The sequence below is a fragment of the Lepus europaeus genome, chromosome 3 (assembly GCF_033115175.1).
Source record: "Lepus europaeus isolate LE1 chromosome 3, mLepTim1.pri, whole genome shotgun sequence".
Lineage (NCBI taxonomy): Eukaryota > Metazoa > Chordata > Mammalia > Lagomorpha > Leporidae > Lepus > Lepus europaeus.
In genome coordinates, this window is record NC_084829.1 from 54,732,222 (window position 1) to 55,020,579 (window position 288,358).

At 36.8% G+C, this 288,358-nt stretch overlaps 2 protein-coding genes across 2 annotated transcripts; one reads left to right on the forward strand and one right to left on the reverse strand.

The window, feature by feature from the left end:
- Positions 1 to 2,659: 2,659 nt before the first annotated feature.
- TINAG (tubulointerstitial nephritis antigen) lies at positions 2,660 to 111,551 on the forward strand. Its single transcript, XM_062186294.1, has 11 exons — positions 2,660 to 3,008; positions 21,862 to 21,925; positions 22,941 to 23,030; positions 27,998 to 28,112; positions 46,688 to 46,811; positions 51,595 to 51,745; positions 54,566 to 54,746; positions 56,195 to 56,240; positions 60,026 to 60,149; positions 103,581 to 103,626; positions 111,417 to 111,551. Exons 1-11 carry the CDS (start codon positions 2,660 to 2,662, stop codon positions 111,549 to 111,551), a joined length of 1,425 nt encoding a protein of 474 aa, XP_062042278.1.
- Positions 34,056 to 36,482, reverse strand: LOC133755987 (TAR DNA-binding protein 43-like). The gene is given in 2 exon segments (XM_062186296.1): positions 34,056 to 36,143; positions 36,145 to 36,482. Coding segments are annotated over 2 exon segments (939 nt in total). The 5' UTR covers positions 36,382 to 36,482; the 3' UTR covers positions 34,056 to 35,441.
- Positions 111,552 to 288,358: the final 176,807 nt, after the last annotated feature.

A 288,358-nucleotide genomic window follows, 5' to 3' on the forward strand; every position in this document is an offset into this window, starting at 1 on the left:
GAAGAACCAATGCTAAGGTCCTAAAACAGGAATATGCCTGGTAAGAAAAACAATGACTGAAACAACACAAACAAGTGGTAAGGCAGTATGAACCAGGGTCAGAGAGATAGCAAATCATGTAGCCCATGGCATTTCAACTGATTCTGTGCAGGAAGTTTCAGAGATGAGATATGGGACAAGGAGGTAGGGATAGAGAATGTTGGTGAAAGCTTGCTTCAAATAATCATTGACAAGTGAGAGAAGTGAGTCCAATATTAAGGAGATAAATTAGGAAACATATTAAGAATTGGAAGAGATCCAAAGGTAAGAAACACAGAGAAGGAAAAGAATAAAAGAACTTCAGTTAGAAGGTAGACTTTTTAATGGTAAGTAACATTTATTTAGCACTTGTGCTGAGTAATTTATGCTATCAATTAAATTTCACATCCACCTAATGTGTTGATAAATAATATAATCCATATTTTGCAGATGAGGAAATTGTAAGCCTAGAGTAAGCTACTTTCTTAAAGACAGGCTACCTATCAGTAAGAGAGCTAGGGTTTGAATTCCAGCAGTCGAACTCTTTTGCATCTACTCACCTTTCTTTCCCAGTTTTATTGACATGTAATTGACAAAAAAATTGCATGTATTTAAAATGTATACCTTAATGCTTTGGTATATAATAAGTTGTGATTTATTCAACATAATCAAGGTAATGAATGTGTCATCACCTTACATACTAATCATTTTCTTCTTTCTACTCTTTCTTCTTTCTCTGTGTCTCAATGAGTGTATTTGAAATCTATCCTCTTAGAATGATAGAGAAGATTCATGTATGATAGAGGTGGATACAGGTCCATGAAATTGGTTGTCACAAGGTCACTAAAGAAAGTAGATGATGATATAGACAGTTCTTTTAAATAGTTTTTAGTGACTCAGTAGGTGGCAAGGAAGTGAGGACAATAGTTGGTAGACTGATGAGAAAAGGAGATTATTGATAATGTGTTAATTCATTTTGCATTACTATAATGAAATATCTGTATTAATCTTGTTAGCTTAACAAAGAAAAAAAGTTTATTTAGTTTTAGAGGTTCAAGGGCCTGAATATGGGGGTGGTTTCTTGCTTGCAGAGTCCCTGAAGCAGTTTGGGATGTCACATGATAAGAGACAGGGGCTGTGTGAGTATGTATGTTCTGATCTCTCTTCCTCTCTTAAAGTCATCAGTATTCAATGGTGGACTCTCCATCCTGATGAGTTTATATTATCCTAATCATCTCCTAAAAGCCCTGCTTCTAAATACTATACTCAGGTTAAGTTCCACCTTTAATAATTCACAACAGTGAATAAATTTCAATACATAAGCCCTCACAGAACATGCTAACCTATATCCAACCCATAGCAGATAGTAGCACTGAGATGATGTCAAATTGAAGAATTGGAAGAGACTTATATTAGTTTAAAGCCTGAGAGGAAGATGCCAAAAGAAAACAGTAGAAGGAGAACAAAATCTGTTGAATGAAAAATGGAACAGGGTCAGAGGACAAGTTTGAAAGATTGGAATTGGGAAATAGCCTTGGAAAGGAAGAATTTCATTTTATAGAAAAATAATTAAGACCTGAAAAGTAAATGGGCATCCAAGGTCATAGAACCAATTAAACAGTAGCCTGGGGGACCAGAGTCCAGGTTTTCTGATTGCCAAGACAGGGCTTTTCCTCCAGTCCACCCACTCACTCTTGCTGAATCATCATCTGCTGGTTACTTATCCTCGATCCAAATGCAGTTATTGGAGTTAATGAATAAATACAGAACATCAAAACCCACTGTGAGTGCATAGCTCTACAGAAACACTAAAGACATGTTGACCTTTGAGTTTCCTTTACAATATCCCCCTCTGCCGCTCTGCCACACTCACACACACACACACACACACACTGAGCTGTTAGACATGGGGTACTGACTTTTCCTGATTAGTAACTACCTTACAGATACTACATGTTCCCACACTGATGCTGAGAAAAGGCACAGATGGAGAGACTAAGGTCATCCTCATGATATTTCTAGCCAAATTGGTCTCCATGGAAGCTTTGGAATCAAAATGGGATACAGATAGGTGATATGGCAGTGTGTGACTGGGTGTGATTTAGAGCAACTGTTACTGACATGACAGATTTTAGCAGGCAACCTCCTGAGAGCCTGCATTTTAGTTGCAGTGCAAGTAGGTTAAATGAATAATTGCTCAATTTTCTTGTGAATTTTCTATACCTTTCCAGTGATTACTGCAACCATAATTTGGGCTATGCGTATTTCAAGAGAGGCCTTGGATTTAAGAATCTATATTCTTAGAAGAATAATAATAGTAAACATATCACCTATGAATGCATAAGATTTGATGTAAATTATTTTTGGTGATACTTTATATCTTAAATATTATATAAAAAGCATAGATTTTTAACTCTAGAGGAATGACATTGTTCTAACACTTAACATTATCTTGGGCAAACATTGAAATTATTGATTAATATTTAACTAGAGAAGTTTACTCAGTTCAAGTAGAGAATTAGTTCAGGGTTCACACTGAAGTGTCTTGTTACTAGAATTCAGGCTCCAAGAAGAATTTCCCAAGGCCCAGGATATCAATTATAACAGAAAGTGGGAGCTAGCTGTACCTGACCTCCAGAGGATGTGGACCGGATATAAGTTCTTCATCTTCTTTTATCTTGCCAAAGAAATCTGGACAGAGAAGCAGTTTCAAAGACAAGTGGACCTAGCATCTTATTCCTCTAGGAATCATAGCATTTTAGAAGGTACTCGATTCAAAAGGTCCATTTTCCAAGGGCAATACTGTAGAAGCTTTGGTTGTTGTGAAGGCAGAAATGATAACTGTGTCACTCAATTCTATGAGGCAAACGCATTATGTTACTGTGATAAATTCTGTGAAAGGGAAAATTCTGATTGCTGTCCTGATTACAAGTCCTTTTGCCATGAAGAGAAAGAATGGCTTCCTGACACACAGTCTTGGTATCCAGAAGGTAGGTTTGGGGATGTGTTGGAACATGGTCCTACTTCATAAATACAAGCCAGACAAACTCTCTCTCCTTCCCTTTCTTCTTCTCTCCTTCCCTTCCTCCCATCCTCCTTCTCTCCCTCCTTCCTTCTTCCCTCTTCCTCCTGCTCCTTCCCATCTTCCTCTTCTTCCTCCTTCTCCTTTCTCCTCCTGCTTTCAATGAAATGAAGATTATTATTGTGATTGCTAAGATAAATGTGCTTGGATTATTAAAGTGTTTTGCTTCAAATGTGAAGGTATCTGCTTGCATGTTAGGAAAGCTCTTATCTAATGACAGGAATGCTTGTCAGAGTCCAGTTTTGAACACTCAACTTCTATAAGGATTATGTAAAATCCTTAAAATCTTCCTTTCTTCCCCTCCCCCTCCCTCCCTCCCTTCTTCCCTTCCTCCCTTCCTCCCTTCCTCCCTTCCTCCCTTCCATTTCTGGAGTGTAACCTCTTGAAATAAAGTCTTGAAAGTCTGCAAATTCATGTAATATTTTACTTGTGTCATGAGGCTAAATGATCCCCTAACATCAGGACCTGTGGGGCAGCAATGTCATTCAAACCAGGAAAAAAAAACACAAAATCAGTCTCCTTCATTGACTAAGTATTACAAAATAGATTCTTTCATATGCATTGTTTTGTTAGTCTGGGACTTTAAAAATTATTTTTAAGAAAGGATTAATTCACACAGAATAGTTATAAAAATCTTAGGTTGAGTTCATAGATGCAAATGGCTCATAAGCAGAATGATAGCATTTATTATATTGATCTAATTATAAAATTGCTATTGATTTTTAGCAATTGATAAACCAAGTTTTGGAACAACAGAATAAAACCCTATGGATACACTTCAGTGTGCCTCTGTCTTTATCCCATTTCATTAAATCACCTCAGCATACATTCAGGGTTAATTGAAGCTCTGTCATACAACTGTGAGTTGGTGATGGTGACTAGAAATTATAGGTAGAAAACAGCCTAGGTACATTAGGGACTTAGAATCTTTGTTTCAAAGCCCACATTTTATTTATTAATATTATTTGCTTTTTATTTTTTTAAAACATTGTATTGAAATATATACCAAGAAGTACACATATGTGTACAGAGAAATGAGGATATTTTTGTTCTCTAATCACACAACCAACACCCAAATTAAGAACAAACATTACTGGTTTCAGATCACATTTAAAAATCCAGAGTGATGGCTTTGCCGTTACTCCTCAAAATGTCATATTGTTTGTAAAATTGAGGAAACGTTCTTTATTTTAACCTAGAAACCTTTTATTTAAGGTATACAAACTTCACCCTTTTTATATATAGAAATTTAGGAACATAGTGACTCTTACCACCCTACCCTCCTTCCTGCCCACCTGCCCACCCTCTTCCTCCTCTATCTCCTATTCCCATTCTTGTTTTTTAAAAAAGTTAATTTTCAATTAACTTTTCACTATAAGATTAAATCACATATTTATTATTTAAAATTTGCCACCTAGTTGGTATTTATTGCCTCTGTTTTCATTTCACCAATAAAAAGCTCAGCAAACTTTTATCACATCCTGTAAAGTGACGGATAACTGACTAGACATGGCAGATCGAGTCATTCATCAATAATTATCATTGAGTAATCTCTGCCATGACAGGCATTATCTTCAGTGCCAAGGGAAACCATGGGGGGCAAATGACAAGGTTTTATTCTCATGGAAGTCACAGTTGACTTTGGAAAGTGCTGTAAAATATTTAAGAAGTTGTCTGTACATTGCAATTTTTTTTTCTATCAGTTTTTATTTTCCGTATTGCCTATTAAATCATAATTATGTTTCAATGAATATTACCAAAACATATCATAACTTACTAAGCATTGACTTTTTTTTCTTTTTTTTAATTTAGTAAATATAAATTTCTAAAGTACAGTTTATGGATTGTAATGGCTTTACCCCCCCCCCCATAACTTCCCTCCCACTAGCATCCCTCCATCTCCCGCTCCCTCTCCAATTCTATTCACATCAAGATTCATTTTCGATTATCTTTATATACAGAAGATCGATTTAGTATATATTAAGTAAAGGTTTCATCAGTTTGCACCCACGCAGAAACACAAACTGTAAAATACTGTTTCAGTACTAGTTATAGCATTACTTCACATTGGACAACACATTAAGGACAGATCCCACATGAGGAGTAAGTGCACAGTGACTCCTGTTGTTGACTTAACAATTTGACACTCTTGTTTATGGCATCAGTAATCTCCCTAGGCTCTAGTCATGAGTTGCCAAGGCTATGGAAGCCTTTAGAGTTTGCCGACTTTGATCTTATTCTGACAGGGTCATAGTCAAAGTGGAAGTTCTCTCCTCCCTTCAGAGAAAGGAACCTCCTTCTTTGATGGCCCCATTCTTTCTACTGGGACCTCACTCGAAGATATCTTTCATTTAGGTTTTGTTTTGTTTTGTTTTGTTTTTGCCAGAGTGTCTTGGCTTTCCATGCCAAAAATACTCTCAGCCAGATCTTAATGCCTTAAGGGCTGATTCTGAGGCCAGAGTGCTAGTTAGGACATCTGCCATTCTATGAGTCTGCTGTGTATCCCACTTCCCATGTTGGATCATTCTCTCCCTTTTTGATTCTATCAGTTAGTATTAGTAGACACTAGTCTTGTTTGTGTGATCCCTTTGACTCTTAGACCTATCAGTGTGATCAATTGTGAACTGGAATTGATCACTTGGACTAGTGAGATGGCATTGGTACATGACACCTTGATGGGATTGTATTGGAATCCCCTGGCATGTTTCTAACTCCACCATTTGGGGCAAGTCCGATTAAGCATGTCCCAAATTGTACATTGCAATTTGTGATGAGTTCTCTGAAGGAAATATTTAGGATGTGGTGGGAATATAACATGAATGTGTAACATATTAGATACCATTAGCTTGGCTGACAGGTAGATGAGGGAAGACTTGAGGAATGAGGAAAAGGGAGATGAACTGGGGAAGAGTTAACAGAAGAGGACTGCAGGCCTGCAAAGGAGGAAGCTGGTAGGATCCAGGAACTGGAAACAGGTCATATCTAGAGAGAAATGAACAGCGTGAGTTTGGGATGGCATGTGATGAGATTTGCAAAAATTAGGGATTATATTATATTGGACCTTACACACCATGTTGGAGATTCAATAATTTATTTGGGTGTAACTTATTGTAAGAGGTTAAGTAGGAGCAGGGTTGGCTCTTTGCATGCGTAACAGGTATGTTCACAGTGGATGCCCCTCAGAAAAATCGATGCTTTGCTTAATGCTCTGCTGTTGGTATTTTGAAATTCTTCGTGATTTTTGAACAAAGGTCCCCACATTTTAATTTTCCATTTGCCCTGAAAAATTATGCAGCTGGTATTGAGTAGGGGGTTTAGATTTGCATTTTTTGAAGACCATGCTGAAAGCCAAGCTCAGCAGCAGGAACAAATGAAAGTAGGGAAATAAAGCAGTCAAAAATTGCAGTAGTCTGGAATGTGTGCCTCAAGTTTTTGTGGTAAATAACTAGCTTTTTCTCTTACCAAGCTCTCACGGGTGAATACTTATAAAATGAATATCATGTGCTCAGATGGGAATACCAAATTGCTATGAAAATTTCTATATGCCTATTGTCACTTTTCATATTTATTTTTTCATAGACCAGTAGTGAACACTTCTCAAGCCTGCACTTGTCTATAGACCACAATTTGTGTGGAACTAGAGGGTCAGAAAAGCTTGGAGTTGTTTTTCAACAGTGTAAACCTTGATGAAGTAAAAGCACAAACTTCCTAAGACATGATCCTGCTTTAGAGGAACTTATAAAGGAGAAGGACCCATAGGAGGTAATATTTGTAAAATGAGGTAATAGCCAGGGGAGAAATGTACCCAGTATAGTGGACCCAAGGACATTAGAACTTATTCATACCAGAAAAATGAGTGTTAGAGTACACAAGGAGTGAACAGAGGTATGACTATTCCCAGATGAAAATGCAACATGCACGGGGTAAGTTTATAAGAAACTACATGTGGTGCAGAATCAATAATTAGGTAGTAAGAAAAAGAAAAAAAAATAAAGAAGGATTAAATCAGGGAAAGTCTTGAATGTCAGCAGAAGAGGCTTATGTGTTAGTGGCCTCATATTGTTATCTGGTCAATCTGAAAATATCATTTGTCTTACCCACATAGAAAGTAGGTTTCAAGAATTAATTATTTTGGGTATTTTCCCCTTACTATCTCTGTGCAGAGAGGATTGAGTTAATTAAACTCTGTTTAGGGTACACTGTCATTGGACTACAAAGTTTCCTGTCTTGTTTCTAGATGAATTTCTTTGTCTCCTCCCCTCTCCTTTTCTCTACCTTCTTTTCCCTTCCTTTCTTTCCTGTGATGTCTGTGATCCATTCCCATCTTCTTCCTTAACTAACTTGTCCCCTTTTCATTTTTATGCACCCAGTTAAAGCATATAGACCTGTTTATGCTGCTCAAATTATTAATATGTTATACAAGCTATATTATGCTAGAGAGCTCATTCTGTTTCTTCCTTTTTTTTTTTTTTTGGACAACTTCATGTTTTCAGGATTTATCCATGTGTCCAAATGTATATCTAGTTGCATAACCTAACAGCATCATTTTCATTGAGATACTGGAGTAATTCCTTCTTCTACTAGCTGAGATGTATTGAGTACTTACAATGGAGCCAATGACTGCTCCAAGATTCTTTAGGGTATTAACTCTCTTGTTGTGTCATTCCACATTGTGTTTTTTTTTTTTTTTTTTTTTTTGACAGGCAGAGTGGATAGTGAGAGAGAGAGAGACAGCGAGAAAGGTCTTCCTTTTTGCCGTTGGTTCACCCTCCAATGGCCGCTGCGGCCGGCTCATCATGCTGATCCGAAGCCAGGAGCTAGGTGCTTCTCCTGGTCTCCCATGTGGTTGCAGGGCCCAAGGACTTGGGCCATCCTCCACTGCACTCCCAGGCCATAGCAGAGAGCTGGCCTGGAAGAGGGGCAACCGGGATAGATTCCTGCGCCCCAACCGGGACTAGAATCCGGTGTGCTGGCGCCGCTAGGCGGAGGATTAGCCTGTTAAGCCATGGCGCTGGCTCCACATTGTTTAATAGGATAATAACTATATAAATTATATTGAAAACTTCTGGAGAGCAAGCATAGTGTTCTATTTAAAGACTGTTAATAAACAAGCAGGATTTTCAAAAATTTAATGGAAATACAGATGAAAAAGCTATGCATGAATTTGTAAATGTTTACAACAAAATAAAATTACCTTTTAAATTCTTTTCCCACTAACCTTCTGAAGTACATGCTATTTGTTGAACTTGATTGAATTGATATCTCAAATACTTTTATTTTTTGAAATTCTATAATTATTAAATTCAATAATAATCTTATTTCTGTGTGATGTTAAAAAACATTTTCAGAAGCGTGGCTTCTCATAATACAGTAGTTTTACAAAAGTACTTGTAAAGCATTCAACTATTAATGTTTACTCATAATTTCAACAGCTACTTCTTACATTCTTTTGGAAGTTGGCACTTTTATAAGAAGTGATAATGTTTAAAACTTGTTAACTTACTTGTTACCACCATTTTATTAAACATTGAGGATGATAGGAAAACAGCATTTTACATTCCTAGGCCTTGGGAAAAGTTTGATCGTTGTGCTAAGGAGACTTAGGTATGGAAGTAACTTATAATTCACTATAGATAATATATAATGAAATGGAACATGCACATTCAGTGTAGACAACCCTACAAACTCAACTAGAGAGTTGAGTGTATTAAATGGTTAATATTAATTTAATAAATATCATATACCAGATATGTCTTTTGGTTCCTACATTTTATGGAGACTATCTAGACTGCAGAAGAACACCTCTATTCCTATGTCTTTGGCCAGAACATGATCATCTGGCCGTGCCAACCAACAAGAGATGATGAGCACCAAAGTTTGTTTTCTTTTGCTCAGCTGTTTGACAATGTGCCTAGCTAAAATGAGTTTATTTTATAAAGAAAAAACGTAAGGAACGATATTTGGAAAACCCAGAAGACTCAGCCAAATAATAAGAATGTAGATTCATTTAAAAAACAATGGCTATCCAGCTATCTATATTCTGACTAAAGTTATTATTTTTGTTTGATATTATCTTGAGTGTCAGTATTATAATATGAGATGAAGTTCTTTTTCTGTGCTAAAATTTATTTGAACATTTCCTATTTCAGACATACATTCTGTTCAGAAAAGTTGCTGCTTGTTCAATATCCATTCTTACTTGAGAGTTATAATTTTGCAAAGACTTTAATTTAGGGTCATGTTTTAGGAAGAACTGTTTCCAGGTATAATTTTTACTCCATTCATTATGTGAGAAAGCAATTAATAATCTTATTTAGCAGCAAAAAGTTCACATTAGACTATAATTGCTTGCGTAAGGGTAATTTTTTCTTTCGTTTTATCAAACATTTTAAAGTAGATGGTTGAAATGAAAAGAATACTATGCAATATTGAGAAAGAGTACAAAATTAGCTAAAATAAAAAGAGAATGGTATGTTTTTACTACTTTTTTACATGTATAAATCAACTTCCTTCTACTTTTCAATGATTAAGTTGCATGATATAGTCTACTTATTTTTATTCTGCCAGTTCTAAGTATCCTTTAAATCAATAACTTAACACTGTGTACATCATCTTTAGAATTTAAATATAAATATGTATCTTCATATAAACTGGATGTATAACATATCAATAAATACCTTCCTTCTGTGATTTTTCCCTAGGTCTGATGATAACTTCCAATAACTGGAAAATTTCAAATGTTAGATACAGAAAACTATTGAACAAGTTTGTAATGGATCCAGAGTAGATTTTTCTAGACATAATAATTTGATACAGTAGATCTCAAGGGAAGATTCTAGGACACTAACTTTTGTGATTAGAACTAAGGTAATTTGATTATACAAAACTTATATATTTGCACTGTTCAAAATATATCACGATCATTTACTCTTTCACAGCCTTCTTAACAATTTTATACTGAAGATAAATCTTAGTCCAAGAACTGTCACATATAGTGATGGTTATAAAAATATTTATTGGCAAGGAGACACAAACCAATTCATACAACCTCTGTTTGCATCATAAAGTCTCAGGTCCCTGTGCTTTTAGGCATTTTCTATGTTGACATTGCATGGAAAATTTACTGGAGACAAATATTATAATATTACAAAGGTAGGATGATGTTATCCTTACAGAGTGTATCTGTATATATATATATATATATCAGCAGTAGGGTAAAAGGGTGGGGGCATGATATTGAAATATTTAGCTAATCTATATAAACCAAATCCTGCTAATTTCCAATGAATACTGTATGTATCCATTATGCTGATTTCCAAGCCACTAATTTTTCCACTAAAAACTCATTTCTGACATTCATTACACTAACTGTAGTGCTGAAAATATGGATAATGGAAACACTTGTAGCAGCTTCCCTGAAGTCTGGAATGTAAGAAGCAATACTATTGACCACCCCTGGGGTGTGGACTCCTGATTAGATTCAGTAAAAGCTTTTTCCTACAGTGAAATGTAGATCAGCATAGATGTTGAAAACACACAGTGATGAAAGTATTTTCAAATAAATTACAGACATAATATCATCATTTTTCTTAAATCAATAACAGCAACTATTTTTCCCTCCAAATATTTTATTTGCTTCATTTTCTTTAAAGGCTGTTAAAGTTACAAAATTCCCTTTATGTCAACAATGATTAGTTTTTTTGTTGTTGTTGATCAAGATGCCATATATGAAATAAATTTTGCTAACTTAGTCTGGGGTGTTCAAACATATTTTACCAAGAAAATAAAACTGTCTAGCTAGAATTTTCTCTTCTGATCAGCATCACTTTATTTTTATTTTTATTTTTTATTAAACTTTTATTTAATGAATATAAATTAACAAAGTACAGCTTATGGGTTACAATGGCTTCCCCCTCCCAAAACTTCCCTCCCACCCACAACCCTCCCCTTTCCCACTCCCTCTCCCCTTCCAATCACATCATGATTCATTTTCAATTCTCTTTATATACAGAAGATCAGTTTAGTATATATTAGGTAACGATTTCAACAGTTTGCCCCCATATAGCAACACAAAGTGAAAAAAAATACTGTTGGAGTACTAGTTGTAGCATTAAATAAGAGTGTACAGCACATTAAAGACAGAGATCCTACATAATATTTTTTAAAAAAATTAATTTTCTGTGACATTTCCAATTTAACACCAGGTTTTTTTTTCATTTCCAATTATCTTTATATATAGAAGATCGATTCAGTATATAATTAGTAAAGATCTCATCAGTTTGTACCCACACAGAAACACAAAGTGTAAAAATACTGTTTCAGTACTAGTTATAGCATCACTGCACATTAGACAACACATTAAGGACAGATCTCACATGGGATGTAAATACACAGTGACTTCTGTTGCTGACTTAACAATTTGACACTCCTGTTCATGGCGTCAGTAATCTCCCTAGGCTCTAGTCATGTGTTGCCAGGGCTATGGAAGCCTTTAGAGTTCGCTGACTTTGATCTTATTCTGATAGGGTCATAGTCAAAGTGGAAGTTCTCTCCTCCCTTCAGAGAAAGGTACCTCCTTCTTTGATGGCCCCATTCTTTCCATTGGGATCTCACTCACAGAGATCTTTCATTTAGCTTTTCATTTATCTTTCACAATAGCTAAGACCTGGAACCAACCCAAATGCCCATCAACAGTAGACTGGATACAGAAATTATGGGGCATGTACTCCATAGAATACTATACAGCAGTAAGAAACAATGAAACCCAGTCATTTGCAACAAGATGGAGCAATCTGGAAAACATCATGCTGAGTGAATTAAGCCAGTCCCAAAGAGACAAATATCATTTGTTTTCCCTGATCGGCGACAACTGAGCACCAAAGGGGAAACCTGTTGAAGTGAAATGGACACTATAAGAAACAGTGACCTGATCAGCTCTTGTCCTGACTCTAGATGTACAATGTAATACTTTATCCTTTTTAGTATTTGTTGTTGTTGTCCTAGTACTAGTGGTTGAACTCTGTAATTAACACAATTATTCTTAGGTGTTTGAATTTTAACTGAAAAGTGATCCCTGTTAAATTTAAGAGTGGAAAAAGAGAGGGAGGAGATGTACAAGTTGGGACATGCTCAATCAGACTTGCCCCAAATGGTGGAGTTAGAAATGTGCCAGGGAATTCCAATACAATCTCATCAAGGTGGCATGTACCAATGCCATCTCATCTCACTAGTCCAAGTGATCAATTTCAGTTCACAATTGATGGCTCTGATAGGTCTAAGAGTCAAAGGGATCACACAAACAAGACAAGTGTCTACTAATACTAACTGATAGAATCAAAAAGGGAGAGAAAGATCCAACATGGGAAGTGGGATACACAGCAGACTCATAGAATGGCAGATGCCCTAAACAACACTCTGGCCTCAGAATCAGCCCTTAAGGCATTCGGATCTGGCTGAAGAGCCCATGAGAGTATTGTAGGCATGGAAAGCCAAGATACCCCTTGACTCCATCTTTAATCAGATCATCCCACTTCTTGTTTCCTTTAATGTTGAAACTTTGAAAAAGAAACTTCTTTTCTTTGCTTCCAAGCTTCTATCAGTCTATTTCAACAGGATGTTAGGTCTCAGAAACTTTGCTGCAATCTCTCTTGGCAGTGTTATTGAGAACTTCCATTTTTACCAAGCATAACATTCTAATGTATGTTCACTTGTTCTTGACCTCTCATTATTGTTGTACATGTCAGATGACAATTTTGCATGCATAAAACAATTTCTTCTGCTTTTCATGACACCAGGCTCTATTCGCAGCTTCTTTCCAGGCCATTCTTCCTATTTTCCTCTTCTATTTAAATACAATTTTATTTATTTATTTTCATTGTATTTCAAAGGTGGGGAGAGAGAGAGAAAGAGAGAGAGAGAGAGAAAGGGTGAAAGAGAGAGAGAGAGAGAATGAGAATCTTCCATATGGTGGTTCACTCTCCAAATGCCCATAACAGATGGGGCTGGGCCACGCTACAGACATGATCTTGGCGCTCAATCCAGATCTCCCATGTGGATGAAAAGGACCCAAGTATTTGAGCCATCACCAGCTGTCATCCAGGGTGTACTTAACGAATCAGGAGTAGATCTGGTACTGGAATTAAGCACTGATTTCATTGCTGTGCCAAATGTGCATCCCCCCAAGGTTTCTCTTCTGAATGTCTGTCATCTGGAATGTTTTAAAATCTGTCCTGAACCACTGTCTTTCCCACATACACCCTCTTCAAAAGGCATTTTATTTTGTCTCAGGTTTTAAAAAATATGTATGTAAATTTTTATCTTCCAAATCTATTCTTTATCCTTGACTTAACTCTGGACTTCCATAAACTACTGTCAACTTAACATCTCCATTAGGATATCTAATTTGGATTTAGTCTAAATATAAATATACTGAATAGAACTCTTGATTTCTTTTTCCATAAGATTACTCTTCACGATGCCTCTGTTTTTCATGTCAAAATCTTAATGAGACATTCTTAATACTCTGCTACCTTATTTTCCAAACTCAATTAGTGAACAAATTACATTCACTTTTCCTGAAAATTATATCCACCTCTCTGTCCCCTCCTCACTACAGTCATGTTAATACTTTCTTTTTCTGGGAACTCCTGTTCTTATCAGCACAATAGGAATGAGAAGGAGACATATTTTGGGTAAGGCCATCTAGGTCATATTAGAAAGTTTAATATTCTAAATTTTAGACCTATCAGTGTGATCAATTGTGAACTGAAATTGATCACTTGGACTATTGAGATGGCATTGGTACATGTAACCTTGATGGGATTGCATTGGAATCTCCTGCACATTTCTAACTCCACCATTTGAGGCTAGTCCGATTGAGCATGTCCCAAATTGTACATCCCCTCCCTCTCTTATTCCAACTCTTATATTTAACGGGGATCAATTTTCAGTTAAATTTAAACACCTAAGAATAATTGTGTGTTAATTACACAGTTCAACCAATAGTACTAGAACAAAAAAAATACTAAAAGGGATAAAGTATTACATTGTACATCAACAGTCAGGACAAGGGTTGATCAAGTCACTGTTTCTCATAGTGTCCATTTCACTTCAACAGGTTTCCCCTTTGGTGCTCAGTTAGTTGTCCCCAATCAGGGAGGACATATGATATTTGTTGCTTTGGGGCTGGCTTAATTCGCTCAGCATAATGTTTTCCAGATTCCTCCATTTTGTTGCAAGTGACTGGATTTCATTCTTTTTGACTGCTGTATAGTATTCTATAGAGTACATGTCCCATAATTTCTGTATCCAGTCTACTGTTGATGGGCATTTGGGTTGGTTCCAGGTCTTAGCTATTGTGAATTGAGCTGCAATAAACATTAAGGTGCAGACAGCTTTTTATTTGCCAATTTAATTTCCTTTGGGTAAATTCTAAGGAGTGGTAAGGCTGGGTTGTATGGTAGGGTTATATTCAGGTTTCTGAGGAATCTCCAAACTGACTTCCATAGTGGCTTAACCAGTTTGCATTCCCACCAACAGTGGGTTAGTGTCCCTTTCTCTCCACATCCTCGCCTGCATCTGTTGTTGGTAGATTTCGGAATGTCAGCCGTTGTAACCAGGGTGAGGTGAAACCGCATTGTGGTTTTGATTTCATTTCCCTGATTGCTAGTGATACTGAGCATTTTTTCATTTGTCTGTTGGCCATTTGGACTTCCTCTTTTGAAAAATGTCTATTGAGGTCCTTGGCTCATCTCTTAAGTAGGTTGTTTGTTTTGATGTTGTGGAGTTTCTTGATTTCTTTGTAGATTCTGGTTATCAACCCTTTATCTGTTGCATAGTTTTCAAATAATTTTTCCCATTCTGTTGGTTGCCTCTAAGAATCAAAGGGATCACACAAACAAGACTAGTGTCTGCTAATACTCACTGATAGAATCAAAAAGGGAGAGAACGTTCCAACATGGGAAGCGGGATACACAGCAGACTCATAGAATGGCAGATGTCCTAAATAGCACTTTGGCCTCAGAATCAGCCCTTAAAGCATTAAGATCTGGCTGAAAAAAAAAAAAGATCTGGCTGAAGAGCCCATGAGAGTATTTTAGGCATGGAAAGCCAAGACACTCTGGCAAAAACAAAACAAAACAAAACAAAACCTAAATGAAAGATCTCTGCCAGTGAGATCCCAGTGGAAAGAACGGGGCCATCAAAGAAGGAGGTTCCTTTCTCTGAAGGGAGGAGAGAACTTCCACTTTGACTATGACCCTATCTGAATAAGATTGAAGTCAGCAAACTCAAAAGTTTTCCATAGCCTTGGCAACTCATGACTAGAGCCTAGGGAGATTACTGACGCTATAAACAAGAGTGTCAAATTGTTAAGTCAACAACAGGAGTCTCTGTGTACTTACTCCTCATGTGGGATCTGTCCTTAATGTGTTGTTCAATGTGAAGTAATGCTATAACTAGTACTGAAACAGTATTTTACACTTTGTGTTTCTGCGTGGGTGCAAACTGATGAAATCTTTACTTAATATATACTAAATCGATCTTCTGTATATAAAGATAATCGAAAATGAATCTTGATGTGAATAGAATTGGAGAGGAAGGGGGAGTTGGGAGGCGTGTGAGTGGGAGGGAAGTTATGAGGGGGAAAGCCATTGTAATCCATAAACTGTACTTTGGAAATTTATATTTGCTAAATAAAAGTTAAAAAAAAAGAAACTGTAATATTCTAAATTTGATGGTAAACAGCTTAAAGATTTTAAATAGAAAGTGCATGAAGTGTACTTTCAAATATCTTTTTCCTTACTACTTGGGGAATAAGGATACATGGAGTTGGAAAGCAGAGGAGTAAATGAGCGTCAAAAGCAACTGATTATGGTTTTTGTTCAAAAATCAATTCTAAAGTGGTAGTTCTAAACTGAAAGTAGTTTCTGATAGTTAACTCTGACTTGACACTGAAGAAAGATGACTAAGAAACAGAGCTTTTGTTAACATTAGATTTAGTGTTAATGGTTAGGGAAAGAGTAGTTATGGTATTCTCTTAACTTTGACATTCTTATTGGAATTACAAGTTCTTTTGGATGTCTGTGATTTCCTATCCCCTTACTCATGTAAAATATTAGCAGTTAAACTAGCTTCCTTAGAATATTTTATCAACATATATTTTACATGTTGAATATGAGATAGGTTTAAAAATTAGTTTTGCTTTTGTCTCCAACTCTCTATGAAAATGATCAAGGAGGTATTTCTCTTGCCCTTGCGTGGAAAACTGGATTGTTCTATGAATATTATATTGCTCCCAAATAATAACAAATTCGACAAACATGGTGTTGCTTAAAATCCTGTGTAATAATTAAAACTCTGAAATTGAATTGAAGTTAAATCTTCCACCTCTACTGAGTTTTCTGCATTAAGAACTTTGTGGTCAAGAGAGGGTGGTTTCATTTTCCTCTGTTACTGTAGGGTGCCAAAACTCTCTGGGAAAGCAATGAAAATATGCAAATACATAGAGCTTAAGTAAAAAAAAATGAAATAGGAAATAAAGTATTTAATGAGGATGTGTACTTGTGAAATGCTTTCTATGAAATAATATATTTTTCAAATCAAAGCATAGCTATTTCATAAATGGCTGTTTTGCCATTGCAGCTAGGAGTTAAAATAGGTCCCCTGGAATGCTTTCTCAAGATATATTTTCCACTATGATTTTAGGAATAAAAGTTATAATTCATTTTATTTAATCAGAGTCATTCATGTCATCCATCAATAGCATGTTTCTGTCAAATAAAATTGAATCATCAAAGTAGGGCCTCTTCTGATAATTCAGCATTAATTTAAAACTGTGTAGATTGCATTTTCAGAAGAGACTTAAATTGTAATCATGTTGTTATTTTTGTGATATTTTACCAATGTTTTTTATACAATGATGACTAACTGTTACTCTGTTTTGAGTAGTACATATGATCTAGTAAATCACTTAGAAAGCAGTTTCAGTTAACATTTAAGAAATATTTGAATCCGGAAGACAAATGACTATGTTCTTACTGGTCGTGTGAATTATTTTTTGATCTAAATTCTTAAGAAAAAAATAGAATTTATTTTTTCTTTTTTTCTCAAAGAAACATTTTATTTAATGAAGACAAATTTCATAAGTACAACTTTAGGAATATAGTGATTCTTCCCATCATACCCACCCTCCTATGCCCACTCCCACCCCAACTTATGTCCCTCTCCCATTCCCTGTCCCATTTTCCCCACTTCCTGTCCCTCTCCCATTCCCAGTCCCATTTGCCATAAGATTCATTTTCAATGAACTTCAGACATAGAAGACAAACTCTTTACTAAGTGAAGATTTCAACAATTTGTGCATACACATAAAAACAAAACAAAACAAAACAAAACCTGCTTAGGCCGGCGCCGTGGCTCAACAGGCTAATCCTCCGCCTAGCGGCGCCAGCACATCAGGTTCTAGTCCAGGTCGGGGCCCTGGATTCTGTCCTGGTTGCCCCTCTTCCAGGCCAGCTCTCTGCCTTGGCCCGGGAGTGCAGTGGAGGATGGCCCAAGTGCTTGGGCCCTGTACCCGCATGAAAGACCAGGATAAGCACCTGGCTCCTGCCTTTGGATCAGCGCGGTGCGCCTGTCGTGGTGGCCACTGGAGGGTGAACCAATGGCAAAGGAAGACCTTTCTCTCTGTCTCTCTCTCTCACTGTCCACTCTGCCTATAAAAATAAAAAAAATTAAAAACAAAAACTGCTTGAGAACAAGTTTTACAGCTAATTCTCATAATACAACTCATTGAGGACAGAATTCCTGCATGGTAAGTAAGTACACAGTAACTCCCGTTTGTTAATTTAACAATTAATTCTTTTATTTATGATGTCAGTGATCACCTGAGGCTCTTGATATGAGCTGCAGAGGCTATGGAAGCCTTTTGAATCCATAATCTCCCTCAGTATTTAGACAAGGCCATAAGCAAAGTTAAATTTCTCTCTTCCCTTCAAATAAAGTACCTCCTTCTTTGATGGCCACTTCTTTCCACTGGGGTCTCTCTCACAGAAATCCTTCATATAGGACATTTTTTTCCCACAGTGTCTTGGCTTTCCATGCCTGAAATGCACTTATAGACTTTTCAGCCAGACCAGATGTCTTATGAACTGGTTCTGAGGTCAGAGTGCTATTTAAAGTGATTATTATTCTACGAGTCTGCTGTGCAGACTGCTTTCCATATTGGAACATTCTCTCCTTTTCATTCTATCTATTATTATTACCAGGCACTTGATTCTATTAAGATGATCTTTTTAACACTTAATCCTCTCTGTATGATCATGTTAAACTTAATATGGTCACTTTAACACTTAAGATGGCATTTTTACCAACCAGCTTAATGTGATTTCAGTGGTAAGATTTTAAACTACACCCTTAGAAGAAAGTATGTAAGAATGTATGCATAACTATACAGCTTTACAGTTACAAACTTTCTCCTTCTTCCCTTATTTTTTACTGAGATCTATTTTTAATTGACTTTATACACATGTGATTAACTCTATGTTAAGTAAAGAGTTCAATCAATGGTATGAAGAAGAAAAAAAACTGTTCCTCTACAGTCAAAAAAAGGGCCATTCAAGTCATTGCATCTCAAAGTGTCAATTTCACTGCCACAGATTTTCTTTTAGGTGCTCTATTGAGACTGGCTTATTTCAGTAAGTATGATGTTTTACAGATTCATCCATTTTGTTGCAAATGACTGGATTTCATTTTTATTGCTGTGTAGTATTCCATAGAGAACATACACCATAATTTTTTTTATCCAGTCTTCAGTTGACAGGTATTTAGGTTGATTCCATGTCTTAATTATTGTGAATTGAGATGCAATAAAATTGCAGGTGCAGATAACTCTTTTATTTATTAATTACATTTTCCTTGTGTAAATTCCCAGGAGTGGATGGCTGGGTCTATATTCAGATTTCTGAGGTATCTCCACACTGTCTTACACAGTGACTTTACCTGTTTACATTCCAACCAACAGTGAATTAGGGCACTCTTTTCCCCACTTCTTTGCCAACATCTGTTGTTGATAGTTTCTGTATGTAAGCCATTCTAACTGGGGTGAGGTAAAATTTCATTGTGGTTTTGATTTGCATTTTTCTGACAGGTAGTGATCCTGAACATTTTGTCATGTGTCTGTTGGCCATTTGGATTTCCTCTTATGAAAAATGTCTGTTTAAGTCCTTTGCCCATTTCTTTTTTTTATATTTTATTTTTATTTTTTTGACAGGCAGAGTGGACAGTGAGAGAGAGAGTCAGAGAGAAAGGTCTTCCTTTGCCATTGGTTCACCCTCCAATGGCCGCCGCGGCCGGCGCGCTGCAGCCGGCGCACCGTGCTGATCCGATGGCAGGAGTCAGGTGCTTCTCTTGGTCTCCCATGGGGTGCAGGGCCCAAGCACTTGGGCCATCCTCCACTGCACTCCCTGGCCACAGCAGAGAGCTGGCCTGGAAGAGGGGTAACCGGGACAGAATCCGGCACCCTGACCGGGACTAGAACCAGGTGTGCTGGTGCCGCAAGGCGGAGGATTAGCCTATTGAGCCACAGTGCTGGCTTTGCCCATTCTTTAACTGGGTAGTTTGCATTGTTGTTATGGAGTTTTTTGATCTCTTTATATATTCTGGTTATTAATCCTTTATCTGTTGCATAGTTTGCAAATAATTTCTCCCATTGTGTCAGTTGCCTCTTCACATCCCTGACTGTTTCTTTTGCAAGACAGAAGCTTCTCAACTTGATGTAATCCCATTTATTAATTTTGGCTTTGATTGTCTGTGCCTCTGAGGTCTTTTCCAAGAACTCTTTGCCTGTGCCAATGTCTCGCGCCATTTCTCCAATGTCCTCTAATAATTTGATGGTATCAGGTCATAGATTTAGGTCTTTTATCCATTTTGAATGGATTTTTGTGTAAGGTGTAAGGTAGGGGTCATGCTTCATACTTCTGCATGTGGAAATCCAGTTTTCCCAGCACCGTTTGTTGAATAAACTATCCTTGTTCCAGGGATTGATTTTGGATTCTTTGTCAAATATAAGTCAGTTGTAGATGCTTGGATTAATTTCTGGAATTTCTAATCTGTTCCATTGCTCTATCCATCTGTTTTGTACCAGCATCAGGATGTTTTGATTATAACTGCCTTGTAGTATGTCTTGAAATATGGTATTGTGATGCCTCTGGCTTTGTTTTTGTTGTATAAGAGTGCTTTTAGCTATTTGGGGTCTCCTGTGTTTCCATATGATTTTAAACATCATAGAGATCTTTGACATCCTTGGTTAGATTTATTCTAAGGTCCACCGTGCATGCAGGAGTTTGTTGTTCAGTCTTCATGTGTTTGCATCTGTTCTAGAGATTCCCGAGTTGATGATTTCCAGCTTAATTTTGTTGATTTGAGAAGATGCATGGTATGATTTAGATTTTTTAAATTTGCTGAAACTTGTTTTATGGCCTAGTATGTGGTCAAATAAAAAGAAAGTTCTGTGCACTGTTGAGAACAATGTGTATTCTACAGCTATAGGATGAAAAGTTCTTTAGATATCCATTAGGTACATTTGGTCTATAATGTCAATTAACTCTGCTGTTTCCTTGCTAATTTTCTCTCTGGTTGATTTGTTTATTGCTGATAGTGGAGTATTGAAATCTCCCATTACTATTGTAGTTTAGTCTATGTCACCCTTTAGATCTCTTAATATTTCTTTTAAATAGCCAAGTGCTCTGTAATTAGGTGCATATACATTTATAATAGTTATATGTTTTTGAATTGATCCTTTAATCATTATATAGCACCCTTCTTTGTGCCTTTTAACAGTTTTTGGGTTAAAGTCTAGTTTGTTCTGATATTAGGATGGCTATACCAGCTCTTGTTTGGTTTCTGTTAGCATGTTATATCCTTTTCCATCCTTTCACTTTCTGTCTGTGTGCATCTTTGTTGGTGAGATGTATTTCTTGTAGGCAGAAAATAGATGAATTTTGTTTTGTAATCCATTCAGCCAGTCTGTATCTTTTAACTGGAGAGTTGAGGACATTTACATTCAAGGTGACTATTGATAAGTAATGAGTTTACCCTACCATTTTTCCATAAATATTCCTAATTTTTACTTTAAATTTCCTTTGTACTTTTTCTGGGATATTTCCTTCCTTTACCTTCTTTCATCTTCACAATATAGTATTGAAATGTTATGTTCCTTTGGGGGCATCATATTGTCTTCCTTATTCCTGTTTCTTGAATTGGTGTATTTGGTATCACCATTATGGAAAACAGTATGCATATTCTTTAGAATTTATTGTTGTAAGATTAATTCAATGAAATGACTTTGTATTTTAATCTAAAACTATAAGCTATTTACTTTAGTTATATGTGATAATTATATTCACTTACAAGATTTGCTTAGTTTTTAAAAGAGAAATACCATGATTGGTTTAAATACTATTATATTACTTACCTATTTAAGCATATTAATTATTTTTAGTATAATAAGTCATTAATTCCTTCATAATCTAGTTTTCATGTTTTACAAATCCTGTATGTTGGAAATAATATTCAGCATAAGGACAAAAGCTCATAGAACAAGCCAAGAATAATTTGATATATAAATGTTGATACATATAGGATGTGGATTTATATAAAATATATTTGCATATATGAAAAACTAACCAAATTTTTTATGCTAAATATTTTGTTGATACAATTTACTAGCTGTATAATTTTCATTTGTTTTCCTCTTATGTTGACAGGTTGCATCAGAGATGGTCTACAATATGAAGAAGGATCAGTAATAAAAGAAAACTGCAATTCGTGGTAATGAACTTAAGTGACACAGAACTGAATTCTATTATTTGTGTATTTGTTCCTCAGTAAAAGGAATAATTCTGAAAAAAGCATATATTTACATTCAAATATATAAGTACAAAATCATATGTCATATGACATCAAATGTCTAATTTTTATAAGCATATTTAGTCTTAATGACTATTGAACAATCTAATCATATCTTTATATTTTAAAAAATATTTCCCATATCATTTTGACTAACTTATTTATTTTTATGTATTTGAAAGGCAAAGAAACAGATATGGACAGAAAGAGGTTTTCCATCCTCTGGTTTATTCACCACATTCCAGCAACAGCAAGTGGTGGGCCAGGCTGAAGCCAGGAACTTGGAACTCACTTTGGGTCTCCAAAGTAGGTGACAGGGACCCAACTAGTTGAGTCATCACATGCTGTCTTCCAGAGTATACATTAACAGGAAGCTAGATCAGAAGTAGAGCCAGGACATAAACCAGGCACTCCCCAATATTTGATGTGTACATCCCAGTGGCATCTTAGCTGTTGTACAAAGACACTATCCATGAATGTATGTTTTCATGCTTCAATTTGGTGTTTTTGGTAATGGGCTTTCAACAAACAGTAGTCTTGCCTTAAGTATACATTTTTATTATAATTTTTTTTGAGCAAAGCTACTTTATACAAAAAATGGGCTGTTTTAAAAGGATTAGTTTGAGAAAATTTTCAGGTAAAAGTTCACTGAATTTGCTGTCCAAATTGTCTTACATTTTAAAGCTTTAATGAATATGTGGTCATATCATTTATTAATTACCTAGAACAGAGGATAAGAACATATAAGAACATAAGAGGATATTTAAAGTGTGTTTTATAATTTATTTTTAACAAGAATCAAATAGCCACATGGCTAATATTAATTAAGAAATTATGCTTTATGCCTTAACAATGCATAAATCTTGTTCCTAATTTTGAAATATACTCCATAAAAGCCAGGCCACTTCTTCTTTTTTTCTTTTTTGTATTTTTGCAGCACATGCTCAGGACAGCACTGGAAATGTTCCCAGCATGTATGCCTTGTTCTTCCAGAATTAATTGAACACATCAATAAAGGAGACTATGGGTGAGAGAAATCTTGCTTTCTAGGCATTTGGGCACCTCTATTTACCACTCAGGTTTCAAACAATGTATAACTTGTTATTTATTTCTAAAAATAGTTATTATTTTAAAATAAAAAATTAGAGAGAAATGGGAAAAGAGAAAGGTTTACAACATCATAATGTACAAGAGTAAAGATTAAATAATTAAAATGCACAAAGAGAAAGGAAATATAGTCTTAAGTTATCTAAGAAAGCACAGTGCACATTTGTTAAGTATTTAGACAAAACCAAGGAGTTGATTTAAGGAATTGGTTTATTCATGTTAATCTTTCTGCTGCTGCCTTGAACAAGCCAAATTTACATATTTGAGTATCCTGGATAGAATATGACCTTATAAAACTGTAATTCTATCTTGACCCAAATAACAAGTGAAATTTAAAATTTCACTTATAGCTGAGTCAAAAAGCAAGTTGAGACACTTTGCTAGTAAGCTAAGGACAGGGATTGTTAGCAATAGACATTGGAAATAACTCTTTGATGGCGCTCATAGAGATGATTAATTTAGGTGTTTCCTATACTTTCATTGAAGAACTGACAGTTGTTTTCTTTGCACAACTGAAATAAAGAGGGATAGACTGTCTGCTCTCTGCCTCAGGTTTTCTCTACCACTATCAATCAAATCTCTATATATCCTTGATAACATTTTGCACCTTGGGAAAATATTTCACATAAAAAGGTATATTACAGGCAAATAGAAAAGTGATGTATTCCTGATATTTTTTTAAGAATAGATGTATTTCCTTCCACAGATAAGATGTTATGTTCCCCACAATGGGGACACTGAATTTCCCAAAGCATATTCTTGGAAGACATAAAATATAGAAAATCGTATTAGTCGACACTAATATTTTTCAGCCCTTCTCAGTTGCTGTGTGTGCATGGCTGTGTTTAGCCAATATTTTAGGTGATAATCTGGTGACATCTTAAGTGTTTCTAGGGAAAACAAAATTTTCAGTGGCGAAGTGATATTTAAATCACTCAACAAACACAAAAGTATGTATCATTTTAAGAAACTTTTAAAAAAATGATTCAAATGCTAAACCTAATTAAAGAACCCTCTGAAGAAACTTAATAGAGAAGTCTAACTTTCCACTGTTTCAGAATATAAGAGAAACAAGCCTAACAGAATGTATAAAGAAAGTACACTGAAGATACAGAGTTTGTTGGGAATGCTGACTTCTTGGAAGGAAGAACTTTCCATCATTTCCTTATTTGGGGCATGATGTAGGCTTACTTAGGAAGCATGAGTTATGCATTTTAATAGCAAACTGAAAAAACATATGACTTTAAAAGAGTAAAAAGTGAAGTATAATTGAAGCAGAAGAGGCATTCTTAGACCCTGAAAAAGTTAAATGAAAGAAATAAGCTACAAATAAAGGCATAAATTTGAAATTATTTACCAGAGGAAAAATGGGCAAAAGTTCCTGAATTTAAAGAAAGTTCTAATTATTTGTTCATTCTGTTCAAATGGTTCTCACGTATGAAAATAATATTTTGACATTAAATATTTATTAAACAGTTTTTGAAATAGTCTACCTATTTATACCTTGTTTACAACCTGCATTTAAAATATTTTCCTTCTTCTTAGCAGTATTTTAGATCCAAATTATTTTATGATTTTATATTATTTTATGAATTACTTTATAATGCAATTAATAGTAATAAAACATGTTTTGAACTTGTAATATTGTTCAGCACTCAAACAATTTCTGTGTTAAAGTATTCACCCTCTTGTAGAGGACTCAACGTTTGTACCTTTACAACAGGCTTATAAAGATTGGGCAGAATATAAATGTCAAATTAATCACAGAAGTTCTAATCAGCTAGTTAGTGGAACATAGGGAGATACATAATAGGCTCACTTTTCTGCTTTTGTGTAATAAATAATTCTAGAATTTAAAACAACAAGACTTTTATTTGCTTTAGTAATTTGGAACAAACTCAGTTGAGGCTGTTTTGCTGGTCTCTTCCAGGGTTACTCATACGCCTATAGACTTCTGGGGCCTCACTGAAGTGAAATTATGTGAAATGGCCTTGTTCTTATCTTATGTTTAGTGATTGGTGCCTCTATTAAATATCACTTAACTGGGCCATGATTCTCTAGCTCCTGTAAAAACTGACAGTATGCAAATAGGGCTCTGCCTTGAGACCTAAGACTGAAAAGTTACTCATCATCAATTCCACTACATTTTACTGGGAACAGTGAGTTACCAGGCACGCCCACATTCAAAGGGCAGAGAAAGGGAATCCACCACTTCATGGAAGAAGCAACAAATAATTGTGGTTATTATTTTTTATTTGTTTAAACTTATTTATTTTTGAGATGTTTATTGCTATTATTTATTAGAAGTGTTTTTTGACAGGTTCTTTTTTACTTTTTATTTTTGATAACATTTTAAATTTGCATTGTAGTCAAAGGTTTAATGCCCCACTAAATAAAAAAAAAATTAAACACTTACTTTCATTTTATTTGAAAAGAGGGGTAGAGAGAGAGGGAGAGGGGTAGAGAGACAGAGATAGACAAAAGGTTTCTCTTTGCTGGTTCACTCCCGCAAACACCAGAGCCAGAGCTGAGCCATGCTGAAGCCAAGAGCCCGAAACCCAATTTAGGTTTCCCTGGTTGATGGCAGGGATCCAAGTATCTGAGCCATCACTGGCTACTTCACAGGGTGTTCATTAGCAGGAAGCTAGATTGGAAGTGGAGCCCAAACTTGAACCCAGGAATTTTAATATGGGATTTGGGCATTCCAAGTGGTAACACAACCACTATACCACATGCCAGAGAGAGAGAGAGAGAGAGAGAGAGAGAGAGAAAATCCCATCTGCTGGTTAGCTCCCCAAATGCTAAAACTGGGGGCCCAGGATGCAGTCAGAATCTGCTTTGTGGCTACAAAGACTAAACTACTTGAACCTTTTGCCTTTTAGGGTCTGCATTAAGCAGGAAACTGAAATCAGGAGTCAGAGCCAGGGCTTGAACCCAGGCACTCTGATGTGGGTACCTTAACTGCTAGGCCATAGGCATGCCCTCTAAAATAAAGCTTTGGTACTACACTCATGTTCTTAAAGATATTTACTGGCACCCGATTGCTTATGGGATATAATTGTTCTCCTTAGCATAAATAATGCTTCTATACTGTCCCACCTTTACACTCCTTATCTCCTGTATCTCTACCCCCTCATAATTTAGACATCTAACTAATATGCTATTCTCTACGTGTCACCCAATTCCTAACTACTCAGTAGTTGCCCTTATTTTGTATCAATGCATTCTTCTTCCTATTCTAGCCACCAAATTAATTCTCATCCTTCCAGACTAAGCATTAAACTCACTGTCGGCAAAAGATGTGCCAACTTCTTCAGGCATTTATGTTTGATTCCTCTACTCTAATCATGTTTTGACCTATTGCTGATAAATGACATAAACCGAATACATTTTTATCTTTGTAGGTTTGGTTAATGTACAGTCTACTTGAGGGTAGAGAACTTTATTCATCTCTATGTTCCAGAGAATATGATACATAAATTGAGAAAGTCCAATAAATGCTAAGTTGTATTAAAAGGGAAGTGATAAGTCCAGCTCAAGGAGGATAGTGTAAAGTAATAGCACCTTTCACATATTTTTGAGCATAGCTCAAAATAAATCACACATTTTACTTTGTAATTCATATAGATCTCGACACACAGAGCTACATATAATCAGTACTCACTCTCACTATTTGCAAGGAACTCTACTATATCTGATTATTTCTCCTATTTCTACTTTATTTTTAAAAGCACTTTAATACCCCTATGCTCTAATTCATTGACTCACAGATAATTCTAAATTGGTGTTTGAAAATTACTAATTTAGTGCACCAGAAGTGCATTGTAGAATATAATTGTGCGCAAGTCTGGTCCTGTTTCTGTAACACTGCAATATCTAATATAGTCTAAGATTTCCTTACTAAAATTCCCTGGTTGATATAGATTGTATTTGAAAATTATAGCCAAGAGTTGCTGAAGATTTTATGAAAAGATCTTATGAAAGAAAAGCATTAACTTGTCAGGCATATTATTGGAAATTGAGTTGTATTTTCAATATTTTAGAAGAGCCTATCATATTATAAACAATTTTGATGATAAACAGAATAGGATGAAGGTTAGATTTGACTTAAGTACTGAAAATATATTGCCTTCCATTTGCAAAAAAGTCAAGTAAGTAAGATAAACTTACATTTATCTTTTTCACTTTAATCTACTATCAGCTCTTAACTTCAGTTCTCAAATTTTAATGTTAAACGTTGAAAACAAACTATCTTTTCCTTCCTATGTTAAGTGCATAAAATGTGTCTCTAGGAAATGAACAGTTTTTAACCTAATTTGACATCAAATAAATTCATATTATAATTAATAATTAAGACTACACTGCATTTAACACAAATTAATATAAAATAGATGTTTGATGTCTAATTATCACTGATATAGATTCTTAAAGTATAATTGTTTTGTACTCAGTTTTTCATGGATACTTTTTTTTACCTGGTTAGCTTCCTTTCAAATCTAAATTATGAAGAAAAAGGATTTCCCTATTTAATCTACAGGTACATTTTTATATATTCAAGCTTCCTGTTTAAAGAAACTGTATATGTCAGCCTTATTGTCACTTAAAGTTTTTTAGAGATATGAATATTCTACATGCTTAGTGTTGATCCACACTGATGTGGTCTTAGGTTTCTTTTGTGAACCATTAAAATAATTGAAATGGATCTAATTTAGGAAGAGTGTCTCATATTCATATTAGAACAACCAATAATCTATCTATATGTATTATCTAATTTTCAGTAACAGTTGCTTTGTGAGATTTGCTGGTGTATAATTTCAGAAATATAAATAAATATATTTATGAAATGATATATCATAACATATACATATTACTTCATTTGCAACAAAGATGGACAGCACAGAACTACAGCCAATTCTGGGGAATGACTTTAGAAGAAGGTTTCAAATTTCGCCTTGGCACCTTGCCACCCAGCCCCGTGCTTCTGAGCATGAATGAAATGAGAGTAAGTGGTGTAACTGATTCATGTATGTGCTTGTGTTTGCATTGTTATATTAATATATGCATGTTTAAAGGAATTTCAAAGAGCTAAAATAATGAGGCTTGAACTTTCAGAGTCATGAAAGTACAAATTTATTATATCGATGTTAAAATGTTTTCTCAAAGTGTTTGCTATATCCCTCAAATTTTATGTAGATTCATTTTACCAAGTACACATAACCTCATTTAAAGGATGGAGAACATCCGTTTCCTTCATGAATGATTTCAAAGAAATATGTATTTGTAATTACTAGCTGTTTAGTGTAGTAACTCTTCAGCAAGGGATGGTTTTTTTCTTTTCATTTTTTTTAACTTTTATTTAATAAATATAAATTTCCAAAGTACAGCTTTTGGATTACAGTGGCTTTCCCCCCCAATAACCTTCCTCCCACCCACAACCATGCCATTTCCGGCTCCCTCTCCCATCCCATTCATATCAAGATTCATTTTCAATTATCGTTATGTAGAGAAGATCAATTTAGTATATACTAAGTAAAGATTTCAACAGTTTGCACCCACACAGAAAAAACAAAATGTAAAGTATTGTTTGAGTACTAGTTATGCTGTTAATTCACATAGTACAGCATATTAAGGACAGAGATCCTACATGGGGAGTAGGTGCACAGTGACTCCTCTTGTTGATTTAACAATTAACACTCTTGTTTATGGCGTCAGTAATCACCCGAGGCTCTTGTCATGAGTTGCCAAGGCTTTGAAAGCCTTTTGAGTTCGCAAACTCCAATCTTATTTAGACAAGGCCATATTCAAAGTGGAAGTTATCTCCTCCCTTCAGAGGAGGTACCTCCTTCTTTGATGGCCCATTCTTTCCACCATGATCTCACTCACAGAGATCTTGCAATTAGATTTTTTTTTAAATTTTTTGCCACAGGGTTTTGGCTTTCCATGCCTGAAATACTCTCATGGGCTTTTTTAGCCAGATATGCATGCCTTGAGGGCTGATTCTGAGGCCAGAGTGCTGTTTAGGACATCTGCCATTCTATGAGTCTGCTGTGTATCCTGCTTTCCATGTTGGATTGTTCTCTCCTTTTTAATTCTATCAGTTAGTATTAGAAGACACTAGTCTTGTTCATGTGATCCCTTTGACTCTTAATCATATCACTATGATCTGTTATGAACTGAAACTGATCACTTTGACTAGTGAGATGGCATTGGTACATGATATCTTGATGGGGTTGAATTGGAATCCCCTTGCATGTTCCTAACTCTACCATTAGCGGTAGGTCCCAGTGAGCATGTGCCAACCAGTACATCTCCTCCCTCTCTAATTCCCACTCTTATATTTAACAGGGATCACTTTTCAGTTAACTTTAAACACCTAAGACTAATTGTGTGTTAATTAAAGAGTTCAACCAATGATATTAAGTAGAACAAAAAAATACTAAAAGGGATAAAGTATTAAGTTGTCCCTTGACAGTCAGGAAAAGGGCTGATCAAGTCATTGTTCCTAATAGTGTCCATTTCACTTCAACAGGTTTCCTTTTTGGTGCTCGGTTAATTGTCACTGATCAGGGAGAAGATATAATATTTGCCCTTTAGGACTGGCTTAATTCACTCAGCATGATGTTTTCCAGATTTCTCCATTTTGTTGCAAATGACCGGATCTCATTGTTTTTACTGCTGTATAATATTCCATAGAGTACATATCCCACAATTTCTTCATCCAGTCTACTGTTTATGGGCATTTAGGTTGATTCCAGGTCTTAACTATTGTGAATTGAGCTGCAATAATCCTTGAGGTGTAGACGTCTCTTTTATTTGTCAATATATTTTCCTTTGGGTAAATTCTAAGGAGTGGGATGGCTGGGCTATATGGTAGGATTATATTCAGGTTTCTGAGGAATCTCCAAACTGACTTCCATAGTGGCTTTACCAGTTTGCATTCCCACCAACAGTGAGTTAGTGTCCCTTTTCCCCCACATCCTTGTAAGCATAAGTTGTTGGTAGATTTCTGTATGTGAGCCATTCTAACCGGGGTGAGGGGGAAACCTCACTGTGGTTTTCATTTCCGTTTCCCTGATGGCTAGTGATCCTGAACATTTTTTCATTTGTCTGTTGGCCATTTGGACTTCCTCTTTTGAAAAATGTCTATTGAGGTCCTTGGCCCATCTCTTAAGTTGGTTGTTTGTTTTGTTGTCATGGAGTTTCTTGATCTCCTTGTAGTTTCTGGTTATTAATCTTTTATCAGTTGCATAGAGTTCAAATATTTTTTCCCATTCTGTTGGTTGCCTCTTCAGTTTCCTGACTGTTTCTTTTGCAGTACAGAAACGTCTCAATCTGATGTAATCCCAATTGTTAATTTTGGCTTTGACTGCCTGTGCCTCCGGGGTCTTTTCCAAGAAGTCTACCTGTGCCTATATCTTGCAGGTTTTCTCCAATGTTCTCTAATAATTTGTGATGGTGTTGGGTCATAGATTTAGATCTTTAATCCACGTTGAGTGGATTTTGGTGTAAGGTGTGTGGTAGGGGTCTTGCTTCATGCTTCTGCATGTGGAAATCCAGTTTTCCTAGCACCATTTGTTGAATAGACAGTCCTTGATCCAGGAATTGGTTTTAGATCCTTGATCAAATATATGTTGGCTGTAGATGTTTGGGTTGGTTTCTGGTATTTCTATTCTGTTCCATTGGTCTATCCATCTGTTTCTGTACCAGTACCATGCTGTTTTGAATATAACTGCCCTGTATTATATCCTGAAAACTCGTGTTGTGATGCCTCTAACTTTGTTTTTGTTGTACAAGATTGCTTTAGCTATTTGAGGTCTCCTATGTCTCCGTATGAATTTCAGCAACATTTTTTCCAGATCTGAGAAGGATGTATTTGGTATTTTGATTGGTGTCATATTGAATCACTAAATTGCTTTTGGGAGAATGGACATTTTGATGTTATTGATTCTTCCAGTCCATGAGCATGGAAGATTTTTCCATTTTTTGGTATGTTTTTCTATTTCTTTCTTTCAGATTTTGTAATTCTCAATGTAGGGATCTTTAGCATCCTTGTTTATGTTTATTCCAAGGTATTTGATTATTTTTTGTAGCTATTGTGAATAGGATTGATCTTAGAAGTTCTTTCTCAGCTGAAAATTGCCTGTGTATACAAAGGCTGTTGATTTTTGTGCATTGATTTTATAACCTGCTACTTTGCCAAACTCTTCTATGAGTTCCAATAGTCTCTTAGTCGAGTGCTTTGGATCCCCTAAATAAAGCATCATATCATCTGCAAAGAGGGATAGTTTGACTTCTTCCTTCCCAATTTGTATCCCTTTAATTTCTTTTTCTTGCCTAATGGCTCTGGCTAAAACTTCCAGAACTATATTGAATAGCAGTGGTGAGAGTGGGCATCCCTGTCTGGTACCAGATCTCAGTGGAAATGCTTCCAACTTTTCCCCATTCAATAGGATGCTGGGTGGTGGGTTTTTAATAAATTGCTTTGATTGTATTGAAGAATATTCCTTCTATACCCAGTTTGCTTAGAGTTTTCATCATGAAAGGGTGTTGTATTTTATCAAATGCTTTCTCTGCATCTATTGAGATAATCATATGTTTTTTTTCTGCAGTTTGTTAATGGGGTGGTGGCTTTACAGAAAGAATTTGGGAGGATTCCCTCTTTTTTGATTGTTCTGAATAGTTTGAGAAGAATTGGAATTAGTTCTTCTTTAAATGTCTGGTAGAATTCAGCAGTGAAACCATCTGGTCCTGGGCTTTTCTTTGTTGGGAGGGCCTTTATTACTGTTTTAATATCTGTCTCAGTTATGGGTCTGTTTAGGTTTTCTATGTCTTCCTGCCTCCATCTAGGTAGGTTGTATGTGTCCAGGAATCTATCCATTTCTGATAGATTTCCCTGTTTGCTGGCATAGAACTCTTTGTATAATTTCTGTGATTCTTTTTATTTCTGTGGTGTCTATTGTTACATTCCCTTTTTCATCTCTGATTGTATTGATTTGGGTCTTTTCTTTTTTTAGTTAGTTGGGCCAATGGGGTGTCAATTTTGTTTATTTTTTCAAAAAACCAGTTCTTTGTTTGTCTGATCTTTTGTAATTTTTTTTTATTCAATCCTGTCGATTTCTTCTCTGAATTTAATTATTTCTCTTCTCCTACTAGTTTGGGTCTGGTTTGCTGCAGTTTTTCTAGATCCTTGAGAAGCATTGAAAACTCATTTATTTGGTGCCTTTCCAATTTCTTGATGTAGTCACCTATTGCTATAAATTTTCCTCTTAACACTTCTTGTGTTGTATTCCATAAGTTTTTTTTTTTCTTTTCTAACTAAAAACAGGTATATTGCGAGTTCTCAAAATTGTTTTTTTATGGCTCTTGGACTATTCATTTCTACATGAGAATAAAATAAATATTGGTAATTTTAGACTTAGCACCCAGTGTAGGGTGTTTCTCAGGCACAGGCACCTGCCAGTGGAGATGTTAGTTGAATTCTTGGTAGGGCAGGGTCCCAGGCTGCTAGAGTCTAGTCTTTCCAATCTGCAAGGAAGACATCAGGTCCCACCTGCCTAGAAGCTCTCAGTAACTTGAGAGAGCAGGATTGTTGTTTGCTACTGAATGAATTTCAGACCCACAGGTCTCCCATTGCACATTTAACAAGAGCATCCCAGTTTTGTTTCTGAGAGATGTAATCAGCTGAATGTTTTTCAATTCTAATTCCAGCAGTCAGGACTGCTAAATCATAACTGGTATCAGAGAAGTTTATAGAAACTGGCATGCATTGAGTAGTTGCGTGTTAAATAAATACGTTCATGCTTTATTACATTAAGTTCCCTCAGCAGCTTGATGTAGTATGTACTGTCATTATTCACATTTTAAAAACAAGTAAATTGAGCTTGAGAGCTTAAGTCACACTGAGACTGAGGAGGTTAAGAACAGTCATAAAATTAATTAAACCGCGGTTCTGGGATATATAAATAGATCTGTCCCCCAACATGGTCCTCAGAGTTCCAGCAGTCAGTCAGCTTCAACCAAATCAGGTTCAGAGCAGCAAGAAGCCTTTTAATCTCTTAACCAGAAATAATTTTATGAAATGCTCAGTTTAGATATATTTTTAGATCTTTCCTAAAATCTGAAAGATATAAAATCTTTAAAATTAGGACTCAGAGTTGTGGTTTTTGGTGATCTGTTTGATTGACTGAAAAAAATATTTTTTCCTGGTGTCTTCTATTTCATTTTTGATCTCAGTTGGGAGAGGGGAAGGAGCAATGTTGTTTAAAAAGTACCCGTTTATGATGATTGTATATTTACTCTTATTAAGGGTTAGAGTGAACCAAACAGGTTTTTTTTTTTTTTTAAATGGAGCTACATACATTTCTTTGGAATTATTTCTAACACTTCCTTTTTAAACTGGAATATTTTATGTTCTAGAGAAAATGAGGTACATTTCTTTCCCACATTGCCACTCACTGTTGCATAGAAAAGGAAAATCCAATTCTAAATCATCTATTGGCTCCTGGGGATTTGTTTGCATAAAGGTCTCAGTGGTGATATTTAAATGAAAATTCTTAATGATTAGTACTTTAGGAGAATTTAAATTACCTAGTGCTATGAATTAATGTAATACTGTTGCCAAGTAATTCCAGGAAGGCAATCAAGAATATTCAGCTGAGCTGTAAGATTTCCATTACCCACTTTAAGGCAAGGAAACAGCTTCTTATTTCCAGGGCAAGTAGCTTAAGGACTGAGGTTCTGAGTGTTAAAGTTGTCTTGATAATGGACAGGTAGAAGAGAGTAAAAAATATAACAAGTACTTCTAGGATGATTGTGAGATCAATATGAACTGAGTTGTACTGCCAGAAAAAGAGCTAAGAGATGTTAATTTTTAGCCTGGTGACTACATACTAAATATGCAATGATATTAACTTGCTCCCGAATATAGGAAAAATCAATTTTTTTTTTATTTAAATCAGTTTTATTTAAGAATTTCCAACATTGACAACTCTTATAAAAAGCATCCAAGCACAGGACACAGAACTGCAGCAAACAGCATTCTTATGGGTAGCTAACAGACATTGGAACTTCCACCCTTCTTGGAGCCACCTGAGCTCCCTGGGGAACTCTGCTCCCAAGTACTCCTGCAAAGCACAGCACAAGCTCAGTCCATGTTCTCACCCCAGCAGCTTCAGTTCACATGACCACACTTGCCGATCAGTAACAGGAGAAACACACACCATACAGCATTCACAGCGGTTGACAAAGGGGCAGGGGATACAAGTATCGTTTCACTTAACACATTCAGCTAACGTGGGTTATCTAGGAACAAAACTCACTTAAAGTCTTCCAACAGATGTGGATGTCCTTTGAATGCAAAAAACATTCGTACGTTATTTGCTATCATTGCTCTCTGCACACTCTCGCACCAAAGCCACAGGATTGAGAGACACATCTCGCCAAGATAAAAAATATCCATTATGCACCACCAAGTCTCTGCACGCGCTCTCCTTCCCTCGCTCATACTAGCCTTTCATGCCTTGGCACCACCATCAATCCCACACAAGGTTTCAAAAGTTCAAACAGCCTTCTGGTTCCATATCACAGCCTTGCGTTCACAGCGTTGATACGACTCCATGAAATAAAGAGTACTGGATAAAAATGGGACACCCACCGTCAGAGACGCAGCCCGCGCGGCGTGACGACCAATTCTTGAAAGAGAAAGCTGTAGACACAAGTATTCCTATGGCAGAATGTTTACAGCACTACGTTCAGTGAAGTGCTTCTTCCACAAACGTTTGAAATGAGATGAACTGCAGAGATTAAATGAAGGCTTCATATCGCACTTTTGTATGAGGGGAGACAAGTGTTAAAAACAAAACCAAAAGAACCAAACACTGCGTGACACCATGATCTCCCGAGAGGAAGACTTTCCTAAGGAAAAAATCCGTATGGTGGGGTTCAAATGAAAACAAGGAGAAAAGAATGTAGTTCTAAACCAATGGTTTCCACTTCGAACATGCAAAGAATTCACTTGACAAGTCCAGGGATAAGAGATTACAGGAGAAACCTTCGATATCAATTGTAGTGTGTTGGTTTACCAATCAGGTAAACAGCAGTTCAACTTTCAACCACTCAATATTTCAACCCTTTATGTAACAAAACCTATAAAATTCCTTTAGCTCTTCCTTTTTTTCTAAAGAAAAATGTCAAAAATACTGCTGAATATACTCCACACCGAACAAACCAATTTTGAAAATTCTTAGTACATATGTATTTTACAATATACTTACCATGAGTTTAGAAAAAATTGAATTCCCACCATTCTAACCAACCAACCACAGCCCACGGTCTACATTCCCCAGCCAGAAGACTTCGAATCCATGCTTGAGCCAAAGCCACCATTAAAACCACTGCCTGACCCTGCGTTGGATGCTGATCCCCAACCAATCGCTGCGCCCGAATTAGAGCCACTGTAGGAGTTATTGCCAGAGCCAAAGGCCTGGTTGGGCTCCCTCTGCATGTTGCCTTGACTTTGGTTATTGCCCGAAGGACCCGACTGGCTCTGCTGACTGGCTAACATGCCCATCATACCCCAACTGCTCTGCAGTGCTGCCTGGGCCGCGGCCATCATGGCTGGATTAATGCTGAAAGCACCAAAGTTCATCCCCCCGCCCATATTACTACCTTGATTGTTCCCCAAGCCAGCTCCACCCCCTCGACTGTTACCAAAGCCACCCTGATTCCCAAAGCCACCTGGATTACCACCAAATCTTCCACTTCTTTCTAACTGCCTATTGCTATTGTGCTTAGGTTCGGCATTGGATATATGGACGCTTATTCCTTTAATGATCAAGTCTTCTCCACAAAGAGACTGGGCAACCTGATCGTCTGCAAATGTGACGAAGGCGAAGGCTCGGAAGGGCTTGGGAATGAACACGTCCACCACCTCCCCGTACTGGCAGAAGAACTGCTGCAGCTCGTCGGCAGTCATGTCCTCCGTGCAGCGGCCCACAAACACCTTCCTGCTTCTCAGGGGCTCGTCGGGGCTTTGCTTTGGGGTAGTTGACGACGTAGACCAGGTTCCCCCAGCCGGCGTCGGGGGCGTGCAGAATCCCCTCCACCAGCCGCACGCCCCGCATGCACTGCGACACGGGGTTCCGGTAGCGCAGCCCGCAGGCGCCGGGGAACTGGGCCGTCACGGTGGACAGCAGCACGGTGCCGTCGTCCTCGGACGGGATCTCAATGGGCTCGTCATTCTCGTCTTCCGTGACCCGGATGTACTCCGACATCTTCCCTTGTTGTTCCGCTAGGCCGCTGCTAGGGAGCCCGACGGGGAGACGGAAGCAGCCCGGGACCCGAGAGCAGCGCAGCTACCACCGCTTCGTTCCCACAAAATCAATTTTCTTTTTTATATATGCTTCTGGATAGCTGACATTTTCCCCTAATGTTGTCCCCTTTCCTACACAAGATGGACTGTATGTTCTCTTAGGGTAGGCAATTGCCAACAGTGGTATGCTTTCAGGGAAGTGGAGAAACTTCATTGCACCCCATCCCACTGACTCCCTTTCAGAGACCACACTGTCTGTGTAAGAATTGAGACTCACATCTAATACGTATGTTCCCTTTACTTGCCACAGAGCTGTGACACATTATCAAAGCTTCACAAAGTCACTCTATCTTAGGACAACCCCAGACAACTTGTTTCCATCTTATTATTGGGACAAGGATAGTCACTGTATCCTGCTTTCATTGACTTCTCTGAATTTTGTATTAAATATTAACATTGGTTAAATGGTTTTCCCTTCTCCAAATTGTTTTAACATAATAATATAATGAGTGAATCCCAGATTCATAATTGAATAAGTGACCTTGCTTAGTTAAACCTCAATATTTGGTCCTGTAAAATATAGGTAACAACAAAATTCACATTGTAGGTTGCTTTGAAAATTGCAGAAATCCTTGAAATGTGTTTGGTGAAGCTCAAATGCACTTCTAAATGCTAAATATAAATGTTAAAATCAGATGTAATGAAAATTACTTCACAATGCAAAAATTAAAAAAAAAGAATTGAGACTCAAGAAGTTCTTTTCTCTGCTTGGGAAAGAGGAAAATGAATTATCCCCAATCCCTGGGAAAGCTCTTCTCCTTAGCTGCTTTCCTGGCCTAAGTCACTATAACCATAAAGTCTAGTGATCATGAATTAGAGAAATATCATAGATGCTGTACAAAGATTTCCATAATTATATAAATGTGAACTCTGTTTAACCTTAATACAAACACATTTTACCAAGTTTGATTAGTAATAATGAGGAATAAAATTAAGTTGATTTACAGAGGATAGGATAAAGCAAAGTGGAAGATTTGGAGGAGGCTCTTCCTGACAGCAATCTTAAGTGAAGACTGACAGAAATACAGCTTGTTGTTCAGGTAAAAGCAGGATGGGGAAAATAAAAGAACGGAAAAGGAAGTCTGAGAGGGATCCTCCCTAAACCATGCGGTTTCTTGATGAGAATTTGAGTAGAGGGAGCCCCTTTGGGGAGATACGGTCCTGAGAACTCAAGGCTAAATTAACAAAATTTCCTTTGGGATAATTAGAAAAAAATGCTTCTCTAGACAGAAGCAGCAATGTGCCAACAGAAAGGTTATGGGTACCATGGCACAGGTAGATTTCAGCCTCTACTTGGATTTTGAGCTGGGCTTTCTGATGAAGCTCACAACTTACAGAACTATGATTTTCATCGATGGTAAAATAAGTCTGGGAATACCACATTATATCTCCCCTTAGGAGAGTAACACTATTTTTTTAAAAATTTTTTTGACAGGCAGAGTGGACAGTGAGAGAGAGAGACAGAGAGAAAGGTCTTCCTTTTGCCCTTGGTTCACCTTCCAATGGCTGCCGCGGTAGGCGCGCTGCGGCCGGCGCACCGCGCTGATCCGATGGCAGGAGCCAGGTGCTTCTCCTGGTCTCCCATGGAGTGCAGGGCCCAAGCACTTGGGCCATCCTCCACTGCACTCCCTGGCCACAGCAGATAACTGGCCTGGAAGAGGGGCAACCGGGACAGAATCCGGCGCCCCGAACGGGACTAGAACCCAGTGTGCCGGCGCCGCAAGGCGGAGGATTAGTCTAGTGAGCCACGGCGCCGGCCGAGTAACACTATTTTTAATATATTAAATACATTCCGGGGGGCTGGCGCTGTGGCACAGTGGGTTAACACCCTGGCCTGAAGTGCCGGTATCCCATATGAGCGCTGGTTTGAGACCTGGCTGCTCCACTTCCAATCCAGCTCTCTACTATGGCCGGGAAAGCAATAGAAGATGGCCCAAGTCCTTGGGCCCCTGTACCCACGTGGGAGACCTGTTATAACCTCCTGGCTCCTGGCTTTGGATCAGCGCAGCTCAGGCCCTTGTGGTCAATTAGAATGAACCATCGGATGGAAGATCCCCTCTCCCTCTCTCTCTCCCTCTCCCTCCCCTCCCCCTTTCCCTGCCCCTCCTCCTCCCCTCCCTGCCTCTCCCCCTTGACTTTCAATAAATAAATAAATCTTAAAAAAATACATTGGGAACCCTGAAAGCTCTTCCACTGTTCTCTTGAATCAAATCAAACTGTACCTGACTGTTTTTCCAGAAATTATGTTCAGGTGCCATTGATTTTGGGAGATTGCTCTAAGAAGCTTTGCTATGTTATATCCCATTATGAATATTGAAAATATTTTGAAAGAAAATACAATTTTAAACTGGAATGTGGAAGTTGAGTTAATTTTAAACTTGGCTCAATGAGAACAAAATTTGTAGTTTTGTTATTGATGATGTTGATTCCCCTTGGGAAATCAAAGTTCACCAAAGTTATTACCCATAAAATTATATCTTTGGTGAACTAATTTGGAAATTATTAAAATATTAAGAAGGCAAGTATAACACTTAAAACCTGTATTCATGCTATATTGAATGCCATGTTATTGTTGCAAGTAAAAATGCTCAAAATGTTCTCGAATCAACAATATAGTCCATAAACTAGCACATCTTTTTTTTTTTAAGATTTATTTTATTTATTTGAAAGAGTTACAGAGAGGGGTAGAGACAAAGAAAGAGATATTCCATCCACTGACTCACTCCCCAGATGGCCACAACAGCTGGAGCTGAACTGATCCGAAGCCAGGAGCCAGGAGATTCTTCCAGGTCTCCCACATGGACTAGCACATCTTTGTTAGTCATTCAATATAAGTGATTTAGTTGACACTAAAACCAAAAAAAATATTAAATAATTATCTATGATTCATTGAGATACATAAAATATTTTATGTATAATATAACTTTTGAAGCCACCAATCTTTGAGATAATAAATGAAACATTCATTCAATCATCTAGATACTTTTCATCAGCATTGACTAGATTTATTTCTCTACCAACTAGTTATAATGGGATAGATTTCTTAAATGATAGAAATTCTTGAGTCATGAGGAACTCCTTTGGAAAAATCAAAAGTGATATTTCCAAGTTTAATTTTTGCTACTACTGAATTTTTTAATTTGAATGCTGTTTGAATAACCAACTAGCTGATTCCAATGACATAAATCATCTGTGAACACAGGAGCCTCTATAGAAATAACACTGACTGTAAAAGTAAAAAACAGTTAATTTAGTTATGAATTTTATTTAGTATTTAAAAATGACCATTTTCCCCATGAGACTGAATTTTGACTTCCACAGACATGAACATAGAGCATATGATATCAGGCTTCCAAATTTAGTAAGTGGCTGGTGTCATGGTAAAGTCCATGAGGAAGTATACATTTCTCTCATCTCATTTGAGAACTTTCCATCTATGTAGTGAAAAAGCCAAGGGTAGACTGGGATGCCAGCTGTTCTTGCTGCAACTGAATTAGGGATTTTAAATTTCAAAGAATATTAAAATATGTATTTATAGCTCCTCAAATCTCTTTTCTCTTTCTTTCCTTCTCAGGGTGGATTCCAAACCCTTTCGTAAGCTTTAGAAAACCTACACAGGTCTCACCTATTATTCACCTGGCTATTGTGGCAGAATAAATGGTTTATAACTCAAATCAGTTTTGGGGTTTTCAGTTTCATCTTTCTGTGCTAGTCAAAGTGTGACGCCTAGTGCTGTGATATAATTGAACATGAGTTGACCAGTATGGCGGGACTGAGTTAATCACGGTAGGACAAATCTTCAGAAAGAAATGTGAAAATTTATTTTTTTCTTTTCTATGAACAAATATTTTGTACTTTTCAAAAATGGGTTCCTGAGGTGATTTACTGTGCACATAATCTCTGGCTTCCCTACCTCTGTGTCTGTCTTGTTCATACCATGGTTCTTTCTGAAGTATAGCCCATACAATACTATTTCTTTGATCTGCTTCACTATAAAAATGATATGAATTGAAATGAAATAAGATAAAATATTTTGCCTTGGGCCAAATCATGAACATTCAAAATCACAAAAACAATCTCCACTTTTTAGAGCCTCATGTATGTTGACAGTTTATAAAAAATATTGGAATGCAAACAAAGATTCATTTAATTTTCATAATCAGTGTTTCTCCTTGATTAATGAACTCCTCTTGTAATTACCTATTATATTCTTCAGAACTAGTGTTTTAAGGATCTCATTTTCAGAAATATAGTTCATCCATTTCCAGATGCACATTTTCTTTAGTTTTCAGCACCTCTAAAATTGAGATGCTTTTTTACATTTGATGTCGTCTTGGATTGAACAAAATATGTCATTGACCTAGCAGCTTTAATTACAATTATGTGTGCTGTGTTAGTTATGTTAGACTCAGCTGTGAATAATGAAAATCCAAAATGACACTGGCTTAAATATGAGATAAACTGATCTCTCCCCAGGACACCTAAGGGTCGGTGGTCCTACTCTGGAATTGCACCCTGTGCTGTTAGATATCCCTGCTTCTTTTATTTAAAATATTTATTTATTTATTTGAAAGGCAGAGTTACAGAGGTGCAGAGGCAGAGAGAGAGAGAGAGAGAGAGAGAGAGAGAGACAGGTCTTCCATCCACTGGTTCACTCCTCAGATGGCCGTAACGGCTGGAGCTGTACCAATCTGAAGCCAGGAACCAGGAGTCACTTCTGGGTCTCCCACGTGGGTGCTGGGGCCCAAAGAGTTGGGATATCTTGTACTGCTTTCCCAGGCCATAGCAGAGAGCTGGATCAGAAGTGGCTGAGCAGCCAAGATCCAACCGGCGCCCATATGGGATGCCTACACTGCAGGCAGCAGCTGTATCCGGTAAGCTATAGCATTGGCCCAGAACCATGCTTCTTGATGTTCCATTGCCCAAGGCCTTGCTTTCCAAAGTTATTTAATGGCTTAAGAAGACTGATCCAGGTCCTTCTCTATGGCCCAAATTCCTGACAGCAGGAAAAGATAAAAGAGAAAATGTGTAAAAATCAAGTACCAATTAATTCTTAAACTTTAAGTTCTCAGAAGCAATCAAAGGACAGGTCTACTTACATCCCATAGGCCATAACTTAGTGGAACAGACTGGGGCAAAGGGCAGGGCAGTAGGAGCACAAATGTAGTCATTCTGAGTCTCCATATGATAAGCTAAACATTGTGTCCTGATGAAGAAATGAGAGGAATGGAGAAGCTAGCACTTCATGCCACAGTGCAATCCTTTAAATATTGACACAAGAAGTAGACAGTTTAAAATTATTCCATAATTAGAAATTAGAGAAATATCACTGGATAACTCTTCAAACTTAAGGCAGGAAAGGAAATTGTTAAATACAAGAAATTCATTTGGCCATTAGCAACAAGAAAATTAGCCTTTCTTCTCCAATATCAAATACCTCCTAATAAATGTCTCAGTATTCATGGCTACTGACATGGACTGTGAAGGTCAGAAGAGAACTGTATTCTCTAGTGTTGTATTTCTGCAGGCTACTCTGATTTTATCCAAATTTAAATGAGGGTAAGTGCAATTAGGGTGGAAGGGATCATTCCAGATTAGATATTATGCAGTTAGAGACTCAATAGTTATAATACCTAGAATTTATACTGAGATTCTTGAGAAAATTGATCATTTTGTCTCAGGATGTACTGTTATTGCATCTCCATCACTCTTTCAAAATTTTAATTCAATCAAATGAAGGAATTATTGTAAAAAAACTCCAATATTTATCATTGGGTTTAATTCTTATATTCATAATATATTTAGCTTCTAATTTCCAAATGGAAATACTGTACCTGGGAGATTATTCAATTTTAATTTCAAAATTAACTAAAGCTTAGTTAGAAATCTAGTTTAATTATGATTGAAAATTTTTCAACTTCAAAATAATTAAAAATGAACATGTGGAATTGTATGAATTTTTCTGAAAAATAACTTCTTATTTTATCCAAGTCATTGTCATTTGGAATTTCTATTACTGTCATCTGGGCACCTTGATTCTTTTGCTTTATTAAGCTATCCTTTGGAAAAATAATTGAACAAAAAAACCAAACAAATAAAATGCATAATTCATTATACCCACATTTCTATTAACAATTACTAAAAGTTATTATTATATGATGCCTACCTCTGCTTATAAACTATAAAAAACACTCACAAGAGAATATTGCAATTATGGAATAATGGAATATAAAATATTCTCTGTGTTTATTGCATCAGATCATTTGCTATTGTGAGGCAAATGAAATTGTAGGGTAATAAATATGTGCCTGATGGACTGCCAATGCTAGAGACTCATTTTCAAGAATAGCAATACAAACTAAGTGGTAAAATCTTGAAAAAATCATCTAATGAACTTCATGAATTGATCTTGCTGGTAAATATATTTTCAATAGAATGTAATTTTGCTTATTGTTACTCTGTTCTTATGTCTTATTGAGAAGGATTAGTCACTCATATTTTTATGTTTAAAGACTATTTCATAAAATCAACAAACACATGCAAGTATAATGACTTTTTAAAATATTTATTTATTTTATTTGAAAGTCAGAGTTACATAGAGAGAGAATGAGAGGCAGAAAGAGACAGAGCTCTTCCATCTGCTGGTTCACTCCCCAATTGACCACAAGGGCCAGAGCTGTGCTGATCCAAAGCCAGGAGCCAGGAGCTCACTCCAGGTCTCCCATGCAGGCACAGGGGCCGAAGGGGTTGAGCCATTTTCTACTGCTTTTCCAGGTCATAGCAGAGAGCTGCATGGGAAGTGGAGCAGCCGGGACTCAAACTGGCACCCATAGGGGAGGAGATGGATTTACTGGTTATGCCGCAGCGCCAGCCCCACTAAAATAATGATTTAATTTAATGTGCCTACAAGGAAAAACTCATTCCTAAGAGATGGAATCTACCTGATAGACAGGTATCTCATTATTCTGAGATTGAGGATCTTCCATGTGAAAACACTTTCGTAAATTTCTTAAATGTTTAAATAAAATTCTGCATAATTCAATCCTTCTGAGATGTGCTTGAAGTAGTGTTTATATCTTACTGCTTTAACAGAGCAGAAAAGTATGCCTTAGCTAGGTTATTAAGCTGGAATTTTAATATGATAAAAATAACAATTGACCCTCCACCTATTTTCAGGAACCTTTAGGAAGCTTAGTGTTGCAAATGCTTAAATGCACACCAATAAGCCAATAATTGAATTGGAAGATATGAGTAATATAAAGATATGTGTACGTCTATCCCAATTAGAAAGATGTCTTTGTAAAGTGAGTACTTGGAAACTACTCAGAACAATAAATTTATTCTGCTCCAATGCTGCGGTTCTGCAATGTGGTCCATCTAATTGCACCAGAACCTGACTTTTATGATACTGTTCTCCAAGTTTTTATGCAGACACTCTACGGTGATATTGATATATCTAAGTAGTGATGTTTTTAGTAATGGGACAGGATGAATAACTTCTTATCAGGTGATAATGGTTCTCTAAATCAAAACTGAACTCTCATTAATTTCAAATTTATAAATTGTTATGGATGGAAATCTGTCCAAGCAGATACATAATTTTTAAATTTTCCCTTGCTTCATACCTTAAAGCTATTACGAACTTCTCAGAAGTCATTTTTTTGTTGCAAGATAGCAAATCAGTAGCTTGACTTGCTCAATGTACAATCATTAAAACTTTTAAATTGGTAAAATTTATCTTTGTACAAACATTTTACTTCTGCTACAAAATATTGTATCCATGTAGGTCTGATAACATAGGAAAATATTAGAAATAGAGCAAGGCATAAAAAAGTCTAAAACCTGTGACAGTCCTAGGACTAAATGTTATTTAACTAGAGATCTTAGCATGTCTTAACTTTTAGAGCTCAACTGTCACTCAGAAGATAAGAGCCAAGAAAAGATTCCTTGTTTATATCACGCAGGGTTGTTATGAAGATAAAATAAAATAATGAATATTAAAACACTTTAAAAATTTAAAGCACTCTAAAATATGATTTGTGTATGTGAACATGTATAAAAAGTGATGAGAAATTAATAAATACATCCTTACTTGGTTCAAGTCTTGATTATTTTGGGAATTGGAAACCAACTGTCTTTCAAAAAGTTTAGGGGAAAAACTGGTTATTGTGTTGTAGGTTTTCTTAGAGAAATAAACAGAGCTAGTTTCATAACATTTAATTTCTCTTCTTGGAAAGACAGCAGCCAAAACTGACTGTGGGAGTTTCACATGGGCTTTTAAGACATCCTGGTATTATGCACTTGACAATACACACTCCTTGAAGTCCTTTTTAACATTACATGATTTCAATAATATCAACCATTGAATTCTTGTTTCATTTGTTAAATTGTTGTGCTCCTTGGGGCTCCAAGTATGTTAATACATAGTTGCCACAAATGCATTTTTTAAAATTTATTTCATCTCAGAATGACATACACTCTTCCTCTTTTTTCTTTTAAAAAATATTTTATTTATTTGAAGAGTTAGAGAAAAAGGCAGAGACAGAGAGAGAGGTCTTCCATCCAATGGTTCATTCCCCAGATAGTCACAATGGCCGGAGCTGCGCCTATCTGAAGCCAGGAGCCAGGAGGTTCTTCTGGGACTCTAATGTGGATGCAAGAGTCCAAGCACTTGAGCCATTTTCTGCTGCTTTCCCAGGCCATAGCAGAGAGCTGGGTCAAAAGAGGAGCAGCCAGGACTAGAACCGGCGCCCACATGGGATGCTGGCGCTTCAGTCAAGGGCTTGAACCTGCTGTGCCACAGCCCTTGCCCCGACATACACTCTCCAACAAGGAAGGACACAAAATTAAATATTCTCTATGAGGACAAATTGAAAAAAAACCACATGATCTTTCACATGGGTGTGCAAAACTCTGATTGTTGAATGAAAGAAGTGTTGACTGAAACCATTGCACTGTACAATAACCCCGAGAAATCTTTCTAGGTGGTGTTCATTTGATTTTTAAAATGTTATTATTTCAATATTGAATTGCCATTTTGGACATAGAGTTAAATAGGCATTCTAAATAACTGTATAATGTTCAGAGTAATTAAAAATAATTATAAACACTATAAAAGGGCATGGCTTTTTAAAAAAAGATGGTTATCAGGGAGAGAACGATCCAACATGGGAAGTGGGATACACAGCAGACTCATAGAAGGGCAGATGTCCTAAATAGCACTCTGGCCTCAGAATCAGCCCTTAAGGCATTCGGATCTGGCTGAAGAGCCCATGAGAGTATTGTAGGCATGGAAAGCCAAGATACCATGGAAAAGGAAAAAAAAAAAAAAAAGACCTAAATGAAAGATCTCTGTGAGTGAGATCCCAGTGGAAAGAACGGGGCCATCAAAGATGGAGGTACCTTTCTCTGAAGGAAGGAGAGAACTTCCACTTTGATTATGACCCTATCAGAAGAAGATCAAAGTCAGCGAACCCTAAAGGCTTCCATAGCCTTGGCAACTCATGACTAGAGCCTAGGGAGATTACTGACGCCATAAACAAGAGTGTCAAATTGTTAAGTCAATAATAGGAGTCACTGTGTACTTACATCTTATGTGGGATCTGTCCTTAATGTGTTGTCTAATGTGCAGTGATGCTATAACTAGTACTGAAATAGTATTTTACACTTTGTGTTTACGTGTGGGTGCAAACTAATGAAATCTTTACTTAGTATATACAAAATTGATCTTCTGTATGTAAAGATAATTGAAAAAAAAAACCTGGTGTTAAATTGGAAATTGCATAGAAAATTAATTAATTTTTAAAAAATTATCATGTAGGATCTTTGTCTTTAATGTGCTGTACACTGTTATGTAATGCTATAACTAGTACTCCAACAGTATTTTTTCACTTTGTGTTGCTATGTGGGGGCAAACTGTTGAAATCTTTACTTAATATATACTAAACTGATCCTCTGTATATAAAGAGAACTGAAAATGAATCTTGATGTGAATGGAAGGGGAGAGGGAGTGGGAAAGGGGAGGGTTGCGGGTGGGAGGGAAGTTATGGTGGGGGGGAGGGAAGCCATTGTAATCCATAAGCTGTACTTTGGAAATTTATATTCATTAAATAAAAGTTTAAAAAAAAACAAAAAAAAAAACCCACAAAAGATGGTTATCAGGACACATTTGAAAACATTTGACACATTTGTCTCTGCTTCCTCTTTAGGCTTCTTTACCTGAAACAACTGATCTTCCAGAGTATTTTATTGCTTCTTACAAATGGCCTGGATGGACTCATGGGCCATTGGATCAAAAAAATTGTGCTGCATCGTGGGCATTTTCCACTGCAAGTAATAAATATATTTTAATTACTTCTTTATAAATGTTCCTTTTGACTCTAGAGACTGAGAGTAATTAAAATGTTTTTAGAATTAGGATATTTGAATATTAATATAGTAAACTAAAATCTTCTTTTGAGCAGAAAAAGCAACCTGGAGATTATATAAAATTAATTTTTATTCTAGAAATTTGTCTTATTTTTACCATGTAATTTTAAATATAAGTCAATCAAAAGGTCTACAAACTAAGGCTGCCATGATTTAGTTATCATTTGAGAGTTAAGGCCAGATAATAAGAATATTAAGATTGCTCTATCCCTGTTCTATTATCTGTAATTCTAATAAGCATATACATGCCCACATAATTCATATATTCTTTTCTCTTTATAAGTTTATAAAAATGTTTAGTTGTTAAACTAACTTAATGGAAAGTAAGGCTTTAGAACTCATTTGATAATGCTTCAGATGGTTTATTTCACTGTAAATAAATATAAGGAAATACATAGGATTTGACTTTAAAGTGAAATAAGTAATCTTTTAATAAGATCAGCTTCTAAATTAATGCCACTATTAATCCAAAGGTATAAAGAATCAATTCTGTTTATAGCTACTTTCATGTAAGTTTACCAGCCCCCAAAAAAACGAATTCCTCAGGCTCACCCTGAGGTTTGCACTCCAAAATTATCCTCAAAGCAGTGTTGGTTATATTTCAACAGTTAACATAGATGATTGGATACTATCAAGATCTTAGAAAAATTATTCCCCAGGGTTTGTAGGCAATTGCAAAATAGTGCTCAAAAACAATTTAAAGCCACTATGATCACTGTGAAATAGGTACTAAAGCTCTTGGAGAAGCCAGCTCTGAAGAGTGGCATTCCCAGAGATGGAAACATGTTGATATCTTTGCCTAATTGTTTGTATATCAGGCCAATCATTCCAGAAATGTCTGCAGAACTATAATGCTGGCCCAGCTAACCTATGGGGTAGATACATCTGTTCATTCTACAATTACTGCATCTTATTCCTCCAGTATAAATGCTCTCTTGCTTTCTGGTATTTGTCCTTGCCGCATTAGGGATTAATATGGGGACTTTTCTGAGTCCAGTTTCACTTGAGTAGGAAGATATTTAATCAAATAAGTAATTTTTCATTTTATGCTCATGTGGTTAATGCGTTATATCTCCTAGCTGATATATAAGAAATCTGCCTTAAATTTAAGTCAGAGTAGTATTTCTGAAGATGTGTAACAAAAAGCATTATTGGTGAAATACTGAGGTCAACCTGCTAGGCTGACTTGGACAGAGTTTGATGTCCCCAGATCACAGTCCCATAGGTATCATCAGCACAGGGCTCAGTCTGGATTGTCCTCCTCCCTAACTCACCAGAACACCAGAAAGAGGGCTTTCAATTCTTTCATGATTTCAAAGGACATAGCTTTATATCTTTGTATTCAGTAAATCAGGCTAAATTGTGTGTGTGTATGTAAGTGTGTGCATGCAAGGGCATGTGTGCTCAATTAAGAAAAAACAAAGTAAGTTGCATCAAAGATAAAGAAAATAATGTCAAAGGGTAGTTGGACAAAGAAAAATGGCATCTTAGAGAAACTAAAAGCTATAAAATAAAATAAAGACTCAAAATATGCTCATATTAAAAAATAGTTATGCAACCAAGTAAAATTTAGGATAGTTGTCAGAAGCTGAAGTGAGGATGTTTGGAATGGTGGGAGTGATATGTGACACTGAGTAAATTCGGAGGCAGGAAAAAATAATCAGGGAAAATAATAAAGTGTGTCTCAGAGGTAATGCCCAATAAAAGTTTTCAAGAAGAGTGAAAAGCAATTGACTGAACTGAGTCATTCGTAAATCTTCTGACCTTTTCTAAATATTTTGAGCAAATTTGCACCATTCCTTCATTGTGATTCAGAAATGTCTGTAAAAGAACAACACATTGCATAACCTTAGGATTTAAAACAGTTATCCTTTAGTTGAAATCTACAGACTCATGGAGCTAGGAGAGCTCTCAGAGGTGACCTTTCTGAAGCACTGGGTTTTCTAAAGGTGATCCAAGTAGGTGAAGTAACTTTCCTGAGGTCAAAAAATAGAAGTATCAGAAATGTCCTGGAAATGTGACTTCAATTCCTTGACTACTATTTTCTCTACATTGTAAACATATTTTCTTAACAAAAGAACAATTAACCTAATATTTTTTAAAAAATTATGTCCAATTGAGAAAACTTTTACTGAATGTCAAGCCGTAAGAGAATTTTGTATTATTTTATGAAATAAGGAATTATTTTCTTGAGAATATTAGAGTAAGTAGAAAAGAATGCCACTTACCCCTATGAGTTATATCCTAGTGCAATAATAAGCAATGAGAAGGAATTAGGAGGTTACAGATGAACACCTATTAAATATCTAACACGTACCAGAAGTTTAACAATAGAATTGTACATATACTGTAGTCACACAAAAGCATGAGTAGGGGAAGGTGCTTGGTGTAGCTGTCAAGACATTGCTTCATATGCCCATATCCTATATCAGAGGGCATGAATTCAGTCCTAACTTCAATTACAATTTCAGTTTCCCGCTAATGTGTACCATGGGAGGCAACAGGTGATGGCTCAAGTAGTTGATACCTGCCACCTAAGTGGAAGACTGATTCGGTTCAAGGTGTCTGTCTTCAACCTGGCCCAGCTTCAACTGTTGTGGGCATTTGCAAATGAAACCAGTGGATAGGAGCTATGTCTGTCTCTGACAGTCTGCCTTTCGAATAAATTTTAAAGAAGGTCATACTGAAGTTCATATATAAATATATTAGTTTAAAATGAGTTATTTTTTGAAAAATTCTAAATTAGCACCATGAGGAGTTCCAAACATGATTTTGATGAGGAAAAACTGTAACTTCTATGGTAAAAAATGAATGGAAAGAAGAAAAGACTTGTTTTTAATTTAAAAGTGAGTAAGATCAAATAGGGCAGTTAGCATTTTACATTATATACATATACCAAATGACCACATCGTATGTGCAATTATGAACAATGAAACAATAACAATAATAATAATAATAATAACAATAATATGTAGGAAGTTAAAGGGGGCTAAAATGTGAAATATTAACTAACTTGATTTGACATTACTTGCTTTCAATTAGTTTCCCTAGTCTGTTACTCTTAGTGCAAAACAATTTCTTGTTGTTTTACTTTTTATTTCATTGTAGTTTTACATTCACAAAACAACGGTAGAGAAATACAGAGTTCCCATATACCTTACAGCCTGATTTCCCATATTAACATCCCATATTAAATTTGGAGGCATATGATATATTTGTCACAACTACTGAACCACACCCAATCTCTTGAATTTTTTTAAACCCAAACTTTCATGTTTTCTGTTCATCATTATAATTTTTAATAAAATAGTGCCTGTTACCTGGTAAGTGCTCAATAAATGTGTTAAAGGGGTGGAATGAACTAAGAACAACACTAATGATAGGGAATCTTTTAAATAAAAAAATAGAAAGTTCAATCTTTCAAGGTTGATGTGTATAAGACTTAACATTAGTTACTAACCGGCCAGCGCTGCGGCTCAATAGGCTAATCTTCCGCCTTGTGGCGCCGGCACACCGGGTTCTAGTCCCGGTCAGGGTGCTGGATTCTGTCCCGGTTTCCCCTCTTCCAGGCCAGCTCTCTGCTGTGGCCAGGGAGTACAGTGGAGGATGGCCTGAGTGCTTGGGCCCTGCACCTGCATGGGAGACCAGGATAAGCACCTGACTCCTGCCTTGGGATCAGCGTGGTGCGCCGGCTGCAGCACGCCTGCCGCAGCGGCCATTAGAGGGTGAACCAATGGCAAAAGGAAGACCTTTCTCTCTGTCTCTCTCTCACTGTTCACTCTGCCTGTCAAAAAAAAAAGTTACTAACAGGTATAATAGTAAGTAGTACTTATACTAACTAAACTATAAGTTATGTATGATATTACATGTCATTGTCATAAAAACACATTATATAGTATTTCTATAATTATATTTAGTTCTACATTAATGTGTATGTAACTAATAATAATAGTTAATACTTATAGTTAGTCATAGCTATAGCTAATAGTACATTTACCTTGCTGTCTGTAAATGTCTTTATAAGGTGAATTTCATGTGTATTGAAATAAAATAAATACAAGGATTTGCAATCGTATTATGAACATAAAAGTGGGTTATGTAGGTTTTTGATATTGAATAAGATAGATTCATATATATCTGGATTACCTTACATAGGGAATCCTATGTAGCTAAAATAGATATCAGTTTAAAAATCAAGGACTAAATTTACTCCAATATATCAGAATACCATGGATGATTTTCCAATTAATATCTATGATACAATTTCCTGATTTCCCCAGCTTAGTCATATTCACTTAAAAGAACACATGACTATTTGCAAGACACTGCTATGGGTACAGGGAATAGAAATGTAGGTTAACATATGGTTCTTGCCCTCAAGGAACTTCCCTGGACAGATTTTATTTCTTAATTTAGAAGGCTAAAGAACACAAGAACATGTAATGAGAAACATCTTCAAAGTCAATAACACTTGTTCAATGGAGCAGCATCAAAATAGGACAAAATTATGTCTGACATTATAACACAGGTGATCTGAGTGGAGTGCATAGATATGCTACTGACATTTGGCCTTAATCTTAAATTATAAACAGTTTTAAGGACTAGTTTAGGAGTCCTACAAAATCAGTTATTATAAATATAATATCATGTATCATTTGAATATAAACCTATATTCTACTTGAAACAGGTGTGGCAGCTGACCGAATAGCAATTCAATCCAATGGTCGATACACAGCCAATCTATCTCCTCAGAATCTGATCTCTTGCTGTGCCAAGAACCGTCATGGATGCAACAGTGGGAGCATTGATAGGGCTTGGTGGTACCTGCGAAAACGTGGGTAAATAGCTGCTCAACATGGGTTTCTAGGATTCTTATGAGTGCTACCTAGGGCTAGAATAAGGAAAAAGTTAATTTGAAGATTTAAAAAACTCTGAATCTGTCTGTCTGTCTGTCTATCTATCTATCTATCTATCATGTATCTATATCTATTTATTACATCTAAAGCTCAAATATATATATGTTATACTCAAATATTATATTTGATATGTATCATGAATAAAGTGATTGGAAATAATTATCGAGCAATATAAATTTATAGCTAAATTAATATGAATTTTATTTTTGAAGCCTCAAATGAATATTTTCTTCTGTTGATCTGAGCCAAGTGATTCTACCGAGTCCCAAAAAGGGAATAAAGTCAACAGTGCTGCTGATATCTCTGTTGTGCCTTTCATAACTCAGGCTGATGAGTACATAATGCCAAGTAAAACTTAGATTGAAACTGGGAAGAATAAAATAATGAAGTAATTTATGGTTACCTCATCACCAGTGTCACTAATTTTACTCATCTGATTTGTAGAGGAATGACGGTTTGTGTTTCTTTACTCTCATGTAGAGTTATGACCACACAAGTTATCTTCTGTCTACTGTAACAAAATTCTACCTAAGAACTGAGTTATTCATCTAAGGAAACTGCAGCTGATAATCAGCGGTATAATGTGTACTGCTCAGTTGTTCTTTTCTTATCCATTCATAATGTGTGTCTACTATAAAAAGGTTCTTTGAAAGAGAGTAAGTGTTAGATATTGAATACATTTCTTTCATTTATTACATATATTTTGCCTAATAAATAGGTAATTTCAATGGCACTTGATTGACTTCTGTTTTGTATGAGACTGCAATAAAAACAAAGTTTTATAGGAGCTTAAAAACAAATTTTCATTGAGACCAAACTAAGTCTTATTGTATGAGTCTACTTGTACATTACGAAATATCACATACTGGTAGCTCACGAGACAGACACTGAAGCTCTGTCATTTTGAAGTCCAGGATTAAGGGGTTGATGCATTTGGTTCTTGCTAAGGATCTTTATCCTGGCTTTCAGATAACCACACTCCAGTGTTATTTCCTCTCCTTTTTTCTTTCTTTCTTTTTTTTTCAACTTTTAATTATTTATTTATTTATTTTTGACAGGCAGAGTGGACAGTGAGAGAGAGACAGAGAGAAAGGTCTTCCTTTTTGCCGTTGGTTCACCCTCCAATGGCTGCTGTGGCCGGTGCATCTCGCTGATCCGAAGCCAGGAGCTAGGTGCTTCTCCTGGTCTCCCATGTGGGTGCAGGGCCCAAGCATTTGGGCCATCCTCCACTGCACTACCGGGCCATAGCAGAGAGCTGGCCTGGAAGAGGCGCAACCAGGATAGAATCCGGTGCACCGACCGGGACTAGAACCCGGTGTGCCGGCGCTGCAAGGCTGAGGATTAGCCTGTTAAGCCACGGCACCGGCCACAACTTTTATTTAATAAATATAAATTTCCAAAGTACAACTTTTGAATTATAGTGGCTTTTCCCCCCATAAACTCCCTCCCACCCACAACCATCACATCTCCCACTCCCTCTCCCATCCCATTCTTCATCACGATTCAATTATCTTTATATACAGAAGATCAATTTAGTATATACTAAGTAAAGATTTCAACAGTTTGCACCCACACAGAAACACAAAGTATAGAGTACTGTTTGAGTAGTAGTTTTGCCATTAATTCACATAGTACAACACATTATGGGCTGAGGTCCTACATGGGGAGTAGGTGCACAGTAACTCCTATTGTTGATTTAACAATTGACACTCTTATTTATGATGTCAGTAATCACCCGAGGTTCTTGTCATGAGCTGCCAAAAGCTATGGAAGTCTTTTGAGTTCACCAACTCCGATCTTATTTGGACAAGGCCATAGTCAAAGTGGAAGTTCTCTCCTCTTCTTATAAGGGCACTCATTACATCCATCTAGAGCCCATTTAAACCTAATTATCTCCCAAAGCTCACCTCCAAATGCCATCACACTGGATGCCAGGTCTTCAAAAATTATAAATTTTAGAATGACACAATCTGTCATAGCTTGCACCCTTAATTGCAAATATCATTCACTTACTTGCCACAAGATGTTTTCTAAAGTTTCCTTACTGCTGATCTCTATATTCAATAAGACCATGTTACACTTGGAGTCAAACAATTTGTCCTTTTCTATGCTTATTTTAAAAATCAGAAATCGGAAATACTTTTATTCTTTGTGTAATGTATTACATATAAGAATATATACTTTACTTTTAGTATTATATGAATATTAATATAAAAGTACTTTTCCACTGTATCGTAAATGTATATGTGTAATAATTCGTGTATGAGAAGATATCTAATATCAATTTACAAAAACCTGACAAAGCAAAAATAAATCTTATTCTAAACCTTGCATGAATTATTAGAATATGCCATCTGGGAATAATCAAATTCATTATCTTTCTCATAGTCAGTTTTGTTCTTCCACATTATAATTATATATAAAAGTTGAAGTAGTCGCTTTACGATAAATACTACTGAATACTTTATTTTGGGCACTTTTTTAATATTCAAGATATATACTTCAATGCAATTGTTTATTAAAGATGAATTGAAGAAAATATTTTAAAAATATAATGAAATAAGACAAGGGTTGGGATAAACGTAGTGCCATTGAGTTACTGTGATGGGATCAGTTGACATTTTAAATCATGTTTGCAAGTTATCAGAATAATTTATGAATGTTTCAGTTAAATTGATTATAACCAAGGTATTATGGCATTTTTCTAAATATCACTGTTCCTTCTTTGCTTATTCTCCATAGACTTGTATCCCATGCATGCTATCCACTTTTCAAGGACCAAAATGCCAGCAACAATAGCTGCGCGATGACAAGTAAGGCTGATGGGCGGGGAAAACGTCATGCCACAAGACCATGCCCCAACAACATAGAGAAGTCTAACAGGATCTACCAATGTTCTCCTCCATACAGAGTCTCTTCCAATGTAAGTGTACATGACAAGACTCAGCAATGATTGCTTTCTCAAACATATATAGCCCTGTTGTTATTAAAATGATTAAACATTAAATTCTAAAATGACATTCAGGTATAATTTTTGATAAATTGTCCATGAAAGGCTTCCCATTTAGGCATTATTTCTTTTATTATGAGGATTAACTTAAATTTAAAATTTCCCATGATATAAATGTTAAACTATGTTTTATGATGTATGTATGTGTGTGTATAGCTGACAATTAAAAGCTAAGCCAAATCCTTGTTTACTAACTTTTTGGTGGTAGTAGCTCATTTTATCAATCCTTTTGCCTTCATCTACAAAATAGGTGAAGTGAACATGGCTACATGGGAAAAATGCCTCTTTGGATTTCAGTTTGTCATGTTAACAGTCGAGGCAAATTTTACTCCATCATATTGGTGATTCCTAGGGCTTCTCATTTTTAAAACATCTGAATCTTCAATGATATTCAATTACATTTAGAGTACATTCTAGTACTCTTGCCATGACATACAGGCCTTTCCTGAGTTGGTTCTGATCGGCTGCTTTTACAGACTCAGTTCTTGCTGGCATCTACCCCTTCTTCTTGCTCATTAGTCTCCAGATAAATGACTAGTTTCTCTTTCCCAGATATAGCATGCCTTTCTTAGCAAGGGGATGATTCCCCTCACTTAAATGATTATCCCCTAGCCAGCTTAGATCTGGTGAAACAACACAGGAATGCCAAGGCACAGCTCAAATCTTTAACTTCTCTGTGAAGTTTTCCATGACTTTTGGGAGAAATTGATTTCCCTTTTTGTTTGCATCCATGGCAATCTGTGCTTGTCTCTATAATCAGATTTATTACATAATAATGAAATTTGTTATGCCATTGTCTACTGCAAGCAAAATTTAACATCTTGAGGATGGGGCAGAGTCAATAATTGTTTCCATCATAGTTTCTGCTTTGTACTTTGTACCACTGTGTTCAAAAAATTAATGTGATTGAATTTCTTGCCACCTGATTGAGTGCCTCATTACATATTGGATAGCAACATAAAAATATTTGACTTAAGCTACCAAGGAACTTCATAAAAAGTCTTTTGAGGTAGTTCTTATGATCAAAAGATTGCAGATAACATCAATCTCACTGATTAAACATGATTTTAACATACCCTTGACTATTTTCTCTTTGTCACCATAGAAAGTTATTACCTCTGTACTACAAAATTATTTAGTGATAAAAGCCAATAAAACTATTGACTTTAGCAACTTCATTATTGTAATATTTCACTTGTAAGTATTTTAAAGCACAGTTAAGAGTAAATTTCAATTGGTCACGGAACTTTGGATTGTGTAACATCTAAATTGATTGTACAACAGCTAACATTGTATACCAAACAATAGGTTCAATATGTTCTGATGAAAAGAGTGATGTGCATTGATATTTTCTCTCCCAGGAAACTGAGATAATGAAAGAAATCATGCAAAATGGACCAGTTCAAGGTATGGTTTGGTGAAATATGGTTCGGTCTTGCCCATTTCTTTATTAAACATTGTTACATTGAGCTTTAAAAAGCGAAATATATTAAATTTAATAAACTTAGAGAAAGAAAAATTTTACCTTAAGAGTATTCATAAGAATTCAATGGTTCTAAAATAAGCGCACTCACAGGACATATATTTATCTAATAACATTTTTAGCTGCCATTTTATTAAAAAGATAGATTCATTTATAAATTGAACTCTTAAATATTAATGACAAATTTAATTAAAGTGTGCTAAATCTGTCCGAAGTGATCAGGTTCCAACATGATCAAGTAGTCAAACATGAAATTGTAAATAATTAATTTGCAATAGAGTTCATTTTATTACTTCAATTATATTTAAGAATCATACATAATGTTAGATATTTTTTACCTTCAGTTTAAATTGATTAGATAATGAATTGAAACAAACCTAGGATTAATAGTAGAAACAAAGGAATATTTCCTTTTTCCATCAGCTCAAAACAAATACAAAAAGCAAGTATGATTTTTATGTTTTACAAATGCTTTTGCATTTGAAAAATTTTCTAAATGTGTTAATGGGAGCAGACTGATGGTAAATAATAAGATGATACAGTGAGTTGTCATACATTGACTTTTAGTTTGAGATATCATCCTGGGGTACATGTAGTGTTTGACACTGTGTTTAGGCTACTGTTTGGAATGCTGGCGTCCTATAATCGGAATGCCTAGGTTCAAGTTCTGACTCTGCTCTCAGTTCCAGTTTTCTGCTAATGTATTACCTGGAGGAAGCAGATTTGGCTTTCTCACATGAGAAACCAGAATTGAGTTTCTTCTTCCTGGCTTTCGCCTGGCCTAGGCTTGGTTATTGTGGGCATTTGGGGAATGAATCCATGGAAGGATGATTCTCTCTCTCATGATTGCTGCTTTTCAAATTTTTTTTTTAATTTTAAAAAGATATAATTTTTCATTGTAGTTCTTTCTTTGATTCCTTTGGAAGTCAGGCATACATAGCTACCCAATCCCTCCCCCTCACATACACCTGCAGAGAGAGAGATTGATCCAGAGATCTCTCACCCACTCTCAAAGCCTGCAACAGCCAGAACTAGAACAGCTGCAACAGCTGAGAATGGTAACTGAATCCAGGTTTTCCACGTTGATGACCCAACTGCCTGAGCTATCACATGCTGTCTCCTAAGGTTTATGTCAGAAGTTACATACACTTGAATCCAGGCACTACAATTGGAGAAGGTGGGGAGTCTAAAGCAGTTCTTAACTGCCAGGTCAAAAACCTGCTTCTGATTATAATCTTTCTTGTGGAAAAATTGAGCTTTATTTTTCACCATTGACAAAATAAGGATAAATTCACAAAGCATAGTCCCTACATAAACACTGCATTTCAATGCATGGAAAATATTCAGTGAGGCCTAAAATGTGAATTCAAGTTGTGAATACTTAAGAGTCCAGAATATTATTATCAATGCTTTTCCAAATGCGGACATAATTAATATTGGTTTAATATAGAGAAGGACCCATAACTCATTATTGTGTTGGAAGAATTTTTCTGATCATCATCACCTTGTTGCATTTATTGAGAAGCTAGAGATTGCACTAAACATTTCTGGATTTAATTCAAAAAATCCTGAGACCTTACAGAAAATCTGACACAAATGAAGATAAACTGTTTCTCCTTAGAGTTGTGTGATTTATTGGCTATGATAAGTAGGATAATTTATATTTAATTTATATTTAACTTCAATGTGGGCTTCAGTAAGTGCTGCTTGTATAAAAAATTTGAACTCAAGAGTAAATTCAAAACTCCAACTTTGGCAACTGAGACTTTAGTGACTTTGGGTGATTTTGTCTGCCCTTTCAAATCTTCAGATCATCGTACTACAGTATCAAGTGTGTTTTTTTCTCTGTCCCCTTTATTATTATTATTATTATTCTATCAATAGAAATTTGGACCTTGGTTTTTAAAGTTGAGATACTTTCGGTTTACTTTATGATCCTTAAATGTTCATAATTTCACATAGGGCATTAAAATAGATTTTGAATTAATTGTGATTGATTTTCACCATTTTTTGTTAGTTAGCAGTATTTTTTTTAAACATTTACTTATTTATTTGAAAGTCAAAGTCACACAAAGAGAGAAAGAGGCAGAGAGGGAGAGAGGTCTTTCATCTGCTGGTTCACTCCCCAGTGGGCCGCAACAGCTGGGGCTGTGCCAATCTGAAACCAGGAGCCAGGAGCCAGGAGCTTCTTCTGTGATTCCCACGCAGGTGCAGGGGCCAAGGAGTTGGGCCATCTTCCACTGCTTTCCCAGGCCATAGAAGAGAGCTGGATCTGAAGTGAAGCATCCAAGAGTCGAACGGGCATCTATATGGGATGCTGGCACTGCAGGTGGCGGCTTTTCCTGCTACGCCACAGTGCCTGGCCCGTTAGCAATATTTTTAAACAATGAAAAATATATTTTATTTATGGTGCTTAGGGAAAAGTTGAATCTTAAGAACTGAGGAAATAAATAATTCCAGAGAAGAGAAAAACCACCACTAGAAATATCTTCACAATTAAGTGAATGAATGGAACACTGTCTGACTCTTCTTGCTATAGATGCAAACTGATTGTCTGTCTATTGTTGCTTGGCCTTACATACAACATTTCTCCACTCATCACAAAAGAACTTGTAATAGAATGTTGAATAAATGACCCTGGATTCTTCTAAAATTTGCAGAATTTAACTTAAGTAATGCAAAAGGAAAGAAAGCAGAGTCCTGCATATAATATAGTAACATAAATTCTTATAATCCTTTGGGAATGTGTTGTAGAGCAGATAAAGAAGGTTTAACCTCTTTTGATGGTATTTGAACAGCATCAGAAAAGGCTTGGAACATTAAAAATGAAATAAAACATGTGGAATTAAAAGTTATATTTAACTTTGAAGTATAAACTTCATTTTTGTCTATCAAATAATAGTGACATTAGTTCTTATTTTATTTAACAGGTATGGCGAGCTAAGATGGATGGGTATTTTATACAGTATCAAGTTATAGATTTCTGCTTCCAGTTAAATTTTAAATTCATGTCTTCTAGCAGAGTAGTTTGAAGGTAGTTTCATCCTAAGTTCCCCAAGCCCTTCTGCAGAGAAGAACATAATAGTGCAAAGAAGTAATCTAAGTAAGGGAATGAAGGAGGGCTTTATAAAACATAAGCTCTTCTTTGTAAAGAATACAGCTTTGGCTTAGCTCTCCAGAGCTGAAAAGATGATATCTTGTCAGCGTATTTTTTGCCAAGGGTTTGCTTTTTATTCAAGCTCACCAATGAAAAGTTTATATTTACCTGTAAAGATTAATGGTTATTGCTTTAAGCCTGGCTTGTTAGGTTCACCCTTCTCTACTGGTTTAGTTGGGGTTCTCAGAGGTTGTGGTGAAGCATAAGGTTAATGGAAAAATAGTAATCACTGCCCAAGTGTAGTGGGCTTGTGTCTAAAGAAGCTCAATTACTGGTGCTAATGCTTCTGTTGATTAATAAGACTATCTGATGTTTTAAAGGTGTAATGTCTGCTTAAGTAATATTGTAAATAGCTAAAAGATGTTTTTATAAGGGAATGAGGTAATATTGCAATGAATTAATTTAAATAGAAAAGAAAATGAGGTTGAATTGCACAATCCCTTCTTAGACTCAGTTCTTTCCAGTTCACTCATTATTTTTCTATGAGAGATTATAGATGTTCTATGGATAATTTTTAAAAAATGGTTTGTCTTCTGTTGAATTTTATTTTAGCCATAATGCAAGTTCATGAGGATTTCTTCCATTATAAGTCAGGAATATATAGACATGTTATCAGCACAAATGAAGAATCAGAAAAATATAGAAAACTTCGGACACATGCAGTCAAACTCACTGGGTAAGGCCATTTCTTAAAATCTTCATTTGATGCTTTTGTAAAATGAAACAGAATATAAGAATTTGTAGTGCATGTAGATACTGAAAATTTCCTTTGCATGAGACATTCTAATACAAATAAAAAATAACCTACACTTTATACTACTTAGTCAATTTTTTGAAGTCCATTAAAGACTAGTTCAATATTTTGGCGAGGATAATCATTTTCTTTTTTTCCCTTAGTTGTTAATACATCCTTAAGAATCTATTCTAAGCACAAGAGAAGCTCTTATTAATATAAGTGAACATATGTCATAAGCAAGGGAATGGTACAAATCCAAATTATATAATGCTATTAGGAGAATGTTTTGGAGGAATTACAAATGGCAGAGATTAAGCAGGAAGAGAGGATAAGGTCAACTTTAGTTCACTGTAAGATTATTTTATATTTATATGGAAATTAATTGATAAAATTTATAAGTGAAATACATTCATTTATGTAAGAAGACATGAAACAAGTTCAACGTTTGTTTAGTGGTTGCATTCCAAGAGTAAGAAATCCTTATCCAAATGCTACCAGATAAAAATAAAAACAAACAAAAACAAAAAAATAGGAAGGCTGAAGGCATCACAAACCTCATTTTAAAGCATAGTACAGAGAAACCAAAACATACATCAAGGTAACAGAATAGAGAATCCAGAAATTAATACATAAATACACAAAGGTATGAAAAACATACAATGGAGAAAGGATAGTCTTTTCAATGCATGGCGCTGACAAAACTGTAGATACATATATACAAGAATGGAATTAGATCCCTACCTCTCACCATATATAAAAATCAGCTCAAGATGAATCAAAGACCTAAATATAATACCTAAATATAATACTAGAAGACAGAGCTGAAACATTTCAAAACATTGTCATAGGCAATGGCTTCTTTAATAAGACAATAAAAGTGCACACGATAAAAGAAAAGCTAGACAAATCAAACCCAGAAACTTCTTCACAGCAACGTAAACAATAGAGTGAAGAGACATCCAAGAGAATGGGAGAAAATATTTGCAAGCTACTTAGCAAAGGATTAGTATCTATAATATATTAGGCACTCAAAAAAATCAGCAGTAACAATAGCAAAAAACAACCTATCCAGTTAAGAAATGGACAAAGGACCTGAATAGACAAAAGTTCTCAAGAGAAGAAATACAAATGGCCAATAAATACATAAAAAATGCTCAATATCACTCACCATTAGGGAAATACAAATCAAAACCACAATGATTTATCTCCTCACCCATTAGAATGGCTATTACTAAGAAGACTGAAAATAATAAATGTTGGAGATGCTGTGAAAAAAGGGAACTCTTATACACTGTTGTTGGGAATATAAATGAGTGCAGTCACTATAGAAAACAGTATGATGATGCTTTAAAAACTAGAAATAGGATAGCCATATGATGTAGCAATTCCATTATTGAGTATATATCCAAAAGATTTACAATCATTGTATCAAAATAATACCTACCCCACTATGTTTATTGCAACAGTATTCACAATAGGGAAGATAAAGAGTTAACCAAGGGTTCCATCATCATGAGTAAAGAAAATTTAATATATATATATATATATACAGTAGAATATTATTCAACCAAAAAAGGAATTATATCCTGTCATTTGCAAAATTGGTGGAACTGGAGGACACTGAGTTAGGTGAAATAAGCAAGACACAGAACGACACATATAACATGTTGTCCTTCATTTGTGGAAGCTAAGAAAGCCTCTATCTTAACACAAACTTCTGATTGCCAGAGGCTGGGAAGTGTGGGGGTGATAGAATTTGGATAACTGTATCAGAGGATTAAGTTCCAAGTGTTACACAGTATAGCTATAGTGTTACAAAATGATTTGGCATATATTTTATGAACAAATAGAAGAAAGGAGCTTCAAGCCTCCAATCCTAAAGAATTATTAAAGAAGAAGTGTTGGTTACCCTGATTTGATTAGTATACATTCTGTACATGTATTGAAATATCAGAATGTAACACATAAATAAGTAAAAAGTGAAATAACTACAAAAGTCCTAACAAAAATAAAATGTGATGCATATACTCACTGGACTACTATTCAACTTTAGAAAGTAAATAAATCCAGGCCGGCACCGCGGCTAATCCTCCGCCTTGCGGCGCCGGCACACCGGGTTCTAGTCCCGGTCGGGGCACTGATCCTGTCCCGGTTGCCCCTCTTCCAGGCCAGCTCTCTGCTGTGACCAGGGAGTGCAGTGGAGGATGGCCCAAGTACTTGGGTCCTGCACCCCATGGGAGACCAGGAGAAGCACCTGGCTCCTGCCATCGGATCAGCGCGGTGCGCCGGCCGCAGCACGCCTACCGCGGCGGCCATTGGAGGGTGAACCAATGGCAAAAAGGAAGACCTTTCTCTCTGTCTCTCTCTCTCACTGTCCACTCTGCCTGTCAAAAAAAAAAAAAAAAAAGAAAGAAAGAAAGAAAGAAAGTAAATAAATTCATAAATACTCTCCACCATGACGGACAATGTGGACAGAAGGTCAATTTTCCCAGGGCTGCTTCAATCTCACTCTGAATGTAACCAGTATGCAAGGTCTTTCTCTCAATATGTCACTCCAAGCGCCACAGAAAGCATTTTGTTATACCTTATCCATACCAAATCCTTACTCTCTCATCCAGCTTATCATGATAAAAAAAAAAAAAGAAAAACCACATTATTTCAATAGTGCATCATTGTCTTTGCACCTACAGCAAAGTGCTGCCTTGTCCTTAGTAATCTTTGAAACCTTTTTTAGTGAATTCTCAGGTATGCAGACAAGATATCGCATATGATGTGTTTAATCATCACCCCTCCTTTATTTTACATATTCTATTGTAAAGTTATTTCTTTGAATTTAAGATACAATTGATTTTATTATTTGTTTTGGATTTCAGGAGTAGAAAAATATATGTATATTAGAATTGAAAAATATATTTCATGTTAAGTAAGATGGTTAGAAACTACAGATTAAAAAATATGTGTGTGTGTGTGCATTTCACCATTCAGAGATAACTTCTGTTGAAATTTTGGAGAAAATATGGTCCCCAATTTCATGATGATTCAATTAGATTTATTGATGGTATAATGGTGTGAACATAATAAGCATTCAGTAGAAACCATACTTTGAATTGTGAGCTTTGATCTTTTTCTGAGCTTGTGACATGATGCATAATACTCTCTTGGCTGCTTGCAGTGGCAATGGTCCACAGCTCTTACTCAGTCATCACAGAAAACAACCCATATTCTACATTTGTTTATATTGCTAAACTATGGTATTTTGTAGGTCAGGTGTAATAAATGCATTTTTGACTCACAGTATTTTCAGTTTATAATGACTTAGTCTGGACATAACTCCACCTTAAGTTACAGAGCACCTTATTTTTGTTTATCTCCTACTTATGTAACTATGGAGAGAGAAAATGAGAGAGAAAGAGAGAGAGAGAGAGAGAGAGAGAGAGAGAAGGAGAGAAGCTAGGGAGGGAAGAAAGGAGAGAGGGAGAGGAGGGGGAGAAAGCAAAGGAAGGAAAACGAGTTTGAAAGAAAATGAGATGCTGCTTTCTGAGTACTTAAAATTTTATTTAAAGGAGAATTTTGCTCACATGTTCATTAGCAGTACACAATAATGCCAGTTATTTGACATTCTTCAAACACTAACTGTTTTCCTTTTCTATTATGATGGGTTTATTCTTCATATTTTAATTCTTCATCATCACTTATCTTTAGAAGTGATAAGCGAGCTTCCTATCACCTTTTTCATGTTACATGAAAGAAGATGATTGATTTACTTTTAATCAAAAGAATGTATCATAAAGGCATATATGTTCACTACTAAAATGAATAATTAAAAAAGACAGTGAAAAGAAACCTCGAATTATATTGACCCCCTAAACCATTATTAACAGATTTGTTCACAAAAATGTCAAAATCATGTCACGTGATTTTCTCTTTCTCTCTCTGTGTGTGTATGTGTAAGTGTACGTGTTCTCTCTGTTAAAACAACATTAGAGACAAAAAATAGAAAGACAAAATATGATGACATTTAAAATAATAGTTTTTGGATACTTTTACTTAAATTTATAGAAATTAGATAATTTTACCTCTTCAACACAAGAAATGCTAGTTTTAAAGAGAAAACTTTAAAGTTAAGCAAACTATATATATGGTAAATATATGTATATTTATATGTATGGATATCTGTATATCTCTATACCCATATATGTTAAAAACAATTAGAAGTTAAAGTAATAATGCATTTTACTACATATTTTGATATTTGTTGATTCTCTGTTGACAGATAAGATGAACAAACCTATCACTAATACTTCTTCCATCTTTCCCATACTCTCAAACAAGTAACATGCTTTATTTCAATACAAATACTCATATTAATCAATTTTAATCCTTGAATTTATATATTCACTTTTAAATGCCCATTTATAGCTTATCATTATTTATTTATGTATTTATTTGAAAGTCAGAGTTACACAGAGAGAGTTGTAGAGGCAGCGAGAGAGGTCTTCCATCCGCTGGTTCACTCCCCAGTTAGCAACAATGGCCCAAGATGCATCGATTCAAAGCCAGGAGCCAGGAGATTCTTCTGGGACTCCCGCACAGGTGCAGCAGCCCAAGTCCTTGGGCATCTTCTACTGCTTTCCCAGGCCATAGCAGAGAACTGGATTGGAAATGGGGCAGCTGAGACTTGAGCCGGCACCCATATGGGAGCTTTACCCGCGACGCCACAGCGTCGACCCAGCTTAACATTTATAATACTACCGCTGATTTCTTTCACCATTATATTTTGTGTGTTTTTCTCTGCTCTATCCAACCTATCCCTGAGCCTTTACTGTATTTGATATTGTTCTCTAATGTTTTGAGATGTTTTCATTTTTTTCTGTTTCTTTGTTTCATTTCCTTTAAAAGTCATACCTGCAATTTTTTGTCTATGTCTGACTTTTTCAGTTTCCTTCAATAATTCATTTTGAGCTGTAAATTCTTCATGTTTCTGTTTTCTGCATTCATTTTAGAAATTTAATCTCAAGTGTATGTATTTAACTCTTTAACTACCACTCCCTATCCAGTTCACAACCTCTACTTTTCAGACTCCTATGATCCTTCACCCACTACATACTTTCAGTGAATTATTCTGTATCATTTAACTGTCCCTCTTATCTGAGATGCTCTTCTTAATTTGGTGAAAATTTCACGATGAGTCATAATAACACTTTCCCATGTACCCTGGACTCTCATGTCCCTGGCTAGATTTATCATAACAGCTTAATAAAATCTTAACTCTGATTAAATTCAAAGTATCCTGTTTTGTACCTATAGCAGAGAAATTATGATGATTTCAGTTTAATTTATAATGACAAATTTCCAGCAGTTATCTAATAATATTGAACAATCATATTTTGGATTTCCATTGTGTTTATTCTCTCATTTTCCAGGTAATTATACACCAATTTTTCCATTTTCCTTGAAAACCTACCTCCTCCTTCTTGTCCATAGCTGATAGTCTTGTGTTCTGTTTCCTCAAAAAAGATTGAAATAATCAGAGAGCTTTTCCAAGTATTAACTGCACTACCTATCATCAAGTACATTCTCATAATCTTTCTTTCTACTTTTTACATAATCGCACTACTAATGCTCCTATCTAAATCTCTCTTGTATTGTACACACTAACTCCCTGTATTCAAAAATCATGCAAAAGCAGTTTTCCTTTCTCTTCTCTGCAGTCAATTTTATTTCTACTACTCTACAAAAATGATATATCTCATCTTTTAAGGAAAAACAAACCTTCTTTTGTCCTGCTGACACTCACTTTATCCAACTCTTCCATTTTTTATTAAATTTCACCATTTTCTCATTACCCCTTTCTTCTTCACAAATACATTTATTTCAAGGTTGTCAATGCCCTTCACATTGCTAAATCCATTGGTCAGATCACAAACCTGTCCACTCACTCCACGTACAACTTTTTATTATCTGATATTTTTTCTTCTTTTTCTGTACCTACAGTTCTACATGTCTGTACTTCTGGCAGTATCATATCTCAGTCTTCTCTCACTTCTATTGTCACTCATTCTTTTATGAGCCCATTAGTCCCTAAGCTCATTCTGGCTCTAGGTAACATTTAAAATATGGCATCAGCTGAATTTCTATCTCCTGCTGAGACTTCTCTCTTGAACTCCAGACTTATACATTCAGTGACCTATTTGATTTCCTCTCTGGTATACCTTATTAGTGGTGCAGATGCATCAAATTTTGAACTTGCAAAAGTGAGCTCCTAAAATTCTGCTTTATCTTTACCAAACAGTATCAATTTATTTAACTTAGTTTTTGACAACTCCATCATCTATCCTCTGGTTGGAAGTACTGGAATCACTCTTTATTCTTTTTCTCACAACTCATTTTTCCTTTTTCTTGATTTTTACTTATTCATTTTATTTACCCAAGAAGCAGAGAAACAAAGAGCCCTACCTACCAACTCATTCTCCAAATGATGGAAATTGGCCAGGAAGAACCTGGGGGCCAGAAGCTCAATTTTGATTTCCTTTCTGTGGGGGCAGGAACCCAAGGATTTGAGCCATCACAGCTTTCTCCCATGATGCACAATTGCTGGAAGCCAGAATCAGGAGCAGAGCTGGGACTGGAATTCAAGAACTTCTTATGATATGCAGCTGTCCCAACTATAATCTTAATAACCAGGCCAAATGACTGCTCCACAGCTCACTTTTACTATCAAAACTCTGTTAACCTTCTTTAATTTATATTTAGAATCCGGCCGCTTTTTACCAATTGAACTGCCACTACAACTATTTGAGCCCCCATAATGCATTATTTTGTACCTGAATTATTGAAGTCATTTCCAATAAATCTGGTATCTCTCCTTTACACTTTGGCAATCTATTCTTGACGTGGAAACTAAAGTTTTCCTTTGACAGCATTAGCCAGATTTTATCACCCTTTGCTTGGAACTCTCAGTGTTTCCTATTTCCCTCAAAGTAAAACCAGGGTTCTTGCAGTAGCTTAAGGGGCCTGCATGATTGAAAGACTATCCAGTTTGCCTGCTTCCTCTTTTATCAACTTTCTTATCTCAACTTCTTTTCTGTACCTTGTACTCCTTCTCAGGAGATTCATCAGTGTTTCAGGAAAACTTGCCTTATGTGTTTTCTCTCTCCACAAAATACTCTTCTCTCAGATGTCCATTTCCTTAGTTTCTAAGCCTGGGTAATCAGTATTCAGATCTCCACTTCTAAGTATGGCCTCTTTAGCTGCCCTGTTTAATCTGTTACTTGCTCTCTTCTCAGGCAGTTCTGATTCTCCTTTACCTGCTCTATTTATAAACATTTTTCATACAGTTATTTTTAAAATATTTATTTATTTTTCTTATTTTGTTTTTACCTGGAAACCCTTTATTTAAGGTATAAAAACTTCATACATTTCATATATACAAAAATAGGAACATAGTGCTTCTTCCCATCCTACCATCCCTCACACCCACACTCCCACTCTTCTTCCTCCTCCCTCTCCTAATCCCATTCTTATTTTTATTAAGATCTATTTTCAATTAACTTTATACACATATGATTAACCTTATGCTATGTAAAGAGTTCAATAATAGTATGAAAAAATGCTGTCCCTCAGCAGTCAAGACAAGGGCTTTTCAAAGTAATCACATCTCAAAATGTTAATTTAACTGCTAGAGATACTTTTAGTTATCACAGATCAAGGAGACATATGGTATTTGTCTTTTGGGGACTGACTGATTTCACTGACTATAAGGTTTCCTAGTTGTATCCATTTTGTTGCAAACATCAAGATATCATTTTTAAGCACTGTGTACTATTCCATGGTGTACAGATCCCATAATTTCTTTATCCAGTCTTCAGTTGACAGATATTTGGGTTGATTCCATACCTTGGTTATTGTGAATTGAGCTACAATAAACATGGGTAAAGAGATAACTCTTCAAATGATGATTTCATTTCCTTTGGGTTAATTCTCAGGAGTTGGATAGCTGGGTCATATGCTAGGTCTATATTCAGATTTCTGAAGTATCTCCATATCGTCTTCCACAGTGTCTGCACAAGTTTACATTCCCCAAAACAGTGGACCAGAGTAACATTTTCCCCACATACTTGCCAGCATTTGTTGTTTGTTAATTTCTATATGAAAGCCATTCTAACGAGGCTGAGGTACTTTGCCCATCTCTTATCTGAATTGTTTGTTTTGTTCTTATGAGTTTCTTGAACTGTTTATATATTCTGGATAGGAATCCTTTAACAGTTGCATAGTTTGTAAATATTTTCTCCCCTTCTGTCAGTTGCTGCTTCACTTTGCTCAGTCTTTCTTTTGCACTGCAGAAGCTTCTCAATTTGATGTAATCCCATTTGTCAATTTTAGCTTTGATTGCTTGTGTTTCTGCAGTTTTCCCAAGAAGACTTTGCCTATGCTAATGCCTTACAGGGTTTCCCCAGTGTTCTCTAATAATCTGATAGTGTCAGGTCATAGATTTAGATCTTTGATTCATTTCAAATGGATTTTTGTGTGAGGTATAAGGGGGAGTTGTCTTGCTTGATACTTCTGCATGTGGAGATTCAATTTTCCTGCACCATTTCATGAAGAGCCTGTCCTTGCTCCAAGGATTGATTTTACCTCTTTTTTCAAAGATACGTTGGTTATAGATGTGTAGATTGATTTCTGGCTTTTCTATCCTGTTCCACTGGTATATAAGTCTGATTTTGTGCCAGTACCAGCTTGTTTTGATTATAACTTCCCTGTAGTATGTCTTAAAATCTGGTATTGTGATGCCTCCAGTATTTTTGTTGTTGTTGTTGTATAAGATTGCTTTTGCTATTTGAGGTGTCCTTTTTGCCATATGAATTTCAGCATTGTTTTTTCCAGATATGAGAAGAATGTTATTGGTATTTTGATTAAGATACCATTGAGCCTGTAAGTTCCTTTTAATGATATGGACATTTTGATGATGTTGATTCTTCCAATCCTTGATTCTGGAAGATTTTTCCATATTTTTGTGTCTCCTTCTATTTCTTTCTTTAATGTTTTATATTTTTCATTATTGAAATATTTTATCTCCTTGTTTAAATTTATTCCAAGGTGTTTAATTTTTTGTAGCTATTGTGAATGGGATCGATCTTAGAATTTCTTTCTCAGTCAGAACTTGTCTGTGTATTAATTTTATCTCCTGCCTCATTAGCAAACTCTTTTATGAGTTCCAATAGTCTCTTAGTAGAGTCCTTTTGATCCCTTATATATAGAATTATGTCATCTGCAAATAGGGATTGTTTGACTTTCTTTTTCCCAATTTGTATTCCTTTAATTTCTTTTTCTTATCTTCCAAGATCAGACAAGGTTGGGCGTGTAAAGGGTGTATGGCCATAGACTTCTTTTTCTTACCTAATGGCTCTGGCTAAAACTCCCAGGATTATATTGAATAGTAGGCATCCTTTTCTATTTCAGGATCTTAGTGAAAATGCTTCTAACTTTTCCCCATTCAATAAGATACTGGCTATGGATTTGTCATAAATTGCCTTGATTATGTTGATGAATGTTCCCTCTATACTTGATTTACTTAAGGTTTTCCTTATAAAAGGATGTTATATTTTATCAAATACTTTCTCTGCATATATTGATATAATAATGTGGTTTTTATTCTTTAGTTTGTTAATTGATGTATCACATTTGTTGATTTGCAAATGTTGAACCATTCCTGCATACCATGGGTAAATCCCACTTGGTCTGGGTAAATAATCTTTCTTGTGTATTGTTGGATTTGATTGGCTAGTATTTTGTTGAGGAGTATTACATCTGTGTACATCAGCGAAATTTTTCTGTTTATTCATTTGTGTCAGAATTACTGAGAGAGAAGGAAAGACAGAGAGAGAGGTGTTACATCTGCTGTTTCATTCCCCCAAATGACTGGAAAAGCCAGAGTTGGGCCAATCCGAAGCCAGAAGCCAGGAGCTTCCTCTGGGTCCCCACCTGGTTGCAGGGACCTAAACTCCTAACCCATATTCTACTAGCTTTCCGAGACAATAGTGGAAAGCTAGTTTGGAAGAGCAGCAGGGACACAAACCTGCACCCATATAGGATGCTGACACTGTAAGCAGAGGCTGTACCTACCACATCGCAGTGCCGACCCTGAGAGGTATCCCTTTATAGTACAGTGTATGAGTTAATTAACTTTTTATATTGATTGCCTCTCTCGCCAACTAAAATGTCTCTTCATGACTGCAATTATCTATGTATTATTCAATGATATAGACAAGCCACCTATTGCGGTGCTGATCTATCCTAATATTAATGCCTTTTCTATCTAATGAATGATTTTTAGCTTATATTTTGGAATAGTTCTCCTTAGTTATTATTAGTCTTATCTTTAAATTAACAGTTATATGCTAAAAAAACTGCAAAAGGAAAGGAAAGGCCTGCAAGACAACTCAGTTTTGATTCAAATTTGTAAATGTTCAATTCATGCCCACAAAATCAACCCTTTCTTTTATCCTGGAGTTTTCCTTAGTTCGTGATCAGAGACTTTGATTTATAAATCTTTTATAGGTATTTTTGCTGTCAAATTCTACATTTTTCTCATCACCCCATTTCATTATTCAGCCATTGCCTCATTGCTTGTTTGGACTTCACCAACACAACTGCTGTCAGGATGATTTCTTAGGCAGACTTTGACTGCGAAGTGCAGGAATGGACTGACATCTCATTGACATACCCTGCAAATAACCCTCATTATTAACATTTTGGGGAATACTCTAGATCATTCTTACACACTTTTTTTAAAAAAAAATCATTCAACAGTGTTTTATTGCTTTTTTTCTTTTTATTAACAATTTTTATTTATTTAAGTGAACAAATGTCATATATATCATATATACAGATATATACAAGTAATATAGAACAATAGCCCCTGAGAAATGCAAAATAAGTGAGGGAAGGCCCAGAACTGCACCAGCTCATTGCCGAGAGAGGGGTTACAGGCTCCAGGTCTGCAAAGGAATCCCACACAGATACTCGCTGTGTTGAGGAGACAAAAAGGAGCTCAGAGAAACCAAGAAGGCTGGAATTTATAGAAAGCTTTGCGGGGGGTGGGGACCGAGAGAGAATTAGGATAATCTTAGAAAAATCCCTTCAGTCTTGGGTTAGAGAACTATTTGATGTGTCCACGGAAAGAAAAATCCAACACCTAAGTCAGCGAAAGAACACTGGCAAGGAGAAAGATGAGCAACCACTGGAGCTTACAGAAAGCTGGATAGTTCATGTTTTTATCAACTTGAGTGAAGTCCTCATAGGAGCTGGATAGGAGGTAGAGCACACAGAAGGGTGTTCTGTCAGTAATGAGCAAAATCAGTCTAGGCTGAAGGCCACTCTGAATCCATCCCCACAAACCTTAAATCCAAGACCCAAAGGATCCAACTCATTGAGACTAAATATATGCCATCAGCAAAGTAACACCATGTCTGAAATATAAAAGCATCCCTGCTAATGGGTGTTCAATTCACCAATTCACCATTGCCAGCATACAATATATAATTACCACCACTCATGCAAAGCCAGCACATATGACCCATAGTCAGGAGGAAAATCAGTCACTAGAAACAAACCAGGAAATGCCAGTTATGATGAAACTGGAAGAGAAGGGTGTGCAAAAGACAGTTATCTTCGAGTCGGTGTTTGACTTTGTGGGCTAAAGTTGCTTCTTGCAACCCTGGCATCCTATATTAAAAAAAAAGAAGCTTAGTGATACTCTTCACCCTACTTTCCTTATCCATGCTCCCACTCTTGCTTCTCCTTCCTTTCTTTTATTTTCTTTCAATTTCCACAATGACATAATTTCAGTTTATTTTGTAATCATGATTAAACCTCCACTAAGTCAATAATTCAACAAAAAAGGGAAACAGAAAAAACTACTATTCCACAACAGTAGAGACAAAGGCTATAAAATTAATCATACTCAAAATGTCAATTTCATTCATATACATTACATTATTTTGTACTATATTAGTCACCACAGATCAGTTATATTTTTTGGAAAGGCTTCTTTTACTAAGTATAATGGTTTCCAGTAGCATGCATATTGTAGCAAATACAGGAATTCATACTTTTTATGACTTAGTAGTAGTCCATAGTTTATATATGCCACAATTTCTTTATCCAGTCTTCAGTTGATGGATGTCTGGATTGATTCTGTATGTTAGCTATTGTGAGTAGAGCTGCAAAAAACATGATGGTACAGATAACTATTTTATATACTAATTTTATTTCATTTGGGTAAATTTTCAAGAGTGGAATGGCTGTGTCATATGGTAGACCTACTTTCAGCTGTCTGAGGTATCTTCATATTGTCTTACACAATGGATGTACTAGTTTACATTCCCACCAATAGTGGTTTAGGGTACCTTTTTCCCCATATCCTTATCAGCATTTGTTGAATTCTGTACGAAAGCCATTCTGTTGGGGCTTAGGTGAAAATTCATTGTGGTTTTGATTTGCATTTCCCTGCTGACTTGTGATCCTGAACATTTTTTTCATGTGTCTGTTGGCCATTTGGATTTTGTCTTTTGAAAAATGTCTGTTCAAATCCTTTGCCCATTTCTTGACTGGGTTGTTTGTTTTATTGTAGAGTTTCTTGATATCTTTCTATTTTCCGGGTATTAATCCTTTATCAGTTGCATAGTTTGTAAATGCTTTCTCCCCTTCTGTCTGTTGCCGCTTCACTTTGCTCAGTCTTTCTTTTGCACTGCAGAAGCTTCTCAATTTGATGTATTCCCATTTGTCAATTTGTGCTTTGATTGCTTGTGCTTCTGGGGTCTTTCCCAAGAAGTCTTTGCCTATGCCAATGTCTGGCAGCGTTTCCCATTTTCTCTAATAATTTGATGATGTTGGCTCATAGATTTAGGTCTTTGATCCTTCTTGGGTAGATTTTTGTGTGAGGTGTAAGGGAGGGGTCTTCCTTCATATGTCTGCATACAGAGATCCAATTTTTCCCACCACCATTTGATGAAGAGTCTGTCCTTTTTCTAAAGATTGATTTTAGCTCCTTCATCAAAGATACCTCAGTTGTATAATTCATGGGTTGATTTCTGGCATTTCTATTCTGTTCCAATGGTCTATAAGTTTTTTTTTTAATGCTAGTACCAGCCTATTTTGATTATAACTTCCCTTTAGTAGGTCTTGAAATCTGATATTGTAAAGTGTCTGGCTTTGACTAGAGCCATTAGGCAAGAAATAGAAATCAAAGGGATACAAATTGGAAAGGAGAAAGTTAAATTATCTCTGTTTGCAGATGACATGATTCTATACACAGGGGAGCAAAATACTCCACTAAGAGACTGTTGGAACTCATAAGAGTTTGGTAAAGTTACAGGATATAAAATTAATACAAAAATCAATAGCATTTATGTACACAGACAAAGCCATAGCTGAAAAAAGCTTGTAAGTTCATTCCCATTCACAATAGCTACAAATATCTAAATACCTTGGAATAAATTTAATCAGGAAGATGAAATATTTCTACAATGAAATTTATAAAACATTAAAGAAAGAAATAGAAGACACAAAAAATGAAAAAAAATTTCATATTTGTGGTTTGGAAGCATGAATATCATTAAAATGTACATTGCCAAAAGCAATGTATAGATTCAATGTGATCCCAGTTGTAATACCAACTACTATTCTTATCTCAGATCTTGAAAAAACAATGCTAAAATTCATATCTTATGAATTTTATGAAAACATGAGAGACCCCACACATCTAAAGCAATCTCTTAGTTTTAAGGGGGATTTCCTCCTATATAGGTCCTAAATTGGATGGGAAGGTTGTGGCGAGTGCTGTTTCTCTGCATTCATTCTTACTATGATGTAGAATGAAAGAAGTTTTTCCATTATTGCTCAAAGTTGTGTTCTGCAATGATAGATGTTTGCTTGATTCCTCAGAGGTAGAAAGATGGAATTGCAATTTCAAAATCAATTTTATTGTATTTTGTTTTATCATTCTTAATCGTGATTTTCTCAGGACAATAAATGGAATAAAAAATGCCTTTATGTTGTCACTGCAACTGAATATCCAGCACTGCTAATTACATTTCCCATAAGTTCAAAAGTCCTGCTTTTTCCAAATGTCTTCCTATACAAACTGAAACATTTAATTATCAATTTTATATTCTCCAGTGACATCTTTGATTTGGAAAAATTTTTCTATCAATTACTAGGTGATTAGGACAGTTTTTTGGTAACCCTAGAGACTTGGAAAATGCAAACACTGCCAGGGAGTCTCCCTCTTTTACTTAAACTGATAATATATCATCTTTGTTACCCACGTATTAATGCCAGTTATGCTTTATTCACTCTCCTCCTATATTCATTCATGCTGAGTTTGAGTAAGATGTAATATGCTCATGTTCAATTACTCTGCGATTGTGTTTACTTTCTCCATATTCAGTGTATAAATTGTACTAGTATGTGCACTTTTATAAACTCTCAGAAAATTTGGATCTTTATCAATTTATCTCACATATGTGACAATTAACAAGGGTAATACTGTTGATAGGCAAATTACTTTTAAAGAATATGTTGATTTTTCACAAATATTATAGGTCACCCTGGCACTGTTAGGTGCAATGAAGCAGGAGATTTTAATGCATTTCTTCATTAGTAGTTCCTGATTTGGTAATTACTACTTTTAGTAGTAATTGATGCATCAGCAAATAAGCAAATAATCAGTTAGCTCAAGTAAGTTAATGTTGCTTGTCACAGAGCTTAATATACTCCTTCGAAACACCTCACAGTATTATGAGAACAATTACTATTTGCTACTCTTTCCATAGAAGGCAAAGCTATTAGACTTAACATATTCCAATAAATTTAAGCTTCTATAAGGTGTTTGGCATTGAGGAATACAAGGAAAATTAACACATAGAACTACTCTTAAGGGTAGTACTCAGTCCCTAAGGACTGAGGCAGACACATTCACAACTAAGTCTAGTATAAAATGATAAAGACTATATATTTCCATAAAGCATAGGATCATAGCTGCTCATCTGAACCTCCCACATGGATGGCCAGATTCCAACCACTTGGGCCATCTTCTGCTGCCTTCTGAGGTACATTAGTAGGGAGCTGGATCAGAAATAGAGCAGTCAGAACTGGACCCAACTCTCAAATGGGATGCCAGCATTGCAGTTGGTGAACTAACCTGCTGTGCCACAGCACTGTCCTCTGATTCTTTTTTATTTCTAAAGCATCTGTCCAACTTTTGTATGGATACTATTGATATAACAATATTTAACTGAGTGAAAGATGGCACATATTTTTGAGAAATGACATTAGTCAGATGTTCTCACTAGCAATAAAATATTAAACTGATTAAACTACAAAACTCCATTGATTGTAAGATGATTTGAATTTACAAAATGTTAAAATGTGAGTGTCCTATAATCAACCTAATAATGTGAGTGTCCTATAATCATCCTAGCCAGGGTTCTGTGGAATATTGGTCTGTTCCACATTTCCATGCCTATCACAGTTCATCCTATTTTCCTGCCCACTAAAGGTTCTGAGTTTTCTTTAATGCTGAAGTCTGAAGTAACTAGTGCAGTGCATTCATGCCATTTATTTTTACCAATCATTCTCAGAAATCACTGCTGGGGCAGAGCCAAGATGGCAGAATAGTGAGGACACACACTGATAATCCAGGAAAAGATAGGTTAATAAAAGTGGACCTACGGTAGTCTCAGGGAAAGGCTCGGGGAAAAAATTGCAAAGGAAACTCTTCAGAATCTAGTGGATGTGACAAGGATGACCTGCGGGAAGAGCAAGGATGCCCATGGCTCTGAAGCCCAACAGTGGAGTCTATGCATCTGTGCTGGAAGGGGAGGTGAGCTCAATAACCCGAGACATCAGCAGGGAAATGGCTTGAAGCCCTGCTGGGGAAAGTTCACCAGACTAACTACAGTAGAGAGGGGGAAAAAAAAAAAAAAGGGACCAGTAATGTCTCTCTTCGCCCACCTCGCAAAGGTGAGCAAGAGACAGAGCAGGCTCCATTTTGGACATACGTAAAAGGTGCGCGACCTCAGGGCTGTGAGTGACCTCAGGGCTGTGCACGACCTCAGAGCTGTGCCCGCCCTCAGTCAAACAGGAAAACCTAAAACATAAAAAACATAAAAAAAACACTAAAAAAACATAAAAAACATAAAAAAGAATTAAGAGATTTAGAAAAATAAAAAATATCATTGAACTAGAGGCCATAATTCTGTTATCAGTGATTTTATATTTTTTTCTTGTTAGAGTTTGAAAAATCATTGTGTTTGAGAAGTTAAAAGGTATTCATGTAATAATAAAGAAGTAACATTTTATAGGCTAAGAATGCAGAGTTGGCCGGCACCGCGGCTCAATAGGCTAATCCTCCACCTGTGGTGCCGGCACCCCGAGTTCTAGTTCCGGTCGGGGCGCTGGATTCTGTCCTGGTTGCTCCTCTTCCAAGCCAGCTCTTTGCTGTGGCCCAGGAGTGCAGTGGAGGATGGCCCAAGTCCTTGGGCCCTTTACCTGCATGGGAGACTGGGAGGAAGCACCTGGCTCCTGGCTTTGGATCAGCGTGGTGCGCTGGCCACAGCGTGCCAGCGGCAAAGGCCACTGGGGGGTGAACCAACGGAAAAAGGAAGACCTTTCTCTCTTTCCCTCTCTCTCACTGTCCACTCTGCCTGTCAAAAAAAAATTAAAAAAGAGAATGCAGAGTTATAGAGTGACTGAAAACCTTGATTTTCTATATTAGGTGCCTAGTTATGTTTTATACCAATTCTCTATTCTGTAGTCCTATACCTTTGAGTTGATATCAATTTATGTATCAAATAAATTATAATAATCCATTTACCTATCTAGAGTGAAACATTCTTGTACCTTAAGAGTTTAAGAATCGTGTTTCAAAGTTGAATTTCTCATTTTTTCCCATATTTTGTGTACATACACATTTTAATGATTCTAGGAATATTAGCAATTATTTAAGGCAATTACAAATGGTTTGACATAGTTTTAATGGGGCCAACATTTATTTTTCCCTATTCATCCTTGTCCCCAAGAGTTTGTGAAGAACAACTGAATGCTAAGCCTGAATTTTCATGCTCAGTTATGTTTAACCTCTGGCAAATTGATAAATTATGAACAGCTGTTTTAATTAGAAGATTTTAATGCACAGAGAAGTCTAAGACAATTGAATGAACACTTCTATTTGCCTATCTAACAAATGCAAATAAATGTGAGATAATTAGTGTAGACAATGCAGCGATATTAAAGTGTCACAATGTATTTCAACAGCAAAATATTTAGTTCTTGTTTTCAATTTTCTTTTTGGGAGGTATACTTTTTTATTTTTTTAAGATTTATTTTAATTATTTAAAAGGTAGAGTTACAGATAGAGAGAGAGACAGAGAGAATCTTCCATTCACTGGTTCACTTCTAAATGGCTGTAATGGCTGGGCTGGACCAGGCTGAAACCAGGAGCCTGGAGCTTCTTCTGCGTCTCACACATGGGTCTTGGGGCCAATGCATTTAGGCCATCCTCCACTGCATTCTCAGGTACATTAGCAGTGAGCTTGATTGGAAGTGGAGCAGCTGGGGCTCGAACTGGTGTCAATATGGGATGGAAAGTATCGCAGACAGAGGCTTTACTCATTATGCTGCAATACCATCCCTGGGAGAATACTGTTTTGAATAACAGTATTTGCTGTAACAAATAAATTTAAAGTTTTTAATAGTTCAAGTATACCTGAACGAACAGACAATAGTTTCTTATTCACAGAATAGTTTAAAATGAGTGATCCTAAGTTATGTCCCTTCTCCATATAGTTACAGAGTCTCATAGCTATGTGTACTGGGTTGCTCTATCTTCATTTTGGATCACGTGGTATGATGGACAATGAATAAAATCTTGTTGGGTATTTTACTGAATGGCCCATAACTTTATGCACATTCCTCTTTGGCTATAACACATTCATTGGCTGCACTCAACCACAACAGTGGCGGAAAATGTAAAATATCTGACAGGAAGAGTTTGATATCAGACTACATAAAGATGTATTTTGGAGTAGAATTCCAAATTTGTTTAATTTTTATAGGAGAAAGAAGGAAAAACAGATACTCAAATTTTGAGTTTGTAGAGCAACCTTGCTCAATGTCTCTCCTAACATTATGTATTCATCATATATTATGTTTTTAGAAAGAATATAATGAAATTTTTGAAGGTCACTCCTCTGCAAAATTGAATAGAAAAATAAATGTACTTGTTACTAACTATATCCATGACCAATGTAGCAATACTGTTATACAATACAATCCTCATAATTACAAAATTCTTAAGAGGCATGAATTATTATTTTGAGATTTTTCAATTCATTTAACTTCAAAATTAATACTCTATTTTATTATATACATTATATTTAGTAAGTTCTAGCATCAATATTCCTCAGTGTCTGGTCACTTCCTAGCTACTCTCATGTAATTAGTATACTTTCTATTTCAAAGAAAATTTCTTTAGTATAAAAATAAATGCACCTTTTTCCTGTTTAAAATTCTATTATCACTTGCTCTTAACCACATATTTAACATAAACAAAAATTTTGCTTAATCTTTCAATAAGAACTTTAAAAAAACATACGTTACATGTCAAGTACTGTGCAGGCCTTAAGAATACCAACACCAATAAAATTGGTCAAAATTGACAGAGAAAGAAATAGGAAGGAAAGACTGAAGCAGATGCTAACATTATGTCTTAAGAGTGAAAGTGGACAAAGGATAGAAATTTCTGTTGAGGCCGGCACCTCGGCTCACTGGGCTAATCCTCTGCCTGCGGCGCCGGCATCCTGGGTTCTAGTCCTGCTTGGGGCTGGTTCTGTTCCAGTTGCTCCTCTTCCAGTCCAACTCTCTGCTGTGGCCCTGGGAAGGCGGTGGAGGATGGCCCAAGTGCTTGGGCCCTGCACCCGCATGGGAGACCGGGAGGAAGCACCTGGCTCTTGGCTTCGGATCGGCGTAGCACGCTGGCCGTAGCAGCCATTTAGGGAGTGAACCAATGGAAGGAAGACCTTTCTCTCTCACTGTCTAACTCTGCCTGTCAAAAAAAAAAAAAAAAAGACATTTCTGTTGAATAGTTAAGATGTGTATTATTTGGGAAGGCACATGTCTCCAGTTCTGGGGTCAGAGAAGGCTCAAAAGGAGGAGGTGGCACTTGCCATGAAATCTAGTAGGGCAAGTAGATGGTACAAAATGTATATGTAAAGAGAAGCATGTTCCTGGAAAAATGAGCAGCAAATGTGTAATCTCACAGTAAAATAGAATACAACATATTTAAGTAATTTGAAGGAACTTATTTTGAGCAAAGAACAAGGAGAAATTGAGTAAAAAATGAGACCAAGAGGTAGGAAAGCCAGAAGTGCATGCTTCTCTTTGATGAAGATAACTTACTTATCCTGGAGCCTAGCCTGGCTCTGAATCCTATTTCTTATTAACTTCCATGCCTTTACAGAGGCATTGCATTACAATATAATTCCAAAAATGTCCATATGACATCTTCTACTCCATATCCTGAGAAATGATTCCCTTCTCAAAGAACTAATATAAGTTTTTCACATTTGCCAGCAGTTTACTTCACTATCCTAGTTTCTAGTTGTTTTGAGATGAGATTAATTTGAGATCAGAAACTGTCACCAAAGAAGAAAAATGGAATTTTGGCAAAGCACAACACAAATGGTAGAAATGAATTAGTATTTGAAGAGAAAGAGGAATCTTTCTTTCTGTGACATATCCTGGTAGAAGTCAAGCTTTGGGAAATACATTTTCCTGACCTTTAAATGCTTGCATTCCATTAGTGCATAGAGCCAAATAATGATATAATTTTGTAAGTGCTTTAATTTTGAAACAGATGCTATGAAAGTTTACAAAAGCAAAGAAGCGGTGAACCTCTCTTGAAAGTGTGCAACTACATTAGAGATAATATAATAAACAGTAGAGTGGGAAATGATCCTGGAATTTTGGGTGTATACATTAATCATTCAATTATATATCCTTTACTATGAACTCTGTTTTCTTTCTCTTTGTTCATTGTTAAATTTTAGTTTTAATAATTTTGTTGTATTTGAGTCATAATGCTTTGTGTATTGTCTTAGTCTTTTCTGGCTTCTGTAACAAAATACCCTCGATTGGATATTTTTATTTAATTATTTCTCATAGTATTGGAAGTTGAGGCTGGGAGTCCAAAATGAAGGGAGTAGCGTATTTGGTGTGTGATGAGGATCTGCTTCCTCATTCATACATGTTTACCTTTTGGCCACACATCCTTACATATATGGACAGTGCAGGAGATCTCCCTGGGCATTAATTTCATTTAGCAGGCTGCAGTTTCATGACTTCCATCACCTCCCTGAAACGTTACATTGGGAATTAATATTTCAACATATATTTTGTGGGGGGTGTGTGTGAAGCATTCCCTTGTAAGTAAATTATCCCTTTATAGTAATGACTAAATTGTTATTTGAACCATTTTTTTTTTTTTGCCTCTCAGCATCTGTATCAGCACAATAATGGCCAGAAGCCAAAGACAGATACCAGGCTCAGGTAGGCTTATATGAGACTAAAATGTCTTAACCAGAAAATAGTAGTAGTTTTTGCAAGTCCTCTCTGCAACTCCTCTTAAGTTACTTAACACTGTTCTAAGTCCTCTCCATCCATGAACTCAACACTATTCTAGTTTTAATACAGACAAAATATCCTTTAAAAGAAAATATGCAATTCAAAAAACATTTAAATTTAAAAATTTTAATGATGTATTTATTTATTTGAAAGAGTTACAGAGACAGAAGGAGAGACAGAGATCTTCCACCCATTGGTTCACTCTTCAGTTGGCTGCAACAGCCAAGGTGAGCCAGGATCCAGGAGTTTCATTTGCAATTCCCATGTGAGTGGCCGGGGCTCAAGCGCATGGGCCGTCTTTTGCTAGTTTTCCCAGGCCATTAGTAGAGGACTAGATAAAAAATAGAGCAGCTAAGACATAAACTGGTCCACATTTGGGATGCAGGCTTCAGAGGTAGAGACTTTACATGCTTGCCACATGCCAGTCCCACAAAATGCATTTTAAGAACAAATTCTAATGTTCTGCCTGACAATTCTGCATTATATTTTTGTTTGCATCTTTTTTCATATGTATTTGTATAGTGTGTGTATAGGGATTACTGTATGTATGTAGTGCTTGTGTAATTATTTTAGAATGTTGTTTTGTGGGATTGCAAAAGAGAATAAAGATATATATTGGAAGATACTAATATTTTTCTCTCTCCTTGTCTTTGGTAATGTTAAATATTTAGAATGTTTACTATTATGATGACAGAGATATTGGCTTTCTGTTGCATAAAGGTTCTCTGCTTTTCAAGTATTCTCTTAAAAAGATAAAGAATCTGAAAATAAAATAAATTATAAGTGATATCCTAAAGCAATCAGCTGCTAAATTAAAGAGAAAGATCAAAAGAAATTGGTATATTAAGTTGAGGCACCTATGTGTGAAGAAAAAAAATAAGTAGAAATTGCAATATCAAAAGCAAGAAATCAAAACTGAAAATTAAAAAATAAACAGCATAACAAAAACCATAAATGTAGTCCTCAAAGTGAATTCTTACATAAAATAAATAGTAAAACAAATATCAGAAAAGTTGTCATAAATAGTGTAACTACCCAAGCCTCTGATGCCTTGTTTTGAGGTACTCTGGAGTGCTTTGTGAGTATCATCAAATCACCTTTCTATGTCTTTGTTTTAGTTTTCTGAACATTCTATTCTATTTCACACTAATCATAGGCTCAGGCAAAATATTTTCTATTGAAATTTTATCCTTTTTAAACCTTGTCTGGTTTCCTCTCTGTTTGTTTGTAATACTTGTATTTTGTTTGTCTTGGTACTCATATCTCTCCACCTGTTCTCTGCTCATGTCTTCAGTCTATAAAAGCCAAATCTTTTTTTCAATCCAAATGCTTTCATTTGCTGTGATGATATTGTCACCTGCTTACCCCTCTATGAACAAAAAGTGTATTCTGACTCTGTTGCCAACAGGCAGGGTTTTAGCTTGTTCTTAGCCTCACCCAGTACTTCTGTGGTTTGGTACAACACCCAAACCATCTTCTAAATAAAAGTTCAAGTTGATGTACACAGCTCCTTGTTCCACTACCATGGTGTATTGATACTTCAACTAGAATTCTACTGCACTAACTTAGGTTATGATGCTCACTACAAGAAATCTTCAGGATCACATCCAACCATTACACTTTCTGTATGAGAATTATGTCACTCTAAATGTGATGCTTTACTGATTGTATTCTTGTCATTACTGTCCTGATGTTTTCTTGGAGTTACTAGAAGGCGCTTAGGAAGAAACAGAAGTTTGGATGATGTTTTAGGCATACGATAAAATTTGTAGGTGGACAGGAAACTAATCATTCAGTTAGCTACATTGAGTTAGGAATTTCTTGAAACATTCTAATGGAAATATCAAGTAGAAAATTACATATGTTTCTAAAATAAGATAATGAACATTTCAGGGTTCAAATAGAAGCCTTTGGCAATTAGAACTTAGGGGCAGACATTTGGTGCAGTAGTTAAAATGCCATTTGGGACATTATAATCCATATCTGAGTGTCTTGGTTCAAATTTGGATGATACAATTACAGCTTCCAATGAACACTCTGGCAAGCAGTGGGTGATTCCAAATGGTTGGGTCCCTACCACCCATGTGAGAGGCAAAGATTGATTTTCTGACTCCTGGCTTTAGCCTGGCCCCACTTCTGCTCCTGTAGGCATTTGGGAAGTTAACCAGAAGATGACAGATATTTCTCTCTCTCTTTCTCTCCAAATAACTTAAATAAATTTAAAAATCAACATTCTGTTAATGCTGCAGCCATGGGAGTAGATGATATCCAATGTGGGAAATACATAAATAAGAAAGGACAGCTGACCATTTGGGATGGACGATTTTCTAGCTGAGACCCCTGACTCATTAATTTGTAACCTCAGAGACATGTCCCTGTCACTAAGAAATCCTGCTGTGTTTTACTGAAATGCTCAATTGCCAAAACTGAAATGATTCCTCCAACATCTGTTGAGATTCCTATACTACTCAGGACGTGAAAACAATAATCAGTAGTGCTCAAATTGGCAGCTTCATACAGTTCACAATTAAGGAATCCGTTTGGAATGATTTGATGTCTACTGAGGTAGGTGTGATTGCTGTGGTTTTATAACAGATAGTAGACAAGCATGACACCATTGGCTATAATGTTTAAAGACCAATCTTTAATAAATGACTATATTTATTTTAGTATTTGAGTATGCTTGGACCCTGTGTGACCACACTAGCATCGGAATAAAATAAAATGCATCAAAGAATAAATATGAAAACAGAGCTCAGGATCAAAACATGAAGATCTCAACAGTTAAAGATCAAATAGAGTGAGGGAGAGTGTTTCAAGAAGCCAGAAATGCTTAGTAGCATGGAATGTTGCTAAGAGGTACAATAAAACATCTACCAAAAAATATCCTTTGGACATGGTGATATAGAAATCTGCACAAATGGGCCAGTGCTATGGCATAGTGGGCTAAGCCTCCACCTGTGGCTCGGCATGTCATATGGCATGTGAGTTTACTTGGCATTCATATACTTCCATGTGTGTGCATACTAAATTTGATTAAAACAAAAACAATGATATATTTCAGATTATATAAATCTTGGAGAATTCTTATGACTTCTGAAAATATTTGAATATTATTGAAAAGTGAAAAAATGCAATCATTAAATTAATTTAGAGACTTTATAGTGATTTTCAACTGGATATTCAACAAACGTTACTGGCCAATGATTGTATACCAGATACCCTGCTAAGTATTGGAGACACTAGTTGAATAATATGGAGCTCTTCCAAAAAAATAAAATAAAATACATAAAATAAAATAAAATAAAACTCTGATTCTCTGATCTGTTACAGCTGTCAATCACTTCTTGAAGCCAGTGAGAAGTCCTTCAAGAATGTTGGGATCTTTTGAATTGATCTGACTGATAGAATGCTAGAAATGGAGAGGTACTGGGAATGTTGAACCCAATAAATAGTTCTTATTTTTGTTCTGACTTTCAGTGCTGATTATCAGCCTTGCCTGTCTATCAGTACTGAGTTCAGTGCCAGGATAGTTTGTGTATCACTGGCTTTTTTCATGTTTGTCACTGACCTTTCACTGATTACGAATCTTAAGAACTGACCGGCTCTGTTTTACTCTGTGACTGTTAGTAGTATGAACTGGCTTATTTCTTTTTTATATCTTTTATTTAATGAATATAAATTTCCAAAGTACAGCTTATGGATTACAATGGCTTCCCCCCCCCCATAACTGCCCTCCCACCCGCAACCCTCCCCTTTCCCACTCACTCTCCCCTTCCATTCACATCAAGATTCATTTTCAATTCTCTTTATATACAGAAGATCAGTTTAGTATATATAAAGATTTCAACAGTTTGCCCTCACATAGCAACACAAAGTAAAAAAATACTGTTGGAGTACTAGTTATAGCATTAAATAACAGTGTACAGCACATTAATGACAGAGATCCTACACGATATTTTTTAAAAAAAAAGATTAATTTTCTATGTAATTTCCAATTTAACACCGAGTTTTTTTTTCATTTTCAATTATCTTTATATACAGAAGATCGATTCTGTATATACTAAGTAAAGATTTCATCAGTTTGCACCCACACGTAAACACAAAGTGTAAAAATACTGTTTCAGTACTAGCTATATCATTACTTCACATTGGACAACCCATTAAGGACAGATCCCACATGGGACGTAAGTACACAGTGACTCTTGATGTTGATTTAACAATTTAACACTCTTGTTTATGGCGTCAGTAATCTCCCTAGGTTCTAGTCATGGGTTGCTGAGGCTATGGAAGCCTTTAGGGTTCGCCGACTTCGATCTTATTCCGACAGGGTCATAGTCAAAGTGGAAGTTCTCTCCTCCCTTCAGAGAAAGGTACCTCCTACCTTGATGGCCCCGTTCTTTCCACTGGGATCTCACTCACAGAGATCTTTCATTTAGGTCTTCTGTTTTTTTTTTTTTTTTTTTTTTCTTTTCCATGGTGTTTTGCCTTTCCATGCCTACAATACTCTCATGGGCTCTTCAGCCAGATCCGAATGCCTTAAGGGCTGATTCTGAGGTGAACTGGCTTATTTCAAAACAAAACAAAAGCAGAAAAACCAAAAACTTGATTTTTTACTTAGGCAAAGACAACATAACTGTTTTATTTAAGTTTTTGAAAACTTTGAGAGGTTCCAATTTGGCGGAATAGGGAGGGAGCTTACTGATAGTCCAGGAAAAAGATAGTTTACTAAAAATGGAGATAGTGTAGTCTCACGGAAAAAATGGTAGAGGAAACTCTTCCGTAATTAGAGGGACATGGTGGAGCTACATGGAGGGTACAGGAGCCCACAGCTCGGGACTCCAGAGCCTCCGCACCAGCGCTGGAAACTGAGTGAGATGAAACTGCAATAGCCCAAGACCCTGGAGGAAAAGCCACAGGAAGAGCCTAGAGGGAACAAGGCTTGAAGCCTTGTGGGGGAAAGTACACCAGCCTAACTAGAGGAGAGAAAAAAATAAAAGCAACTGTACGGACATGATTCTCTCTCTCCTCTCACTTTACAAAGGCATATGAGCCAATAGAGTAGGTGCCATTTTGGACATATGTAACAGCTGCACCAGCTCGGGGATGTGCAAGCAATCAGCCAAGCAGAAAAACCTGACTCTGGTAGGGAGTAACAACCTAATGAATGTGTGGAGCTTATGAGTTGGGACTGTGAAAACAAAACAAAACAAAAACAACAACAACAACAAAAAAACTAAGATGTGTGGGATAACTCACAGTTTGGATGAGACATGAGTAGTCTCCTTGAGGTACGCCACAGCTTGGGCAGCACTGGCTACTCGGTGAGAGATACTGCAGGGGAATCTGGCACAGGTGGCCCTGGCTACCTGGTGAGAGACATTGTAGGGGAATCTGAGCTTACACTGAGGACTTCACAGATCCTTTGTGTGGTCCTTGCGACAGAGCAGATGAATATTATACCCACTGGGGCTGGCGCTCAGGTACTGATCACCATTGAGGAGAAGAGCTCAGATGAGCAGAATTACTTCCTTTCTGATAAAAAAAAAAAAACAGAGAGAGAGAGAGAGAGAGAAGATTTACCACACCAAACCTGGGTGTGTCACCTTAGGCATACCCTTAACCCTGAAGAACTGAACAGAGCTCTCTGGCCATACCCACCAAAAGCCTCTAGAGATTCACTGAAAGCAGATAGTCCACTTATCTAGGGTCATAATATAACGAGAAAAGCCACCACAGAGAGGAAAAAAAAAAGAAGAAACAAAGAACATCTCCACAATGCTGAACAACAAATGCAGAAACTGAGGAAACAAGAATAAGGAAGACATTATGACACTCCCAAAAGAATATGACACTTACTCCTCATGTAGGATCTCTATCCTTAATGTGTTGTCTAATGTGAAGTGATGCTATAACTAGTACTGAAACAGTATTTTACACTTTGTGTTTCTGTGTGGGTGCAAACTGATGAAATCTTTACTTAATATATACTAAATCGATCTTCTGTATATAAAGATAATTGAAAATGAATCTTGATGTGAATGGAATGGGAGAGGGAGCGGGAGATGGGAGGGTTGCAGTTGGGAGGGAAGTTATAGGGGGAAAAACCATTGTAATCCATAAATTGTACTTTGGAAATTTATAATTACTAAATAAAAGTTAAAGAAAAACAATATTTGGGTTATAGGAGTTCCTGAAAGCGTGGAGAGAGAGAAAGAATCAGAAGACCTTTCAGGTGAGATACTAGCAGAAAACTTCCCGGATTTGGAGAAAGAAAGAGGCATCCAAGTACAGGAAGCACATAGAACTCCCAATAAAAATGACCAGAAAAGATTCTCACCACGAACATGGTAATCAAACTCACCACAGTGAAACATGAAGAAAAGATTCTAAAATGTGCAAGAGAGAAATGCCAGATTACTCTCAGAGGATCTCCAATTAGACTCACAGCATACTTCTCATCAGAAACCCTACAGGCTAGGAGGGAATGGCAAGATATAGCCCAAGTACTAAGAGAAAAAAATTCCCAGCCCAGAATATTATATCCTGCAAAGCTCTCATTTGTGAATGAAGGTGAAATAAAGGCCTTTCATAGCAAACAGAAATTGAAAGAATTTGTCATCACTCATCTAGCCCTGCAAAAGATGCTTAAACGTGTTACAGAAGCACAGTCATCAATTAAAAAAGAAGGTAAAGGAAGAAAATCTCTCAATAAAAGATCACAGGAAGTTCAAATATATATTAGTAATATCTTTAGAAAAATGTCAGGGCAAAGTCACTACTTGTCAATGGTCACATTGAAAGTAAATGGAATCTACTCTCCAAAGAAAAGACACCGACTGGCGGAATGGATAAAAAACAAACCCATCTATTTGATGCTTGCAAGAAACACATCTTTCTAACAAAGGTGCATGCAGGCTGAAAGGGAAAGTTTGGAAAAATATATTCCACGCCAACAGAAATCAAAAAAGAGCAGGTGTACCCATCTTAATATCAGACAAAATAAACATTAACACAAAAATTGTTTTTTTTTAAGATTTATTTATTTATTTGAAAGAGTTACACAGAGAGAGGAGAGGCAGAGAGCAAGAGAGATCTTCCAACCTATGGCTCACTCCCCAGATGGCCACAACGGCCAGAGCTGTGGCAATCTGAAGCCAGGAGCCAGGAGCTTCTTCCAGGACTCCCACACAGGTGCAGGTGCCAAGGATTTGGGCCATCTTCTACTGATGTCATAGGCCATAGCAGAGAGCTGGATCAGAAGTGGAGCGGCTGAGTCTCGAACCAGTACCCATATGGGATGTTGGCACCTTAGGACAGGCTGTTAACCCACTGCAACACAGTGCCGGCCCCAACACAAAAACTGTCAAGAGAGACAAAGAGGGGCACTATATAATGATTAACGATCAACAGGAAGATGTAACTATTATAAACGTATATGCACCTAATTAAGGGCACCAGGTTATTTAAAAGTTGTGTTAAGAAACTTAAAGGGAGATTTAGACTCCAATACCATAGTATTGGGGGACTTCAATAGTTCATTTTCAGCAACGGACAGATCAACCAGACAGAAAAGCAACAAGGAAACAGCAGATTTAATAGACACTATAGACCAAATGGATCTAACAGATATCTACAGAACTTTTCATCCTATACTTGAAGAATACATATTCTTCTCAGTAGTGCATGGAACTTACTCTAGGACTGACCATATACTACGTCATAAAGTAAGTCTCAGCAAATTCAAAAGAATTAGAATCATACCATGCATCTTATCAAACCACAGTGGAATGAAGCTGGAAATTAGCAACTCTGGAATCTCTAGAGCATATGCAAACACATGGAGTTAAACAACATGCTCCTGAATGAACAGTGGGTCATAGAAGAAATTAAAAGAGAAGTCAAAAACTTTCTGGAAGCAAATGAAGATAGCAACACAACATTCAAAACTTATGGGATACAGCAAAAGCAGTGTTAAGAGGAAAGTTTATAGCAATAGGTGTCTACGTCAAGAAATCGGAAAGGCACCAAGCAAATGAACTATCTATGCATCTCAAGGATCTAAAAAAAAACTTAGTAGGAGAGGAGAAATAATTAAAATCAGAGAAGAAATCAACAGAATTGAATCCAAAAATCATTAAAAACATCAGCCAAACAACAAGCTGGTTTAAAAAAAATTGACACCCCATTGGCCCAACTAACTATAAAAAGCAGAGAGAAAACCCAAATCAATAAAATCAGAGATGAAAAAGGGAATGTAACAAAGGACAACACAAAAATAAATGAGTCATCAGAAATTACTACAAAGAGTTGTATGCCAGCAAACTGGGAAATCTATCAGAATGCATGGATTCCTGGACACATACAACCTACATCAATTGTATCAGTGATATCAGTAATAAAGGCTCTTCCAACAAAGAAAAGCCCAGGGCCGGATGGATTCACCACTGAATTCTACCAGACATTTAAAGAAGAACTAACTGAAATTCTTCTCAATCTATTCAAAAGAATTGAAAGAGAGGAAATCCTCGCAAATTCTATCTATGAAGCCAGCATCACCTTAATTCCTAAACCTGAAAACAATGCAGCAGAGAAAGAGAATTACAGACCAGTTTCCCTGATGAACATAGAAGCAAATATCCTCAATAAAATTCTGGCCAATAGAATGCAACAACACATCAAGAATATCATCCACCCAGACCAAGTGGGATTTATCACTGGTAGGCAGGGATGGTTCAGTGTTCACAAATCAATTAATGTGATACACCACATTAACACACTGCAGAAGAAAAACCATATGATTATCTCAATAGATGCAGAGAAAGCATTTGATAAAATACAACACCATGTCATGAAGAAAACACTAAGCAAATTGTGTATGGAATGAGCATTCCTCAATACAATCAAGGCAATTTATGAAAAACCCATAGTCAGCATCCTATTGAAAGGGGAGAAGTTGGAAGCATTTTCACTGAGGTCTGGTACCAGACAGGGATGCCTACTCCCACAAATGCTATTCAATAGAATACTGGAAGTTTTAGCCAGAGCCATTAGGCAAGAAAAAGAAATTAAGAAATACAAATTGGGAAGGAAGAAGTCAAACTATCCCTCTTTGCAGATGATATGATGCTTTATTTAGGGGATCCAAAGAACTCTACTAAGAGATTACTGGAACTCATAGAAGAATTTGGCAAAGTAGCAGGATATAAAATCAATGCACAAAAATCAACAGCGTTTGCATACACAGGCAATGCCACGGATGAGAAAGAACTGCTAAGATCAATTCACAATAGCTACAAAAATAATCAAATACCTTGGGAATAAGAGAGGGAGGAGATGTACAGTTTGGCACATGCTCAATCTGACTTACCCCTAATGGTAAAGCTAGAAATGTGTCAGGGGATTCCAATTCAATGCCATCAAGGTGTCATGTACCAATGACATCTTACTAGTCAATGTGATCAGTTTCAGCTCATAATTGATCATAATGATAAGATTAAGTGTCAAAGGGATCACATAAACAAACTTGTTCTGCTAATAATAACTGACATAATTAAGAAGGAGAGAACGATCCAACATGGGAAGCAGGATACACAGCAGACTCATCGAATGGCAAATGCCCTAAACACCACTCTGGCCTCAGAATCAGCCCTTAAGGCATTCAGATCTGGCTAAAAAGCCCATGAGTTTCTCAGGCATGGAATGCAAAGACACTGTGGCAAAAAAAAAATTTAAAAAAAATGATCTAAATGAAATATATCTGTGAGGGAGATCCCAGTAGAAAGAATGGGCCATCAAACAAGGAGGTACCTTTCTCTGAAGGGAGGAGAGAACTTCCATTTTGACTATGGCCATGTTTAAATAAGATCGGAGTTGTTGAACTCAAAAGCCTTCCATTGCTTTGGCAGCTCATGACAAGAGCCTCAGGTGATTACTGATGCCACAAATAAGAGTGTCAATTTTTAAATCAACAAAGGGAATCACTGAGCACCTATTCCCCATGTAAGATCTCTGCTCTTAATGTGTTGTACTATGTGAATTAACAGTAAAACTAGTACACAAACAGTACTTTTATACTTTGTGTATCTGTTTGGGTGCAAACTGTTGAAATCTTTACTTAGTATACACCAAGTTGATCTTCTATATATAAAGATAATTGAAAATGAATCTTGATGAAGAATGGAATGGGAGAGGGAGTGGGAAATGGGAGGGTGGAAGGGAGGTTATGGGGGGAAGCGCCACTATAATCCAAAAGTTGTACTTTGGAAATTTATATTTATTAAATAAAAGTTAAAAATAGTTTGAGAGGCAGAGTAATACAGAGAGAAAGAAAGTAAAAGTTTCTATCTGTTGTTTCATTCCCAAATGCATGTTTTAGCCAGGGTTGGGATGGGATTGGATCCAGGAGCCAAGAAGCCAATCCAAGCCTTTCACCTCTGTGGCATTAACCCAATTGCCTGAACCATCACTGCTGCTTCCCAGGGTCTGCATTGGTGAGAAGTGGGAGTCTTAACCACTAGGCTAATCAACTACTTCAGGAGAGGAGTTTTAAAAAGGATTCTTAGCAATCTTCCTTGATATTCATAAATGCTCACAGGGGTGTACATTTTGCTTTGCCGTTAAGATGCATATTATAACTGCATCCACAGTGGAGTGTCTGGTTTCAAGCCAGGGCTCGGCTCCCTATTTCAGCTTTCTAATAATGCATACTCTGGCAGACAGCAGGTGATGGCTCAAATAGGGATCCCTGCCACTCAAGTGGGAGACTCTAGCTCCTGGCTTCAGCCTTGGCCATTGTGGGCATTTGAGGAGTGAACACACAGATGGGAAATCTCTGTGTGTCTCTCTGCCCATCTTAAAAAAAAAAGTTTTGCTTACAAAACTGTTGTGTGTGTGTACTTATCGATCAGTGTGTGTGTGTGTGTGTGTGTAATGCTTTTTTGGCTTTAAATCAACTGCAGTACTAATATTGATTGTGAAGCAGTGTTGTACAATGTAAAGAACAATGGCACTGGAATCAATGTTAGTTTCTGTTCTTGCTGGGTGATCTCAAGACAGGTTATTTAAGACCTCTACATCTCAAATTCATCAGCTATTTCTTTGAGATCTTAACAATTTTCTGAGTGCTTTGTTGGGAGGATTAAATGACAGTATGTCTACCACTTAGTTGACTGCTAACTTTATGATTTCTTTCACTTTTTAAGTTAATAATTTCTTCAAATTTTTCTTTACTAATATATTTTTTAGATTTAAAAACTATATATAATTTGGAGATGATTCTAATTATAGTGTTAATGAATACTTATCTGTGATAAGATGTACCTTAACATTTATTTCTTCAATGCATTATTATTTTTATACAGCTTACTTTGAGAATGTAAGTAGCTGAGTAAAGATAAAGAAATGAGAAATGTGACTATACAATGGAACAACTAATTTCATTGGTAAACATGATAATTTTTTCATGATTTTAGATAGCAGGATTTCGTTTGTACTAAGAAAACCATACAAGTGGTTGATGTTGGCCACCTGCACTTTAACTTTTTTGTAATTGAATTATTTGAGATCTTTGTGATTAGACATAATAAAATCCTAATTGGAAAACATCAAGAAAATATGTAATTACATGAACAAATGGGCCAGTGGAAGAATCTTGAAATGTTAGGCAATCAGTTTTATAGTGAACTGGGGGAAATTGGTTATACAAATTTTGAGGTATTGCTTTCAAATTTTTATGAAATGGTTTTCAAGTGGTTCTAATGCCTGTACATAGTTCAGATTTTTATTGACTATGAAGGAATTCTTAAAGACTCTAATATTATGCTATCTTCCAGTGTTATACTAATTTTTGAGGAGTGATTTTTTTTTAAAATTTTATTTTTTTGAAAGGCAGAGTTACAGATAGGCAGAGGGAGAGAGATGGAGAGAGAGAGAGAGAGAGAGAGAGAGAGAGGTCTTCCATCTGCTGGTTCACTCCCCAGATGGCTGCAATGGCTGTGCCGATCCGAAGCCAGAAGCTAGAATTTTCGTCTGGGTCTTCCACATGGGTGCAGGGGCCCATGGACTTGGACCATCTTCCACTGCTTTCCCAGGCCATAACAGAGAGCTGGATCAGAAGCTGAGCAGCCAGGACTTGAACCAGAACCCATATGGATACCAGCACTGCAGGTGGTGGTTTTATAGTGCCAGCCCCAATGATTTTGTCTATAATCTAATACACCTATGGCATATGTTTTCTTCAAAACTCCACATATTATAGAATTCAATTGAATATTTGGGAAACTGTATGTAAATGAGTTTCCTGAGATTTGGAGGTAATGGAAGATGACATGAAGGATAAGAGGTAAAGTGGCTTGTACAAGACTTCAGTTTGTCAACCAGACTAAGTATTGATTGGCTGTCACTTGAACGAGACAGCACTGCAGAGTGATCACAACATATTCATATGCAGCACATGATACAAGGTTACCATTGCAGAATCTAGGATCAAGATTTTATCCTATGCTCCAGAAATATGTTATCTATCAATATTCCGATGAATGAGTGAACTGAGTTTTTTTTAAAGGCATTAGTTTCTATGGCAATGTGTAATGTCTACTCTGCACAGAAGCATCTAGGATGTTAGTATTTCAATAAGCAAAAGAGGTCAGCCAAATCTATGCTACACTAAAAAGGAAATGGTCACAGAAAAACAAATTTTGCAAATGATGAATGCATATTACCTTTGATATTAAGTGACAACTTTGAATTATTTTGATCCTCAAAATAAATACATTACATATTTTTCTTCTCCAGCCTCATCAGTGTAATAATTATGTTCATTATATTTCTGGATACAAATGAGACTGTTGGATGTGATGAATGCAAGTCTGATTAGCATATTCCTATAATGATCTAACTGTTCTGTCTGCCTCCAACATCATCCTTTCCTATTTATCCTATTTATTAATCCATCTGCTTACCTCTCAAAACTTTTATGATTCCTCTATGAATGTATAAAGGCCCCATTCCTAAATTATAGTATGCTTCTCTCTCTCAGATATGCCCTATTTACCATTGAAAACTTCTATAAATTATTTAAGACACATCATTATATTTCCTCCTCAACACAGCTAGCCATAATTCCAATCTCTCCTTCTAGTTGTAGGTGTTTTTTTTTTTTGAGGGACAAATCCCTAGTCTTTAAAAAATTTATTTTATATTATTTTTTAAGAGGGTAGGTGGAGGGAGGGAGAAAGAAAAAGGGAGAGAGAAGATGTTTCGCTCCCCAAAACTCCACACTGGCCAGACCCAGGCTTGCACCAAATCTAGGAGTCAGAAATGCAGCTAGCACCTCCCACAAAGATAGCAGGAACTCAATTATTTGAGTCACCACTGGTGCCTACCTTGGTTTTTGTTAGTAGGAAGCTGGAATCATGAGGCAGAACTGGAAAACAAACCTAGTCATTCTGATGTGGGATTCTGGTATCTTAAATGCTAGGCTAAATGTCCAACCCTAGTCCTAGTTGTTAATGCTTCTGCTATTAATTCTTCTTAGGCAATTTGGTCAAAATTTAACCATATAATCTTTTTTAAGAATTTTTTATTTTATTTATTTGAAAGGCAGAGTTACAGAGAGGCAGAGGCAGAGAGACAGAGAGAGAGAGAGAGAGAGACTGAGAAAGAGAGACAGAGAGGTCTTCCATCTGCTGGTTCACTCCCCAGATGGCTGTGATGGCCAGAGCTGCACGGATCCTATGCCAGGATCCAGGAGCTTCTTCTGGCTCTCAAACATCAATGCAGGGGCCCAAGGATTTGGGCCATCTTCTACTGCTTTTCCAAGAAGATCCAACAGAGCGCTGGATTGGAAATGGAGCAGCCGGGACTTGAACAGGCACTGCAGGTGGTGGCTCTACCTGCTAAGCACAGTGTTGTCCCCCATACAATATTTAAATCTCTTTGAGCCTTAATTTCTTAACTATGAAATAAAGACAGTAGTTAGAGTCAGATGAGTTTTATGTGCCATATCATCTTGGTTACTCAACCAGGTCATTAGCAGATATAGACAACATATGAACACAGGTATTCATTAAAATTTTACTTATAAAAATAGGCATTAAATCAAATTTAGCCTGTTAGCCACAGTTGTGCAAGACGTAGAGTACACTATTATTTCTGAGTCTTTTGCCAGTACTAAGATTTTATGAGAAGTTAGAAAAGCGTTTCTGTCCCTGTCATCAATGAGCTAAAGTTTTCATTTAACGTATCATTTCATAAGTTATCAACTTTCTTCATTTTCATTAATAGTAATGGGTGGTTTTAGTCTTTGTTGTATCTTTTCTCACTACATTTCACATGGTTTTAGACATCTTAATACATATTCTATCCATACAGTAAACACAAGAGGGATGGTTCTTTCTGTTCTACAGCACAACGGTTTTACAAGGGCATAAACTAGACACAACCTTTCTTCTTTTTGTAGGTTAAATTACATGTGATAATTATACTTGCAGTATTTTTGATTTCTGATATTAAGATAGGACAGGATAAAGGACATGCTAAGTGCTCTATAGTGTTGCTTAGACATTTGGTTAGCTTTAGGTACACATGATCATGTATGATTTTTAATGCAAAAAATAACCTTTCAGAAATATCCATCAGCTTCTCTGATCTATGAAAAAAATTGTTGCTTCTTGGCAGAAATATCATTAAGAGCATCTGAGTCCAGATTTAGTGAATCCTGAGCTGATTGACATTTTAAGTAGATAATGAAAGGAGGGGCAGGGAATATTCTCACTTTACTTTGCTTTTCTATGAGCCTGTTGCATTCATCTCTGATATAGTATGAATTGGCAATTTTGATAGCTCTGAATTGTAGTGTACACTGCCACACTCCCTAGCATACTCACATTTTAAAAATGATGTTTCTAAGCATCTCTGATAGAATATCCTAAGGAATAAAAGCATGGATTTCTTTACTTAATATTTACTGCAATTATCTTTAAAGTCTTAGTGTGAAGGAAACAGAGATTATCTGCAATCTTACTCTAACAGCAAAATCTTCTCTCCAGTGTAATCATCTCATTTTCATTGACTTGAACCTCATTTGGTGTTTTCTTTATTCTTATATCTTATCTAACTTTCATTTCCTTAATAAGATGTATTTGCTCCTTGTTTGCTCCAAAATTCCTTGTTTGAATGGAGTGTACTGCATAAAATTTCTTTACAAGGCCACTACTTAGAGACTTCTTTTTTTTTTTTAATCTGTCTGGCTCTATATTAATTATTATAGGTTTGGGCATCCCAGAAAACATGAATTTGAATTCTTGTTATTAGTCCATGAAGTACATGCTAACACCCTCGAAATAACACATTTTTAGGAGTATAATGACATTTCTTTCTGGGTGATTCTTCTACAATGTGCTGTATATATCATTAAAATAAAATAAATCATTTTTTTCTTATTTTTGTAAATTCAGTTTCAGATGGATGTAAGATTTGTTTTAAGGATTTTGACATGTGAGTCAGGAAATTATCTCATCAAAATAAAATAAAATAAAACCCTTACTATGCAGAAAGATTCTTTTAGGATTTCTTTTAACACTCAATTTTCCTTGCTTCTTGAGTGTATTGCCTGTCAGAAATCCTGAAAGCCATGAATTTAAAGTTAATATGCCTAATTGCTATCAGTAGAATTACCCAAAAGAAAATGAAACAATTTTATAATTACAGACTTAGGCAATGATAAATCAACCTGATCATCAGGAAGATAGCTCTGTGTAATACCAAATGCACCTACTTATTTAACATTGAAATTCTGGGGTTGACTGTTGACCTTTCCTTTTTTCTCCTCTTCTGTCCATATAGATCACCAACAAACTCCCTCACTTGTATTCCTAAGTAACTCTCAAAAAAAAAAAAAAAAAACACCTCTAAATTTGCATTCTCTTGTTCATTCCCCCACTGGTGCTCTTCAATTCTTTGGCTCAACAGACACCCATTTAGTGTCAACTGTTACAGCCCCTATTCCAGGTGTTGGGGGATACAATTGTAAAAGAATAAAAAATGTTTGTTTTGCAAGTATTAACATTCTTACTCAGAATTCCATTACTTGTTTGTTTAAAATGCATTCATGTTTGACTTTCTGTCTATTTCCTATACTCATATTAGAGTTTTCCTTCTGAAAGTCAATCTGAATTGTATCACATTTTATGTGAGTTTTAATACCTGACTCTGTAGAAATCTTACGGTCTTCCCATAAAGTCATTTCATGTTATGCAGAAGTATTATTTCCAGTAATATTTAAAAGTGAGTATATAAAATGAATACTGAAGGATATTTGAATGACTTTCTAATTATCCACTTTGTAAACATCAAGCTTGGTAGCAAGAATTGCTCATTATAACCTGATCTCTTTGGCTTTGATCTCTTTATTTCCTGACACTCCTATTGCTGTTTACTGGACCACATGCAGATCTTAGAATAGGCTGAGATGAGATTTTTCCTCTCTGTTAACTTTGCATTTAACTTGCTGGACCTGAAATTCCGCATTACCATTTCAGTCTGAAAAATTCTTACTCACCTTTGTAAAGGAAGTTGTCTTTGGCTTGCTCAGTTAATTTCTTTCCCTGTAACCCATATAAATTGATGACGTATTTTTTAAATGACATTCAGAATTCAAATTATTTGCATTTTTGTTTAACATTCCCCAGTATCACTCACATTACATTATTCTCTTTTTGAAGGCAAAAGATGTAACCCTGGGCTAACCAATAGTTTATTGATGAAATGGAGACACTAATGGATAAAATAATGAGATTCTGTGCTTCCCCTTAAGTGAATATATATATATATATATATATATATATATATATATCAAGTTATGTCTTCAACTTTCTTATTTTCCATGTGTAATATAACCACCCCTGGATGTGTGGGCCCCAATGGCAAAATCTACCAAAACCTAGGGAGAAAAGAAAAAGGGTAATCATTAAAAATCTTATCCACATTATTTATTTAGACCATTAATTTTGCAACTTAGACACACTTCAAAAATAAGGTTTTAGGAAGTTTAGTGTTATTTATCACAGCTATCTGAAAATATATCTCTTTTAAAGTGAGCAGGTATAAATATATGCATAATCTTAGAAATACAAAATATTATCTCATTCTTTTGTGTATTTTAATATATTACTTTGCATAAATTTATGGTCTTAACATAAAGACTTCATATTATATAAAAAGCTAGTATTTCTAGTATCAGCTAAAAGTAAGCATATAAGATACTTCCTGAAGGAAGAGCTTAAGTGATCATGTGCACTGAGTGAAAAACCATGCGCACTGAGTGAAAAACCTAACCAGAGACTCAGTAGGACGACATGAAAACTCAGGTGGCATCCACAGGAGAATGTGATATTTCAAAACCAGCATTTTCCTAGGTGTCAGTACATTTTAAGAGGAAAGGAAAGTAATAGTGTTTTTAAAACAAATAATTGAAACAATTTAACTTTATGAAGTAGAAAAAACTCAAAACAACAGTATAAAATGCAAATTAAGTGGAATTCCCTAAGGTAAGAAAAACCTTCATTAAGATCTCCCAAGTTTGTGAGCTAACTGTACAACTTGTAACTTATCAAGGTTATAGAAGAATCTCGGCAGAAGGTACTGGTCTGTGTATCAGAGATTTTTGAATAACCACTATATTCCTAGAGTTATATTTATGAAATGCGTGAAGTTTGTGTACCTTAAATAGAAGGTTTCTGGGGAAAAATAAGAAGTATATGTGATGAGAATAAGAATGCAAAAAATTATGTTTGGAGAATTTATGAATGCAGTGTCCTCCATGATGTCAATGGATATACAAGAGAATAGCTTTTAAAGTATATGCATATTTCTCCCAAATTGTACATCTCCTCCCTCTCTTTTTCCACTCTTAAATTTCACAGGGATCACTTTTCAGTTAACATTTAAACACCTAAGAATAATTGTGTGTTAATTACAGAGTTCAACCACTAGTACTAGAACAACAACAACAACAACAACAAATACTAAAAAGGATAAAGTATTTGGGACATGCTCAATCGGACTTCCCCCAAATGGTGGAGTTAGAAATGTGCCAGGGGATTCCAATACAATCCCATCAAGGTGGCATGTACCAATGCCATCTCACTAGTCCAAGTGATCAATTTCAGTTCACAATTGATCACACTGATAGGTCTAAGAGTCAAAGGGATCACACAAACAAGACAAGTGTCTGCTAATACTAACTGATAGAATCAAAAAGGGAGAGAATGATCCAACATGGGAGTGGGATACACAGCAGACTCATAAAATGGCAGATGTCCTAAACAGCACTCTGGCCTCAGAATCAGCCATTAAGGCATTCGGATCTGGCTGAAGAGTCCATGAGAGTATTGTAGGCATGGAAAGCCATGATACCATGGAAAAGAAAAAAAAAAAGAAGAAGAAGACCTAAATGAAAGATCTCTGTGAGTGAGATCCCAGTGGAAAGAATGGGGCCATCAAAGATGGAGGTACCTTTCTCTGAAGGGAGGAGAGAACTTCCACTTTGACTATAACCCTATCGGAATAAGATCAAAGTCAGCGAACTCTAACGGCTTCCATAGCCCTGGCAACTCATGACTAGAGCCTAGGGAGATTACTGACGCCATGAACAGGAGTGTCAAATTGTTAAGTCAGCAACAGAAGTCACTGTGTACTTACATCCCATGTGGGATCTGTCCTTAATGTGTTGTCTAATGTGCAGTGATGCTATAACTAGTACTGAAACAGTATTTTTACACTTTGTGTTTCTGCGTGGGTACAAACTGATGAGATCTTTACTAATTATATACTGAATCGATCTTCTGTATATAAAAATAATTGGAAATGAAAAAAAAACCTGGTGTTAAATTGGAAATTGCATAGAAAATTAATTAATTTTAAAAAAATATTATGTAGGAGCTCTGTCTTTAATGTGCTGTACACTGTGATTTAATGCTATAACTAGTATTCCAACAGTATTTTTTTTCACTTTGTGTTGCTATATGGGGCAAACTGTTGAAATCTTTACCTAATATATACTAAACTGATCTTCTGTATATAAAGAGAATTGAAAATGAATCATGATGTGATTGGAAGGGGAGAGGGAGCGGGAAAGGGGAGGGTTGTGGGTGGGAGGGAAATTTTGGGAGGGGGGAAGCCATTGTAACCCATAAGCTGTATTTTGGAAATTTATATTCATTAAATAAAAGTTTAATAAAAAAAAAGAAGCAGAAACTGAAAGATAAATATGTGATTGATGGGAATGTAGATATCTAAATAAAGAACATTTCCTGACCAAAAAATAAAGTATATGCATATTTCTCGAATTTTCAGCTTTTAGTATAATGTTAACAAATGTAAGGTACCACAATTCACATGTTGTGGATGCACATATATTAGGAAAAATGCCTTTTATGATTAAAAAGAGGAACTATCTCCTGTAGGGGAGTGACTTTAAATCATATTGCTTTGCACTAGTTGCTTTTCACATATTGTTGTTCACATAAAGGTTTTAACCACACAAATTTGCTATGATACCAATGGGACTGATTTTTTTCCAGTCTCTCTAAGCTAGCATATTTAGAAAACAACTCACAGGTCTTTTTCTTAACAATACCCCATTGCAATGCTACGGGATATTTGATTTTGATCTTAGATGCTGTTGAGAGGAAACGGAGGAGAAAAAAGATAGCTGAAGGTCACAGTGCAAATATTAGATCCTTTAACAGATTGTCCTTGTTTGTCATTTGACACAGGACAACCAAACAATAACTTCTATGGTGCTGATTTTCAATGTGTGATATTTTCTTTCCATTTGACGTTAGCATAAAAGTTAATACCTTTTGTTGAAAAATTTCTTCAATAGCATCCTCCTCTCTGTAACTATTTGGCTCAGCTGCCTTCCTTTTCTTTTCCTCTCTTACCTCTAATTGATGACCTGATTAATGTTTTGCTTTCCCTTCGAGACAATATAACAACCAGAATGCTGGTCTTATCATTGAGCTTAAAATGACTGGTGTTTTAAATAAGCACCTTAAAATATTAATGTAACTGCTGATTTGAATGCTAGGAACTTGCTCCATTGACAATGAAGTACATGGCAAGTAAATGAGCAGTTGAGAAGGCAATTAGCAATGACTTTTATTGGAAAAAGTGAAGAGAAAGAAAACTCTACCCGTGATAGACCAGGCAGATGTGTTCGTTCAATTTCCAAATAGCAGCAACAGCCAGGGCTGGGCTAAATCAAAGGCAGTAGCCAAGTCTCCCATGTGGATGGCAGGCTTCTAAAGTAATAAAGCCATCTTCATTGCCTCTCAGAGTGCATTTTACCAAAACATTGGATTAAAAACAGAGGTGGCAATCATTTCCAGCATTCCCATATGGGATGCAGGCATCCCTAGTGGTAGCTTAATCTACTGCTCCACTATTGTCTTTTGATCAAGGCTTTTTTATTGAGTCAGCTTATCATGCCTAGATACCTCTTTCTTAATTGAGACATTTCTTGGGAGACTCCGTAGTGGTTCAAGTAGGACCTTCCCCAACTTTTCATTATAACTGACCGGATCTTGGATAGGAGATTGCTTCCCTGCTGCTGCTGTCTTCTCAAGAGTCAAACGGTTTCTTAGATTCTTCCTATTCAATCTTGGATTTTGTATTTTTTAAAAATATTTTTTATTTATTTAAAAATATTTTATCTATGTGAAAGGCACAGTTACAGAGAGAGGGGGAGGAGGAGAGAGAGAACGAGCGAATGAGCAAGTGAGCGAGACAATCTTCCACCTGCAGGTTCCCTTTAACCTAATTGGTAGTGGACCACCTGAAAAGAGATTTGATTGAGTGGTAAAAGCTCTCTGAAATTGTTATAACAGCTTTTGTAAATGAATAGAAAATGAGTAGTAATTGCAGATGTGATATATAGCTTGAAACAGGAGGTAATACCAATTGAATATTTGGGGGCACTTATTAGGATTGCTGATTTTTTTTTTCAATGGTGATAGCTTCTTAAATAAAAGTTACAAGGATGTAAATCCAGTTAAAAAACAACAAAATGACCTTAAAAGTTGAGCACATCTCAACTTACACAGTAATCTACTCAGAACATTTGGGACAGTGTACCCTGTGTGCTGAAGTGAACACAGAGATGACAAGTGGTACAATCACCATTCTGAGCCTCTATTAGCTTCAGGAGAATGCAAAATTGTTTATAGAGATTTCCCAACATCCTGAATCACTTTTTCTTCCCTCACCCTCATGCCAAATGATCTAAATGCATTAGATATTTTCAATGCCCCAAGAACTCTATCAAACAATGGTCCTCTTTAGGCAATACCTCCGTGCTACAGGCCTTTAATGCATTCTGTAGCCTATGAAAATCAGCCTCTGCAACTGATGTACTAGGAAATATTTTGATAACAAATTTGTGCCTGTCCTAGGAATCTCTGTGCTGTAAAGGCAGAGCATCATTCAGCTCTATTAAAGGATTTTGAATATTAGTTATAAATTAATGGATCAATGTGTGGGCTAAATTGATGTTTTCACAGCCCATCAAATTACATGAAGAGGGTACTCAATGTGTTTTCTATTTAAAGCAAATACTGTTGAGGATACACTGCAGTTGGGGGTTGTATATTTGTAAGGGGAAAGTCATATAATATGTTAAGAACAAGAGCCATAGATTTCCTGGCTCATCATTTCCTACCGTATGAACTTGGACAAAACTCCATTACCTCAGTAGGTAGAATATGTTCATAAAACCCCACCTCAATAGATTTAGTAAAGAGGAAAAGGGAAATGTTTTAAGTTCAAGTTCCTTGGTAACTATTATGCTACATTGAAAATGAACTTGTACTGGGACTATGGGATTTGGCTTCCATATGCGTTAAGATGTGTGTATATAGCAATTCTATGTGTTAGGCACCTTGGCACTTTATGAAATATGTGCATGGACACTTTTATATGAATAACTTCATCTGCAGCAATAATCTGTATTTCCATTGTAGTTTTTATTAGCAGCCTTGTAAACTTTTAAGTATTTGTCATTTGAGGTGGGTGTAAAGATGGGAATTATCATTAAGTATCTTAAAATTACCTTTAAATTTTTATTTATTTTCATTTCATTTGAAAAACAGAGAAACAAAGGTAGAGAGATCTTCCATACACTGAGTTACTCCCTGGAAACTTACAGCAGAAGTCAGGAGTCTGCAACTCTTGCAGGTCTCCTAAAGGGTGGCTAAGACCTAAGTACAGGAACTACCACCTGCTGCCTTCCAGCGTGTACATTAGCAAGAAGCTGGAATTGTGAGCAGAGCTGAGACTCAAACCCAGGCACTCTAACATGGGAGATGGTGTCCCAAGTGGGGTCTTAACAGCTATACAAAATGCCTAACCCCTCTTTAACTGCTGTAAGACCTCTGTACTTCAGTTGTCCTAGGATCTTTCTTGTTTGATCAATGAGTTTGATTTTGAGTCATCTGGATTTAGATGAGTCTATTCTGTACACATAAAAAATGCAATGGCAAAGAAAAAATGTATAAGCACATTACTTTAAGGTGATGATATTTCTATTGTAAAATAGGGTGAGACGACTAAAAATTAAAAAAAAACAGGGATGAAAATCTGCATGTTTTCAGGTGCAAACATTTTGATGCCAATATTTATTAATTATAGGTGGGGCACGCTGAAAGGAGCACGAGGGCAGAAGGAAAAATTTTGGGTATGTAAATCCTTCCAGTTTTATCCTTAATGTGAACACTTTAGAATCTTCTGTCTCTCTGTTCTCAGCTTTCTGTTATTTAGACACATCCTAAGTCACCATAACATTATCTATATTATTGTTTTCCTTATCCAAGACTCATAATAGTCATTTATATTATACTAATAGCTGTTTTCAATACCTATTATTTTAAATTATTTCAAACGTCAAGAAGAATCGTGTTTTTTTTTTTTCAAATTGAGAATCAACAAATCAACTTTTTGTTCTATTATCATCTGGATGAAACTTAAGTAATGCTTCAACCTCCTTTGTATATGCAGACATGTCAATCAACTTGATATCTTTGTTGTATTCATATCATATTCATAGATTTCCTAGGAATAAGATCCTTTTTCGTGCCAACTATAACATACTTATATTATAAGAAGGAACCAATGTCTAATTTCAAAAGTAATAGAAAATTATAGATAAGAAAGATTTTGAAGAATGGAACATTTTATTTCAAATAATCAGTTAATTAAAATGAACTTGATCAATTGTTCCAAGTCCTTTTATTTTAAACTTTTATTTTTTATAGAAATAGTGTAAAGTCTGAGTGATCTTACTTCTGAAATTTAAATTTGAATGTATACAATAGAGGGCATAATATAGCTAACAAACTAGATCTTAGGACTCGTTCCCTTCAGAGGGACTTGAAAAATTTCCCCATAGGGCACTCAGAAAAAACAGCCATGTATGTGGTCACAATTTACATTTGTCTCATTGACATATAATGATATGCTTTTAAATATGATTCTTCTTTTTATGTAAACCAAGCATTTTCTTCATTAAAAAATTGATGCAGCCAACTATTGATATTAATAGCAACCAATGATTTGAATAACTATGATTAAGTATCTGTGTTAGATAACTATTAAATGAATTTGAATGTTATTTCATCTTCCAACAAATTTATTTAGAGATGATAACAAGTTCTTTGACTAATGTATTTAACTTACATTGTTTTTTTTAACCCACAGTACCAGATAGCTATTTGTTGAGCATGTGTGAATGAATGGGCAGAGAAAAGTGTTTTGTGATCCTGTCAGCCTGAACTTGATCATTTCTATCATACAGCTCCATAGTGAGGGTACATGTAAACATACACAAACCCAAATTCAAATATGCACATGCATGTCTGTTTATATACATTCTTTTATTATTTTAATTTCAACACATAGTACACATTTTATACTATTTTTATTAGAGTTATATTAATTCTTAACATGCTACTTATCAAAAATTTTCAAAAAAAACCTATTTCATTGGTACAGGAGCCATATTTCTTTGAGCTGTGACTCTTTAAGATAAATTATTAAGCTTAAGTGGTGGTAATGTAAAAATAATGCTGAATTTCTTTAGATTTTGTGTGAATTTACTTTTTACAATCTTTCAATTGCACATGCTTTTTCAGAACTATTATTAACATACCCAGCCTGGTATTCCAAATAAGTAGACAACAGCAAGTAACTATTTCCACTAGAGGTTGCCATTATAAAAGATTATTTTTAGAAGAATTTTGGCAATGCATATCAAATTCACAAAAATGAAAGTAGAAGCAGAACCTAGAAATTACTTTTTTCGTTTTTTCCATTTTTATTTGTTTTATATTTTATCTCTCACATATAAGGGAGAATATTCAATACTGGTCTTGCTGTGTCTGGCATATTTCATTCAACATGGTGTCCTCCAGTTCCATTTATTTTGCTCCAAATTACATGATTTCATTCTTTTCATAGCTTAGTAATATTCCATTGTGTGAAATTTATTACATTATATTAAATTATACATTTTGATTGACTTTTTATCTCCACTACATATACACAAACATATATACACATATACACATATGCATGCATATTCACCTTGTTCTAAAACCATATTTACCTTATCTATCAATGTATTCCAAGGACAAAATACAGTGACAGGTACACAGTCCTAATAAAAACAATATTCATTGCATGAGTGAGTGAATAATTTTATGAGTAAAAATATTCAAGTCACTAAAAAATACTCATTCTGTATAAAACTTAATAACAATTTGATTTAAAAATGAAATCTTTAAGTAAGTCAAACTGTTTTGTAAAAAATTATGAAGGGTCAGATCAGGGTCAGAAATAAAGAGTTTTTAATTGATACAATCAGATCAACAGTCAGATTTACACACCAGTGTCACAGCATGGATGATATTACAAGAGCTAATGGAGGACGGTGCCGTGGCTCACTAGGCTAATCCTCCTCCTGTGGCACCGGTACCCCGGGTTCTAGTCCTGGTTGGGGCGCAGGATTCTGTCCCGGTTCCTCCTCTTCCAGTCCAACTCTCTGCTGTGGCCCGGGAAGGCAGTGGAGGATGGCCCAAGTCCTTGGGCCCTGCACCTGCATGGGAGACCAGGAGGAAGTACCTGGCTCCTGGCTTTGGATAGGCACAGCGTGCCGGCCATCGCGGCCATTTGGGGAGTGAACCAACAGAAGGAAGACCTTTCTCTCTGTCTCTCTCTCTCTTACTGTCTAACTCTGCCTGTCAAAAAAAAAAAAGCTTATGGAATATTCTACATAGGTAGTGGTTTATGTCTAATAAATGAGGGACAGAGAACAATGGATTTTCTCCAACTATACACAGGAGAAAGACAGGCAGATTCCTTTTTTCTTGAAATAAAATAAAATAAAATAAAAACTATTCTATTTCATTAATGTGAGATGGAAAGGATTCTGTGTTCTGAACCTAACTTTTAGGAATATAAAAATGTCTTTCCAGGGCCAAATAAACACCATATAATGTCTCCAAATGTTGGATTTCATGTCTTTTTGCACATGAATTCCAAGGGAGATACTGTTACTGTTATGGTACTTCTGGCACTTTGGAGCTTAATATTGGATCCTGTATTTGCTGTAGCTCTTTGGCCCTCTTAGGGAGATGGGAGAAGTTCTACTATCTAGTCAGATCAGATCTATTAAGCAGGCCAGAGGTTAAGATATAATTCTTTTGATATGTGAATGCTGAAATATTTAAGGGAGAAGTGAATGTAATCATTTGTTATATTTATATTATTTCCTTTTGTGTGTATGTGTTTCAGAAGACCAGGACATTTTGCAAACACACTGAGAAATCCAGGGAAATTTTATTTCCCTATAATTATAATGGACATTCCTAAATATACAGCACAGGTCTATTTTATAATAAATATAATAGAGTGGCTTCAACTACTAGGTAAAATATAACAGATAGCAGCGAACCATAAATTTCACTGAGTATGTAGAAAAGAACAGAATTTCCCAAACTTGTGTTTTCAAATTGAATCCAAAGATGAGTTTCAATCGTGGGAACATTTCGTAGGTCTGAGGCCAGCTGAGGATTGGGTTTGTAATAGGTAGAGAAAAGCTCAAGGAGAAAAAAAAAATCCAGCTAAATTGGAATTTTAGAGGAACTTAAAACATATAGTTCTTTCTTCTCATGAGATATTTGGTGAGTGCTGGAATAGAGTGAGGAGCTAAGGGGGAGGGCTGGGAAGGCAGAGTAAATTCTTCTGCAGCAATGCAGGGCCTAGAACAATATTCCAGATAAACAGAAACAGACACAATAGATACAACTCTGGACATATTGAAAGCAGGTGCAGACTCAAATCAATTCTTGACTACATTGAAGTGACAAATTCCTCATAAACCTCTCTGGAAAAATAGGGCTAGCTTTCTTTTCTGAAAAACAATGTCAATCTTTATAATTATTACAAAAAATATCCAGCATATATTTTAAAAGTAAGAGACAAAAGTGGTAAAAATGTGAGTAATAATCTAGGGGAAAGCTTTTAGTAGAAGCAATAGCAATAGATTATACTTTAGATGTGTGCTTTAAAATAATCATCACAAAATTATAAAGGAAGATATGGACAAAAAAGAATTTCAGTAGAGAATTTCAATGTACTTGCAACAATAATAGAGCCTCTTAGAAAAAAAATAGGCAAATAAGTTAATGATATCAATGAGACAAAGTTGTCTTAAAGTGGACACAAAATAAGCTTTATAAGAAAAAAAATCAGACTAGGTTAAAATGAAAACAAATATTCAAAATATAACATTACGGGGCCAGCGCCTTGGTGAACTAGGTTAATCCTCCGCCTGGGGCATCTGCATCCCATATGGGCACAGGGTTCTAGTCCTGGTTGCTCCTCTTCTAGTCCAGCTCTCTGCTGTGGCCTGGGAGGGCAGTGGAGGATGGCCCAACTGTTTGGGCCCCTGTACCGGCATGGGAGACCAGGAAGAGGCACCTGGTTCCTGGCTTCGGACTGGCATAGCTCCGGCCGTTGCGGCCATTTAAGGGGGTGAACCATTGGATGGAAGAACTTTCTCTTTGTCTCTCTCTCTCACTGTCTATAACTCTACCTGTCAAATAAATAAAAATAAAAATAAATCTTCAAAATGTAACATTATAAGTTTTAAAAAGGCAAGCCACAGACTGTGAAAATAGCTATCTGTTATCTATCTATCAATCTAGAAAAATACCTGGGAAGAAATCACATGTAAAATACATAGAAATTCTTAGAGATATATAGGAAGATAAAAAAGTAAATAAAATATTGAACAAAATTATTGAAAAGGCACCTCAGAAAAAGAGAAACTCAACAGACATATTAAAATTGACCATGTTACTAGGAAATGCAAATTAAGACCACAGTTAGATACCATTACATACAGACTGTATGGACTAAAACTAAAAGGATTTATTAACAAAATGCGGGTGATGATATCAAGTAAGTACAACTCTTAAAGTACTGATAAATGTGTAGATGGAACAAATGTTCATATTCATCACATTTATTAAGAAGAAAATGGTAAAATAGACTGTGAGATTCATATTCCATGAAAATACACTGTAATAAAATGAATGCATCGCTAATATATGCCACAACATGATGAATCTCAGGGACAATATTTTGAGTGAAAGAAGTCAGACACAAAAGAGTACTGCATTTTTCCTATATTTACTATTATAAAGATCAATTACAGGAAAAAATGATGAGAGAGAAGGTGGTGGATATTGGTGGGAAAGGAATATGGTAAACCTTCTGGAGGTACTATAGGTGATTTTTAAGATTATATTTATGTATGATACAGATTTAATAATTCTTATATTTTGTCACATTCACCTCATATGTAGATATTCTACAGATACACATACATACTATTTTCTTGAAAACAGGGATGTTAACTTGGAGTTAATAACAATGTTCTTTAATTGAGGACAGAAGGGTTTATTACTATATAGGTTACATATTTAGTGAAGACAAAATTTACATCAATCTATATGCCAAATAATATGACATCCACACATTTTTAATACTCTGTATATATAATAAAGGAAGAAAATAGAAAAGAATACTTCATGGTAACATCCAAATATTAGAGAAAATGTGATATTTGTCATTGGCTTATTTCACTTAGCTTAATGAAAATCTTGATCTAAGTGACATTACACAGGCATAAATTTCATAAACGCATATGTAAATTCAATAAAGTGTACACACAATATTAATACACTTTTCACATGTAACTAAATCATATCTTCAGGGAAAAGATAAAATGTAACATTTCAGAAATTTCCTTCTCTATATTACCACCTTGATAATTGAATACAAGCAAATCCAGGCATTTGGAGGAAGCAAACAAAATAGGTAAGGAAATGGAAGAAATAAGATTAAGAAGGGTAAGATTAATACTTAAAATACATATCTTGAAGTGCCATTATTAGTTTTAAGTTGCAAAGACAATTCTTGATTATTATGTTGTGTTTCTTGCTAATCTGTGGTTAATTCTTATTAGCACATATATTTTGGGTTTGCTTATAAAAATCTTTACATGTCTTTCCTATATTTACCAAATATCTAAGAATGAAATTATGGATTATAACCATTGTCATACATCCAAATGAGTGTAGGTAAAATGCTGTAAATCATGGCTCCAGGAACTTAAAATGTCAAGAACTTAAAGTTTCTAGAGCATAAAGCACTAATTTTTCTAAAAATGCATATGATTTGACTTCTCAGGCCTTGTTGGGGTGTTGAGGAGGAAGGAGAAAAAAGGGAGAGAGAGCAGGCAGAGAGAGTAGGAAATATGGAAACTGTAATTTAGTTTAATTGTTGCTAAAACTCTCATACACTTTTTGCTGCCTTATGTTCAGCAATTCAAAGTCCATTCTGTCTTTGAAGTAGTGCATTGAAATCATAATTTTAGACGAAGCTTTGAGAGTGCTCCTTTAAGGTATTGGGGCTGATTAAGGAGGCAAAGAGCCAAATCTGAAAAAGAAATGTTGCTGATAATCAGCTATTGCTTAAAGCTGATGTTGCCATGACAATTTCTGATGTTGAGGGAATCTGCTCATCTCTTTCGTGACAGAAAACACTGAAAGCTCAATAGCACACAACATGCCTGGGGAATATCAGTCTAGATCATGCCAGAGGAAACTTTTCGTCTTACAGCTCAGTGTAGGCTAAATGTGAGGCAAATGTGGGAGCTGTGTGAAGTCTTCAATTAACTGGACTTTTCTGCTGCAAGTTTCCTTGGTCAATTAACTTCCTTCCGTTTACCCTTTTGACTTTCCTGATACTCTGTGTGCACCACATTAAGGTTTTGGCTTCAGAATGCACTTACTCATGCTTTAAATTCATAACCCATTCCAGAATTTCCCCAGCTTCCTTACAATCTCATATTTTAAAAAGCAAAAGAAAAAATAACCTTCTGAATCCTGTTGATTTCATTTTCTGAAGATTTCTTGCTTTTTTACCTCTGTTCCCTGCCTTAGTTAAATTATCTAACTGAACTATTTTCTAGTCTCCCTGCCTCTTGTCTCTAGTCTCTTAAATCCACCCATCTCAGATTATATGGAGTAACATAATCAAAATACATTTGCCATCCTTGCTTTCCTGTTAGATGCAACTTAGTGACTTGCTGTCATCTTCGTTATTTTCTCTGTTTGGATGTTCTTCCCTTCCCTTCCAGCCTCAAAATTTATCCACTTGCTTCTGTCTTATGATCTACTTATAATAATTTCATTGATTCATTTCACTACTTTATATTGCTTCTTGCTTTGATGTTTCTGCTTTCACTGTTTTCTTTTCCCTGAATCTCTTTTCTTTAATTTATCTGAGGAATTCATGCTGAGGCTTTATATGCCTGTCACGTGGCACCTCTTCCATGACATCTTTTCTGAAATATCTAAATAAGTGTGATGCCCCCATCTACCTTCAATACACCTTGTTCAGGTCTCTACAATGGCACTGGGCTTGTGTTGGCCATTCTTTGTTAGACTGTAATTTCTCAGAACACAGAATAATATATTATTTATCCCTGGTCTTCTAGTGCCCAGCACAGGCTGTTCCCATAGTAGACACTCTGAATCTATGGCTTGTGTTTCATCTTACCTTTGTACAATTGGGAATGTAGAAGAGTCACACCAATTGTGGCTGTTGACAATATGCACATATATTGCATATTAATGTAGCTGAATCTTAACACATAATAGTGTAGCTGATAAAGAATTTGACTGTTATTTAGAAAATATTTAGGCTCTTAATAAGGAAGAGGGCCCTTCAAAAAGCTCACGGAAGAAGGAATTAAAAGAAAAAAAAAACGGTGCAAAAATTTTGGAAGTCCATATAAACAATAATAAGTCCAAAGCATTTAAAGGTTGTGTTTTAATACATAGGATTAAAAATACTTAAGTAGGATTCTCAACTTTTTCACTTTTTGTTTTTCTACAGATCGCTGCCAATTCCTGGGGAAAGTCATGGGGAGAGAATGGCTATTTTAGGATTCTTCGTGGAGTAAATGAGTCTGACATTGAAAAGTTGATTATTGCAGCTTGGGGCCAGCTGACAAGTTCAGATGAACCATAACATTAAATTTCCATAAGGTCATGCATTTAAGCAACCCCTTAAGTTGAAGTTTAGCAACGTGAGTTTCTCTTGACTGTGTAGGATTTGTCTATTCACCCTGTTAATATAGTGTGCCTATTCTCTTATTTTACCCAGACTTTGTGCTTCTGCCTCCCTTCTAGTACTGAGGATATGAAAACACTATTCAAGGACAGCAGCATGATTAAATATCTTTAAAGTTCCCATGTTGTCTTTATTTTATGCTCATAATAGTGTTTTGTTTGCTTGGAATTGTTCATAAATGGTATAATGGCATCTTTCCTAAAATTTATAGCACTCTGTGGAAATGATAGAATTTCTCTCTTTGACCAATGAGAACTTTAGGCAAAGTGTACTCACTGGTTTACCATCTTTATGATTTTCTTTTTCAATCCGATAATACTTTCTTAATTCAAACCTTGCTTGAGTCTTGCTGAAAGTAGTGGAAATAGATTATTAATTATTTCTCTCATTAAGCTATTATTTTGTTTCTTTCATTTGCCTAAACCTAACTTGTAGTCTGGTCACAAATGAAAAGTTAACTCTTGCAGGAATTAAATACTCTTTATTGTGCCATGTAATGCCCTGTGATATGGAAAAGATGTTAAGTAATGAAGAAGCTGAGAAGCTAACAATAGAAGCATGATCTTGACATACACAAATTCTTAATTTTGGAATCTTAATTTTGTGCAAAGTCTATTGAAATCAACTGCAAAAACTGTATATGGAAAGATAACATATTTTCCACTGAAAACAGCAAAATCATGCCATGACTCAAAAAGAATAAATATACTTTTATCAAGCCATCTCACAGTTCCCTGCATGAGATTCTAAAAAGTTTGCTAAATTGGCCCTAATTTGCATCTAATTTTGATGTTAGTTCTCTATAGTCAGAGGAACAAAAATAGCATCATAGTAATGGCTGGGAAAGGCTATAATCTTTTAATAATTCACTAGTATCTTAAATGGCAAGCTAGTAAATGAAGAAGTAAACCTGGTCAGGATGAGAGCACAGATAATTATAATTACAACAGGAAGATAATGATGGCCTGAATTTCAAGGCACTCTGTCATCTTACTTTTAGTGCTGGGTCTTTTTATGTTGTGTCTAAAGATGTCCTGATTAGATAATCCAGACAGGCTGGAAATGTGGGGAAGCTGAGCACAGAGAGGTAAGGGGTTGCTGTAACTGTTTTCTTCATTAATCATTGTGGCTTTATCAGGGAAGCAGCTATGCACTTTGTCTTCCCTAGAAAATATTCATGAGGGTGATTCAGTTTGTGCAGATTGGCTGACATTCTCACAGAGAGCTGATAATTAATTTGGTTTTTCTCAGTTTGGGTTCCTCTAACACAGCCCTAAGACACGGTTTTTGTATAAATACAGATAATCATTTGACTGTGAAGCACACACTGAGAAGTGAGTGAGGAATGAGATAGGGTAGTGGGACAGACAGTAAAGGGTACATTCTCCTGCAAAACACACCTTGGACAGCTACTTCTCATCCCAGTGGAGACTGATAATACATTCCTCATACTTAGGCCACCCAGAAAAGAAGTGTTCTTTGGTTGAGGGTGCTTTTGGGGTCTGAGAATTCCCTGGTTTTTCGGAGCTGGCACAAGAATAGGAAAGTACCTTCTAGTGTTTAGAGAAAAACCCATAAGCAAAGAAAAGCACATTCTTGTAATTGGTGCCAAGCTGACGTTCACTGAAATGGTGCACATGAAGCAACATGGGCAGGTCACAAACAAGTGTTTGCTGTGGGTATTAAAATACTTTTAAAGCATTTGTTAGATATTGGTGACTGTTGAAGTAATAAATCATAGTGCACCCAAAGTGCCAGATGACTAATAACACTTTCAAAGGTGTTTATAGGGTTAAGTGGATCCATTCAACCAAAATTATGCAAATAGACAAAAGATACTACAATTAATCTTCACATTGTGGTTTGTGATCCTAGATTTTGCTATTTTAAATTTTCTATTGTTCTAGGATGTAATTATAAGGATGTTTGTTGTTGCATTGATAGTGATTATAGAAATTATCAAATATTTTTAAAAAATAAAATCAGGGATGGATTCATATTCAAAATTATCCTAAATAATAAAAAACTGAATCCATAGAGGAAGAAAAAATAAAGATTTTATCACTATAATAAATTCTATCGGAAAGCCTAGATTATGTTTATCCAGGAATTATAAACTAGAAGTTATAAAACAGACAGAAGACATTTGGGAATGAATTTTGCTAAGGGAAATATTATTCTTGAGGTTTGCTCAGTCAGTATCTTCCGTTGATTAGTGTTGCTTCTCATTTTTATTCCTTTAAAGAGATTGTTTGGTCCTATTCATTGTAATGACCCAGCATCAGTTTTAAAAACCAGCGAGCAGAATATTCCTTAGCTACCCCAGAGGCTAAATAACTATTTGTACAAAGAACTCACTGATGTCCAGGTGTTCTCATTCTATACTGTGACTTTTCATGGCCTGCAGGTGGATGTTGCTCACCTCAGCCTGGAATGAGTGATGCGAAATGCCACACATTTAGCGCATGTCTCTCTAGAATTTCTGTTTCTGTTTCTTTTTATAAGGTGTGTTTGTTTCATGTTAATGGTGTATGAGAGAAGCATTGTTCACATGGAACATTTCATGCAATCAAGACAATGTGTCTCCGATTGGAAATTACTGTGAATACTAGCACTTGTTTTCTTCCTATTCAGTTGGAAATATGTGTCTTGGGTATGGGTTCCAATTTAAACTGGTTACTATACTCAGTAAAAGAGTTTTTCTTGGAAAAAGAGGAAAATAATCTCCATATAGAACACTGAATTAAAGTTTTGTCTTTCCACTATGGTGAATGCTTCTTCTTCAGATACCATTAGGAAAGACACATAAGGGAAGGTGGGAAACATCTTGAAGATAGGGTTTATGACCTTGCCTTCTCACAACATTTGTGTCTGACTTGATTTTAAACAGTGAAAAGGCTTCCCCACCTTTAAACATTAGTAGTTATTAATTCTCTTAAAATGCATAAAATGTTAGTTTGGGCTCAAATTATGAAAAGGCAGCTTCTCTAAGTATTTCCAGCAGAAGGAGTAGTGGTGCCAAGAGGGAGTTGAGAAGGCAATGGGGAGGTATTGAGCCAACCCAGCAATGAGCAAATGTTGGAAGCTGACATCACCCGTTAACTAAAGGGGCAAAGTGAAGACAAAGATGTTACTGGAGTCCAGGAGCTGGTGATATACCCACAGTAGCTATAAGCATGTTTGGGCTGACCATTTGGAGTTGGAGTTGTGAAGGGGCATGATGCTATCAAATTGCCACTGGAGGCAGAGAGGAAGTGGGAAGAGGAACTGAGGCCTCTCTCTCCCACAGTTCCTCCAAGATTTCAACAACACCTCTCACTGGCTTATCCTGCTGCAAGAGCACTGATACAAAAATCTGTGAAATGAAGCTTTCTTGTTGACTGCCATCTTTTACCTGGTGCAGAGGACAATAGAATAAGGGCAAGGAAGAAATCAGAGGACAAACCAAGAAAATAAATTTTGATTCATACCATATGAATATTAGAAATTAAGATTACATAGAGGAATAGGATATCAATAATGGATTTAGCTAATGGACCCAGTCATATATACATATATACATATACAGTCATATATACATATACAGTCATATATATATATGTATATATATGTACATAATTTTAATGCTTGCTTATATATATATAAGCTATTTCAATGCTTGCTATATATGTCTTACCTAGTGTAATGCTTGCTATATATAAGTATATTTTAGCTACTGTAATGCTTGCTATTACATGTTATTTTTTTTGCTTAAGGTATTTTGACTTAAAAGGAACACATAAGCATAGTTCAACATGTTCGTGTAAAATTTAGAATTGAAATATGTTTATTTTGATATGAAAATATTTGCAATCCATGAAATTTTTTTTCGTAAGACATATTTTCATGAACTTTTGCAAGATCCTTTGTATTTGATCTATGCAGGAAAGAATTTTTCCCCACCATGATTCATAGTAGTTTCTGGAGTCTGTTGTTTTACCATTATTACCCATCAGGGAAACTTTGATGATCTGATATCAAGACATTTTTTTTCCTTGGCTGTAGTTTGGTTCCTTTCTAAAAAAAAGAAAGGAGGAAGTAAAAAGTAGGGTCCCGGCTGGCGCCGCGGCTCACTAGGCTAATCCTCCGCCTTGCGGCGCCGGCACACTGGGTTCTAGTCCCGGTCGGGGCGCCGGATTCTGTCCCGGTTGCCCCTCTTCCAGGCCAGCTCTCTGCTGTGGCCAGGGAGTGCAGTGGAGGATGGTCCAAGTGCTTGGGTCCTGCACCCCATGGGAGACCAGGAGAAGCGCCTGGCTCCTGCCTTTGGATCAGTGCGGTGCACCGGCCGCAGCGTGCCAGCCGCGGCGGCCATTGGAGGGTGAACCAACGGCAAAAGGAAGACCTTTCTCTCTGTCTCTCTCTCACTGTCCACTCTGCCTGTCAAAAATAAAATAAAAAAAAAAAATGTAGGGTCCCAAAAGGTATTATTTGATGCAATGTTTCAAAAGAGAAAAGCATCCTTCAATGAAGTGCAATTGTACTGGAAAAGGGACTGATTAGGAATATAGACATTCCTTCTCTTCACACAGGAGGAAAACATCAGCTGAACACTGTGAATAACAGGACAATTGAATGAATGGAAAACCTTCTCCACCTACAGCTGTGAATATGATTGTACATCATTTTGATACCACATCTGACAGAAATCTTAAAAAATCACTGACAGGGAATGTGAGATTTCTCCTCAGAGACAATGTAGTAAGAACTCCATTAGTTAGACAAAGAACGGCAATAACTCTTTCTTCCATCCACCATCCCCTTTCAGTAACCTCTACCCTCAGTAAGACATGTAGTTTAGCTCAATGTCTCCAAGGCATGTTCTGTGGAAGATTTGTCTTCCAAGATAGTAAGGGGAGAGGTGTCCAGACACATTGAATTTAAGATACATCTTATATTCTTGGAATATATCTCACATAGTTTGTGGAAAATGAAATAAAAAATAAGTTTATTTGGTATCAAACATTTTTGAGATCCATGCATACTAAGGGTCTCGAAAGCACTGATCAAAATGCATATTTTGAAAAAAATGCACAGATTTCAATTTTTTATACTGAAATAAATATATCTTTTAATTCCATTTTCAATGTGTCCAGTTTTGAAATGTCCTCTCATTATCTACTTAAAATCCTCACAGTTTAGTTAGGCAGCCAACAATAAAGTCCAGCTCCAGCTGGGTTTCTGTCCTTTCTTCAACCTTGTATTCTGCGATGATCAATGTATTCCATTAAATACAATGGCTCCATATACGACCACTAGCCTGTTTCTATTGAAAACGCCTATTAAATCATACACTATCCAGTCAATACTTATTTTATGCTTGTGATGTGTTAGTCACTGTGCTTGGTATTAGACATATAGCAGAGAACCAAAAGACAGATCCTGCCTTGTCTTAACTCCTAATTGACTCTCATAAAACACATTTTGGGAGATAAAGGTCTAAGCACAGCAGGGAATATTTTTCTTTGTATGTAAATCATCTTAGGTGTCACTATCAGAGTGCAGCCTTGAGCTGGATGTATCTAGGGCTCAGCCAGTGTTCAATGTCTATCAATATTGCATAAAGTCAAAGATTGCGCTGTATAAATATCAGGAAAGTATGTGAGAGAACATTCTACACATGTCGCAGAACTCATGTAAATAAGTTTCCTCAAATTTTGTTATTGTTAAACAGAAGTTATTGTGGGGGATGACTCCTGACTTGCCACAATGAAGCACAATGGATGGTTCTGGGGTAATCATTTTCATTGATTGCAATAATCCTGTCGTTAATAAGAAATAAGGGGGCCGATGCTGTGGCATAGTGGGTAAAGCTGCCCCCTGCAGTGCCGGCATCCCATATGGGTGCTAGTTCCTGTCCTGGCTGCTCTACTTTCAATCTAGCTCTTTGCTATGGCCTGGGAAAACAGAAGAACAGGGCCCAAGTCCTTGGGTTCCTGATTCCTGTGGGAGACCTGGAAGAAGCTCTGGCTCCTGGCTTCGGATCCATGCAGCTCCAGCAGTTCTGGCCAATTGGGGAGTGAACCAGCGGATGGAAGACCTCTCTCTCTCTCTGCCTCTCCTTCTCTCTCTGTGTAACTCTGACTTTCAAATAAATAAATAAATCTTTAAAAAAAATTTTGGTGATGGGTCAATTTTTTGTGCTTATCTCTACATTCTTCGTTATAACATTATGTTTATATACACATATATATGTGTATACATATAATATGTGTACATTGAATATATTATAGATACATTTATAATATATATATATATACACACACATAGTTTTTTGTATGTCAATAATCCCTCAGAAAAATGACTTAGAAAATAAAAAGATTCACTATAGCTTAAACCATAGCCTATAATGTTAGTGACTGAGAGATCATCATATTGGCCAACATAACTATTTCATATTATCTTCTGCAGAAGTCTCCTAAATGTCTTTTTTATATTTGTAATGCTGTACATAATATAATATTTATTTATAAAGAAAGCTTGACTGAAGAAGCATAATAACAAAATGAACATTTGACAAATAAAAGATGAAGCAGTATAAGTGCGATTATATCACTGGGTGCTCTACTTATTCCAATGCCTGGCTTCAGTCCTGGAGGACCCACTATCTTGAATTTTTGTTTATGGCTTTGTTTTATCACACACACACACACACACACATATATAAATATAAATATATATATATAATACCTAAACAGTATGTTGTTTGATTTTTATTGTTTTAGTGCTTTAAAATTGCAATCATACTCTGTATTACAATCTCTGTAAATTCTCAAGACTTATTCTTGTTGTCCTAACAATAATTCATTCATTGTGGTGTTTCATGTCAGTAGATTGTTTTTAGATTTGCATGGTGTTAAGAACAATGCCATCATGAATATTCATGTGTATGTATCTTGACAAATCAATGTTTTCCAAGTGTAGTGGCTCTCAAAGTATTTTGAAAGATATTATTGTGATGCTATTTTATAATCAATTTTGTGTAATGATTGCTATCTTTCTATATCAATAAGCATATTAAATGCAGTCCACATTCAAATTTCCGTAATTGTCAATAATACATCACTTACAGTTGTTTTATTCAACTCTGGATCCAAACTAGGATGATGTATCCCATCTAATATTTATACCATTTTAAAGAACTTTTTAAATGACACAGATTATTGAGTGATAAGACCCATCATATTGTGTGTAGAGTTTAGTTTATTTTCTTCTTTTTGTAGATCATTAACATGAGCTCAATTTTATCAAGTGAGTTTTTCTTGCATCAAAGAGATCGTTCTGTACATTTTAAAAGTTTATTTATATGATAAATTATACTTGTAGATTTTCTTTGTTGAAACACTCTTTACTTTTCAGGATAAAGCCATTTTTTAAAAATAAATTTACTTGGTTTTTGAAAGGCAGAGCTAAAAAGATGCAGAGGCAGAGAGAGAGAGAGAGAGAGAGAGAGAGGAGAGAGAGAGGTCATCCCTCTGGTGGTTTACTCCCCAAATGGCACAATGGCTGGGGCTGGCTGATCCAATGCCAAGAGCCAGGTGCTCCCTTCGGATCTCCTATGTGAGTGCCACGGCACAAGGACTTAGGTCATCTTCTACTGCTTTCCCAGGCCCTAGCAGAGAGCTGGATCAGAAGTGGAGCAGCCGAACTCTGAACCAGTGCCCATATGGGATGCTGGCACTGCAGACAGTGCTTTACCTGCTATACCACAGTGGCAGTCCCACTATCATATCATTTTTAAATACTTGAATTTATTTTTCCAAGCTTATGTTTAGGATTTCTGCATGTATGTTTATCAGGTTCCCTTATTGCTTTTCTTTTTTCCTTATCCTGTCCTCGCCATACCATGACATTAAGATTATACTAACCTCATTTAATGAGTTGGGGGATGTCCTGCTTTTTACAATTTGTTTTGAAGGGTCTGAGTCTGATTACAATGATTTATTTGTTGAAATGGTACCTCAATTTGCCCAAAAACACCTGGCCATGACAATGACTGAAAGTAAAATTCCAAATTACTGATTTAATATTTTTATGTAAGTTCTATCAAGGTTTCTGAGTTATTTTGAGGTTCTCTCATCTATATCTTCCTAGTTCATGTAAGATTTTACATTATTGGAATTTAAATACATTAGTTATTTTATATGAGTTATTTTAAATATTTAGTTATTTTAAATATTAGTTATTTTAGTTATTTTAATATTTTATTTTATTTAAATAATAGTTATTTTAGTTATTTTAAATATTTAAATTATTTTAAATATTAGTTATTTTACATTATTAGAATATAAATACATTAAAAAAGAATATGAATACATTAGTGTATTATCTATTATGCTATCATAATGTATCATAATATAGCATTGTAATACGTTAATCTTGTTGAATCTGAATTTATTAATCACTTTCCTTATAATATTATTTATTCTTTAGTTCATGAATTCTTAGTACTTACCATCTTGAACAAGCTCATCAGGCATCTGTCCTTTGTTTAACTTTTCAAAGAAATATGTTTTAGTTTTATTGATATTTTTTGAATTAGTTTGCATTTATTCTAATTTTTTCTAACTTCTTAAGTTGATCTGTTAGCTCATTAATTTTGAACTTTTCTTGTTGACTAATTTAAGCATTCATGCAGGGTGCTCTCTAAATGTGTCCTCTCAGTAAAAATATTGTACCCTTTAGCCCTTTATAATTATAAGTACTCAGTGAAAAGAAAACACACATTTTCTGAATAGTTACGCCTGGACAATAATTGTGTCATTTCTAGGCACGTTTTATTCCTCATGAGCTGTTTTGGATCATTTTACCCACTACATTTATAAATACATGCAGAAAATGCATTAGCATAACATGTAAACTGTGTGATTTGACTGCTTAGTGGGAAAAATGTGCTTTGTATGGCAAGAAACATGTTTTATTTATTTAGGTCTCTGATATGTGTTTGAAACTGGAAAATTCACAACTTCTTCACAGATGTGTTTACTCATGAAAACGAAACTGACAACATTTTCTGTGGCCAGATCATTAAGTAGTAGTTCATTATCTCAGGGGAGAACATTCTCTTTTCAAGAACTGCGAGATATAAACCTTCTTTTCTTTCCCTGTAGCAAGTTAAGTTCCCACAGAGACAAAGAAAATAGAATAGCCAAATGTCAGCCTAGATGTAAATGACTTTGGCATTTAAAATTCTGTTTCAGATTCTGTAGCATGTTATATTTATTCTTGAAGGTTTTTAGTATATTGGTATGTTAAGTCACAGGTATGTTTCCAATAAACAGATATCTGCCAAAAGGAGGTAAACTTTATTCTCAATCATTGCAACTATTGCAGGTAATTGTCACTTACAAAATCTTTAGCATTAAGCCAATTCTGCGTAATTTATGCTTTTGATTAGTAATTTAATACAGTATGAGCTATAATTCTTTGGAAATAATAGCTTAGAATGAAAACTGCTCTATGATCAGAATTTCTATTATTTGGCAGAATATGTTGTATATTGATAAGAACAAGCACTGCTTTAAATTATTACCAAATGATCAAGATGATAACATGTTTGAAATAAAAAGAATAGTATTCTTCCTATTTTAACACCTAGGCTACATTCTTTGTAAATATTCAATTACTATATAAAATAGCTTTGATATCTTACATTACTAAACTACTATGGTTTATTTGTTTCCGTTTTACTATGTGATATTACTTGTACTTACATCCATTGAGTTTTTGCTGTGTATTGCATGACACAAGAAGTTCTGTTCACCACAGCCTCTCAATTTAAGAGGAGGCTTACACAGATGAAGAAAGGTGCTCCAAAGTAGCAGAACATCTTTTGTCCCATCCTAATGGGTTGTCACACTTGGTGAAGGCAAAAGGAAGAGAATAGAGATCTTTCAAATAAGTATTTTTTAAACTTTTATTAATAAATAAATATAAAATATAGTAATATATAAATAAATATAAAAGTACAACTTTTGGATTATAGCGGTTTTTCCCCACACTACTTGACTCCCACCTGCAACCATCCCATCTCCTACTCCCACTCCCATCCCATTCTTCATCAAGATTCATTTTCAATTATCTTTATAGACGGGATCAACATGGTAAATACTAGGTAAAAATTTCAACAGTTTGCACCCACACAGACACATGAAGTATAAAGTACTGTTTGAGTACTAGTTTTACTGTTGATTTAACAATTGACACTCTTGGCTGGCGCCATGGCTCACTAGGCTAATCCTCCACCTGTGGCGCCAGTACCCCGGGTTCTAGTCCCAGTTGGGACACTGGATTCCGTCCCGTTTGTTCCTCTTCCACTCCAGCTCTCTGCTGTGGCCCAGGAAGGCAGTGGAGGATGGCCTAAATGCTTGAGATCTGCACGCGTATGGGAAACCAGGAGGAAGTACCTGGCTCCGGGCTTCGGAGCAGTGCAGCGCGCCAGCCATAGCGGCTATTTGGGGGGTGAACCAACAGAAGGAAGACCTTTCTCCTTTCTCTCTGTCTCTCTCTCTCTCACTGTCTAACTCTGCCTGTCAAAAAAAAAAAAAAAATGACACTCTTACTTATGGCGTCACTAATCACCTGAGGCTCTAGTCATGAGCTGCCAAGGCTCATGAAACCTCTTCAGTTCACCAACTCTGACCTTATTTAGGCAAGGCCATAATCAAAGTGGAAGTTTTCTCCTCTCTTCAGATAAGGTACCTCCTTCTTTGATGGCCCATTCTTTCCACTGGGAACACACTCACAGAGATCTTTCATTTAGGTTTTTTTTTTTTTTTTCTTTTCTTTTTGCCACAGTGTCTTGACTTTCCATACCTAAGAATCTCTCATGGGCTTTTTAGCTGGATCTGAATGCCTTAAAGGCTGACTCTGAGGCCCACGTGCTGTTTAGGGCATCTGACAGTCAATTAGTCTGCTGTGAATCCTGTTAGTACTAGCAGACACTAGTCTTGTTTATGTGATCCCTTTGAGAGTTAATCTTATCATTATGATCAATTATGAACTGAAACTGATCACTTTGATTAGTGATATGGCATTGGTGCATGCCACCTTGATGGGATTGAATTGGAATCCCCTGGCATGTTTCTAGCTATAGCATTTGGAGTAAGTCCAAGTAAGAATGTGCTGAACTGTACATCTCCTCCCTCTCTAATTCCCACTTTATATTTAACAGGGACCACTTTTCAGTTAAATTTAAGCACCTAAGAATAATTGTGTGTTAATTAAAGAGTTCAACCAATGGTATTAAGTAGAACAAAAAAAAAATACTAAAAGGAATAAAATAGCTGTTCCTCCACAGTCAGGACAAGGGCAGATCAAGTCATTGTTTCTCATAGTGTCACTTCTACAGGTTTCCTATTATGTGCTCAATCAGTTGCCACCAATCAGGGAGAACATATGATATTTGTCCCTTTGGGACTGGCTTATTTCACTCAGCATGATATTTTCCTGGTTCCTCCATTTTGTTGAAAATGACCAGATTTCATTGCTTTTGACTGCTGTATAGTATTCTATAGAGTACATGTCCCATAATTTCTTTATCCAGTCTTCTGTTGATGGGCATTTCAGTTGATTCCATGTCTTAGACATTGTGAATTGAGCTGCAATAAACATTAATGTGCAGATGGCTTTTTTGTTTGCCAATTTAATTTCCTTTGGGTAAATTCCAAGGAGTGGGATGGCTGGGTCATGAGGTAAGGCTACATTCAGGTTTCTAAGCAATCTCCGAACTGACTTCCATAGTGGCTTTACCAATTTCCATTCCCATAAACAGTGGTTTAGTGTGCCTTTTTCCCCACATCCTCTTTAGCATCTGTTGTTAGTTGATTTCTGTATGTGAGCCACTCTAAGCAGGGTGAGATAAAATCTCATTGTGGTTTTGATTTGCATTTCCCTGATGGCTAGTGATCCTGAACATTGTTTCATGTGTCTCTTGGTCGTTTGGATTTCCTCTTTTGAAAAGTACAGTTAATCAGACCGAAAATCAACAAGGAAACAAGAGATTTAATCAACATTATAGATCAAATTTCATCTAACAGATATCTACAGAACTTTCCAACACTTGAAGAATACATTTTCTTCTCAGCAGTGTATGGAAATTTCTCTAGGGTTGACCATATATTAGGCCATAAAACAAGTCTCAGCAAGTTCAAAAGAATCGAATGTATACCATGCATCTTTTAAGACCACAATGGAATGAGGCTGGGCATTAGCAACTCAGGAATCCCTAGAGCATCTGCAAACACATGGAGTTAAACAACATGCTCCTGAATGAAGAGTGGGTCATAGAAGAAATCAAAAGGGAAATGAAAAACTTTCTGGAACCATTGAAAATAACAACACAACATATCAAAACTTATGGGATACAGCAAAAGCAGTGTTAAGAGGAAAGTTTATAGCAATAGGTACCTACAACAAGAAATTGGAAAGGCACCAAATGAATGAGCTATCAATGCTTATCAAGGAGCTATAAACACTACAGCAAACCAGACTCAAAACTAATAGAAGAGAAATAATTAAAATTAGAGTAGAAATCAACAGAATTGAATAAAAAAATTACAAAAGATCAGCAAAATGAAGAGCTGTTTTTTTGTAAAAAATAAACATAATGACACAGCACTGGCCCAACTAACTAAAAAAAGGAGAGAAAAGAACAAAATCAACAAAATGAGAGATGAAAGGGGAATGTAACAACAAACAGAAAAGATATAAAAAGGAGTCACAAGAAATTACAAAAAAGAGTTGTGTGCCAGCAAGCAAGGAAATCTTTTTTATAAATTTTTTTTATTTAGTAAATATAAATTTCCAAAGTACAGTTTATGGATTACAAACGTTTCATTCCCCCCATAATTTCCCTCCAACACGCACCCCCCCATCTCCTGCTCCCTCTCCCATTCCATTCACATCAAGATTCATTTTCATTTATCTTTATATATAGAAGATCTATTTAGTATATATTAAGTAAAGATTGCATCAGTTTGCACCCACACAGAAACACAAAGTGTAAAATACTGTTTCAGTACTAGTTATAGCATTACTTTACATTGGACAACACATTAAGGACAGATCCCACATGAGAAGTAAGTGCACATTGACTCCTGTTGTTGACTTAACAATTTGACGCTCTTGTTTATGGCATCAGTAATCTCCCTGGGCTCTAGTCATGAGTTGCCAAGGCTATGGAAGCCTTTAGGGTTCGCTGACTTAGATCTTATTCCAACAGGGTCATAGTCAAAGTGGAAGGGCTGACTCTGGGGCCAGAGTGCTATTTAGGACATCTGCCATTCTATGAGTCTGCTGTGTATCCCACTTCCCATGATGGATCATTCTCTCCCTTTTTGATTCTATCAGTTAGTATTAGCAGACACCAGTCTTGTTTGTGTGATCCCTTTGACTCTTAGACCTATCAGTATGATCAATTGTGAACTGAAATTGATCACTTGGACTAGTGAGATGGCCTTTGTACATGCCACCTTGACAGGATTCTATTGGAATCCCCTGGCACGTTTCTAACTCCACCATTTGGGGCAAGTCCGATTGAGCATGTCCCCAATTGTACATCTCCTCCCTCTCTTTTTCCGACTCTTATATTTAACAGGGATCACTCTACAGCTAAAATTTAAACACCCAAGAATAATTGTGTGTTAATTACAGAGTTCAACCAATAGTACTAGAACAAAAAAAAATACTAAAAGGGATAAAGTATTACATTGTACATCAACAGTCAGGACAAAAGCTGATCAAGTCACTGTTTCTCATAGGGTCCATTTCACTTCAACAGGTTTCCCCTTTGGTGCTCAGTTAGTTTTTGCCGATCAGGGATAACATATGATATTTGTCCCTTTGGGACTGGCTTAATTCACTCAGCATAATGTTTTCATATTCCTCCATCTTGTTGCAAATGACTGGATTTCATTGTTTTTTACTGCTGTATAGTATTCTATAGAATACATGTCCCATAATTTCTTTATCCAGTCTTCTGTTGATGGGCCTTTGGGTTGATTCCAGGTCTTACCTAATGTGAAATGAGCTGCAATAAACATTAATATGCAGACAGCTTTTTTGTTTGCCAATTTAATTTCCTTTGGGTAAATTCCAAGGAGTGGTATGGCTGGGTTGTATGGTAGGGTTATAATCAGATATCTGAGGAATCTCCAGACTGACTTCCATAGTGGCTTAACCAGTAGCAAGCAAGGAAATCTATCAGAAGTGGATAGATTCCTGGACACATACAACCTTCCTAAATTGAAACATGAAGACATAGAAAATCTGAACAGACCCATAACTGAGTCAGAAATTGAATCAGTGATAAAGGCCTTCCCAACAAAGGAAATCCCAGGGCCGGATGGATTCACTACTGAATTCTGCCAGACATTTAAAGAAGATCTAACTGGGCCAGCGCTGAGGCTCAATAGGCTAATCCTCCGCTTTGCGGCGCTGGCACAACGGGTTCTAGTCCCGGTCGGGGCACCGATTCTGTCCTGGTTGCTCCTCTTCCAGGCCAGCTCTTGCTGTGTCCAGGGAGTGCAGTGGAGGATGGCCCAAGTGCTTGGGCCCTGCACCCATGGGAGACGATGATAAGCACCTGGATCCTGCCATCGGATCAGCGCAGTGTGCTGGTTGTAGCACACTGGCTGCAGAGGCCATTGGAGGGTGAACCAACGGCAAAAAAGAAGACCTTTCTCTCTGCCTCTCTCTCACTGTCCACTCTGCCTGTCAAAAAAAAAAAAAGAAGAAGAAGAAGAAGAAGATCTAACTGAAATTCTTCTCAATCTATTCAAAAGAATTGAAAGGGAGGGAATCCTCACAAATTCTGCCTATGAAGCCAGCATCACCTTAATTCCTAAACCTGAAAACGATGCAGCATTGAAAGAAAATTACAAACAAATTTCCCTGATGAACATAGACACAAATATCCTCAATAAAATTCTGGACAATAGAATGCAACAATACATCAGAAAGATCATCCACCCAGACCAAGTGGGATTTATCCCTGGTATGCAAGGATGGTTCAACGTTCGCAAATCAATTAATGTGATACACCACATTAACACACTGCAGAAGAAAAACCATATGATTCTCTCAGTAGACGCAGAGAAAGCATTTGATAAAATACAACACCCTTTCATGATGAAAACTCTAAAGAAATTCGATATAGAAGGAACATTCCTCAATACAATCAAAGCAATATATGAAAAACCCACGGCCAGCATCCTATTGAATGGGGAAAAGTTGGAAGCATTTCCGCTGAGATCTGGTACCAGACAGGGATGCCCACTCTCACCACTGCTATTCAGTATAGTTATGGAAGTTTTAGCCAGAACCGTTAGGCAAGAAAAAGAAATTAAAGGGATACAAATCGGGAAGGAAGAACTCAAACTATCCCTCTTTGCAGATGATATGATTCTTTATTTAAGGGAACAAAAGAACTCTACTAAGAGACTATTGGAACTCATCGAAGAGTTTGGCAAAGTAGCAGGATATAAAATCAATGCACAAAAATCAACAGCCTTTGCACACACAGGCAATGCCACGGCTGAGAAAGAACATCTAAGATCAGTCCCTTTCAAAATAGCTACAAAAACAACCAAATACCTTGGCATAAACTTAACCAAGGATGTCAAATACCTCTACAATGAGAATTACAAAACCTTAAAGAAAGAAATAGAAGAGGATTCCAAAATGATATTCCATGCTCATGGATTGGAAGAATCAATATGATCAAAATGTCCATTCTCCCAAAAGCAATTTATAGATTCAATGCGATACAAATCAAAATACCAAAAACATTCTTCTCAGGTCTGGAAAAACTGATGCTGAAATTCATGTGGAGGCACAGGGGACCTCGAATAGCTAAAGCAATCTTGTACAGCAAAAGCAAAGTCGGAGGCATTACAATACCATATTTCAAGATGTACTGTAGGGCAGTTATAATCAAAACAGTATGGTACTGGTACAGAAGCAGTTGATAGACAAGTGGAACAGAATAGAAACACCAGAAATCAATTTAAACATCTACAGCCAACTTATATTTGACCAAGGATTTAAAACCAATTCCTGGAGCAAAGACAGTCTATTCAACAAATGATGCTGGGAAAACTGGATTTACACATGCAGAAGCATGAAGCAAGACCTCTATCTTACACCTTATACAAAAATCCACTCAACATGGATTAAAGATCTAAGCCTATGACCCAACAGCATCAAATTATTAGGGAACATTGGAGAAACCCTGCAAGATATAGGCTCAGGCAAAGATGTCTTGGAAAAAAAAACTCAAATAAATCTTAGAAGGAGCTCTTTTCCTCCCTGTAATCAAATTCTGTAGATGACTTAATCAGTTGGTCTTCCAAGAACTTCTGTGTTAGGCATGTGTCCATATTTTCTGAATCAACAATCAGGAAACCTGGTTGAATATCTGCAATCATACTTAGGAAAGTAGTAAAAGTATTTTACCTGACTTTATGACTGCTCCATCTATAGTGGTCTATAAATAGGCAGAAAATAGACTATTCTCATTTCAAGTTAGTCTTGGAAGAATGTGAAAGAATGTCCTAAACAAGGGGCATGGTTAGAGATACGATGGGAAAGATTGTGTTATAGCAGAGGACCAAGACATATGAAGTAGAAAGAAAGAGGACTTGGGTATACAATTAGGGAAAACCTTTGGAATTTTCTCTTGACCAGCTATGTACATGGTGTTATTTTTACTGAGATGTGGAAGAATGAGGAAAATTAGATAACATGAGTGAAAGCAGATTACATTAGTACATATTAAGTTGACTATCTCCAAGGATTCCATACTCCTAAAGTGACAAAGGAGAGACTGAAGCTTTCATATTTACCAGAAAAAAGACATAGAAATCTTTTAGTTTGGATATCTTGGACAGTGTGTGATTAGACTGGAGATCACCATGAGTTACCTTGAGGGATGGTTCTGCCCTAGACCAGATAAAGGAATGGATTGATGTCAGCAGATGCCAATACTGACAGGTACAGATTATGAGGACCAAATATTCCTTCTCCTTGCCATGCTCCTTAAAGAAATCTAAAGAAGTGTCGGGAATTAAATATCTCACAAAAAACAGTCAGAGAAGTGGTAAAACCTCAGTTAACTGAATTTGAATCAGGAATGACTATATTTAACCAATAATTAACTGATATTATAATTTTGGCCATAATATTAGATTGGAAATTAAAATAGAAATTAACCACTAAAATGCATCATGTATGTATTTGCATTTGTTTCTATATACACAGGAATGGGGGAGAGCGAGAAATTGGTATAATGTATGTACTGTTCATTGTTGACTTAAATGTTCTTGAGCAAGACAACTATTGTGTCCTCAGTAATGCTTAATGAAGTGTCGTAAACAAATAGTTTATTCATGTTTTCTGAGGAATGGCAATATTTTTAAGTACACAACATGAGCTCTTGCAAAGTTTTGAACATTCAAGTGTTTGGCCAAGTCTAATATCAGTAGTGTATAAAGACTAAGTCCTGATTATTCAAAATCCCAGAGAGGCCAAAAAATTTGGGCTTTAATGCACTGGAAATTTCATAGAGGAAAATACACAAGATTGCTTTGGCTATTCGAGGTATTCGGTGTCTCCATATGAATTTCAGCATCATTTTTTCCAGATCTGAGAAGAAGGTCTTTGGTATCTTGATTGGTATTGCATTGAATGTATAAATTGCTTTTGGGAGAATAGACATTTTGATGATATTGATTCTTCCAATCCATGAGCATGGAAGATTTCTCCATTTTTTGGTATCCTCTTCTATTTCTTTCTTTAAGGTTTTATAGTTTTCATCGTAGAGATCTTTAACGTCCTTGGTTAAGTTTATTCCAAGGAATTTGATTGTTTTTGTAGCTATTGTGAATGGGATTGATCTTAGATGTTCTTTCTCAGCTGCGGCATTGCCTGTGTATACAAAGGCTGTTGATTTTTGTGCATTGATTTTATATCCTGCTACTTTGCCAAACTCTTCGATGAGTTCCAATAGTCTCTTAGTAGAGTTCTTTGGGTCCCCTAAGTAAAGAATCATATCATCTGCAAAGAGGGATAGTTTGAGTTCTTCCTTCCCGATTTGTATCCCTTTAATTTCTTTTTCTTGCCTAACAGCTCTGGCCAAAACTTCGAGAACTATACTGAATAGCAGTGGTGAGAGTGGGCATCCCTGTCTGGTACCAGATCTCAGTGGAAATGCTTCCAACTTTTCCCCGTTCAATAGGATACTGGCCATAGGTTTTTCATAAATTGCTTTGATTGTGTTGAGGAATGTTCCTTTTATACCCGGTTTGCTTAGGGTTTTCATCATGAAAGGGTGTTGCATTTTATCAAATGCTTTCTCTAAATCTATTGAGAGAATCATATGGTTTTTCTTCTGCAGTCTGCTAATGTAGTGTATTACGTTGATTGTTTTGTGAACGTTGAACCATCCCTGCATACCAGGGATGAATCCCACTTGGTCTGGGTGGATGATCTTTCTGATGTGTTGTTGCATTCTATTGGCCAGAATTTTATTGAGTATTTTTGCATCTATGTTCATCAGGGATATTGGTCTGTAATTCTCTTTCAGTGTTGCAACTTTTTCTGGCTTAGGAATTAAGGTGATGCTGGCTTCATAGAAAGAATTTGGGAGGATTCCCTCTTTTTGATTGTACTGAATAGTTGAGAAGAATTGGAGTTAGTTCTTCTCTAAATGTCTGGTAGAACTCAGCAGTGAATCCATCTGGTCCTGGGCTTTTCTTTGTTGGGAGGGCCTTTATTACTGTTTCAATTTCTGTCTCAGTTGTGGGTCTGTTTAGGTTTTCTATGTCTTCCTGCCTCCATTTAGGTAGGTTGTATGTGTCCAGGAATCTGTCCATTTCTGATAGATTTCCCTGTTTGCTGGCATACAAGTCCTTGTAGTAATTTCTGATGATTCTTTTTATTTCTGTGGTGTCTGTTGTTACGTTTCCATTTTCATCTCTGATCCTATTGATTTGGGTCTTTTCTCTTCTTTTTTTGGTTAGTTGGACCAAAGGGGTGTCAATTTTGTTTATTTTTTCAAAAAATCAGCTCCTTGTTTGGCTGATTTTTTGTAATGTTTTTTTTGGATTCATTCCTGTTGACTTCTTCTTTGATTTTAATTATTTCTCTTCTCCTACTGGGTTTGCGTTTGGTTTGCTGCAGATTTTCTAGATCCTTGAGATGACTTGAAGGCTCATCTATTTGATGTCTTTCCAATTTCTTGATGTAGGCACCTATTGATATAAACTTTCCTCTTAACACTGCTTTTGTTGTATCCCATAGGTTTTGGTATGTAGTGCTTTTATCCTCTTTTACTTCCAGAAAATTTTTGATTTCTCTTTTAATTTCTTCTATGACCCATTGTTCATTCAGGAGCATGTTGTTCAATCTCCATGTATTTGCACGTGCTCTAGGGATTCCTGAGTTACTAATTTCCAGTTTCACTCCTTTGTGGTCTGAGAAGCTGCATGGTATGATTCTAATTCTTTTGAATTTGCTGAGACTTGCTTTATGGCCTAGTATGTGGTCAATCCTAGAGAAGGTTCCATGTACTGCTGAGAAGAATGTAAAGTCTTTAGATGTAGGATGCCATCTTGTACAACAAAAACAAAGCCGGAGGCATCACAATACCACATTTCAGGACATACTACAGTGCAGTTGTTATCAAAACAGCATGGTACTGGTTCAGAAACAGATGGATAGACCAATGGAACAGAATAGAAACACCAGAAATCAATCCAAACATCTACAGCCAACTTATATTTGATCAAAGATTCAAATCTAATCCCTGGAATAAGGACAGTCTATTCAATAAATGGTGCTGGGAAAATTGGATTTCCACGTGCAGAAGCCTGAGGCAAGACCCATACCTATCACCTTACACAAAAATTCACTCAACGTGGATTAAAGACTTAAATCTACGACCTGAAACCATCAAATTATTAGAGAGCATTGGAGAAACCCTGCAAGATATAGGTACTGGCAAAGACTTCTTGGAAAATACCCGAGGAGCACAGGCAGTCAAAGCCAAAATTAACTAATAGGATGGCATCAAATTGAGAAGTTTCTGTGCTTCAAAAGAAACAGTCAGGAAAGTGAAGAGGAAACCAATAGAATGGGAAAAAATATTTGCAAACTACGCAACAGAAAAAGGGTTGATAACCAGAATCTACAAAGAAATCAAGAAAATCCACAACAACAAAACAAACAACCCACTTAAGAGATGGGCCAAGGACTCAAGAGACATTTTTCGAAAGAGGAAATCCAAATGGCCAACAGACACATGAAAAAATGTTCAAGATCACTAGCAATCAGAGAAATGCAAATCAAAACAACAAAGAGGTTCCATCTCACCCTATTGAGAATGGCTCACATTCAGAAATCTACCAACAGCAGATGCTGGAGAGGATGTGGGCAAAATGGAACACTAACCCACTGTTGGTGGGAATGCAAACTGGTTAAGCCACTATGGAAGTCTGTCTGGAGATTCCTCAGATACCTGAACATAACCCTACCAAACAACCCAGCCATCCCACTCCTTGGAATTTACCCAAAGGAAATTAATTTGGCTAATAAAAAAGCCATCTGCACATTAATGTTTATTGCAGCTCAATTCACAATAGCTAAGACCTGGAACCAACCCAAATGCCCATCAACAGTAGACTGGATAAAGAAATTATGGGACATGTACTCTATAGAATACTATACAGCAGAAAGAAACAATGAAACCCGGTCATTTGCAACAAGATGGAGGAATCTGGAAAACATCATGCTGAGTGAATTAAGCCAGTCCCAAAGGGACAAATATCATTTGTTTTCCCTGATCGGTGACAACTGAGCACCAAAGGGGAAACCTGTTAAGTGAAATGGACACTATAAGAAACAATGACCTGATCAGCTCTTTTCCTGACCCTAGATGTACAATGTAATACTTTATCCTTTCTAGTAGTTGTTGTTGTTGTTGTTGTTCTAGTACTAGTGGTTGAACTCTTTAATTAACACACAATTTTTCTTAGGTGTTTAAATTTTAACTGAAACGTGATCCCTGTTAAATTTAAGAGTGGAAAAAGAGAGGGGCTAGATGTACAATTTGGGACATGCTCAATCGGACTGGCCGCAAATGGTGGAGTTAGAAATGTGCCAGGGGATTCCAACACAATCCCATCAAGGTGTCTTGTACCAATGCCATCTCACTAGTCCAAGTGATCAATTTCAGCTCACAATTGATGGCTCTGAAAGGTCTAAGAGTCAAAGGGATCACACAAACAAGACAAGTGTCTGCTAATACTAACTGATAGAATCAAAAAGGTAGAGAAGGATCCAACATTGGAAGCGGGATACACAGCAGACTCATAGAATGTCAGATGTCCTAAACAGCACTCTGGCCTCAGAATCAGCCATTAAGGCATTCGGATCTGGCTGAAGAGCCCATGAGAGTATTGTAGGCATGGAAAGCCAAGATACCATGGAAAAGAAAAAAAGACCTAAATGAAAGATCTCTGTGAGTGAGATCCCAGTGAAAAGAACGGGGCCATCAAACAAGGAGGTACCTTTCTCTGAAGGGAGGAGAGAACTTCCACTTTGACTATGACCCTATCGGAATAAGATCAAAGTCAGCGAACTCTAAAGGCTTCCATAGCCCTGGCAACTCATGACTAGAGCCTAGGGAGATTACTGACGCCATGAACAGGAGTGTCAAATTGTTAAGTCAGCAACAGGAGTCACTGTGTACTTACACCCCATGTGGGATCTGTCCTTAATGTGTTGTCTAATGTGCAGTGATGCTATAACTAGTACTGAAACAGTATTTTTATACTTTGTGTTTCTGTGTGGGTACAAACTGATGAGATCTTTACTAATTATATACTGAATTGATCTTCTGTATATAAAGAGAATTGGAAATGAAAAAAAAAAACCTGGTGTTAAATTGGAAATGGCATAGAAAATTAATTAATTTTAAAAAATATTATGTAGGATCTCTGTCTTTAATATGCTGTACACTGTTATTTAATGCTATAACTAGTACTCCAACGGTAGTTTTTTCACTTTGTGTTGCTATATGGGGCAAACTGTTGAAATCTTTACCTAACATATACTAAATTGATCTTTTGTATATAAAGAGAATTGAAAATGAATCTTGATGTGAATAGAAGGGGAGAGGGAGCGGGAAAGGGAAGGGTTGTGGGTGGGAGGGAAGTTATGGGAGGGGGGAAGCCATTGTAACCCATAAGCTGTACTTTGGAAATTTATATTCATTAAATAAAAGTTTAATAAATGAAAAAAAATAAAAAATAAAAATGAAAAAAAATACACAAAAAATTTTACAAAAATTTAGATGGCCTGATTTTGATTACAAATGAAAATATTCTTTTTTTAAAAGATTTATTTATTTATTTGAATGTCAGAATTATACAGAGAGAGAAGGAGGGGCATTGAGAGTGAGAGAGGTCTTCCATCCACTGGTTCACTCCCAAACTGGCCACAATTGCTGAAGCTGCACTGATCTGAAGCCAGGAGCCAGGAGCTCATTCTGGTTCTTCCACGTGGGTGCAGGAGCCCAAGGGCTTGGGCCATCTTCTACTTCTTTTCCAGGCCACAGCAGAGAGCTGGATTGAAAGTGGAGCAACCAGGACTCAAACTGGAGCCCATATGGGACGCTGGCACTGCAGGTGACAGCTTTACACACTACACTGCAGCACTGGCCCCTAATCATTCTTTATTGATGAAATATTATGTGTTTGTTGGAAATGTGGACAAAACCAAAAAGTCAAATGGTAGAAATAATAAAAACTGACCACTTCCTCTACTTTTGATCTAACAAATACCTAGTCAACTACAAAAGTTTGATATGAAAATAAGAAAAGAAGAGAAAATATACCTTCTGGAACTCCATATTTCAGTCATATAAACACTAAGTAAAAGAGCAGAACAGTGTGAGTCTGCCTTCTGACTTTGTAATGCTCTGTATGAAAACTAATTTAGACTTGGGAAAATTATATCATCACCAGAGCCAGCTTTGTACTTAAAAACATTAATGAGAAATGAAGGACTTTGCAGTGAAGTGTAAAGGGAAGATCCTTAGAAATGGGGAGGTGAAATAAAAGATGAAGAGAGTTTGATTTTGGCTCTGAAGGGGAAATGAGAGTGCATGCAAAAGAGGCATTGCTTATTGTGTTAATTAACTAGCAGGATCCTCAAAATTCTTCCCTCTGTACCTTCTTTGCACCATTATCCTGAATATCCTCCCACATTGCTTTCTGGAAATGAATTTAAACTTCTGAGTAGGTTATGTGGTTGGAGTCACTCAAAAATTAAGAAACCAGTGCACATATGCAAGAATAGATTATCCCCTTATGATATTTTATAGGCTCCTATATCACAAGTACATTTATAACTAATGAAAATTTTTGCTGCACCTTTATAATTTGATCTTTGTTGATGAACTTTTTCAAAATCCAGCAGAGAGTAATAAGCAGAGGAAACATGTGCTGAAATCAAATATCATTTTAATAGCAATTCAAGAGAATTATATATATATCTGTATTTTTAAAAACCAGTCACCAATGAAATAATATTCTTTATAATCTCATGCATTCCAGTGTGTGACATGTAAAAATGATAATCCTATTTGAGAAACTACTTTGGTACAATATATTATTATGTCTGGACATCTTCCTGTAGACTCAAATGTGACCACAGGGTCATACAATATTTTGGATCATTTGAAAAATAAAATAAAGAGCTAAGATCTTTCAGTGATGCTTCTAGGAAATTAACTTTCCCTTTTTTTGTGTATGGAAGTAGGTAAAAATGAATTGTTTTGTTTGTTTTCAAAAAAAAGCCACTTCAAAGTAGAATAAGCTAGATAGGTCTGTTGCTGAATCACATACCTGGGAAGAATAGAGATACAATCAGCTACAGGGTTAGTTGGATCTGGAGCCTAAAAAAATGACATCAATATTCTTTATTTCATCTCTTCATTATTCTTTCTTACTCAGTTTCTTTGCAACAGTTTGAGCTTTGATCTCATTGTAGGCCATCACAAAAATTACCAGATCTAATCCACATTGCAGAGGAATTTGTCCCTGGTTGTTTGTTTTAGGCTAACTTTATCCTGACTTAATTACTAAATAATGGTTCTCACTGTGTGGCCTTTGGATGGGAGGTAGCATCAACACCTCAAGTTTGTAAGAAATGTAAACCTGAGAATCTCATCAGTTGTCCCTTTAGATGACTTCCTTGAAAACTCTGGACCTGGAGCTGCTCACCATAATTCTTGTCCTAACATACCCATTAAGTGATTTTAAAGTTCACCAAGATTTGAGAACACTGCCGGCGCCGTGGCTTAACAGGCTAATCCTCCGCCTTGCGGCGCCGGCACACCGGGTTCTAGTCCCGGTCGGGGCACCGATCCTGTCCCGGTTGCCCCTCTTCCAGGCCAGCTCTCTGCTGTGGCCCCGGAGGGCAGTGGAGGATGGCCCAAGTTCTTGGGCCCTGCACCCCATGGGAGACCAGGAGAAGCACCTGGCTCCTGCCATCGGATCAGCGCGGTGCGCTGGCCACAGCACGCCTACCGCGGCGGCCATTGGAGGGTGAACCAACGGCAAAAAGGAAGACCTTTCTCTCTGTCTCCCTCTACTGTCCACTCTGCCTGTCCAAAAAAAAAAATTTAATTAATTTAAAAAAAAAAAAAGATTTGAGAACACCTGCCTCTTTGAAAAGAAATTTGTTTCTTCTTCCAGCATACAACAATTTCAAGATGGGATTCTTATTGGCTTGGTTTCAATTATATCTTAAGCTCTTGAATAGTTTTCTATAGACTGAGAAGTACAAAAGTGTAATATGCTAGGTTTATGTCTTATATTCTCACCTCTCAATAGGAGACAAGATTTTGTATTTGCAACATCACCAGAATCACATGGGTGAAGCAGGGGAAAAAGATATCCCCAAAGCACAGATGGTGTTGTTTTCTAAGAAAGGGGAAAGGGATAAGGTGTTGACAGTCACAGAAGACTAGACTAGCTTCTCAAACGCTAAAATGGCCACAGTTTTATATTTATCACAAAGTACTCCTTGGAGGAAGCATAGAACATGTACAGAGGCTTTAAATCTCATTTTATGAACATTCTTGGGAATCAAGAGTCATGTATTATCAGCTTTACCTTTTACCACTGTGGAACAGTATTACATGGAAAGATTAAATGACTTTTTTGTTCAAGGTTATTCATCTATTAATGGAGTCAAAACTAGACTGCAAATGTATAGATGGGCAACTCAGAAAATATATTTTGTTTTTCCATATTTTACTAGTATGTAGATTTACAGTTTTTTAAAGATTTATTTATTTATTTATTTTAAAGGAATAGTTACAGAGAGACAGATGCAGAAAGAGAGAGAGGGGGAGAGAGAGAGAGAGAGAGAGAGAGAGAGAGAGAGAGAGAGAGAGTCTTCCATCTGGTGGTTCACTCCCCAGATGGACAACAGCCAGAGCCGCGCTGATCAGAAGCTAGGAGTCAGAACCTTCCTCTGGGTCTCCCACATGAGTACAGTGGCCCAAGGACTCAGGCCATTTTCTACTACTTTCCCAGGCTATAGCAGAGAGCTGGATGTGAAGTGGAGCAGCCAGGACTTGAACCAGTGCCCAAATGGGATGATGGCACCACAGGCAGCAGTTTTACCAGCTACACCATAACGCCAGCTCCTTTTGCAGTTTTAACAAAAGAATTTTCCTAGTACTAGTTTTGCTATTATGATCTTTTGATTGATAATATCTTAATAACATTTCTCCTTTAACTTGGTTATTTAATTTTGTGTAGCACAAATTTGTAAGAAAGAGAGAAAAGAGAACATTTCAAAAACTGGATTAATTAAGATGATAAAATAGAATGTCTGTTATTGAATACTATTTTCTAAAATAAGCAAACTAAAAACAGTATCATTTGATAAAGATTTTTACATAAAAGCTAGGAAGCCATCATTAAAGAAAAACAGTTTAATGTTGTACCCGAAGTTGAACTCCAAGAGCTCAGAGCATAGTATGCTTCATTAATCATATTGCTGTCAAATATGTATATTTCAGCTAATCTCAATGGTGCTTTAGGTCTTTGAAGAGCATAATTTTAGAAGTCCACTTTGATTACATTTCCAAAAAAAAAAAAACCTACAACAAAGGTACAAGAATAATTTTAACTTTACAACTTAAAACTATGTTTGCCTCAGAACTTCTTTGCAGGGAATATTCTGATAACTAATGAGCTGTGGGCCACCTGCATGAAAAAAAAATGATGATGTCACTATTTCATTTTTTTTCATTTTTTCTGTACATATCCACAAATGAAAGTGATATTTTTACATCAGTGTAATAACCAGTTATTATTTTGAGATCCAAACTCTGGATGTCTAGAAGTTTAATAAGTTTCTTTATTTGAACACTACTCTCCTGAATGTTGACTTCTGAAAGTAGAATCAGTAGTACTATGACATCCAGCTTTCTTCCCACTAAGATCACACAGATGATCTGGAGTCGACCAGTGAGATGCAGATGCTCTGTACTATCTTTCCTGATTAACTATTTGAAGAAACAGGTTTGTGTGAAACATGCACTTTGCTGGCTTTGTTGGAACTAGAGCTTTTTTGTTTCTGTGGTTCCTGGCACTGGCAAGCCAGTTAGTTCAGCATGGTGTTTCTGGGGCTGTCAGTGGGTATCTCAGTTGTAGCGGATCCAAAGTTGATCTGGCATCATTAGTGTCAAATGAAATCTCCTCAGGCCAGTTTTGTGGTGGGAGATTTCTCATGAGTGGAGTCTAAGCGCATATAAGTCTGTGAGCATCAATTATGGTTTAACAAATTCTTTTCTGTTTAGTGCAGTTAAGGTTGAGTCTATTGATAGAAACTAGGAACCCCGAACAAAGTACTTCAAAAATTTATAAAATTTGAAATTAAAAGACAAGTTTATTTTGGTGTAAAGAATTTTTGAAATTCATGCATATGAGGGATTTTCAAAATTTCATGAATGGTGACTATTATGAAAAACAACATGGACTTAATTTTTTGCACCAAACTGAACTTACTTTTTAATTCATTTTCCAAGAAACTTGAAGTTCTCTCCTGCAAAAGGAAGGCATTCTGAAATATGAATGCATATTTAACAATATTGTAATTTATTTTCACTTTCCCTGACATTCTACAAGTGCATATATTAAGAAATTTGTTTTCTTTTGATGTCAATTTCCTTTTAGATGAATCAAAGGAATTATTTACCCTTAAAAATTTGAAATAACTTCAGTTTGACATTATTGTAAGTCTTGGGAATATTGGATGGATTGGGGAAGTTGGAATAGAAATAAAGTTTTCATTCCTCCAATTTCCTTAAAAATTAAGATCAAAGAAATAACTCTTTCAAATAAACATTAAAAATTGTATTGATAATAAACTTAACACTATATTTTCTTACCTCTCCTTAAGATGAAAGATTCCAGTGAAAAGCAGAGTAAAAAAAAGGGAAGAAGAAAATGACAGGAGGTCAGGACAGAATAAAAAAAGATACTAAAAAAGGAAGGAATGAAGAGAATGACAGTGAAGAGAAAGGAGTTGAGTGAGAGTGGAGTGATAAAGATATAGAGTGAGTGAGTGAATGGAAAAATACAAAATGCCTCAACTTTTCTGCTGCCCAAATTCAGAGCCTTCCACTACTATTCATTCAATCCAGTCATCAAAGATTTATTGAGTGACTATTCAGTGCTGAGCATGACTATGCAAAAAAATAAAGAACAAGTAAATGAGTTCTTCAAGTAAGTATAAAGGACACGATTTTATTGTTTAAGATTTTTCAGGGATGTCTCATTATGGAGGAAACATATAAACTGGGTATTGATAAAAAAAATTCAGAGTTCTGCAGACTGACAAGTGGAATGGAGAGATCTAGCAAATGAAAAAATGTGGAAGAGAGAAAGTTAAAAGAATACTAGAAATTTTTCTCCTATTTAATTGTATCTTAGTACCCATTTATTAACATTTGCCCATCCCCTGAACAATCCCCCAAGGCTCCAGTATCTATTCTCATGAAATCAACCTAACTTTTAAAAACTTACTTGAAAAGAGAGAGGAGACAGAGAGAGAGAGAGAGAGAGAGAGAGAGAGAGAGAGAGATCCTCCAACAATTGGCACACTCTCCAAAAGCCCACAATAGCTGGATTTGGACCAGGCTGAAACTAGGAGCTGGGAACTAAATCCAGTATCTCACGAGGAGGGTAGGGATAAAAGAACTTAAGTAACCACCTGCTACTTCCCAGGGTGAGTATTAGCAGGAAACAAGATCAACTTTTTCAGATTCCAGATATGACTGAAATCAGGTGGTATTTGTCTTTCTGTGTTCGGTTTCACATAATATAATTTCCTGTTGTTTCACTGATGTTGCTTTAAATGACGAGATTTTAACCTTCTTGTGATAAAATAGTATCCCATTGTATGTGTGTTTCACATTTTCTTTGTCTATACCTCAGCTGATGAACACTTAGATTATTTTCATTTCTTCGCAAGATGAATAGTGCTACAGTGACACAGGAATGCAGATGTATCTGTTGGACTGATTACATTTTCTTTGGATATGTACACAGAACTGGGATTGGTAGATCATATGGTAGTTCTATTTTTAATATTTTAATGATACTTCACACTAGTTTCTTTTTTTAACTTTTCTTTAGTAAATATAAATTTCCAAAGTACAACTTTTGGATTATAGTGGCTTCCCTTCCCCGCCATAACCTCCCATCCCATCTCCCACTCCCTCTCCCATCCCTTTCTTCATCAAGATTCATTTTCCATTCTGTTTATATACAGAAGATCTACTTAGCATTTATTAAGTAAAGATTTCAACAGTTTGCACACACACAGACACACTAAGTATAGAGTACTGTTTTTGTACTAGTTTTACCGTTAATTCACATAGTACAACACATTGAGGACAGAGATCCTACATGGCGAGTAAGTGCACAGCGACTCTTGTTGTTGATTTAACAATTGACACTCTTATTTATGATGTCAGTAATCACCTGAGACTCTTGTCATGAGCTGCCAAAGCTATGGAAGCCTCTTGAGTTCATCAACTCTGAACTTATTTAGACATGGCCATAGTCAAAGTGGAAGTTCTCTCCTTCTTCAGAGAAAGGTACCTCCTTCTTTGATGGCCCCTTCTTTCCACTGGGATCTCACTCACAGAGATCTTTCATTTAGTTCTTTTTTTTTTTAATTGTTTTTGCCACAGTGTCTTGCTTTCCATGCCTGAAATACTCTCCTGGGCTTTTTAGCCGGATCCAAATGCCTTAAGGGCTGATTCTGATGCCAGAGTGCTGTTTAGGACATCTGCCCTTCTATGAGTCTGCTGTGTACCCCACTTTCCATGTTGGATTGTTCTCTCCTTTTTAATTATATCAGTTAGTATTAGCAGATACTAGTCTTGTTTATGCGATCCCTTTGACACCTAATCCTATCATTATGATCAATTATGAACTGAAACTGATCACTTTGACTAGTGAGATGGCATTGGTACATGCCACCTTGATGGGATTGAATTGGAATCCCCTGGCATGTTTCTAACTCTACCATTAGGGGTAAGTCTGAGTTTTCATGAGGCGATTGTCTACATTGTCTGTGTAAATACAATGACTGTAGAGATATCTGACAATGCAGTGTATATTTCCCTCCCTGAAAAAAACTAAGAAAAGAATTACACTGTTTTCATTACAAAAAGAAACATTAAATGATTAAATATTACACAATGAATGCAGGTATTGAAACATCACATATTTATCTGAAATAAACATATTTATTTATTTTAAAGACTTATTCATTTATTTGAAAGGTAGAGTTACAGAGACGCAGAGGCAGAGAGAAAGAGAGAGACAGAGAGACAGAGAGAGAGAATGAGAGAGAGAGATGCCTTTCATCTGCCAGTTCACTCCCCAAATGCCCTTAACAGCTGGAGTTGTGCTGATCCGAAGGCAGAAATCAGGATCCTCTTCTGAGTCTCCCCCACAGGTGGAGGGGCTCGAGGACTTGAGCCGTCTTCTACTGGTTTTCCAGGCCATAGTGCTTTCCTGTGCCCATATGGGATGCTGGCACTTCAGGCGGCAGCTTTACACAATATGCCACAGTGCTGGTTCCCTGAAAAAATATGTATAATTCTTATGTTAAAAAATAATATTTTAAAATAGATACAAAATTAAAAATACATGTAATCTCTTTCATAGTTCTTGCCTTTCCTTATTCCCACCCTTTATTTCTATGTATATATCTCATTAACTACATTTTGCCAACACATATTGAAATTCATGGAGAGTTTATAGGATTAAATACCTGAATTCGAGTCTTCTTTCAAACAACATGAGTTTATCCCCCAAAGGCATTCATTCTTATCACTACCTGTTCCCCAAGGACCTCATTTAAATGTACAGATATATCATTTTTAGAAAGACCATATACAAGTGGAGTGGATAGGAGCTCTGTCAACAACCAACCAAGATTTGATTTTAGCAATATCCATGACCCAGGAGAAACTTTTCTTGGTTGTTCTTATCAATATATTTATATCTACTGACACATTCTAGTTATATGATGTATTTCTTCAAAAATATGTCACATGTTACCAAATATAACTTTACTGGTTACTAAAATAACCCATGTTAATGTAATGTCACATTTTCCTACTTGCCATATATCATTTGTTCATACCAACATATGAATATTATAGTAGAAGGATATCTGAATGGATTTATGAGTGCACATCATTTCTTATGAGCTTTTATTTCTCATCTGTCATGCAATCCAGTACTTTATTTTTAGTTGTCAGGCAAATTTCTCTTTATATTTTCCATGTTAATGCTTCACATCCTTTACTGAATCTCTCTTCTGAATATTTCTTCTTTTACCAGATGCATATTGAATGTAGGGATACCTATTGATTAGGAAAGAGCTACACTTATCCTTTTTCCAATGAGTAAAACAAAGTGTAGGAAACTTTCTTCATTTGCTAGTGTCAACAAGGAGAAGCTGGCTGCCTGCAGAAGTATTCTTCTACCATCCAAATTTAGTGTTTTTTTTTTTTTCTGTTTTCGTATCTTCCATACTTCAATCCTGATACAAAGATTTACTGGGAAAAGAAACACTTAAATTGTATTTATTTAGGAAAAAAAGCTTTTTATGTTTTCCTGATATGGAAGGGATTATATTTATTGAAAGTTGTAAGTCTCTTTACTTTCTGTGCTTAAAATTGCCTTTCTAGCTTTAAGAAATCATAAACAGTTCAATACATGCTATTACCATACATACAAAATATCCTTTATTTTATATAATTGAAGCAGACACCATGCATTAGAGAACACAACTAAATGGACATTGATTACCCATAAATGTGAGGAAGGAAAACAGCATGGGATCCTGTTTGCCCTTTGATGAAATTCTATTTCTCACAGGGCTGTGGATTTATATGGAGCTAAAAGGTCCACACAGTTGATAAGTCCTTTGGAACAAAAGGACAAAGTGGAGGCAGTTAGCTCCCTGTAGATCAGAGAACCCTCAATCAGGCCCACAAACACTAATCACCAGGGCTTTGGCAATCACTTACTCTGAAATAGAAAAGACGGCTGAGTCCCAGTTAAAATTCAGACAATAATATTGAAAGCCAGTGATAATTTCTAAACACTACATTATCAAAGCACAGCCCACGCAGAAAATTAAGTTCTTTTACATTTAACATCATAAGAAATTCTCAACATTTTTTATCATACATTTTAAGCATTAAATTAACTATTGAAGTAATTTGTCTATGTATTTTTCCAGTGTTAGCTTAGGCACTAAGAGTTGTAGTAAACAGTAATTTAGAATAAAGTATATAAAGGAATCTTTACAAAGTTTGCAAAAACAGAATATATAGGAAAAATTAGTTGTGGATTTCAAAACTTTTTGAACTAAATTTAACTTATCTTTTAATTCAATTTTCCCACGAATATTTTGAAGTCTTCTTTACAAATGTGTCATGGATTTGGATTACATTAGGATTGATATGACGACTTTTGTATGCTAATAACACATGGACATTTTTGCTTTAGATCTTGAACTAAGTATATCTCTTAAAGTTTAATTTGTGTCTCTGAACACAAATAATTGGAATGAGGGAAATGATACAATTTCATTTGATTTAAAAAATCAGAAGGATTAGTAAATTCTGCAACTTGAGGTGAAGAAAATCTTCATGTCCAGGACAATCCTTGGCATCAACTGGCTTAGATACTACTGTTTTTAAATAATAATCATCTTGTAATAATAATTTTTAGTAATAATTATATGTTACACTATTTCTTGACTAAGTTTGAAGCATTTGTCAAATGATCTAGGAACTTTATATGTCTCATAATCTTCACAATATCTTTTTAAAAATGATAATTATTTCACTGGTGAGAAACATTTACTAATAAATAACTTACATGATAGGCCAGGATTCGCACCTACATTTGATACATTATTTTTCTTTAAAGATTTATTTATTTATTTGAAAGTCAAAGTTATGGGGTATGTACTGAGGGGAGAGAGAGAGAAAGATCTTCCATCTGCTCATTCACTCCTCAGATGTTGCTAAATGATCAGGGCCAAACACATGGGCCATCTTCCCCCTGTTTTTCTCAGGCCAAAGCAGGAAGCTGGATTGGAAGTGGAGCACCTTGGACACAAATCAGTTCCCATACGGGATGCAGCTTTACCTGAAATGGCATAATACTAGCTCGGAGTTTACTATATTCTAAGTTTTGTGTCTGTTATCACTTTGTTATACTATATCAGAAAGCATAGATTCAGATCCTTTGTATTATAAGTGTTCAGTATTGTTTTATATCTTATTTCTCTTAAAAGCTTCCTATACATATTTACCCATTAAATTTATTAATATAGGAGTCAATTACATTGAGAACTCACCTGGACCACATTACTGGTGTATGATTTACTTGAACTTGGCCATCCCACAAATAGCACTGACACAGACTTCATCAAATTTATATGTAGAAAATATTCAGTATTCACAAATTCTCTCTCTTTATTTAATCATTTACCTATTGGTTTTTTTTTTAAAGATTTATTTATTTATTTGAAAGGCAGAGTTACAGAGAGAGAGGGAGAGACAGAGAGAGACTATCCACCTGCTGGTTCACTCCCCAAATGGCCACAATTTGGAGCTTGACTGATCTGAAGCCAGGAGACAGGAGTTTCTTCTGGGTCACCCACTTGGGTTCAGGGGCCCAAGGACTTAGGACATCTTCTGCTGCTTTCCCAGGCACATTATCAGGGAGCTGGATTGGAAGTGGAACAGCGAGGACTTGACCTGGCACCCATATGGTATTCTGGCACCATAGGCAGTGACTTTTCCTGATATGTCACAGTGCCAGAGCAACCCCTTCCCCCATTCATAAAATACTATGTGTAGGGGAGTAAGTCCAGGAGAAGAGAGTTTTTTTTTTAAAAAAGTAGAGAAGTGGAGAAGAGTACAGCTTAGGGAAGAATTAGGTAGAAAATAGCAGAGGAAACTCCATGCAGGTTGGAGAGGCATAGCAGATCTACCTGAAGGGTGTGGATATGCACAAATTAGGACCCTAGCAGCTTAGAGCCTCTGCACCAGCTTTGGAGAGTCAGGTTAGATGGGAGCTATGAAGATGTAGAAAACCTAAACAGACCCATAACTGAGACAGAAATGGAATCAGTAATAAAGGCCCTCCCAACAAAGAAAAGCCCAGGACCAGATGGCTTCACTGTTGAGTTCTACCAGACAGTTAAAGAACTAACTCAAATTCTTCTCATTCTATTCAAAATAATTGAAAGGGAGGAAATCTTCCCAATTTTTTTTTCTATGAAGCCAGCATCATTTTAATTCCTAAAGCAGAAAAAGATGCAACTTAAAAAGAGAACTACAGACCAATTTCCGTGATGAACATAGATGCAAAATATTGAACAGAATTCTAGCCTATGGAATTCAACATATCCAAAAGATCATTCACTGTCCCAAGTGAGATTTATCACTGGTATGCAGGGATAGTTCAACATTAGATAATAATCAATGGGATACATTACATTAACAACTGCAGAACAAAAAAACGTGATTATTTCAATAGATGTAGAGAAAGCATTTGATAAAATACAACATTCTTTCATGATGAAAACTCTAAGCAGACTGGGTATAGAAGAAATATTCCTCAGCACAATCAAGGCAATCTATGACAAATTCAGGGACAGTGCCCTATTGAATGAGGAAACTTGGAAGCATTCCCACTGAAATCTGGAACCAGACAACAATGCCCATTGTCACCACTACTATTCAATATAGTCCTGGAAATTTTATCCAGAGCCATTAGTCCAGAAAAAGCACTCAAAGGGATACAAATTGGGAAGGAGGAAGTCAAACTTTCTATATTTGCAGATGATATGATTCTATATTTGAGGATCCAAAACTCCATTGAGAGACTATTAGAACTCATAGAAGAGCATGGTAAAGTAGCAGGATATAAAATCAATACACACAGTCAACAGCCTTTGTATACATGGACAATGCCATGGCTGAGAAAGAACTTCTAAGATTAATCCCATTCATAATAACTACGAAAAATCAAATAATTTGGAATAAATTTAACAAAGGATGTCAAAAATCTCTTTGATGAAAATTATAAGACACTAAAGAAAGAAATAGAAGATACAAAAAAATGGAAAAATCTTCCATGTTCACAGATTCAAAGAATCAATATCATCAAAACGTCTATTCTTCCTAAAGCAATTTACATATTCAATGCAATACCAATCAAAAAACCAAAGATATTCTTCTCAGATCTAGAAAAAATGATAGTCAAATTCATATAGAAACACAGGAGACCCCAAGTACCTAAAGTAGTCATATATTACAAAAACAAAGCCAGAGACATCACAATACCAGATTTCAAGACATACTATAGGGCAGTTATAATCAAAACAGCCTGGTACTGGTACAAAACCAGATGGATGGATCAATGGAACAGAATAGAAACACCAGAAATCAATCGAAGTATTAACAACTGAGATATTTTAAAAAGTGGTTAAAATCAATCCCTGTCAAACTATGACCCTATCGGAATAAGATCAAAGTCAGCGAACTCTAAAGGCTTCCATAGCCCTGGCAACTCATGACTAGAGCCTAGGGAGATTACTGACGCCATGAACAGGAGTGTCAAATTGTTAAGTCAGCAACAGGAGTCACTGTGTACTTACACCCCATGTGGGATCTGTCCCTAATGTGTCGTCTAAAGCCAAGTGATGCTATGACTGGTACTGAAACAGTATTTTTATACTTTTGTTTCTGTGTGGGCGCAGACTGATGAGGTCTTTGCTAATTATATACTGAAGTGATCTTCTGTATATAAAGAGAATTGGAAATGAAAAAAAAAAAAAACAACCTGGTGTTAAAATGGAAATGGCATAGAAAATTAATTAATTTGAAAAAAAAAATATGTAGGATCTCTGTCTTTAATGTGCTGTACATTGCTATTTAATGCTATAATTAGTAATCCAATGGTAGTTTTTTCACTTTATGTTGCTATATGGGCAAAATGTTGAAATCTTTACCTAATATATACTAAACTGATCTTCTGTATACAAAGAGAATTGAAAATGAATCTTTACATGAATGGAAGGGGAAAGGGAGCGGGAAAGGGGAGGGTTGTGGGCGGGAGGGAAGTTATGGGAGGGGGGAAGCCATTGTAACCCATAAGCTATACTTTAGAAATTTATATTCATCAAATAAAAGTTTAATAAAAAAAAATTTTGGGAAAAAAAAATCAATCCCTGGATCAAGGAGAGTCTCTTCAAGAAATGGTGCTGGGAAAACTGGATTTACACAATCACAGGTAAGAAGCAAGATGTATACCTTACACCTTACACTGAAATCCACACAACTTGTATTAAAGACATGAATCTACAATCTGATACCATCAAATTATTAGAGAAAATTGGGGAAACCCTGCAATACTTACACATAGGCAGAGACTTCTTGGAAAAGATCCCAGAGTCACCAGTAATCAAAGCCAAAATTCACAAATGAGATTACATCAAATTGAGAAGTTTCTATACTATAAATGAAACAATCAGGAAAGTGAAGATGCAACTGAAAGAATGGGAGGAATTATTTGCAAAGTTTTCAACTGATAAAGGATTAATTACACAGAATATTTAAAGAGATCAAAAAACTCAACAAGGACAAAACGAACAACCCAGTGAAGAAATTGGCAAGGACTTAAAAAGATATCTTTCAAAATAAGAAATCCAAATGTCCAACAGAAACATGAAAAAATGCTCAGGATCACTAGCTGTCAGGGAAATGCAAATCAAAACCACAATGAAGCTTCACTTCACCCCAGTTGTAATGGATTTTATACAGAAATCAGCAAACAACAAATGCTGGCAAGCATGTGGGGCAAAAAGTACCCTAACACACTGTAGGAGTGTAAAGTGTTAAAGCCACTAGGGAAGACAATATGGAGATACTTCAGAAATCTGAATATAGACCAACATAGGACCCAGCCATTCCATCCTTTGAATTAGTCCAAGGGAAATGAAATCAGTACATGAAAGAGTTAATTACCCCCTCATGTTTATTGCAGCTCTATTCACAATAGCTAAGACATGGAATCAACCTAAATGCCCATCAGCTGAAGACTAGATAAAGAAATTATGGGATATGTACTCTACAGAATACTATGCAGTAGTAAAAAAATTCAAATCCAGATGTTTACAACAAAATGGATGAATCTTGAAAACATCATACTTAGTGAAATAAGCCAGTTCCAAAGGGACAAATACATGTTCTCCCTGACCTTTGATAATCTATAGAGCATCTAAAAGGCAATCTGTAGAAGTGAAATGGACACTTTCAGAAGCAATGACTTGAGGAACAGGTTTTTTTATACTATTTATTGAACTCTTTACTTAACCTGGGTTAAATATATATGTATAAAGTCAATTGAAAATAGATCTCAGTAAAAATAAGAGTGGAAATAAGAGAGGGAGGAGGAAGAGGGGTTATGAGTATGGGTGGGAGTGGGCATAGTGGGAAGAATCACCATGTTGCTAAAGTTGTAATTATGAAGTGTATGAAGTTTGTAACTATAAAGCTGTATGGGTCTGCATACATTCCTATGAACTTACTTCAAAGGGTACAGTTTAAAAACTTGCCATGGTACCTCAAATCCCATTAAGCCGAGTTGTTAAAATACCATCTTTAGTGTTAAAGTGATCATATGGATAGGATTAAGGGCTGGTAATAATAATAGATATAATAAAAAAGGAGTGAATGTTCCAACATAGGAAGCGTTTCACAGAGTAGACTCATAGAAAGACAATCTCTTAAAACAGCACCCTGACTTCAGAATCAGCCCTTAAGGCCTTCTGGTCTGGCTGACAAGCCCACAAGAGCATTGCAGGCATGGAAAACCAATACACTGTGGCAAAAAAATGTCCTACATGAAGGACCTCAGTGGGTGAGACCCCAGTGGATGGAAGTGGCAATCAAAGTAGGAGGTATTTTTTTTTTTAAGGGAGAAAAGAACTTCTACTTAGCTTATGGTTTGTCTAAATACCAATGGAGTTTGTGGATTCAAAAGGCTTCCATAGCCTAGCCAACTTATGTCAAGGGCCTCAGGTGATCACTGACTTCATACATAAGAATGTTAATTGTTAAATTAACAAGATTCACTGTGCACTAACTTCCCATGCAAGTTCTCTGTCCTTAAAGAGTTGTATTATAACTATGACCAAGTGCTCGCTAAAAACTTATCTTTCTTGGATACTTCATTAAAGTGAATTAAATTTCTAAAAAAAAAAAAGAAGTGAAATTAACTTCACGATGAAATGACTTTGAACAGGGTTTATTCAGTCTCTTGTGTTTCAAAAGAAAACCAAAACCTGTTTATAAGAGTTAAATTAAAATCCTATGATTTTGTTTATTGTTTATTGTCTTTGTCTATATTCCATTAGAACAGTGATCTTTCTACATTTAAATACTATAATTAGTGAAGCATTAATCATGTGGTTATAAATGAAAGTGTGTTGTCCCCTAAATTAGAAGAAAAGAAAGAAGGAGGAGGGGGAATGAGTGGGAGAAAGGGACTGAAGTATTGTTATGTTCTTAGAATTGTATATTTGATTGCTTCTCAACCTTTTGGCTAGGTTCAAGTGTAGAATTGTATATTTGAAATACACAAAATCTTATTTCATATACCAATGAAAATAAAATATGAGAAAATAATTTAAATACAATAAAGACTTCCTCTTCCTAACTTTTAAGATCAGCAGCAGAATTTGAGTCTGTGAGAAAGTATAAATACTGTTACTTTTTTCTTTATCTAGAAACTGATGGAGGACAGGATGCAGAAATGTGTGTCATTTTTTTTCTGCTAAAAGAAGTGGTCCCTTTGCTAGAGAAGCCCTTAATCAGTCTTGTTATACAAAAGTACACACACAGTAGGTGGCGAAGAACTATACTATTCACCTTCATAACAAATAAGGGAATTGATTTTCCAGGTATAGACTGAAGATTTTAAGACTTGGGAAAGCAACTGTGGAAAAAGTATTGAGAAGGGGAGTAAGAAACATAAATATGGAACCCTTTCACTGCCCTGGAACATGAGTCAAGCATATTTACAAAATGACCTGCAGGGATTGTTGATCTATTTTATACTGACACATAAAAATTACTTGTATCTATTGGGTACTATGTGATATTTCAATACCTTGTGTAATTTTCTAATCAGTGTAAGTATATCTATCTCCTCAAACCTTTATCATTTCTTGTACCAAATTTTTTTAAATCATTCTTCTAGCTATTATTTGTTTCTTTTTTAAATGGACTTATTTATTTGGAAGTCAGAGTGACACAGAGGAGAGATAGAGAGAGGTCTTCCATCTTCTGGTTCACCCTCCAACTGGCCACAACGGCCAGAGCTGTGCCGATCCGAAACCAGGAGCCAGGAGGTTCTTCTGGGTCTCCCAGGAAAGTGCAGGGGCCCAAGGACTTGAACCATCTTCCACTGCTTCCCCAGGCCATAACAGAGAGCTGGATTGGAAGTGGAGTAGTTGGGACTTGAACCGGCACCCATGTGGGATGCAGGCATTGTAGGCGGCAGCTTCACCAGCTATGCCACAATGCTGCCCCTAATTGTTGTTTTGAGGAAAGTAGGCAAAAGAAGAAGATTGTGGAAAAAGTGATCAAATTTATCCTTTAGGTCTGCACTGAAAATAGGGAGAGAAGATGAAGTACACATGGAGCTAAAGTTCACTAAAAAGAGAGACCCAGCAAAAGTAACCATGAAAATATATGTCCTATGTAAATACACATAAGTTTTTGTGGTGGGGTTATTAGACTCCATAACGAATGTGAGATGAGAAACACCACAACTCTGTTTTTATTTATTTATTTATTTTTGCAACATTTCCCATCCTTTAACATTACACTAGGATTTGAGCCTTTTAGCTGCCGAAGGACCTCATTTTAAATTAAATAAGCCAGACACAGGAAGATCACATATTGCCCATCATATGTAGAAGCTAAGAAAATAATTAATCTGAACAAGAATAGCAAAAACTAGAGTCCAGGAGTGTTAAGGAGGGAAAGAGGCATTTTAGATATTGAGTATCAAATCAATTTGATCAATGGGGTAGGTTCCTAGTGATGCAAAGCACAGCGGTATACAGTGGTATAACTATAGTTCATAGTAACAATGTCACATTGGCCTTAAAAGATATACACAGATCACATAGTAAATACCAAAGGAGAAATATAAACAAGGTACTAAACAGATATTAGGAGAACTCAAAAGATAGTACTGTTCCCTATGCTGTAGCTGTAAAAATAGGTATGGTCTACATCAGACCACATGGTCAGGTTTCAGAAATCCTGTTCAACTTGGTATCCCAGCAAACATGTTCACCAGGAGGAGCTAAATAAATAATAATCACTAGGTGACAAGCTCTTTGCTTCATTTCCCTGCAAGATAGTTATTATCATTTGTGCTTGAACCTGCAGGAAGGTGAATTGAAACTTCAGGTAACTTTTCCAGAAATTGGCACCAAATGAATGGCATGTTTTACATTAAATATGTGTCACTGATTATAAAACCCATATTCTTTAAAAGACAAGTTACCGATTCCCAGGATTTGCATAACACAAATTCATTATTTTTTACATAATTAAAGGATAGTTTTTTCTGGATGGATAGAGAAAATTATGGAAGTCTAGGAACATAGATGAGAAAGTAAATTATAGTTTTAATTTCACTAAAATGTACATCAAATTGAGTCCTTGCATTTTTGGAATATATACAACAAGTAACAGTAGAATCAACAATATTTGTTTTGTGACTTTGTCATTAAAATCTGTAGGAATGCTCTGAAAGGTTATTAAAATTACTGCAATATTTCAAAACTGTCTTTCTAACTCCTTACCATGTTGAAAATATGGCATCACTAGACCTCTAACTAGATATGCTACTTAATAGGTTAACGAAGAAACATACATATCATTATATCAATTTCAATTTTAATAGGTTTTAAATATAATTAATATCCTTGTAATACCTTGAATGTAATATGTGCATTTTGAGAATAGGGTCATGAAGTTCCAGAATATCCTTTTGTGCAAGGAGTCCATTGCAAAAAATGTTGAACTGATGGGCTAAGGAATTTTTATTTAGAATGTGTAATGCATCAGGATAGTGAAGACAGTGTAATAATTACCATTACCTATTTACATAGTAAGGGGAGTGAGAAAGGATGTGATGGGGAGAGTGTTAAGCCTGGAGAATAATACTTTAACTGTAGACCGAATCTTTGGGCTCTCTTCAGCCAAACAGGTAAGAAATAACAGCCTTGTCTCTCCCAAATACAGTTACCAAAGGTCTCTATTAGGCTAGTGCATTAATAGATAGTCATGAAGATAGAATGTACAATGGTTTTAATTTTCATAAATTAATTAATTAATTAGCCTCATATAGCTTTGGCATACATCTGTGAGGCAGTGCAATACTCTCTATCTGTGAGACTAAAGTACGATCCCACTCAGTGTCAGCCTGGGGAGCAAAGAAAGTGCCTTAATCATCCTTTTCCCAAACATGTACACAGAGCAAAGAGCAAGACTCAGTCAGTGGAGAGTAGGACACCAAAATGTATACAGCACTGTGTTTTTGCGCTGGTAAAATTATCACTGGGAAGATGCAGATAGTTCCTGTCCCTGGGTCAGTATATATACATGCAGCTACTGACCTGCCCTGGTCACAATATGGAGACTCATGGCCCCAGTCAATTGGATTTATATGTATGCCAGCTTTACCTGTGGTTAGTTGTACTAGCCTAGACCATAAGTCCAACTCATCAGCAGGAAGTCCATTGCAAATGGGCCTTGGCTTTACAGAATGCTGAGCTGATCTTGCCAAGCTGTGGGCTCTGGATATCATATGGCAATACAGCATAAGTAGCCATAGGTCTGTTCTCTCCATTCCTCCTTACAATACTTGACAACAGACCACAAGGAGAGTAATGTCTGCTTTGGAGAAAAATGGTAGGTGGGTTTCGAGACATTACATGGAAACCTGGGGCTGGCATGGTGAATATCCATGAAAAAACCTTTCTGGGCTTTGGGTCAGTGCTATTCTGATCCTGGCCATGTCTCTGCTGACAAAGGCACTGAGCAATCCCTCTGGAACTCCACTGCCCAAATCCCAGCCACACTGACAGAGAACCAGCACCCCATGGGCCACTAACACGTTCCTGCTGGAACTGAGAGGAACACTCCACCTGACCACTACTACAGTCATCTATTGCTGAAGAAGATATGGGGAGACTATACTACATCATCAAATGGAATTAAGCCATAAGGAGTTTTCCAAGCACTCAAAAAATCTTTTTTTTAATAAAGAATTATCTTATTTATTTGAAAGACAGAGTTACAGAGAGAGAGAGAGAGAGAGAGAGAGAGAGAGAGAGAGAGTGAGAGATGGGTCTTCCATCCGCTGATTCACTCCCCAAGTAACCACAACCACTGGAGCTGAACTGATTCGAAGCTAGGGAGCAAGGAGCCTCTTCTAGATCTGGCAAGACAGAAGCAAGTCCTCTGGGAAAATCCTTCAGGAAAGTTGGGGTGCTAGACACGTTAAGCAACACATCACTTCCCATGTTAACAAGGCATTAGAAGATCTCTTCCTGATCACATGCTGTTGTACCAGATGTAGGGTGGGAGAGGACATTCTGAACCTTGTCTCAGTGTCAGTGCTTTCTCTTGTGACAGAGAAACATTTCTTACCCAAGAGAGCACTTTTCAGAGACACCTGTGTACACCTGAAAATTATCAGCATTTATGACTAAATTATGTGAAAATAAAGAGAATCATTATAATGGAAGATAAGCAAACCAGACCCTATTTTTAATACTATCTGTGTATTATGGGAAAGTCCACTTATGGTCAAACTTTGAGAGGTGCCTATTAAAGGGTGTATTGTTGATAACATGATATACCAAGTCAACTACTGTTAAAACAAAATTTTCAGGTTATTAGACTTATTAAAAAATGCCCAACTGCCTCTTTCCCCTATAATTATTCAACTATAGGATTGAGGATTACTTGCTATGGATGCTGGAAAAGGGGTTTATTTCTGCATCAGCTCGAAGATTAACCAAAAAGTATTGGAATACTCTGATTTTTAGCACAACTAGTTTCAGTTTATAGTTTAAGTCTCTAACATATGTTTCAAATATATGTTTTTGCCTAAAATTAAAAATAAATAAGAATTTTAACAGATGCATATTTGAGTCTTTACACAAAACAGTTATGTATCAACCACACATTGAAAAATGTTTTTGTGGCTGGCTGTCAGTAACACTGATTTTTCAAGAAAATAAAATACAGGAAGAAACTTAATTTTAGCTTTTCTGAGCTCTTCCTTGAAGATTATTTCTTCCCTAGAATCTCATTAATCTTTTTTTTTTCTTTTTCACTTTTTCATTTGTTAATGTTTCTTGGCTTGAGGACATTTGTTATAATTGGAGGACATTTTTCTCTCTTTCAGCCTGAACCATTTTCTTTTTCATGAGTGCATTTTGATTGATTTTAAAATTGAAAGAAGGAACTGAGTAGAAACATTTCAATAAATAAGATGCATTGGAACTGGCATTGTGGTGTAGCAGGTAAAGCCGCAGCCTGCAGTGGGCACCATATGGGCACCAGTTTGAGTCTCAGCTACTCCACTTATGATCCAGCTCTCTGCTATGGCCCAAGAAGTGGAAGATGGCCCAAGTCCTTGGACTCACATGGGAAAAAAGCTGGAGAAAGCTTCTGGCTCCTGGTTTCGGAAGGGCATAGCTCCGGCCATTACAGTCATCTTGGGAATGAACCAGCAGATGAAAGACCTCTCTCTCTCTCTCTCTCTGTTTTTCTTTCCTTCTCTCTCTGTGTAACTCTAACTTTCAAGTAAATAAATAAATCTTTAAAAATAAGTAGATAGATAGATAGATAAGATGCATTGTGGACTCCTGTATGATATTGGATGAATTCAAAATTGTGGAGGCATTTTTGGGCAGATTATCTATTGTAGAGTTGCCCTGGCATAATGAGGTGTTATCCTTAGAGAAGATACTTTATATTATTGGCTATTCTCTATGTATGGACAGTTCTAATATGTAAATAGGATGCTATGCAAGCTCAATTTTATAAAATATGTATCACTCTTATATTATTCACTTACTTATTTTTACTGGCCTTGCTCCAATGAGACTACAGTGTAGGTGTATCTGTATTATTGTAAGTCACTGGATTTAGGAAACTAAAAATAATTGAAGACACCATTGTACTGTGGTTTGGGGCTACTACTACCCCCTCTATGTGGTAAGCAATCTGTGGTTATGTTTGAGTTACCAGAGAATGTGCTTCAGTGATTTTAGCTACGTGGAGGCTGGGCTGAGGCAGTGGATTACACACCCTAGTGTAAATCAGAATTCTCTGAGAGACATAAAAATATTGAAGGCTGGGTCCCCTCCCTGAGATTCTTATTCAATGGCTCTGCCTAGCAAGATTCTCCGTGATGCTGATGCTGCTGGTCCAGGCATGCACTTTCAGGATGACTTGGCTAAGGACTTTCATCTCACAATTTTCTCTGAATCTAGCTTTAACCTGGAGCTGTGGGGCAAGTGGACTTCAAAGTTCTCTTTATGCAGCAATAATGTATTGACTTCTTTCCTTTTCTCACATTATAGTACGTTTGGGTGATGTCTTTTATTTTTTATTGTACGGTAGTCAATACCAAGCATTTTCTATGCTAGGATGAGAGTTGATGAGTGGGAGAGAAGCAGAGAAACTTGACTTTCATCTTCTGCTCTGATTGCCCACAATGATTCAGTTGCAGGTCATAGGGAATTACCATTTCATCAATAGGGAGCCTTTTTCCACATGAAGATATTCCTCTTTTCAAAGTCATGTTGCCTTGGGGATTAGAATGTCTGCTGAATTCTGAATATTTCACTTGGCCTGGATACATAACTGAATATTTAATTTTGTGAGGTATATTCTTGTCTGTTTGGAGTCTTCAGTAATTCCTTTCCACTTACGCTGCCTCCAAAGGTGACCTACAAACTGCAGCTTAGCTAATCCTGAAGTCCTCAGGCACCTCCATCAAGTCTAGACTTTCTCAGACCAGTTTCAAGCCTAGTTCTAGAATTGGTTTGGGCTTAATTAGTCTTTTGTTCATTGGTTGTATTAGGAAATTCTAGCTGGCCTTGTGACTTGGTGCTTATTTTGGACTTTCTGCTTAACTTTCAGCTACATATTTCCTCTTTGCTCTATCCTCTCAAGCTCACATCAATCTCATTCTACCTCTGTGTCTGATTCACATCCTAAAACTTCATCCTCATGCCCAGGTCTCTAACCTCCTCACATTTGTTTTTCTGTATTTGAATACAGCTTAATATATGTTTATGCATTCACCAGGAGAGAAGATATGTTGTCTAATATTTGGGAAAACAGAATTCTACTATCTAGTATTATGTATGAAGCTTATCATTCACATACATTTAAAGATTACCTTAACACAATATATATCCATGAACATATTTCCTAGTGACAGAAAACCTAGCCTAATATAGCTTACACAAAAGACTTTTGTGGCTCACATAAAGTTAGAAATTGGGAAGAAGTCTTGTTTTAGGTGTAGCTTAAAGCAATGTTTCAAAGAATAATGCCAAGGCCTGTTTTTTGATTTTACTTCTTGCTTTTGTTCCCCTCAAAGAGGCTCTGTCAAATTGTCACACAAACTCACACCCCCATGTTCAGTGGAAAGAGAAAACATCTTGTCTCTTAGCTTTAAATAACCCCTGAGGCTGCTTTAATTACCGTGACAAGGCTCATGTGACCTCCGCTGAGCTAATCACTGGGGCCAGCAGAATAAGGACTAATAGGCATAGGCCTAGTTCCTATGCTCTATTCTGGGAACAGAGCTGCCAGAGTCCCAGTCAGATTGTCTGATGAATAGACTAAGGATAGCCCCACACAGGAAAGATGTGGATACCCTTCTCATTTGCCCAAAATTTTATAAATTGAATCTTATTTTATTTTTTAAATTTATTTTTATTTTCCCCCAAATGAAACATTTTATTTAAGGAAGACAGACTTCATGCAATTCATAAGTACAACTTTAGGAATATAGTGATTCTTCCTGCCATACCTGCTCTCCCACCCACTCTCCCACCCTTCTCCTCTCTCTCCCATTCTTAGTCCCATTCTCCACTAAGATCCATTTTCTATTAACTTTATACACAGAAGACCAACTCTATACTAACTAAAGAGTTCAATAATTTGCACAGTAAAAACCAAAATCAAAACCAAAACAAAAAAAAAAACAAAAAACAAAAAACCTATTCCTCAACAGTCGAGACAAGGGCTGTTCAAAGTCATTTTTTTTCTTAGAAATTTAATTCACTTTAATGAAGCACCCAAGAATGATACATCCTTTGGGAGCATTTAGACATAACTATAATACAACTCTGAGGACAGAGTCCTGCATGGGAAGTTAGTGCACAGTGACTCCTTTTGTTAATTTAACAATTAATACTTATATATGACATCAGTGATCACTTGAGGCCCTTGATATGAGCTGCCTACGCTATGGAAGCCTTTTGAATCCACAAACTCCATCAGTATTTAGACAAGGCCATGAGCAAAGTGGAAGTTCTCTCCTCCCTTCAGAGAAAAGTACCTCCTTCTTTGATGACCGCTTCCATCCACTAGGGTCTCACCCACTGAGTTCCTTCATGTAGGACATTTTTTTGCCACAGTGTATGGTTTTCCATGCCTGCAATGCTCTCATGGGCTTGTCAGCCAGACCAGAAGACCTTAAGAACTTATTCTGAGGTCATAGTGCTATTTAAAGCGATTGTCATTATATGAGTCTGTTGTGTGGAATACTTCCCATGTTGGAACATTTATTCCTTTTTAATTCTATCTGTTATCATTACCAGACTCTTAATCATATCATATGATCACTTTAACACTTAAAAGGGTATTTTTTTAACCACTCAGCTTAAGGGGATTTGGGGTCCCATGGAATGTTTTTAAACTATATCCTTAGAAATAAGTCCATAGGAATGTATACAAAACTATTCCAATTAACAAATACAAGCTTCATAAAGTTCATAATTACAAATTTAGGAACATGGTGATGAATCTCATTTTTGATGTATTATTCTTTCCCTCTCAGACCATAAAACATCAATATTTTTTAATTCTCTTTTACTCAGTTGAATACAAAGAAACTGCCCTTTGTGGTCATCAAGATTTTAAGAGACATAATATTCAGAGATAAAACTTTCATATTAGCAGGTTTTTTTTCCTGCTACACTTATTCCAAATCACAACAGAAATAGAGTTTGAAGAAAAGAATTCTTGGAGGGTATATCATAATTACAAAATTGGCAGTTTGGAGGATAAATTCATTTTGTTATTAGCATCAATAGAATGTCATATAATATTTAGAATCCTACAGGCCAAACATGTATAAAATAGAATATCAACTGGTTAAATAAGCAGAAACAATAATAACAAATTAGTGATTAATAACATTATTCTAAGGGCATCTCCTTACATCTGAAGCTACCTTTGATCTCCTCACACTAAGGTGCTAGAGGGATTCCTTTTAAAATAAAGTCAGTTGAAACTCCTACATTTCACTTTGCATCTCACTTGAATTCAAATATCCAAGGGCCAGCGGTGCTGTCACATGGCAAGTAAAGCCATCACCAGCAGTGTTGACATCCCGTATGAATTCCATTTCAAGATCTGGTTGCTCCACTTCCAATCCAGCTCCCTGCTAATGTGCCTGAGAAAGCAGTGGAGGATGGCCCAAAGTTCGGGCCCCTGGACCCACATGGAAAACCCAGAAGAAGCTCCTGACTCCTGGCTTCAGCCCAGTACAGCCCCATCCATTGTGGTCATTTGAGGAGTGAATCAGTGGTTGGAAGATCTCTCTCTCTCTGTCTCCCTCCCTCTCACTCTCACTCTTTTTTTGTAACTCTGCCTTTCAAATAAATAAATAAATCTCTAAAAATTAAACAATCAATTTAAAAATACTAAAAAATCCAAAATCCCATTGAACAGCACATAGCCTCAAATGCTAAGGTCCTAGTTATTTCTCTAGGTGTGACCTCTGCCTCCCTCTTGCTCATGCCCTCTGCTGGTGCTTTACCAGTGGGCTTTCAATACCTTAAAGGTGTCAAATCACTTAACACACCTACCCTGGAGGTTTCACATGTCCTATTCTCACTGTGCCCTTTGGATACCTACTTAGCTTGCTCCCTGGCTTCCTTATTCATTTCAGGAGTCTCCGCCCCAATGTCACCCACTCTGCCATACCCAACATGGTACCTCTAACTCATGGCTCTTGAAAAGTGCATGACATTATTATTCAGGCATTTTATCTTTCCTCTTACAACTGTTCTCCCATAAGATTGTCAGCTCCAGAAAGCAAGGGCTTGGTCAGTTTTCTTAATGCTATACACCCAGCCAGAATAGTTCTTAACCTTTAGTTGATGCTCCCAATTGGTTATTAAATGAATTAATTATCTTAACATTATATCTTAATTTTTTAGTTGGCTGCTAAGGTTTTCTGAATAATGTTTTACCACAGGAGAAAATCTGAACTGTGTGGATATTTCTTCAGCATGAAAAGGGATGACCACTCTGGTTCATGCAGGTTTCCTAGGAGACTGAAATTTTCTCCCACCACATAGCTTAGTCAGTTTGAGTCTCTGATGTCATTTGAACATCAGAACTGGGAAACATTCATTTTCTTCTTTTGAAGGTTTGGTAGTCACATAAGGCCTTTTGTAAAGGCATTCTTGAAATGAAGAATGGCAAAAGACTGCCTTCCTGAAATTCATTTGTAAATTGAGTTGTTTCTTTGAAGTTGGAATGTTTTCTCCCATATAGAAAAGATATTCATACAGCTTAAGTTCATATTCTAGAAGCTACTTATTTCACAGGTACGTGGTGTGTTATTACTAAGATGTAATTAGTATTCAGTCCCAGTCATTATATTGCTTCCATGGGATGCTTCATTGCAAATTATGGATTTCAGGGTAATGTTCTTCAGCTTCCCAGTTTTGTGATTCAAGGTGCTAGGATTAGAAACAAACACAAGCCGGCTGCAGCGCACCAGCCTCAGCGGCCATTGTGGGGTGAACCAACGGAAAAGGAAGACCTTTCTCTCTGTCTCTCTCTCTCACTGTCCACTCTGCCTGTCCAAAAATTAAAAAAAAAAGAAACAAACACAAAACCTTGTTTTTCGTATGTGTGTAAAAGATACTGAGTGCTCTGAATTGATTAACAAACCAATTGAATTTTTCTTTCCTACTGGAAGACCAGGTGAGAGATGTCTGAAGGCGGGAGTTTCTTCCACAGGAAACCCTAGATTTGAACCTAAATGTATAGTAGCAGCTGTTTCTAGAATATTTGAGGATGTGCCAGTGTACGTGAAATTAGAATAAAAAGTTATCAAAGATTCAAGAAGAATACTTCTGACTGGCTCAAATTTCAGTCATGTTACACAATTTAAGCAGAAGCATGGAATAAGGAGTCCATGGAGCTAAGCTTGTTGAAAATGAAGATCTGAGAAATTAAGTGGGGGGAGCTTAGCTGTCTTTCAGATTTTCCAAAGTTTTAGGATTTATGTGGTATTAATATCTCAAACTCTGCAGCTGGTCTAAATTCTTAAGAAAATATAGACTTCTGAAAATCAGTCTATCGCTTTTCTAGAGTTGGGATCTTTGCTAACATGGATTCATTGTGGATTGATAAACAAGCTTCAGGCAAATGCATGCCAAACATGTTCTTGTACTGGTACCATACAAGAATAGGGATTTTTACATGCTTTATTCAATACTGTATCCCAGTGCCTAGAACTGACACACAGTATACATTCATCAAGTATTTATTGACTAATTTAGTGAGACAGTGACTTCCCTTCATTAAGGAAGCCAAGGAGGGATATCTTTCTATTTTTGTACCTGACATCAAAGGCATGAATAGATGACCTGGGCTCACAGAACAGAACACTCCTGTCAGGAAGTTCAAACCCAAAGGCAATAATGCAGGTCCCTATACATATTATCCACTACAGCAGTAGTAGTATCCACTATAGTAGTAGTAGCACTCCAGCATCCTGGCTGGAGTGATGGTTAAAGTCTCTGCTTTAGTGACCACAGTGATGTGCGGCATCAGGCTAGTGAGAACAGCAAGCTGGTTTCTAACTGATGCTTTCTTCTATCTTGGTTGTAGTTCTCATTGACCAACATTTCTTGTGGTCTGACTCTCTGCTAAGACTGTTTTTCTAGCTTCCCTATTTATTCATTGTAGTTTGTATTGGTATCTCGACATGTTAGTTTGTAAAAATCCCTATTCTTTACTTGTATGGTAATTACTTATTTTTTTAAAGATTTTTATTTATTTATTTGAAAATCAGAGTTACACAGAGAGAGAAGGAGAGGCAGAGAGAGAGAGAGAGAGAGAGAGAGAGAGAGAGATCTTCCATCTGCTGGTTCAATCCCCAATTGGCTGCAGTAGCTGGAGTTGTGCCGATCCGAAACCAGGAGCGAGCCAGGAGCTTTGTCCAGGTCTCCCACAGGTACAGGGACCCAAAGACTTGGGCCATCTTCTACTGCTTTCCCAGGACATAGGAGAGAGCTGGATCCGAAGTGAAGCAGCCAGGACTCGAACCAGTGCCCATATGGGATGCTGGCCTGCTACGACACAGTGTAGGACCCTGGAATTACCTTTTGATGCTTGCATCTAAGAATCTTAACTGCTATCGGGTAGGAGATAGTGAATGATCCATAAAATGAGGAGTTAGGATTAAGGGGATTGCCTTAATTTCTGTGGACATCTATAGCAAAATACCACTGTGACTTACATGCAACAAAAATCAATTTCTTCTATTTCTGGAGACTGAAGAGTCCAAGATCAAGCTACTGGCAGATTCAGGATGAATGAGGATCCTTTTCCTGGTTCTTAAATGGAAACTCATCACTGTATCCTCACATGGCATGAGGAGCAGACAAGCTCCCCCAGGCCTCTCAGGAGGCCTCTACCTTTATGACCACTCATCACCCCAAATCATAACCGCTTGATACCATCACCTTTGGGGTTTGGATTTCAATAGATAAATTTGGGTGCAGACACAAACATTCATGCCACAGCAAGGATTAAAAGTTGGCATAAAATTTCAATAGACTGCATGATTAGAAGTAGCATCTTTGTCATTGGACTTGAAGAAAAATTCAAGGGGAATTTGATCCCTGATGGTTACTAGGTACCAGGATCAATTGGGCAAAAGTCTAGTTACTGAATCCATAGACTAAGTCCAGGCAGGATTAGAGCAAAATGTAACCTTGAGAATGACTCACTGCTTTGCTAGCCTCTACAACGGGCCTTCTGTAACCATGGGTTTCACATCTGAGGATTCATTAAATGTGAATTGAAAATATCTGGACAGAAAATTTGCATCTGTACTGAGTACATACTGACTCCTCCCACCCCCTATCTTTATTCCCTGAACAATATAGTATAGCAACTATTTACATAGCACTTATATTGTCTTAGACATTATAACTAATCTGATTTAAAGTATAGGGGAGGGGGCTGGTTCTGTAGCATAGCAGGTAAAGCAGTGCTGGCATCTCATATGGGCACCTGTTCCAGTCCTTGCGTCATTACTTCCTATCTAGCTCTCTGCTATTGGCCTGGGAAAGCTGCAGAGGATGACTCATGTTCTTGGTCCCCTGCACCCAAGGGGGGACCTGTGGGTCAGCCCAGCTCTGGCCGTTGTGGCCATTCGGAGAGTGAACCAGCAGTTAAACCAGCAGATGGAAGAGCAATCTCTCTCTCTCTCTCTCTCTCTCTCTCTCTCTCTCTCTAATACTGCCTCTGCCCCTCTGTAATTCTGACTTTCAAATAAATAAATAAATCTTTTTTTTAAAAACAAAAAAATAAAGTATTGGGGAAGATATATATATATATATATATATATATATATATATATATGTGTGTGTGTGTGTGTGTGTGTTATATGCCAATTCTTCACCATTTAAGATAGGGAACTTGAACATTTATGAATATTGGTGTCTAAGGGCTCTGAGAGACAGGTGTATTTGAAACCCTAAGATAGAGTTCTATTTCCTGAGGCACATAAAATCAATATATGAACAAACTTTCTATTTCTCTTTTACTTTCTGTGATAATTAGTGCTATTACAATTCTGCAGTTGCTCAAGATAGAAAACCACCTTCATCTTGGTCAGTCTCCCATTTCCATCTCCTCTGGCCTCTTATTCAATTTGTCATTGCTCATGTGGATCAGGCCATTATCTATTCCTTAAGCTATGACAATAGCTCCCTAGCAAGGATTGCTACACTCTCCAACAATTCCAAATGTACAATGCATCCTCATTAGTTCTAAAATCATTACTGTAAAACAACATTAGTTCTTTTCTTCACCTTCTAAAAATTTTTCCAAGGATAATTTTTATTCTTAAAAATATGTTAATGGTAACAGTCTATTACAAAATATGAAGTTAATGTTATCAAGTTCTTACCTTTTTCACAGTTGGAAGTTGGGTCGGTATGTGAGCTATCATGGATACTTTTAAATTTTTCTATTGATAGAGAAATATATGTTCATATATATTTAAATATTTGTGTTATTTATAAGACATGCTTCTAAAATAAAATAACCAGACTGTTTAAAAAATCATGAGGTGGCAAAGCTCTAAAAGAGATATGTATAAACTTGAAGAATAGGGTTGACCTTACTACTACTAAAGTAAACTGCAGTATGTAATGATTAAAATGGGACAAAAAGAATATATACTGGGTAAGAAAGCATAATACAACATGCAGAAATGACAGATATAACTGTATGTAACAAAGAAAATATGATTAAAATAGCCAAGAGAAAGTCGCTAGGTACATAAAGAGAAACTGACTGTATGATGCTCTTGGTGGAAAACTTGAACACTAATCTCATAATTTACAATTGATGTAGCAACATAAAGAACATCTTGCTCCATTTTCTTCAAGTTTCTGATGCTGTTAGCAAATCATAAGATGTTTTGGCATAAGATGTTTTAAATGTGAACTCATTTATTTCTCTCTAGAACATTTCCAGTTCTATTTGTGTCTATTTTTGTTAATCTTCATGGTATGTTTCTTAATACAGGTTCTTTTACAGTGAGCATATGAATCATTTAGTGAACCCTGTTCATTTTGTAAACTGGTGTCCTTCAGTGGTGAAAATTTGTTTTATCTATTTAGTTGATAATTTCCAGCACTTTTAGTCCATGTTGAGTGTTCTACTCTTGAAATATTATTACATTTTTATTTTCATTTCCTGATTTCTATTATTAATTGTTCTATTTCTCCTCCTGAACTTATTTTTACTTTCATATTTTTTATTTTCCAAAAGTTATTTCTTGTGCATTGAATATAATTCTCTTAAAATTCCCATACTGATTATATTTCACAAATAAAACAACTTGGTTTTAATTTCCCCATTGGATAATTGTACATATTTAAAAATTTTTCTTCAGTGTCTATTATTACTTCCTTTTTATTTGCTTGTTTTAATGCTAGACTATTTCCTTAAGTGTCTACTCTCTCTTGGATGTCTGCTCATATTGAAGAATTTGGAAGTTATTTGAAGTTGTGTGAGAATTGTTTGTTAACTGTTGGGCAGAGCATTCAGAGAGATTAAGCAGAGACCCCGCTGTTCTTTTACTGTGTGACCTTGAACTAGTGATCTAACATTTCTTCTCTTCATTTATAATAAGTATTGGATAGCAAAGCTCAGTACCAATAGTTTCTACATTGTCATTATGTGAATATCTATTAGAATGTGTATGTTTTGGGGCCAATGATGTAGTGTAACAGGTAAAGCCGCCACCTGCAGTGCTGACATCCCATATGGATGCCAGTTCCAGACAGCTGCTCCACTTCTGATCCAGCTCTCTGCTGTGGCCTGGGAAAGCAGTAGAACAGGGCCCAAGTTCTTGGGCCCCTGCACCCATGTGGGAGACCTGGAAGAAGCTCCTGGCTCCTGGCTTCGGATCGGCTCAGCTCCAGCTGTTGTGGCCATCTGGGGAGTGAACCAAAGGATAGAAGATTTTCTCTCTCTCTCTCTCTTTCTCTGCCTCTCCTTCTCTCTCTATGTAACTGTGACTTGACTTTCAAGTAAAATAAATAAATCTTTAAAAAAAAAGAATGTATATGTTTTGTCTTTTGCACCAACAGAGATGTTTATGAAGTTTGCTGCATAGTCAGGCAGACGTTTAATTTTCTGTATTTCTTTAGTTTCTTCCCAGTCCCTGAAGTTGGCTGGTAAACAGGGTTTAGAATAAGAATTGTAGATTTGAACAGGTTCAGGTTCCTATACCTCTTCTGCCTACCCCTCAGTATCTGCCTGTAGACAAGTTGTGTCAACTCTCTGCTCTGCAGTTTCATCATTTCAGAACTTAAGATTATAATAGTAATTATCTCCTAAGGTTTTATTTCTGTCTGTGTGGACTAAATTAGATATTGCAAATAAGGAACTTGGTGCATAACAAATTTCACCAATAATAATAATGCTAGTGGAAGTTATAACAGCAGCTACATATATTTGACAAGGATTACTGATTAATTCATTCCATAAGTACCATTTCAGTCCCATTGTCATTTTTGTTGATTCTTCACATCCATTGATAAGAGGAAAGATTGGCAAGTGTTAATAAGGTAAGACACAGTTAAGAAATTTATATAACATGCTATCTTTTTTAAAAAAAATATTTATTTAGCTATTTGAAAGTCAGAGTTACAGAGAGAGGGAGAGGAAGAGAGAGAGAGAGACAGAGAGATAGCTCTGCCATCTGCTGATTCACTATCCAGATGGTCACAACAGCCAGGGCTGGGCTAGGCTGAAGCTAGGAGGTCCTTCCAGTTCTCCCACATGGGTGGCAGGGGCCCAGGTACTTAGGCCATCTTCTGCTGCTTTTCCCAGGCCATGGCAGAAAGCTGGATCAGAAGTGGAGCACCCTAAACATGAATCAGTGCTCCTATGAGATGCTAGCATTGCAGCTGGTGGCTTTACCTGCTACTCCAGAACACCGACACCCAATAACGTAGTTTCTGTGGTATACCTTCTGCATATGTGGTCCAGATAGTAAGTATTCTAAATGATTGTAGGTTGTACAGTCATCGTACAGTCTCTATTGAACTATGTGATTCTGCTCTGGATTATAAAAGTGGCTGCAAATAGTATGTAAATGAGTAGATGAATCTGTTCTTATAAAACAGTATTTGCAACAAGTAGGGAAGGAAGGAATTTGGCACATGGACTGCAGTTTGTCACTCTCCGCTTTTACCTATCTGACTCAAGATTAGAATGGAAACAGAAGTGACATAGCTCTGCCACTAGTGCAAAGCAGTGAATGTTCCACATAGCATTTAATTACTGTCTGGGTACTTCATGTTAAGAGGTCTGCTCTTCCCTTCAACTAGTTCTACAGACTTTTTATAACAAAGGGGTATTTTCAGAAACAGCAAAAACAGTTTATATTAAGATTCTGTGGTGTAGCACCAATAACTACATGCACAAGGCAAGCATTAGCACACTGAAGTTTTTTTTTTTTTTTGTATTTTCCCTTAGTTCTTCTATTTCTAAAAATGTCAAAGCCACATATCTTAAGAACCACTTGGAATCTATTTACAGTTGATGAGAAATGCACAAATGTTTTTCTCTTCAAAATTATTCATATAAAAGTGATTCAGATTTTAAGGGACTCTGTAAAAGATGATTATAAATCATTATGAAAAGGTGACTCACCCAGAGAAAAGAAAATCTCTTTAATGGTGCAACTTGGGAAAACAGTTTTTTAAAGTAAAACTTACACATATAAAATGTTTGATTATCTTGTATATATATATATACATGGGAGAAATAATTTATGAAACAATACTGAAGTATCTTACCCATGCAAGATATATTTTAAAAGAATATCTTTTAAAAATAATTGTCAGTTAATTTGTTGAAATCATTACCTAATATATACTAAACTGATCTTCTGTATATAAAGAGAATTGAAAATGAATCATGATGTGATTGGAAGGGGAGAGGGAGCAGGAAAGGGGAGGGTTGTGGGTGGGAGGGAAGTTTTGGGAGGGGGAAGCCATTGTAACCCATAAGGTGTACTTTAGAAATTTATGTTCATTAAATAAAAGTTTAATAAAAAAAACCAATGAGTGGATTCCTAAAATTTTTAACATCAAAATAAGCTTATAATTCTGTTTCCATGAAAAAAAAATAATTGTCAGTTAATTTGGCATACATGTGAGGCAAAATAAAGGTATGCTATTTCTATTGACCTATTCTCTCTTGGAATACACTGTTGGAATCCCTATTCTCTCTTGGAATACTCTGTAATAATAATAATTGAAACTTTGCTGGCTGTGAAATAGTAATATGAGAAAATAAAAACAATTGTGCTTATTGGTCAATCAACCAACCAACAAAAAATTTGTTTTTAAGTCCTAGACAGAATGCTAAATGCCACCCATCTCCTAATCCACGCAGAAGTCATGTAGTGAGGATAAGTGTGGGATATCAAAGGAGAGAGAATATGGGAGTGGAAATATTTATATAGACTTCATGAAGAAAATGGGTGAATAGGCATGAATATCTATTCATGTGAATGGGGAAGGTGAATGGGGAAGGAAGAACTCTGCAGGAAGAGCAAGAGAAGCAGTGTCAATGTGTCATGGCAGTGATGTTTAAGAGAAAAGAAAGACTAGAGGAGCCAGCATTGTGGCATAGATGGGAAAGCTACCACCTATGCTGCTGACATCCGGTATGGACACCACTTCCTTCCTTGGCTGCACCACTTCCAATCCAGCTCCAGCCTAATGGCCTGGGAAATGTAGCAGAAGATGGTTGAAGTGCTTGGGCCCCTGAAGTCATGGGAGAGACCTGGATGATGCTCCTGGCAACTGGGTTCAGTCTGACTCAGCTCTGGCAGTTTCAGCCATCTGAGGAATGAACCAGTGGGTGGAAGATCTCTCTCTGTCTCTCCCTCTTTGTAACTCTGACCTTCTCAGAGTGACTGGAGCAATGTGTGGGCAAGAGGCAAATAAATCATACAAATTAACTGCATTTCTTTTTTTTAAAGATTTATTTATTTATTTGAAAGAGTTACAGAGAGAAGGAGAGGCAGAGAGAGAGAGAGAGAGAGAGAGAGAGAGAGAGAGAGAGAGGTCTTCCATTCGCTGGTTCACTCCCTAATAAGCCGTAATGCCCGGAGCTATGCCAATCCAAAGTCAGCAGCCAGAGCTTCTTCCAGGTCTTCCACATGGGTGCAGGGGCCCAAGGGCTTGGGCCATCTTGCATTGCTTTCCCAGGCCACAGCAAAGAGCTGGATGGGAAATGGAGCAGCCGGGACTCGAACCAGTGCCCATATAGGATGCTGGCACTGCAGGTGGAGGCTTTACCTGCTACAACACTGTGCTGGCCCCTAACTGCATTTCAAAATCAATCTTGGAAGTGTATTTAATGAATGCATGTATCTGTATGTGTATCTGTACACATAAATGTATGTATGTATACCTATATGAAGGGACTTAAAAACCTTATAGAAAATGAATATATATTATCTTCTATTTCCATTTGTGCATGAAATTTCTGAAGTCCTTTCATAATAGGTAATATTCTAGACTTTTAGAACTTTCAAAATATAGAAAGGTGAACAAAAGGGGCAGGCATTTGTTGCAGTGGTTAAGATGACATTTGTGAGCCCTAACCCCTTAACAGAGTACTTAGATTCAGGTCCCATCTCCACTTCTGATTATCCTGCCCTGCTAATGCACACCCCAGAAGGCACGCAGTGATAATCACTCATGTTGGAAATTTGGAATGAATTCCAGGCTCCTGATTTTGGATTTGCCTAGCCTTAGCTATTGCAAGCATTTGGGAAGTGAGCTTGCAGATATAAGATCTGTCTCTGACCTCTCTCTCTCTCTCTCTAACTTTCAAATAAAAATTTAAAAAATTAAAAGAAAAAAATAACTGATAAAATAATTGGGAGATTTGGGGAAAAGAGAAATAAATACATGGACAGTGATCTTACATTGTCAATGTTCAATAAAGTTTATTAAATATATGAAACAATAAAATTGAGACAAAAGCACTGTAATTTTGGATGGTTTATTTATTGTAGTGAACAGAATATTGACTACTATTAATGTCAATATATGAAAGGCTCTTAGAAAGAAAGAAAGACTACTGTGGAATTACATAATAGCCTCTATGTAAGTGTTCATTACTACTATTAATACCCTATAAAACTCTAAGGAAATGATGAAAGCTGAATAAAAATGGTTACGTTCTATGAAAAAATATTACTTATTGGATTATGAATATTATACAACAGGCTGTATGGCTTTAAAACTAAAATAATTTTCACATAAATATCTCCAAGGAAGTACAAGTTTACAAAAATGAACAAAAATAGCCTAAGATAATTATTCAAATTATTAATATTTGACACTCTAGTGTATCAAATTGTCAGCACATTCTCAATCCTTCAAATAATCTTTTCACTTTATGTTCTGGTTATGTTAAACTTGAAATATACTATTGAGAAACATGTGGTAAACATTCAAGCCACAGTTGGGGCTTTATTACTATGAGAGAGAAATATTATAATAGGCTCAATAGTTACATTTCTCAGTACTTTTAAAAGATGTCTTTCCAATAGGAGCTTATTTCTGAACAGGTGCAGGAAGTGCCCAAAGGGACACACTTGTGATAAGTTCAAAGCTAATTACTGTTTACAAACTAGTTCCAGTTGTTTATGTAGACATGTTGATACTGATTTGGTTTTAACTTAAGAAGTCAGCTAGTTTCTTAATTTCTGACCTGTAAGAAGGCAAAATTCATAGTTATTCTTCTTGCTTTGTAGAAAGTGTTTCTCTTAAAAGATAATGATCTCACAAGAAAAAATTACTATCATTTGTCCTTGAATATCTTAATGATTTTGGAAATATGAAAGAATGAATTTGACACAGTTTATGTCACTAATATATGTCTGCTAACAAGCAAGGCATCCCTCTCTATGTTTATATCTTGTTGAAATTCAACAAACGTACAACTAACACCTCTCAATAAATATAAATTACTGAAAGGAATAAAGAAAATATGTATTTCCTCTTGTTTTCAAGGTTAGCCTCTGGCTGGAGAGAAAAATGACACAGTCCTGAAGCTTAGTTAAAAAAAAGTATCTGATAAGTCAACTGAGTGATAACTGAGTGATTACAGCAATACCTTTACCTCTTAAAGGATTTCAGAGGAGGAGGCTCAAATAAAATAGCTAACACTTCAAGGAGGAGGTAGGATAAGATTATGACTTTGTAGAGTAATTAGAATTTGACTATTTAAGGGGATGGTTGTGCACTATAAAATGTTGCAGGTGATTATACCAGAAAAGTCAACAAAGCTGAAGTCAATCAAAGAAATTTACAAGGCAGTGAGTAAACTTGACTCCTGGCATGGAAACTGTATTTTAGAAACTAATAATAGCTACCATTTATTGTGCAGCTATTATAAGCTAGGTATCTATTTTAACTCACTTAATCAAACAGTCCATTGAAAAAATTAGAACACATGCTTCCTATTTCCCCCTTCTATATACCCATTTTCAGATAAAACATAGAGGCTTCAAAAAATTAAGCAATTTTCTCAAATTCACACAATGAGCTGAGATTTGAAACAAAGTAATCAGTCTTCAGGGCCCATATCTAATTACTGCCCAGTATCACCAAGGTCAAGATAGGTTCTGAAAAGCCAACTTTGAGTGACAGGCCTAAAAATATGATGCTATCTTGTACAAATTGATAACTCAGTGAAGGTGAATGACAAATGATTTATCTAGGAAGAGATGCTGCTCCTGTTTCTTAGAATGCTGTACAAAGCAAGGCTTTTGTGATTCAAAAGTCCATGCTTCAAGAGGTTAGAACCCCAAAATGGCTATCCATCAAGACAGAATGAAATCAAGATGATTAGCTGGGAAAGAAAAGAGATAAGGTTATTGGTAGAACTGAAGCTGAAAGAAATGGAAGAATTTAGTTGGATTTAAGTATATAATAAGACATTCTTGTAGAGTCTTTTATGCAATTATAAATATTAAATATAATTTTGAAATTGGATATTATTAATATAAGTGAGTAAATCATTACTAAAAATCTAGTTTAAGAGGCCAACACTGTGGCACAGTGGGTTAAGCACTGGCCTGAAGCGCCAGCATCCCATATGAGCGCCGGTTCTAGTTCCGGCTGCTCCTCTTCCCATCCAGCTCTCTGTTGTGGCCTGGAAAAGCAGTAGAGGTTGGCCAAGTCCTTGGGCTCCTGCAACTGTTTGGGAGACCCAGAAGAAGCTCCTGGCTACTGGCTTCAGATCGGCGTAGCTCCAGCTGTTGTGGCCAGTTGGGGAATGAACCAGCAGATGGAGGACTTCTCTCTCTGCCTCTCCTCTCTCTGTGTAACTCTGACTTTCAAATAAATAAATAAATCTTTTAAAAAAAATCTGGTTTAAACCTTGGGTTGAGATGAAAGTGACCTGAGGACTGAATTTTGGAAATAAGCTTACAACAGATTAAGTGGGAACTATTCATTAGTAGAAAAAGAGTGTTACTGGAGAGGTGGGAAGAGTACTAACCTTAACAGAAAAGAGTCCTTTAAGTAGAGTCAAATGGAATCAAAAGAAAACACACAATAGAAGCAGCACTATGTACATACACATAAACTAGGAAGTTTAGCAAAGGAATCAACAAAATGTTGAAGATAAAAGATGAAAGACTGGGACTGAAAGAAACTTTCAAGAAATTCAAATAGTGAAATATTAAGGGTATTAGCAGACACTAGTCTTGTATATGTGATACCTTTGACTCTTAGACCTATCAGAGCCATCAATTGTGAACTGAAATTGATCACTTGGACTAGTGAGATGGCATTGGTACATGCCACCTTGATGGGATTGTATTGGAATCCCCTAGCACATTTCTAACTCCACCATTTGTGGCAAGTCCAATTGAGCATGTCCCAAATTGTACATTTCCTCCCTCTCTTTTTCCACTCTTAAATTTAACAGGGATCATTTTCAGTTAAAATTTAAACACCTAAGAATAATTGTGTGTTAATTACAGAGTTCAAACACTAGTACTAGAACAACAACAACAACAACAAAATACTAAAAAGGATAAAGTATTACATTGTACATCAAGAGTCAGGACAAGAGCTGATCAGGTCATTGTTTCTTGTAGTGTCCATTTCACTTCAACAGGTTTCCCCTTTGGTGCTCAGTTAGTTGTCGCCAATCAGGGAGAACAAATGATATTTGTCTCTTTGGGACTGGCTTAATTCACTCAGCATAATGTTTTCCAGATTCCTCCATCTTGTTGCAAATGACCGGATTTCATTGTTTCTTACTGCTGTATAGAATTCTATGGAGTACATGTCCCATAATTTCTTTATCCAGTCTACTGTTGATGGGCATTTGGGTTGGTTCCAGGTCTTAGCTATTGTGAACTGAGCTGCAATAAACATTAATGTGCAGATGGCTTTTTTGTTTGCCAAATTTTTTTTAAACTTTTATTTAATGAATATAAATTTCCAAAGTATAGCTTATGGGTTACAATGGCTTCCCCCCTCCCATAACTTCCCTCCCGCCCGCAACCCTCCCCTTTCCCGCTCCCTTTCCCCTTCCATTCATGTTAAGATTCATTTTCAATTCTCTTTATATACAGAAGATCAGTTTAGTATATATTAGGTAAAGATTTCAACATTTTGCCCATATAGCAACATAAAGTGAAAAAACTACCATTGGATTACTAATTATAGCATTAAATAGCAATGTACAGCACATTAAAGACAGAGATCCTACATAATTTTTTTTCAAATTAATTAATTTTCTATGCCATTTCATTTTTAACTCCAGGTTGTTTTTTTTCATTTCCAATTCTCTTTATATACAGAAGATCACTTCAGTATATAATTAGTAAAGACCTCATCAGTTTGTGCCCACACAGACACACAAAGTATAAAGATACTGTTTCAGTACTAGTTACAGCATCACTTGGCTTTAGACGACACATTAGGGACAGATCCCACATGGGGTGTAAGTACACAGTGACTCCTGTTGCTGATTTAACAATTTGACACTCCTGTTCATGGCGTCAGTAATCCCCCTAGGCCCTAGTCATGAGTTGCCAGGGCTATGGAAGCCTTTAGAGTTCGTTGACTTTGATCTTATTCCAATAGGGTCATAGTCAAAGTGGAAGTTCTCTCCTCCCTTCGGAGAAGGGTACCTCCTTCTTTGATGGTCCCGTTCTTTCCACTGGGATCTCACTCACAGAGATCATTCATTTAGGTCTTTTTTTCTTTTTTCCATGATATCTTGGCTTTCCATGCCTGCTATATTTTCATGGGCTCTTCCGCCAGATCTGAATGCCTTGAGGGCTGATTCTGAGGCCAGAGTGTTGTTTAGGACATCTGCCATTCTATGAGTCTGCTGTGTATCCCGCTTCCCATGTTGGATCTTTCTCTCCCTTTTTGATTCTATCAGTTAGTATTAGCAGATACTTGTCTTGTTTGTGTGATCCCTTTGACTCTTAGACCTATCAGAGCTATCAATTGTGAGCTGAAATTGATCACTTGGACTAGTGCGATGGCATTGGTACATGTCATCTTGGTGGGATTGTGTTGGAATCCCCTGGCACATTTCTAACTCCACCATTTGCGGCCAGTCCGATTGAGCATGTTCCAAATTGTTCATCTCCTCCCTCTCTTTTTCCACTCTTAGATTTAACAGGGATCATTTTCAGTTAAAATTTAAACACCTAAGAATAATTGTGTGTTAATTACTGAGTTCAACCAATAGTACTAGAACAACAACAACAACAACAAATACTAAAAAGGATAAAGTATTACATTGTACATCTAAAGTCAGGACAGGAGCTGATCAGTTCATTGTTGCTTATAGTGTCCATTTCACTTAACAGGTTTCCCCTTTGGCGCTCAGTTGTCACCGATCAGGGAAAACAAATGATATTTGTCTCTTTGGGACTGGCTTAATTCACTCAGCATGATGTTTTCCAGATTGCTCCATCTTGTTGCAAATGACTGGGTTTCGTTGTTTCTTACTGCTGTATAGTATTTTTTTTTAACTTTTATTTAATGAATATAAATTTCCATAGTATAGCTTATGGGTTACAATGGCTTGCCCCCTCCCATAACTTCCCTCCTGCCCACAACCCTCCCCTTTCCCGCTCCCTTTCCCCTTCCATTCATGTAAAGATTCATTTTCAATTCTCTTTGTATACAGAAGATCAGTTTAGTATATATTAGGTAAAGATTTCAACATTTTGCCCATATAGCAACATAAAGTGAAAAAACTACCATTGGATTACTAATTATAGTATTAAATAGCAATGTACAGCACATTAAAGACAGAGATCCTACATAATATTTTTTTCAAATTAATTAATTTTCTATGCCATTTCCATTTTAACACCATGTTGTTGTTTTTTTTTTCATTTCCAATTCTCTTTATATACAGAAGATCACTTCAGTATATAATTAGCAAAGACCTCATCAGTCTGCGCCCACACAGAAACAAAAGTATAAAAATACTGTTTCAGTACCAGTCATAGCATCACTTGGCTTTAGATGACACATTAGGGACAGATCCCACATGGGGTGTAAGTACACAGTGACTCCTGTTGCTGATTTAACAATTTGACACTCCTGTTCATGGCGTCAGTAATCCCCCTAGGCTCTAGTCATGAGTTGCCAGGGCTATGGAAGCCTTTAGAGTTCGCTGACTTTGATCTTATTCCGATAGGGTCATAGTCAAAGTGGAAGTTCTCTCCTCCCTTCGGAGAAGGGTACCTCCTTCTTTGATGGCCCCGTTCTTTCCACTGGGATCTCACTCACAGAGATCATTCATTTAGGTCTTTTTTTTTTTCCATGATATCTTGGCTTTCCATGCCTGCTATACTCTCATGGGCTCTTCAGCCAGATCTGAATGCCTTGAGGGCTGATTCTGAGGCCAGAGTGTTGTTTAGGACATCTGCCATCCTATGAGTCTGCTGTGTATCCCACTTCCCATGTTGGATCTTTCTCTCCCTTTTTGATTTTATCAGTTAGTATTAGCAGATACTTGTCTTGTTTGTGTGATCCCTTTGACTCTTAGACCTATCAGAGCCATCAATTGTGAGCTGAAATTGATCACATAGACTAGTGCGATGGCATTGGTACATGCCATCTTGATGGGATTGTGTTGGAATCCCCTGGCACATTTCTAAGTCCACCATTTGCGGCCAGTCCGATTGAGCATGTTCCAAATTGTACATCTCCTCCCTCTCTTTTTCCACTCTTAGATTTAACAGGGATCACTTTTCAGTTAAAATTTAAACACCTAAGAATAATTGTGTGTTAATTACTGAGTTCAACCAATAGTACTAGAACAACAACAACAACAACAAATACTAAAAAGGATAAAGTATTACATTGTACATCTAAAGTCAGGACAGGAGCTGATCAGTTCATTGTTGCTTATAGTGTCCATTTCACTTAACAGGTTTCCCCTTTGGTGCTCAGTTGTCACCGATCAGGGAAAACAAATGAAATTTGTCTTTTGGGACTGGCTTAATTCACTCAGCATGATGTTTTCCAGATTGCTCCATCTTGTTGCAAATGACTGGGTTTCGTTGTTTCTTACTGCTGTATAGTATTCTATGGAGTACATGTCCCATAATTTCTTTATCCAGTCTACTGTTGATGGGCATTTGGGTTGGTTCCAGGTCTTAGCTATTGTGAATTGAGCTGCAATAAACATTAATGTGCAGATGGCTTTTTTATTTGCCAAATTAATTTCCTTTGGGTAAATTCCAAGGAGTGGGATGGCTGGGTTGTATGGTAGGGTTATGTTCAGGTTTCTGAGGAATCTCCAGACAGACTTCCATAGTGGCTTAACCAGTTTGCATTCCCACCAACAGTGGGTTAGTGTCCCTTTTTCCCCACATCCTCTCCAGCATCTGTTGTTGGTAGATTTCTGAATGTGAGCCATTCTTGCCGGGGTGAGATGGAACCTCATTGTGGTTTTGATTTGCATTTCTCTGATTGCTAGTGATCTTGAACATTTTTTCATGTGTCTGTTGGCCATTTGGATTTCCTCTTTCGAAAAATGTCTATTGAGGTCCTTGGCCCATCTCTTAAGTGGGTTGTTTGTTTTGTTGTTGTGGCGTTTCTTGATTTCTTTGTAGATTCTGGTTATCAATCCTTTATCTGTAGTATAGTTTGCGAATATTTTTTCCCATTCTGTTGGTTGCCTCTTCACTTTCCTGACTGTTTCTTTTGAAGTACAGAAACTTCTCAATTTGATGCAATCCCAAATGTTAATTTTGGCTTTGACTGCCTGTGCTGTTGGAGTATTTTCCAGGAAGTCTTTGCCTGTACTTGTATCTTGCAGGGTTTCTCCAATGCTCTCTAATAATTTGATGGTTTCGGGTCGTAGATTTAAGGCTTTAATCCATGTTGAGTGAATTTTTGTGTAAGGTGTAAGGTATGGGTCTTGCTTCAAGCTTCTGCACATGGAAATCCAATTTTCCCAGCACCATTTATTGAATAGGCTGTCCTTATACCAGGGATTAGTTTTGGATCTTTGATCAAATATAAGTTGGCTGTAGATGTTTGGATTGATTTCTGGTGTTTCTATTCTGTTCCATTGGTATATCCATCTGTTTCTGTACCAGTACCATGCTGTTTTGATAACAACTGCCCTGTAGTATGTCCTGAAATCAGGTATTGTGATGCCTCCGGCTTCGTTTTTGTTGTACAGGATTGCTTTGGCTATTCGAGGTCTTCTGCGTCTCCATAAGAATTTCAGCATCATTTTTTCCAGATCTGAGAAGAAGGTCTTCGGGACCTTGATGGGTATTGCACTGAATGTATAAATTGCTTTTGGGAGAATAGACATTTTGATGATATTGATTCCTCGCATCCATGAGCATGGAAGATTTCTCCATTTTTTGGTATCCACTTCTATTTCTTTCTGTAAGGTTTTGTAATTTTCATCGTAGAGATCTTTAACGTCTTTGGTTAAGTTTATTCCAAGGTATTTGATTGTTTTTGTAGCTATTGTGAATGGGATTGATTTTAGAAGTTCTTCCTCAGCCGTGGCATTGCCTGTGTATACAAAGGCTGTTGATTTTTGTGCATTGATTTTATATCCTGCTACTTTGACAAACTCTTCGATGAGTTCCAGCAGTCTCTTAGTAGAGTTCTTTGCGTCCCCTAAGTAAAGAATCATATCATCTGCAAAGAGGGATAGTTTGAGTTCTTCCTTCCCAATTTGTATCCCTTTAATTTCTTTTTCTTGCCTAATAGCTCTGGCCAAAACTTCCAGAACTACATTGAATAGCAGTGGTGAGAGTGGGCATCCCTGTCTGGTACCAGATCTCAGTGGAAATGCTTCCAACTTTTCCCGATTCAATAGGATGTTGGCCATGGGTTTTTCATATATTGCTTTGATTGTATTGAGGAATGTTCCTTCCATACCCAGTTTGCTTAGAGTTTTCATCATGAAAGGGTGTTGTATTTTATCAAATGCTTTCTCTGCGTCTATTGAGAGAATCATATGGTTTTTCTTCTGCAGTCTGTTAATGTAGTGTATTATGTTGATTGTTTTGCGAATGTTGAACCATCCCTGCATACCGGGGATGAATCCCACTTGGTCTGGGTGGATGATCTTTCTGATGTGTTGTTGCATTCTATTGGCCAGAATTTTATTGAGTATTTTTGCATCTATGTTCATCAGGGATATTGGTCTGTAATTCTCTTTCGATGGTGCATCTCTTTCTGGCTTAGGAATTAAGGTGATGGTGGCTTCATAGAAAGAATTTGGGAGGATTCCCTCTTTTTCGATTGCTCTGAATAGTTTGAGAAGAATTGGAGTTAGTTCTTCTCTAAATGTCTGGTAGAACACAACAGTGAATCCATCTGGTCCTGGGCTTTTCTTTGTTGGGAGGGCCTTTATTACTGTTTCAATTTCTGTCTCAGTTGTGGGTCTGTTTAGGTTTTTTATGTCTTCCTGCCTCCATTTAGGTAGGTTGTATGTGTCCAAGAATCTGTCCATTTCTGATAGATTTCCCTGTTTGCTGGCATACAAGTCCTTGTAGTAATTTCTGATGATTCTTTTTATTTCTGTGGTGTCTGTTGTTACGTTTCCATTTTCATCTCTGATCCTATTGATTTGGGTCTTTTGTCTTCTTTTTTTAGTTAGTTGGGCCAATGGGGTGTCAATTTTGTTTATTTTTTCAAAAAACCAGCTCCTCGTTTGGCTGATTTTTTGTAATTTTTTTTTTTTGATTCATTCCTGTTGACTTCTTCTTTGATTTTAATTATTTCTCTTCTCCTCCTGGGTTTGGGTTTGGTTTTCTGCAGATTTTCTATATCCTTGAGATGACTTGAAAGCTCATCTATTTGGTGCCTTTCCAATTTCTTGATGTAGGCACCTATTGATATAAACTTTCCTCTTAACACTGCTTTTGTTGTATCCCGTAGGTTTTGGTATGTTGTGCTGTTATCCTCATTTACTTCCATAAAACTTTTGATTTCTCTTTTAATTTCTTCTATGACCCATAGTTCATTCAGGAGCATGTTGTTCAATCGCCATGTGTTTGCACGTGCTCTAGGGATTCCTGAGTTGCCAATTTCCAATTTCATTCCTTTGTGGTGTGAGAAGCTGCATGGTATGATTCTTATTCTTTTGAATGTGCTGCGACTTGCTTTATGGCCTACTATGTGGTCAATCCTAGAGAAGGTTCCATGTACTGCTGAGAAGAATGTAAAGTCCTTAGATGTAGGATGAAATGTTCTGTAGATATCTGTTAGATCCATTTGGGCTATCATGTTCTTTAAATCTACTGTCTCCTTGTTGATCTTCTGTTCTGTTGATCTGTCTATTTCTGAGAGTGGAGTATTGAAGTCCCCCAGTACTATTGTGTTGGGGTCTAAGTCTCCCTTTAAGTCCCTTAACAAGTCTTTTAAATAAGCTGGTGCCCTGTAATTAGGTGCATATACATTGATAATCGTTATATCTTCCTGTTGAATGGATCCCTTAATCATTATATAGTGCCCCTCTTTGTCTCTCCTAACAGTTTTTTGTGGTAACGTTTATGTTGTCCAATATTAAGATGGCTTTGCCCGCTCCCTTTTCATTTCTGTTGGCATGGTATATCTTTTTCCAGCCTTTCACTCTCAGCCTGTATGGATCATTGTTGGATAGATGGGTTTCTTGTAAGCAGCAAAAGGATGGGTTTTGTTCTTTAACCCAATCAGCCAATCGGTGTCTTTTAACTGGACAGTTCAAGCCATTAACATTCAATGTGACTATTGAGAAGGAGTAACTTTGCCCTGCCATTAGCCAAAGATACTTTCTAATATATGGTTTGAGATTCCTGTGATCATTTGCTGTGAGGTTTCCTACCTTTACCTTCTTTCATATTGGTGACCGTGTTTCTGTGTTTCTGTATGTAACACATCTTTAAGCATCTTTTGCAGGGCTGGACTAGTGGCGACAAATTCTTTCAGTTTCTGTTTGCTGTGAAAGGTCTTTATTTCACCTTCATTCATAAATGAGAGCTTTGCAGGATATAATATTCTGGGCTGGCAGTTTTTCTCTCTTAGCACCTGGGCTATATCTTGCCATTCTCTCCTAGCTTGTAGGGTTTCTGAAGAGAAGTCAGCTGTGAGTCTAATTGGAGATCCTCTGAGAGTAATCTGGCGTTTCTCTCTTGCACATTTTAGGATCTTTTCTTTGTGTTTCACTGTGGTGAGTTTGATTACGACGTGTCGTGGTGAGGATCTCTTTTGGTCATGTTTATTAGGGGTTCTCTGAGCTTCCTGTATTAGGATGTCTCTGTCTTTCTCCAAACCTGGGAAATTTTCTGCTAGTATCTCACTAAAAAGGCCTTCTAATCCTTTCTCTCTCTCAATGCCTTCAGGTACTCCTAGAACCCGAATGTTGGTTTTTTTAAGAGTATCCTGTAGATTCCTGACAGTATTTTTTAGATTTCTGATTTCTTCTTCTTTTCTTTGATTTGATTGTTTCCTTTCCTGTTCTCTGTCTTCTAATTCCGATATTGTCTCTTCTGCTTCACCCATTTTTTTTTTGAGGCTTTCTAATGTTTTGTCATTTGATCTATTGAGTTCTTCATTTCATTATGGTTTCTTGTCACTATCACAGTTTCACGTTCTACTAGTTGTTTCATTTCATTTTGATTCCTCCTTAATATTTCATTTTCACGAGAGAGATTTTCTATCTTGTCCATTAAGGATTTCTGTAGTTCAAGAATTTGTTTTTGAGAACTTGTTAATGTTCTTATCAGTTTTTTGAGATCCGCTTCTTGCATTTCCTCTATCTCTTCATCTTCATAATCTTGGACTGGGGGGTCTTGTTCATTTGGGGGCATCATAGTGTCTTCCTTGCTCTTGTTAACTCTGCTTCTACGTTTGTTGTTTGGCATGTTGGAGATAATTTATGTTTTTTTTTTTCTGTGGTGTTTTTTTTCTCGTTATACTTTGCCTCTAGGTGGGCTGTCTGCTTTGATGGATCCTTAGAGGCTGTGTTGGGTGTGGCCAGTGAGCTCTGCTTGATTCTTCAGGTTTGAGGCTTTGCAAAAAGTGACTCTCCTTGCTCCTTGCTGGATCTCTCTCTCTCTCTCTCTTTTTTTTTTTTTTTTTTTTGACTCAGTTGGGAAGTAATTCCGAATGGCTCCCGTTGGTTCCTGCACTGGGTGGATTTTGCGGGTCGTCTCCCGCAGTTGGTTTTCCACGCGGTGGGCTCCTTGTAGGTCCTCTGTGTCCTGTCCACTAGATCTGGAAGCGTTTCTTCTGCAGTTTTTTTCTTGAATCTTTTCCTGAGGCCTTGTCTCAGCTGGTGATCCAAGGCTCCACCTGGGGCTTCTCCCGTGATCTTCCTCTTTAGGCGCTGTCGCCTAGGGCCAGCCGGGCCACAGGATCGCTGCCGCCGCCGCCGCCGCCGCCATAGTGCTTGCGCGCGCTCCCCGGGACTGGGACAGTGGAGAGAGGCGCTCCGGTCGGCGCCGCCGCTGTAGTGCCCGCGCGCGCTCCCGGGACTGGGACGGTGGAGAGAGGCGCTCGGGACGCCGCTGCCGCTGCCGGCGCCGCTGTAGTGCCCGTGCGCCGCTGTAGTGCCCGTGCGTGCTCCCCGGGACCGGGACCGTGGAGAGAGGCGCTCGGGACGCCGCCGCCACTGCCGCTGCTGTAGTGCCTGCGCGCGCTCCCCGGGACTGGGACCTAGGAGAGAGGCGCTCGGGATGCCGCAGCCGCTGCCGCCGCCGCCGCCACCGCGGCAGAGCTGCAGGCGGAGGCGGGAGGAGGAGAGTTTCTGAGGCTTCTGTCCTACCTCTGGTTCCCGCGCTGGCGAGACTCTGTGGCTCGGCTCCCGCGGTTGGGTTTCCACTCAGTGGGCTCTCAGCAGATCCTCTGTGTCACGTCCACTCGATCCGGAAGCGTTTCCTCTGCAGTTTTTTTCCTGAGTCTGTTCCCAAGGCTCCAGCAATTCCGCTTTTATGAAACTTTATTTTCGCAGACTAATGGCGCACGTCCTCACTATCCACCATCTTGGCTCCGCCCCCTGTTTGCCAAATTAACTTCCTTTGGGTAAATTCCAAGGAGTGGGATTGCTAGGTTGAATGGTAGGGTTCTATTCAGGTTTCTGAGGAATCTCCAGACAGACTTCCATAGTGGCTTAACCAGTTTGCATTCCCTCCAACAGTGGGTTAGTGTCCCTTTTTTCCCACATCCTCTCCAGCATCTGTTGTTGGTAGATTTCTTGAATGTGAGCCATTCTCACCAGGGTGAGGTGAAACCTCTTGTGGTTTTGATTTGCATTCCTCTGATTGCTAGTGATCTTGAACTTTTTTTCATGTGTCTGTTGGCCATTTGGATTTCCTCTTTCGAAAAATGTCTCTTGAGGTCCTTGGCCCATCTCTTAAGTGGGCTGTTTGCTTTGATGTTGTGGAGTTTCTTTATTTCTTTGTAGATTCTGGTTATCAACCCTTTATCTATAGCATAGTTTGCAAATATTTTTCCCATTCTGTCGGTTTCCTCTTCACTTTCCTGACTGTTTCTTTTGAAGTACAGAAACTTCTCAATTTGATGCAATCCCAAATGTTAATTTTGGTTTTGACTGCCTGTGCTCCTAGGGTACTTTCCAAGAAGTCTTTGCCTGTACTTGTATCTTGCAGGGTTTCTCCAATGCTCTCTAATAATTTGATGGTGTTGGGTCATAGATTTAAGTCTTTAATCCATGTTGAGTGAATTTTTGTGTAAGGTGTAAGGTATGGGTCTTGCTTCAAGCTTCTGCATGTGGAAATCCAATTTTCCCAGCACCATTTATTGAATAGACTGTCCTTATTCCAGGGATTAGTTTTGGATCTTTGATCAAATATAAGTTGGCTGTAGATGTTTGGATTGATTTCTGGTGTTTCTATTCTGTTCCATTGGTCTATCCATCTGTTTCTATACCAGTACCATGCTGTTTTGATAACAACTGCCCTGTAGTATGTCCTGAAATCTGGTATTGAATTGCCTCTGGCTTTGTTTTTGTTGTACAAGATTGCTTTGGTTATTCGAGGTCTTCTGTGTCTCCATATGAATTTCAGCATAATTTTCTCCAGATCTGAGAAGAAGGTCTTTGGTATCTTAATTGGTATTGCACTGAATGTATAAATTGCTTTTGGGAGAATAGACATTTTGATGATATTGATTCTTCCAATCCATGAGCATAGAAGATTTTTCCATTTTTTGGTATCCTCTTCAATATCTTTCTTTAAGGTTTTGTAGTTTTCATCGTAGAGATCTTTAACGTCGTTGGTTAAGTTTATTCCAAGGTATTTGATTGTTTTTGTAGCTATTGTGAATGGGATTGATCTTAGAAGTTCTTCCTCAGCCTGACATTGCCTGTGTATACAAAGGCTGTTGATTTTTGTGCATTGATTTTATATCCTGCTACTTTGACAAACTCTTCGATGAGTTCCAATATTCTCTTAGCAGAGTTCCTTGGGTCCCCTAAATAAAGAATCATATCATCTGCAAAGAGGGATAGTTTGAGTTCTTCCTTCCCAATTTGTATCCCTTTAATTTCTTTTTCTTGCCTAACAGCTCTGGCCAAAACTTCCAGAACTATATTGAATAGCAGTGGTGAGAGTGGGCATCCCTGTCTGGTACCAGATCTCAGTGGAAATGCTTCCAACTTTTCCCCATTCAATAGGATGCTGGCTGTGGGTTTTTCATATATTGCTTTGATTACATTGAGGAATGTTCCTTTCATACCCAGTTTGCTTAGAGTTTTCATCATGAAGGGGTGTTGTATTTTATCAAATGCTTTCTCTAAATCTATTGAGATAATCACATGGTTTTTCTTCTGCAGTCTGCTAATGTAGTGTATTACGTTGATTGTTTTGCCAACGTTGAACCATCCCTGCATACCGGGGATGAATCCCACTTGGTCTGGGTGGATGATCTCTCTGATGTGTTGTTGCATTCTATTGGCCAGAATTTTATTGAGTATTTTTGCGTCTATGTTCATCAGGGATATTGGTCTGTAATTCTCTTTCAATGGTGCATCTTTTCCGGTTTAGGAATTAAGGTGATGGTGGCTTCATAGAAAGAATTTGGGAGGATTCCATCTTTTTTGATTGTACTGAATAGTTGAGAAGAATTAGAGATAGTTCTTCTCTAAATGTCTGGTAGAACTCAGCAGTGAATCCATCTGGTCCTGGGCTTTTCTTTGTTGGGAGGGCCTTTATTACTGTTTCAATTTCTGTCTCAATTGTGGGTCTGTTTAGGTTTTCTATGTCTTCCTGCCTCCATTTAGGTAGGTTGTATGTGTCCAAGAATCTGTCCATTTCTGATAGATTTCCCTGTTTGCTGGCATACAAGTCCTTGTAGTAATTTCTGATGATTCTTTTTATTTCTGTGGTGTCTGTTGTTACGTTTCCATTTTCATCTCTGATCCTATTGATTTGGGTCTTTTCTCTTCTTTTTTTGGTTAGTTGGGCCAAAGGGGTGTAAATTTTGTTTATTTTTTCAAAAAACCAGCTCCTTGTTTGGCTGATTTTTTGTAATTTTTTTTTTGGATTCATTCCTGTTGACTTCTTCTTTGATTTTAATTATTTCTCTTCTCCTCCTGGGTTTGGGTTTGGTTTGCTGCAGATTTTCTAGATCCTTGAAATGACTTGAAAGCTCATCTATTTGGTGCCTTTCCAGTTTCTTGATGCAGGTACCTAGTGATATAAACTTTCCTCTTAACACTGCTTTTGTTGTATCCCATAGTTTATGGTGTGTTGTGCTGTTATCCTCATTTACTCCCAGAAAACTTTTGATTTCTCTTTTAATTTCTTCTATGTCCCATTGTTCATTCAGGAGCATGTTGTTCAATCTCCACGTGTTTGCATATGCTCTAGGGATTCCCGAGTTGCTAATTTTCAATTTCATTCCTTTGTGGTGTGAGAAGCTTCATGGTATGATTTTAATTCTTTTGAATTTGCTGAGACTTGCTTTATGGCCTACTATGTGGTCAATCCTAGAGAAGGTTCCATGTACTGCTGAGAAGAATGTAAAGTCCTTAGATGTAGGATGAAATGTTCTGTAGATATCTGTTAGATCCATTTGGGCTATAGTGTCATTTAAATCTACTGTCTCCTTGTTGATCTTCTGTTCTGTTGATCTGTCTATCTCTGAGAGTGGAGTATTGAAGTCCCCCAGAACTATTGTATTGGGGTCTAAGTCTCCCTTTAAGTCCCTTAACAAGTCTTTTAAATAAGCTGGTGCCCTGTAATTAGGTGCATATACATTGATAATCGTTATATCTTCCTGTTGAATGGATCCCTTAATCATTATATAGTGCCCCTCTTTGTCTCTCCTAACAGTTTTTGTGGTAAAGGTTTTTTGTCTGATATTACGATGGCTTTGCCCACTCTTTTTTCATTTCTGTTGGCATGGTATATATTTTTCCAGCCTTTCACTTTCAGTCTGTATGCATCATTGTTGGAAAGATGTGTTTCATGTAAGCAGGAAAAAGGTGGGTTTTGTTCCTTAACCCAATCAGCCAATCGGTGGTCTTTTAACTGGACAATTCAGGCCATTAACATTCAGTGTGACTATTGAGAAGGACTAACTTTGCCCTGTAATTTGCCAAAGATTTTTTCTAATATATGGTTTGAGATTCCTGTGATCATTTGCTGTGAGGTTTCCTTCCTTTATCTTCTTTCATATTGGTGACCGTGTTTCTGTGTTTCTGTGTGTAACACATCTTTAAGCATCTTTTCCAGGGCTGGACGAGTGGCAACAAATTCTTTCAATTTCTGTTTGCTATGAAAGGTCTTTATTTCACCTTCATTCACAAATGAGAGCTTTGCAGGATTTAATATTCTGGGCTGGCAGTTTTTTTCTCTTAGTTCCTGGACTATATCTTGCCATTCCCTCCTAGCTTGTAGGGTTTCTGGTGAGAAGTCAGCTGTGAGTCTAATTGGAGATCCTCTGAGAGTAATCTGGCGTTTCTCTCTTGCACATTTTAGAATCTTTTCTTCATGTTTTACTGTGGTGAGTTTAATTATGACGTGTCGTGGTGAGGATCTCTTTTGGTCATGTTTATTAGGGGTTCTATGAGCTTCCTATACTATGATGTCTCTGTCCTTCTCCAAACCTGGGAAATTTTCTGCTAGTATCTCACTAAAAAGGCCTTCTAATCCTTTCTCCCTCTCCATGCCTTCAGGTACTCCTAGAACCCGAATGTTGGGTTTTTTAATAGTATCCTGTAGATTCCTGACAGTATTTTTTAGATTTCTGATTTCTTCTTCTTTTCTTTGATTTGACTGTTTCCTTTCCTGTTCTCTGTCTTTTTAGTCCAATATTCTCTCTTCTGTTTCACCCATTCTATTTAAGGCTCTCTAATGTGTTTGTCATTTGATCTATTGAGTTCTTCATTTCATTATGGTTTCTTGTCACTACCACAGTTTCATGTTCTACTAGTTGTTTCATTTCATTTTGATTCACCGTAATGTTTCATTTTCATGAGAGAGATTTTCTATCTTGTCCATTAAGGATTTCTGTAGTTCAAGAATTTGTTTTTGAGAACTTCTTATTGTTCTTATCAATTTTTTGAGATCCTCTTCTTGCATTTCCTCTATCTTTTCATCTTCATAATCTTGAATTGGGGTGTTTGTTCATTTGGGTGCATCATAGTGTCTTCCTTGTTCTTGTTACCTCGGTTTCTGCATTTGTTGTTTGGCATGTTGGAGATAATTATGTTTTTTTTTTTGTTTTGTTTTGTTTTTGTTTTTTTGCTGTGTTTTTTTTTTCTCGTTATACTATGCCTCTCGATTAAGTGGGCTGTCTGCTTTGATGGATCCTTAGGCTGTGATGGGTGTGGCCAGAGAGCTCTGTTTGATTCTTCAGGTTTAAGTGTGTGCCAATTGTTACTCACCCAGATTGTTCTCTCCCTTGCTCCTTGCTGGATCTCTCTCTCTCTCTCTCTTTTTTTTTTTTTTTTTTTTGACTCAGTTGGGAAGTAATTCCACACAGCTGAGTGGAATTGAGGATAGTTGAAATCTGGCCTCTGTGAGTATTCGTTTGATCTACACCTGGGACCACACAAAGAGTTTATGCAGCCCTCAATGTGTTCTCAAGTTTCTCCACAGTCCCAAGGTTACCGAGTTTGTGTACTCCGTGAGTTCACTCGCCCCACCTCGGATTTTCACAGTCTCAGATCGTTAGCTTCACCTGCTTTCACTAGATTCTAACCTCCTGTTATTTCTCCTGACCAGAGTCAAGTTTTTTTCTGCTTGGCTACTCGAGGTTGCCGCTTTACATATCGCTCCTGCTCTTTGTCTTGCTCGGCTTTGTTTGGTGAGTGGAGAGAGAGGCTAGTGTCCATGCTGGTTCCCCTGATTTATTTGTTTTTTTTTTCTCTCCTCCAGTCAGCCTGGTAAACTTTGCCCAGTGGGGCATCAGGCCTCCTTTTGCCTTTCCCCGCCAGTGTCTCGGGTTTCTGAGGTTTTGTCTTACCTCCCGTTCCCGTGCTGGCGAGATTCTGTGGGTCGGCTCCTGCGGCTGGGCTTCCACGTGGTGGGCTCCCTGTGTAAAAGGCAAATTAATATGTAAGTGAAAAGATCATCAAGGTAAACTAAATGCCTTCTTAAGATCCTCCCGACTCCAATAAATTACAGAAAACTTTAAGTCATTTATGTGTAATGGAAGAAGAATCATGGAGGTAAACTAAAAAAGTAATGATGATAGTAAAAATAACAGGTACAAGAATAGAAATAACACACAAAGGCAGTATCCACCGCTTTAAACATGGATTAAAAAGCACCTGTGTGAAAATTTGCTTTCTAGTTTATAAACTTTGGGATCTTGAGTAAGCTCTTTAATTTCTTTTGATACCAAATTTAATAATCCATAAAAGGAAAATAACAATATCCACTCGTTCATTTACTCAAGAAATATAATAAGAAACCACAGTGTTTCCGACATTGTATTGAGGGTCAGACATTGTACTAAGGACATGAGAAACAGGGAATTAGTAGTTTATGGAATAAGATAATATGTAAATCAGCAATTAGATTATAGATTTTAGAGCAACTTTACTTATTTAAACAGGCTGTGAGAGTACGAGGCAGGATATTTAAATTAAACTAGGAGTAATTAGATAAAGACAAAATAGGCAGTGCTTACATAAACTATGGAGTGGCATTCAGGATAAAAAGAATTACACTTATAAAAATAAAAAATACTATGATCCATTTTGCCCATTTTGTGATGTTAATTTGTAGTTTGGCGTGATTACGGTAAAGGTTGGAGAACTGGTGGGAAGTTGGGAAAATGTGATGTGAAGTAGCTACGTTTCCAATAATCCCAACTCCTAGCATTCATACCTTTGTTCGCTATTTTATAAGTGATTGTGCACTGGTCTAGTGATTTTCTTCTCATAGATTACATCAAAAATGGTGAGAGGTTACCTTCATTATTATATTTTAAATAATTGTATCTTCCTTCTTGTTAACAGATTATCTCTGCTTCTGATGTTTATAAAGCCAGTTACCATGTTGGAGAGGTCTGTAAGACAAGAAGTTGAAGGTGGTTTCTGTCAGGAATAAGCCAGGAGCTGAGGCCCTCAGTCCAGCAATCCACATGCAAGTGAATCTTGCCAACACTGAATGATCTTGAAAGCAGATTCTGCCTCATTTGAACCTTGAAGGAATACTGGTGAGAGATCCTGATACAGAGTATACAGCTAATTACTGCCCAGATCCCAACTAACAGAAACTATGAAATTCAACTTACTATTTTAATTGTGGCAAAACATATATAACAGAATTTACCCTCTTAATCACTTTTAAGTGTACAATTCAATGCAATTAAATATATTCATAATAGCATGCAAACTGTCACTATCATTTATTCTGTAATTATTTCATCATCATGAAACTCTACCCATTAAAGAACTCTCAGGTTCTCACCTCCATAGCCTTTTGCAATCACAATTCTATTTTCTGTCTCTATGATTTTGACAACATTAAGTATCTCATATAAGAGGAATTATACAATATTATGTGATAATATAATATTATCTTATTTCAGTTAGCATAGTACCCTCAGGGTTCATCCATTACTGTGTGGACACTTTTATCTCTTAAAGTTTTCAAGATGATTATGCATTAACAATAAAAAATAGTTTGTTGAGGTGATCAATTAAAAAACATATCTCTGTGTTTGTTTTCTTTATACCATTTCATCACCCTGTTCTCACTTTCTCTCTAGGATCATAATCCTAATAAACTATCTACATCATATTTTTTTAATCAGGCTCCAGTTTGGGGATAATCAAAGTTAAGACAAAAAGGTAAATTAATTCAGAGTTGGTATTGGGAAGATTTATTTGGAATAGGAGCAAAGAGACATCCTGTAATATATAGGTAAAATGATATAGACATAAACAATTATGTATAGCAGTTAATTTGCTGAGGTTGAGGGAGGGTGTGGCTATGTAAGGGTTTTCTGTGAAATGTGAAAATTTTGGATACCGTCTAAGTGGAAGACATGCTATATAAAGATGCATGAAGGCTGCTCCAAGGGCTTTCTTATCCAGATGGGAAATGGTGTGACAAAAGAGTTATGCAGCATAAAGAGCTGGGTTGTAGGTCAAGGCTAGGTAGGGAAAGGAGTGAATCCAGGCAAGGTTGACAGATTTGAAACAAATGATGTGGTTGAGAAATTGCAGACTGTGATGTGGCTGTTGGTAGAATGACTTACAAAGAGAGAAGGCTGTGGATAGACATAAGTGAATGAAAGATTTTGTGAGTATAGCAGATTTGAGTTGTGCTAAGGTTCAGGGTGTGGCTGTGGAAGTGGGTTGGAGTGTGGCTGGGGAGTGGCTGGAGATGAAAGTAGGCTGCTGAATAAGCCATCGTCACACAATTTGCCATCAGCTTGTGATGCCAGAAATGGAATGGATGGTTACAGGTAATATACCAGAAATTTTGTTCTTGTGAGCAGAAAGTCAGTAGACGATAGTGCAAAAATGAGAGAGAGGGCAACAGATAAGAGCTTCAAACAGGGTTTGGAAATGATAATACAAAGCATGTATAGAACTAAGGTTTCCCTCTGTTGGTTTTGTACAGAGCTTAGGAAATACATGAACAAATATAATTGATTTAGAATTGAAGGAGCTGGTAGTATTTCTTGCTTTAAGATTGTTTTGAGGGTTCACTGTGTATGAACGCACCTTTCTGATGTCTTGTTATCCTTATATAAATTAATAAAATGCAGAGAGGAATAAATTGGAGGAACAAGGTTAAAAAGTGTCCTGAATGAAGTCAAAGAACATAAATATATGTTGAAAGTAGCATTGCAAAGAAGGATGACATCTTTTTCTCTGGGACTAGAGGACAATTGGAAAATGAAAGTAAGAATAGGACTCATTTCATGTTGATTCTGTGGAATTTGGACATAGGCTGTTAAAGTGATCAACTTTGAAACCATTAGGTTAGGAGATCAGCTTAGAATTTAAATGTTTTTTTTTGCATTTGTATTTAGTAGTATCTAAATATTTTTCTACTTAGAAAACTAGAATAGCTTTGTTGTATAATGGACCAGATATTTAAGAAACAATATTTCAACAGGCTCCCTAGTTCTACTTCATTCTTGAAGTAGCAGCTGGTCATTAAATGCTAATAAGACTGTAATGGTAGGATAGAGACCTGTGCAATAGGCTACAGCAGAGAGCACAAGTCTAGTTCTTTCCAGAATGATAATCTTTAGTTATTGAATACACCTTTCCTCTTGTCTGCAGCTATAAAAGACAATTAAATGGACAGAGTTGAACTTTGTAAAGAACATTAAATGATTCAGAACTACTATGTCTCTGTATTTCTTGGTATTTCAAATGAAGGTAGAAACACGTTTTAATGTTTTAAAATGACTTTGAACTCAAAATGTCTATTTCATACATTATTATTATCATTCAAAACATGAATTATGAGACTGGGAAAATACATTTTCTTCTGAGACTTCCTTCCAAAGATTTGAATTTTAAATGAAATCTTGCTTCAATGCTTTCAGCAGAGTAGAGTAGAGCTGTGACCCACTAAGAAACAGCTTACTGTAAGGCTCGTTTGTCACTTACATAAATGCTCTACCTTCATATAAACCAGGGAAGATGTAGCATTATTACAACTTTATGGAGAGTAACTCACACTTCAATGGATCAGTGATTCTGCTGTGAAGTTGTTGCAGGTGGGTTCATATCACAATGGTAAAGTCTGGGAAAAACTGAAGTGCAGGTATCTGGGATTACATGATGTGTAATCTAGAATAATTTACATAATCTCCTGGTGTGGAGTTTCCTCATCTGTAAAATAGAGAAATCACAATGTGGCTGTTAAAAGGATCAATATAGAAACATGATAGGGTACTGGAAATGGTATCTACCACATATGCATATAAGTAGTTAGCAGGTACTGTTCTTAACTTTAATGTTCCATCAGCTCTTACACAGGATGAGATACATTTAAAACTCTTTATACTCTACTTAATACACAAATTTTATTATTATATATCTACTAAATTCTGTCTTCTGATTATTTAAGTATTGAAATACATAAATATTCTCAATATTGAAAAAAGCAATATTTTCCCATTATTTAAATTATGATTAAGGCTATTTAATTAGATTTCCCAAACATGTAATTAAGTCATGAGTGTGCTATATCAGATTTCAGAGCTTATGTCACATAAAAAAGCATACTCAACACACTTTAAATCTCAAAATTTTTAAGGAACTTTAATTAATCTAGTTATAAAATTACCAATGCAGTGGATCCACAATTTTTGTTATCTTTTTGTTCTTATTCTCACTCTTTGTCACATGTTTATTAGGTTGCTTCATGGGTCTTCTTGGGGTTACAATAATTTCTTCAGATACGATTCCCTAAGTATATAGCCGTATTCTAAACCAAGAATAAAGAATTGTTGTTATTTAAGCTAAATTGGCAAGTTCTTGGTTGGTGTATGGAGTTAATTGTAATTTGCACATCTTAGCATGAGTACTGCAGGCTGGCATATTTGTTATAACCTCACTTACTATATCAGAAGGGTTTTGTGAACCCAAGCAGTTTATTGAGCTTTAGCTTTGAAGATCCTGTCCCTTTCCATAAATTGTTTTGTGAAGTTTTATTTGGTTGCCTATTCCATACCATTTTCTTCTCCCTTATTAATCTGTACTGTTAGCATAATTGAAAAGTAATGCTTGACCTATTAATATATCATTACCAATAATTGAGCTGGGAGACAGGGTTGAATCTGCGTAATCTCTTGTCTTTTTGAAAGCATTTGTCTAACCCATAATTTTAAACACATTGCTAACTTCTCTTTTTATTTGTTCATTGTTTGTACAGTGATATATTATTGGTACAGTCCCTACATTTCTCAAGAGTGTTTGGCTAACAGTTCCCTGATATTAATTTATTCTATTCATAAAGTAAGTTTCCTACTTGATGATGACAATATACTTTGTAGTATAAACAGAATGTTAAAATATTCCCTTACTTATTAAAATCAGTGAATATGGTTATATATTATTTGACTTCTCATTATTTTGCATGATCATTGATTACTTAAGTGTTTTATATTTATTTCCTTATTTTGAGTATTATTTTGGACTTGTGGATTTTCATAGGGTCACCTTTTGATTGAGGCTGAATATTTAACAGTTGATGTATTTTCTTTACTCTTCAGTAAGGCTTCTGGAACCTATGGAAGGATTCTGGATTTTTCTCAAGACAAATTAGCCCACCTTGAGTTTTCTCAGCTTTGAGAAATAGCATCAGCTTCTTTCCTGTTCTCTTTGAAAGGCTTTACAGGTGCATATAAGATTCTCTTAACAGTACATTGATAGACAATATGATACTGTGCCAGGGAACATTAGTGAGAGAGGTCTAAAAGAGATGTCTTTATAAAGCCATGAATACACAGTGTTTCTACCTTAATAGTAATCTTCCTGTACCTATCTTTCTTTGATACAATATAAATCTTGAATTACATTCTTTACAAAATTCCTATTCAAATAAGTATCTCCCTACTCTGACAAACAATGTAATTAAATTTCCTTCTTTTATAATCCTTATAGACATAATTGATAATGTTAGCTAAATTTTAATTGTTGCAAAAATTTCACCTTTGATAATTTTTGGTTTTCTATATTATACTTCATTTTAAGGTGCTTTTATTACAGAGTCAAGTAATTTCAATAAGGTGCTATAAAATACAGAATAATATTCCTAACTTTTCCAAAATTTCTATGAATGCTAGTACAGTCTTTTAAAAACACATTCTCCCAAAGGATTCAAATACAATATATTTACATACTACATGTTTTTATGTATCAAAAGTCTTTCATTAGCCGTATTTTTATTGGATAATTATGTCTTTTAAACTGATTTTCCTGTAGCATTATCAGTACATTCTGCACCTGTCAGTGAATGAATAAAACTTGTACCTGCTCTACACTCTTGTTTATCAGAAACTTGGAACAGTTTGCGGATTTAAATTGCATAATTAGTTTGGATTCAGCATAAACACGTTTTAGACGTGAAAGAACACAGCTCACCAAGAGTAATAATTGGCCCATGACAGGCCTATCAGCTGGACAGATGGTGATAATTCTGGTTAAGTGTCCTCTTCTAGATCCCTGAGAAGCAAAAGAGGGCCTCATGTTGAAAACTGCAAGGAAACACAAAATCTCAGAACTACATAAATGTTGAAAATAACATAACAAGAATCTAGAATGACATTGAATTTAATTTACAAATAATTTTGAAAGTATCATTTTAAGTGAAAAATTGTTTATGAATTCTAAGCACTTAGAATAAGAAAATCCAGGCAGGGATCCCTGTTTTCTTCATTGAGAAGCATATTGAGTTTAAATTTTATTTTGCTTTGGATAAGGTAAGTTTTAATAGGTTCTGCATCTGAGGGGATGATCTCTTATTCATTCTTTCCCTGCAACCTCTTTCTCTTGCTTTCCTTAAAAATAGGAACATATATTGCTAATGAGAACACATTAACACTATTTGGAGAATTGATGGTAACCACTGACAACTAACTGGTTGCAAAGAGAATTTCCACAACTGAAGAAAGAAACTAGTAGCTTCACAACTGGCAAGTCTTAGTATAAAGAATGTAAAGTCTCTTCGGAGGAAGTATACATTATATAGTAAATATTGAACATTAGACTTTGCTATGCCAATTTTTGCTGATTTTTTTTCTGGTATAGGTACATGTGGTCATAGATTCTGTTATATATTTTTGCTTCCCACAGTTGTTCACTAAAAAAGTCATGCTTTTTTGGGAACAGAAAGAATCTGGCTCTGAGTTATGTTAGGAGTCTTTTGGAAAACACAAAGTCTCCGTTTTTCTCTGAATAGTCAGTGTGCTGAAACTTAAATTGGGTTGCTCGCCTGTCCTGCAGGGCCTCTCTCACAGCATGGTAATCAGTACTTTGCAGTTATGAGTGAAAGAAAAACTATGCGCATCTTTGTGGATTCAGAGAAGACACTGCATACTTTCTTTTTTTTATTAAACTTTTATTTAATGAATATAAATTTCCAAAGTACAGCTTATGGGTTACAATGGCTTCCCCCTCCCAAAACTTCCCTCCCAACCACAACCCTCCCCTTTCCCACTCCCTCTCCAATTCCAATCACATCATGATTCATTTTCAATTCTCTTTATATACAGAAGATCAGTTTAGTATATATTAGGTAATGATTTCAACAGTTTGAGCCAAAATAGCAACACAAAGTGAAAAAAAAATACTGTTGGAGTACTAGTTATAGCATTAAATAAGAGTGTACAGCACATTAAAGACAGAGATCCTACATAATATTTTTTTTAAAAAGTTAATTAATTTTCTATGCCATTTCCAATTTAACACCAGGTTTTCTTTTTTTTTTCATTTCCAATTATCTTTATATACAGAAGATCAATTCAGTATATAATTAGTAAAGATCTCATCAGTTTGTACCCACACATAAACACAAAGTGCAAAATACTGTTTCAGTACTAGTTATAGCATCACTGCACATTAGACAACACATTAAGGACAGATCCCATATGGGATGTAATTACACAGTGACTCCTGTTGCTGACTTAACAATTTGACACTCCTGTTCATGGCGTCAGTAATCTCCCTAGGATCTAGTCATGAGTTGCCAAGGCTATGGAAGCCTTTAGAGTTCACTGACTTTGATCTTATTCCGCTAGGGTCATAGTCAAAGTGGAAGTTCTCTCCTCCCTTCAGAGAAAGGTACCTCCTTCTTTGAATGGCCCCGTTCTTTCACTGGGATCTCACTCACAGAGATCTATCATTTACGTCTTTTTTTTTTTTTCTTTTCCATGGTATCTTGGTTTTCCATGCCTACAATACTCTCATGGGCTCTGCAGCCAGATCCGAATGCCTTAAAGGCTGATTCTGAGGCCAGAGTGCTGTTTAGCACATCTGCCATTCTATGAATCTGCTGTGTATCCCGCTTCCCATGATGGATCATTCTCTCCCTTTTTGATTCTATCAGTTAGTATTAGCAGACACTAGTCTTGTTTGTGTGATCCCTTTGACTTTTGGACCTATCAGAGCCATCAATTGTGAGCTGAAATTGATCATTTGGACTAGTGAGATGGTATTGGTTTGTGCCACCTTGATGGGATTGTGTTGGAATCCCCTGGCACATTTCTAACTCCACCATTTGGGGCAAGTCCAATTGAGCATGTCCCAAATTGTACATCTCCTCCCTCTCTTTTTCCACTCTTAAATTTAACAGGGATCACTTTTCAGTTAAAATTTAAACACCTAAGAATAATTGTGTGTTAATTACAGAGTTCAAACACTAGTACTAGAACAACAACAACAACAATGAAAAAAATACTAAAAAGGATAAAGTATTACATTGTACATCAAGAGTCAGGACAAGAGCTGATCAGGTCATTGTTTCTTATAGTGTCCATTTCACTTCAACAGGTTTCCCCTTTGGTGCTCAGTTAGTTGTCGCCGATCAGGGAGAACAAATGATATTTGTCTCTTTGGGACTGGCTTAATTCACTAAGCATCATGTTTTACAGATTCCTCCATCTTGTTGCAAATGACCGGGTTTCATTGTTTCTTACTGCTGTATAGTATTCTATAGAGTACATGTCCCATAATTTCTTTATCCAGTCTACTGTTGATGGGCATTTGGGTTGGTTCCAGGTCTTAGCTATTGTGAATTGAGCTGCAATAGACATTAATGTGCAGATGGCTTTTTTGTTTGCCAATTTAATTTCCTTTGGGTAAATTCCAAGGAGTGGGATGGCTGGGTTGTATGGTAGGGTTATGTTCAGGTTTCTGAGGAATCTCCAGACAGACTTCCATAGTGGCTTAACCAGTTTGCATTCCCTCCAACAGTGGGTTAGTGTCCCATTTTCCCCACATCCTCTCCAGCATCTGTTGTTGGTAGATTTCTGAATGTGAGCCATTCTCACCGGCGTGAGGTGAAACCTCATTGTGGTTTTGATTTGCAATTCTCTGATTGCTAGTGATCTTGAACATTTTTTCATGTGTCTGTTGGCCATTTGAATTTCCTCTTTCGAAAAATGTCTCTTGAGGTCCTTGGTCCATCTCTTTTTTTTTTTTTAATTTTTTTTTTATTAAACTTTTATTTAATGAATATAAATTTCCAAAGTATAGCTTGTGGGTTACAATGGCTTCCCCCCTCCCATAACTTCCCTCCCGCCCGCAACCCTCCCCCGTCCCGCTCCCTTTCCCCATCCATTCATGTAAAGATTCATTTTCAATTCTCTTTGTATACAGAAGATCAATTTAGTATATATTAGGTAAAGGTTTCAACATTTTGCCCATATAGCAACATCAAGTGAAAAAACTACCATTGGATTACTAATTATAGCATTAAATAGCAATGTACAGCACATTAAAGACAGAGATCCTACATAATTTTTTTTTCAAATTAATTAATTTTCTATGCCATTTCCATTTTAACACCAGGTTGTTTTTTGTTTTTTTTTTTTTTCATTTCCAATTCTCTTTATATACAGAAGATCACTTCAGTATATAATTAGCAAAGACCTCATCAGTCTGCGCCCACACAGAAACGCAAAGTATAAAAATACTGTTTCAGTACCAGTCATAGCATCACTTGGCTTTAGACGACACATTAGGGACAGATCCCGCATGGGGTGTAAGTACACAGTGACTCCTGTTGCTGACTTAACAATTTGACACTCCTGTTCATGGCGTCAGTAATCTCCCTAGGCTCTAGTCATGAGTTGCCAGGGCTATGGAAGCCTTTAGAGTTCGCTGACTTTGGTCTTTTTCCGATAGGGTCATAGTCAAAGTTGAGGTTCTCTCCTCCCTTCGGAGAAGGGTATCCCCTTCTTTGATGGCCCCGTTCTTTCCACTGGGATCTCACTCACAGAGATCATTCATTTAGGTCTTTTTTTTTTTTCCCATGATATCTTGGCTTTCCATGCCTGCTATACTCTCATGGGCTCTTCAGCCAGATCTGAATGCCTTGAGGGCTGATTCTGAGGCCGGAGTGTTGTTTAGGACATCTGCCATCCTATGAGTCTGCTGTGTATCCCGCTTCCCATGTTGGATCTTTCTCTCCCTTTTTGATTCTATCAGTTAGTATTAGCAGATACTTGTCTTGTTTGTGTGATCTCTTTGACTCTTAGACCTATCAGAGTTATCAATTGTGAGCTGAAATTGATCACTTGGACTAGTGCGATGGCATTGGTACATGCCATCTTGATGGAATTGTGTTGGAATCCCCTGCACATTTCTAACTCCACCATTTGCGGCCAGTCCGATTGAGCATGTTCCAAATTGTTCATCTCCTCTCTCTCTTTTTCCACTCTTAGATTTAACAGGGATCACTTTTCAGTTAAAATTTAAACACCTGAGAATAATTGTGTGTTAATTACTGAGTTCAACCAATAGTACTAGAACAACAACAACAACAACAAATACTAAAAAGGATAAAGTATTACATTGTACATCTAAAGTCAGGACAGGAGCTGATCAGTTCATTGTTGCTTATAGTGTCCATTTCACTTAACAGGTTTCCTCTTTGGCGCTCAGTTGTCATCGATCAGGGAAAACAAATGATATTTTTCTCTTTGGGACTGGCTTAATTCACTCAGCATGATGTTTTCCAGATTGCTCCATCTTGTTGCAAATGACTGGGTTTCATTGTTTCTTACTGCTGTATAGTATTCTATGGAGTACATGTCCCATAATTTCTTTATCCAGTCTACTGTTGATGGGCATTTGGGTTGGTTCCAGGTCTTAGCTATTGTGAATTGAGCTGCAATAAACATTAATGTGCAGATGGCTTTTTTATTTGCCAAATTAAATTCCTTTGGGTAAATTCCAAGGAGTGGGATGGCTGGGTTGTATGGTAGGGTTATGTTCAGGTTTCTGAGGCATCTCCAGACAGACTTCCATAGTGGCTTAACCAGTTTGCATTCCCACCAACAGTGGGTTAGTGTCCCTTTTGCCCCACATCCTCTCCAGCATCTGTTGTTGGTCGGTTTCTGAATGTGAGCTATTCTCACCGGGGTGAGATGGAACCTCATTGTGGTTTTGATTTGCATTTCTCTGGTTGCTAGTGATCTTGAACATTTTTTCATGTGTCTGTTGGCCATTTGGGTTTCCTCTTTCGAAAAATGTCTATTGAGGTCCTTGGCCCATTTCTTAAGTGGGTTGTTTGTTTTGTTGCTGTGGATTTTCTTGATTTCTTTGTAGATTCTGGTTATCAACCCTTTATCTGTAGTATAGTTTGCAAATATTTTTTCCCATTCTGTTGGTTGCCTCTTCACTTTCCTGACTGTTTCTTTCGAAGTACAGAAACTTCTCAATTTGATGCAATCCCAATAGTTAATTTTGGTTTTGACTGCCTGTGCTCCTGGGGTATTTTCCAAGAAGTCTTTGCCTGTAACTATATCTTGCAGGGTTTCTCCAATGCTCTCTAATAATTTGAGGGTTTCGGGTCGTAGATTTAAGTCTTTAATCCATGCTGAGTGAATTTTTGTGTAAGGTGAATGGTAGGGGTCTTGCTTCAAGCTTCTGCACGCGGAAATCTAATTTTCCCAGCACCATTTATTGAATTGACTGTCCTTATTACAGGGATTAGTTTTGGATCTTTCATCAAATATAAGTTGGCTGTAGATGTTTGGATTGATTTCTGGTGTTTCTATTCTGTTCCATTGGTCTATCCATCTGTTTCTATACCAGTACCATGCTGTTTTGAGAAGAACTGCCCTTTAGTATGTCCTGAAATCTAGTATTGTGATGCCTCCGGCTTTGTTTTTGTTGTACAAGATTGCTTTGGCTATTCGAGGTCTTCTGTGTCTCCATATGATATTTCAGCATCATTTTTTCCAGATCTGAGAAGAAGGTCTTTGGTATCTTGATTGGTATTGCACTGAATGTATAAATTGCTTTTGGGAGAATAGACATTTTGATGATATTGATTCTTCCAATCCATGAGCATGGAAGATTTCTCCATTTTTTGGTATCCACTTCTATTTCTTTCTTTAAGGTTTTGTAGTTTTCATCGTAGAGATCTTTAACGTCCTTGGTTAAGTTTATTCCAAGGTATTTGATTGTTTTTGTAGCTATTGTGAATGGGATTGATCTTAGAAGTTCTTCCTCAGCCCTGACATTGCCTGTGTATACAAAGGCTGTTGATTTTTGTGCATTGATTTTATATCCTGCTACTTTGCTGAACTCTTTGATGAGTTCCAGTAGTCTCTTAGTAGAGTTCTTTGGGTCCCCTAAATAAAGAATCATATCATCTGTAAAGAGGGATAGTTTGAGTTCTTCCTTCCTAATTTGTATCCCTTTAATTTCTTTTTCTTGCCTAACAGCTCTGGCTAAAACTTCCAGAACTATATTGAATAGCAGTGGTGAGAGAGGGCATCCCTGTCTGGTACCAGATCTCAGTGGAAATGCTTCCAACTTTTCCCCATTCAATAGGATATTGGCCATGGGTTTTTCATATATTGCTTTGATTGTATTGAGGAATGTTCCTTCCATACCCAGTTTGCTTAGAGTTTTCATCATGAAAGGGTGTTGTATTTTATCAAATGCTTTCTCTGCGTCTATTGAGAGAATCACATGGTTTTTCTTCTGCAGTCTGTTAATGTGGTTGATTGTTTTGTGAACGTTGAACCATCCCTGCATACCAGGGATAAATCCCACTTGGTCTGGGTGTATGATCTTTCTGATGTGTTGTTGCATTCTATTGGCCAGAATTTTATAGAGGATTTTTGCGTCTATGATCATCAGGGATATTGGTCTGTAATTCTCTTTCAATGCTGCATCTTTTTCCGGTTTAGGAATTAAGGTGATGCTTGTTTCATAGAAAGAATTTGGGAGGATTCCATCTTTTTTGATTGTACTGAATAGTTGAGAAGAATTGGAGATAGTTCTTCTCCAAATGTCTGGCAGAATTCAGCAGTGAATCCATCTGGTCCTGGGCTTTTCTTTGTTGGGAGGGCCTTTATTACTGTTTCAATTTCTGTCTCAGTTGTGGGTCTGTTTAGGTTTTCTATGTCTTCCTGCCTCCATTTAGGTAGGTTGTATGTGTCCAAGAATCTGTCCATTTCTGATAGATTTCCCTGTTTGCTGGCATACAAATCCTTGTAGTAATTTCTGATGATTCTTTTTATTTCTGTGGTGTCTGTTGTTACGTTTCCATTTTCATCTCTGATCCTATTGATTTGGGTCTTTTCCCTTCTTTTTTGGTTAGTTGGGCCAAAGGGGTGTCAATTTTGTTTATTTTTTCAAAAAACCAGCTCCTTGTTTGGCTGATTTTTTGTAATGTTTTTTTGGATTCATTCCTGTTGACTTCTTCTTTGATTTTAATTATTTCTCTTCTCCTCCTGGGTTTGGGTTTGGTTTGCTGCAGATTTTCTATATCCTTGAAATGACTTGAAAGCTCATCTATTTGGTGCCTTTCCAGTTTCTTGATGTAGGCACCTATTGATATAAACTTTCCTCTTAACACTGCTTTTGTTGTATCCCATAGGTTTTGGTATGTTGTGCTGTTATCCTCATTTACTTCCAGAAAATTTTTGATTTCTCTTTTAATTTCTTCTATGACCCATTGTTCATTCAGGAGCATGTTGTTCAATCTCCACGTGTTTGCATATGCTCTAGGGATTCCCGAGTTGCTAATTTTCAATTTCATTCCTTTGTGGTCTGAGAAGCTGCATGGTATGATTCTAATTCTTTTGAATTTGCTGAGACTTGCTTTATGGCCTAGTATGTGGTCAATCCTAGAGAAGGTTCCATGTACTGCTGAGAAGAATGTAAAGTCTTTAGATGTAGGATGAAATGTTCTGTAGATATCTTTTAGGTCCATTAGGGCTATAGTGTCATTTAAATCTACTGTCCCCTTGTTGATCTTCTGTCCTGTTGATCTGTCTGTCTCTGAGAGTGGAGTATTGAAGTCCCCCAGTACTATTGTATTGGGGTCTAAGTCTCCCTTTAAGTCCCTTAACAAGTCTTTTAAATATGCTGGTGCTCTGTAATTCGGTGCATATACATTGATAATCGTTATATCTTCCTGTTGAATGGATCCCTTAATCATTATATAGTGCCCCTCTTTGTCTCTCCTAACAGTTTTTGTGGTAAAGGTTTTTTGTCTGATATTAAGATGGCTTTGCCCACTCTTTTTTCATTTCTGTTGGCATGGTATATATTTTTCCAGCCTTTCACTTTCAGTCTGTATGCATCATTGTTGGAAAGATGAGTTTCTTGTAAGCATCCAATAGTGGGTTTTGTTCCTTAACCCAAACAGCCAATCGGTGTCTTTTAACTGGACAGTTCAGGCCATTAACGTTCAATGTGACTATTGAGAAGGACTAACTTTGCCCTGTCATTTGCCAAAGATTTTTTCTAATATATGGTTTGAGATTTCTGTGATCTTTTGCTGTGAGGTTTCCTTCCTTTATCTTCTTTCATATTGGTGACCGTGTTTCTGTGTTTCTGTGTGTAACACATCTTTAAGCATCTTTTGCAGAGCTGGACGAGTGGCAACAAATTCTTTCAATTTCTGTTTGCTGTGAAAGGTCTTTATTTCACCTTCATTCACAAATGAGAGCTTTGCAGGATATAATATTCTGGGCTGGCAGTTTTTCTCTCTTAGTACCTGGGCTATATCTCGCCATTCCCTCCTAGCTTGTAGGGTTTCTGATGAGAAGTCAGCTGTGAGTCTAATTGGAGATCCTCTGAGAGTAATCTGGCGTTTCTTTCTTGACCTTTTAGGATCTTTTCTTTATGTTTCACTGTGGTGAGTTTGATTACGATGTGTCGTGGTGAGGATCTCTTTTGGTCATGTTTATTAGGGGTTCTATGAGCTTCCTGTACTAGGATATCTCTGTCCTTCTCCAAGCCTGGGAAATTTTCTGCTAGTATCTCACTGAAAAGGCCTTCTAATTCTTTCTCCGTCTCCATGCCTTCAGGAACTCCTAGAACCCGAATGTTGGGTTTTTTAATAGTATCCTGTAGATTCCTGACAGTATTTTTTAGATTTCTGATTTCCTCTTCTTTTATTTGTTTCCTTTCCTGTTCTCTGTCTTCTAAGTCCAATATTCTCTCTTCTGCTTCACCCATTCTGTTTTTATGGCTCTCTAATGTGTTTTGTCATTTGATCTGTTGAGTTCTTCATTTCATTGTGGTTTTTTGTCACTGTCACAGTTTCATGTTCTACTAGTTGTTTCATTTCATTTTGATTCCTCCTTAATATTTCATTTTTACGAGAGAGATTTTCTATCTTGTCCATTAAGGATTTCTGTAGTTCAAGAATTTGTTTTTGAGATTTCTTAATGTTCTTTTCATTTTTGTGAGTTCTGCTTCTTGCATTTCCTCTATCTCTTCATCTTCATAATCTTGGATTGGGGTGTCTTGTTCATTTGGGGGCATCATAGTGTCTTCCTTGTTCTTGTTACCTCGGTTTCTATGTTTGTTGTTTGGCATGTTGGAGATAATTTATGGATTTTTTTTCTTTCTTTTTTTTTTTTTTTTTTGCTGTGGTGTTTTTTTCTCATTATACTATGCCTCTAAGTGGGCTGTCTGCTTTGATAGATCCTTAGAGGCTGTGATGGGTGTGGCCAGAGAGCTCCGCTTGATTCTTCAGGTTTAAGGCTGTGCAAAAAGCGACTCACCCAGATTGTTCTCTCCCTTGCTCCTTGCTGGATCGCGCGCGCTCTCTCTGTCTTTATTTTTTTTTTTTTGACTCAGTTGGGAAGTAATCTGGCACAGGTGAGTGGAATTGAGGGTAGTTGAAATCTGGCCTCTGTGAGTATTCGTTTGATCTACCCCTGGGACCACACAAAGAGTTTATGCAGCCTTCAATGTGTTCTCAAGTTTCATCAAAGTTCCAAAGTTACTGAGTTTGTGTACTTGTTGGGGGTGCTTTACATATGTAAAATGGCACCTGCTCTTTGTTTTGCTCAGTGAGTGAGGAGAGAGGTTTCTGCCTCCCCCCCCCCCAATGTCTCGGGTTTCTGATGTCTTTGTCTTACCTTCTGTTCGTTCCCACGCTGGCGATATTCTGTGGCTCAGCTCGGCTCCCGTGGTTGGGTTTCCACAAGGTGGGCTCCCTGTGGGTCCTCTGTGTCACATCCACTAGATCCGGAAGCGTTTCCTCTGCAGTTTTTTTCTTGAGTCTTTTCCTGAGGCTACAGTAATTCCATTTTTATGAAACTTTATTTTCCCAAATTAAGGCGCATGTCCTCACTATCCACCATCTTGGCTCCACCCTCCACTGCATACTTTCTTTAAACTTTTTGAACAATGTGAAGTATCAATGAATTTCTGAGAAGTCCTACTTAAGGAGGAAAAGAAAAGATAACACATTTAAATGGTAAGCACTTTTCAGAGAGCTGGGGTGAGAAAATTTCTCTCAATTAACATACTCAGTTCCGTAGGGAGTAAGGCAGTAGTTTCCTAACTTCAGTGTACATTAGAATCACAAGAGCTGTGAAAATACAGAATGCTGGGAGATTGCAGTGCTAATTCAGTAGATCTAGGCTGAGACCTGAGAATTTGCATTTTTAATAAGCACCAGGTCATTCTGATGCTGCTGGTCTGTGGACCACACTTTAAGAAACACTTCATTAAAAATTTGGTGCTCTGAAAATCAATTAGATTGTCAGTCTCAAAAGAAGAGTAACTTTCTCTTACTCAGCATCCCATATAACACAGTTCTCAAAAGTTCAATATTTATCAAACTCTTAACTCGTGTTAAATAGATGATCCCTGATTCCCTATTAAATTCCAATTGTCCCCATTTTCCCCCGTTATATTTACCTGTTTTATTTTTGTCTTAGCTTTTATATATATATACAATTATCTTCATTATGTGTTCATTTTTTATGGTCAGTTCACCACTTATACACTTACATTAGTGTTTAAAATCTGCATCTATCTTGTTTGATGTAATCCAATGCTGATTGGCAGGCATTAAGCAAACACCTAGGAAATGCATGAACGGATAGAACGGACTGTTTTAAATCTCACATATTATCAAAAAATATCAGTCTGTCAGTGGCTGTGGCTTCTATTGCTGTGACTTAAGCAAATAAAGTCAGGTGTAAGCAAAATTGAAAGTTTTAAAAGTATGCAAAGAAAACAGGCTCTAGAGGGATGATGTAATCATGGTTAATATGTAAATATTTATTATAATCCTGCCCTACCTTCATCTCTACTTTGGAGAAACTTATCCTGACTTAATGCATTAGTCAACTCCTCTCTGCTAACCATCTCTGCCATATTTATCCCACTTTGAATTTCCTCATTCATACTGAGATCTAAAAATAGCTGATGGTCGATTGAAAGTTTATTTTTTCCAGTGATACCTGTATGTTAAAATCAAGGCTTTTAAAATTCTTGCTATGAAGTTAATACATGCTCAATAGGAATTCAAAATTTCTAACATAATTTAGATTAAAAGGATGAAAAAGATAGATGAACTCTTTATATAACCAGGGAGGACTACTGTTAAACACAGTGGTTTCTTTTCTATTGAGCTTGTTAGTACATTTTTTTGCCTAATTAAATGCACATTTTATATATATATATATATATATGTTATTTATAAGAGCTTCCAATTAACCATAATTGCAATGACAGTCACAGAATATTAGAAAAAATCATAATCTTAAAAAGGGGAAACAAGAATAACCTTGTCATTCAGCAGGAACACTAGTATTTTGGCAAATTTCCTGACAGCTTTTATGTCTTTGCATATACTTACCATAGCTGAGATAGCTTTCCATTCAGTATTGCTCATGAAGGAGCATTCAGAGTCAATGACATAGCAAGCATATAAAGAAAGGCTGCTGGGACAGAGAACATCTGCCACAGGGTGATTTATTAGTCTTCCTTAAGATAAAATGAGTTAGTATTTGAGGTCATTGAAAGATAATGAAAATTATTACTTATGTTTTTAGGTAATGAAAATGCCATCACAGCATTTTATGAATCTCTTCTTATGTGGAAGGGGAAAAAAGAAAGGAAGAGAAAATATACTCTTTCAGCACAGTGTTGCAAGGGTAAAAATCATTCAGCAAGTTTGGAACTAAATATAAGCCATTATGGGTTTAATTGGTCATCATAGTTGTCAGGATATTTGTGTAAAATATAAGAAACTTAATTCCCAGTTTGCAAAAGAGGTTGTAGGAAAGGATAAAATGCTGATGTAAGCACCATGGGCCATATTCTGTGAGGCTATAAAAATGCCAGCATGTATAGGTACATATAACAATGTGTATAGGTTTCTTAAAATAAAAAGAAAAGCAATTTTTATTCTTAGGTCTTCATTCTTTTCTAGTAGAGGAGCTGTACTGATTTTTTATCCATTAATTACATTATTTTATTTTATTTTTCATTCAGAGAGGATTGGTGGTAAACTTTCCTAATCATTATACATCTGAGAGTATGTTCTGGAAATCTTGCCACATGGAAGAAAATTAACATCACTGTCAACACCTTGAAATCATAACAATTTTTCCATAGTCTGTAGATTGTGGTCCACTGTTATTAGGCTTCTATTGTTGTAGTTGAAAAGTCAGAAGAAAACCTGTCTTTATTTGGTGGTGGTGGTGGGGAAATCTTTAAAAAATAATCTGTTATTAATAAATGTAGGATTTTTCTTAATACATCAAATGCTTGAAATATGAATCTTCAAATATCAAACGCTCGAAATGATACTCAGACTCCAACTCTGGAAAGTCTTCAAGGTCTCACATTTAGTTAGTTTCTGTTCTATTTGTCCTGTTCTCTTACCCTGTAGCAGCACGGTGTACCAGGCACTGTTCTAGCTGTTGGAGATGTCACAGTGAACAAGAGAGAAAGGTCCTTGTTTTCATAGATCTTACATCCTAGTAGAGAAAGAAGAACAATAAAACAAATAAAAAATCAGTCAGAGAAAGTTGATAATGCTAGTGGACCAAAGTAGAGATTTTGGTAAATTTAGAATAAAGATTACCTAAGAAAATGATATGTGATTAAAATCTTAAAGAATGTGGACTTTAAAAGTAAATGGGAGCTGGCACTGTGGTGTAGCAGGTAAAGCAGTTGCTTGCAGTGCCAGCATCCCATATGAATGCTGGTTTAAGTCCTGGATGCTCCTCTTCCAATCCAGTTCTCTGCTATGGCCTGGGAAAGCAATGGAAGATGGCCTAAGTCCTTGGGCCCCTGTACCCATGTGGGAGACCCAGAGGAAGATCCTGGCTCCTGGCTTTGGATCAACGCAGCTCCAGCCATTGCAGCTAATTGGGGAGTGAACCAGCAGATGAAAGACTTCTCTATCTCTTTTTCTCTCTCTGTGTAACTCTGACTTTCAAATAAATAAATCTTTAAAAAATAAAATTAAGTGATAAAAAGCCAGCAGCAAAGTGAATATGACAAAAAATGGTAGGAACAGAAATCTGAGGTGTAGGATTGAATGGTCTTACAAAGTGAAAAAACTGGTTTCATCTATTTCAAAATAGTTCCTTGTTAATCTGTCGCAAAAGATAATAACGAGGAGAGGGGAATGGCAGCAAATGCAGTGTGATATCTCGTACATCACTTCATGTAAGAGATAATTGTGGCTTGAACTCAGGTGATGATAGGAGAGAGAGGTAGACAATGGATTGGGAAATTACTGAGACTGAAATTTCTGAACAGATAGGAATTGCTGATGGACTGACAAAAAAGGTTAAGGGAGGAATATTTTGAAAGATAGTAGAGCTTAGAGGAGGCAGACATTTAGGTAGGTGGAGAATCAAGACTTCTCAGATCTAGGCAGAACAGGGAGTAGTGCAATGAGTAAGATGAGAAATATGGCCAATATTGACAATGCTGTTTGGTTAACAGATTGGAGCTCTCAGGACCTTTGAAGGATTGATGACACGGGAATTGCAGGTTAAGCAAATTGAAAGATTTATAAGAAATTGTAAGAAAAAAGCCATATGTATTATGGTAACTTTGAAGCTGGGAGAGTTGTTCTTATAACAAAATCAAAGATATGACCCTGCACTTGGCTAACATGGAATAAAATAAATGTTTGGAGGAATTTGGAAAATCAAGAACTGAAAGGCCAGAAGGAGTCATACAAATACGCACTCATCCCATAAGGGATAATTGTGGAAGTCTTGCTGTAATGGAAGATGCTCTATCTTGTGCAAAATGAGTATGTATGAAATATCTGTAAGGGTTACAAATGATAGGGTCCAAGAATATGACTTCTGGTCATGGAAGAGACTGACATATCTGTTGGGACAAGGTGGGCTGATTAGTAGTGAGAGGAAAGAAGATTACCTGAAAGATACTATGCAGACCATGAAAAAGAATAATTTATTTCCAGGTCTGCCGTATTTACCAAAACATTGCCCATCAAGTTTCATTCACTCATGTAAGAGATGTTTATGTTTAAGGCAGCTAAATTATACAATCATTTTTTCATATTTGCAGACTAAATGTGGTTTGGTATGTCATTTCTAATAAGTGTACCCTCTTTTAGGAAAATGCCACAAGATGTTATAGGTGGGCAGAAGGGAGATTAATGGTAAACTTTTTGGTAAATGCTGCAAGCCATAAAGTTTGCTGCCACCATTATTCTGATTATAGTGTATATCAGCATAATAAAATTTCAGAGAAATCATTAAGAAAATTGCTTTTTAAAATTAACCTTTTTTCTCTAGCCATTTAAGCACAAGATCTTGTACTTTATTTGCTTATTTTTGTGCATTATCTGATATCTGGTAGTTACTCAGAACATAAGGACTTCAGTAAATACTGACTCAGCCAATTCCCTGTATCCAAGAGACTTTCTTCTTTGGTAGGGAGCTATGTCACGTTAAAATGGGCCCTCAGTTATCCTCATTTCCTGTAACCATGCAACAATACTGTAGGAGAAAGAAGCATATGAATAACTTCAGTTCTCAGAATACGCTGCATCAGGAACTGTCTTTCTGCCAAGCTGCTCTTGCACTACAGCAACTGTGACAGCCATTCATGCAATGCACCAACCCCAATGTACTTGCCAGCAAGTTCAGCTAAATTGTTTTGTTGTGGTTGTTCCAAGCACTTCTGTCTCTCACTGGTAGTTGAAGAAAGGTTGGTGCAAGGATAAAAAGGGAACTAATTCTTACAAGTAGCTATGATGTGAGAAGATTTCTGCCTTTCTTATGGTTTATCTAGACGGGAGTTCAAAAGTGAGAAAGCAGACAGGATTTTTCAAAATATTTAAAAGCAATAGTTGATTTTCTGATTCTGTATATTGGTCTTTATAATAAAGTTCCGTTAATGCTTTAAACGCAATGAGACGGTTGCCAGGATTCAGTGATCGAATGAGCAGCCCCACTTCATGTCGAGGTCTATTTTCTGTGTGTGTGTGTGTGTTTGTGTGTGTCTTTGTGTTACTTCCTAAATTTTAAGGGGGCAATAACAGGATAAATGTCCAGCAGTCAAATAAATAGCAAGCTGTGATTCTAGCCTTGGACCCACTTTTTAATGGATCAAAATTTTAAACTAAAAATGAAAATGTATAAAGCAATTTTACATATAGAGAAAAAAGGCAGAAAGTTGTAATATATGGAATAAAATGACCTCAAAAGACTTGAAGATATAGAACATGGGTTTTTACACACACACACACATCCCCTCACAAAAACATACATGATTGTGGCTATGTGTTTACAAAGGTTGTATTTTTTAATAAACTATTGTGTTTTGTTGGAAAATGTTTTCCTTTTTATTTTTTTTTAATTTTGAAGTCCATGCATAGCTTTTTCATAATATGTTTTTTTCTATGGGCTTTTTTTAAAGATTTATTTTATTATTTGAAAGAAAGAGTTACAGAGAGGTAGAGACTGAGAGAGGGGTCTTCCATCTACTGGTTCACTCTCCAGATGGCTGCAATGGCCGGACCTGAACTGATCTGAAGTCAGGCAGGAGCCAGGAGCTTCCTCCCATCTCCCACACAGGTGCAGGGGCCTAAGTACTTGGGCCATCATCTACTGCTTTCCCAGGCCACAGCAGGGAGCTGGATTAGAAGAGGAGTAGCCAGGACTAGAACCAGCGTCCATATGGGATGACAGCACTTCAGGCCAGGGCGTTAACTCACTGTGCCATAGTGCTGGACCCTGGAAAATGTTTTCTTACATCCAGATAAATGGTATTGAAATCACATAATCAAGAAAAGAAACCAAACTTTTATTCAATATTATGTAAAAAAAAACCAGTATGAATAAAACAGAGATAAGTTCTAAGAATTGCTACTAAAGTCAGTGAGAAAGGAAAAAATGACAAGCGATCTACATAAGAATTTTTCTTTTTCACTGCAATGAACATAACCCATTTTGCAATTTAAAAATGGAATATATTAGTGATAGTTTTGATTGGAATAAGAAACTGAACTAAAAGGGAAGTAAAAAGTTTCTATATACTAAAGGAAGCACAAAATGAGTCCTTTCAGTGTTGCCTATGTAAGGGAGAATACTCTTGAAGCTCCGTAAAATATTTTGTGAATTAATTTAAAATGTCAAAGACTTCTCAAAGAAAAATGTCTTTTCTAATTATAGTTTAAAATAATGGAACTCTATATTTTTAATAAGAAGCTTATTAATTAATAAATAAATAACATATGGCAAGAACATGCAACCAGAAATGAGAAAATTAAACAATGCCCATAGGTCAATCATTTGCCATTTTTGAGCATTGTTTTCTTTTTTAACTTAAAGAATGAATTTTTTAAGAATTATCTTTTCCCACAGATTTTCTGAGAATTAATGAGAAAATGCTGTGAAATTATTTCAGTGGTTATTAGCTAATAATGGATCTTGTATTTTGGTATACCCTTACTTTCCCCTGTGTTCTCTAGGGACCAGATTGGAAGACCTGGTAAAGCCTAAAGAAATATTAGCTTTCTTTATAGGAACATTCAGGGAAATTAAATATATGTGTATATTTAATTAACACACACACATATATATATACATATATTTACATTTAATTCAGATAAGACAAAAATGTCACTCTTACTCCTTTTCTCCCTCCTTCTCATCCCAGTCTGAGGTTTCAAGCATGAGAAAAAAAGCTTTTCTTTTTTTCAAAGCAAAACTAATACAACAATAGCTGACTTATTCTATACCAGTTAAGTGAGCCATTTCTGTTGATGAAGATTTTCTAGGGAATGTGGAGATCTTTCTAAGGAAAGGTGAGATAGAATTTTTAAAAATATATTTTTCTTTGGTTGATAAGGTAATATTTACTATCTATAGGATTACAAAAAGAAAGTAATGAATGCATCATATACTTATCTAAGTGTTTTACAAAAATAAAATCTAAAAAATTAACCCAAAATATATACAATGTTATAATTTGCCTATAATTATATAGGCAAAACTATGGGAGATCTCTGCAATTTCTTCTCTTTGGTATGCACATTTCTGCATAATGTTTTCTCATTGAAAACTGGCTAGAACATGTGACCTGCTTGTAATATACATGACCAAGATGTAGAGATGTTTTTTCACTAAGGTCCCTAATCTATTAAATCTGATTGATTGAAAGGGAGAATATCCTAGATTGTCTTGAACTTATCAAATGAGTTTTTGAAAAAAGGTCCACTCTGCTCCTGAGATAAGACTGAAAATGGAGAAGACACTTTTGTGCTAACCTCGAAGCAAATAGCCGTAGTCTACTGCCTGTGGAGTCATGGTATCTAGAAGCTGAAGATTACAGTTGTACAACCTCAAAAACCTGTTTCTGGGAACCAAATTAAGTATCTTTCAGACTTCAATCTCAGGAAGGGAATGGAATCTGACTGATATACTTATTTTGTTCTAACGAGACCCGGTGAATAAGACACAGTTAAATAATGGTTGTATTACTGACCCACAGAAACTGCGAAATAATAATGTTTGTTTTTCCAAGCCACTAGGCTTGTGGTCACTTGTTATAAAGCAATAGATAACTAATATGCCCCAACTTTACAAAGAAAGAAATAACTGGTATTCCAGTGTTGTCAATTCATTGGGAAAATCAAGATTTATTCTTTTTTTGTTTTTTGTTTTTTTTTTAATTTACTAAATATAAATTTCCAAAGTACAGTTTATGGATTACAATGACTTCCCAGCCCCAAAATTTCCCTCCCAAATGTGCCCCTCCCAATCTCCCGCTCCCTCTCCCATTCCATGCATATCAATATTCATTTTTTATTATCTTTATATACAGAAGATCAATTTAGTATATATTAAGTAAAGATTGCATCAGTTTGCACCCACACAGAAACACAAAGTGTAAAATACTGTTTCTGTACTAGTTATAGCATCACTTCACATTGGACAACACATTAAGGACAGATCCCACCCGAGAAGTAAGTACACAGAGACTCCTGTTGTTGACTTAACAATTTAACAACCTTGTTTATGGCATAAGTAATCTCCCTAGGCTCTAGTCATGAGTTGCCAAGGCTATGGAAGCATTTTGAGTTTGCTGACTCTGATCATATTTAGACAAGGTCATAGTCAAAGTGGAAGTTCTCTCCTCCCTTCAGAGAAAGATACCTCCTTCTTTGATGGCTCCATTCTTTCCACTGGGATCTCACTCGCAGAGATCTTTCATTTACGTCTTCTTCTTTTTTTTTTTTTTTTTTTTGCCAGAATGTCTTGGCTTTCCATGCCTACAATACTCTCATGGGCTCTGCAGCCAGATCCGAATGCCTTAAGGGCTGATTCTGAGGCCAGAGTGCTGTTTAGCACATCTGCCATTCTATGAGTCTGCTGTGTATCCCGCTTCCCATGTTGGATCGTTCTCTCCCTTTTTGATTCTATCAGTTAGTATTAGCAGACACTAGTCTTGTTTGTGTGATCCCTTTAACTCTTAGACCTATCAGTGTGATCAACTGTGAACTGAAATTGATCACTTGGACTAGTGAGATGGTATTGGTTTGTGCCACCTTGATGGGATTGTATTGGAATCCCCTGGCACATTTCTAACTCCACCATTTGGGGCAAGTCCGATGGAGCATATCCCCAATATTACATCTCCTCCCTCTCTTATTCCCACTCTTATATTTAACAGGGATCACTTTTCAGTTAAAATTTAAACACCTAAGAATAATTGTGTGTTAATTACAGAGTTCAACCACTAGTACTAGAACAACAACAACAACAATGAAAAAAATACTAAAAAGGATAAAGTATTACATTGTACATCAAGAGTCAGGACAAGAGCTGATCAGGTCATTGTTTCTTATAGTGTCCATTTCACTTCAACAGGTTTCCCCTTTGGTGCTCAGTTAGTTGTCGCCGATCAGGGAAAACAAATGATATTTGTCTCTTTGGGACTGGCTTAATTCACTAAGCATCATGTTTTACAGATTCCTCCATCTTGTTGCAAATGACCGGGTTTCATTGTTTCTTTCTGCTGTATAGTATTCTATAGAGTACATGTCCCATAATTTCTTTATCCAGTCTACTGTTGATGGGCATTTGGGTTGGTTCCAGGTCTTAGCTATTGTGAATTGAGCTGCAATAAACATTAATGTGCAGATGGCTTTTTTGTTTGCCAATTTAATTTCCTTTGGGTAAATTCCAAGGAGTGGGATGGCTGGGTTGTATGGTAGGGTTATGTTCAGGTTTCTGAGGAATCTCCAGACAGACTTCCATAGTGGCTTAACCAGTTTGCATTCCCACCAACAGTGGGTTAGTGTCCCATTTTCCCCACATCCTCTCCAGCATCTATTGTTGGTAGATTTCTGAATGTGAGCCATTCTCACCAGGGTGAGGTGAAACCTCATTGTGGTTTTGATTTGCATTTCTCTGATTGCTAGTGATCTTGAACATTTTTTCATGTGTCTGTTGGCCATTTGGATTTCCTCTTTCAAAAAATGCCTATTGAGGTCCTTGGCCCATCTCTTAAGTGGGTTGTTTGTTCTGTTGTTGTGGCGTTTCTTGATCTCTTTGTAGATTCTGGTTCTTAATCCTTTATAGATTGCGTAGTTTGCAAATATTTTTCCCATTCTGTCGGTTGCCTCTTCACTCTCCTGACTGTTCCTTTTGCAGTACAGAAATGTCACAATTTCATCCAATCCAAATAGTTAATATTGGCTTTGACTGCCTGGGCTTCTGGAGTCTTTTCCAAGAAGTCTTTGCTGGTGCCTATATCTTGCAGGGTTTCTTCAATGCTCTCTAATGATTTGATGGTGTCAGGCAGTAGATTTAAGTCTTTAATCCACGTTGAGTGGATTTTTGTGTAAGGTGAAAGGTAGGGCTCTTGCTTCAAACTTCTGCACATGGAAATCCATTTTTCCCAGCACCATTTTTTGAATTGACTGTCCTTACTCCAGGGATAGGTTTTGGATTCTTGATCAAATATAAGTTGGTTGTAAATGTTTGGATTGTTTTCTGGTGTTTCTATTCTGTTCCATTGGTCTATCCATCTGTTTTTGTACCATTAACATGCCCTTTTTTTATAACAACTGCCCTGTAGTAGGTCCTCAAATCTGGTATTGTGATGCCTCTGGCTTAGTTTTTGTTGTACAAGATTGCTTTGGCTATTTGAGGTCTTCTGTGTCTCCATATGAATTTCAGCATCATTTTTTCCAGATCTGAGAAGAATGTCTTTGATATCATGATTGGTATTGCACTGAATGTAGAAATTGCTTTTGGGAGAATGGACATTTTGATGATATTGATTCTTCCAATCCATGAGCATGGAAGATTTCTCCATTTTTTGGTATCCACTTCTATTTCTTTCTTTAAGGTTTTGTAGTTTTCATTGTAGAGATCTTTAATGTCGTTTGTTAAGTTGATTCCAAGGTATTTGATTGTTTTTGTAGCTATTGTGAATGGGATTGATCTTTGAAGTTCTTCCTCAGCCCTGACATTGCCTGTGTATACAAAGGCTATTGATTTTTGTGCATTGATTTTATATCCCACTACTTTGCCAAACTCTGAGTTCCAATAGTCTCTTAGTAGAGGTCTTAGGATCCCCTAACTAAAAAATCATATCATCTGCAAAGAGGGATAGTTTTAGTTCTTCCTTCCATATTTGTATCCCTTTAATTTCTTTTTTCTTGCCTAATAGCTCTGGTTACGACTTCCAGAACCATATTGAATAGCAGTGGTGAGAGAGGGCATCCCTGTCTGTTACCAGATCTCAGTGGAAATGCTTCCAACTTTTCCCCATTCAATAGGAAGCTTGCCATGGGTTTTTCATAAATTGCTTTGATTGTATTGAGGAATGTTCCTTCCATACCCAGTTTGCTTAGAGTTTTCATCATGAAAGGGTGTTGTATTTTATCAAATGCTTTCTCTGCGTCTATTGAGAGAATCACATGGTTTTTCTTCCGCAGTCTGTTAATGTGGTGTATCACGTTGATTGTTTTGTGAATGTTGAATTATCCCTGCATACCAGGGATAAATCCCACTTGGTCTGGGTGGATGATCTTTCTGATGTGTTGTTGCATTCCATTGGCCAGAATATTTTTTTTTTTAATTTTTGACAGGCAGAGTGGACAGTGAGAGAGAGAGACAGAGAGAAAGGTCTTCCTTTGCCGTTGGTTCACCCTCCAATGGCCGCCGCGGTAGGCGCGCTGCGGCCGGCGCACCGCACTGATCCGATGGCAGGAGCCAGGTGCTTATCCTGGTCTCCCATGGGGTGCAGGGCCCAAGGACTTGGGCCATCCTCTACTGCACTCCCTGGCCACAGCAGAGAGCTGGCCTGGAAGAGGGGCAACCGGGACAGGATCGGTGCCCCGACCGGGACTAGAACCCGGTGTGCCGGCGCCGCAAGGCGGAGGATTAGCCTAGTGAGCCGCGGCGCCGGCGGCCAGAATTTTATTGAGGATTTTTGCATCTATGATCATCAGGGATATTGGTCTGTAATTCTCTTTCAATGGTGCATCTCTTTCTGGTTTAGGAATTAAGGTGTTTCTGGCTTCATAAAAAGAATTTGGGAGGATTCCTCTTTTTCGATTGTTCTGAATAGTTTGAGAAGAATTGGAGTTAGTTCTTTAAATGTCTGGTAGAACTCAGTAGTGAATCCATCTGGTCCTGGGCTTTTATTTCTTGGGAGGGCCTTTATTACTGTTTTAATTTCTGTCTCAATTATGGGTCAGTTTAGGTTTTCTATGTATTCCTGGTTCAATTTAGGTAGGTTGCATGTGTCCAGGAATCTATCCATTTCTGATAGATTTCCCTGTTTGTTGGCATACAAGTCCTTGTAGTAATTTCTGATGATTCTTTTTATTTCTGTGGTGTCTGTTGTTACTTTTCCTTTTTCATCTATGATTTTGTTGATTTGGGTCTTTTCTCTTCTTAGTTGGGCCAATAGGGTGTCAATTTTGTTTATTTTTTCAAAAAACCAGATCCTCGTTTGGCTGATTTTTTATAATTTTTTTATTCAATCCTGTTGATTTCTTCTTTGATTTTATTTTTTTATCTTCTCCTAATAGCTTTGGGTCTGGTTTGCTGCAGTTTTTCTAGATACTTGAGATGCATTGAAAGCTCATTGATTTGGTGCCTTTCCAATTTTGATGTAGGTACTTATTGATATAGACTTTCCTCTTAACACTGATTTTGCTTTATCCCATAAGTTTTGGTGTGTTGTGCTGTTATCCTCGTTTACTTCCAGAAAATTTTTGATTTCTCTTTTAATTTCTTCTATGACCCATTGTTCATTCAGGAGCATGTTGTTCAATCTCCATGTGTTTGCATATGCTCTAGGGATTCCTAAATTGCTAATTTCCAACTTCATTCCTTTGTGGTCTGAGAAACTGCATGGTATGATTCTAATTCTTTTGAATTTGCTGAGACTTGCTTTATGGCCTAGTATGTAGTCCATAATAGAGAAGGTTCCATGTACTGCTGAGAAGAATGTAAATGCTTTCTGTGTAGGATGAAAAGTTCTGTAGATATCTGTTAGGTCCATTTAAGCTATAGTGTCGTTTAAATCTACTGTCTCCTTGTTGATCTTCTGTCCTGTTGATCTGTCTATCTCTGAGAGTGGAGTATTGAAGTCCCCCAGTAGTATTGTATTGGGGTCTAAGTCTCCCTTAAATTCCCTTAACATGTCTTTTAAATAAACTGGTGCCCTGTAATTAGTTGCATATACATTGATAATCGTTATATCTTCCTGTTGAATGGATCCCTTAATCATTATATAGTGCCCCTCTTTGTCTTTCCTAACAGTTTTTGTGGTAAAATTTATGTTATCTGATATTAAGATGGCTACGCCCGCTCTTTTTTCATTTCTGTTGGCCTGGTATAACTTTTTCCAGCCTTTCACTTTCAGTCTGTATGCATCATTGTTGGAAAGATGAGTTTCTTGTAAGCATCCAATAGTGGGTTTTGTTCCTTAACCCAATCAGCCAATCGTCTTTTAACTGGACTATTCAGGCCTGAAACGTTTAATGTGACTATCGATATGTAGTAAATTTTCGCTATCATTTGCCAAAGATATTTTCTAATATATGCTTGGAGTTTCCTGTGATCTTTTGCTGTGAGGTTTCCTTCCTTTGCCTTCTTTCATATTGATGACCATGTTTCTGTGTTTCTGTGTGTAACACATCTTTAAGCATCTTTTGCAGGGCTGGACGAGTGGCAACAAATTCTTTCAATTTCTGTTTGCTGTGAAAGGTCTTTATTTCACCTTCATTCACAAATGAGAGCTTTGCAGGATATAATATTCTGGGCTGGCAGTTTTTCTCTCTTAGTACCCGGGCTATGTCTTGCCATTCCCTTCTAGCTTGTAGGGTTTCTGATGAGAATTCAGCTGTGAGTCTAATTGGAGTTCCTCTGAGAGTAATCTGACATTCTCTCTTGCACATTTTAGAATCTTTTCTTTATGTTTCACTGTGGTGAGTTTGATTACAACATGTCATGGTGAGGTTATCTTTTGATTATGGTTACTAGGGGTTCTATGAGCTTCCTGTAGTAGGATGTCCCTTTCCTTCTCCAAACCCAGGAAGTTCTCTGCAAGTATTTACTAAAAAGGCCTTCTAATCCTTTCTCCCTCTCCATGCCTTCAGGAGCTCCTAGAACCCAAATGTTGGGTTTTTTAATAGTATCCTGTAGATTCCCAACATAGTTTTTAGATTTCTAATTTCCTCTTCTTTTCTTTGGTTAGACTGTATACTTTCCTGTTCTCTGTCTTCTAAGTCTGATATTCTCTCTTCTGTTTCACTGACTCTGTTTTTAAGGCTCTCCAATGTGTTTGTCATTTGATCTATTGAGTTCTTCATTTCATTTTGATTTCACTATCACAGTTTCATGTTCTAGTAGTTGTTTCATTTCATTTTGATTCCTCCTTAAGATTTCATTTTCTTGAACGAGATTTTCTATCCTGTCCAGTAAGGAATTCCGTACCTCAAGCATTTGTTTTTGAAAACTTCTAATTGTTCTTATCTTAATTTTTTTAAAATCTGTATCTTGCATTTATTCCATCTCATCATTTTCATAATCTTGGCTTGGGGTGTCTTGTTCATTTAGGGGTGCCATAATGTCTTCCTTGTTCTTATTTCCTCAATTTTTGCATTTGTTGCTTGGCATTGTGGAGATATCTATGGATTTTTCTGCCCTCGCTGTGGTGTTTTTTTCTTGTTATACTATGACTGTATTAAGTGGACTGTCTGCTTTTGATGGAGCCTTAGAAGTTTGAGATGAGTGTGGTCTGAGAGCTCTGTTTGGTTCCTCAGGGTTAAGGGTGTGCCAAAGGTGACACTCCTAGGTTAGGCATAGGAAATCTCTCTTTCTTTCTTTCTTTTTTTGTTTGAAAAGGAAAGTAATTCCGCACAGCTGAACAGAATTGGAGGTAGTTAGCAGGTGAATGACATACCCACAGGAGCCAGAGATTGGAAGCTCTTTCCCAAGGACCACACAGGGAATCTGTGCTGCCCTCAGAGTGGGCTCAAATTCTCCTGCAGTCGCCCACTGGGTTGCCAAGGTTACTGAATTGTAGCATCTCTGGAGAGTACTCACATGAATTCCATTGGTTCTCTCCCCCACCGTCTCTTTTTTCACAGTCTCAGTTCATTAGCACCACACATTCACTAGGTTCTAATCTCCTGTTATTTCACCCCCCACCCCCAGAGTCAGGTTTTTCTGCTAGGTTGAGGGCCGGTGCAGACCTGAGGTCCCCTGCTTATGACCTAGGTTCAAAATGGCGCCTGCTCTTTGTCTTGCTCTCCTTTGACAGGTGAGTAGAGACAGAGAAACTTGTGTCCATATCGGTCACTTTTTTTTTTCCTCTCTCTTCTAGTTAGCCTGGTGAACTTTTCCCCACGGGGTTTCGAGCCTCGTTCCCTCTAGTCTCCTCTTTCTGCTTGCCTGCCAGTGTCTCGTGCTATTGAGGTTTGGTTCACCTCGCATTCCAGCTCTGGTGTGTTGATTCTGCCACTGGTGTCCTGAATTGTGGACTCCCATGCTCTCCACGCAGGTCCACTGTGAATCACTAGCTCCTGAAGAGTTTCCTCTGCTGTTTCTTCTCCTACTCTTCCTTGAACCTGCAGTATCTCCACTTTTATTAAACTGTCTGTTCCTGGACTCTCAGTGTGCTCACTTCCTATTCCGCCATCTTGTACCTCCCAAGATTTATTCTTAATCTGAATCCAAAACTTCATGAATGGGTGCTTTGCTATTACTTCTTGAAAAATTGATTGAAGGCTCATAAGCAGTATTAGCAGCAATACCAAATATACCACATTGAACACATAAAACATACTAAAAATTGTATATTCAGTAGTAAAGTCTCTGGGAAATTTTTTAAGGAATATGGGAACCATCTTCCAAAACTTGATTTGAGCAGCATCAAGTTTTTCTGATTATATATTAATGTGACAATTTAGAATTTTCTACAGATTACATATTGCAAATGAAGTCACAGTCTTATAATGTTTTTAACCATTTGTTTATTTGTTTGAAAGTCAAAGTTATGCATAGAGAAGGACACACACACATACAGATAGAGAGATCTTCCATCTGCTGATTTTATCCCCAGATGGTTGCAACATCCGGGGCTGGACCAGGACTAAGCCAGGAGCCAGGAACTTCATTCAAGTCTCCCACAGAGGTGGCAGGGCACAAGTACTTGGGCCATCTTCTGCTGCTGGATCAGAAGTGGAACAGCTGGGATATGTACCATATGAGTCACAGGCAGCAGCTTTACCTGTTACGTCACAATGCTCATCCCTAGAACAATTTTGATTAAAATACTTTCACCACTTGGGGCCTCAGTTGTGGTAAACTGAGTTAAGCTGCTGCCTGGGACATTGGCATCCCCTATCAGCAACGTTTCAAGTCCTGCCTGCTCCACTTCTGATCCAGCTCTCAGCTAATGAGCCTAGGAAAGAAGAGGAGGATGCCCAAGTCCTTGGGCCCCTGTACCCATATGGAAGACCAGAGTTCTTGGCTGTGAAGCTATTTGTGGTGTGGATCAGTAGATGGACGATCTCGTTCTCTCTATCTCTTCCCCTCTCTCTGCAATTCTGCCTTTCAAATAAGTAAAATATTTTTTTTTAATTTTAAAAAAGAAACATTGATATAGAATACAATTAAAATATTTTCACTTTCTATATGTAGAAACTTATTTTGACAGTTTTAATAAAATTAATGTATGTTTTTGCTTAAAGTTTATAAAAATGGAGAGAGTATTTCAAAATAGAAATAATTGTGATGGAATTTGCAAGGATTTCCTTTGGAATGAAAGAGTTAACTACCTAGAAATATTTTTAAAGAAAAAGTTTCAAAAGGAACTTGAGTTTCACAAGGGATGATTTGACATTTAAGATTGTTTCATACTTAAAAATTGAAAGATCTATTTTTATGTCTTTTGTTATATTACAGAAAGTCTTAGTTAATTAAAATTAAATGGTCTATTGTAAACTGATAGGCTGTGAACAATTTTACTTCTACTATAAATTGCTTTTCTGTGAGTTAATATCTAAATAATGCTTTTGTGTTAAGCCATTAGTTAAAGCAAGCCATTTTGATTTATACATGACAATTATGGTTAGTGAATTTTACTGAAGAACTAAAAACAATATTTCAAGGACTAGACTTCAGAATAAGAACTTTAGGACAATAAGTCGTTAGTGTTCCAAAAATAACTCTGAAATTCTGGGATGAGTGCTTTAATATGATACACATATTTTTAAAATCACAATCTATTTTTTCCCGACTTCAAGCGCTTTCAATAGACTGTTAACTTAAATTTCACTTTCAATAACATTATGATCAAATGCTTTTTTAATACTTCATCACCTATATAAATGAAATGATCATTATGAAGAAGTCAGCAAATATACTGTAATAATAAAATGGAATTCAACCACTCAGGAAACATTTTTTGCTATATAATAGGGACTGATGTGATTACTTCTGACACTATGGACAGAGGTAATTTGATGAAATAAAGAAATACATCCTTACATTGAGTTAATGGTGGAGACTTTTCAGCAGTGTGAAAACCAGCGACACTTCTTGCTATGCTGCTCATTAGAGGGCCTTCTGATGACTAAGTCAATATAAGACTAATGTGAACGAGTCACATTACTATTTTCAGACTCAATTGTGACAAGCCACAGGTCTCTGAAATCTTTGATCTGTTTCAGCTCATTTGTGAAATAGATTCATGGTCTTGCTTTTTATTTTTTTTTTAATTTCTTTTTGATGTGTTGGAGATGTTACTGTGGAAGATAAGTTGAACTCTAGCCAGGTTCTTCTCATTTAATGCCTCCAAAGCACCAATATCAAATAACCAATGAAAAATGACATAATGTCACTTTAAAATAAAGTGAGACACACTTACAAAGATAGTGCAGAGATAACGAAAGATTATGCTAAAGTGGATTTTAGTTTTTCAAGTAAGTGCTTTGCACAACTATATTATCAAATGTAGATTGCCTTAAGTGGCAGCTTAGCCTGGAACATAATAGACTTGCATAAATTTGGTAGTGGTATAGTTCTCCTGTGACATTTCCTCAAGGCTTGAGGGAGATGGCTGAATTTACACTATTTTCTCTGAAGTAGATTTACCATTTAAATTGCTGGAAACAAAGCAAAACCTTTTACGCTAAGCAAATCTACTTTATTTGTCTATAGACATCTATGTTTCTCCTATTGTTTATTACTGAACAAAATAGTATGCTCATTCTTTTACATTTTATCCTTTATGCATTTACAGTAAATATCAGCTATAATTTGATTTACAGATCATTACTAAGTAAAAAATAAAAACTCAAGTTTTCATGCCAAGAATTCACCAGAGGGCTTTTCTATGAAGGCTGCTTCTTCCACAGTTATGCAATTGTTCTTAAGTATTTGTATGCAGCAAAATTACCTGTAGGACTTATTAAAGCACTGATTACCTGGCCACAAGCCCAGAGAAATACTGCAATAAATCTGGGCTTAGGCTCAATAATTTGCATTTATAAAAAAAATTTCTGGATACTGCTGATCTGACATGAAAGTGGGAAGTACTTCTATATTAACTTGATAGCTTTTCCATAAGTTAATATATGGAAAAATTATACTCAACAATACAAACATATTTGACAACTCAAATCTATTTTTTAAAAAAAAATTCTCCATGGTGAATTATTCTAATAATCATATTAATAATAGCTAATGTTTATATAACATTTACCACATACTATGCTGAAATAAATATACATTTAATAATTACAATGGTGTTATAAAGTTGCCATTAATTTATTCACTTATTTGAAAGTCACAGTTACAGACAAAGGGAGAGAAAGAGAGAGATCTTTCTTCCAATTGTTCACTCACTAGATGAACGTTACAGCAAGGGCTGGGCCAAACCAAAGCCAGGAGCCAGGAGCTTTTTCCAAGTGGCCCAAGAGGGTGTCCAGGGCCAAGCACTTGGGCCATCTTCCACTGCTTTTCCTAGACCATTAGCAGGGAACTGAATTAATCTGGGGACTGTAAAGTCAATCAAAAGTACATCATTGTAAAAATTAGAAGAAAAATAAGAAAGTAAAAAGGAGGGAGGGTGAGAGTGAAAGAGCGGATGAGAACAGTCTGGAAAGTATCATTATGCTCTTAAATCTGTATGCATTAAATACATAAATTTGTTTCTTTTATATAAATACAAAACTTTCAAAAGTAAAATAAAAATTTAATACTGTGAAAAAAAAAATAAAGAAGTGGAGCAACCAGGACAAGAACTGGCACCAGTTCGAGTCCTGGCTGCTCCTCTTCCAATCCAGCTCTCTGCTATGGCCTGGGAAAGCAGTAGAAGATGGTCCAAGTCCTTGGGCCCCTCTACCCATTTGGGAGACCCAGAAGAAGCTCCTGGCTCCTGGCTTCGGATTGGTACAGTGCTGGCCGTGGCAGCCAATTGGAGAGTGAACCAGTGGATGGAAGACCTCTGTCTCTGCCTCTCCTTCTCCCTCTGAGTAACTGTGACTTTCAAATAAATAAATAAATAAATAAATCTTTAAAAAGAAAAACATTGTTGCTATGAATTAAATTATGTCTCCTCAATATTCATTCATGTATTAAAACCTGAACCTCTAATGTAAGGAAAAAGGGTGCAGATCAGAGTGGAGACAGGATATAAACTCACAGCCAAATCAAATTTACTCTCAGAAAATAAATAAATTCATAGAGGTTGGTGACCAACTGCCAGTATGCACAAGGACTGCTCTGACTTCTTCAGCTGAGTAGTGATGAAGTAGGGACCCGTGGTCAAGACAAGGTTCCAGCAGAAGGTGACCTCTTGAGGGGGCTGCAGCACCAGCTCACGGAAGCTATCTCAATTCATGGTTTCATGTGCATGGTCATCTAGGATCTCATTTTAAACCAGGAGGAATTTTTTCCATTAAGAGGCAGACAGAAACTGACAGGAGGGACTTGATAATAATCACTGGATGCTAAGGACTGGCCAGGTATATGTAACATCCAGACTTATCTATCTCTTCACATGTGGTACAGGAGGAGACATCATAATGGAGGTTGGAGTCTCCTTAGGGAAGACACCCTGTTGACTTCCATTACCTACTAGCCTGGGAGGAGGGCTGGCCTGAATAGGTTATTATAGAATAGACAGTATCTCTAAAAGCAAATTTACAGCTCTTCCTGAAACGTTGCCACCCCTAGGCTGTCCCTCTAATGGTGCTGGTTATTTTGGAAGCTAGACAGAGTGATGGACTTTTTTTTAGCTTAGGAGAACCAACAGTATTTGCAATACTGACCTGGGAGTCCTTTGGTCCTGGAGTAGTTCTGTTTAGTTTCCAGTGGTCCAGCTCTTGGAAGAGCTGAGTGAATTCTTCAGAGGCTGACTTCTGTCATGACTGCTGGCTACCCAATGCCCTGGCTTTCTGTATTGAACACCAATGCCATTTGTGGGTAGGCTGGCCTTCTTGGGTCTCTTTGATGGCAGATAACTCTGCAAAGCTGTTATTAATTGGCCTGCCACCTATTCTTACATTGCTAACGCTGCCTAGCTTTCTCCAGGTGAGATCAAATAATGACCACCTTACACAAACTAGCTACAAAGTTTGAAGTCATTAGTAAGACTTTTCAACTCTCCCTTAATTTTGTTTAAAAGGGAGGTTTTGCCTGTTTACTATGCTCATGTTGAAATAAATCTGGCTGTAGGATCCTAACATAATGTAATCTCTCATTTAGGCTATGCTCTTGTTCTTCTATATGTTCTTCTTACATAAAAAATGTTACCCATATATTATGAGGTCTAAAGAGCAAACTGTGCATACTTATGGAGAGTCCTTCAGAATAGAATCAGTTTCCAATCTCGAAGAAAATAGAGAAATGAAGAAAAAGTCAGGTTTCTTAGAGTGCTTATTATCAATAACTTAATCTCAAGTGAAAGCATAGAAAGCAATTTTAACTGTCAATAACAAGTTATGAAAACATTTACCAAAAGGTCCAATTCATTCTGTAAATTTTAAGAGTACATGTAGATGGAAATATTTCTTGAATATCTAACACAAGTGAAAGCCAATTAAAACAGAGTTCTTAATAAATTTTCCCATATAGCCATATAATATGTACGCATGTAAAACTTATATATTACAGGCAGAATAACAAAACAGTTTCAGGAATAGCTTTTTAAAATCTTTAATTTCTTTTTCAAGCATTAACAACAATTGATTAGAATTATTTCCTGCTCTTAGTAACGTGAATTAACCATACTTTTTCTCAGTTGGAACCTGTTAAGCCTTGACTTTATTTTTGCAGAGCAGTCCCAAAGTACTGAATACAATAGAAGTCATGGGGAAAAGTCTCTGGAACCTAGAAGAGGTCACATTTTAACATAGAACCAACAATGTTTTAATTTCATAAATCTTATTTTTAGTATTTGGAGGAGAATACAAAACTTTGGGTGACAAATGACTTTAAATAGGTATGTTTAAAATTATAACCTCATTGGGGCCGGCGCCATGGTCACTTGGTTAATCATCTGCCTGCTGCACCAGCAACCCATATGGGCAACGGGTTCTAGTCCCGGTTGCTCCTCTTTAGTCCAGCTCTCTGCTGTGGTCCAGGAGGACAGTGGAGGATGGCCCAAGTGCTTGGGCCCCTGCACCTGCGTGGGAGACCAGGAGGAAGCACAGGGCTCCTGGCTTCGGATTGGCGCAGTGCACCAGCCATAGCGGCCATTTGGGGAGAAAACCAATGGAGGGGAGACCTTTCTCTCTGTCTCTCTCATTGTCTATAACTCTACCTATCAAATAAATAAAAAACTAAAAAAATAAATAAATAAAAATGAAAAAATTATAACCTCATTTAGCAAGAGGTACTTGCTTACTCCACACAGTATTTTGAAACCACCTGTAGAACAAGTATATATTCAAACAGACCATAACTCTTTTAATAAAAAAAAACTCAGCTGTTTTTAAACAATCAGCACTTAAGGTGAGACAGAGAACACAAGGATTACCTCAATAGGATACAAAATTAATGTCTCTTTGGTCTGTCACCAAAATGATAAATGAAAACCTTGACTGTAAGAATTAGCACATGGAATCATCCCATAACTGGGAACAATTTTAACAGAGTCAGAACTAGGAAAGAGAAGAGAGCTTACTGGAGCTGGCTAGAAAACTGATACAGAGTCAACAATTAGACAAAAAACTACTAAAAAGAGATGCTGCAATTTTAAACAGATTTCAAAATTAGAGTTTAAGAGTATTTCCAAATATTTCTGCTGATTTCCTTGATTTACATTTTGAAATGACCTTATCCCCAAGAAACCTTTTATTTAAGGAATACAAACTTCATGCTTTTCATAAAAGCAATTTTAGGAACATAGTGATTCATCCCACCTTACCTGCTCTCCCACCAACACTCCCACCCTTCTATGTCCTCCCTCTCCTATTCCCATTCTTATTTTTTATTAAAATCCATTTTCAATTAACTTCATACAAATATGATTAACTCTATACTAAGTAAAAAGTTCAAGAAATAGTATGGAAAAAAAAAAAAAAAAACCTGTTCCTCAACAGTACAGACAAGGGCTGTTCGAAGTCATTGCATCTCAACGTGTCAATTTCACTTCTATAGATTACCTCTATTATCACAGATCAGGGAGAACATATGGTGTTTGTCCTTTTGGAACTGACTTATTTTACTATGTATAATGTTTTCCAGTTTTATCCATTTTGTTACAAGCTACAAGATTTCACTTTTTTTTCTGCTGTGTAGTATTCCATGGTGTACATATCCCATAATTTATTTATCCATTCTTCAGTTGATGGACATTTGGGTTGAATCCATATCTTAGTTATTGTAAATTGAGATGCAGTACAGTTATCTGAAATGACCTTTTAAAAATTTCCAAATTAAAACAACATTTTTGCAATTGAAAGCACATACTGAATTTCAACTTAATTGCTTTCAAACTGTCTTGAATTATTTTTCATATATGGACAATTTGTTAGCAAACCCAAACAGTTTTTGTAGAATATAAGGTGCTAAGAGTACCAAATTTTACATTTAGATACATTTGCCTCATTTACCTTTACCCAATTTACATGTAGCAGTTATACCTAGATGACTTATGATGCTGATAAATTATACTGTAACTTTATTTGAATTAAGGTCAAAATTAAATTTATATGGACTAACAAGAACTGATTACACATTGTTATGTTGGCCAGACATGTTAAACCAAGTCACCAAAGTAGTTTGGCAAGATACAAAGCAAATTTCTTTTTTAAGCAGCGACTTCTTAGACTCAAAAGAGAGAAATTTTTGTATATACCATGATTTCTTTAAAAAGAGAGAGGGGCTGGCGCTATGGCATAGTGGGTAAAGCTGCCACCTGCAGTGCCAGCATTCTATATGGGTGCCAGTTCAAGTCCCAGCTGCTCCACTTCCAATCCAGCTCTCTGCTATGACCTGGGAAAGCAGTAGAAAATGGCCAAAGGCCTTGGGCTCCTGCACCCACATGAGAGATCTGGAAGAAGCTCCTGGCTCCTGACTTTTGATGGGCGCAGTTCCGGCTGTTGTGGCTATCTGGGTAGTGAACCAGCAGATGGAAGACCTCTTTCTCTCTCTGCCTCTCCTTCTCTCTCTGTGTAACTCTGACTTTCAAATAAAATAAATAAATCTTTTTTTAAAAGAAAAGAAAGAAATGAGGAAAGATGACCTTGGAGGAAGTCTTGGATGTAGGGGACCTCTGACCATTTGCCATTTCTCTGTGTAACATTATTAAGGCCATAAAGAATTTTGAAAGCAAAAATGCCAAAATCTTGGACATTTCTTTGGCCCTTGTCTCCCCTTTTAGGCCCAACTTGTGCAAGTTTAAGAGATGGGTCAGAGGGGAGTCAGGCAAAATGTGAGAAATTTTAGAGCCCAAGGATCTAGTAGAATGGGCTTGGAGGTTGGAGAGTCACTCACTTAGGGTGTCCCCCAAAGAGTCCCATGCAACCAGAATCTTCTGCAGAAGAGCCTGCTCTTTAAGATGAGTGTGCTCACTCAAAAAGTGAAACAAGACAATGTTAGACCTCTGGAAGATCTCCTCTTGTTCCCAGAATAAAAGGGAGTGGGTAGCAGGACCAAAGTCCACCCTAGACTCTCAGAGTCACGGGACAAGACTGGGTCTGCTCCAGTGTGCTTTAGGGAGACAAGAGCTGACCTCTTACTGAACCGATGGGCTGAGAATGGGGTCCAATGTGGGCACGTAGCAATGAGATCTGGCAATGGTCTCTGGCTGTGAATTCATTGGGAAAAGAGAAAGCGCAAGTGGCAGTGAGAAAGTGGATGACTAAGGAAGTTCTCAACTCATCTTGGGAGTTCTGGAGAGGAATCTCATGGCTGGGTCACTCCGAGGTTGATCAGGGGTGACCTGAGTTACACCCTCCCTCCATCAAGGAGAGTCACTTGGTCAGAAATGACAGTAAAAGGGGGGAGATGACACTTGAATATCCTATCAGGCTCTCTGTGCCAACATTCACCTAGGGAGTTTTGGATCCTACCGAAGAGTAGCCTTGTCTAGGAATCCACAATTCCCACCCGGGTTAGCCCCGGTCTTATGCATTTATGGTCTCCTTCCAGAAAGGGAAGAAAGAGATTGTAAGAAAACGAAGGTAAGGGGTGGGCAGAGATAGTAAGAAGGGAAAGAGTTCAGAAAGGAGAAGAAAGTCCAGAGGAAGCGGGGGGCAGTCACAGCTCTTAGCCAGAGGATGCAGGAGTGGCTGATTTGGGCAAGATGCTGGTCCTTCATTCCCCTTCTCTGAAGGGGCAACAAATGTAAGGAAAAGGGGCACAGATCAAAGAAGAAACAGGATACAAACTCACAGTCAAACTGAATTTATTCAAGGGAAATAAATAAATTTGCAGAAGTGGGTGACCAATTGCCAGCATGCACACAGACTGAACACATGGCAGAGGGCACAGTCCTGCAGGTGGCTGGGCCTTATATATCTTAGGGTGGGCTAAGAGTCAGAGTAGGGAACAGCAGATGGAGCTGAGCTTCTCCATACAGATTCCTCAAGTTTTTCACAGGCTTTCAAACCTGGAGAAGAATACAAGATGTGTGTGTGTGGTGGAGGAGGGACAATTTAGGGTTTGAGACTGAACTGGTCTTTTGAAAGAAGGCAGGGGCAAGAGGTAAACTGGTATTTTACCTACTTTCAGGCCAGAACCTAAAATGGCTGAGGCTGATATTCTTGTTTCATCATCCAATGTGACTACTTAGAGAAACAGTTTTTAGGAGATAATTAAGATTAAATGAGACCATAAGGCTGAGACATTAATTGGATAGGATTGGTGGCCTGAATAGAAGAGGTAGAGAGAGATTTCTCATTCCACATGCACCCAGGAAAGACTGCATGAACTCACAGCTAGAAAGCCAAGAACCTCACTGTACTGGCATCCTGATCCTAAATTTCCATCCTCCAAAACTGTGAAGAATGATAAACTTCTGTTGCTTAAGCTGCCCAGTCTATGATATTTTCTTATGGAAGCACAAGCCAACTAAAATAACTCCTTGACTTTAAAATGTGGATTGTAAAGTAATCTATCCTGTAAAATTATATTTTGGTGGAATTCATAAATGGCATTGGTCTATTTTAGCATCTATATATTTGTTTCCTACAAAGGAAAATGGAAAGCAAAAGGTACACAATATCCTCATTTATAATGAAAGGGTCTGTCGACATCCTTGGTTTCCTGGGCTTCTGGAGCTGTGGGAGTACCCAGGTAATGAAAGTACTAGAAAGTGCTTTAAGCTAGACTTCTAGGAAAAAGTCAAGGCAAAAATTCTACCAGTTTCATTGATCTCTATCACATTGCTTACTGTGAATTGGACTGCCATTTCTGCTGTAATTTAAATCACATTCTTTGGTTGGCATTGAAATGCTTAGTTGTACAAATGGATTTTTAAACTTCAAAGTAAAACGTTGGTTTAAGTAAAGTTATTCAGACTACTTAAAACTCTAAGTGCTTGTTAAACTGTTCAGCATTGGAAAGGAGTTTCCTCAGCAAACAAAACTGAATTGCAAAGTAATAGAATGTCAGGTAATTTATAAGCAGATTTCTTATATTCAATTGGGTAAGAAGAGGAGCAACTGGCAGTGTTTGTGAAGTATATATGGACACTACTGGTGATAATACAAATTCAATATGTGGTCACAGTATTAATAGAGAAATTTTAGCTAGTACTTGTACATCCTCTATCATCCATGGGTTAAAAACCATTTTTATTAAAGTATATAATATCTATAGTAATGTTAAGTATTAAATATTAAGTATACAAACACATGAATTTTACGCCCAGGTTGAGATAAAACACTATACATAGAACACTCCCTCTTTTCTTTAATCGATGATCTCCAGTCCTCAATCCCTATTATGATAAATGAGCTTTGCTTGTATTTGAACTTCACATGAGTGCTCTTTGTCTGGCTTCTTTTGTTCAACATAATTCTGTGGGACTCATCCATGTTGTTCCACACAGCAGTATTTTGTTTCTTTTCTCATTTTCTTGTAGTTTTCCATTGTATATCATATTTCATCCATTTCTATTTAATGGTTATTTCTAGTTTTTGAGTGTCTTGAATAAAAATGTTTTAAATGATTTTTATTTATTTATTTATTTATTTATTACAAGCAAACAGAGAGAGGGAGAGACAGAGAGAAAGGTCTTCCATCTTCTGGTTCGCTCCCCAAATGACTGCAATGGCTGGAGCTAAGCCTATCAAAAGCCAGAAGCCCAGAGCTTCTTCTAAGTCTCCCAGGAGGGCACAGGGGCCAAAGCACTTGGACAATCTTCCATGGCTTTCCCAGGCCATAGAAGAGAGCTGGATTAGTAGTGGAGCATCCAGGACATAAGCTGGTGCCCATATGGAATGCCAGTACTGCAGGTGGAGGCTTAGCCTATACACCATAGCATCAGTCCTCTAAAATTGTTTTAAGATATTTTTATATGTATCTTGTATTAGATATAGATACTCATTTCTCCTGGGAACATCTCAGAATTATAATTTTAGTTACATAGGAAGCATACACTTAACTTCATTAGGTTCTGTCAGTTTTCTGAAGTAGTTACACTCTTGCCAGCAATATATGAACATTCCAGTTACTTTGTATCTGCCAAGATGTGATTTTATCCATTTTAGCCAACATGGTTGGTGTGTGACAGTACTGCATATTTTTGTTATAACATACAAATTCAACATTCTTAAACTTTAATGTACTTAAGAATTCCTTGGAGCAGAAAAAAATAACTTTGAATACAGGTTTGTAAGCTCCCTCATACACAAAAGGATAAATATATTTACGATGAGATTTACAAACTCTTCAACTGATACCAATATTCTACAAATACAGTTTAAACACATTATTCACTACTGTCTTGTGGATGCTTATGATGCTTTACATAATGTTTCATAAAAATGTGTTTATATCTATGTATTTATATTTTTCATTCCTTATGAAGCTGTTATTTGGATTTTATTTTCTTCATAAGAAGACTGTATTTTTTGTTTATTTCCTGATTGATTGTTTATAAAGTTTACTTTAAAAATTACTTATTAATTTTCATGTATTTAAATATTAATTATATCTATTTTGAGAACCTAATTGTTACCAGACAATAGGTGCTAGTGATACAGCAAAAAATAAGACAAAGAAGGTCTCTGTCCTCCCAGAGGTTGCAATTTGAGTTGAACTCATGGCTTATTTTGCAGTTGTTTTCTCCTTGTGTGTTTTGCAATCAGTTTTATGTTGCACATTCATCTTAGTCTTCAACAAGACAAAATCTATTTGCTCATAGAGGGTTTTGCCTTTATGTTGATGGCTGATCAGGGTGGGGTGGTAGTCGCTGAAGTTTGGGGTGGCTGTGAAAATTATTCAAACTAAGACAACATAAGTTTGCCACATCCACTGACTCTTTTCCAAGTAAAATATATAACATATGATGCTCTTTAATACCATTTAACCCATAGAATTTTCAAAATTGGAGTTAATTATTTCCAATTCTGTTACTGCTTCATCAATGTTTATGTAATATGCTAAATCCTTTGTTATCATTTAACATTAGTCACAGCATGTTCATAAAAATGGATATCATATCAAGAAACCACATTATTTTCTCATTAATCAGAAGCAACTCTTCATACATTTATTTTTTTTTTGTTGTTGAATTGCAGCAGTTCAGTCAAGTTTTCAAGCTCCACTTCCAATTCTAATTTTCTTGTTACTTCCAATGCATCTGTAGTTATTTCTAAAGCTCCTAAGAATTATTCATAAGGATTGGAAGCAACTTTTCAAACCTCTGTTAATATTGATATTTTGACCTATTCCCATGAGTTAGAAATGTTCTTAATGGCATCTATAATACTGAATTCTTTCCAGAAAGTTTTTAAATTTGCCCATCATAATATACCCATCATAAAATAACTACATTTTATAGCTATAGCCTTATGAAATATATTTAGCAAATAATAAGACTTGAAAGTGAACATTACTCCTTGATTAATGGGCTACATAATAGATATTGTGTTAGAAGGGAATGAAAATATTACTCTCACTATGTGTCTCCATCAAGTTCCCAGGTGACAAGGATGGGTTGTCAGTGAGCAATAACATTTTGAAAGGAATGCTTTCTTCCAGGAAGTTGACCTTAACAGTGGACTCAAAATATTATGTTAACCACGTTGTAACCATGTGCTGTCATTCAAACTTTGTTGTTCCATTCGTTAAGCACACGAAGAGTAGATTTAGCATTTTTTTTTTTTTGACAGGCAGAGTGGACAGTGAGAGAGAAGACAGAGAGAAAGGTCTTCCTTTTGCCGTGGGTTCACCCTCCAATGGCCGCCGCGGCTGGAGCACCGCGGCCAGTGCACCGCTCTGATCTGATGGCAGGAGCCAGGTGCTTATCCTGGTCTCCCATGGGGTGCAGGACCCAAGCACTTGGGCCATCCTCCACTGCACTCCCTAGCCACAGCAGAGAGCTGGCCTGGAAGAGGGGCAACCGGGACAGGATCGGTGCCCCGACCGGGACTAGAACCCAGTGTGCCGGCGCCGCAAGGCGGAGGATTAGCCTAGTGAGCCACGGCGCCAGCCGATTTAGCATAATTTTTAAGATCCCTAGAATTTTTGCAATGGCAAATGAGTATTAGTTTCAACTCAAAGTCACCAGGTGCAATATCCCCCAATAAGAGAGTTGGCCTATCCTTTGAATCTTTGAAACCAGGCATTGACTTCTCCCTCTCAAGCTATAAAGATCCTGGATGGCATGTTCTTCTAACAGGAGGCTGCTTCAATTTACATTGAAAATCTGTTTGTTCTTAGCTAGATCTTCTGCATAATTTGCTGCAACTTCTACATAAGCACCTGCTAATTAATGTTGCACTTTTGTGTTATGGAGATAACTTGTATCCTTAACTTCTTAAATCAACATTTGCTACTGTCAAGCTTTTCTTCTGTGCCTTCCTCATCTCTGTCAGCCTTCATATAATTAAAAATAGTTAGAACCTTATACGGAATCAGACTTTGGCTTATAGTACTGTTGTGGCTGGTTTGATCTTCTCTCCAGAATACTATGACTTTCTCCATATCAGTAATAAGGTTATTTCTTTATCTTGCCATTGTATGTTCACAGCAATAGCATTTTAATATTCCTTCAAGGAACTTTGGCATTCGCAAGTTGGCTAACCACTGGTATTAAGTAGCCTAACTTTCAACCTATCTCAGTTTTCAATGAATCTTCTTCATGAATGTTAATCATCTCTAACTTTTGAATCAACATGAGAAACCTGTGGCTCTTTCCATCACTGGGCATGCATAAGCCATTAAAGAGCTATCAATTGGCCTCATTTCAATATTGTTCTGTATCAGTGAATAGAGAGGCCAAAGGAGGGAGTAAGAAGTGAGGAAACAGCCAGATAGAGGAGTAGTTGGAATATGCATGTTCATTTCTTAAGTTTGCCATTTTATAAGAGTGCAGTTTGTAGCACCCAAACATGTACAACATGTAACATCAGGGTCTGGGGCTGGGGCTTAGTGGGTAAAGCCGCCTGCAGTGCCAGGATCCCATCCGGGAGCCAGTTTGATTCTCTGTTGCTCCTCTTCCAATCCAGCTCTCTGCTATGGCCTGGGAAAGCAGTCAAAGGTGGCCCTAGTCCTTGGGCCCCTGCACCTGCGTGGGAGACCCAGTAGAAGCTCCTGGCTCCTGGCTTCAGATTGGCTCAGCTCTAGCCATTGAAACCATTTGGGGAGTGAACCATCAGATGGAAGATTTCTTTCTCTTTCTCACTGCCTCTGCCTCTCTGTAACTCTGCCTTTCAAATAAATAAATAAATCTTGAAACAAAAAGTAACATCAAAGATAACTGATCACAGATCACAATCACTGATGTAACAGCAATGAAAAAGTTTATAATATTGCAAAAATTATTAAATTGTGACCTAGAGAAAAGAAGTGAGCACATGCTGTTTGAAGAATGGTATTGATAGACTTGTTCAATGCTGGATGCCATAAACCTTTGATTTGGAGAACAATTATTTGTGAGATGTGACAAAGCACAATAAAACCAAGTTTGCCTATATTGGGAGACGTGTGTTAATATCTCTCATACTGGCTTCTAGTTATTAGTTCCAAAATTCTTTGTACCCCATACTTTTTTATTTATTTACTTATTTGGAATATAGGGAGCAGGGAAATCTTTCATCTGCTGATTCATTACCCAAATGCTTGCAATAGTCAGGGCTGGGTCAGACCAAAGCCAGGAGTCAGGAACTCAATCAGGGTCCTTCACTTGGGTGGCTAGGGCACAATTCCTTGATCCTTTACCTGCTTTCTCATAAGGTACACATTAGCAGGAAGTTGCAATTCAGAGTGCAGCCCAAACCAAGGCACCTGAATATAGAATGCAGGTGTCCCAATTGACATCCTAAGTGCTGTGTCAAATGCCCATTCCAGAAACTTTAACATTATTTTCTACTAATTGATTTTTTGAAGTATGAGTAATTTTTATTGTGCATTAGAATGTTATAAAGCAATACATTTTATAATGCTCTTTCTATAGGTAACCAAATCATAGTCAATGAAAGGAGTGGATAAGTTCCATGAGTAGCCAGTGATCTTCTGATGTTAAAACAGCAAGCTTTAGCTAAGCTAATTAAGCTGACCTTGGTTCTATATTTCATCAGGATGTCCCCATGAAGGGGCAGAAAGCAGCTATCTGCCAGCATTTCCATCACTTGTGATAGTAACTATGCCATCTGCAAAGTGTAAACACTGCCTGTCTTGTTCCCAGGCAACCCAACCTCATGGTTCTTGGAGTGAAGTGGTTTCCTTTAGCATCATAGTCTTAGTCTAGAGACTGAAGGCAAAAGGAAACTACTTCTTTCTGCAAAGGAAAAAGCCAATGGGTCCTAGGTTTGATTTTTTCAGTGTTGCCAAGGAGCCTTTGGTATCTGAGTGACATTCTTAGGGTACTATCTCCAGCTTTAAGGTGTAATGGGTAACCGGGTCCAGTATGTCCCAACATGTGGACAACAATTGTGTATATCCTGGCAACTGCATTTATCTAAAGGCTAAATAAGATATATTTTTTTTGTTCCAGAAATCCATGAGCAAACAATAGCCACCTGCACTAGTTCAGGGGCTCCAAGAAGCATGAGGAGGGTAGCTAAGGCTTCTTTTGACAGGAGTTGGTCTGAAAATTTAAAGGAAGCCCTTCTTGCATACAAAGCTTCGAGGGCTTATTGGGGGGCACGCCTTATGTGTGGTGAACAGACATAGAAGTAATGAAATCTGTAAATGAAATGTCACCTGAAAACCTCAAATAGGAAGGAGCAGAAGGATGGAGAAAAGTTGATTAATGGTAGGTAATGCTACTCTCATATTTTGGTATTTTTTTTAAACATAAAATATTTGCTTTTTTCTTATATTTAAGAAAATTTGTCAAGGGTTCCTTATGAATATAATTCCTTTTCATATTTCTGGACAAAATCTCAGGGTTTTGTCCTATTATAACTTGAAAACTTTCCTTTATTCATCTTATGGAAATTGCCGTTTGTTATTTTCTTGATAATTATTTCTTCATCTTTCACATTTCTTCTTTGAATTTTCAATTTTTAAGTATTAATTCATTTGGATAATACTTGCTTGCCACATTTTCACATAATCCCCTTTTCTTTATCTTTCCCTTTACTTTCAGAAAAATTAATCAAATTGGTTTTTGAAACTATTAATTAATTTCATCGGAGTTTCTATTTTTATTTTGTACCATTTTTGAGTTTTTAACTTTGGGAAGCATATTAACATTTAATAGTTTGATTCTCTAACCCTCTTTCTACTTAGCAAATTGTTCTTATTTCATGGCTATGATTTCTTCTCAAATCTTTTGTGGATAGCAAATAGGAAAAATAAATCTTTTTTCTGTATTTCCTTTATTTTCTTGGGAAAAATAATTTAATTTTCTTGGCATGTTGCTGAAATCTCGTCATACCGATTTTCCTCATGTTGATCTGTATTTTTCATCAGCATGATTAAACAAAGGATTAATTTAATCATCATTAATAATTGGTAGTTGTTGCAGACTTTTAGAACAGTGAGTGGATCATTTTACATCATTTCCAGATGACATAATCAAACTGGCCAGAGGCGGGAGAGGGAGGAACCCGTGGGGTCCAATCCTATTTCCTCTGTCTGGGCTCCAGTCCCTCCCCTAGGATACATCCACCTCAGAGGTAGGGCTGGATCCAGAGGAGCAGTGAGAGAGAGCAGAAGCAGCTGAGGAGAGCATGCACTCTGTGGGGGCAAGCACAACCCAGGCCCCCTGTCCCATGCCAGAGTTGAATACCGTCCTTTCCCCCAGCCTTGGCTGAAGCAGGGTGTGCAGGTAAGGGACAGGATGGAATGCAGAAAGCAAAGTTAAAAACTGAGGGAAGGAGTCTCACAATTTGCTGATTTTTCTTTTTAAATCAAACAAATATCAATAAATACATCTTTTCCCTAAATTCATCAGATAATCTTTTTTTTAATTTTTTTTTTTAATTTTTTTTTTTGACAGGCAGAGTGGATAGTGAGAGAGAGAGACAGAGAGAAAGGTCTTCCTTTTGCTATTGGTTCACCCTCCAATGGCCGCCGCGGCTTGTGCTGCGACCTGCACTTCGCGCTGATCCGATGGCAGGAGCCAGGTGCTTCTCCTGGTCTCCCATCGGGTGCAGGGCCCAAGCACTTGGGCCATCCTCCACTGCACTCCCGGGCCACAGCAGAGAGCTGGACTGGAAGAGGGGCAACCGGGACAGGATCGGTGCCCCGACCGGGACTAGAACCCGGTGTGCCGGGGCCACAAGGTGGAGGATTAGCCTAGTGAGCCGTGGCACCGGCCAGATTAGATCAAACTTGATCTGATTAGATCAAATTTGGTCTATGTTATGTCATGATTTTAAGGAATCTTATTTCAACCAGATATTTTGGATTTTGAGCCTTCTTGGCATTCTTGACAGGCATTCAAAAAATCAAAGTTTCAAACAATCTGGTCTCTAAAATTTCCAGTAAATCCTGGACTTTGGTTTTTCCAGTTTGGGCCCAACTGAAAAAATCGAAGGACCTATGTCTCTCATCTTATAGAGACACCAACTAATCAGTCTATTTGGAGTATATTAGAAGGACTGTCAAGATGTGATGTGGTACCAGACTTTAAGTTTCTATAATGGAAAATGTTATTAATACAAATGTTTGAGAATTAAAAAGTCTAATGATCTTGTGTTACTAGACATGACAGTTATCTTAATGAGAAAGCCCCAGAGGCCTAAAGGGTTAAATACTTGTAAAATCCTACAGGTGCTTTCAAAAATACTGTGAAATAAGCAAGTGCCTCTTGTTGGTTGAGTTTATAATTTTAAACATGGCGACTTAAAGTCTTTTGTCATCCACAGTTGTATATGATTTGCTGCTCATCAAACTAAAGTGTTGTTGGTTCTGTGTTTAGCTGTCCTCCTATAGGTTCCTATGGACTTTTTCCAGCCACTTCTATTGTATTCAGTACTTTGGGATGGCTCTGTAAACAGATGAAGCCAATAATGTATTAACAGTACCAACTGAGAGAAAGTATGGTTAACTGAGGTTACTAAAAACAAAAAGCAATTCAAATCAATTGGCAATCTACAAAAAGAGTTAAAGATTTTAACAGCTATTATTAAAATTGCTATATTGATCTACTATGCTATGTTATATGTGTGTACATATTGTATGTCCACATGGGGAAATTTTATTAAGAGTTTTATTTTAATTGGCTTTTAGATAAGATTGTCCATAAATTTAAGCTGCTAAAATCAATCAAAGATACATTTTAATTTGTGTGACCTGAATCTGTGTATCATATGTTTTAAACTTGTTGGTAGAAAGAAACTAAAAACATTTTAGATGGTTGTGCTTAAGTTTACTGGGGAAACAAACTACACCATGTTAGATATTTAAGAGGTGTTTTCAAATACATGATTCTTAAAATTTATAGAAGGCATTGGACCTTCCGGTAAATGTTTTCTTAAGTTGTTATCTAGTGGTTGAAACAGTTTGCTAAGTATTCATGTGATATTGCTATTGTCAGCAAGCGACCTAGGACTTGCTCCCTCATTTCTCTATTCTAAGCCCAACTTGTTCTTTCATTTCTCTATTCTCTTCAAGGTAGGAAACTAATTCTATTATGAAGGAATCTGTAGGATGCACAATTTAATCTTTAGACCTTATAAAAGAGATGGCTAACATTTTTCTGTAATAGCATAGCCAAAATAAGAACTTAAAAAATAATCTCGTAGCTAGATTCTCTTCGCCATCAGCCAAGTATACAGTAAGTAGAAAAAACCTCCCTTTCAGACCAAAGGGAAAGAAAGTTTTAAAGTGAGAATATAATGTTCCTCATGGGCATTGTCTACCTTAGAAAAACTACTACAGAACATGCCTGTGACTATAGACTTGTAGTTCAGGCCACCAAAGATTAGAGATGGGACCTGGGCACTCCCTTGACTTGCATCCTCTGGTCTGCTTTAACACAAACCAGGAGGAAAAGAAAGCTAGGCATCAGAAGCAATGGGTGGCAGGCCTATTAATGGCTGATCTGGACAGTGATCTGCCCTCAAGGAGACCCAACAGGCCAGTCCACTGCAGTGGCTTTCAATGTGGTAAGCCTGGGCTTCAGCAGAAGTCAGCTTGTGAAGAGCCCTGGCAGCTCTGCCAAGATTTGGATCACTGGAAATGGACCTGCCCTGGAGTCGAAGGATGCCCAGGTCAGAGCCACAGATCTTATTGGCTCCAAGCTGAAAAGCCCTTCACTCAGCCCAACTTCCAAAGTGACCACTGCAGCTGAGGGGATGGTCAAGTAGGGTCAGCAACATTGCAGGCAGAACTGTAAATTTCTTGTTAGAGATGCCCCCTGCCTTTACCTGGCCAGCTCTCCTCCCAGGCCAGCCAAGTAATGAAAGTCAACAGAGTGCCTTCCCCTAGGAGGTTCACACCTCCCTTAGGATATACCCCATGTGAAGAGATAGATAGGTCTGGGCCTCTTAACTTACAAGGCCTAAAGCCCAACAGATTATTATCAAGCCCCTTCTATCAGGTTCTATTTGCCTCTCAATCAGAAAAATTACTTGTAGCTTAGACAGCACCTTTCTTAGCTCCTCTAATAATGACTCTGCCCTTTGTTCTAGACCCTGTCTAGCACACTTGGGCCTCATTCCTTTGTAATCATAACCTCTACTCTACCACCAATGGCTCTACTCCCAACCTGTGTGTACTGATGGTCCTCTTCCCCACTTAATGCTGTATAATTGTTCAGACCTGGTTAAGGCCACTCTTAGGATCATTGGTTACTATCCTCACTCTGTCTTTTATGACCTTGTCTAAATATGATCAGAGTCGGCAAACTTGGAAGGCTTCCATAGCCTTGGCAACTCATGACAACAGCCTAGGATGGTTACTGGCGCCATAAACTAGAGTGTCAATTTGTTGGGTCAACAACAGGAGCCACTGTGCACTTGCTCCTCATGTGGGATCTCTGTCCTTAATGTGCTGTACATTGTGATTTAATGCTATAACTAGTACTCAAACAGTATGTTTCATTTTGTGTTTCTATGTGGGTGCAAACTGTTGAAATCTTTATACTAAATTGATCTTCTGTATATAAAGAGAATTGAAAATGAATCTTGATGCAAATGGAAGGGGAGAGGGAGCGGGAGAGGGGAGGGTTGCGGGTGGGAGGGAAGTTATGGGAGGGGGAAGCCATTGTAATCCATAAGCTGTACACTGGAAATTTATATTCATTAAATAAAAGTTAAAAAAATCAATAAATATTGGGGAGTCCTGCTGTTATTAGGAGTCCCCTCTAGAGTGCCATTTATATAAGACTGCTTATTAATATTTTTCAATATTAATAAGCCTTTGGGCTCTTGCCACTTATTCAGAGAAGAACTCTGAATACTGGCTTACATAGATCAGACACATGGTACATTTTTAAATATATTGTTCAGTGACAAAAATGTGCAGAAGAGTGAGGGCTTTATTTAGGGAGGAAGAGAATTCTAGAAGCTAAGTTGGGTCCATACCAAGCAGAGAGCAGGCCAGGAGCAAGCCACGTGGAGCAAGTATATGCTGTGAGCAACCACATGTAGCTTAAGGTGAGTAGCCAACTGAAGGCAGAGAGCAGGCCAAAAAGCCATGTGCCCTGAAGGCATGGGGCAAAAAGGGGCAGGCTCACCATGTTCCAGGCCTTTTACCCACTTCCAAAGGGGAGTGACTACGTAGTCTGACTGGCAGGTGAGCGTACTGGTGGGGTAAGGTAGGAGCATGAGATCACACAAGGGCATGATCTTCCAGCCCAGAAATCTAATCAATTTTGTCCTATCTGCCTTCCTAGGTCAGGTACAGGGGCCCAACAACTTGGGCCATCCTCCACTGCTTTCCCAGGCCATTAACATGGAGCTGGATTGGAAATGATGCAGCTGGGACAGGAACCGGGGAACACATCGGATACTGGCACTGCAGGCTGGGGCTTTAACCCACAGTGTTACAGGGAAATGGTGGCAGAGAAGATATTACCTCGATTCTTTCGATTCACATGGAAGAAGTGTTAGTAAAACGGTGCAGTCTTATCTGTGGCACGATCTACATGCCAGACACCATCCTAAGCTCTAGCTCTCCCCACCTGCCTCCATTGCTGGAAGCCAGATGACTCCATAGCCCAACCACAGGTTTCAGCTCCACCCCAACCCTAATGGGATTTGCTGCTCCTACTTCCCTGCTCCCTGACAAAGGTTTAACAGGACCTGCTTCCCCTACATATGCTCTCTCTCTCCAGTCTCTCTCTTTCTTCATCGCCCTCTCTGTTGATTTCTCTCAAAACCCCCCTTCCCCACTTTCTTCTTCACTTCTTCCCTCTGATATGTTGGATTTCCCCATCAATAAACCTTTTCCCACTTTTGTGGTGGCCTTACAAGAAGAATTTCCAAGTGGACAAGCAGAGAGACTTAAAAGCAAAATTTATTAGAGTCAAAGACCTCCAGCCAGAGTGGCATGGAGGGGGGCTACCTAGAGAGAGAGAGAAAAAAAAAAAAAAAAACTTGAAATAGCCCTGGCAGTTGAATTTTTTAGGCACAGTTTTGATTGACATTCAATTACAAGGCAGGGACAAAACCTATCAAAAGACCTGACTTAAAATCCTTTATTCTATCTGGCTTGTTCATGGTAAAACAAAAGAACAAACAAACAAACAAACAAAAAAACATCCAGAAGGGTGGGATAAGTAAATTTGGAAATTCCTAAGGAAGGAGGGTACACACTTTTGATCTTGCTAAAGATAACTTTTTTGGGGGAACATTTTCCACCCTCAATTTCCAGACTGCCTATTGAACAATCTGACTCCTCACAACAACACCAGCCTCAATGTTTATGTTTCAATGTGCTGTTACATTGTTATTACTCCACTGAAAGTCTCAGACTCTAACATTATTGCTAAGTCCTATGGACACTTTTATACTTTTTTCTGATTTGCTTTCTCTCTAGCATTTGAAACAATTTACCATGACCTCTATCTTGAAATATTTCTTTGAGTTGGCTTTTATAATAGAACTATCTTTAAGCACTTCTTTGATATTTACTTTGTTTTCCCAATCCTGGGCCCTCTCTACCCTTTAATTTTCTCTGCTGTCTTTATATATTGCTAGTTGTGATTCTGCCCTGGATACCTGTTTAGTTACACTTGACATATCTCCAGTTCTATCAAGTGTAACTTTTCATTCCAGTAACTTAATTATATTCTTTGTCAGTCCTAATGTAGATTATTGAAATAATCCTTTCCTTGATTTTAGTTCTTCTGGACTAACATTTTCTAATTAGTTTTCTGCATTGTTGTAAGTGTATCATATTGCTCTGTTATTAGACCATGAAATCACTCCCATGCTAAATTTTTTTTTAATAGACTACTTAGCCTCTCCAAAATGCCAGCCAAATGCCCTCATGCAACTGTCCCTTGCAGGTATTCATCTTCCATTTCATCAAGTTCAAAATTTGAACTCATCAACCAGGTAAAAGAAATACAAGAGCATCCTTTCACCAAGCTTCTTGACCTGAAACAATCAAATTACTAGAGAAAAACATAGTGGAAACATTGCAAGACATTGACCTATGCAAAGACTTATTGTATAAGACCCCAGAAACACAGGCAATAAAAGAAAAATAGCAAAATAAGATTATATCAAGTTAAGAAACTTCTGTACATCAAAGAATACACTTAAAAAAGTGAAGAGGCAACAGACAGAATGGGGAAAAATATTTGTACACTATGCATCTGATAAAAGATTAATATCTAGAATCTATAAAGAGCTCAAAAATGCGACAACAACAAAACAAGAAATTCAATTAATAAATGGGCAGGGGACATAAACAGGCTTTTTTTCAAAGGATAGAATTCAAATGGGGAATGTAAATAAAAACTGAAACGAGGTTTCAACTAACGCCAGTTCAAATGGCTGTTATCCAAAAATAAAAAAAAAAATTAAAAATGATGGTGAGGATGTAGAGAAAAAGTTACCTAATACTGTTGGTGAAAATTTAAACTAGTGCAATCATATGGAAGACAGTGTGGAAATTCTTCAAAAATCTGAAAAATGATCTACCATATGACCCAGCCATCTCACCCCTGAGAATAACCCAAAGGAGATGAAATCAGAGTATGAAAGAGTTATCTATACCCCTGTGTTTATAGCAGCTCAGATCACAATAGCTAAGATATGGAAACAACCCAGATGTCCATCAACTGATGAGTGAATAAAGAAAATGTAGCATACACACACACACACATATATGTATACACATACATATGTGATGGACTCAGCCATAAAAATGAACAAAATCCTCTCTTTTATAATAAAATGGATGCAACTGGAAAGCACTGTGCTTAGTGAAATAAGCCAGATCCCAAATGACAAATATAATGATTTCTCAGCACTTAAGGCATTCGGATAATTGAAAATGAAAAAAAAAAATAAACCAACTTGGTGTTAAATTGGAAATTACATAGAAAATTAATCAATTTTTTTTAAAAAATATCATGTAGGATCTCTGTCATCAATGTGCTGTACACTGTGATTTAATGCTATAACTAGTACTCCAACATTATTTTTTCACTTTGTGTTGCTATGTGAGGGCAAACTGTTGAAATCTTTATATATACTCAACTGATTTTCTGTATATAAAAACAATTGAAAATGAATCTTGATGTGAATGGAAGGGGAGAGGGATCGGGAAAGGGGAGGGTTGCGGGTGGGAGGGAAATTATGGGGGGGGGAAGCCATTGTAATCCATAAGCTGTACTTTGGAAATTTATATTCATTAAATAAAAGATAAAAAATCATGATTTATCTGATTTATGGTAGTTAATATATACAGTATAAAAAAGTAATATATATATATAAGTGAAACTGTTATCTTGATACTTAATTATTTTTTGTTTATTCTGTTTATTATTGTTATTTTTTATTGAACTTGTGTATGCTCCTGCTGAACAGAGGTCTTTCTACTTTCTACTTGTTGGATCCCTTATTTAGTGGACGATTAGTCTGTGATTAAAAGTACATTGCAATTATGTTATTGTAAAAATTAAACTAGAAAAGTGAAAAGGAAAGGAAGGAGGAGGGAGGGAGAAAAAGACAGAAGTATCATCATGTACTTAAAATTATGTATGTATTCATATTCTACATAAGAATACATGAAACCTATTCTCTGCATAAATAAAAATTAAAATTAGAAAAGAAAGTTTCAGCTAAGCTGTTGGGGCTGTGTTCAGATTTTATACAACTCTATTGTTATACCTGATGTACAGATGAACTATTCCTTCAGTAAGTTCACAAACTACCTAATCATGATTATCACATTTAATGTACCATATATTACAGTTGATAATTTAAATGTCTGTATTGCCCACCAGACAAAAAACTCATTGAGGACAAAAGCTGAGTCTTATTCATCTTCACATCTAACATAATACCTAGGACAAATTGAACTCTCTGATAGTTTATTTGCTTGATTGAATTTTCTTTTTCTGGATTCTGTATTTTATTTTCTAAATTTCCCTATCCTAATTAAGACATATCATAATGACTCTGCAGAAATATTTGTTTGCATTTAAGTATTTTATTCTTAGAACAGATTCCAGAAATGGAATTTTTGGCATCAATATTTTTAGAGATTTTTAAGGTAACTAAATTTTGTTCCAGTTTATATAAATATAATGCATTCTGGCAATTTGAGCTGAATACCTTTCACTAAATTCTTGCTATATGGACATCCTATGAAAAGTTCTTCAAGGTTTACATATGTAAAAGATGATGTCTTTCTTTTAAGTTAACTAATATTTACTTATCTATTTATTTTACTTGAAAGGGAGAGAGAAAGAGATGCTCCATTCACTGGCTCACTCCCCTAATGCATGCCACTGCCAAGGCTGGGGTAGAAGTGATCCAACGCTTCAGCTATAACTACTGCCTCCCAGAGTAGACATCAGCAGAAAGCTGGAATCAAGAGCAGAGGCTGGAACTCAAAGCAGGCACTCTAACATGGAATGTGGGCATGCACCATCTTAACTACTGTGCCAAATATCTTCTCCATCTTATGTTTTGATACTTAAATACCATCTGCAATATGTCAGGAAATGGAAATATTCTATTAAACAAGAAAGATGAAATCCTTTCTTTTTGGAAACTAAGATTCTGTATGAGAGATCATCAAAATTGAATCATGTAACTACTATCAAATCTTCATTTCCCAACTGTGTGTTCAGTGCAATTTTTTTTTCACGATAGCAGTTTCTTATTACAAATACGATTTAATTTTTAAAAACAAATATGATGTAATTTCTAAGAAGTTCAGTCTTTTCCTGATAAAATTTTGGAAACACTCCTTATACTCTGATTTATACTAGGATGAAAACAACTTTCAGGTACTGAATTTTTACATTAGTTGAGGTTTTCCCAACTTCAGAATTGTTGAAGTTGGGAACAGGTAATGCTTTCTAATGGTGGGATATCATGTTGAAGAATGTTTAGCAATATCCTCAACTTCTCCACTTGATTCCTACAGCACCACCTAGTTGTGGTTATTAAATTATCTTCAGGGTTAGATATTATGGCACACCAGATTATGCTGCAGTTTGTGATACCTGAATCCCATATTGGAATGCCTTCTATTGAGTCCTAACTCTCTCTGCTTCCAATATGGCTTCCTCATACTGCACTTGGGAGGCGACAGATGATGAGTCCATTACTGAGTGCCTGCCACCTGTGTGGGAGACTCTTATGGAGATCCTAGCTCCTAGCCTTAACCTGGGACACCTACTTCCCTCCCTCTTTCCTCTTGATGCTGCTCTGCCTTTCAAATAAATAAAAATTAATAAACATCATTTTCTTAAGTATTTCAGATATTGCAGAACTCCTTTTAAGGATAAGATCACTGCCACTGAGAATCATAGCCCTAATCCTAGCACTACAGTTTTTTTTCTCACACTTCATTTGGAATATACTGATGATACTTTACAACAATTCTGTAGGTAAAACTCTTTGTAGAGGATTATGCAAATGATAACTTTAAAGGCCTGGATGTAAAACTCAAGTAGTCAACACAAAAGTCAATGGGCAATGGTTTTTCTTCAGTATCATCTTTTTATTTTATTTTTTTAAAAATTTTTTGACAGGCAGAGTGGACAGAGAGAGAGAGAGAGAAAGGTCTTCCTTTTGCCGTTGGTTCACCCTCCAATGGCCGCCGCGGTAGCGCGCTGCAGCCGGCGCACCGCGCTGTTCCGATGGCAGGAGCCAGGTGCTACTCCTGGTCTCCCATGGGGTGCAGGACCCAAGCACTTGGGCCATCCTCCACTGCACTCCCTAGCCACAGCAGAGAGCTGGCCTGGAAGAGGGGCAACCGGGACAGGATCGGTGCCCCGACCGGGACTAGAACCCGGTGTGCCGGCGCCGCGAGGCGGAGGATTAGCCTAGTGAGGAATCAATATCATCAAAATGTCTATTCTCCCAAAAGCAATTTATACATTCAATGCAATACCCATCAAGATCCCGAAGACCTTCTTCTCAGATCTGGAAAAAATGATGCTGAAATTCATATGGAGACACAGAAGACCTCGAATAGCCAAAGCAATCCTGTACAACAAAAACAAAGCCGGAGGCATCACAATACCTGATTTTAGGACATACTACAGGGCAGTCGTTATCAAAACAGCATGGTACTGGTACAGAAACAGATGGATAGACCAATGGAACAGAATAGAAACACCAGAAATCAATCCAAACATCTACAGCCAACTTATATTTGACCAAAGATCCAAATCTAATCCCTGGAATAAGGACAGCCTATTCAATAAATGGTGCTGGGAAAATTGGATTTCCACGTGCAGAAGTTTGAAGCAAGACCCATACCTATCACCTTACACAAAAATCACTCAACATGGATTAAAGACTTAAATCTACGACCCGAAACCATCAAATTATTAGAGAGCATTGGAGAAACCCTGCAAGATATAGGCACAGGCAAAGACTTCCTGGAAAATACTCCAACAGCACAGGCAGTCAAAACCAAAATTAACATTTGGGACTGCATCAAATTGAGAAGTTTCTGTACTTCAAAAGAAACAGTCAGGAAAGTGAAGAGGCAACCAACAGAATGGGAAAAAATATTCGCAAACTATACTACAGATAAAGGATTGATAACCAGAATCTACAAAGAAATCAAGAAACGCCACAACAACAAAACAAACAACCCACTTAAGAGATGGGCCAAGGACCTCAATAGACATTTTTCGAAAGAGGAAATCCAAATGGCCAACAGACACATGAAAAAATGTTCAAGATCACTAGCAATCAGAGAAATGCAAATCAAAACCACAATGAGGTTCCATCTCACCCCGGTGAGAATGGCTCACATTCAGAAATCTACCAACACAGATGCTGGAGAGGATGTGGGGAAAAAGGGACACTAACTCACTGTTGGTGGGAATGCAAACTGGTTAAGCCACTATGGAAGTCTGTCTGGAGAATCCTCAGAAACCTGAACATAATCCTACCATACAACCCAGCCATCCCACTTCTTGGAATTTACCCAAAGGAAATTAATTTGGCAAATAAAAAAGCCATCTGCACATTAATGTTTATTGCAGCTCAATTCACAATAGCTAAGACCTGGAACCAACCCAAATGCCCATCAACAGTAGACTGGATAAAGAAATTTAGGGACATGTACTCCATAGAATACTATACAGCAGTAAGAAACAACGAAACCCAGTCATTTGCAATAAGATGGAGCAATCTGGAAAACATCATGCTGAGTGAATTAAGCCAGTCCCAAAGAGAAAAATATCATTTGTTTTCCCTGATCGGTGACAACTGAGCGCCAAAGGGGAAACCTGTTAAGTGAAATGGACACTAAAAGCAACAATGAACTGATCAGCTCCTGTCCTGACTTTAGATGTACAATGTAATACTTTATCCTTTTTAGTATTTGTTGTTGTTGTTGTGGTTCTAGTACTATTGGTTGAACTCAGTAATTAACACATAATTATTCTTAGGTGTTTAAATTTTAACTGAAAAGTGATCCCTGTTAAATCTAAGAGTGGAAAAAGAGAGGGAGGAGATGAAGAGCTATGGGTTATTTAACTATGTGCTTATTTTCAAAGACTTGAATAATCACCTTGTAACAATGATCAGATTTGGTCTATGTTATGTCATGATTTTAAGGAATCTTATTTCAACCAGATATTTTGGATTTTGATATTGGTCTACTATGCTATGTTATATGTGTGTACATATTGTATGTCCACATGGGGAAATTTTATTAAGAGTTTTATTTTAAATGGCTTTTAGATAAGATTGTCCATAAATTTAAGCTGCTAAAATCAATCAAAGATACATTTTAATTTGTGTGACCTGAATCTGTGTATCATATGTTTTAAACTTGTTGGTAGAAAGAAACTAAAAACTTTTTATATGGTTGCGCTTAAGTTTACTGGTTAAACAAACTACACCATGTTAGATATTTAAGAGGTGTTTCCAAATACATGATTCTTACAATTTATAGAAGGCATTGGGCCTTCTGGTAAATGTTTTCTTAAGTTGTTATCTAATGGTCGAAATGGTTTGCTAAGTATTCATGTGATATTGCTATTGTCAGCAAGCGATCTAGGACTTGCTCCCTCATTTCTCTATTCTAAGCCCAACTTGTTCTTTCATTTCTCTATTCTCTTCAAGGTAGGGAACTAATTCTATTATGAAGGAATCTGTAGGATGCACAATTTAATCTTTAGACCTTATAAGAGATGGCTAACATTTTTCTGTAATAGCATAGCCAAAATAAGAACTTAACTAATAATCTCATAGCTAGATTCACATCGCCATCAGCGAAGTATACAGTAAGTAGAAAAAAAAACCTCCCTTTCAGACCAAAGGAAAAGAAAGTTTTTAAGTGAGAATATAATTTTCCTCATGGGCATTGTCTACCTTAGAAAAACTACTACAGAACATGCCTGTGACTATAGACTTGTAGTTCAGGCCACCAAAGATTAGAGATGGGACACGGGCACTCCCTTGACTTGCATCGTCTGGTCTGCTTGAACACAAACCAGGAGGAAAAGAAAGCTAGGCATCAGAAGCAATGGGTGGCAGGCCTATTAATGGCTGATCTGGACAGTGATCTGCCCTCAAGGAGACCCAACAGGCCAGTCCACTGCAGTGGCTTTCAATGTGGTAAGCCTGGGCTTCAGCAGAAGTCAGCTTGTGAAGAGCCCTGGCAGCTCTGCCAAGATTTGGATCACTGGAAATGGACCTGCCCTGGAGTCGAAGGATGCCCAGGTCAGAGCCACAGATCTTATTGGCTCCAAGCTGAAAAGCCCTTCACTCAGCCCAACTTCCAAAGTGACCACTGCAGCTGAGGGGATGGTCAAGTAGGGTCAGCAACATTGCAGGCAGAACTGTAAATTTCTTGTTAGAGATGCCCCCTGCCTTTACCTGGCCAGCTCTCCTCCCAGGCCAGCCAAGTAATGAAAGTCAACAGAGTGCCTTCCCCTAGGAGGTTCACACCTCCCTTAGGATATACCCCATGTGAAGAGATAGATAGGTCTGGGCCTCTTAACTTACAAGGCCTAAAGCCCAACAGATTATTATCAAGCCCCTTCTATCAGGTTCTATTTGCCTCTCAATCAGAAAAATTACTTGTAGCTTAGACAGCACCTTTCTTAGCTCCTCTAATAATGACTCTGCCCTTTGTTCTAGACCCTGTCTAGCACACTTGGGCCTCATTCCTTTGTAATCATAACCTCTACTCTACCACCAATGGCTCTACTCCCAACCTGTGTGTACTGATGGTCCTCTTCCCCACTTAATGCTGTATAATTGTTCAGACCTGGTTAAGGCCACTCTTAGGATCATTGGTTACTATCCTCACTCTGTCTTTTATGACCTTGTCTAAATATGATCAGAGTCGGGGAACTTGGAAGGCTTCCATAGCCTTGGCAACTCATGACGACAGCCTAGGGTGGTTACTGGCGCCATAAACTAGAGTGTCAATTTGTTGGGTCAACAACAGGAGCCACTGTGTGCTTGCTCCTGATGTGGGATCTCTGTCCTTAATGTACTGTACATTTTGATTTAATGCTATAACTAGTACTCAAACAGTATGTTTCACTTTGTGTTTCTATGTGGGTGCAAACTGTTGAAATCTTTATACTAAATTGATCTTCTGTATATAAATAGAATTGAAAATGAATCTTGATGTGAATGGAAAGGGAGAGGGAGCGGGAGAGGGGAGGGTTGCGGGTGGGAGGGAAATTATGGGAAGGGGAAGCCATTGTAATCCATAAGCTGTATACTGGAAATTTATATTCATTAAATAAAAGTTAAAAAAAAATTTTTTTTTGACAGGCAGAGTGGACAGTGAGAGAGAGAGATAGAGAGAAAGGTCTTCCTTTTTGCTGTTGGTTCACCCTCCAATGGCCGCCATGGTTGGTGCGCTGCGGCCGGCGCACCGCGCTGATCCGATGGCAGGAGCCAGGTGCTTCTCCTGGTCTCCCATGGGGTGCAGGGCCCAAGCACTTGGGCCATCCTCCACTGCACTCCCTGGCCACAGCAGAGAGCTGGCCTGGAAGAGGGGCAACCGGGACAGGATCAGTGCCCCGACCAGGACTAGAACCCGGTGTGCCGGTGCCTCAAGGTGGAGGATTAGCCTATTGAGCCGCGGCGCCCACCATTTCTTCAGTATCATCTTTACCACCTATATGTCTTTATGTGATTAGACCATGTCTTGTCACGTTAGCCCTACCTAGCTACTCACATTCTACATACTAATTTCATTATGTGTAAACCTATTAATGACATACATAACCCCGTCACTGTAGTCAGTGAAAGCTAAGTTACTTTTTTTTTAATTTTTAAAGCTTTTATTTAATGAATATAAATTTCCAAAGAACAGTTTATGGATTACAATGGCTTCCCCACGCCCCATAACTTCCCTCCCACCCGCAACCCTCCCCTTTCCTGATCCCTCTCCCCTTCCATTCACATCAAGATTCATTTTCAATTCTCTTTATATACAGAAAATCAGCTGAGTATATATAAAGTAAAGATTTCAACAGTTCGCTCTCACATAGCAACACAAAGTGAAAAATACTGTTGGAGTACTAGTTATAGCATTAAATCACAGTGTACAGCACATTGATGACAGAGATCCTACATGATATTTTTTTAAAAAATTGATTAATTTTCTATGTAATTTCCAATTTAACACCAAGTTGGTTTATTTTTTTTTCCATTTTCAATTATCTTTATATACAGGAGATCAATTCAGTGTATACTAAGTAAAGATTTAATCAGTTTGCACCCACACAGAAACACAAAGTGTAAAAATAATGTTTCAGTACTAGTTATAGCATCACTTCACATTGGACAACACATTAAGGACAGATCCCACATGGGACGTAAGTACACAGTGAATCTTGTTGTTGATTTAACAATTTAACACTATTGTTTATGGTGTCAGTAACCTCCCTAGGCTCTAGTCATGAGTTGCCAGGGCTATGGAAGCCTTTAGGGTTCGCCGACTTTGATCTTATTCTGACAGGGTCATAGTCAAAGTGGAAGTTCTCTCCTCCCTTCAGAGAAAGGTACCTCCTTCTTTGATGGCCCCGTCCTTTCCACTGGGATCTCACTTGCAGAGATCTTTCATTTAGGTGTTTTTTTTTTTTTTTTCCCCAGAGTGTCTTGGCTTTCCATACCTAAAATACTCTCATAGGCTCTTCAGCCAGATCTGAATGCCTTAAGGGCTGATTCTGAGGCCAGAATGCTATTTAGGACATCTACCATTCTATGAGTCTGCTGTGTATGCCACATCCCATGTTGGATCCTTCTCTCCCTTTTTGATTCTATCAGTTGGTATTAGCAGACACTAGTCTTGTTTGTGTGATCCCTTTGACTCTTAGACCTATCATTGTGATCAATTGTGGACTGAAATTGATCACTTGGACTAGTGAGATGGCATTGGTACATGCCACCTTGATGGGATTGTATTGGAATCCCCTGGCATGTTTCTAACTGCATCATTTGGGGCAAGTCCGATTGAGCATGTCCCCAATTGTGCATCTCCTCCCTCTCTTTTTCTCATTCTTATATTTAACCAGGATCACTTTTAAGTTAAAATTTAACTGAAAAAAATAACTGTGTGTCAATTACAGAGTTCAACCACTAGTACTAGAACAAAAAAATACTAAAATGGAAAAGCTGTTACATTGTACAACAACAGTCAACACAAGAGCTGATCAAGTTACTGTTTCTCATAGTGTCCATTTCACTTCAACAGGTTTCCCCTTTGGTGCTCAGTTGTCACTGATCAGGGAAAACAAATGATATTTGTCTCTTTGGGACTGCTTAATTCACTAAGCGTGATGTTTTCCAGATTGCTCCATCTTGTTGCAAATGCCCGGATTTCATTGTTTTTGAATGCTGTAATAGTAGTCTATGGAGTACATGACCCATAATTTCTTTATCCAGTCTACTGTTGATGGGCATTTGGGTTGGTTCCAGGTCTTAGCTATTGTGAATTGAGCTGCAGTAAACATTAAGGTGCAGATGGCTTTTTTGTTTGCCAATTTAGTTTCCATTTGGGTAAATTCCAAGGAGTGGGATGGCTGGGTTGAATGGTAGGGTTATGTTCAGGTTTCTGAGGAATCTCCAGACTGACTTCCATAGTGCCTTAACCAGTTTGCATTCCCACCAACAGTGGGTTAGTGTCCCTTTTGCCCCACATCCTCTCCAGCATCTATTGTTGGTAGATTTCTGAATGTGAGCCATTCTTACCGGGGTGAGGTGAAACCTCATTGTGGTTTTGATTTGCATTTCCCTGATTGCTAGTGATCTTGAACATTTTTTCATGTGTCTGTTGGCCATTTGGATTTCCTCTTTGGAAAGATGTCTATTGAGGTCCTTGGCCCATCTCTTAAGTGGGTTTTTTTTTTTTTTTTGATGTTGTGGAGTTTCTTGATTTCTTTGTAGATACTGGTTATCAACCCTTTTTCTGTTGCGTAGTTTGCAAATATTTTTTCCCATTCTGTTGGTTTCCTATTCACTTTCCTGACTGTTTCTTTTGAAGTACAGAAACTTCTCAATTTGATGCCATCCCGATAGTTAATTTTGGCTTTGACTGCCTGTGCTCCTTGGGTCTTTTCCAAGAAGTCTTTGCCAGTACCTATATCTTGCAGGGTTTCTCCAATGCTCTCTAATAATTTGATGGTGTTGGGTCATAGATTTAAATCTTTAATCCATGTTGAGTGAAATTTTGTGTAAGGTGAAAGGTAGGGGTCTTGCTTCAAGCTTCTGCACGTGGAAATCCAGTTTTCCTAGCACCATTTATTGAATAGACTGTCCTTATTCCAGGGATTGGTTTTGGATCCTTGATCAAATATAAGTTGGCTGTAGATGTTTGGATTGATTTCTGGTGTTTCTATTCTGTTCCATTGGTCTATCCATCTGTTTCTGTACCAGTACCATGCTCCTTTGATAACAACTGCCCTGTAGTATGTCCTGAAATGTGGTATTGTGATGCCTCCGGCTTTGTTTTTGTTGTACAAGATTGCTTTAGGTATTCGAGGTCTTCTGTGTCTCCATATGAATTTCAGCATCATTTTTTCCAGATCTGAGAAGAAGGTCTTTGGTTTCTTGATTGGTATTGCATTGAATGTATAAATTGCTTTGGAGAGAATAGACATTTTGATGATATTGATTCTTCCAATCCATGAGCATAGAAGATTGTTCCATTTTTTGGTATCCTCTTCTATTTCTTTCTTTAAGGTTTTGTAATTTTCATTGTAGACATCTTTAATGTCCTTGGTTAAGTTGATTCCAAGGTATTTGATTGTTTTTGTAGCTATTGTGAATGGGATTGATCTTAGAAGTTCTTCCTCAGCCATGACATTGCTCGTGTATACAAAGGCTGTTGATTTTTGTGTATTGATTTTATATCCTGCTACTTTGCCAAACTCTTCCATGAGTTCCAGTGGTCTTTTAGTAGAGTTCTTTGGATCCCCTAAATAAAGAATCATATCATCTGCAAAGAGGGATAGTTTGAGTTCTTCCTTCCCAATTTGTATACCTTTAATTTCTTTTTCTTGCCTAATAGCTCTGGCTAAGACTTCCAGAACCATATTGAATAGCAGTGGTGAGAGTGGGCATCCCTGTCTGCTACCAGATCTCAGCGGAAATGCTTCCAACTTTTCCCCATTCAATAGGATGCTGGTCATGGGTTTTTCATTAATTGCTTTGATTGTATTGAGGAATGTTCCTTCCATACCCAGTTTGCTTAGAGTTTTCATCATGAAAAGGTGCTGCATTTTATCAAATGCTTTCTCTGCATCTATTGAGAGAATCATATGTTTTTTCTTCCGCAGTCTGTTTATGTTTTATCACTTTATTTTTTTTTGCGAACATTGAACCATCCCTACATACCAGGGATAAATCCCACTTGGTCTGGGTGGATGATCTTTCTAATGTGATGTTGCATTCTATTGGTTAGAATTTTATTGAGTATTTTTGCATCTATGTTCATCAGGGATATTGGTCTGTAATTCTCTTTCAATGCTGCATCTTTTCCGACTTAGGAATTAAGTTGATGCTGGCATCATAGAAAGAATTTGGGAGGATTCCCTCTTTTTCGATTGTTCTGAATAGTTTGAGGAGAATTGGAGTTAATTCTTCTTTAAATGTCTGGCAGAATTCAGCAGTGAATCCATCTGGTCCTGGGCTTTTCTTTGTTGGGAGGGCCTTTATTACTGTTTCAATTCCTGTCTCAGTTAAGGGTCTGTTTAGATTTTCTATGTCTTCCTGGTTCAATTTAGGTAGGTTGTATGTGTCCAGGAATCTATCCATTTCTGATAGATTTCCCTGTTTGTTGGCATACAAGTCCTTGTAGTAATTTCTGATGATTCTTTTTATTTCTATGTTTTCTGTTGTTACGTTTCCTTTTTTTCATACTTTTCAATACTGATCACCACATTTTCTATACAGAGCCCATCAGTGAGCTTATTCTACTTTTCCTCTTCTTTCTTTATTCTCCTTCAATTTTGAGATAGCATTATTTTGAATTTTTATGCACTATTGAAATAGTGTTCTTAGTTGTACAATTAAGTATATTCACTGCTTACCCTGTGTTATTTTCAGAATATTCTCTAATTATCCTTTGGTGTAGTGGAGTTCATGTTCACCTCTTCCATTCTAGGTGCTGTCAACCACTGTTCTGTTCTGTGCTTTTATGAGTAGGAGTTCATTTTCTAACAGATGTCACATATAAGTGAGATTATAAAATGTTTTTCTTTCGGTATTAAATGTATTGCATAATTTCCTGGATGAAAGATGTCCTTTTCAAAGCAAATTTATCTAAACACTTATATTATTGTGTTTTAAAATTTTGAGATTTTTATAAATTAAGTATTACTATAATATTATGCTATAATTATAGATGATGGTAGGCTGAATTGTATTTGTTAAATAACTAAATCATTAACTATAATAGTGAGTAAAAGGCTATTAATTTGTGTATATACCACTTGATAGTATTTTTTCAATGTGCACATTTGTTGGACTTTTTCTTAAATGAATGCTTTTATATTCAACCTTTTTAATCTTTTAAGTAAACTTTAAAAGAACTTAGTATAGTTAATCCATGTTAAATCATTGATTTTAATGAAATTAAAATCATGAAGTAATTTATTAAGAACCAATCTTTCAATAATATTCAGTCTTCCTTTGAGGAATTTGTGTATTTTGCTATATATTTTAAACCTTGTCTCTTACTTCGGTAGGCTTTTATATCATTTATTTAGTAATATTCTATATACTTTAAGTTTAGACCTCTGTGTTTGCTTAATGCTTTTTTTTTCTGTAAATGGGTCCTTAAAAATAATTTCTGGAATGTCAAGCAGCAGTTAAGATGCTGCTTAGATGTCCACATCCCCTATCAGAGTGCTTGGCTTCAAGTACCAGCTCTACTTTCAATTCCAGTTTCCTGCTATGTGCACCTTGGGAGGCAGTAGATGGTGACTTAATTACTTGGACCCCTTACAGCCACTTGAAGACCCAAATTGATCTCTGGACTCCTGGCTTTGTCCTGGCCACGCCCCATCTTTTGAGGACATTTAGAGAGTGAACCAGTGGTTAGAAAATTTGTGAGTCTCTCATCTCAATCTCAATCTCAATCTCAATATCTCTTTTTATCCCTTTATCCCAGTCTCTCTGACTTTCAAATAAAATAAAAATTTGAACAAATTCAATTGCAGTAAAAGTAAAGGGGGAGGGGTTCTAAATGCTATACTATAGATTCCAAATAAATATTTTGAAACTTTACTCATGTTTTAACATTTATTTTGTCTCACTTTACCAAATATTTATCATCTATAATATTTTGATACTTTTAAACAATTTCTCTTAGACTTTGTAGATTCAAATTAATAGTCTATTTATCATGATTCAGTTTATTTTTCTCTAGTACCTTTATGTCATCTATTTGCTGCCATTATTGCATTGCTATCACACATAATGATAATAGAAATTTTGACCCTAATTCTAAGAAAAATGCTTATAGCAGCATTCAATTCTAAGTTTACACTGAATTTCTAAATAGGTTGTTTTCTAAGAAAGTGTTTTGTTTACTGGCAGTGGAAGCTACTTACTTCTTAGCAAGGATGCTTGTACTCTGTGGGATTTCTGATATCTATCAATTTTCCTCCATGTCACTAACATTGTTTAGTAGGAAGCAACTGAAGCTCCTATGACTGTGTGGCAGGAAGGAGTGGTTTTCTTATTTTTGCCCTCCACTTGAGTCTTTCTAATGGTTGAAAAACATAAATGCTACAAGCTGTCACTCATGAGACAATGCCAATAAACTGTTATATTCTCATGCTCCATGCAATCTCTACCCAAGTTCATTCATTTATGCATTTCACTATAGTAAGTCAGGCATTCTTCAAGGCAGTGCAGATACATGAAAAGATACCCTGGCTTCATGGAGTTTACATCATAGCGAAGGAAGTCAAGCAGTGAATAAATAAGAAAACTGAAAGTATTTTAGATTATGATAAGAACTAGAGACAACAACAAAGCAGAAATAGCAGGGAGGAAAGGACAGGATAGGAATTATTATTTTACATAGGTCAGGCATGACCATGTTTAGTAAAATGCTATTCGTAAGGCAGCCTCCCTGAAGGGAGAGAAAGGGCCATGCAGTTTCCTAGGGGGAAATGAAGCAGTGGAGTCTGCCTGGGTGACCCTAGGGCAGGCAGAGAGAGGACGCATAAGTGGTCTATATAGCAAGCGATCAGATTATGAAGGCTTTGAGATGATGTGTCAGTAGTACGAGGTTTTGCTCCACACACATTGAAGGATCCATGGCTCAAATATTAAGAAATTCCTTTTTCTCTTACATAAAATTCTAGAGCTACACAATCCAAGGCAGGCAGTTTAGCCCTGATATTCAAAATCCTCTGGGAGATGAATGCCTTCTAGGATATGGTTGAACCTTCTTCAGGCTTCAGGCAACAGAATGGAAGAAGGAACACACTTTTTTTTTTTCTTCATTTTTAGCTTTGTTTACAGAAAAAGTGAAGAGACAGAAACTGAGCTGAAAGCTGAGACAAAAAACCTGAGCCTCTCAAAAGAGACTGAGAGCCTAATTTATATTCACACTGAGCTTTTTATGGGTATGAGTATGGCTCTTCCTTTTTTTCTTCCCATACACCCTCTCTGAGATATTATTGAGTAGAGGAAGGAAGACACTTAGAATACATATCATGCAACAAATAGAATTTTCTAGATGTAGAAGTGACTTGAATATGTTAGTAGAACTCATTTGTCTCAATTTCTAATATTTTTGCCTATAGTTATTATGGTCTGAAATTTGCAGTTTGTTTTCCAAATGAGCATTTTTTTTTCTCACATGGATTAATTAGGTTTATAGAAGTTCCAGAGTTAGCTGATGGTTTCCTGTCTGACCTTGCCTGCTATCTGAATCCAGGTTAGAGAAGGTGCTGGGTTTATTTTTGGGCAAAATTTCATCATTCATTGAATCTTTAGTAGTTCTCTGGGGAACTCTGTAGGGTGCAATATTGAACTGGATTATTGGAAAATATAGACACATCTTCCAATTACATGATATTAGGGGAGATATAAATGTTAAATAGACTAAGGACTATCTGACACTGTTGAAGAAGAGAATGACATTTCTTTTAATATTCATTTAATTTATTTGAAAGGCAGAGTCACAAAGATTTGTATTGCTTTCCCAGGCACATTATCAGGGAGCTGGATTGGAAATGAAAAAGACAGAACTTGAAACAGTGCTCATATAGGATGCTTGCTTATAGCCAGCAGCTTGGCCCACTGTACCACAACAGAGACACAGCTGTTTTAGAAAACACCCATGAACACACATCCAGAGACATAACCACAGGTATAATTGCATCCTCTCATTAACTTTAGGCTATGTCTTGTGAAAAAATTTTTGTGACACTATTTCAATTCCCAAGAGTGAATTATTGATAAACTTTATCATTTTAGAAGTCATCTGAATTCCTGAAAATGTATATTAGTATCTAAATATGCATTTATAATTAGGTAAGTATATAACATATTAAATGTCTATAACATCATATGTTCACACATATATGTCAATTATATCTTATTATATTTACATGAAGTATAGATAACTAGATTTATGATAGATGTATAGATATATACATATCAGGAGGCTTCTATGTTTCCATTTTTCACTCTAGGAGGTTTCTTTTGACAACTTGACATCCAGAACTTGATTTTGTGCCCAGGATTGTCATTTCTTTTTAAAGAAAGCAACCTTCCTCAGCCTTGATCCATTTAAGTGTCATTTCTGTAAAGTAACGTGTGTTAACATGTAAAGCATTTAAAACCATGAATAGAAAACCAGAGGATCTTTCATTTACTTTATTTTTATAATAATTTTAATTAAAATTTTAGTTTTAAGACCAGGCAGGTATGTCAGAATAATGTATCAGATAATCATTTTTTTTTTGACAGGCAGAGTTGGACAGTGAGAGAAAGAGAGACAGAGAGAAAGGTCTTCCTTCCATTGGTTCAACCCCCAAATGGCCGCTATGGCCAGCATGCTGCACCGATCCGAAGCCAGGAGCCAGGTGCTTCCTCCTGGTCTCCCATGTGGGTGCAGGGCCAAGGACTTGGGCCATCTTCCACTTCACTCCCGGGCCACAGCGGAGAGCTGGACTGGAAGAGGAGCAAGCGGGACAGAAACCGGCACCCCAACTGGAACTAGAAACTGGGGTGCCAGCGCGGTAGATGGAGGATTATCCAAGTGAGCCATGGCACGGGCCCAATCATTTTTTATATTTTACATTTTCTCCTTGCATCAAACTTTTTGTTCCACTTAACTTGCTAAAGTGTGCGATACTTCAATGTCTATTTGTATTCTCATAGAATTACTATGATTTATAAATTTTGTGTCTTTGTCTCATTTATAGGAAATTTGTTTTACTACTGATCCTGGTAACACTCTACAAAGAATAAGGATCCTACATATCTTTCCCAACTTTCTATCTGAAGGAAAACCATTCTGGGGATCTGTATATTTGCTGATAGTGGTACAGTAAAGGGCTATTATTTCAGATTTCACTTAGGTATCAGGGAAGGCAGATAAACTAGAATGAGACTCAATTTCTATTTGTAATTGACTTACCAGGCAAGTGTGGTGATAAGGTACTCACCAACTGAATGTCTCTACCTTTACTGAAAGGGTATTTTGTTCCATGTCAAGTGCTCCAGAATGACACAAAAAGTAAATGTAGAACTTTGAGTTTGGTTAAATTTCCCTCTCATTCTTTGTATTCATCAAACATGTAAACTGTTAAAAAGTAATGGTTCAAAAAGCATTAAAATGTAATTTTGTACCATGCATCTAAACTGAAGCACATACTATTTATTCATAAGTTAATGTAATTTTTAGCTATTGATTACATCCAGTGTGATGGACACTGTGCTTGCTGCTTCTCTCAAGCCCCTTACATTCCAGTGGGGAATGTGTGAAAGGTTAAATGTGAATAACTGAAAGCAAAGTGAATAAATACCCAGAAAGCAAACAAGGTAGGAACCCAGAGAACAGAGAGGGTAGAAACCTATTTTAGGTAGTTTGTTAGGAAAAAAAAAATCTTTTTATGAGGTACAAGTTAATATTCCAAATCCTACATTAAAAAAATAGGTAGGGGCTGGCATTGCAGCACAGCAGGTTAGGCTGCCACCTGGGATTCTAGCATCCCATGAGAGTGCCAGTTTGAGTCCCAGGTGCTCCACTTCCAATCCAGCTTCCTGTTGGTGTGCTTGGGAAAGCGGCAGAAGAAGGCTTAAGTGCTCAGATCCCTGGCACCCTTGTGGGAGACTGGGATGGAATTCTAGGCTCCTGTGTTGGCCTGGCTCAGCCTTGGCTATTGTGGCCTCTGGGGAGTGAACCAGCAGAGAGAAGATCTCTCTCTTTTTCACTTGCTCTCTCTCTCTGTCTGTCTTTCCTTCTCTCTCTGTAATTTTGCCTCATCAATAAATAAACACATCTTCAAAAACTAGGCAAAAGATGTAAATTAGCTTGTAAAATTTCTGTTGTCTGTATGTGAGGGTGGGGAGAGGGGAGAATCTGTTAGCAGACGTGCCAAAATAGTCACTACTTCGTTTGCAATCTAACCATGAAAGAGTTCATGTTTTATAACGGTGTCCTCAATGGAAAACCACAGTTGAGCCATGACAAAGATATGGGACAAGGAAGCAAAGTCATAAATCAGATTTGCAAATCACGTCAAAGAATTTTTTTTTTTTTACAGAATTGATTTGCTCCAGAAATCACAATTCTAGACCAAAACAAAACAAAGGAAAAATCCTTCTACTGGTCTGAAATCTAAACAACCCTGACGGGGCTGGAGCTGTGTTGTCCTAGCTTAAGCCTCTGCCTGAAGTACTGTCATCCCATATGGGCTCAGGTCCAAGTCCTGGTTACTGCTGTTCCAGCCCAGCTCTCTGCTAATTGTCTAGGAAAGCAGCAGAAGATGGCACAAGTGCTTGTGCCCCTGCATCCATCTGAGAGACCTGGAAGAAGCTCTTGGCTCCTTGCTCCTTGGCCTGACTCTGGACATTGGGGAGTGAACCATCAGATGGAAAATCAATCTCTCACTGTCTTTCCCTCTCAATAAATATAACTCTACCTCTCAAATAAATAAACAAATATTTAAAAAATACCATGAAGTTCCTACATACACACAGATAAGAATATGCTATGAAGGTTTCCAAGAAGTCTAAAGATATCATATGGCCACAAATTTCTATAATTGTGTCCAAGTGGGAAAATGGAAAAGAAAGAAAATGGAAAGGAAAGGAAATGATTTCTGATTAGGACCTCATAAAATCTATCTGAACTTGATGGTTGCCATTTTTTTAAATTCTGGTGTGAACTTTTGTTGAGATTTTTTTTCCCTGTTACCTCATAGTATTAGGAAGGTTGATCTTTGAGAAAAAGTGTAGATTATTTGATAATTATTTCCTTCATTCATACATCATCACCAGATCTGGGCCTGAGAGACAAAACTTCATTTCACCCAGAGTTTCAGGAATTGGGCTGGGTGCAGGGTTGAGATGACATTGTATTTTTTCACTTAGAAGAGGATACCATAATGCTGAAGAGAGGACACATGACATTTTATAGATAAATGTATAACCAGTTATTTAATGTTGGATAAGCTTAATCCCTTTGAAGATCATTTTGTAAAAGATATTAGTATTGCACTTATAATGTTATCCTGATTTTGAAAATAATTCTGTAGAAAAACCTTTTTTTAAGAATAAACATGGAAACATTAAGAATAAAAAAGGCATCATGATTGCAAGTTACTATGAAATAGCTCAGGAAGACATTATGTAGACCTAGATAAATAAAGAAGAATAAAGCAGATATACCAAAATATTCATTTTAGCAATTGTGAAACTGGAGTGAAAGGCATAAGGGAAATTTTTTTACCCTTTTTAAAATCTGGTACATGTCCAGAAAAAGTTAATAGAGAGAAAGGAGAGCAAGAGTAGCCTTCTCAATAGTCCTCCACTGAAACTCAACAGCCTCCATGGAGAAGTTGATCAAAGACCATCTTTTGAATACAGATTGAAATATTATCTATTATGTTAGTCTTGACAATAGAATTACTGAGTTATGGTAGCTGGCAAAACAGTGGCCACAGAGTTTCCTATAACCTCCGAGTCATCTGAAAGTGATAGTTCTGGTATAAGTTATCTTCTAGCAGAGAAAACTTTCTTCATCTAATAATTTTAAGTGGACAGTGAAAGACAAAAATAAAGTGAAAATCAAATTTAAATAAATAAATAAAATATTGATACCAGGTAAATGCCAATTTCAACCTGTCTCCAGAGTGATGCCAAATTGTAACCCTTTTCAAACCTGTATACAATTGAGTAACTGTTAATAGTAAATTGTTACTATTACTGTTAATGCATATGAGTTATATTTTTAACAGGCAACATATAATCATTAGATTTTTCACTCCTCCCACAGAATAATCAAATACATATTGTTGAAATTTGACACCTTGTTACAATTAAGATGTATTTTTCGCCAAAAAAGGATCATTTAAAGGCATTCGTTCAAATATATGTAAACAATTCATTTTACCACTTTAACCTGTATGTATATTTCTCATTTCCACAAGAGGTTTTCCAAGACAAGAAAAAAATTGTCATTTGTTTTCTCTCTAAAATGGAAAAAAAATAGTTGCTCCTACATTTTATTCATAAAGAAACTGACATAAGAAAAATTGGACTTTCCCAAGGCAGTAGTTGGTAAGGCTTGGTGTTAAATCAAATGTCTTCCTTTGTTCTTGTTCTGCAAGATGGTTTTGTTCCATTTCAATGTCCTATTTTGAATATAATAATCTACATCACAGTTGGAAACAGCAACTGTTAATCTGTTTATATTCTGGTTTGCTTAAATGTACTACTAAAGATGGGAAAAAGTTTTAAGGATGAAGATATCTTTAGACAATAAAGAAAATTATTATTTGGATTTTTTTATCCAAATGTAAAACAGAGATTCATGTGTCAATTAATTACTACATTACCCATCTGTCCATATCTTGGCTTGAAACATTCATTTTCATATTAGATAAAAGATCTTAATCAGTTAGTTTGCATTCTAATTTTGCTAGAAATTTTTATAATACCACTTGGTACATCAGAAGCAGTTGGCACATCAAAAGTTTTATTTAGAGGTCAGCCTACTAGTGATTTTACATATCTATGTTCTTATTTATACTACATCATTGAATGTTATTTAAAAATCTCAATAAAAATAGAATAATTCTGTTCTTGTTTATACTACTTCATCAAATGTGATAATAATCTCCTCTGAAAATAGAGTAATAAGAAAATTTGATATGGTGTTTATAACTAAATTTAGTTTAAAATAATAATTCCATAACTTTTTTTGGTTTTAGCAGATTTTTCTTGTCAATATAGTTAAAGTTGACCATAATACTGAGTTAGGATGATGGCATTTATTAATTCATGCTATATTTGCAATAGAAAAGAGAGAGAAAATATTAATACAAGGAAATATTTTTTAATTTTTTATTTTTTTAACATTTATTTAATGAACATACATTTCCAAAGTACAGCATATGGATTACAATGGCTTCCCCCCCATAACTTCCCTCCCACCTGCAACCCTCCCATCTCCCGCTCCCTCTCCCATTCCATGCACATCAAGATTCAGTTTCAATTCTCTTTATATACAGAAGATCAGTTTAGTAAATATTGAGTAAAGATTTCAACAGTTTTCACCCACATAGAAACACAAAGTGAAAAATACTGTTTGAGTACTAGTTATAGCATTACTTCACATTGGACAACACATTAAGGACAGAGATCCTACATGAGGAGTAAGTGCACAGTGACTCCTGTTGTTGACTTAACAATTTGACACTCTTGTTTATGGCGTCAGTAATCTCCCTAGGCTCTAGTCATGAGTTGCAAAGGCTATGGAAGCCTTTTGAGTTTGCCGACTCTGATCATATTTAGACAAGGTCATACTCAAAGTGGAAGTTCTCTCCTCCCTTCAGAGAAAGGTACCTCCTTCTTCCTCCTTCTTTGAATACCCGTTCCTTCCACTGGGATCTCACGAGTGGAGATCCTTCATTTAGGTGGTTTTGTTTTTTTTTTTTTTTTTTTTTTTGCCAGAGTGTCCTGGCTTTCCATGCCTGAAATACTCTCATGGGCTTTTCAGCCGGATCCGAATGCCTTAAGGGCTGATTACGAGGCCAGAGTGCTATTTAGGACATCTGCCATTCTGTGAGTCTGCTGTGTATCCCGCTTCCCATGTTGGATCATTCTCTCCCTTTTTGATTCTAACGGTTAGTATTTTCAGACACTAGTCTTGTTTATGTGATCCCTTTGACTCTTAGTCCTATCATTATGATCAATTGTGAACTGAAATTGATCACTTGGACTAGTGAGATGGCCTTGGTACATGCCACCTTGATGGGATTGTATTGGAATCTCTGGCACATTTCTAACTCCACCATTTGGGGCAAGTCCTATTGAGCATGTCCCAAATTTTACATCTCCTCCCTCTCTTATTCCCACTCTTATATTTAACAGAGATCACTTTTCAGTTAAGTTTCAACACGTAACAATAATTGTGTGTTAATTGCAGAATTCAACCAATAGTATTAAGTAGAACAAACAAACAAAAAAATACTAAGAGGGATAAAGTATTAAGTTGTTCATCAACGGTCAGGGCAAGGGCTGATCAAGTCACTGTTTCTCATAGTGTCCATATCCCATAATTTCTTTATCCAGTCTACTGTTGATGGGCATTTGGGTTGGTTCCAGGTCTTAGCTATTGTGAATTGAGCTGCAATAAACATTAAGTTGCAGACCGCTTTTTTGTTTGCCAAATTAATTTCCTTTGGGTAAATTCCAAGGAGTGGGATGGCTGGGTTGTATGGTAGGGTTATGTTCAGGTTTCTGAGGAATCTCCAGACTGACTTTCATAGTGGCTTTACCAATTTGCATTCCCACCAACAGTGGGTTAGTGTCCCTTTTTCCCCACAGCCTCTCCAGCATCTATTGTTGGTAGATTTCTGAATGTGAGCCATTCTAACCGGGGTGAGGTGAAACCTCATTGTGGTTTTGATTTGCATTTCCCTGATTGCTAGTGATCTTGAACATTTTTTCATGTGTCTGTTGGCCATTTGGAATTCCTCTTTAGAAAGATGTCTATTGAAGTCCTTGTCTCTAAAGTGGGTTTTTTGTTTTGATGTTGTGGAGTTTCTTGATCTCTTTGTAGATTCTGGTTATTAATTCTTTATCTATAGCATAGTTTGCAAATATTTTTTCCCATTCTGTTGGTTGCCTCTTCACTTTCCTGACTGTTTCTTTTGCAGTACAGAAACTCCTCAATTCGATGCAATCCCAAATGTTAATTTTGGCTTTGACTACCTGCGCCTCCAGGGTCTTTTCCAGGAAGTCTTTGCTGGTGCCAATATCTTGCAGTGTCTCTCCAATATTCTCTAATAATTTGTTGGTGTCAGGTCGTAGATTTAGGTCTTTAATCCAGAAAAATATTTTAAATAATTTAAAGCTTTCTTACAACAAAAGAGGTTTTGAAGAATAAGTGGCCAATGGTTTCCAAAATGACCAGTATATTATTGGATTATACTACTGGATATCTTTTACTCATGAAAATATTTTATGGAACCAACCAATTAAAGAAATCACACAGTGGTAGGCAATTTTGGTCTAGCATTTAAGACATCCATGTTGAACAACTTAAGCTTGATACCCAGCTTTGGCTCTTGACTCCAGTTCCTATATAATGCACACATGTGGAAGCAGCAGTAATGGTTTTAGGTGATTAGGTTCCTGACACTCACTTGAAAAACCTGGTTTGGATTTCTAGCTCCTGGATTCACACTTGCCCAGACCTAGCCACTGCAGGTATTTGGAAAGTGAACCAGAGGATGGGAGTGCTCTCTCATTTTCTCTCTCTGTCTCTCTTCTTCTCTATGTCTCTGTCTTTCTGCCTCATAAATAATATATCAGTATAGTTTTATTTTACAACTTAAAATGTGGATGCCATTTTTAAAGTTAATCAATAATAAGAAAATAATTGTCTTTGTATATACTCAAAACTTTATAGGAAGGATTTTGGATGAAAGTGCGTTCTTACACCATCTGGAACATCTAATTTGTTTTATAGTTGTTATTTTTGATATTCTATTTATAAAGTATAATTTTCTTAATAATTGTATTAAGATGGGGTAGGAATATATAGTTAGAATTAATAAACATAGTGGCTGGAGCAATATACCAGTCATCTGAATCCTACCAGCAAACAATTTAGTTTACCTAAATAATGATAAAAAAGATCCTCAGCTGTCAAAAATAAATAAATAAAGACAAAGGAACATTTTATTACTAACTGATGTTCTATCCTCTTTCCTCAGAGTGTATCTCTAATGAGCTAGACTGGATTCTAATGTGAGTTTGTTTCATTTAACCTCCTCTCTCACTCCACACTTAAACCAAAATTGCTTTCAGTGCAATCACTCTTACAGCATCCTCTTTCTTCTTGTTGTTCGCTTTTTTTAGTATTGTTAAGAGTTTATTTGAATAGACAGTAATTCACCAATCATGTGGCACAAGAGGCAAGTGTTCCCCTGTGGGAGTGGGATAAGGAGGGTAATGGTGGAGGGAGAAAAATTCGCTTTTTAAATTTTTTATTAATATAAAGAGAACAGATTTTATGCTTTTCACAGGTACAGATCCAAGAAGACAATCACATTTCCATATTCCCTGCTCCCCCCAACCTTTTTCCCACCATCCCTCCCTCCCCTCTCTTCATCAGCTTTCCAAAGGAATAATTTTAATCCACTTTATATTCACAGACATAATTTTACTACTAATTATAATATTCAACAAGTAAAAAGTAGGAATACCATTGTTCCAAAGGAGTATAAAGATGAGCTAAAAATGACAATCATAACCCAAAGTGACCACTTCATTCTTATGCATTTCTGTATTCTTTATTAGCTGCCACATAACATAAAAAGATATATTTGTCTTTTTGATACTGGCTTATTCCACTAAGCATAAGGTTTCCAGTTGCATCCATTTTGTTGAAAAAGACAGGACCTCATTCTTTTTTATGTTTGAGTAATATTTCACAGTGTATACCACAATTTATTTACCCAGTCATCAGTTGATAGTTATCTGGGTTGATTCCATATCTTAGCTTTAGTGAATTCAGCTGCAATAAACATGGGAATACAAATAACTCTTTCATAGGCTGATTTAATTTCCTTTGAGTAAATTCCAGGGAGTGGGATGGCTGGGTCATATTGTAGATCTATTTTCAGATCTCTGAGGAATTGCTATACTGTCTCCCATAATGGTTGTACTAGTTTGCAACCACACCAACAGAGGATTAGGGTACCTGTTTTGTTACAGCATCGCAAACATTTGTTTATTTATTTATTTATTTTCATTTTTGTATGATAGCTATTCTAGATGAGGTGAGGTGAAAACTCATTATGATTTTGATTGAAATTTTCCTGATGGCTAGTGATCCTGAGCATTTTTTTCATGTGTCTGTTGGTCAATTGAAATTCATCCTTTGAAAAATAAATGCCTGCTCATGTCTTTTTCCCATTTCTTGACTGGACTATTTGTTTTGTTGTTGTTGAGTTTCTTGAACTCTTTATAGATTCTGGATATTTTTTCTTTATCAGTTGCATAGTTCGCAAATATTTTCTCCCATTCTATCAGTTACCTCTTCATTTTGTTGAGTGTTCACTTTGCAGTGTGGAAGGCTACTTGCTTGATATCATTCTATTTGCCTATTTTTGCTTTAATTACCTCTGTTTTTGGATTATTTACAAAAAGTAGTTGCCTATGTCAATGTCTTGCAGAGTTTTCCCAATGTTTTCCTCTAGTGATTTGATGGTATCATCTAACTAATTTAGATATTTGATATATTTTGAGTTTATTTTGTATAAGGTGTAAGGTAGGGGTCTTGTTTCATGTTTCTGCTTGCAGAGATCCAGTTCTCTCAGCACCATTTGCTAAAGAGACTATCCTTGCTCCAAAGATTGATTTTAGTTTTTACATCGAGGATTAGTTTGTTGTAGATGCTTGGATTAATTTCTGGATTTTTATTCTGTTCCATTTATCTACACATCTATTTTTGTGTCAATAACAGTCTATATATTAATATTTATTTATTTGAAAGTCAGAGTTACACAGAGAGAAGAGAGGCAGAGAGAGAGAGTGAGAGAGAGAGAGAGAGAGAGAGAGAGGTCTTCCATCCGCTGGTTCACTGCCCAGTTGGCCGCAACTGCCAGAGCTGCGCCAATCTGAAGCCAGCAGCGAGGAGCCTCCTCTGCTTCTCTCACATGGGTGCAGCGGCCCAAGAACTTGGGCCATTCTCTTCTGCTTTCCCAGGCCACAGCAGAGAGCTGGATAGTAAATGGAGTGGCTGGGAATCAAACCAGCGCTCATATGGGCTGCCAGCACTGCAGGCGGTGGCTTTACCCGCTATGCCACAGCGCCAGCCCCAATAACAGTCTATTTTAATTATAACTGCCCTGCAATATGTCTTGAAGTCTGATATTGTGATTCCTCCAGTTTTGTCTTTGTTGTTTAAAGATTGTTTTAGCTATTGGGGGGTCTCTTGTGTTTACATGTGAATGTTAGCATTGTTTTTTCTAAATCTGTAAAGATTGTCATTGGTATTTTGATTGAAATTGCATTGAATCTGTAAATTGTTTTGGGTCCTATGGACATTTCGATGATACTATTTTTTTCCAATCCATGAACATGGAAGATGTTTTCATTTTTTGTGTCTTCTACTTCTTTCCTTAATGTTTTTTGTTTTTTGTTTTGTTTGTTTGTTTTTTGACAGGCAGAATGGACAGTGAGAGAGACAGAGAGAAAGGTCTTCCTTTGCCATTGGTTCACCCTCCAATGGCCGCCGCGGCTGGTGCGCTGCGGCCGGTGCACTGCGCTGATCCGATGGCAGGAGCCAGGTGCTTCTCCTGGTCTCCCATGGGGTGCAGGGCCCAAGCACTTGGGCCATCCTCCACTGCACTCCCTGGCCACAGCAGAGAGCTGGCCTGGAAGAGGGGCAACCGGGACAGAATCTGGCGCCCTGACCCAGACTAGAACCCGGTGTGCCAGCACCGCAAGGCGGAGGATTAGCCTAGTGAGCCGCGGTGCCGGCCTTTCCTTAATGTTTTGTAATTTTCATTATAGACATATTTCACCTCCTTGGTTAAATTCATTCCAAGGTATTTAAGTTTTTTTGTAGCTATTGTGAATTGGAATGCTCTTACAAGCTCTTTCTCAGCCATGGCATTGTCTGGGTATACAAAGCTATTGATACTGTGTGTTGATTTTATATTATGCAAATTTACCAAACTTTTTTTTTAGAAAAAAGTTTTTATTTATTTATTTGAGAGGTAGAGTTACAGATGGTATCTTTTGTTACAATTCCATTTTCATCTCTGATTTTATTGATTTGGGTCTTTATTCTCTTTTATTTTATTTTTTTTGAAGGGGAGGAGCCAATGGTGTATCAATTTTGCTTATTATTTCAAGAAATCAGCTCTTCATTTTACTGAGAAGACAAAGGTTAGCTTTGGTTCCCTAGTGACTTTTAGTCTCCAATCTTTAAAGCACATTGTCTTTGACATCTGTGCCTATTCTCTTCACACTTAAGCTAAAGATTGGCATTGTCCTGTGGTTTGAAAATACTTTTGAATCAGTTTTCACATATTGCTACTTCTTCATTAAAAAATCTGAATAAAATATTTGATGTGCTTATTTTGCTTTTGCATAGTACTCTTGATCTTATCTATTTAAAATTCTTAATGGGCAGATGTCTAGCCTTGTGATCAAGATGCTGGTTTTGACACCTGCATCCTATATCAGAGTACCTGAGTTCAGTTTGCAAATCTGGCTGATGACTGCAGTTTCCTGTAAGTCCAGCCCCAAAATTCATATTCTTTTGGAACTTCAGAATGTGACCTTTTTGGTAATGGGGTCTTTATATATGGGGTTATTTATGGATCTTGAGACAAAATTATCTTTGATTTAAAATGAGGGTCTCAAGTCTGTTGAGTGGTTTTCTTAGAAGAGAAGACAGAGATGCAGGGACAGAGGCCATGTGAACATGAGAGATTGAACTTATGCTACCACCATCCAAGGAAAGGCCAGAAACCACCGGATACTGGAAGAGGTATGAAAGTTTCTCTTCTTGAACCTTCAAGGGAAGCATGGTCCTGTCAAAACGTTGATTTCAGACTTTAGCCTTGAGACTGAGAAAATAAATCTGTGATGTGTAAAACTTCTCAGTCTTGGGTAATTTGTTGTGGAAGCTCTAGGAAACTAATATACATCCCATGTTGTTTCATTTTCCTTTCCATGAGATTCTTAATTTTTTTTTTAATTTAGTAAATATAAATTTCCAAAGTACAGTTTATGGATTACAATGGCTTTCCTCCCTGCCATAATTTCCCTCCCACTCACACCCCTCCCATCTCCCGCTCCCTCTCCCATTCCATGCACATCAAGATTCAGTTTCAATTTTGTTTATATACAGGAGATTTAGTATATATTAAGTAAAGATTTCATCACTTTGCACCCACACAGAAACACAAAGTGTAAAATACTGTTTCAGTACTAGTTATAGCATTACTTCACATTGGACAATACATTAAGGACAGATCCCACATGAGAAGTAAGTACACAGTGACTCCTGTTGTTGACTTAACAATTTGACACTCTTGTTTATGGCATCAGTAATCTCCCTAGGCTCTAGTATGAGCTGCCAAGGCTATGGGAGCCTTTAGAGTTCGCCGACCTCGATCTTATTCAGACAGGGTCATAGTCAAAGTGGAAGTTCTCTTCTCCCTTCAGAGGAAGGTACCTCCTTCTTTGATGGCCCCGTTCTTTCCACTGGGATCTCACTCGCAGAGATCTTTAGGTCTTCTTCTTTTTTTTTTTTTTTTTTTTTTTTTTTTTTTTTTTTTAGAGTGACTTGGCTTTCCATGCCTAAAATACTCTCATGGGCTCTTCAGCCAGATCCGAATGCCTTGATAAGGGCTGATTCTGAGGCCAGAGTGCTATTTAGGACATCTGCCATTCTATGAGTCTGCTGTGTATCCCACTTCCCATGATGGATTGTTTTCTCCCTTTTTGATTCTATCAGTTAGTATTAGCAGACACTAGTCTTGTTTGTGTGATCCCTTTGACTCTTAGTCCTATCATTATGATCAATTGTGAACTGAAATTGATCACTTGGACTAGTGAGATGGCCTTGGTACATGCCACCTTGATGGGATTGTATTGGAATCCCCTGAGATTCTTAATTTTTTTTAATTACTCATTTATTGGAAAGAGGGAGAATGAGAGAAAGAGAAAGAGAGAGAGAGAGAGAGAGACAATGAGAGAATCTATTTTCTACCTGTCTTCATGGACTGGGCCAGGTCAAATCCAGGAACCAGGAACTCAATCCAAGCAAATACTTAATCCATCACCTGTCATTTCCCAGGGTACATTTTCTCATGAATATGGGATTGAGAATACAGTCAGGACTGGAACCCAGGCTCATGGATATGTGAAGTGGGAGTGCCAAGTGGCATTTCAACCACTGTGCTGTGCCAAATGCCCTATGATTTTCTTTCATAGGGAAGCCTTGGGGAGGGCATCTTTATCTGCAAAATAATCTAAAGTACCTCAAGACAATCTAAGCTTCACGAAAATAATCTACACATATTTTTCTAAAAATAATTTTACAGTCAAGCAAATAATTTTGAATTCATATTAAATTATGTCTTATCCCTCATTTTAATTAAAAAATGAGCTTTCCTCCAGTGGTAGTGAGAAAAGTTTTGACACCATTTTCATGGTTTATAAACTAGTCCCCCTTATAATGGTACTTTAATTTTCTTAATTTCTTATTTTTTGAAAGTCAAATTTTTAAACATTGCCATGTACCTCAACTGTAGCCTGCCTCTTTGCTTAAATAGATATTTAGAGAAACAGAAAACATCTAGTCAAAATGTGTGAATATTTTTAAGTCTCTTTTATGTTGAAAAATGCTGTTCTCTCACATGTACTCAAGAGTATTCAATATTAGCATTTTAATTGCCAATTTACTTTATGAGAAAGAAAATTATTACTTAAATATACATGTTTAAATTATCAAACTGTAACCGCTTAATTTTTTAAGAATTATTTTATTTATTAGAAAGGCAGAGTTATAGAGAGAGGTAGAGACAGAGAGAGAGTTCTTCCATTCCGCTGGTTCACTCCCCAGATGACCGCAATGGCCAGAGCTGAGCTGATCTGAAGCTGGGAGCCAGGGGCTTCCTCCAGGTCCCCTATGCAGGTGCAGGGGCCCAAGGACTTAGGCCATCCTCCACTGCCCCCCATCAGGCCATAGCAGAGAGCTGGATTGGAAGAGGAGCAGCTGGGACTAGTACAGGTGCCCATAAGGGATGACGGTGCTGCAGGCTGGGGCCTTAACCCACTGTGCCACAGCGCCAGCCCACACTTAAAATTTTTAATAATTTGTATCAACTATATTTAAAATTTAAGGGCCCAACGCTGTGGTATAGTTGGCTGAGCCTCCTCCTGTGATGCCTGCATCCCATATTGGCACTGGAAGCAGTAGAGGATGGCCAGGCCCTTGGGCCCCTGCACCCACATGGGAGACCAGGAAGAAGCTCCTGGGTCCTGGCTTCGGATCAGCACAGCTCCTGCCTTTGTGGCCATTTGTGGAGTGAACCAATAGATGGAAGACCTTTCTCTCTGTCTTTCCCTCACTGTCTGTCACTTTACCTCTCAAATAAACAAATAAAAACTTTAAAAAAAAGTATTAGCTATTTACCTCTCAATAAATATAAAATTAAAAAAAAACTTATTAGTGTTCCTTTGCTAATTTATGATTTGGAATCCATAATATGGGTGTCTTCAAACAGTTCATGGAAATATGTATTATGAAACAAAACTATGCATTGATTTCAAAACTTGGAGCAACAAAGTAATTTTGTCTTTTAATTTCATTTTCCCATAAACTTATTTTATCAATTGGTCTGAAAGTTGGAAATTAATAACCTATATAGCAATTTAATAATTATTAATGTTTTTCTCATGTAGTAATATATTAATTATTTTACATTAAAATTTTACTTTTTATATGAAATTTTGGATTTATTTAAAGTAATTTTCTAGAGCATATTTTAATACATGAAAAGTTGAACATAGCAATATTTCCTTCCATGAGCTCTACTTGGATAAAATCCTATTGCTCTAAATTAGTTAGCTTTTTTTTTTTTTTTTTGCTACACACAATGTCAAATACAAATTTCTTCTGATTACTCCAGACCATATGTTTTAGTTAACATATATCAGCTGATCTTATTATTAAAATAGGTCTGTCACCATTTAAGTGTGTTACTTTAGGTGTGTAAAACCTTTAACACCTCTGGATTTTATTTCTTCATTTATAAAATAATGAAATTGAATAGCACTTTTATTGACATATCTATCAAGACCTAAAAACTTTATGATGTGCCTATTCAGTCTCTAGTAAAATGAAGACAATGTAATCATTTGTCATCAGTACAGAGGGAAAGAGTATCAGATAGGATAAAGGTGCTGGACTGAGAGACAAGATGGTTCATTAAGTTCCAACTGTGTTGGTGTGAGGTTTTAGAAAATTTATTTTTTCCTTTAAGAGCCTCAGTTTGTTCCAACTTAAAATAAATGGAATTATTTAACATATTATAATCCAAGCAGGTTAGCAATGTGATTGGAAAATGCACAGAAAATGAGATGTTTGCAGAACTGAGTGCTTCAATGATCATACAAAATTTTTGCATGGAAAAAGGAAACAGATTGGCAATCAACAGCAAAAACAGCTTTAAACATTTTAAGGGTTGAATTCTTATTTCAACTAACATAACTGTCAATTGCTATCTTAATTTCTCTAGACTAGTATATTTATCAGAAATGTGTTTATTCTGTTCTGTGACATGGTTGGTAAAGTATAACAAAGAGTAAGTAAATTTCAGTGGCCAGATTATGCAATGTCCATCAGAATATCTATAGAAAATTATAAAATTATTAATTTATAAAGTAAATAATTCTTCTTGTTACTCAAATGAAAAGATAGCAATTCAAATAGGAAATTTGTCTAAATGGATGTTCATCCTAATTTTTGACTGTTATCTTAAAAACAATCTCTTGACCTTGAAAAGTATCAGGAGGAGGATTTCAATACCACTGCTTTACCGGTGGATGTCAGGGTAAGTTACTTCCAAGTGGAACCAAAGCTACCTCCTTTTTTCACTCTTCATAAATTGTAACTCAATCACTGGGTTGAAATAGAATAAATATTATCAAGTGACAGAAAAGTTAGTGTTTATAATTTAATATACTTTTATTTCTCATTTTCTTTTTCCTACACAGATATATTATCTCTGAAATTATTTTCCTTATTTTTCTCTATATCCACAGAAAATGAGGGGGAGAAAAAGACTAGAAACATCAAGTAATTCATGTATTTTCACTCTTTTGTTTCCTTGTGTACATGACCTTTTTCTTAGCATGAGATCAATCTTTTTTTTTATGGTTGGTGGATTGGGAGTAGAAATTAGGATTTATTGCAGTGAAAATGGAAAGAGAAACGAGTAATTCACATTCAATTTAGACACCAAAAATAGGATCTTCAAGACTTCAGCAAGAAATCCAGTTTGGATTCCATTGCTATGACTTCTCATCTGTAATATATCAAGAAGTAGACTTAGAATATGGAATTTTACGATCAAAATTCCTGGAGGTTATGGGAAGACTAAAAATAAAATCCTGGTCCTGAGGATTGAGAAAATAGAAAACCACATTGAATGTCAATAGTATCATCATTTGGGCTAAATTATGAGATAGTAATGTCTATAAATTGTTCAGAGTGAGTTGAAAACACAGTTCTCTGGGCAGGCATTTAGCCTAGCAGTTAAGACACACTTACCCCATACCAGAGTACTTGGGTTTCTTGACTCCAAGTCCCTGACTCCAGCTTGTAGTCAATGCATGCTGACCCTAAAAAACAGCAGATATGACTATAGTAGTTAGGTCCCTGCCACCCATGTGGAAATCCTGGATTAAGTCTCAGTTCCTTGCTTTGCTGTGACTCAGCCCTGGCCATCACAACTATTTGTGGAGTGAAGTAGTGGATGGAGCCTCTTTTCGCCAATTGTCTGCTGAGTAATGAAGAGAAAAAAAAAGAAGAAGAAAGAGAAAAGAAGGGAGGAGGGAGGGAGGGAGGGAGGGAGGAAGGAAGGAAGGAAGGAAGGAAGGAAGGAAGGAAGGAAGGAAGAAGATAGAAGAAAAAATGAATAGCACACTTGCTTGTTTCTATGGGGCCTGCAAAATCCGGGAAATTCTGGCTGGAAGTCCCTTCCTTTCTATGTAGAAACTGAATGTGGTCAAAGAAAGGGTGCTAGTCTGAAGTACTGCTCCTACTTTCCATGGCTGCAGTACAAAATGAAAAGAGAATCTGAAACACCTACATAACCTCTCGATGGATGTCTGGGTGGTGGAGAGCAGGGAGGGGGTTGCTGGTGGAAAGGCAGAGGCCTGAGATTGCAGTCACAACACATATTTGAGGGCTTCACTTCAACTGGAGCTGTAAACTCACATTAATTATACCCAGGGAGGAACTAGGCTTTGTGGTGCCTGAAATTGAAATGAGTATTGGAATTTTGGTTGAGGGTTAGGATTGCAAGTAAAAAACTAGCAATGAAAAATGGACATACATATTTACAGCAGAAAAAGAATTGACAAAAAATTAATTTTCAAAAGCTATCTAGTGCTTCAGAAATCACATAGGGGAAAAAGGAAATAGTTGATTGTTATAATTTGCTGTGTGACTCATCCCTATAATACATTTCCTCTCTTCTTCGATGACTGTATACACTTTGCCTCTTCATATGGTGTGTTTGTAATACCCCTGTAGGGATATTAGAAAAGTGACTCTGTGTTTCCTGTGGCATGATTTATAAAAATTTCCTTTTGAAAGTTAACAACTTAAAATTGGTTGTTTTAAAATAACTGTACCAATTTAAGGAAAGTTCCTTAGCTTCTTAATTGATAATTGGTACTGCCATGTACACTGTACCATTGCTATCAAATCTGGAAGGTCCTTTGTGAAGCTTCTGTCAAATATAAGCCTTAAAATTTGAAGACTTTTCAAGCTTCCTTACTCATGTAATTGACTATATTATTCCTAGAAGCCTTTCAAGAAGATGGCCAGCAATAATTTAACTTAGACAGCAGTACTGCAAATCTCAAAAATGTATATTACCCTGAACTTGTACTATATATTTGCTCTGCTAAGTGTCCCCATGGGTTGAGTCCAAAGCTTCACATAACCACTCCAACATTACCCACAAGAAGACTGATGGAGAAGAAATTAGAGGGGAAGTGTTTTTCATCAGTTGTGGGTTACACATTAAATTTGCAACTTTTACAAAAATGTATTACTTTATGAATCTATCCCAGAGCCATGAAAGGGACTTGTGTCTTGGATGACTCTGAAGCTTAAGTTAATGACTTCCACAATCATCACAGGTTTGGCTTGGACAGGAGCTCCCAAATTTGGAGAGGAGCAGGAGAACCAAGAAATCTGACAGACTGAATAATCTCAGTGAGATTGTGTAAGTGACATAATTTCAGCTTGTTCTGATGACTAATGTTACCAAACTGTAGTAAATTTACTGTTATCTACTTGTTTCCAACACTCTCATCCCAGATATGCAGGCGGTGAAGGTTTAAGTGAATATCACTTTTGTATATTTTGGACTTCTAAATATAATGTGAACATATGTGGGATACTGTAACATGTTTTACAAATTAATATGATCATTCTCTGCTTAAAAATGGAATAAATTCTATGAAATGCATTCTTAGGCAATTTTGCCTATGTGCATACATTGTAAAGTATACATACAGAGACCCAGATTGTATAGGTCAGCCACTCCACATGGCCTCTTTATAAAGTCAGGAAACATGTTATGAGATTGCCACCCATGTAACACATTAATATTTTATTCTAAACTTTTTGCATACATAGAATAATTTAAACTCTAATAAGATAATACTAAAAAGCAAATATATAATCCAGAAACAGTTCTTTATTATCATATCAAGAATTATGTAACATAATAATTGCATATGGTATACTTCTGTATGACTGGCAGTGCAAGACATTTGCATCAGAGTCACCACAAATACATGAGTTATGTGTTTTGTTATGACAGAGCAATATGTACTCTTCAGCTCCATTTAACCTTATAGGACCACCATTGTATATGTGTCCCATGCATGCCTGACTGTTATTCAAAGTATTTTTTTAAATTTTCTTATTTTCTCATGATAGGTTAAAGTCTTTAATGGCTCAGTCAAAATTGCTCAACATTATTCTAATATGGATGTGAATGGCAGGTGCTTGATAACACATATCATAGATATGGGCCTACAACATTCCAGATTCATAAATTTTAAAAATTCATTTTCCTTCGCAGCCACTCAGTTGGCCTCTTTTCTCAGTCTTCTTTTCTTCTCAAATTTATGATCAGGCCAGGGCAAATTTATAATGCAGGCCAAGTTTTCTTTACCAATTTCTTTTTGTTACTACACCAAACTTATTTTTGCTCATGGACTTGACGGTAAATTAGAAAATTCAAAATGCAAAGTACCTTGCAAAATTACATAATGATTTATCATGAGGAATCTTCAAATTGGGTTGCTGACTCAGCACATCCCCTCCATTGCCAATGCACATTAAGGGTAAGAAGAGAAGGGAATATAGACATGGGGATGGATTCAATTTACAGACACTGAATAGCTTATATGTACTCTTATTGAGAACTTACTTTCCTTGATGATCAGAAAATAAGGGATAGAACTGAAAAATATTGATTATGTTTGGAAAATGTGTTTTGGTAAAGTCTCTTACAGCAGGTGTTATCTAGGTTAAGACATGAGGCAGAGAATTAATCAAGTAATGGAATAGGTGATTTAAGGAGTGTAAAAAAAATTCTTTTTTTCTCAACTTTTATTTAATAAATATAAATTTCCAAAGTACAACTTTTGGATTATAGAGGCCCTTCCCCCATAACCTCTCTCCCACCCACAACCATCCCATCTTCCACTCCCTCTCCCATCCCTTTCTTCATCAAGATTCATTTTCAATTATCTTTATATACAAACGATCAGTTTAGTATATATTAAGTAAAGATTTCAACAGTTTGCACCCACACAGACACACAAAGTATAGAGTACTGTTTGAGTACTAGTTTTACCATTAATTCGCATAGTACAACACATTAAGGACAGAGATCCTACATGGGGAGTAGGTGCACAGTGACTCTTGTTGTTGATTTAGCAATTGACACTCTTGTTTCTGATGTCAGTAATCACCCCAGGCTCTTGTCATGAGCTGCCAAGGCTATGGAAACCTCTTGAGTTCACCAACTCTGATCTTATTCAGACAAGGCCATAGTCAAAGTGGAAGTTCTCTCCTCCCTTCAGAGAAAGGTACCTCCTTCTTTGATGGCCCCTTCTTTCCGCTGGGATCTCACTCACAGAGATCTTTCATTTAGGTCATTTTTTGCCACAGTGTCTTGGCTTTCCATGCCTGAAATACTCTCATGGGCTTTTTAGCTGGATCTGAATGTCTTAAGGGCTGATTCTGAGGCCATAGTGCTGTTTAGGACATCTGCCATTCTATGAGTCTGCTGTGTATCCCGCTTCCCATGTTGAACAAAAGTGTATAGGTGAGAACATGGCCCATTTTGCAGCAGAGAAAGGAAGCTTGGGCAGCAAGGTAGAAATTGGATGGGGGAGGGAGTCCTGAGGGGCTATTTGCTTTCCTTACTCTTTAGAGACTTAATAATTAACTAATTAACAAGAGTTCATAGTAACAGTTATATCTTGCCACTCAATTACCAGACTCCTCCTTTAAACTAAAATATCCACTGGTTTAATGCATTCAGAGTTAAAAAAAAAAAAGGATAGAATTCTGTTTTTCATAAACTCTAATTTCCCTTGATCTTAGTTACTTTTGTAGCTTCCATGGCCCTTAAGGTTGTTAATAATTTGTAGAAAATAAACATAGACACATTTCCCCAAAGCCTGTCTGGTCAATCACATATTTTATCTCATAAAACTCTCACAAAAGTATGACATTTTTCTAGAATAGAAAAGAGGTGTAAAGAGCTTAATAAGGCTTGAAGTTAAACTAGGTTATAGATGGAGAATCAGAATTTGAACTGAGCTAATCTACATTTTCTGATTTAATTAAAAAAGTGAATTTTGAACGAAGTTCAGTTGCACTAATCCATAAAACAAGTTCCTAATATTTCACTGTCTTGTTGTTTTATGTGCTATGCCTATGAAAATCAGCTTATTCACAATAATAAATTGACATATTAATAATTTTCCAAATGTTTGTATTTTCAGCACACATCAAATTCAAAAAAAATCCTAACTAGGGAAAATGCATTATGTATACAAGGCTGCATCCCAAATTTCCAATTATTTTGATGTAGTATGCACTGTGTCTTTAGAACAATCAATTAGACTCTTGCTTCCTAATGTGAATATCTGAATACAAATTAAAAATGAGGGACATGTATACAACATTGGAATATAGATCACCAAGGTTAGCTTTTAATGTTCCATGTAGTGCATAGTTATAATCAGGGCAAAAATTACAAATACTTATGGTAACAATGACAAAGCCCTGAATCACTTTGGTAAATCATAGTTTATAAATTATGGGATACTTTAGTCTGGCTTAAGTGTTCCAAGTAAATCATGTAATATTTAAATTTATGCATTAAAGAAGTCTCACAAGATATATACTATTGTGATTTATTTCTTTAATCAATAGAAAAGTGTATTTTTCAAATAAGACAAAAAATATGACCCAGTGACTCAAGTGAGCATAAAGTACCTGCCCTCACATCTGGCATGCTTTAGTTACAAATGAGTTGATTTCCTTCTAGTGTATCAGATGGAAAAGAAGCATTTCTAAAATCATCTAAAACAAAAACAACCACAGATTGTGTTAAAATTGAGTTATAAGTACCGTTCTATTAGAATGAGGCTGATTACTTGAAATTCAGACACACCTTTATTTTTTAAAAGATTGAATTATTTGAAGGGTCGGGTGACAGAAAGATACACAACACACACACACTCACACACACACACAGCAGAGAGAGAGAGAGAGAGAGAGAGAGAGAGAGATCTTCCACTTATTAGTGTACTCCCTAAATACCTTCAATAGCCAGGGCTGTTCCAGGTTGAAGCCAGGTGTCAGGAACCCCATTCGGATCTTTTACTTGAGTGACAGATACTCAGGTACTTGAGCCATCATCTGCCACCTCTCAGGTGCATTAGCAAGAAGCTGGTTCAGAAGCACACAGTAGCCGGATCTCAAACCAGGCACACTGATATGGATTGTGGGTGTCCCAGGTAGTGGCTTAAACTACTGTGCCACTAAAAGCTGTCCTCAGAAATATCTTGGGTCCATGTATTTTTACTTAACACTTATGTTTTAAGATTTATTGATTTGCAAAGCAGAGGGACAGAAAGAAAAGGAGAGAGAAAGAGATCTCCCATCCACTAGTTCACTTCCTAGATGGCTGTAACAGCTAGGACTGGGCCAGGCTGAACCAAGAATCTGGTACACCATCTGTCTCTCCCCCATGGATGGCAGGGAGGCAAGTGCAGAGCCATCATCTGATGGCTCTCAGGTGTGTTAGCAGAGAGCTGAATCAGAACCAGAGCAGCAAGGACTAGAATGGGCAATCCTATACAGTATGCAGGCATGCCACATAGGGGCCTACCCTTCTATACCACAATGCCCATCATTTGTTTAACATGTAAAGGCTACATGAAACAATATTAACCATAAACACCTAAGACTTGGCTGATGCTTTGCTATCTCCTTATGTTTATCATTACATGTCTCTGATTTGAAGGGTGAATCAAATACAAATGAATTTGGCTTTTTACTATCTTCCTTTTTTAACAGTTTATTTCAAAAACGTTTTAATTTTTGAAAAGATGTTTTATTTATTTATTTGAAAGAGCTACAGAGAGAGAGGGGGAGAGACATAGTGAGAGAGATATTTCATCCTCTTGCTCATTCCCCAGATGGCTGCAATGGCCTGTGCTTGCCCAGGCTGAAAACAGGAGGCAAGAGCTTAATCTAGGTCTCCTATGTTGATGGCAGGGACCCAAATATTTGGGCCATCTTCTTCTGTTTTTCCCAGGCCATTATGGGATGCTGATGTCTCAGGCTGCAATTTAACCCAATATGCCACAACACCAGCCCCAGAATAGTTTTAAATTTATAAGACAAAAATTTTAAGAATTGAGAGGTAGTAATACAAAAAGTTGCCATATACCCACCAGCCCATTTCCCCTATGAATAGCTCACATTAGTCTCTAGCTTCCCCCGGTTTATGTTTTTTAATCCATTTTTTCTTTTTTTTTCTTTATTAAACTTTTATTTAATGAATATAAATTTCCAAAGTACAGCTTATGGGTTACAATGGCTTCCCCCTCCCATAACTTCCCTCCCACCCACAACCCTCCCCTTTCCCGCTCCCTCTCCCCTTCCATTCACATCACATCAAGATTCATTTTCAGTTCTCTTTATATACAGAAGATCAGTTTAGTATATATTAGGTAAAGATTTCAACAGTTTGCCCCATATAGCAACACAAAGTGAAAAAAAATACTGTTGGAGTACTAGTTATAGCATTAAATAACAGTGTACAGCACATTAAAGACAGGGATCTTACATGATATTTTTAAAAAAATTAATTAATTTTCTATGCCATTTCCAATTTAACACCAGGTTGTTTTTTTTCATTTCCAATTATCTTTATATACAGAAGATCGATTCAGTATATAATTAGTAAAGATCTCATCAGTTTGTACCCACACATAAACACAAAGTGTAAAAATACTGTTTCAGTACTAGTTATAGCATCACTGCACATTAGACAACACATTAAGGACAGATCCTACATGGGATGTAAGTACACAGTGACTTCTGTTGCTGACTTAACAATTTGACACTCCTGTTCATGGCGTCAGTAATCTCCCTAGACTCTAGTCATGAGTTGCCAGGACTATGGAAGCCTTTAGAGTTCACTGCCTTTGATCTTATTCTGCTAGGGTCATAGTCAAAGTGAAAGTTCTCTCCTCCCTTCAGAGAAAGGTACCTCCTTCTTTGATGGCCCCGTTCTTTCCACTGGGATCTCACTCACAGAGATCTTTCATTTAGGTCTTCTTCTTTTTTTTTTTTTCTTTTCCATGGTATCTTGGCTTTCCATGCCTACAATACTCTCATGGGCTCTTCAGCCAGATCCGAATGTCTTAAGGGCTGATTCTGAGGCCAGAGTGTTGTTTAGGACATCTGCCATTCTATGAGTCTGCTGTGTATCCCGCTTCCCATGTTGGATCCTTCTAATCCATTTTTTCAAGTATAATAGTTAGAATGATTTTTCCAGTTAATTAACATGGAAAGCCCAAATATGGGCTCTTGGGTCCATGTCTCCCTGAAATACTCCTATCTTGCATGTTTTAAGATCAAATGTAAAGAACAGAATGATTCAAGGTCTCAGGGCTATTGAAGCAGTTGTTTCAATGCATCCTGTGGTGTTAAACCCTTACCTGAAGGATGTTTTCTTATGCCTCCCATCAAACTCAAAATCCAGCAAAATGAGAATACAGTTTCCCCAACAAAATCTCAGGTTTCCAAAGAAGAGGTAGATTACCTAGTATATGTTCTGATCCTAGGAAAGTGTGCTCCTTCAGTCAAGAGAAAGGAAAGTCTATTTAGCAATTGAAAAATCAATTGAATTTAGTGGCTACCTAACCCACAAAATAAATGATGCTGGAGGGAGAAATTAGATGGTTGATGCTCAGGAAGAAGGCATGGGTGCTCTTCCTAACCACTGCATTTATAAACCAAAACAACATTCCTTCACCAGAACAAGTTTGTGAGATTTCAATGACTAACAAAGATTTCCCAGGTATGTTGATTCTACACACTCTCCTTTATTTCTCAAATTTGGTTTATTAAAAACTTGTTGAGTACTGGAATTGACTTCAGTTTTCCAAAAACTTACATATTAATTCTTTTTTAGGGGTTGTAGAGCCCCCTTTTGGGAAGCAGGCTAAATACCACAGCTGTATGTGGTAGGAGCTTTCTCTCATAAATTATCATCAGGAGTATGAACCACCTTTTCATCACAGGGCATTATACTTATCCATCAGTAGTTCCCCTACGGAATAGAAAATTGCAAGAATTCTACCTTTAAAAAGAGTGATAGATGTTAGAAATAAAGCCAACAGATATATAAACCTTAGCAAAGTCATACCAATGTAATGATATGGTATAAATTGTAATCCTCTTCAGAGTATATCTTTCATTCCTTTTAATTTAGTGGATAAAGAATTTAATAAACCTCTTACTTTAGAGACATATTATTTTTATTCATAGTTATTCTTCACTGCTGAAGAATTTATTTTGACTGTTCTGCCATACTTCGTGGTATGTACTTTGTAGAACCATTGAAGAATTCGAGCTATCCTCTTCAGTTTGAGTTGCCCTTCTACTTTACACCTATGATACTATTGATTTTATGCAAAACAATATTCTCAAGTGGTAAAACCCCAAAAACATACTTTTAGTTGTGTTTCCTGAAGATTAGATATAAAGCTATATATCTTGCAGCATAATACTACTTCACTTTCAGGAAAGACTAATGGATTCACTAAAAGGCTTTAGAGAAAAAATGCCCAATAATGAGAAATAATTGATCCTATGATATTAATCGATCGTACTGACTTGGCTATTATGTAATCCACAAAGATATGCTTAGGTGAAGTCCTCCATTAGATGGAAGTGGTGTCTTAAGGATCAAGCCTCTGGATATACTAAGTGAAAAGATTTATCCCTATATTCATTGTCTTGAGCATTATATTGGTGTTCTTTTTCCTCAGTCTATGTCCATGTCTTCATAGTCAATTGTCTCTGTATAGCTTAAACAGGATACCAGTCCTAAGACATATCTATAGAAATTTTTCAGGGTGTGATAGCACAACCCACATTGTATAAGACTGAGTTTGAAAGATAAAAATGGGGGCCAGGGCTGTGGCATAGTGGATAAAGCTGCCACCTGCTGTGCTGGCATCCCTTATGGGCACTGGTTCGAATCCTGGTTGCTCCACTTCCAATCCAGCTCTCTGCGATGGTCTGGGAAAGCAGCAGAAGATGGCCGAAGTCCTTGGTCCCCTGCACCCACATGGGAGACCCGGAAGAACCTCCTGGCTCCTGGCTTTGGATTGGCACAACTCCAGCCATTGCAGCCAATTGGAAAGTGAACCAGCTGAGGGAAAACCTCTCTCTCTCTGTCTCCCTCTTTCTCTGTGTAAATATGACTTTCAAATAAATAAACAAATCTCTAAAAAATCACTTTCCATGTGGTATGCTTGTACAAAATGGAAAAAAAATTGCCAATATTTATTTTTAAAAAAGATAAAAATGAAGTGAAGAAATTCTTCCATTCAGCAGAAATTCAAGTGGATCATTTTGCTATTTCCTGTGCCTGGAAGGAAATCTAAATTAAAATTCACAATTACCTTGATTTGGGTCAGTGGCAAATATTTGGCTAAATTATCTAGGATGTGGAAGAAGAGTTGGAAGATTTGTGCCCTAGGGTTTTAGAAAAAGACTATGAGATGAATTTTGTTAGAGAGCATCCAGAATGTAATTATCTCACCAGTAATGTTAATATTCAAGTGACAAAATCTCATTTTAATAATGTTATCATTCCTCAACTATCCCATTTCCTTGCAGGGAGCACAACAATATAGTGATGAAGATGAGAAAAACAGAGACAATGTTTTGGGTCTAATAGCTTGTTCTCTTATTACTAGGTAATTTTGTCTACAGTCATTATTTAAGTTAAAATTTGACAACAAGCATTTACTTTCTGACAAACTACTATATTCTATTCCAAACAGCCACTGATGACATGTTGATCATGTCATGATACTATATTTTTAGCATTAACATGGTAATTATTTACCTTGGATAAAGCTATTTGGAATACAAATATGCTTCCTTTGGCCATTTTGCTTTTGCCTGTGATGTAGACTTAATATCTCATGTGCCAACAAGTTCTTTCATCAGTGTCACTCTGTTCATTGAATTGATTTGACAGAAATATAAGGGGGTACCAAAAAGATTCATGAAAATATGTATTATGGAAAAAAAGCAAGGATTTCATTTCTTTTACACCAAAGTAAACTCATACTAATTGCTCATAACGTGTAAACAGGATCTGTTTTGAGGTACTAAGAAGGATGAAGCAATGATTTAAAGTGAGATCTTATCAAAGCACCATGAATTTTGCTAAAATTGGAGCATGAACAAACATCAGATTTATAGGGACACTTTAGTGGAAGAATGGGAAACATTATTTTTATGTAATCCTTATAGCAACAATGCTCCAAAGAAATGTATGCATTTTTGCAAATGTATAACTAATTTTAGGGAAAAAATGAGATGATGTTGAAGATGAAGCCTGCAGTAGCTTGTTATCTAAATCAGATTGTGAGGAAAAAGCTAATCTTGTCCATGTCCTAACTGAAGAGGACTGATAAGTAACAGCAAGAATAATAACCAACACCATAAACATCTCAACTGGTTTAACTTACACAATCCTGAATGAAAAATTAAAGTGGAGCAAACATTTTGGTCGATGGGTATCACAATCATTATGTCCAGATCAACTTCAGTCATCAAGAGAGCTTTCCATAGAAACTTTAAACAAATGCTTCAAGATATTGAAACATTTCTTCAAAGAATTAAAACAGGAGATGAAACACATCTTTATCAGATCCTAAAGACAAATTACAATCCAAAGCAATGGATTCCAAATTGCAAAAGTGATTTAGTCAAAACAAAAGTAGATCACTCAAGAGCAAAGGTCATGACAACAATTATTTGCATTTCTCAAGCTATTTTACTTATTGATTCTCAAGAGGGAGCCAAAGAATGATAAAATCTACTTATTTATAACAGGGTGTTGAGAAAGTTAGTCAATGTTTTAGCAGAAAAACATCTAGCAAACATCTGGTAAAATACTCCATCTGGCCCAGAGGGTCCTTCTCCACTATGAAAATGCTTCCTACCCAGTCCTCTCATCAAGAAAGGACAATTATGGGAGAGTTTAAATGGGAAATCATAGCTAGTCATATTCCTAGTTTGGTTCCTGAGTGCTTTTTGTTTCATAAACAAATCACTAAAAGATACCAGTTTTTTTGAGTTAATAATGTATGTACACTATCCATATTATTCAGCTATAAAAAAGAATGGAATGAAATTCTACCATTTACAGCAATGGAAACAACTAGAGGGCATCATATTGAGTGAAATAAACCAAGCCGAGAAAAACAAATACTGCACGTTATTTCTTATACTTGGGAGATATATTTAAAAAAATAAGAAAAGAAAAAAAGACCTGTCTGCATATCAGTATTGAGCAAATATAGTTTTGCAAAATTTTATTTGATACCTTTGTCAAACCAGTGGTTAAAAGTTATTCTACTATAGTTTTAAAGAACTGTGATTATTTTAAAATGCACAGTTTATTGGTAAAATGGTCATTTTTTCATTCAATTATTATTTATAGCTGTTGACTATGTTCCCACTAAAGTAGGGGATTTTTGCTTTTTAATTGTTAAATTTCATATTTGGTAAAGTAGTAAACCTTTTTACTGTAATGTAAAGTTATTTTTTTCTTTTCAACTTTTATTTAATAAATATAAATTTCCAAAGTACAACTTTAGAATTATAGCAGCTTTTCCCCCCATAACCTCCTTCCCACCCACAATCATCCCATCTCCCACCCCCTCTCCCATGCCATTCTTCATCATGATTCATTTTCAATTATCTTTATATACAGAAGATCAACTTAGTATATACTAAGTAAAGATTTCAACAGACTGCACCCACAAAGACACACAAAGTATACAATACAGTTTGAGTAGTAGTTTTACCATTAATTCACATAGTACAACACATGGCAGAGGTCCTATATAGGGAGCAGGTGTGCAAGGACTCCCATTGTTGATTTAATAATTGACACTCTTATTTATGGCATCAGTAATCACCCAAGACACTTGTCATGAGCTACCAAGGCTATGGAAGCCTCTTGAGTTCACCAACTCCAATCTTATTTAGACAAGATCATAGTCAAAGTGGAAGTTCTCTCCAACCTTCAAGAAAGGTACGGCCTTCCTAATAGTCCATTCTTTTCTCTGAGATCCAACTCACAGAGATCTTTCATTTAGGTCATTTTTTGCCACCATGTATTGGCTTTACAGGCCTGCAAAACTCTCTTGGGCCTTTTAGCCAGATCTGAATGCCTTAAGGGCTGATTCTGAGGCCAGAGTGTTGTTTAAGACATCTGCCATTCTATGAGTCTGCTGTGTATCTTGCTTCCCATGTAGGGTCATTCTCTCCTTTTTAATTCTATCAATTATTTGCAGACACTGGTCTTATTTATGTGATCCCTTTGACACTTAATCCTATCTTTCTGATCAATTATGAACTTAAACTGATCAGTTTAACAAGTAAGATGGCATTGGTCCATTCCACCTTGATGGGATTGAATGGATCCCCTGGCAAGTTTCTAGCTCTACCATTAGGGGTAAGTCCGAGTGACCATGTGCAAAACTGTACATCTCCTCCCTCTCTTATTCCCACTCTTACATTTAACAGAGATCACTTTTCAGTTAAATTTAAATGCCTAAGAATAATTGTGTGTTAATTAAAGAGTTCAACCAATGGTATTAAGTAGAACAAAAAACACTAAAAGGAATAAAATAGTAAGTTGTTCCTCAACAGTCAGGACAAGGGCTGATCAATCCATTGTTCCTCATAGTGTCCATTTCCCTTCAACAGGTTTCCTTTTAGGTGCTCAGTTATCACCCATAAAGAGAACATATGATATTTGCCCCTTTGGGACTGGCTTATTTCACTCTGCATGATGTTTTCCGGATTCCTCCATTTTGTTGCAATTGACTGAATTTCATAGTTTTTACTGCTATATAGTATTCTACAGAGTACATATCCAATAATTTCTTTATCCAATCTACTGTTGATGGGCATTTAGGTTGGTTCCAGGTCTTAGCCATTGTGAATTGAGCTGCAATAAATATTAATGTGCAGTCAGCTTTTTTATTTGCCAATTTAATTTCCTTTGGGTAAATTCTAAGGAGTGGGATGCTGGGTTGTATGGTAGGGTTATATTCAGGTTTCTGAACAATCTCCACCTGACTCCCAAAGTGGCTTTACCCGTTTACATTCCCACCAACAGTGAGTTAGTGTCCCTTTTTCCCCACAGCCTCTCCAGCATCTATTGTTGGTAGATTTCTGAATGTGAGCCATTCTAACCGGGGTGAGGTTTTGATTTGCATTTCCCTTATGGCTATTGATCCTCAACATTTTTTCATGTGTCTGTTGGCCATTTGGATTTCCTCTTTTGAAAAATGCCTATTGAGGTCCTTGGCCCATCTCTTAAGTGGGCTGTTTGTTTTGTTGTTGTGGAGTTTCTTGATCTCTTTGTAGATTCTGGTTATTAATCC

What these genes read in the sequence shown, in the direction of transcription:
- TINAG (XM_062186294.1), top strand. Translation starts at nt 2,660, where the DNA reads ATGTGGACCGGATATAAGTTCTTCATCTTCTTTTATCTTGCCAAAGAA. An exon ending in TGAGCATGAATGAAATGAGA is followed by an intron (nt 28,113 to 46,687) that starts GTAAGTGGTGTA and finishes CTTCCTCTTTAG; the next exon opens with GCTTCTTTACCTGAAACAAC. An exon ending in CATACAGAGTCTCTTCCAAT is followed by an intron (nt 54,747 to 56,194) that starts GTAAGTGTACAT and finishes TTTCTCTCCCAG; the next exon opens with GAAACTGAGATAATGAAAGA.